The sequence below is a fragment of the Catharus ustulatus genome, chromosome 6 (assembly GCF_009819885.2).
Source record: "Catharus ustulatus isolate bCatUst1 chromosome 6, bCatUst1.pri.v2, whole genome shotgun sequence".
NCBI classification, from domain to species: Eukaryota; Metazoa; Chordata; class Aves; order Passeriformes; family Turdidae; genus Catharus; species Catharus ustulatus.
This window is the reverse complement of record NC_046226.1, coordinates 60,461,702-60,750,059: the sequence shown is the minus strand read 5'-3', so window position 1 is coordinate 60,750,059 and position 288,358 is coordinate 60,461,702. Positions and strand designations below refer to the sequence as shown.

Sequence of the window (288,358 nt, the reverse complement as noted above, 5' to 3'; positions counted from 1 at the left end):
AATCTCTACTCCTGTCCTCGATCATCTTCTTGGCTAAGTGAATATTGATGCCCTGGAGAAGGGTGAAAAAAGGAATTGGGAATGTGCAATTTCACTTTGGACATACTGAATCTTATTTTATACAGGAAAGAGCTGGAAAGGGGATGCAAAAGTAGCAAGGACAAAGTTATTTTAAAATACCAATCTAAAAATATTTATTTCACCTAATAAATATATGGGCAAGAATCTATACCAGAGGATAAACTCACTACTAAAATTTAAGTGACCTGAAGAACCTCAGCTTATTTTTAATCACTTTCAAAAATACAATGAACTTCACATGAACTGCTGTGGGTGAAAGAATGTGGGAAGAATGCATTTGTGATTTACAATTTTGCTTTTAAATGATGGCCAGTGACAGCACCCTGAGAGCACATGAGCAATCTGGATTTGTTGTACAAGGAGTACCAGAGACTGATCTCCGGGCTCAGAGCTCTGCTCTCTCCTCTGTTCCTGAAGTTACTGACAGCTCTTAGAAGGGGTTCTGTGCATCACACTGTGCAACACAGGTGTGTCTTTGTCAGCTGGGACCTGAGATGTGCCAGCACTGGGTGACACCCTCCAGGACTGCACACGTGTGCAGAGGGCTCTGCTGTGCTGCTGAGCAAGAGTAGCAGGGGCTGGGGCAGCCAGGCCCTGGCACAGGGTCCTGGGAAGAACAAAACCTCAAAGAACTGCTCTCAGGCAGGAAAAGCGGCCACCTTTGGCTGATGCCTGTGTCTGGGTGGATTTTGCTGGCAGAAGATGTGCACAGCTTTCAGTCCCAGTCCAAAGAGGCACCTGAGCAGGAAGCAAAGGAAGCTTTGCCTTCACTACAGAAGCAAAGGCACTGTCTGGGATAGCAGACTTGGCCATGTGGCACACCAACCCAGCAATGGCCCAGTTAAACCAGGACCAGGCTGAGGATGCAGCAGGACTCTCTTGGGATGCACTCCCAGCTCAGCAGCCACACAGGTTTGTGAGCTGGATTGTCACTTTGTCCCCGAGACACCTCTCCCTAAGAGCTCTACCACTTTTGACCAGTTAATTGAAGACTGGTGACTGACAGGCTGCTATTGTTACCTGGTGGCTACAGCTGAGCTGAAGGAAAGCTTGAATTACAGCAAATGGCCAATAACTTTCCATACTGAGATCTGCATGAAGTCTCTGTGCTGTTGGCTGCTGACATGGGGAACCACCTCCTCCACCAAGAGCCCTTCTGGGGAGGATTTCCCTGTGCCAGAACACCCATGAGCAGCAGCCTTCCCCTCGAGGTCAGTGTAGAGAACAGCACAGGCAGTTCCCCTTGTCTGAGCTGGCCTTCAGCTTCCAGCAGCTTGGAACAGCCCAAGGGACTGCCTGGACTTCCAGGTGTCAGCCAGAGCTGCCTCAGCTGCAAACTGGACAGGTCTGAGCCATTGCTTTGGCAGCCTCTCCAAATATATATTTATAATGAAAGCAAGAGGAAGCAGCAGTGAAAGCCTTGGCTTGCTGTGGGAGGAGAAGGGGTGGTTTATGGGGAAGTTGTGTTGGGGATTTTCCTGCACTGGAGAAGGTGTGTCCTGGGTATCCTCCCTGGTGACAGCAGGCTACCTGTGGTGTCCCCAAACACCTGTGGGGCAATGAGCTGTCATGGCACATGCTTGTGGCTGGGGATGCCTGGAGTTCTCCCACCCAGAGGTTTTTTTCCCACCCAGAGTTCTCCCACCAGCTAAGCACCATGGCCTTATTAACATGACAGGACACCAAGCTCACAACTTGCATAATTAGCAACAAGGAAAGCAAAATTTGCCCTTCTTTCCTGCCCAGTGACCCACAGTGACCATGGCTGTGCACAGCCAGCAGGACCAGTGCTGTGTGAGCATCCCTGCCTGGCAGTGCTGAGCACCAGGGCATCCACACCAGCTCTGCATTCACACCAGTGCTGACCAGGGCAGGCTGCTCACCAGCTGTGTTTAAAAATACACCCTAAAGGTGCAGCTACAAATTGGCCTGAGAGGGCAGTGAGCTGAGGACAGTGTGGGAGCAGACTCACCTGAAGGGGTGCTGGAATGGCTTCAGGTAAAGGATGGTGAGGAGCATTTTTAAGCACTGAGACCATGTAACTCCATGCTGTGGAGGAAGTCCCAACCACCCCAGCTGAATGCCATTTGACCCTGTTTGACTCTCACAAGCCCTCACTACCAGCTGGGCTGCTCCTGCTCCATCACTGAGGACAGTGATGTCTCACTCACTCACCAGCAATTCCCCTGGGCCAGCTGGGAAATGGGGCAGTCAAATGTATCTCATGGAGAGTCTTTGAAAGAAATTAAAAAATTCCTCAGGTACCTGCAGAGTTTTGCCACAGCAGCTGGTATACACTGCACACAAAAAATGCGTTTATACTACTGGTCATCTCTTCTATACACACTTGTCTAGTGGATACACCTTGGGCACCATATTTGATCACAAGATAATGACTTCTTTCTGAATGGCACAAAGAATCACGTTGTGGTTACCTCTTCGTATTTGTTATAATCTCTCCAGAGCTGCTCTATGTTTATCATGGGGTTCACACAACCACGCTGGTAAACCCTACGGACAGCTGTGATCCTCTGGTTCTCTGCATAGGATCCTACTGCTTCTCTAAACAGTGGGGAGAGAGAGCAATGTCAGCTATGGCAGGTCACAACTGGCAGCAACATCAGCATTGCATTAACTGAGCTTCAAAAAAATTAATTTTGAGGTACTTACACGCCTTTCAAAAAATTGATGTAATCCACCCAGATCTAGGTGAGAAAAAATATTACATATAGTGAAACCAATGGTTAACTGTACTTCTCATAAAGTTAGAAATAAAATGTGCTTTGATTAAGCAAACATACCTGGTATGACATGATTTCCATGCCAATCTTATCCAGAGCAAAATCATATGCCTGAGCCATTTTTTCTCTGAGGAAAAGAACCACAAAGACCATAAAACAAGTGTTTAGTATTTCCAAAATTCTTTATTTAAGAGTCTTCTTTTGTGCAGCAAATTCTAACCAAACATCAAGGAATGAGAAATATCATTATAATAGCTGAGAGCAAAAATTGGTATCTAGATAGTTTTGAATTCTGTATTTAGATTCTGTTTTGCTTGTTTGTTTTATTCAAGAATTATTTAAATCCATTGGTGGCAATCCAGCATTTTAACAGTTCCTGGCCCACCCCAAGTCAGTGGAAACCCATAAATACTACATGAAGTTGAGAAGAAACCAACTGCTCTCCACATCTTCTGAGCTGACAGATGCACCCAAGATTTCTTATTTTTCCCCTCAGAGTTCCCCAAACCTTTTTGTAATTCTCCAGGAACCCCAAAAAGGCTGGGACAATTAGGAGTAGCTCCCTTGTGTGGAAACTGTCCAGAACACTTCACATGATTTCTTATTTCCCCTCAAATTTAAAATGTTTACAGAATTTCCTTGGTTAAGTTTCAGTGAAAGGTGTTTCTCCTCTCCCCAGCTTTTCTCCCAGTTTCCTTTTCTCAAACACACTTCAGTGCCTTATTACCTCCCTGACCACATTAACAGGAGAAACAGAGGAAAAGCAAATGGAATAAACTGACACTGCTAAAATTGTTTCAAAACAGTCTTGTAGGAATAAATTAAAACCCCTTGCTTATTTTCTCTGTTGATGCACTACTTATTTTGCCAATTATAGTGCAAAGAAATTACAGTGGGCTGGGGAAGAAACAGTTTATAGATGCTGGAAGTCACTGGTATTGTTTGAAATTCAACCCATAGGAATATAAATAAGCAAAATGTAATAACTGAAAAGGGATGAAGATTAACATATCCCAAAAATTCTGACACCCTAAATTCTATGACTTTTTTATGCATTCCAAAACTTCCCCCAATTCCTGACTCTTTACTGCTACTGGTCTCAGCTGGAACCAGTGCTACATTTTGTGGAGACTCTAATCAGGACTCTTAGGGCAAGGACAAAAAGGAAGAAATGTGTTTCAGGCTGGCTGAAGCACCAATCCCATCTGCAGGGAATTGGGATTGATACCCCAGCTCCTCCACTGCTCTTACCCCATCCTCTTAGAGGAATTCAGGAACCAATTCTACCCAGCAAGCTCAATTAAAGAGACTTTAATGTGTTCTAAATGCAGATTATATATTAACCCCCAAACACTCTGGCAGAAAATCCCCAGACAGATTTGTCACCCAGGTTGCTCCCCATCCCCTGGTCAAAAACCAAGAAGAGATTCACCATAAAATTAGAATAATTCAGAGCAACTCTGGGAACTTACTTGTAACTAGGTAGCTTCCCCTTGGTTTCTCGTACATAGGAAAGGTAACATTTCCATAAATCAATGTGTAAAACCTTCATAAGGCAGCGCTGAAATAACTGTTTAATACATCAAGAAGATGTGATCAGGATTCCAGATATAGAAATTAGGTTTCCACTTTTAAAGCCATACAAAATGATTTTAAATAACCCTTGTAATTATGATTGAGATTTATAAGAAAGAATAAGTTAAACTAGTCATTCTTTTGTTTAAAGCATCTCCATGCTATGCAAGGGAACTGGAAAGAATTAAGGAGATAAATCCCCCTGCACAGTTCACTGATCAGAGCTTGGTAGCAACAAGAAGTCAACTTTAATGATTTTTTAATCTTTTTCACATTCAATGACAGCTACAGCATTTTTTCAATCTGATTTAGCCCAATCACAAGGTACTTGTTCTTGCTTTAGAGATATATTACATATATTAATATGACTCACCTTTTCCACTTTGTCATAATTTTTTGCTTTAATCTACAGGGAAGCAGAAAAAAAAAACAAATCACTTAAGAAACTATTTTAGAATAGTAGGAATATATTCTTCATACAGTACTATAGCATTCCAGTTTGTACTTTGTCTGCCTAAATTAATTACACTGAAACACCACATAATGTTGCAAAAATATAATTAAATGTACAAAAGTCATGGACTTTGTTGCAAAATTAGCAGGTTTTAAATTTTTATTTTTAATTTTTCAATTCCAAAATGTAGGTACCAGTAGGCAAATTTGCTTTCTGGTTGAACACCCAGACTTAGCCTTTTCTTTCAAGGAACCTGCTGCCTTCAGTGCAGATACAGATTTAGGTACCAGAGCTTCTAGACCAAGATTTAGTGAATTAAGGGTAAAATACTGTATTTACAAAACTACTAGGCTAATAAACGTATTATGCTTGAATATTCATTTCTCCAAGTGCATTTGCTCCAATCTGCAGATGCTGAACAAGGGAATAACAACCATGGAGAACCTGTTTCTCCACAGCTGCCCGGGAGCAAAGCACACTCACACTCAGCAGCATTTCCTTTCATTCACACACACACCACAGGGGCAGGGGGTGAAATTCAGAGCCCAGCCAACAGGCTGCTTGTCAGACAGGACAAAGGAAAGCAGGAGACTGATGAGGAGGGCAGGGTGGCATCCTGCATGTGTTTGTTAACTGTGGTAAGCATGCTAGACACACCCTGATGGCACAAGGAAAATCAACACTCTTAAAAGACATCTTGAAATAAAGCACCTTTAATGAAATCAGGATTTGTTATGCTGTGTTGCAGTTCTGTAAAGCATTCAACTCCCCTTTTAAAGCTCACTGCTCTTTGTTTACTCAGAGGACTCCCAGCCTTGACTGTGGTGTGAAACACAAGCACCTCTCCATTTCCCCAGAGCACCTTTTGCACCAGGGATTCATTATTTCATTTTACATCATTCCCCCTCTGAAGCACAGCAGAATTTTGAATGGATGCATCAGGAGAGGGAGTGCAGCAGATCTAAATTAAGCACACCCCACCTCCTGTTTCCTGAGCCTCTACTGCAACACCCCAGGCCTGAGAGGCTTAGAAGAGCCATCCCCATTTCTCTCCCTTCTGGAAAAGATCAGTTAAAAATGAGAGAACTGAAATACTACTGAAAAAAACCTGTATTGGCACACAAGGCAGACTGGACTCTTTGTGCCTGTACCCTACTTGAACTGGAGCACTATCCCACCCAGGTTGAAAGAATTCCACACAATCCACGATGGCAGGAAGGTAAAATTGATTGTGTCTTGCATAGAATATAATTTTTAAAATTTTTTACTTCCTCCTTTTTTGACAGCAATTTTTCACGTCCCTCAGCACCTCTTACAATATGAAAAGGATTCACTAGAGACAGAGCTCTCCCTGAAATCTCCTGCTATCCTTGACTGAGTGAAAAAGAACAAAAAAATCTTGGTTTCTATGTCTCAACACACAGGACAGCTGTCTGTACCTTCTTTCTCTTATACTTAACTCAAAACCTTCAACAAGATATGCAGGATTAATTTTCTTTTTTAAACAGAGATAGGAAATAGTATGAACTCTTTTGTGAAAAATAATTCACGGCTTTGCTACTGACAAAAGGCATCACCCTCTAGTTATTCAGTAACAAGATGAAAAATAATTTTTAAGAGCTCAGAATGAAAAGCTGTAAGCAGACAGGGCAAAAAATGAGTTTGCCTCGCAGGTGCAGCCAGGTAAACAGTGTCAGCAAGTTTAGTAGCTCCTGGCAGCACTGTCACCAGGCAACATCAAAGGAGGGAGCACAAGGAATATGTATCAATTAGACTGCATGCACTTCCCAGAACCAAAGACTTTGAAAAGAAAACTACTTTGCTAAGAAAAGAAGATACATTCTTTATTTGCATGTGCTATGACTCAAAGCAAAATATTTTCTTTGTATTATCATATATATGAAAAGCTGTTGACCACATCTGGACTTCGAGTCAGTGTTCTGCATTTGTTAAATCCACACAAGTGGTTTGGTATCTAAAAATTCAGAAGTCTTGGTACCAGTGAAGTTAGGAGGTTGGCAAGCAGGATTTATTTAAAGGGAAAAGCAAAGCAGTACTGGCCAACTGGGTCTCTCAATGGAAAAGCACCTCTTCTGCAGGAATCTGTTTGCATTTCTTGGCTCAGCACTGCCAAGCAAACACCCCAGCAGCCCTGGCTCAGGGAAAATCCACCCCCAGTGAGTGCAGGTGCTGCCTCCAGCATCTGCCATCACACATTTCTTGGTTTTCCTATGACACACACTGCCACAGGCAGTGAGGAGATGTGGGAAAGCATTAAAGAACTGACATTAATACTGTAATTTTATCCTTAGAAGACAAACATAAAGTCAACTATAAAGATATTTACAGCAGCTTATCCTCCAGTTTCTAAGGCTGCCATAATTCTATTCTGACTGCTTTAATTCAAGGGGCAGGTTTCACCCTCACAGGCTGACACATAGGAGTGGCTCCACCCCAAATCCACCTCCCACTCAAGGTAAAATCCATGGAATGAGTGTCTCCCCTCCATCACTGAAGACTACAAAAAGACCGCCCAGTCTGAGCAGCTATGCTTGGACATTCCTGCAGCAAAGGCCACCTGAACCTTCCTTCCTGTGCCCGTGACAAGGAGAAATTCCACCTGTTCTGCTAGAAGAGTAACTTTAGATTTGATGCTCCAATCAGAAATTTAAGCCACTACTGTATGATCTTTGTACAAGATGAATTCATAGTATGAGTCAAATTTCTCCCCAGAATACACAATGTAATTCCCTATAACGAGCTTCACAAACATTGAAGGGCAAAACATAATCCATAAATTACACAGCACTTCACCCTTTTAAACAGACTTTTACAAGACATATGAATCATTTATGATTATGCAAGGCAAGTGATTTTACTAATCTGGAGACTTAATACTAGTTCTAGTTGTCTGGCAACATGCAACACAAGCCTAAAAAGCATCCCTGTTTTATTTGAACCTTTTCAGCATTCCATCAAGCTCCTAAGGAAGCACAGTTAGTATGTGATAATTAAGGACTAGCATGGATTGATTTATTTCTATATCTCAATTCCATTTTCTTTCTGTGTCATTTTCCAGCAGAAAATCTGATTTCCCTTATTCACTGCCTCTCCCCTTGGTGAGATAGATCCTCCTGCTGTCTTCACTGCCTGCACTACTCTCCAAGGTTTTTTAGAGCTCTTTTGGACCTGAAGAGAAACACTCTGCACCCCTGAGACTGCAGAAGCTGATGAGGGACAAACTGGGAGGGAAAGAAACACCACAGCTACACAGGTGTTACCTTTTTGAGGATTTTCCTAAAATGTGGTTTTGTTACAAACACTAAAAGGCATGCACCATCCTTAATGTTGGGTGTTTTGGTTTTTTTAAAAACTGATACACATCTGTTTCACAGTACAAAATTACAGCAGAGTCTAAATATATGTATTTGGAAATATTGCTTTGTTTGTTAAGTGAAAGGAACTCATTGTGAAAACATATTAATTGACAGTTACATGACTGGGTATTAGATTAAAAAAATTAACATTTAAAAAATAAAATCAGACTACACAAAATTTATCATCACTGAATGCATTTGCCTTTTTTTTTTTTTTTTTCTTTTTTATATCTTGATTGTCAGGGTGAAATAATCAACTCCCCACTGTCAAGCACAGTGGGGTGCAATTTGGGTCTCTAGAAGTATAGAACAGTGGGTGTAACAAAATACATTCACATTTCTCTGTTGCATGTATTTCACTTGTGCCAGATATTCCAAATCCTTTCTTTAAAAACATTACCATGTGATTGCAGAGGCAATTTCTGTAATATATTGTTTTGCTACAATTTGTACCAGATAAGGCTTGAATTATTAGGTATTTCTGCTGTCTTCATTCAGAGTTTTAATATTCCCTGTGAAAATACAGCTTTTATCTTGCTATTAGTAAAGCCTGCAGGGAAGAGATAGACTACACTGACCATGGGAAAACTCATTTTCTCAAAAGGCAGCAAGATGAGATTTTACATATTTTCACTCAGAACTGTAATTTTTCACATTCACCTGGTTATATGTTTCAATTTAAGTCTGCCATAAATTGGGATTTGAAAAGTTCCTTAAGATTATTCTAAATTAAATGCCTCCAACTCCTATTTACAAGGACCATTTATAGAGCTTCCAGAACCATGGCATCAAAATTTAAAAGTCATGTTGTCTCCACTAGATACATCATGTGAAAAACAGGACAGCTGCCAAAAAACCAGCAAAACCCCTCCACTATTTTGCAGTCTGCTTCTGAGGAAACCTAAGAATAGAGTATTTCAGTTGGAAGGAACCTACCCTGAATCACCCAGTCCCACTTCAGGGCTGACAAAGACTCAAGGATGCTCTTAAGGGCACTGCCCACCTCTCTGGAAAGCCTGTCCCAGCATTCCACCATCATCTCTGAGCAGCCACATACACCATATTTATAGTTAGATACACCTTCAATTTGCTCACAGTATTTAAGAATAAAAAAACTTCACAGTAACTGAGAATATTGGCTGTGCTAATGAAGCAAAGCTGCAGTTCTGTAAATCCAATTACCAGTTAATATCCTGCACTCAAAAATAGCTGAACAGGCACTTACTGAACAGACAGAGAGAAAGCTGACTTTTAATAGCAACATTCTGAGCCACATTACCATTTTCAACAGAAAAGGGTGGTCATGTCTACAGGAAAAATAATAATTAGGAAATGAAGGGCAGCAATTTTCATAAGGAGCTAAGTGGCAGCAGGAATTGGGGACATGGCAGTGGCAGAAAGCCACTGCATAAATGGGCAGTAATATGCAAGATTGCTCCTCACTCTCTTAACTTTTTGAAAATTGTCGTAACAGCCTCATCACCCCAAGCTTTCAATAAAACCTCCAACAGCCTTCAGAAATAATTAACCAAAGCATATCAAGCGAACACACTCTACCAACATCTCTCCTCTTAGAGGCAGCAGCCTGGAGAATCTCTGCCTGAACATCTCCTGCACTAACTGCAAATATTAGACTCAAGGCTTGAAAAGGCTATTTCTGAAACTGCAAACATAAAACTAGATTTGTCTGGAAGTCTGGGTAACAAAGGAACCCAGCTGCACCTGCCTGAGGGTAGTGAGGGAGCAGCTCAAAGCAGCAGGCTTTGGAAAAGGAGGCAGAAGAACTTGTGAAATGTCCCTCTGCAGACAGAGTGACATTCCCCAGTTAAACAGTGTTAAGAGTCATTCTTAATTAGAAAAACTCTGTAACAAGTAAGTACCAATTAAATCTGTAAGTGGAAGATGTCTTTCTGTTTAATCTATTAGACTGAAAGACACAGTACCTTTAATTTTCAGATGCATCAGGAATCAATCCATACAAATACATGAATAAAAAATGCTTAGGTATGAGCAAACTGCATTCCAGAAGTGCAGTAACACAAGGCCTGAGAATATGGACAACCTGTTATTCACAGTAAACACTGATCTAGAAGTGATGAAGGATTCATGCATTGCAGTAAATAAACTTTGCTACTAATAATATAGTTTGGAATAAAAGAACTACCTATCCCATCTAATTCCTAAATACCTACAATAATGTAAAGAACAAATGCTTCACTAACAAGTAAGAGCTCAGAGACAGAGCTACTAAAAGCAGCATTGTGCTTTGGTTTACACCTTAGTGCAATTTGATTAATTTTCACTAATAGACAAATCTGCAGGAGTAGCATCTACCTCTACCCCTTTACAAAAAATGCTGGCCTCCTGGTCCTGCAGGGAGGGCCTTCCTTCATGGTCATATTTTGAAAAGAATGAGTAATTTTCAGGCACCACTCTCAAGAGATTAGACAGAGGATGCACAGAGAAATATTTATTTATAGGCAGCCTTAAAAAAAACCAAAACTTGTGGTGACAAAACTCTTCAGTGATTTTTCTGATTGGAGAATGATTCTGAATTGCAATCACTGATTCACTCCCTACGTCACTTATTTCAGACATCAAATACATCTGTTTTGTTTTTAATCTGATTATAAAAAAGAAGCAATTTCTTTAGTCTTTTCTCTTTCTTCCTGTCTACAGCATCCTACTGTTACCTCTTCTCATTTTGCTTTCTTTCCAGAACACACTTTCATTAAAAAACCCCAAACACCCCCCATGCCAATCTGCAGTTATGTTTAAACACCAAACCCACCTGTTACCACTTGCACTGCTTTTCTTCCTGACTAAAGGAGCCCCTTTACTGCAAACATCTCTCACAGATTAGCAGTGAAGCTGCAAAAACAGCCCCTTGAAGTCATGATGAAAAGCACACTCTATGCTCTTCAAAACAAAAAGGAAGTGTCACTTCTTTGTTACTTTACAACCTTACAGTTCTGACATTTAAAAATTTCCAAGAAACTGGGGGTGAAGAAGAGAGCTGCTCCTTTTCTAAGTTTTCTTTTCCTTTTCAGTTCCTACTGAACTGGCTGTTCTTTGATGAAGCTCCCAGATACACAGCTCACATAAGCACTGCCAGCTTTTTTTCCTTGCTCTGTTTCTACCAGCTCTTTATGATGTTCTCCAACTCAGGAAAACCATTACCTTTTTTATTTAGGCAATTTGCCCATTATGAAATGGAATGTAATATTAGCTGTATGATTTACAAATGCTAAGCACCTAATATATTCTAGGCAGATTCCATTTCATAACCAGATTCTCAATCTCATTTTAATGAAAAGTCAATTTTCAACATGCCCCATGGCTTATAATTTCCTCTTCAATTTCACACTCGCTTTGAGCCACAGCAGAAAACACCACCCCACATTCATACCCCTGAAAACTTGCTTCCTTCCCAACTCAGGCACTTTGGTTTCTCCTATGTGCTTTAGTTCACTTCTGCTTCTCATTCCTTTCTCAATGTCTTTTATACTTTACAGAAGCAGTGGGATGTTCTAGGATTTGTTTTTGGATAGTAACATTCACAGATCTACTGGGATCTTTTGCAGTTTTTAGGAGGTATGCAAAGCAGCAGTGATTCTCCTCCTAGAATTAATTTTTTATCATTTAACTCTCAAATTATAGGACTCAAAAACACAAATAGCACCCATGGATGCAAGATAATCTCTAACATGACAAAATGCAATGAGATAAATCAAAGATCTGCAGTCTTATCTGTTGGCCAGATCATTGAAGTAAAAAAGTCACATTAAGAGGGAAGCCTAAAGCCAAGGTATTTGGCCTATCTCATTGGGCTAGACACCCTTAATTTGTAAAATCAGACAAATTACTCCATTTGTCTACTTCAGCTGCTTTTTAAAAGAGAACAGTCCCTCAGCAGGGCCAATGGAATTGGACACAGGCACTCCTCTAATGCTTTTTTCAGCTGATTTAATAAGATAATAGGCACCAGTGCCTATTATCTGAGGAGCACAGATCCACTGCAGTCTGCCAGTGCTACCAGAAGGGCTCCACCCCATCATCCAAGCTGGAAATTCCTTGCAACAGTCAGACATAAAAAACCAAGGCAGGGATTAGACCTCTGCAACAGATTACATGGAATAAAAGGTACATGAAGCATCACCACCTAGGGGAAAAAAACAACAATTGTTCCACTACACAGATCTCACACCTTACAAGGCTCTGACCTGAGATTTGATTTATTAAGACTCTTAATTTGAAATCATCATGGTTTTTTTATGTCTATCAGAAATCAGTCCCCATTACAGTAATGTATAAGTATTTATAAAAATAATTCCTGCTCTCATTTTGCTACCCTCAATTTTCTTAAGAAAGTGGCAATTTACTATGTATTTTAAGGTTATAGCTGGGGAAAATGGTGTGTTTTAGGGGGCACTGAGTTCCCCATTAGGTTTATAGTTTTATAATTTCTCACTATACTCATCACATGCCTCCAGTTTAGACACATTCCTTTCAGAAGAAAACGGTTTGCATAAAAGGGCAGAAAAGAGTAAGTTTGATAAGCATATTTTTTCCAAACTGCCAATTTCAGGGAATTTGTTTTAGTAAAATATGGCTATCAAGTAATAATTTTTATGGAAGAAATCTCTGCTCATTCACCAAGCATATGTTAATAGCACACCTGAGCAATTTCAAAGAGATCTTACTTCTTAAAGAGATCTGCAAAAATCAAGTTTTTAAAAAGCTACACATTTCTAAGGCAGCCTGCAGAGTGACTTAGCAAAAGGGGCCAAATGAGAACATCTTACTGCTGCCCTTTTGAGTGGTCAAATTCATTCAGTGGCCATGCATTAATGGCTCACATTTTCTAGCATGAAACTGGGCTCTTAAAGGCTCTCCCCAGTAAAGCCAGCTAAACAAGCAATTCTCCTAAGGAACAGGAATACAGGTTAATCAAAGAGTAAAAAATGGTACTAGGAGATGCAATAATATCATACAGCATGATCTTCTTACTGTTGTAATATTAGCAGCAGACCAGCTTGGCCCATTAGCACAGAATAAATTTGTTTTAGTATTTTGCCTCTGTTGTTAGAACATAAAGAACAATTTTCCAATAATTTGTAGCAGAAATGGCAGAGAGAATGGCTCTCAGAACCATTAGACTGATTCTCAGCCTCCAAAAGGGCCTAAGGGCTCTCATGTCTGACCACACAAGCCAGCTGTCTCATCCCAGGAAACCATAAATCAGAAATCTCAAAGTTAATAGTGCAGAATAATGCTCAGGCACAAGTAATTCTCTGCAACTGCATCCCAGCATCGATTTGCAGCTGACAAGATGTGTATTGTACACTGCATTACAAAATAAACCCTGCTCAAGGTAACCCACTAAACCCAAACCAAGCACACTTCAACTGCAGTGCTAAGAAAGAATCTTTAAAGGAAGGGATGTGGTTCCTGGCTTTGCCATGGATTTCCTAGCAAATCATTAAGAAACATGACTATGATTATGTCAATCAGTTACTAAACTAGGATAATAATGTGCCTCAGATGATGACTGCATTTGGTGAAGTATTCCTGCTGAAGTTTCAGGGAAGTTATTTTTCTAATATAAGCCACTGCCCTCCTCAAAAATCTTTCACATGTCTGTCAGAAATCAAGGGAATTCCCCCATGTCTCTTCTGAGAATGCCTATTCTTAATCACAGTTACTGATAAATCCCATCTATAATATTAAATTAATATTAGAAAAGGAAAGACTGCATCTGAAGAGTGAATCACAGAATTAAACACCCAGATTTCTGTCTTTTGGCCATGAGGAGAAAAGAAAATTCACTATAAAATAGCATTCAGTGGTAAATAGTTTCCTTCAAGACAGCAGTTTTACTGCAGGATCTCCTCAATATCTAGTTACCACGTCTGGACTGATCAACAACTTAATACAAAATCACTTGAACAATGCAAATCTTTTTGGTAAAAACTTGATCCAACAACCTTTTCATAGATAGGCTCTGCATAACTACCCTGGATCCTCTTTCCAGAATAGTTGAAATTGAATGTAATTACTGTTCTAGTTCTGAGACTGCTTGTATTACAAAGCCCTCACGTTTCTAGAATGTTTAAATGTTATACTGCTTTTCCTCTTAAACTCTGTACAAGTTGAGTTTTAAAAATGGGTTCCTCTTCTCCTTCCCAAAATTTCAGCTTCATGCCCTCAAAGGTCAAAACTAAGCCTGCTCAACTTCCATCCAGGATCAAGACAAAAATATTTGTATAGCTACTTTTAAATCTATGAGTTGATGTTAGTGCTTACATAATTTAATTAGTGACTTCACACTAGAAAAGTTGGCTATGTGGAGATGCACTTAAGTTGGAAAATAAAACCACAGATCACATTCCCATGCTTTAGAAATGAAATGTAGGGGACACTGCCACTGAAAGGTGAGAGGGGTTAGCTCTACACTGAAATCTTTTAATTTTACAGGTCAACTCAAAATGACTGACACTTCGTGTGAAGTTGGTTCCTGTTTGTGGGCTTTTTTCTGAACACTGTGCTATCAGAACTATTGGATTAAAACCCACTGAAGTCAGCTGCACTTCTAAGACAAAACACTTGTAAAGACAATTCATTATGTTGCTCCTGTTTGAAATTCACTGGTGTTGGGTTAGCACAGAGAAGAGCTGCTCTGATGTCAGATTCCAATACAACAGTCACGTGCTAATGTTCATTTCCCATGCAGCCTAGGCAGGTATATTTGCAGCTTGTTTCTGCTCTCAGGAGGAGGATTAAATGCAGAAGCCCATCATAAAAGCAATACACAAACCCACAGCCCTTGTAGCCTAAACAAGAGAGACATAGAACTCAACTGACCTCCCAGTTTCCTCTCACCTATCCCCCTCTCAGTATATGGAGAAGAAATACCAGGACTTAGGGTCACATATTTAATATAAAGATTCTGATTTTGGAGCAGTGAAAAGAAACTGGCACAGGTAAATCCCTTTAAAGCCTTGCCATTGACCCATATGCTAGAAAGAACACCTGCTTGCTGACCAGAAATGTGCTATTTTTACACACACCTGTACACAACAAATAAATACTGCTGGCAGTTCTGCCCCCTTTACTAGAGAACACTGAACAATTACAGCTTCTCTGCAGTAAAGCCCTGTTTGGTACTAATAATCTCATTTCTTTGTTGCTTTCCACAGGGAAGTGTGTGTTTTCCATTGCACCCCATCACCACCAAGTGCTGGCCATGCAAAATGAGACACGTCATAGGGAACTACTGTTTTGAGAGAGCAAACATTTGTTCAGTTTGATACTTCCCTCCCCTACCCCTCTAACCAAGCATTTTGGGGCTTTTCTGCTATAACTGATCATTCAGAAGCCCATGGTAAAGTGCTCTAAAACAGAAAAGAGCCTCTTCAGTAGATGGACAGCAGGCAATTATTTTATTCAGACCATCAGGACTTGACTATGACTCCTAGGCTAAGTGCATTTTTATGCAAATGCAGAATACATTCAGACACCATTGCATTGGATACTGCAGACAGAACTGCATTACAGAAGGCTGCAAATGTCTAAAGAATAGTGTTAAAAATGGTATGTAGGCTCCCAGCTAATTTAATTTACACAGAAGCACATGAGATCTCAGAAATCCTAAGACAGTTCTTTTTTCTTCTATTTTGCTGCTTTAAGTTAGGATGCCAAGTGCAGGTTTGATATAAAAACACTAAGCACAAAACAATACCAAAGCACTCTGTAAAAGTGACATATAAACACAGCAGCTTAACTGATAACCTCCAGCACCGGCAGAAAAATATTTTGCTAAGTACAAAACAGAGACTTGCTACCAAAACATAATGTAAGCCCTCTAAATTGAGGAGGTGCAGCTCCCAGCAAGGCAGCCAAGGTTCCCAGGAAAAGATGTGGATCTCCCCACGTCCAAACTTTAGCCCAGTTTTGGAAGAGAGAGGTGCTTGGCAATGGTGCTTGGCTCGGTTTGGGCACACGTCGTCGTGGTGACACAGCAGGCTTAAAAAGTCCACTCTGAAGGCTCAGCATCACTTCAAAAACCTCTGTGACTGACTAAGTCAGCACTTTGGAACTGGCTTCCAGTATTGACTGCAGCACAGATCTCTGCTCACAGGTGAAAACCAGCATTTTCTAGACAGCTCTAGCAACTCTGCCAGCCTGGGAGGCAAACACAGGTACTACCACAGGGTTCAAGCAGCTGCAGCAACTCAGCAGTTGCTCAACATTTCTTATGCATTAGAGGCACAAAGGTACACTCCAAGAGCAGTGAAAAATGTTTGAAGCTTGTGCAGAAATGACAGACTGCTAATGACACCTCCTCAGCACAGGGTCCTCATCTGACTCAGACAAAAGAGCAACCAGAATTACCAAACTTAATTATTTACAAACACCAGTACTTTTCTCACTGGCAAATTAAAAAACTCACAGCTGACGTTATTCACAACTTTTCTAGGGGTAAACCCAAATTTTGGGAACATCTGTAAAATGACAAGTAAGTATGTTGTATCTAACTTCATGATTTTTTTCTTTTGTAAATAGCTGATAATACAACAGTGACTTTTTAATAGCTAAGACTACTAGCACAAAACTTACCTCCATTTGCTTAGTGCCAGAAAATATTCCTGAATTCAAGTCTGTCAGCTAAAGTTCCACAGTACTCCCCTTTCAATACCCATCCTGTACACATACAAAAAAGCATGTGCTTTTGTGTATCAATCTGAAATCTAATTCCCCCTAAAAAGAAAGAGGCCTGAATGAAATTTAGTCACATCTTATGTGGGAGAACCTGAAGTTTTATCCTTTAACAATTAATCATACAGTCTTTTTCCTGCTCAGGCTTACAAGCACTGATAGTTTATCAAGAGCAATATTTTGAGGTGCTTGCCCATCCTGCTCAAGTACTTATGTGCAGAATTTCAGTCCAGCTAAATTTATTGATAACATTTCCCTGGGGAATGGTAACTGGTGGACAACAATCATGGGCAAGTAGGTACCAGGGCAGCAATTTCTTTCTTTGGGGGTGGAGCAGGGATGGAGACCTGCTCTGTATTTAGCTTACACCCACTGTGCTTCTTTGGGTGACTTGGACCAACAAGTCATGCACCTGGGACTATCTTAAGATTGCATTTTTACAAAGAAAACCTTAAATAGCTAGTAGGGTTTTCCAGGGCACCTATGTGTGCTTTAAAACATTTCTCTCTGTATCTAGTTGTACCTATTTACAACCACTCCATTTGAACTTTACCTTCTTTACTATAAATGAACTGTACTTTCTCCTAGTCACTTCTTATCCAACTATCGGCCTTCATCACATGGAATAAGAGTATTCTGCAATGAGGCAGAATTTAAAATTCCCAGAACCACAGTCAGTCAGGACCAGAATGACAAAATCCCCCCAGTGAAATGAAACCTGCCAGACTAAGGCTCTCAGTGTAGGGCCTGCTGCTCATATCTGGCATGAAGGAAATTTTTTTCATGTATGAACCTGTCAGCTATGACAGGTTGTGCAGGAACACTTCCAAAGAGACTAACTAAACCGTGTTTCAGGGAAAGTTCAGAAGAAATGAATTCAAACCTGTTTCTACAATATAGTGTCCATCAGAGGCTGTTAAATGTGCTTCCACACTTTACAAATCCAATAACATTACTAACCAGCAGCTATTCAACTTTTGTGCATAAGCACAATTTAGAGAGAGCAAGAGTACCAGATTTCTTCTGCAGTAATTACAACATTTAAAAGGTTGTTATGGGATTGAGATTTATTTTTAGATCAAATCAGCAGTTACCTTTCATTACTAGGGAATCTCCCTCCCAGTCCCCTGGCTGCCCCATCTAAAATGGTCAGTGCAACTATGGGACTGAAAGAACACATTTGAGCTGTGCAGTGACAGCTTCTTGCCAAGGGACCTCCTCGTCATCTGAAAAAACAACTCCAAGCACACATGAAAGATATAGCCCCAGCAATACCTGAGAGTTCACAATTCTTACACTGAATATACTCCTGCATCTGCCCACAAAAACACACAAAACCAGTACTGGGATGGGTAGGTAGGAATGGAGAAAAGGCAGATCAATGCTGGGTTCAAGGTAACAAAAATAAAGGGGAAATCCAGCTCCATCTTCCCACTCCTTTACATACAGCACCAAGTCATGCTTTTGCACTCACACTGAAGCTTCAGATAATAATTTTCACTGAAATTCTAAATATATTCTACATACATTATTTTTCTAAGTGCCTATACACTTTTAGGTAGCCTGAGTAAATTACACTGGTAAGCTCACCCATTCCTATTTCTACCTTAGGATTTAAAAAGAATATTATGCTGTCTGACCTTATTATCTAAATACATATACACACAAATGAACACAGATGCATGTACATAGTCTGAGAGATTCCTGAGGAATCCACAGACATAGAACTTATAGTAAGTCTTCATTTAACCATAAAAATTAATAAAAATTAAGAGAACATTTTAGACAAAGTTTGATGTTTAAATGCAGTTCCACTGAACAAAATGAAGTTAGTTCACATGCTAATTTCATATCTGTTTTATCTGCAGGATAGCACATACACAACTACTCATCTGCCACCCCATTTTTGCAAATCTAAATTTCAAACAGAGTTCACTTTTATTTTGCTTAAACAGTAAGAACAGTGTTTGAAAACCTATACTTTGAGGGTGAACAACAGCTGAAGGAAGTTGACTTTTTCATAGTCTGGATGTAGAAAATACCATAAATTGAACATCTAGGCATTATTTCAGTCCAAATGCAAGACCTGAAATGTATTTTAAGCAATGTATTCATTCTCACAAAAACCAATAGAGGAGTATCAGACTGTTTATAGGAGTGTACAGTCATTTCTGGTTCTAGTTTCACACAGCAGTTATTTCTGACTCTCTATGTCAAGCACTAATGCAAACCATGAAGAACTGGACAAGAGTGTCTTGTCCTCATTAGAATCTCTAAGTTTCATCCAGATATATTACAGGAATCAAAGCAGGTAAGACACTTGATCCTGTATCACAATATTCAACTTTTCAAATTAGCCGATATAAAGGAATAGTTGGAATTAAAGATAAGAACTATGTAATTTAAACATATGTACAAGCTGTTTTGCTGAGACTCAGAGCCACAGTGAAAGCACAAGTAAAATCTCCACACATCCTCAGCACAGTAACTCTTCTCCTTTTGGAGTATGTCAGAGATGTTAAAGCTCTGAAAGCCTGGAGCCCAGCAATCCAAGAGAGCACTGGTTACAGCACCTGCCAACAGCTCAGCAGTGTGTCCTCACTGGCACTGCAGCAAACTAAGATTAATGCACAGCCCCTGTCACAAGGCTTGTCCAACCTGCTTTTAAGGGAACTGTTTACACTTTCAGGCAAACAGTGAGGTCTAGCAAACAGTCTTGTCTTAAGACGCAACAGGACTCCACTCCAGAGAAGTTATTACTGAAAACTGCACAAACTCAATTAGAAAGAACACCTTTCCATTGATCTGCCTATCCCCAAAATATAACATTTACTATGTTCCAGTGAACCCAGGAAATGCTCCCATGCTTTTGTTTTATGAATGTTTGTCATTACCAAAGCAGCTAAACCCCAATACAGATTACATTCAAATTAAGATTTCCTCATGTGTAGTTAACTACGTGTATGTAACATGCACAAAGCAAATGCTACCTGTGCAAATGCTACACAGTTATGGACCACTGCATATTCCTTCTTCTCACTTTTGAACTGTTTTATGTGAGAAATTTTAAAAAAATGTCATAGGGTACTAGGTACACAACATGTCACTGCAGAAGTCCAAAACTGTCACTGGATATGGAGCACCCACCACACTGAAGTCACTGGGGAAAAAAAATCAAGAGAAAAACAAGGGGGAAACCCAATGCACACTTGTAAATGAAGACCACTGGAATAAGAGAACACAGGAATGCAATGGGGAAGGGCTTGTTTCCACAGACCACCCAGCTAAGCAAAGTCACTGGATTTTATTCCAGTCATGACTCAAAGCCTTCCCAGTGTCTGTAAAGGCATTCTGCAGCAAACAGTCACATATTAATTTATGTAGTAGCACTAGCAGATAAGGTTTAATGGAAGGTGTTCTCTCAACCTGAATAAAGAACATCAGGAAACTCTACCAGCTGGCAGCTGGAAGAGATGTAGAAAAGAATCAGAAATTAAAATTTTAGTTGCCTCTCCCAAGCAGATGGAGAACCAATCCATAGCAAATACAGGGTACACAAGAAACCTGTTTTTCCTTCCAACCTTCTTAATTTTACTGAACTTTCAGGTTCAGACATACAAAGCCCAAGTTTGTGCCTGAACTGACACACAGATTCCCCCCTCAAAACATCAACGAAGAATCAACAGATGACTTCAACAAAAGAAAGCACACAATGAGAATAAGTTTTCACTGTCCTTGTTACATTTAAGAGACTTCAGAAGTGTTGTGAACAAGAGTTTGCAGCTAACATGTCTAACAAAGATGTATTTCTGTCACCCCACATGGAAAGAAAACAGCAGAACAGGAAGCAGTTTGTGTTTATTCAAGTGTAAATAGCAACACACTATAGAAGAGGGTTCAGAGTAATCTCTTCGTTAGGCATTGCTTCCACTGCAAAATTTCCTAAAGCTTTCCCATAGTTTCTTTAATACTCAAATATGGAAAACAGAATTATGAGCAAACCCACTAGTGTTGTACTGCATTCATCTTCTCCAACTACAAATGTCAGTATGCGGGCAACTTGCTGACATTACACAGCTTGTAGGACCAGGGGAACTATGCAAGATGCACACACCTGTAGTGACATTTTGAGCAGCAGAGACAGGAAAGAAGGTGCATTCACTTTCTAGTGCAAGTCTACAATAATCACACAGACAGAACAACATTTATTAACAGGAATGGAACAAGTCCACACATGAGTAAGGAAAGATCATAAATAATACAGTTGTAAAAAAAGATTGAAAATCTCAGACTGAGGTAGTCAAGACTGTGCAATATGGGTATTTGTACAGAGCACCTTTACAGTAGTTTCTCAAAGCAGAAGCTTACCATGAGAAATGTGTGGCTGCCTAGTGGGGTGGGCATGGATTATCATGGGGATGCCTTCCATTAAGAAATTCACTAAGATCAGCAGCTGATACACACAATATTTTCAGGTGAAAGTACCACTAAACAGAATCTCAGCCAAGTCTATTCTATTTCGACTTCTGATCACTCCAACTTCATCCTGACAGAAGTCAGCTCCCATTTTTCCCCAAGCAGAGTAATTCTGGTGATATGTACAACATTTGCTTTTCTGAATTCATAACCAGACTAAAGTAAAACAGGGGAAGAAAATGTTTTGAAGGAACACAGACATTTTAAACAAAAACAATCATTTTTCTAAATGGTTTTATTTACATTTTTCATATACAGGTATGTTAAATGATACATTCTGACTAGTATCCACACCAGTGTGAATTACATGGATTAAAGATACTGATGTATTGCATATGATGAAATGCAAAACAATCAACCCTAAGCTGTGGTCCCACCCCCTGAATCCTCATACAGCATCTGGTTTGTTACCAAGACATTTAAAATTCAAAGTGTCTGTATGAAATAAAGTTATCTAAACAAATGTATCTGGTTGCATTTCTTTGGCATAAGCAGTAACACAGGAGTCTTACTTGCAAAATTCGCAAGACAAAAAAAACATTAACAGCCAAACATTTACATGCATGTTTCCAGCTTTGCATTTATTGTTTCTAGACTTGGGCTACTTGTCACAACTGTCTTCTGGATATGACTTTTAGGTCTTTAATTATGGCAACCTTTTAACCCCTAACAGCACAGTTCAAAGTGACAAGGATATAGTGCTGTACACTCAAAAAAGATAAAAGGTGTGGTGTGAACTGGCCTGAAGCATTCAGAACAATTACAGAGGAAAGTTTCCATGCAGAGTAACTGGAACTAAAAATTCCATAGATTAAAAAAAAAATATTGCAAATATGTGAATACAGTTTAATAAATGTGCCTAAGAGGATTTTCAACTTGATGATTTCTCAAAAGAAACTAGCAGAGAAAAAAAAAAAAAAGCAACTTCAAATGCTTGCTTCAGAACTACTGAAGTATTTACGACAGTGGCAAAGTAAATATTCTTCCATGAGCATGAAAAGATTATCAGGTCTTTCTGTATCTAAAAGATGGTTCAAACAGTCAAAGTGACAAAGGAAATAGTAACAGACAGCTGGGCCTATGGGACCATAGGGTATTGGATTTATTTCCACATTTCTGTAGCACCTTTTAGCCAGGTGCCAAAAGCACTTTAATCACTAAAGCAGCCTCACAACAACCCTGTGAGGTAGGTAGGTATCTGTTTCATCATGGCAAACAGGTTAAATAACTTACCCAAGAAGACAGCACATCAGCAGAGCAGGCTAGAGTCCAGATCTTGTGATCTATGAATTTAATATTATGGCATATGTGGGGCTGACACTTAGACACTCCTTTATACAACTGTGAGAGAGGCACTGCCATGTGAATCGAGTCAAGTTTTCTGAGAGGAGGTTTTTACAAGAAAGGTATCAAGAGAAAAATGTACTTTAAGTAACTAGAGAAAACAAGAGTCTGGGAAGAGCAGCACTACTGTTTCATTTCCTAAATTTTAAGAGATGCAGAATAGCAAGTTAACTATTTCACTTGCTTACATAATTATCAAATCCAAAACTCTACTTAGATGTTCAAACAGTATGATCCAAAACCAGCTGTGAACTGGGAGTTGTTTCATCCACTTATTTCTAAGTCCTGCAATTCTTCTTTGAAGGTCAGAAGAAAAAAGAACCAGTGCAAGAATCCAAACTTTTTCATCAATTTCAACTTTAATAGTGCAATTCCCATTAACAAACTGTCAAAGCATGCTTTTCCTAATTAATCTCCATGTTCTACTGATTATCTAACCAGTCACAATGCAGAGAGCAGAGCATATTAATCAGTGCTTGCCACACAAAATGCTAAATGTGAAGTAGCTGGTCACTTCAGCAAGCTCTGTTTATCAGTTGTGGTGAGCTGGATGATACACCAAGTGCTGAGCACTGCTCTCCACTGTATTCCAGCAGGGAACACAGCCACACACAAAAAGCAGAACAGTCAGTGAGCTGAACAAACACAGTCATAAAACCAAGAGATAACCATAGCAGTAAGGCCTGCACTCAGAATTTATACATTACAAAAGGAACTGGCACACGCAGTTTTTGTTCAGATAGTTTATCAATAAGCCCTACTGAAGACTGGAAGTGACTAAAGAGAACACATTTGTTAAGTCAGACAAAGGGAATTTAAAGACTTTTAACAGCTTGGAGAGTACAGATGTTGCAGGGCTAATTTCTTTTTCATAAGGCCATTTTCATAACCCTCACCCTGGCTCATCTTCTAATACACCACAACTAGGTCATGTTATTCAGCTCTGATTTATGTCTTTCAGAGGGCAAAATTCTCTAGGGAAAGACAACCTACCAGAAAAGAAACCCCCATTCCCTCCCCCTTCCTGTCTTTCTGGGATGCAAAGAAGTGTTTCCATGTTAAAGAGTAAAATGCTCATTTTGACATCAGAGGAAATGAAGGTTACAGATGACTGAAGATTTTGCCATTTTCAGATTGCAATAATGAGGCAGCAAAGTAAATTGAAAGCAGTGCTGGAGATCTACCACAGGTTTATTTTACTAAGTTATGGCTAGAAAGTTCTATACTTCTGAACAGCCCAAGAAAAGCCTTCTAGCAGGAGGAAAACTGCCAATGAAAAAAAGCTTTTGGAAAATACTTTCCTTGTACATCTCAAGGTTGCAATAAAAGAAGAATTCCTCTACTCAGATAGCCTTTAAAAATAAACTGAAGTCTTAGTTTAACCACAGTATTAAAAGAACATCTGATAAAGCATTTTGATTTGAATTCATCCAGATGGGCTGTACAAATGATATGCAACTGAAAACAACACTAACAACGGTGCCCAATTCTGTGAGTTTTTTTAGAGAGGAATTTGGAAATAAATTATTTCAACTTATATATGCTCACATATGCTTTAAAAAAAAGAAAACAGAGAAAAGCATATTGCTTTGTTTGTAAATTGGTCACTTTATCAGTTGTAATGTTACTGTAACCAGGAAAGTTGAAAATTAAGTCATAACTGGGATTTTAAAAATTTGGCTGTTAAGATAGAAGCTAAATTTCTGAAAGCTGCCCTCTTCAGGTGTAACCTCTACCAGAAATCTCCAGTTCCTATCTTTCCATTGTTTCAAATAACAGAACTATGCATTCCATTTCTCTAATATTTGAAGTGTATTAATAAGCAGACACACAAGAACTTGTGATGATTATGACAGCTCTTTGTCCCTCAGATTTACCTCGTGTTCCCTGCTAACCATTAACTGCTGAGGTGCTGATCTGCCCTCCTTGAAGGAATAGGTAAAAAAATCCCTACCCTAGGCTGTTACAAGCTTTGCCATAGATTATAAATTAGGGGAGGCAATCCATCTCTGAATGTGGTTTAAGAGTAGAAACTTTACAGTGATCACAGGACTTTCTGTTGAAGGATGTACAGTATAGTACTGGATTTCTAAGATGGCCTTACCCTTTAAACTTGAGGCATGGGAAAGACATAGGCTTTTTAAAAGCACAGAAATCAGGTAATTTAATTATAAAATTAGATTAGATTCTGAAAATTAGAACCTGTAGCAAACATTTCAGGGTACAACAGGTTAATGAATTTGGCTGCAGGGTATAAAAAGGAAAAATATGTATTTGTATGTTAGTCCATCTGCAATCTCCCAAACAGGAATGACCACCAGCATTCTAACTACTGCTACAAACAAGACAGTGAAAACTCTGTATACTTAATCTGGTAGCATTCAATTTAGATGGCACTATTTTGCACTGTAGCATCTTACTATAAACTGCAATATAAAAACTTCTCCTAGATTCCCATGATCCCAATTTTCCTTGTATCCAAAATTTACTGCCTGACATTTCTGGATACGTAATTTAATGTAAATAAGGTATGATAACTATGCAATGAAATTTCACATCAAATGGAAGAAAAAGAGAGCTCATTTCTCATCTACAGAATACAGGCCCCCACCCCAGAAGTTCAGCATATCGAAAAATCTGTCTCAAGGAAAATGTGCAGCTGGAAGATGCCCACAGAAACCATGTGTATTAGTATTAAATAACAGCTACAGAAAGGAATCAAACCAAAATGAACACCACAACCACCCCCCCATGATTATAGAGGGAATTTCATGGCATGTCATTAGAGACAGTTCAACTGATCAATGCACTTAGTGGTAAGTCTTACCCAGTTATGGAAACAATCACAATTTGTTGGGATTTTTAAAAGCTAATGAGTTGGGCTAATGCATTTTCATTCCAGAAATTAGCTTCCATCCCCACACCCTCCCTGCAAACAATGTTCACAGAAACATTCAATTTCCTAAGAAAGCAAAAAAAATGAAAGAACCAAATATTCAGAGAAAAGTCACTCAAATAAGTTTGTATGTGTAAATTAAAAAAAAATCCTCTAAGTAAATGACACAGGAGGCAATAAATTGACACGACAAGCAAATAAAAGGCTAAAGCACTCCAATACCATTGAAACAGTTTTAATGTTGTTGCAATTCCATAATGCAACAATCATCAACTCATAAAAGACCCAATACTTTAGAATTCATTTTAATCATTCCTTTGTACCTATTTTACAAAATAAAGGCAAGGCATATTTAAAAACCCCTTTCCCCTAGATATTATGTGCCTATCTTATTAATGCTTATAAAAAATATAAACTTAAAATCCTATGAAATGTTATATAAGAAAAAAATGTAAAAATATTAACCTCTGCTTCAATGTACAGTTTCCAGAATCTGCCAGAACTGGGGAACTGGGCAACAAGGCGTTCATAGGTCTTCCGTGCTTTGTCTATAGGCTGATTCTAAAAATTGAAAATCAAAACAGCATTTACAATATTATGATTTATGTAAATGAATATGCTGATTTTACTCCAGAACCAAAGAGTGTGAGTGGACCATAGATAAGGAAATGTAATCCTATATCACTAAACCTGTGCCTCTCGAATGAGAATGCTCCAAGCGTCAAGGTCATATGGATTTTCTTCTAGTTTCTTTTCAGCTTTCTTCACTTTTTCTGGGACATATTCAGCAGTCTAGAAAAATTAAAAAGAAGACATAAGAGATCACAAGCAGTGTTTGAAAAGCTCTGTCCCACCTACACAGCCAAACTAAAGATAACTTTCCGACAGTGTAACATTCCACGGCTCAGCTTTTCAGATGCAGTTTCTGAACTGGAATTCAGCAGGAAAACAAATGGTCCCAGGAATATAAAGCACACTTAGCACAAGTTCTACATGTTATGGACATCAACCAAGATGTTGGACTAAACCAATTCAATGTCTCTAAAACATGAAAACAAATTTGAGTTTGCCAGAGGATTTACTGCACCATGAATTTTTAACATATTTACCAACCTGGAACTAACATGCAAAAAGTAAATTCAGTATTTCTATTTCTATTCCAGAGCTCAGGCAAACAAACCCAGGTTAGTGCAGGAGTCACTGTGCACATGAGAACAGCAGGTATTTGGTACCACATGTTTAAGAAGAAAACCAGGAGATGATGGTTTAGCAGAAACACATACACACTATCCAAGCACAATTTCTCTGCTCACTTTCTGATCTCTCAATCCTACAGATGCCTTCCTGTAGTTTTGGCACTGAAATGACCTTTTTCTTAACACTCAGACATTCCTATTGGAGTTTATTTAAAAGCTTTTTTTTGAGGTTAAAAGCTTTATCAAATTAAAACTTGTTAACATAGTTACTAGTATAGGTTTAAGTGTTGTTTCAAACACTTCTGGAAATAACTTGCTTTATGATTTTCAGGTTTTTTTCCCTAGACCTACAAAGCAGAATGGAAAATGACATTGTGAAGGTCACATACAGACACCCTTAAAATACATGCTTGTTACAACCCTAAATGAACCTAAGTTTATTATTAAGCTGTTTGTTATTCTGACCTGTCCTCCAAACCTCTTTGAAAACTCAATTTTTAGACAGGTAACAGCAATATAAAAACCACGCCAATTAAATTCTTGTCTTTGTGAGATGTAACAATAGTAACCCTTAAATTAAACCCCTTGCTGGTGAAATGTTACAATTTCACTACATAACTAGTGCTAGAATATTAATCTCTATATTTACAGTGCAGTGTGACTCATTTACTGTGCAGGAAACTCTAAAAACAAACACCCCAAACCCTGTCATTTGCTAAAAGATTATTTCAAGGAATTGATTTTAATTCTTAATTTTGAGTCTACATCCTAGGATGGGGCAGGCTGGAAGGGTCATCTGGTCCAACCTCCCTGTCTCAGCAGGGCCATCCCAGAGCACACAGCACAGGTCAGCACATCGTTCTAAAGCTGAAAAGGACAAAACAGCACAGAGAGAACCAACACTCCTCTCTCTCAAAGTTGCCATCACTCTTCAGAATGAGAAGCAGAAGGGAACCACACTAATTCTGAATATTTTTCAGCATTACCAGTTTTTGTGTCAGTCCTAGTACCAGGATATAATTCAAAATATATCCCTAAGATTTTTTAACAAAACTACTTATAAAATGGAAAAAGAATCAAAAACGTTGCAGAACTGTTAAATGCACATGGAGTGGCAAATATGCAATAAATGGAGAAGAAAAAAAAAATCAGTAGGCTGGGTTTTATAGGAGTTTAAAGACCATTATTCCTTTTGATTCACCTTTCAAGCAATTCTTAACATTAATTAATGCAAAGCAGTGTAGCTTGGAAGGCAAATATCAAGTCCCACAGTAAACTACTGTAAAATTAATTTTATTAAAAAGTCAAAGTAGCTCAAAGCTGTCAGCTCTAAAATAGTAAATTTATAAACTGCCATAGGACTAGTTTTACCTCCATCACAATTTTGATTCTGTAGTACTAGGCTGTAGTTCAAGTGAAACAGACTTAAGATGTAAAACAGTATAAAATGAATTAGTGCTTTTATTTCATGCATAAACATCATTCAGCTTCCAGAAACAGCACTGAAGCTAAAATTTCTGAAATTTAGAACTATTTCTGTAAGCTACCCCTAGAGGTGACACAAAGTTGAAATGTTCCTCTTTCAATAAAGCACGAACTCAAATACATCAGCCTCAGTGTTTCTCACTATAACCACCCCAGTGAAATCTACTTGTCTCAAATAAATTTTTCTGGATACATTTACAAAGAAATGCCTGGCAGGTGTACCATTCATGTCTGCTACAATAAAAAGGACCCCACCCTACAAAAACACGCGGTCTTGTAGTGTAAAGTACTGACTTTTAAACAAGACAAAGTAGACTGGGTTACTGAAGCACCTTTTAACTACTATAGCAGTAGTTCAGTTGTATTTCCTCAACTCTTTCCACATGACAAAAAACCCCAAAAAACCAACAACAACAAAACCCCCAAAAAACAAACAAAAAAAAAAGGCATTTCACTGCAGTGGCAGTTGAGTTAAGACTTCCAGGAATTTGATTTCACCTATGCAGATACAGGGTCATAAACTCAGAAAGGCAGAAACAGTAGAAAAAAAAATAAAATAGATGGGTATAAGATGCACAACCATTGCAATCCTAAATTAATTTTGTGTGCTTGATACATGAATCAATCTGTGCAAGAAGCACAATTACTGTACTGGAAAATAAAAAGGACTGATTTTTTAAGTTGGCTAACAATTGTTTAGCAGTAGAAGATAAAGTTCTCCATCCAGTTACACAAGAAAAAATACAGAACTGAAAAATGATGATCAGTTTTAAACTGGACTGCCTGGACTTGCTTGTGCCTTAAGGTCACATGGAAGAAAACACTCAACTCCACCTCCAGCACAGATAAAAGCCATGCATATCTCAGGGACACACTGCACTGCAGGCAAATCAGCATCCTGGTTCTACCTCAACAAAAATAAGGCCTCACTGCATCTTCACAAATAACCACTCCTGAAATCCCGGGGGAATCAACGCTTGGGATTGTTTGGACCATTTTGTCAACACTGGGTGTGCAAACAAACACCTGCAAGCACAGGGCAAAATGGAACCAAGAGCCTGACTTTTAACCTAGCTCAACTACAGGCAGGAAGACGTGTGATTTCAGCTTTGAGAACTTTATGTTAACTGCACTTTGTGTTTATAGCTGCTGTTATCACAGTTCAAGGGCATATAGCTTTTGATTATGGATTTCTCACTGTACTGCTTCCACAACAGCCAATATCCAAAACAGTGAATATATAATTCTTTGGTGCTCACTGCCATTATCCTGCACCTAGACAAGCATTTCCAGAAAAGTTCATCCCGTAACAAGCCAGCTCAGGGAGTTAAATCAGCAGAAAAATAATTCTGTTGGAAAAGTGATTAACTTTCTAATGGTTTAGCCCCTCTGGTTTCAGGATCAGATGCAGGAAAAAGGATGCAAAACCATTCAGGACTCTAGCAACAAAAAGATCTTTCTAAAATCGGAAGAGACCTAAACCCAAATTTTCTAGGAAGAAATCTAGGAGCTCCCTCCTGCAAGATATATCAACTGCACAAAATCCAATTCTGAATTCATAAAGAATGTCTGAGAGAACAAAAGCAGAGGGTAAAAAAGTTCACTTTCAGTATTTGCTTATTTATCAATCACCACCAAGGGAATAGTCTTGGTTTATACAATATTCCTAAAATCAACAGTTTCTTCAGGGCTCTTAAATGAATCTTCATGACTCCAAAGTGTCTAAGAAAATGCCTAAACACATTGAAATTATTTGCAAGACTCAATACATCCAATTGTTTAAGGCATCCTCCTGTTTCCACAATAGGATCCTCTGCAGTGAAAAAGAAATGTGTTTAAAACAGGTGTTATATCCATGAAGTGACCAATTCAAGATGCTTTAAAACCTACTACGAATTATGAAATAACTTCTATAAACCACACATGTAGGCTGCTATACACAAAAAGGCAGGACTTTAATGGCTAGTTTAGGCAAATTGCTTCAATGTCCAAAAGGAGGTTTCTGACCATTAAGACAGAAGCCACTGTTTGGTGGTTTTGCCTGGGTGTTGCACACTTCAGCACAGCCTGGCCTGTAGCAGACCCAGTGAATAAAATTTCTAATACATTAACATGCAAGTTCACAAGCATTCTTAGTTGTCCAGTTTGCAAAAATTCACAGGTTGGTTTAGTCTAAGGCTTTTTTCTCCTTAAAGTTAATTTACAGCTGCATGTGCAGAGAACAAGTTTTAAAACCTTTTGCTCAATAACACATCCCTTCACTGGGGGAACTGTAGTTTCAGCTTATCAATCCTTGCAATTTCTTCAATGTTTTTAATGCCTTGACTTCTTCTGTTCTACACTAAACCACTTCAACTGTGAACAGCCTTGAAAAAATCCTTTAAGACTGGATCACTATGAGCAGACACAGCCCAGTATATTCATCTTGAATAAAAAAGGGCACTTTTGTAAATACTGCCCCATCCCATCATAATCTGGGCTCAAAACTCTAAATAAACTAAAAGTTTTAGATTAGCAATGATTACCATTCTTTCCTCATAAGGCTATTTCCCAAATGTTGGACTGACATTTTTCACTGGAATTTCTTACTGGTATACCTGGAACTTACTGACTCTGGAAATACACTTAAATTATAATTTATTTACAACTGTGTAATAATTGTCATTAAACCACTGTATTACAAACTCATAAGCTTTCCTTCACCAACACTTGTACTCATTTTGTCTACTCTTAAAGAAATTTCTCTAAAATGGCTCCTTCTGTGATGTTAAACCCACACAATCCTGCAAGAAAAATCTTTCAGCACTGCATTCAGTGACATCTATTTTTAAAATACTAAACTACAACATTTACTATTGTCTTTAGCATGCAGAAACGTTCACGATGTACCACATCAAACAGACACAAGACAAAGAGAGGAAGGAATCAAAAGGGATCAAAAGTACCATCAAGAAACCAGAACAAACTGTTTTTGAGGTATTTTCTATAGTCACAGAGACAATACAGACATCTTTTTTTCCACAGCTTAGTCTTAGACCAGATCCATATTCATGTAACATAAAAAAAATACATCACAGACTGGGGTATGGATCTTTGAAACACAAACTGCAAGTGTGAAATGCATGTTCTAACCTTAGAAGATTAGATGGCAACTAACGCAGGGGCAAAGCAAATGTTACGTGACCTTCTGATTAAGTTGATGCCTGGCAAGTGGGAGAAAAAAATGTGGGGAATTTAGTTTTTGTTAGCAAGTACATGAAACAACCACCACAACTGAAATGAAATCAGATGTGTACATTAAGGTCCACAAAAATGTCAAGACATCCATAGGTGCAGGCATGGGCTCTCTGTAACCCTGGTTAAGCTGGGAAGAGACTGCCAGGGAATTTTCTGGGAAACAGTGGCAGATGCAGCCTTTCACTGCAAAAGTGCATTTCTATTATACTGACAGGGCTGAGTGTTTGGTAGTCCAGAAACTGGCCCTGGAAATTCTGGTTTGTTAAGCATCGTGCAGGTCCTGTCAGAAGTCTGGCAGGGGCCTGACAGATTTTAAGTCCTCACATGATTGAGCTGGTTCTTCAGGACTAACTTGGGCCCAGCACAGTTAACACAGAGCAAGAATTTGAAATACACTCCAAGTGTTGTGGCTGCATTGTATTTCTTTGTCCTCCTGTCTGTTTCACAACAACATGAGGAGACAATCTACATAAAACACATTAGACTCCTGATCCACACAGTAAAGTAGCCCAAAAATTCCTGAAGCTAAGCTTGGACTAAAGGCAGTAAAGCCATATTTCAACTGCACTGCACCTGGTACAATAAAGCCTCCTAAAGCCCACCTATGCCTTAAACCTTACATTCCCTTTACCCTGTCTCTGCTACAATCAGCATTCCACTCTGCTCTTCCCTTCTACACCACCACAGCTCTCACTTGCTACAGACACTGCAATTTATTATCCACCTAGCTGCTTTTTGGCAGTAACCTGGGATCTGGGAAGCAAGATGCAGAGCCTGGGAGTGGGTCAAAGCTAAGAGCTCTGCCTTGTCAAAGATTCCTCATCTGCATCACACTCACACTTACATCTAATACTGATCCCTGTGACCGCCAATGAAAACAGCACCCCAAACCTCAGAGCTGGGAGTAGCAGATGAAACCTGAAACAGGAAAGGCAGCTGCAATCCCTCCCACCTCTGCCTAGCTTCAGTTTCCTACAGCAAGGCACATTTAGAGCCCTCAGAACACCGTGCATGCTCAGTTCAAGGCCTTTCAGCCAGCACCAGGCTGGTCTGGAGCAGCTGCAGTGTGGGTGCCCCTGTGACCAGGCTCTGCTGCTCCTCCCTCCAGGGACACTGGATTTAGATCCCTCAAGCCGTGCCAGACCACGGCCAGGCTCACTGAAGGGAGGGAGTGGGAGCCTCTGAGCTGAAAACTCCATGGCAGTGCTGTTAAAAACCCTGGGATTTGGATAGAGCCCATGGCAACAGCCAGAGTCAGAAACACAAGTCTGCCAGGTGAGAAAAAAGCTGTTATTGAAAGTGAAGAAAAGTGATGGAAGGGAGTAATTGACCATAACAAAATTAGAGACTTGTAGGAAATCAGAATTCAGAGCCTTCATCAAGAGGATGGAGCAGAATAAATAAAAAAAAAAATTAACCCAACCTGTAAGAGCTGGTTTTTTAATCTGAAGAACATCCAACATGAACACAGCAATAATAAAGGGCAAAAAAAAGAATCTTAGTATGCCCAAAGGCCAAGTCACAGGTTAGACTGTCCTTTACAGAGGCTGCAAATTACAATGTACAGGTTTGGGAATGCTGAACCCCTCTGAGATATGGGATAACAGCATTACACCCGCCACTTTTATGCAGTATGCACACAGTAACTCAACCTTTTGCTTATCAAATTCTCCCTTGCAAATGAAAATAAAGCCTGAAGTCAGCATGGCTGAAGCTAAACAGTAACACTTTACAAGCTGCAGAAACACACATGCCACTTTAACAAACAGTTTAATTAAACTATGAAACATCAATGTACTCTTGAAAACATGTTGGAGTGGGAAGATTAAATATGGAACACGCTACACACCGGCATTAACAAAATTTTGTGGGGCATATTCTTACTTTTTTCCAGCCATCTATGTCATGATGAAGGGAACCATTCTGAAGAGCCTCTTGCTCAAACATAGAGATTCTAAGTACACTCACCAACATGATCAACTTGGAGCACAAGGGGAAGTTTGGGAAATTATCCTAATGAGGCAGAAACTGAGTATTTTACACTCTGAGCATTACATTTCCTATACCCACCCCATCCATCAAAATAGCGATCTTGTAAAATTTACACACCAGGGGGAACAGTCCCAGACATACAGAAATTCACCTGCTTTGTAAGAAACTAACATTCTACAAACAAAAAGCCACTTCAAGAAGCACTGAGGCATCAGCTTGGTTGTAAGTATTTCTTAAGGCCACACGGGCCACTAGGACGCGTGACTTACCAATAACTCTTCCCTCAACCAGGAATTTTCATCCCCACTCCTCCAATTAATACCTGTTTTAAATATAATCCCAAATACTAAAATAAGCCATTTAGTCCAAAATCGTTCACAGTAATATCAAATTTAAAAAGGACATACAACAGCCTGGTGGTCCCTCCTTATAAATTTATATTAGGGTAAATGCATACTCTGTTAAAAAAGAAACAACCTCCAAGCCAAACTCCGCTGAAACTGTAGTTATTTCACAGAATCTCAGAACTATTAGGTTTGGAACGGACCTCTGGAGATCCCCTAGTCCAACACTCCTACCCAGGCAAGGTCAAGTGCTGGAGCAGACTACAAAGGAACACGTCCAGGTGGGTTTTGAATGCGTTCAGAGACGAAAACTCCACGCCCTTCCTGGGCAGCTGTTCCAGTGCTTGCCGCTCTAAACCTAAAGAAGTTCTTCCTCCTGCTGAGGTGGCACTTCCTGGGTTTTAGTTTAGTTCTCTACTAAACGGAATAAACGCTGTACCACAAAGCAGACCCTTCATCAAATAAACGCGTATTTATTGTTCCTAGTTAAAAGATGAAGCGTATTTTAACAATGCTTTATTATGGAGGCAAATGGTGTCGTTAAAGAGGCCTTCTCCATTAAACGTCGAGTTCAGCCAACGCTCGCTTTACATAACATCGCAAACTGCCTCTGTAAACAGCTTGGCCGCCTTGCAATTTTCCTTCCGAGTGCGTTGTGTTCACCGACCACGACCGAGCGAGACCATGGCCGCGGAGCTCGCCGGGGCGTCCATTGTCCACCTCGCCCTGAGCCGGGAAGGCGAGGCCCGAGCGAGCCGGAGCTCCCGGCGCGTCACCACTCGGGCCGGGCCGGCTCCGCTCCCCGCTTGCCGACCGGGCACAGGGAGCTCCTTCCGACGGATGGGAGGGCAGGGGAGCCCCGGCCGGGCTCAGGGCCGCGCTCCCCTCGGCCCGGCCGCACGCCCGCCCCCATCGAGCCCACACCGCACCGCTGCCTCAGGGCGCGGCCTGCGTTCACCCGGCCCCCGCTCACCTGGTCGCCGGCGGTTCCCTCTCCGGACATGGCGCGTTCAGACCGGGCTGGGGCGGGGGAGCCCCGAGCGGGTTAAAGCCCCTTAAAAACGCTCCTCCGGCCGCAGCCTCCGCGCCCGGAGAGCGGCAGCGAGAGAGCAGCAAAATGGCGGCGGCAGCTCCGGCCCGGGGGCGGGGGAGCGGGGCTGGCGGGAGGAAGTGCGTCATCATGGCGCGCGGGGGCGGCCGGAACGGGCGGGGCGGGGCGGTGCTGTGCTGAGGGGGCGCTTCCTCTTCCCGCTCCTCTTCCTCTTCCCGCTCCTCATTCTGTCGTTTTTCCTCCGCTTTCCCGGGCCCTTCCTTCCCTTGCCGCATTGTTGGTGCACAGCTGGCTCCCCAGAGCCGCTCCCACCCCACACGGGCGGGTTGAACCCGCGATGCTCTGCCCTGCTCGGCCCGGCCCGGCCCCGTCCTGAGGGGGCCCCGCAGCCGCTGCAGCCGCGCTCATGGGTACTCCCGTGAGGGCCGGAGAAAAGCGGGGGAGTTCGGTGACTTGGAGCGGCTCCTCGCTCGCTTTGTCTTCGCTGAGGTAGCGCTGGGGTGGCTGCCACCCCTTCCACCTCACAAGAGCTCTTGCTAATGGAGGCAAGTTCAAAACACAGGCTGACGTTGCGGTCACGAAAGGCCTGAAGGGCACAGGAGGCAGCTCCCCCTAAAGCTGCCTAGTTTTGTTTACAAAATACCCACCAGCCTGTTCATGAGAAAAGCACCTTGAACCAGCCATCGCAGGGAAACTGTGCTATATGAAAAACAACAAAAAAAAAATCTGTAGAAGGCTTGGCAGATACCAAGGTGGTTGAGCTGCCTTCACAACAGCAGTGTAAATGTTCTTAAAATTGTATAGTGCAGAAATACATGAAGTAATTCGGTGTTAGTACTGAGGTTTCCTTCTGCCTGGTCTTCCAGAATTCACTATCATAAACCACAAAAGTGTGTGGAAAGAAAACATGAGGAAAACATAGTATGCCACCATCTGAAGCTTCACCTGGGAAAAATAAAGGGAGCAGAGAGGGAAGAGTTACTTGGCTAACTGTGCAGTAACAGTACTCAGAATTTTGATTCTTCAAAAGTGAAATACAAACGTGTCTTGGCAGGTAAGCTGTCCTGTCTTTGGAGAACAGGGACTTTGTGATATGAGCCTAATTTGTTTGAAAACATTTGAAAAATAAATGCAATTTCTTTTCAAAACCCCTGCAATTTTCCAATTCCTTTTTGTAATATTTTTCCATTTCCTATACAGGAACTAATTGCTTCAAAGTAGTTGCTTGAAGCCATGCTGGTGAAACCTCTAATTAGACAATACTTGTGTTATTCCAGGGCTGCAGAGTGTCGGCTGCCTCCCTGGCCTGGCTGCTTTGTTGGTTTTTTTTTTTCTAGTTCTTCAGGTTTACATTTTGTTGTAAATGTCAGGGCTCCCAGCCTGAGGTAACTGGGGCAGCAAGGACATGATTACAGGCCTGGCTGCTTGGAAGGGCTGCACTTTAATTTTCAGATGGTTTGTGATATCAAAGCAAAAGGACATTGCTAATACCTGCTGTGCTGTGGTGATTCGTGCTTAGTTCATTGATGTGGAACTTCATGGCAAGCCATTAATTAACAAGGAAACTCTGTGGATTGTCCTGCTTTGGAAGGGAATTTGTTAGAAATCCAAAATCTGAAGCTGCTCAGGAATTGAAGACTACTGTACCCACAGGTACTTGTAACTGGAAGAAAAGGAGAAATAAATACAGATATTGAACCTTAAAGGCTGCCAGGCCAAGATCTTGGCAAACTGTAAGCAAAGCAAATTTGAAAGGAAGCTGCTTTCACAGAGTCAGGGTGGTAGTTACCAAACAGATCTGACATACCTGTCTCCCAAGACGTTTTAGTAGCTTATTTTTAATGCTAGTTATGGAATCACAGGTTTTGTTCAACTATAACCACCAAAAACATTGTTTGCAACTTTATTTTTCAAAGGATTCAATCACACAAATAATTATGTCTGCTCAGTGCTAGAGAGAAAGTTTAAGCCCCTTAGATTTGAACTGCTCTGTTAATTTCTGTGTCAGTGCTGAATCTCAAGCTCCCAGAGTGCAGAGGAGGCTGAAGATTGTCCTCCCCACTTTGTCACCAGTGTCACCACACTGCTGGAGGCTGTGGGCTGTCACCCCTCCTCTGAGATGGATTTCAAACTCAGGGTAAAGGTAAGGACCTGAAAACTGAGAGACCCCATCTTGATGGTGGGCCCTGGTGTTTCCTCAGCTGAGACTTCTGCAGTGCCTGGGTCCCCTACAGAATTCACATCACCCCTTTTGTGTTTCTAAATTGACAACACCATGGGGATTCTGTGAACTAAAAAAGAGAAGGCAGTCTAAATTTATATTCCCACAGGTCATAATGAAGAATGAAACATCCTTCTGCCAAACTGGTACTGCTCCCCATTTAACATCTAGTGAGCTGTGTCTCACTCATGGAGTGCAGCAATGTCAAACATGAGGAAGCAAAACCCAGACAAGCTTTGCTGAGTTTGTTTTCTTGGGCTCTGCCCTGGCACTGCTGGGGTTTGTAGTCAAGAGGGAAGGAAGCATCTGAGGGTGTTGGGTGATGAGGAGGAGAAGGCAACAGTGGGATTGAAACAAGTTTAGAAATGTAGTGTACAAGCAGAAAACAAAGGTGAATGGACCAGTATAGCAAGGATGATGGGTAGAAAATAATTACAGCAGACTACATAGTGGCAGTAATGTATTTTTTTAATGTAATAAGATGTTAAAATTCAGGAATGAATTCTAGCCTCCTCAACATCAATTCATTTTCTTGGATTGCCTGTCATTTAATGCTATTTATTACAGTATTGCATAATTTATTTTTTGTAAGCAGCTCTTCAGTTTTCTAAGAAAAAACAAGCTTATTCTAAATCTTGTTCTGTTTTCAATGCAGAATTCTTTCCCAGTGCAAGTAGTCTGGTGCCTTTCTATAACACTTCTTGCTGTTGTGGATCATTATTAGTATTCATCCATGTTTATTTATATTGCCTTGTGGATTCTTTGGAAAATTTACCATAATGAAAGGAAATCTGAAGCTGGATCTCTCACTCTCTGGTCAAAGCTGTATTTTGAGGATGAAACACTAAGAAGTGAACACAGTGCAGTAAATTGTTTATGCCAACAACTGGGTATCCTCAGAGGCAGGGTTACATTGTTTTTTTCCTGTGAAATTTGTGGTCAGATATTTATGGATGTGCCATTTATAGTGTACAGAAGTGGGTCTAACATGTCCTGAATGCTTTGGGTGCACAGTCTGTGTGCAGATCAGTCCCCCAGGATGGGCACAGTCAGCTCCACATGTCCAGCAGCCATTCCTCTGGCATTCCCCATTTGCAACTGTGTCCAAAGCTTTGAAAATCACAGAGAGACTGATAGTCACCAGCTCTGCCTGGGCAAAATTTCTGGGCAGAAAAAGAGAAGAAATCTAGAAAACCTCAAATTACACAACGGAGTTTAAATAACACAGCACACAAAAAATCCCGAACCAAAACGAAAAACCACCAAACCAATAACAGCAACAACAACAAAGAAAACCAACTGAAAAATGCTATTCTGGATTTAAGTGGAGTCCAAAGGAAGCCTTGCAGCTGGAAGGAGGAAGATGAGGTAATGTATACAAATAATTGCAGCACAGCTGACTGATTGCAATGCCCTCAAATTTTTGAGTGTTTGTAACCGAACTGTTTTTGAAGTGGTTAAAACCCGCCTAATGACCACCAGCATGTCCTCACGTGTTCTCGTGGCTTGTCGCTGTGTGTGCCCCCTGGGTGTCCCCGGCGCTGTGACTCCCCCGGGAGGTGGCAGACAAACACCGCTGCGGCTCGGCTGGAAGGGAGCGAGGGGACGAGCTGCACGTAGCTGGCAGCCGCCCAGCAGGGAAACTGGCACGGCACCAGCTCATGCTCTGCGTTACGGGACTTTTTCCTGCCACATTGCTGTTGGACATCGCAAGTGTCGTTCTGTGAATCCTGCTGTCGAGTCACATCTTGCAAAGATGAACCGTTTTTAAAGTAGTTTATTTTAGGAAAAAGTCACACACACTCTTTGGGTGTAAGGGTTTTAATAGTTAATAAGAAGGGCAGAAAGTAGGAGCATATGGAAGGAAAATCGAGTCATCAAAGGATGATTGGAAATCAAAGAGGGAACTTGCCAGCAGCGTAGAGATCATCCAACAAATAAAAGGGAGAACAAAATGAGGTGTGGCAGAACATACTTACTTGTAATTGGTTTTATGCTTTTGCATACCAGTATTTAGCCTCAGGTGTTTTCTAGTGTATGCTTGCTTACTCTGGTTACAAATACACAGACAAAGCTGTGTAAAAAACAGTGCTGGTTGCAGTTATTTCTCATTCCAAGCCAGTGACACAAAATTTAGTGTTCATTGTGATTAGTATAAAACAGGATATAATACTGTAGTGCTTCCAAAAAATGCTAGTGATTAACAAGAAATAATTGACTATCTAAGCATAATGTTACTTGCACTCAAATTCTACTTAGCTGAATAATCCAATCATGAGATGACGTGTAAGACTGGGTTTATAAGACATTACATGCTGTTCATTTTCATAATGTACTGGAGAATGTGAACACAGAACACCACAGGTTTCCACCTCAGGGTGTTTTGGGCAGAACTCTTGTTTTCTTAAACACAAGGTGTCCACAGCTAGGAAACTCATCCTGCTGACATAAATCCTACCTATGCAAGCTCTGTGTTTGTGCAGCCTGGAGAAACAGGAAAGGTGGAACTGGCCACCTGGTCCACCTGGATTGGGGGTGGGGAGGTTGCTATGCAACTTTAGTATTTGATGTTTTGCTTGAAAGCTCAGCTCCAGGAAACAAGGGTTTACATAAGAATCAATCAATCTTTCTTTCTTCTAAGTTTGTTTCCTTCTATTATGAAACAAAGCTTGTTTGTGTGATGCAAGATCCCAGAATCCTAGGAGCAATGTGAAAGAAACCAAAGTTTGGGATTGTTTCAATCTCCTTATTTTAGGCAAACTTGATTTACAAATCCTGGAAATGCCGGTATAATGGAATAGTAAGCACCCTCTCCTCCTGCACTCACGGTGTACAGCTTGATCCACAAAATACCCCTTGCTTCAGTTCACCTTCAAAACCCACCGTGACTGTGGTGGTGTCCCACCTTAAGCTACATCTCTGTCTCTAATGAGGCCATTCTTGTTATCAAAGCTAATTTTGAAGAAATGAGTGATGTTCCTGACCTCTGTGTGAATCTCCTGTACTGCTGGTGTCACCTTGTCCAGACCTGCACGTGAAATCCCAGCCCCCTACGCGTTTACCCCTGTGTAAATTTACCTTGACAGATTGCATGCACTTTGAATTAAGGACTGTGTTTTCATATTTATCTCTAAAGCATCTGGGTGCCATGGTGATCATACCAGACAAGCAGACAGATACACTTGTGCTTAATGGTAGCTGCAGTGCTGGGGTCCTTTTCTGTATGAAGCTGGCATTCATGGTAACAGAGCTGTTTTCTGAGTTAAACCAGTGATTCCAAGTTTTCTCGTGTGCCATTTTTTAGTAAATTAATAAGGACACAAAGCTAAGGAGTGGCTTTTATGTTCTCTTTATTAGCTAAGCTTATACTGCATTTGAACCTGGAATGATACCTCAGCCCAGTCACCACATGCTACAGAAGAATTTGCTTTGTTGTTGTATTTCTGAAAGGGTATAACACTGCACTTTGAAATCTCATTTAAGAGAAATGTCTCAGCCTAAATATAAGAAAAAGCACCCTTCAGGTCAACAGTCCGAGAAGTATTGCCTCTTCCAGGCAACTCTAATTATGTATTGATTGTACTTAAATCTTGCATTACAGTTCATTACTTGTTACATTCATTCCTTTGTTGTTTTTTCCCTTGTGTTGTTTTGACAGTTTTTAAATAATAATATATGGGTGAGTGTTTACTGTGGAATGGCCATTTCATTTTATTAGCATACAAAGGGCAATGAGGCAGAAAAGGAAACGTCATGCTTATATATTAGTTGGTACTTGTTCCAAGTAGCATCTTTCCAAAGACTGGGGACAATTCCTGGGGAAATTACTCAAAATGTAATGATCCTGCAGTGATTTAATACGGAAAAAATGAGGTGCCTTGGATTTTTATTGTATCTGTTTGCTCTTTGACCAGAAATGATGTGTCTTTTTTTCTCATCATTCAGGCTTTCTGTTGTCACTCTCATGGCAGTCATTTGTCTTGGTTTTGTTCCTTGGAGCAAAGAACTGGAGCTGCTGTGTATCAGAAGTATGCATCCATTATATGAAAAACAGATTTTCAATGCAAATTTGGTCGAAAATGAACGAATCTCACTATTTTCCCTCTTGTTTCCCCTCCTGTAATTCTTTAGAAATGATGAGCATAGAAGGATGTGTATATCCCAGCACAGTTTGGAAGTGCCCATCCGCTCAGACACGACTGTAGGTTTGGGACCACTGTCAGCACTAATTACCTTGTAAATCCAGGCGCCCTTTGCAAGAACTGCAGCTTTCCCAGTGACAAACATACTGCCAGGAGATTTGGAACAATTAAGCAGTAATTGTTCTCACAGAATGGGAGAAACAAGCCTCTGGGCTGTAGTTTGGATGCTGAAAGGACCGGGGCACTTTCCCACAAAGCCGTATGGAAAGCTCTGGACCCACCGTGGCTCCAGCTCCCAAATGTGCTTTCTGCAGAGTGCACTCGCATTCCTGGGCGACAGACAGCCCGGGGAAAAATCGCTGCTCTGACAGGACAGCTCCATGGGCTGTGTCACTGCACTCTGACAAAGTTGCTGCTGATGCTTTTGTGCAGCTTCTGAAATTCTCGTTGCTGTCTCCTCGCTGCGTGTCTAAAGCGCAACAGGTCTCTAATTGGAGAGAACAGTATCAGTTTCTGTGTGATAACTTTGCTACTATTCGGGACCCTCCTTTATTTCGTGGTGCCCGAGATGAATAAAGAAGTTATTCCTTAATTTCTTGGGGGTGCAGTCAAGAAATATCCGTGTGCTGCGGTCCTGTGTGAGCAGGAATTCTTGGGATACAGAGCCGGGCTGCTGTTCGTGGGTGTACTGGTGAGAGCGGGGTCTTGGTAGCACCGATGGTGAGGCATTACCGAGGGATGGCCGAGTCCTGGGGAAAAGCAAGTGGCGATTTACTTCTTGGTTCAGATAATGAAGACGGTGATAAGTGAACTGATGACTGTGTGTATGTGATAGAGTGAAGGGTGGCACTGCGATAGCGTCTTGGGAGGTATTTGCTCATCAAAGAGTGTAATTGTGTTCAGAAACTGAAAGGCAGCAGGTTTGGCTGGTTGTGTGCGGTACTTGAAGGACGGAGTGCATTGTGTGTTATCTAGCTCGATGTGCTTTTCTCCAGCCCTATCTCTGTCCTCACACCGCCTTTTGTTTCAGCCTTTGCTGTGTGACTCATCTTTATCATACGCATTTGCTACAATTATCTGCTGGGTTTCGTAATGAATCCCACTCCTTCGTTTTGCCGCTCTTTTCAGGCTTGCTTTGAGAATTCATGTTTATAAATTCACGAGGTTGTTTTTTTGGGTTTTTTTTCCGTTTTCCTAACAGAAGGTACCGGTTACCAGCGTTAAAGAACCACGCCTGAACTATGTGCTAAATCATGACATAGCTTTTATTTTCTGAACAAATTAAAGTCCGTGGGGAAAAGCAGTCCTGTAAGCACCAGAAAAGGGAGAACACTGTGAGAAATGTTAATACTAAGCAATAATGAAGAAAAATGCCACTGTTTTAAATGCAGTGGTAAATGACGCTTACAAATATGATAAATTTCAAAACCATATGTGCTTACATTTTCAAAAGTTTCAGAAGAATACTGTGGATTAAAAACTGTTATTGATTGCTTTATACTTCTCTTTTGTACTTAAAAGCTGGAGCAGCTGTCATCAGCACTCACACAGAAACACTGCTATCTAAAAGAATTAACTGCTTAGATTAAATACATTTAAAGTATCTCTACAGCTTTTTAAAGCACCAGTGTCTACATGCATATTTTAAATTGAGTAAACAGTTTCTCTTTCCCAGCTGAATTTCATTTGTTCTGAGTTTTGCCTTTATCTCCTCCTAAAAAGGAGGACACCCAGCACACAATGGTTACAACATAGATAAAGGCATTTATAAACCTCAGGCATAAGGTGTCTGGTTGAAAATGCAATTTCAGTCCTGCATCTGGAAGTTCTGATTTTTTTTCTTCTAAATCAATTAAAAATATTTCCTATTATTAAAATACATAAATTATTAAATTATTAAAATACATTTTACCTAAGACGGGCCTCAGGAGCTTTTTTTTCGGCGCTCTTGCTTCTGTATACTCAGGGCATTGCTTATACATTTTTCTCATATCTTGTGTGCTTGACATAGGGTTCTAGAGCATGAATTGTTACCAAATGTGGGCCAAAAGCTACATTTAGAGTGAAAAATGTAGTGTCTGAGAGCCATCTGACAGAGCTTTCTGGTAGCATTGCCATCTATTTCAGTAAAACATCCCAATGACACAGAACAACAAATGACTAAGAAATTCCAGCAATGTAAGAAAGAGGAATGAAAAACAAGCATCTATCTTAAGAGAAACTATTTTATCTTTGTGAATTCAGAAAAAATAGTATTCCTAATGTTTATCTGAATATATAGGATTCAATTAAATTAATTTGTTTCATATTTTAGAAAGATTTTGTATAAATACAGCTGAGAATAAAAGGGTAAGTGAATACTTTAGGTACTTGTAAAATGACAAAATTCAGAGAAACATTTGTGTTACTGTTTTGTGATCGTGTTTGAAACAATATTTAGAATGCAATGTCAAAATATATAAGAATTAAGCCTGCCATAGACCAAAACAGATACCCAGAGCTTGAGGGGAATAGAGCAAGAGAAGTGCAGTAGCCCTTTGCTTTCTCTTCAGCCAATTTTGTAAATTAAAAAAATGTAAGGTACAAAGCTAAAATCTTCAGTATGCCAAAGCCTGTAAAATTTGTCTCCTTCAAATCCTAGGCACCCTTGAATCAGCACTGAAATTTACTGTCAAGTTCATCTCCAAGAAGTAATGAATGGTTAATATTGGAGTGCATTTTGAAAAATACTATAAAAATAAACAAAAAACAGACCTGCCTTCACCATTACTAAAGCAAGAGTAATTAATTTCACGATTACAAGCTGGACATTTTGACTAAAATTTTGGTCCAAACCCAAAGAGCAGCTTATAATCAGGTGCGGCTTATATATGGACAAAGAACAAAAAGTTGCTGTTTTAGTTTGGAGGACAGGTGTCTGCTGAGAAAGGCAGGAACTTCTCTTTGAAATGGAGAATGTAAACTCCCTCCCTCCAAATTATTATAATTTTGAAATCAAGGGGCTCTCAGGCAAAGATATGGGAATTAGGAATAACAGTTCTTTTCTAGGGAAATTAAAATAGAAATACAGTACTACAAAGAAACAAACTCCAAACCCTGACAAAGTCAGAGTACAACCTGACACCCTGTCAGGCAGGGTGTTGGTAGCAGTCCCATTAAATGGTGGCTGCATCCTCCTGCAGTGACAGATGTGGCTCAGTTGGAGCAGTGCTCCTGTACAAGGTGCAGTTTCCCTCTGGAGGTCCAGTGGTGATGTGGAGAAATCCGGTTTTCCTCTGGAGTGCAGTGGAGAAAGGGGCTCCCTTAGTGTCCCAAAACCTCTGTTTTTATCTTGGTAAGAAATGTTGGGCTCTTCCCCCTGGCTGGAGCAGCTTCCAATGGGATGCAGTAATTTTATCAGTCCCACAGTGGGACTCAATGGCCATGAGCAGAAAATGACTGGCTGGAGGAAGGATGGGTTGTGAAAAGATAAAGAACAATGCCCTGCCTGGTTTCAATGGATGGCCCATTAGCAGAATATCTCCCACAGAGATAAGGATCACTGCCCCCACCCTCAACAGATGGTGATAGAACAGATACCTTTTATCACACTCTGTATTGTAACCCAAGACAGTTGCTTTCACCCGGACATGTGGCTTATAATCGTGAAATTACTGTAAGTCCAAACATGCAATCTGAAGAGTTTACACTTTCCACATGGCTATCTTGGATCTTTATTTCTTCTCTTTAGATTGTCCCTGTCTTTGGATTAAATTCTGATCCTAGAGAAGTTACTTGTAATGCTCACAAAGATCCTACTGTCTTACTCTAAAGAATCATCCCCTGCTGGAATTTGCGAAGCTTCAGCTCAAAATGGGGTTACAGTATATTTGAGGTGGCCATCTCATTTCCAAGTGCAATGCTGTTTTCTGCACATCAGCTATGTCAGATCCTGTAGATTGTTGCATTTGTCTTCTAATAGCAAGAATAATGTCTTGTCCCTAGCAATTACTATAAAAATGTGAAAAGGTGCTATAGTTCCAGAGCAAATAGTTTCCTTGACACCTATTTACCCTTCAAATCCTTTTAGGAACTGGCTATCTTTGAAAAGAAATCACAAAATCCTTATTGAATTTGCTCTCTGGCCTCCATCTTTCCTCTCTGCCTCTTTCCTGACCAGAAAAGCAAAAATGCATTTTTAAAAAAAGGCATTAAAATGAGGGGAGTTCGGTTCAAACTGGTCTGGCAGCTCTAGGCTGTTTGAGCAGGGGAAGAGTAAACAGCTTTTATAAGAATGTTTACAATTGCAAAGAGTAAAAAGGTAAACCCAGAAAAAAACCGACATATTAGCTTGTTTATTTGTTTACCTCTTAAACTTTCCCTACCAGCTTTTGAGAATCCTGTCACATCCAGCTCTGCTATTCATAAAGCATCTGTCCTGCTTTTTTCATTGCTGTTTCTGCTACCATTGGTGTGCTTGCAGCTCATCAGTTCTCCTTTACTGTAGGCTAGCTCCCCTACAAAAGGAAGCATGTAAAATCCAGAACAGGGTTTGGCTACTGTAAAACATCACTAATCTAGTGGGCACTAAGCTGGAATGTTTTCCTCACAGGATCTGGCATTTTCCCTATTCCATTTGAAGGTTAACACTATTTTTTTCTCCTTTCATTTAGTTTTTTGTCTCTTCTTTCTTACAGAATATTTAATAAATTGCATTCGGACAGGGTGAAAAAAAAAATAGAGGTTGAAGACATTTAAGAAAAGACTCCAAACTCAATATTTTGGTCATTTCCCTGGAATAATTTGTGCCAGTAACTGTGTCACATCACTCTGCACAGCCCTGGGGTTTGTACATCTGTCATGGGTGACACGGTCTGCTTCATATTCTCTTTGAAAATGGGAAGGTAGGGAGTAAACAGGCTCCTCCCAGACACTGCTGAAGTAGCTTTAGGACTGCAGAGTACGTGCCATGGTACTCATTAAGTTGTGCCCTGGTTTCCTCAAGTGTCCCAGTGTAGGAGTTGTTACTGAGGCAACACAGGGACTACTGTGCAACTCCCATAAAAACAAGTCACTGGGGCGTGTCAGGCGTCTACATGTACATACACAGGGCTCTGCATTTACATTTGCCTTCTTTGCTTTTGAAGTTAAGCAACTGGGAAAAGCAAATGGGGATGGAAATAGTAATTTAAACAGAATACTTGAAGGATTTTTCAATATCTTGATTTTATGTTACTTTTTTTGAGGTAGGAGAGAACAGAAATGCTGCTTGTTAGCTGACCTCAGTCTTCATGAGACAGATGGGTGGGTGGCTTTACCAAATGGCAGTCATCTTCTCTGTCGACATTGATACTGAAGGTTGAGCAGAGTCATCCCAGATTGGACTGGGAAGGAGAATTTCTTCATTTGATATGGAGAACTTTCTCCATGGAGCCACCAGTGTTCTGTCCATCATAGCTGCAGGAATGTGCGAAGCGACCCAGTGAAGGATACGATCATGTTGTTCTAAACAAGTGGGGTTGTGGTGCTTGGAGTGCTGTGCTGGAGTCACAACTTTTCCCTTTGGCTGGAAATAGAAGGGAAGCAGAAACCTGTCCACTTAGCCCCAAATGGAAGAATAGACCCTGGGGCCAGGCAGCAGACACAGTTCTCTCACATTAAGTCACAAGTTGCATATAGTCATTTGTCTAACCTTTTTGGCCTTTTGTGTCTATAGAGCAGATGCTAATGTACCTGAAAATAGCAAGTCTGAAATTTATTTATTCATCCTTGTTCCGTATTTTAAAGCTTGCGTGTATATTTATATGCATATGCATAAAAATGTCTACAAGTACGTCTGACAGGAGCATTTCCTGGTAATCCCTGACCGCTCATCTGCATCATGCAGAGCTGGCTCCCACGTATCTGCTCTGCTCTCCAGAGCCCATTCTGCACGGTAACACCGTGCTGCTTTTGCTGCTAGGGTGAGCACAGACTGTTACTGGAATTACAAGGCACTGACAGGCTTCCTGCATATGCCATCTCTTGGAATAAAACCCCTATTTATTCCCATCCTCCCCTGAAGCAGAGTAAGTGTAGATACTATTCTATGGCGGCCCTTTGAAAGTCCTCTTGAAAATCTTTGTTAAAGTATAAAAGGCAGGCAAGCCTTGCAAGTTGTTGCCTAATACAGGTGTACCTTCAGATGTGTTTTCTGCTCAAATCCTGCATTCTAGACATCTTTATTTTTAATAGCTAAATGCCCTGATAGGGGGAGTCTCAGACAGGTAATGTGAGATCTTCATGTAGTGGTGCTTGTTGGGTTAGCTAATTTCAAAATTGCTTGTTTTGGCAAGCTGCTCTGTGTTGCCTAACTCCTATTCCAAGATGCCTCAAAATGATCCCAGAAATGAAAGATTCCTTTGAAATGCACCCAGGGTTTGTTAGGAGGATTTAGAGGAGTTTTGAGTAGCTCAGTTTGCCATGGTGATAGAGGCATCTCTGAATTTCAGACTGGCTTGACAGACCTGGGAGGAAGCGTATTCTAGTGAGTGCTTTGACTGGTGTAAATACCTGTTGGGAAAGGTCCATCCCAGTCTGCTTTTCCACCTGCTGCTGGGTTTCCTTGCCAGTTTAGTCAGGCAATTAATTTCAGACTGTAGCCAGATGATGTCATATAGGTGCTGATTGCAAAATCATGATTAAATTTTTTTTAAAAAAGGGAGTGAAGTGCTAGAAAGTGCTAGAAAGTACAAGAAAGAGGAGAAATCACTGTAAAGACTGAACTACTGATGGTCTTAAGACTGATGAGGCTGAAAATTAATTTCATGATCCTAAATGTATGCTTAAAATACTGAGACCAGAAGTGTGTCAGGATACTGACACATGTTGGCAGCATCCAGGTGTTTGAAAAATGTTAGGCAGAAACAAAATGTACTCTCCTCAGGGGCAAAAGAGTACAAATTAGGGCCTTGTCTTAGTGGGGTGTCCAAGACAAGTCTCTGCATCTCCTGAATTTTTCCTGCATGGGTTGCCACATCCATTGATCTCTGTGCACAGGTTTTATTGTACCAGCATGGAGGTACCAGGGAAAGATTAGCTCTGAAAAACAAGTTTTAAAATAATTGCTTTAGAGCAATTTTGAAAGGTGTTTTTTTCTTTTATTCAACCATGAAATGGAAGTGTCCTGCTGATGGCTCCAGCATATTTTTTAATTGAATAATTAGCATGGATAATAGGCATTCAGCAGCGTTTTTGTTGATAATCACTGGATTTACTAATCTCCCAGAAGGTGGGATGATTCAGAATCTTTTAATGCCCCAAAATAGAAGATAATTAAAACCCTACACACACAACTTGAAATAGAAATGAGTACAAATGGTGAAGAGAAATTAGAAAGTGAGCTTGAGGGAAAAGGATAGTGGTGGTGGGGATAAGAGTACTGAGAATAGTCAGGGTACTTATGAATTGACACATTTAGTACTCGGAGTTTTCCTTGCTATGCCACACTTGGTTCTCACCAGTGCTGTGTTCAGTGGGGCTCAGCAGGGATCTGCTCACACGTTCACAGGAGTGGGTGTTGCACGAGTCAGCTGCTGAAAATTGTGTGTGCAGTAATCTCTGGTGAGCTGGCCATGGTGAGAGGAGGCTGCAAGGGTTATGTGGGCAGGATTAGCTCACAGAATCACTGATACATCCTTCCCGAAGAAAGCCCAGCAAAGAAGTGCTGCCCTGGCTGCACTGCATAGTGCCTGTGTGGCTGGGGACAGGAGTCAGAGCCCCAGAGGCACAGGGTGAACATGCAGAGTTGCAGGGTTTGGGTTAAGCTTTGGTGTGACACGTTTCCTTGCACTAACACCACTGTGGGTGTAGCCCACTGCTCCTGTTCCGCCTATCACTTACCCCATATCACTTACAGTCACCTGACAACAGAGGGGCTGCTGCCTGCTCTTGGAATTAATTCTCACAGGAATGAAGAATTGACACAAAGTAGGCTTTTTCTCTTGCATGTGTAAGAGGTATTATCTTGACATTAACTTTTCCTCCTCTGGAAGAAGTGGAAAAAACCCTGCAGTCACAAATCTGCCATTTACTTGACTAGATGGAGACAGTCATGCTGAGGTGACTGGGCATGGGATGGAACCCAAATTGAATAAGGAGTTACTAATCTTACTTCCAGTGTCCATAAAACAAAGCTATTAATTAACCTGTTTAATGAGTACTGTTTTTACAGAGGTCCAGTGGATACTTGAGACTTCACTATTCACTCTAAAGAACGAGTGATCAAGTTTCTATTGGCACAAGCAGGGCAGGGCTGGATTTCTCTCCAGTGTGCTTCTCTGCCAAATTCTGGCTATTAAAATACATGAATGTGTGTTTGAAACATCATTTTCCAGCTTTGAAAACGAAATGCCATTCAAAGGCAAACATTATTTGCTAATTTGGAGACTCCCTTTGGTTTGTGGCAAACATCTGTCATGAACTCAGGAATCTCTAGAGAGACCTGGCCTGCTCCCACAGAATTTTTTTCAGTCCAAACCACTGACACATGGGTGGAAGAGAGAAAGAACAGTGGGCAGGGCATTGCAGTGTAACCTAAAATTGCTCTGACCCTTCCCAGGCTGGGATGCCTTCCTACTGAAGACTCAACACAGACAATTGTTGCTCAAGGAGCAGTGCAGACTGAATTATCCTTCTGCCACTAACCAGCTCCAGATTAGATAAGACAGTGGATTTCATGGAGTACCCCTGATACAATAGAAGGGTATTTACATTATTGTGCCTGCATGGGAGCTGTTTTGGTCATAAACCCACATAAATCCCCGTACCAGGAGAGCTTGGCAGCCTCTCTGTGAGTCAGTAATGCTGTGTATTGGCAGAACTCAGAGGGAAAACTAGGCTGTGTCTCTGGAATCGTGCTTGCCTCTAGCAAGTAGCATTGTTTTCTGTCGTGTACCAGGACTCTGCTGCAGACAAATGAACACCAAAATAAAGCAGATTTGGAGCACTGCTTTCGATGAAAAGGCAGACTCTGCCTGGATTTTGTGCATCAGGTGGTATAAGAGCTACAAAGAGCATCGTGTACCCTTCACACAGCAAGCAAGCAAGAAAAAATGTATTAATTTCTCCAGCTAGGTATGTCCACTTGGGGACAAATGTTACCAGGAAGGGAATGGCCAAGAGGACCAAGATGATTTCATTCCCCATTAAATCTCTACAAGACACAGAAAGGAGGAGCTGCAATGTCTTCTATTCAAGTGGCAGGTCTTAGGAGTCTCTCCTCATTTTGGTGTAGCTGGCTTTGATTTTTCTTTAAAATCCTTCTCTTCTTGAAAAATAAGTTCAGTTCATTAAGATTTTCTTGGGCAACTGTTTTAGAAAAGAAAACAAAGTAGTGAGCTTTAAAAACACAGACTGGAATTTAAACTAACCCAGTATTTATTATTATTTTGAGGTTCTTCAGATGTCTGACTCTAGTTTATAGGTCTATATCATGCTTTCACACACATTGTTGTACCAACTATCTCTGGGATAAAAGCTTGTAAAAGCACTACTTTTGTCCCAAAACTCCATGGAGTAGTACAGTATTTTACCACTGCAATGCCAAGGGGGTTTGTGTTGGGTTTTGTTTGAGCATTATATTAATTAAATACTTAAGAAAGGTCTGATATTGCAAAATTAATCCCAGAAGATTATGTGGGAAATTATTAGGCAGTGATTATTCACATAACTAAAAATTGTTCATGTGAAAACATTTTTACAGTAATAAAATCGTACAGCCTAAATATTGTAAGTTATTTGACATATAGGGAGTTCTGAATTAAAATTGGGCTTTGTTAAGAGAATGCAGTTATTATCACTGCTGAGCCTTCCTACAATGTCTTTTGTAAATTTTCCCCCCTCCTGTCTTTTGCTTCTTTCAAAAGCCATAACCCTGGAATAGATGGTTTTGAAACTGAATTTTAAATTTCAGGCTTGTATTAACTAAGTGGTGGAGCCATTTCAGAAGCTTTGAATCCACTTTGGGTTGTTCTGTGCTCCAAAATTGTATTCATTTAATGCTTTGGAGTACAACTGGGTTCAAAGAACACATTGTCAATGTTAATAAAGTCGTGTTACCTCAACATTTTCCATCCAGATTTGAAATAGAGAAGGGATGGTGCCTGTATTGCTTCACATAATCAAAAGAGCAGTTGTTGATTAGTAATTAAAATTTCCATTCCATATATTCAAGACAGTGGAAACAGTGGAAATCTCAGAGATTTCCAAGATGCTTTTAATATACTTCAGGGTATTGTTTGTCCATGTGCTGGTAGAATTATTGGGAAATCAAATCTGTGCTGGTGTACCAGAGTTCATTTTTTGTTGTAGTCACAAGACATTTTTTATGGATGACAATCTTTGCAATTTTTTTTTAGCTAGGTATTACTATTTTGAGCAGCTTGGGATTTAAGAAAACATTTTGTTTAATGTACACTGAATCTGCTTTCATTTTCAGAAGGCTGCTTGCATGGCTTATTATAGTCTTGATTGATTGAATGACATGAAGCGTCCAGAAATTTTGAGTGAAGGCTGAATTTAAAGGAAATGCTGTCCTCTCATTTGCATATGCCAAACATGCCGCTTAATTGCTTGGGAGACAAAACTCTCTGTGTGCATCCCAAGAGTGAGCATGACCTGATCTGCAGGGAAGGGAAAGGAAGTTGTGCCTTGGATTCTCCTATCTTCAGCTCCACTGGCAAAGTGAAAGAAGTAAGGTGGTGGGAATTCTCCTCTTCTCTTGTCCTGTGATTGGAGAAGAATGGGAAGCAGGATACTAAGCAGCATTCCCCTGTGGTTGGTTACAGAGTCCATGATTTGAAAGAGAAGGAGGATGGTGAAGACCCTCCCTGTTACCACTGCTGGGAACTTTGCAGTGATGCCGCTTTTTTTACTCAGACTTTTTAGGCTTTTCCCCAGTTATTACTTTGGTCAATATGCATTGTTTCGTGGTACTAGCAAATGTTGGTAAAAATAATTAGCATATTAGAATGAGAAATAGCTTATGTCCATGAGGTACAACTTAAATTGCCTGGATTATCCAAAGAAAAGAGCAAGTGGTGATATGGCATCAAAGACTTTGCTTTTGCCAATAACTTCATGTATCTCCTTCCACTTTCAAATATTAAAATTCAGGCTAAGAAAAACGGTACTAAGTGTTTTCTTTTGTTTAGTTGCCCTAGTTCATTTTGTGTTTTTCTGGAAGTTATATATAAAGAAAAATCTATTTTAAAAGCTTTTTGAGAAGTCTTTGTCTTCCATCTGGCATGAAGAGCATTTCTGGAGGGGAGGGGAAAGAAACAGAGTACTGTCTGAGGTAAATTTGATAGTAGAAGATGGGATAAAACAAGAGGCACTTAGACTAATTTAATTAATGCCATGGTGGATTTAAGAATATGCTGTCCTCTACAAGCATAAACATAGATCAGTAGCTGAATTAAGGAAGCAGTATTAGACTGCACCTGTTGGGTTTCAAACTGAATTCAGACCTTGTTTCAGTATTGCAGTTGGGACTGGCAGTTGCTGAAGGGATTAAATTATTTAAAGCCTTCAGCTGGCTAGTGTAGGCTAGCAGTAGCTTATAAAACACTTAATCTATTTTTTTAATCTCTTCATATGTTTGCTTTACTTAGACAGTAAAACTATACATGACACACACCTGCCACATTCTGAAGCGTCTTTGTCAGATATTTTACATTTATCAATTAGAGCAGCCTTTAAACTGTAGCCATTTGGGTTTCACACACAATACACTCCTTGTTAGCCTGCACATTTTCTTCAGTGAACTCAAACCCCAACGTGAAGTATGCAGACATAAAGCCATTTTCCCACAATATATTTTATAAAAGATGTTCCCTTCTAAAGCAAATGCTGCTCTCCAAATAATTAATATTTACTGTTACCTTTTGGATTGTCATTAAAAAAAAAAAAAGAAACAAACAGTTTGGAGCTCTGGAGCTATTTTTGCAGTGCATTAGTTAACTGCTTACAGGATAGTAGAGTGAAGCAGTTCAAAAATAGGTGATACTGTTTAGCTTGTTACGTGTCTCTTGTTTCTAGAAAGCCAAGAGTAAGTAATGAATAGCAACAATATGGATTGGACAGAAAAGCCATTTGGATAGCTGTGCAACACAGGATTAGTTAGGCAAATCCTCTTAGGTTTGATAAGCCATTGCTTAGACCTACAATTTATTTTGTCGTTGGTTGCTCCTATTAATGTCTTCTTTCTGTCAGAGTTTATTACTCTGATTTTGCATCATACCTTTTTGTGTCAAAGTGAAGTGCCACTTCCATCCTTGTAAGTGCAACTTAGAACCTTGCTAATGATAGGCAGAGAAATGCCTGGACTCAATTCAAATCAATGCTGGCATCCTCTTAAGAGTCTTTTAAATAATGAACTTTTTATATGGATAATTTCTGTTCAGCAACTGGTGAATGCCATCTTTTTAATTTGGCCTTCAATGTTAAGTTACAGGACAAGCAGGCATATGTGTCTGCTAATAAGGATGAGCAAATGCTAATTCATGGAGATGAGTTGGTTTCTGCAGTATGCTCTTCATAAAAAGCATATGTTTTTGATATTTCTGGGCAACCTTTAATTTTTTTCCTTCTTTATGACATTGCAAAACCATAGTTTTATTTCTGTGAAAGGGATTTTTCTAGTACCATCAGTACAGAATAACTTTGCTGCTTCATCTCCTCTAGGCTGGGATTTTTTTTGATAATGTGTATAATATGCTTGAAAAATATAAAGTACACACATTGAAGTCGTTTTACTAATTAGTGTTCACACTCTGTCTCAAACTTTTTTTAGACTGGAGAATGTGCCATTTTTCAGGAAAAAGAAAAGGAAAAAAGCAGAGGAGAAATAAAAATCCTTACTGGAAATAAAAAGTCTTATCCTCCTGCCCATGAGACAAGAGACTAACAAGCAGACACCTCAGGACTACAGCAAGATGGGGGGGGCGGAAATAGGCAAAAAGGCATGGGAAGAATTGGGCATTTCAGTGGGTGGTAATCAGAGTTTCATCAGCACTGGGATTTCATTTTGTTAGACAATGCTTTGTACGTGTCAGGGCTTGTGGCTGCTGTGTGCATGGAGCACAAAATGTGGGAGAACACTGTTTCCAGAACTCCTTGTTAGTCAGAATTTATTGCAAGTCTTTGTTCAGCAGTCATCGGAATATTGTTTCTTCTGTCTTACATCTGAAATTCTCTTTCACCTTGAATGACCTGGGAAACTTTTCATGTATGATTCATCTGATGTGATCTATGAATTGGGTTAACCTCTGTCATGTCCCCAGACCAAACCAAAATAAATCTGAATTATAGTAGAAATTTAACTGTGAGAATACAATGCCGTTCAATAGAAAATCAATTGAGTATCAGAGCTGCTTGTAAAACCTGCAGGAAAAGACAAACCAGAACTGTGGCTGAAAGAGGAAAGTGGGGAATGCACAGGACTGAGTGGTACCTTTGGGTTGGTGCCTGTGAAAGATGAGAACTATTCCAGTTTGCTCCTGTCTGACAAGGGCCTGGAGGCCATTCCAGCAGGGAGTGGGATGCAGTGTGTGCCCTGGCACAGCTCTGTGCTGGAGGCTCTGGTGGCACAGGCACAAAACCTCCGTTCCCAGAGTCAGCTGGAATTACGGCACGCAAGGAGAAAGGGAAGGGTCTGAACCCTTGTATGAGCAGGAGGGAGGGCCCTGGAAGTGAAAAATAATCATACAGCCTAGGAGAAGCTTGTTGTTAATATAGGATAAAAAATTATTGAATGCAGTGAAATTTAATAATGTTAAATTTATAGAATGATTATAAAGTTTAATACCATCTCATTCAAAGAAAACTAAAACTTTGCTGATACTGCTGCTGATTTTTTACTTCCTCACAGACCCCTACAGAGCACTACGATTTCCCTTAGCTGGAAAGCGAATTTCCTGGAAAGCTCTGTGATAGCAAGAAGAATAATCTGATTTTACCACCATTTCTCTTTGATTCTTTGGCTGGTTTTCAGTCCTGCCGTGCTGCTGGGACCATCAGGGGCATGAAGTGACACCACAGCTACTCAGGACACGTCCATGGGTGGCTTAGCTCTGCATTGAAACAGCATCAGGGAGAGGAAATTCTGCAGGGATCTCTGGAGACAAACTCATCTCAAGAGCTTTAAAAATGAGGGACTGATGATCAGTGGAAGAGGAAGCAGCTTAGCAACAGTTTTTAAAAATTATTTAGATTTTTTTTTAAACCTAACCACACAATTTGCAATAGTTGCATATTCCCAGTGCCAGGATGGGATTATATTTGTAATGTTTTCTTAAAGAATAAAATATTCAGTGAGTTTTATTTTGATTAACGTCTAGATAAAGTTCAGCAGTTTGGCAGTATTAACCATTCTTTTCTGGAAAATACTGATTAAACTTGGCTCTCTATTAAGAAAGTCTGATTCAACTCAATTGGAAGAATTCATGAAAGTGTAATGATTTTGCAGGAATCTGTAATAAATAATGTCAACATGTTGCAATGTAATCAAACTGTTACCTTTAAATCATTATTTTCTTCCGATGCACTTCAGCTCAATTATTTCTCTGGGCTGTCTTGGTGTGTCTTAGGTAGAAGAACCTTTCTGCACGTGTCAGGGCAAACATTTTAGGGGATGTGTTATCCACCTTATTTTACATACTCATTAGCTCCAATTAAGCAAGAATAGTATACAGAGAGATGAAATTATTTTAATTATTTATTTGGGGAAAAAAACCCCATGGATTTCTCATTCTGATTTGTGGAAATGAATTATTTTTAGGCAGCATTAGTGATATTCCCTGTGAAAGGTTACTTTTAATGGTGTAATATATGCTCTCTGGCTCAGACAGAATAATTTTCTGAGCAAATATTGATTTAGGATTAGAGTGAAAAATAGATCTCACTTTCTCATGTTAAACTAATTCCAAATTAAGATTTAAATTAAAAGGTTAGAAAGAGGTGTCAAAAATAAATCACTTTGGAGGCCTCGCAACTTCATTATTGTTTGTCTAATAAACATCAAGCTTTAAAAATTATACCCTGGATAGAAACTAAACAAAAATTATGATGCAGAAAGGAGCTTTGCCAAAGATGTTTTGATGAGGAAGTTTGATTCCACAGTCAGTGAGCGTAATAAGGTACAAAAGGCAATGTAAAGTTGTTGTAAATAATATAAATGCAAATGATATTAGAAATGACAGAACTGAATGGACCAGGAGGCATTTCTGAGGCTACTATGGAAAATATGATATACAATCACTGAAATGAAAGGGGGAAAGGATAAATGCCCAGCTTGCTGCCATCAAGACACTCCACCACTGACCAGAAATAAAGCCAGGAGATGCACTTTTTTCTTAGGTATAAAGCTTAACTTAAGGGCTATGAGTTAACCAGCTCATTTTTAAGCATGACTTAGTGCAAAAGCTACAGACAGTGATTAAATGAGTTTTAAGTGCCTTACACTAAGAAGTACATTGTTAAAGAACTAGATAACTAGGCAATTTCCTTTTGTGTTTTTAATTAAAGATAATATTTTGTGCTTGGAAATGCAACACAAGGAAGTTAATTATTGAATTAAACTAGAGCTTTTCAGTATCATCTGCTGAGTGGAATGCTATTCTGCCTTAAAAGCCTCATATAAGCAGCTAAAGCAATCTTTCACACATGTAACAGATACAACTATTTAATAAAAAATGAATGAGAAGCTACTCATACCCTGCTGTGAAATAGTTATTAGTTCTTACTATAATACATGAATTTGATTCTCCTGAAGAAATGCATTTAAATGATAAAGAACAGTTGATGTCTGATTGTTACATTTCATGTGTTAAACCAAAAATATTTATACTGCTTTTAAGTTCAGGAGACAAATAGCTGTCATCATGCCAGGCTATAAAAAGCTGATTTCCATGTCTTTATGAAGGTATGTAATGATGAGTGGAACTACACTAACAATCCAGGTTTGTTTGGGATTTTTTTTAATACTTTTTTCATTAATTTGACATCTCCAAGGTCTTGCTTTTGATGGGGGGGGGGATGAATACATTTTTAAACAGTACTTGAAGAAATGGAAAATGAGTAAAATCTTGATCCCACCCATGCTACTGATGTACTTTTTGAAAATTTCAGTGGGACTTGCATTATATTTATTGGGCTTTACATGACACACACACATTTTTGTCTTTCAGGAGAAAAAAAAGTGTTGGCAGTCCTACAATAATGAATAAAACTGGCACTGGCAAAATTTCTTCCTTCAGGAAATAAGGACACCTGAGGCAGGTGGGCAGCTGGTGCCCTGATATGATGCTCCCTGCAGTGCTGGCCAAGGTTGTCTCCTTTTCCCTTGCACACTCCTCTTTTTCTCTCTGCATCCATCTGTTGTCTCTTGTCTGATACTTGGATAGCAAGCTCTGGAAGATTTCATTTGGAAGCCATCTTTGTGGTTTTACATTTATTATATTATTTACATTTATTATATTATGGACTCCTGAGCACGAAATTCTCTCCATAATTTGGGCTACTTTGTTAATATTGCTGTCTCTATATCTATTAAAATTAGTATAAGTATTCTGTTTATTTCCCATAAGTGTTTGTTAGTAGTTTAATGTAAGCATTGTGAGATTTTTGATTGATTTCACATGAAGCATCAGAAGATATTTCAATGAAAATGGAACTTCTACTATTATTATTCATTGATCTTAAGAGCTGTACACATAAGAAAATAAATAACATATTCAGTGTGCAAATTTTCTTCTTGAGTATTTAGTAATTTCTTTTTGAGGTTTTCCAAGTATTGACACCACTTCCACAGTCTGGGACACTGCTTCCCAAAAAGCTGTACACATCCTTTCCCTGTTCTGTAATCTCTGCTTAAGCATAAGTCATAAACAGCTGATTAAAAAGAGATCTAAAACTGGCTACCTGTGTGTACACAAAGTAGTGCTCAAAAATAAACACCTTAAAATACAATCAGTGCTTTAAAATAAATGGTGTAGCTTTTACTCTGCACACGGGCTGCTTGAAAAGCTCATACCTGTTGATTAAGTAATGCTTTTCCCTGCTTTTTTTCATGCCCTCATTTTGAGGTGTTTCAGTCTGTGCCCTAACACTTGCCCTTTTAGTTATTACCTTCAGCTGCTTCTTGGTATTTTTATGAAACATGAGTGACAGGTGATGCATTTCCTCACAGGATGCACTTTTATGACATTTTGGGGAATATCCAGAATAAGAACTATCGCTTACAGTGTCCACATTTCTGTAATTAAATATTAAATAGATTAATAAAGCATATTTTAATGAAAATGTCCACTCTCAGATTTGTATTTTTAATTTTTAAATTATTTTATTACATGCATATAGAAAAATAATGAAGATGCTTTTTGTCACTGAGGTAAAAAAAGGATAAACTAATTTGCACATATTAAATTGCTTTTGTCAGGAATAGCTGTAGATAATTTCCTTTGTAAGGTATGGCACAAGGGGTATGAGTGGAAGTACTTCAGTCCCTGACAAATGTACTATTTATGTAACATGTACCAGTTCATTATCATCTTCTGAGAAATGCGGTTTGTATTTAAAAAAGAAAAACAAGTGATTTGGAGGTTCAGTGCATATATTAGAACTGTGTTTTTTAAATCACAAGTATGGCCTTGACAAAATAACTTATTTATAGAAGGATCTCCAGTTTTCTTGAGACCTTCAGTTGAAGTGGCATCTGAGACTGTGCCTCTTGTGCCTCTGTCCTGATCTTTGAGAAAATCCAGCAAAATCATTGCAGTGCTGTTGCCAAACTCCAAGGATGCCATGAGAATTTTTGCATGTGCACATTGAGTTAAATCTCACCACGATCTCACCAGGCTCAGTCTTGGAAGTGTTTTGTGCTCTGCAGTTTCTGTCCTTTCATTTTCTCACCTGTTTTATCTCACTGCTGGTCATTTTGGTGTTGAGTATGATGTTTCTGACCATGTTTTTATTTACAGATACCTGTTTGCCATTTTCCACTTCTCTCTCGTGCTCTTTTCAGCATCAGATCATAGATGTCTAAGGCTGTACTCCCTGTTTCAGAAGCAGAGAGTGGTAATTCTATCAAAATATGATAAAGCCACAAAACCCAACTGATTTCCTGTCTACCTTCACACAAAATCGAATTAAAATGTCATGTGGGTAGACATGATATTTTTGTGCATTTTACACTAAAACATTTTAAATTTAAATCTGTGTCTGTGTCTCTAAGTCAGAAAACAACGTGAGCTTTACATCTAACTAGCAAAGAGGTGTTAAAAAAAGTAAATAAAAATATTTACAGAGCTCTTGCTATGATCGAAATACTTATAAAATGAAAATGCTACAGACCAAAGCAGCAGCAGCAGCAGCAGCACTAAGTGCACATGCAGTTAGCTCAGCAGAAGTGTTACCTGATCTTCCCCTGCATTGTCTGGGGAGAGATTGCTCCGAGGTGACGGGGCTTTGTGACAGCCTGCTGCCATTGTTCCTGCCATGTGATACTTGCTGCCAAGTGTCTCATTACCAGGAGGGGACACGGTGTATTTCACTGGGTCAAAACAATTCATTAAACTACTGCCGAGCATCACCTTTTCCTTTGGAACGGATTTGGGCTGTTACCGGTTGGGAACAGAAAAATAAAAATAAGCACAAGCTTTGTAAGAATTCTATGAGGACGTTTGCACCTCTGAATAAACACATTTATAGGAAAATATGTTCTTTACTAAGGAAGGGGTTTTTTTCTTTATAATGGTTTTCATAACTCATGTAATTAATGTGCCTTTTCTGTTGCTCATTCTAGGAGGAGAGTCTCTAATATGGTAATTGAAACCCTTAGAATATATTTTTAACTGGTTTTCCATTAAGGATGTCTCATGGGGGAGGGGAGAAAGAAGGATGGCTGCTTTTAAAAGGTAGGGAAACACATGGCTAAGTTGCTGATGTATTAAACTGTTGAGGGAGGGTGTAGGTGGACATTTGCAAGCCACGTGCACATTGACTGGGGTAAAACTGCTGCTCAGGAGGGATTTGTGCCACAGACAGATTAGTGACAGGGCCTTACACCAGAGCAACAAAAGGGGGTTTGTGCATTTGGGTTTCGTTTTTAGCTGCTGATAGCAAAGCCCTGGCTCGGCCCTCAAGTGCTTTCACAGTGAGGTTGGAGAGACCCAGGTAACGAGGTCATCTTCCATTTAATTCTAAAATAGGCTTGGACGTGATTCAGTGCCTGCCTGAGTTAAAGCAGGCTCCACTCCTGTGTGCTGCAGCTCGTGGTGGAGACTGGTACATCCTGAATGAAGATAAAACTTCTCTTTGCCACGGGAAAACATCAGCCTGAAGCAGCAGCCAGTTCATCAGACTATTTACTCTGCAAAGCTTTGGAAAATGCAAAAGCACAGCCCCAGAAACCTTTATTGGTGTCAATAGTTGCCCTGGAGTCAGTAGACCTGCTAATGAGCACCAACTCACTGGAGTGATGCAGGATTATGTTTTCATTCTGTAATTTGACTGCCTGCTTGTGTTTAATGACGTTTATTTGTGGGAATGATGAGTTTTGGAAAGTGAGGTCAGCTGGAACATTTGTTGTGCTTTATGTTTTCCTGCAGCCCTTGATCTTCAAATGTATCGGTCACTAAGGAGAGAAGTCATTACTCACCTGTAAAAATGAACTCATTGTAGTATTAGTGGACTGTACCCTATGGATATTCTTAAATGTAGAGTGCTTATTGATGCTTATTTCAAAACAACAGGCAAAAAAGCCATATAATATTTGCTATTGAAGATTTTTAAAATTAGCACGTTATAAATGGAATTTTAGTTTTAAATATGCTTTTTATTTTAAAAAGTTAATTTTCTCCTCCATAGAAAAAGTGTTTCAACGTTTTTTTAAACTTTTCATGTAAAGTAAATATATTTTCAGTGTTGGGATGTCATTAAACTGGGAGTGGATTATCTTATTTTTGTTGATTGCCTTGAATATTAACATTCTTAGTTTATATCAGATCCTCTCTATTTTATGTTGTAATAGTCAGATATTTTAAGATCTATTTGTCCTTGCCAAACACCTCAAAAATAGAAACACACTGCATTTCTGTACACATTTAACATTTTTTAACCCTAACTTCCAATTCTTTTCCTGCTTGAGAGAGTGAGCATAAAAATGTAATTATTAAGTACACTTATGTGAAAGACACTCAGACACCACAAAGGCTACTGATTACTACATGAAAATAGCCAATTAGAAAGACTCTTGCAAGGAAATTTACAGTGTCAAAGTAGAAATGCACATTACTGTGATGCATTTCTGAAGACAGACTCTTTCCTTGTGGATCTCCTAAGGTACATGAGTGAGGAATGATCCACTTCTATGGCTCTAACAAAGAGCAAAACCAGACTGAAAATGAAAATACACTCTGAAAATACCACCCCATGATACCTTAGCATTTACATGATCAAGTAACGATATTTCAACCACTCCACAGAATATTGCATGTCATTAACTCTTTGTTAAAGAAAATATGTTAATATGAACAAGATCTTAGCATAGTTTAAAACACAGCAATGAAGCACTGTCATATCTTTACCTATTGATGTAGTATGAACACAAGCAGAGAAATAAGTATCTCACAGTCCCTGAGCAAAATCATCTGTGACAATTAGCAGGGTGCCATAGTTTTAAGTTATAGTTGTCCCAGTTAGCTGTTTCAACAACTATGGCACTGAAAAGGACAATAAGGTTGAAAATAAAAACTATAAAAAAAAAAAAGAGAGAGAGATCTGTAAAACCTTAATTGAACTAGTAGGCATTTATGTAATTTCAAGAGAAATTCATTATATTTTTTCTACTTATGCTTTTTTTTTTCCCTTTTGCCTTGTACATAAACATCACTCTTCTATTAAAGGTTGTACTCAAAGATATTGGAGGTCTTTCCAATTTTAATGGAAGTCATTCCATTAAGTGTAGTCATTCTGCCTTTCTGTGATGTTAAAAATTAGGGGATTAATGTTTTAGTTTAGATGAGGAGTGCATTTCATCTCAAGTTGCCCAGCTTTTATCCACATGATAACCAAAAAGATTTTGGACTCCTTCTCACATTTTCTAAGAATTAACATTTTAGTAATTCTGTCATTACCATTACTGCAGACAAGTTTATTTCCTAGGAGTTACCATTTGAAATATTTGAAATAGCAATGTCAGGATGGTGCAGGAGATCTCTTGGAACTGGGTTTTAAAGGCTGAGGAAGGAACAAGTAGAAAGACAGGCAATCTGAAGGATGCTTTAATCTGATTTTCTTCTTTGGAAGAGCCACAGTGGATTGCTCCTCATGCATCCCTTGGGAGATGCACAGGGACCTGTGGTGTCTTTTTTAAAATCTTTCCAGAGGAGCCAGGCTGTTGAATTTGTAAGGTAAACAGCAAACAATAAACAAATACTTTCCCCCACTTCTACTCCACCTTTTTTTTTTTTCAGTCTTGTATTGAATCTGGAAAAAAAAAAAAAGTGGAAATAGAAGGTGAAATTTGTGCTTATTTTTGCAAATGACTCAGGGTAAAATGCATAGAGAAACCTGTGTGTTTTTTAATTGAAGAAACACAGTGCTTCTCAACTAACCATCCAGTTGTTGCAAAAAGCAAAAAGGAGCAAAGTGTATGTTTGCTTTAAATTTGAAAGTAATTTTCCATTTACACCCAGCAACAGAAGGTTGGATTTTGGATATATCTAGCAAATGTATCTCTGGGGAGGGGAGATGGGAAACTTTGAACTATGCTTATCTGAATGGTCATCAGTGGGAAGTGTAGATTTAAATTTTTATCTTTTAAAAGAGTGCTTTTTATCTGTTTAACTCTGATCCCTTTACATGTTTCTACAGGAATTTGGATCTTGAAAAATTTTGATTCAAATGCAGAATACTGAATGCTTGTTTCATATAATACAAGTCATACTTAAGTGACAGTAACATCAGTTTAAAAAATGCTTCAGATAAGGAATTGTGAGGGGAAATAAACCAACTTAATTTTATCCAGTCTTAGGTCTCTTTGGGAAGGATAATTACTGTAATTTTAGCCAATGTGAAAACCAGTAAATACCGTCATTTCAAATCCTATAATTTGAATCTATGAATTAATTCCCTGCTTAACAAATTACTAAATATTGTGGGAATGACTCAAGATTGTGGCCTGCAAGTTTAAAAAAAAAAGAAAAATTTAAGTGGAACCTTTGCTTGTTCCACCTGTGAAGGCCTGGAAACCTGCAGGGGTCAAAACAACACATTGCCAAGCAGCTTCTGGGTTGTTTAATTCCATAATTTCTACCCAAGAAACTCAGCTGAAGCCTGCACAGCTCTCCCATCCAGGTGACAAGGAAAAACTCTGCCTTCCTCTTTGTGTCAGCTCTGACAGTCAGAGTGTTTTCCTGACCCAAGAAAAGCCTTTTCTGCTGGGTGAGTTGAATCTGCTCCATGGGATGTTCAGTGCCAGCAGTGGAGAGCTCTCACTGGGAAAATTTAATTGGTCAGGAAAATTGTTAGAGGCCAGTTCTGGCCCTTTTCACTGGGAATGTGGCTTGCTGTTTCATGCAATTGCACCTCTGTTATTAGGGACTGCTGGATGGAATTACAGCCCTGTGGTCTTGCCTTCTCCTGTCTTATCTTTGTGGCTTTGCTCTAACGGCAGAGCCTCATTCAGGACTCAAGCCTGTTCAAAAATTAAGAGTCTAGCTGATACAAGCACCTCATAAACTGATATGAACAACTCACACTGGGTGTAAAAAGGGTTTTGATGATACAGCTTACAGCAGTTTGATGAGTAAAACAAATTGCTCTAGCCAAAGCATTTTCAGTCTGCATCTACACTTGGGACTTTGATAACAAAAATAGCACAAAATGTCATTGGTAGGTCTTCTGCCAAAAGCTTCTAGCCTGTGTTTGTCCTCAGATCATTTCTTTTTGCTGCATAATAGATTACATCTGTTGGAAGGATCTTCTTCTTCTAACTTCTGGGCTTTTTTTCCACTCAGAGCACTCACACCTAACTCTCTTATCCTCTGCAAAGGCTTAGAGACAGGGAGGAGCAGGAGCCCACGGAGGTGTGTGTTACAGTGCTGAGCTTCATAAATGAATCTAAATGACACAGGGCCTCCTTCCACTGAGTTACTTAAGCACTTTGAAACAAAACACTCCCCTCCAAACGGTATCAGGAGCCCACAGTACTGAGAAGTGTAACAGGAGTTTCCACATTAACCCCTCAGCTGCCTACCAGCACAAATGTACGTGCCATGAGAAAATTAGGACAGGGAAGTGTTTGCTGGTGACAAAAAAAAAAAAGTAATGTGAGGGTTTCTCAGACACAGTCACGTTTAACCTCTGATAGAAATGATCATCAGGGCGTTTAAAGCTCACTGATACATCTAATGTTGTTTTACTGTGCTTTGTGGGCACTTAAAAACGATTTTGTGGCCGAAGTAATCCTTAGGAGTCACTGCCAGAGAAGGTTCATCACCTCAGCTCGCACTGGCTCTGGCCAGCCCTCGGTCCCAACGCTGAGGAAACGTGCAGTGGGTGAGGAAAGCTTTAATTGGAACAGCTCCCGAAGAAGGGAGCTTATTGAGGAAGGAAATAAGGACAAATAATGGATCTGCAGAGGGGTGCTGTGCTCCACCAAGGAACTGAAGGAGTTTCAAAGAGATTTGAGAGTTTGATTACATGCTGGTGATACTCCTGTTGCAAGGTGAGTGGAAGTCTAGCTTGATCTAATTAGCAAAAACTGGAACATGAGGACAAGAACTGACAGGGCTGGGATGTTTCAGGAGGTGCTGCCATTTAGCAAACGTGACCAACTCAAAACTCCAGTGAGACAACAGTCTGATAAGAGAGGTTAATGAGCCCAAAGTCACCTCTTCTTTTCTAAATCTAAAATAAAATCTGTTTCTGAAAGTTGGTTAAAATTGGGCATATGTATCCGTGGAGCACTGGATTCATAATTTTGCCTGTTAGGAGAGGATCGGTTCATTCAAATTTATAACTGTATTTGGATTATTTTGGTTATCAATCTGTAAGAAGGTACATGGTAAAACATGAGAAATATGCTGGAAATAGATAAAAAAAAAACAGCTGGAAAGATTACTCATCAGTGGATCACAATTTGGGGTGATATACACCAATTTTAGTTTGCAGATGAAGTATGGATTGAATCAGCATATATTTAATGTGCTTTTTTTTTGTTGAGCCATTTTAGAGTTTGTATGGTTAAGTAATCACCAAGAATGTTTATCAACATTTACTGTCTATTTATATGTTAATAAAATGTATAGAAATAACTCTGCAGGATGTTATTTTTTAGGAGCTTGATTAATATTTCTAAAATTAGTAAGCAATAGATGTGATGAGCAGCTCTTGAGTGCTGTAATTTGCTACCATTGACACCCACCTATTTCTTCCCAAGCCCTAAATTACATGGCTCATTACTTACAAGACTGAGAATTGGTGGTGTTATGGTAGTAAATCCAATGTTAGGTTTTAGCACTTCTGTACAATAAGTCTAGTTTCTCCAATTAATTAATTAATTCGGATTCTGACTTCACCTCCTAACAATCTTTGTTACAAGGATAAGTCCTAAATAAAGGTTAAAATCAAGCAGACGCGTGTTGAAAATACTGGAACAAGTAGCGAGAAAAAATAGCAGAGTACGTGTAGTTGTGCAAGTAAATAAAGAAATTCTTTGTTATTTTTGGCAAGAGGTGGAGAAGCATGTGATGTCCAGTTGTAGCTGTAGCCAAGGATTTATCTTGGGGCTAAATACTTTATAGGCAAACAGTGTAATTCCTTTTTCGCCCCACATCAGCTGAACACTATTTCGGGTCAAGAATGCTGTTTGCAGAAGTCCAGTCCTACAACCAACCACTAATATTTAAGTGATGTATAATATTGGGACATGTTGTTAGAGGGGGGTGTATCCTGTTATTTCGTGAAGAGTTGAGCAAGGCAAAATGCTGAACTGTGATGCAGGGTGCAGACTGGTCAGTCCATTTGCTCCGTGCTGTGTGTGATGGGCTCGGGCTAGCGTGGCAAGGACTGCTGGCCAGGGAAGGATGTCAGAACAGATCTGCAAGGTTGGTGCCTCACAGTTATTTCCAGGGCTGCCTGGGGAAGTCTCTTCGTCTTACAAGGCCAGAGCACCCCTTTAAATGAATCACACGTTCATTCTCACCTTGTCATCTTTTAAGCTCAAGTGTTGAGTGGTGCCTTTCTCCTGTTTGCTCATCGTTGTGTACCTTAGCGATGTGTGAATGGTGATTGGGACGGCCAGCAAGGAATATTGGGGGGCGCCTCGGAGAGCCCTCCAGAGCACGGGGCTGCCTTCCTCCAGCTAGTGACAGACCGCGGCGGGCAGAGGAGCTGGAGCATCTTAAACTGCCCCCCAAGAACTGCTGGGTGGATCGAGCTGAGGTCGGAGCGGCTGCCAGGGGCGGTGAGGGCCACACGAGCGAGCGCTGCCGGCGGAGCGGGGCCGGGCGGGGAGCGCGCTCCGAGCGAGTGCTGCCGGCGGAGCGGGGCTGCGGCGCGCGGCGGGGCCGGGCGGGGGCGCTGCCGGCGCTGCCGGTGCCGCCGGGCCGGGCGGAGCGGGCGGGCGGGCGGCCGGAGCGCCCCGCAGGCTGCGCCCCGCGGGCCGGGCTGGGCGGGGGCCGGAGCGGGGCTCGGCCGGCGCCCCCTCCGCTGCGCTCGGCGGGGCCGCGGCCCGGCGCTCCGGGGCGATGGGCGGCGGCGGGCGCCGCTAGGCCGCCGCGGGCAGGGCGGAGGCGGGAGGAGGCGGAGGAGGCGGCGGCCGGGGGCGGGTTGGGTCCCTCCCCGGGAAGATGAGGCGGAGGCCCGGTCTGTCGAGCGGGCTGAGCTGGGGCTCTTCCCTCGCAGCCGCCAGGACAAGATGGCAGCGGCCGAGGCGGCGGCGGCGGCAGCAGCAGCAGCGGCGGGGCTGAGCGGCTGAGCCCGGCCGGAGCGGCGCTTCCCGGAGCGCTCCCGGACATGCCCAGGGCGGCGGCGGCAGCTGCAGCGCGGACGCCAGCGCGGCCCGACCCGTGAAGGTGAGCGACGAGCGGGGCCGGCCCCGGCGGGCGCGGAACGGCGCTGCCTCCGCCCGCGGCATTCGCGCTCTGCCCGCGGCAGGCTCCGGGGCAGCGCCGCCGGCCTGGCCGAGCGCGGAGCGGCCGGCGCCGCTTCCCCTCCCGCCGCCCTGCACGGTGCCTGCCCCGCCGCGTCCCCGAAGTTTCCCGTTCCTGGCGCGGCCGCCCCGGGAGCCGGGGCGAGGCCGGCGCCGCCCGGCGGGGGAGGCGTGTCCGCCCCTCGCCCGCTGCCCGCGGCGCTGCCCCGCTCCCCTCCGGGCGCGCCGCCTCCTCCCGCGCCTTGTATGGAGCGGCGGGGCCGCGGGGGGTCCCGGGGTGGCGCCGGGGCGCGGCCGCGGCTCCTCCCGCCCCGGGTGCCGCTCCCGCCCCGGGTGCCGCTCGGCCGCCGCCGCGCTGGCTCCTGGCAGTCCCGGCGGGACGCGACCCTCGCCCGCTGAGCGCCGCGGAGAGACCGCGCTGGGGCGGCAAATGGTGCCCAGGGCCGCTGTCACTAACAGCAACGGGAAGGGAAGTGGACGCGTTAGAATTTGGTCAGTGCCCAAGAACGAGCTGTGTGAGAGCAGGAGGGTTTGTTTGCAGGAGGCTTGTTTTTAATGGTTGCGGCAGGGATTGTGCGGGGTTTGTTCTGGATCCGTCGTGGTGTCGATTGTAAAGCTGGCAGGTGCGTTTGCGTGTGTTTGACGCGGTAGGAAATAGCGATGAGTTTGTAAAAATTATTTTTATTTAAATCAAGCCCTCAGTCGTGAGTGCTCTGTGCTTACACGTATGTAGTGAAGAGCTTTCTTTTGAGGCTACACTTTTGTTACTAACTGTTGCATCTGACTTAAAATGTCAGAAACTGCCATTGTTTCCTTTTTTGTTAACTTAGTTTGTAGGACTCCAGGGCTTGGCTTGCCAGACATTATGTGGCGCTCTGATGGTTTTGCACCTTCCTGCTTGTTTATTGCCTTGTTTAGTTCAGTTATTTTAGTGCCTTTACATTTTGGGGAAATACGGTACTATGAGCCACGATTGCATTAGGTAAAGCTGCAGTTGGTGGTAACAATGCGTGTTTCGGTGATTATTTATTTTCCACCCGGTATTACCTCCCCATGGCATCGCTTGCAAAAAGTTTGGGCTCTGTCTGATGCCACACCAAGTAGGAAAGCTCGGACTTTCTGACATAATAATTCCATAACAGACTTAATTTGCTGGAGCGTTCTATAAACTAAGTTTAAAATACACTCAGCAACTGTCTAACAAGTGTGGCAGCCAGCAGCGAGATTAATTAAGCACCTGGAAAATAGGTCAATACTGTATTACGGAGCGGCGTGGTGAGATGGCAAATAAATAGAGCAAAGTGTTAAGGCGGGCTTAGCGGGGGAAAATGATCCCGCTTTATCTGCGCTGCCGCGGACCTTTTATGGTAGCGCGCACTGAGAGGATGCTCGCAGCCCTGCGAGACGGGCTCGGGCTTTTCCCTCCCTCCACTTGCTCCTGGGGGCTTCTCTTGGAGCTGCTGGCTCAGGGTGTGGCAGCGTTTGTGCTTGGAAATGATTTTTTTTTTTTTTCCCCGTGGATAAATTTGGCTGGGTGTTCTAATTCCCATTGCGGTGTGCGGCCCTCCGGGCTTGGGGATGGTTTGTAATTGGACGGGTTCCATGAGCTGGAATAAAGTTTCATTGAAAAATTGCTCGGGAAGCTGTCCCTGCCCTGGGGTCTCTGCGGTGCTTGTGATTTTTCTTTGTTTCAGGGTTTTTTTTTTTTGTGTGTGTGTTTGCACGTTTCCTCCCTCCTCTCTTTCAAACAACTACCTACAGAAACAGGGAAATGAGACCGGCTCCTGCATAACAAGATAGCCGAGACAAAGGCTGGGTGTGGGGAGGAAGGCTGAGCTCCCAACTCATCCCACAGAACTAACTGATAGAAATACTGGAATTTGCATGAGCTGCTTTTCTCGTTGTGTCCTCCAGTTTGTAGCAGCTGCTTCCAAACAAATGTTGTTTTGGAGGTGATTTTTCCAAAAGCATCTCTCTGTCGGATTGATGCATCTGAGCAGCACTTTCAGAGGCAGAGGGCTGGGTAGCTCACCAGCCCCTGGGGGAAAACAGAATTAACTGTGCTTAATTCTTGTGAAAACCCCAATCCAAAGGTGCAGGAATGTCAGGCTGTGTTTTTCCAAGCTCACGTGTTTAGGTGTATATACCCCTCTTTGTATACTATTTCAAGGGATTGCACACTTCCTGCTTTTAGAATAGTTCTCTTTTTACCTCTATAGGTTCTCTTTCTTGTATTTTCTCTTTTGCCAGTGTGCTAAACAGGGCAACAAAGGCCCTTTTGACAAAGCAGTTTTGAAATGGGAATTTTGTAGTTGGCTTTCTTGTGTGTGAGGGGGGAGAAGAGCAGCGTTGGTAATGGGAACAACACTGTCATTTGAGGCTGAACGTGTGTTTTGGAGGAATGTTAAATACAGATGGAGAAACTGCTTTTAGTGGAGCTAAATTTTGCTGTTGCAGTGTGGGGTGTTGTGGCAGACGAGTGCTGAACAATTCCTGCAGGCAGTGTCGCTTTCTGCACAAAACTTTGGGGGATAAAGCAGAGGACAGAGAGGCCTTCTTATATATTTTTTTTTTATTAGATCAGCCTCGGCTTTTCTGAATATATAAAATTATTTCATCTGATCTGCAGAAGCATTGCGGCTGAATTAAATTGCTCTGACTGGCAGAAGTAGGAGTTGGGCAGAGCAGGCCTGATAATCACCTGGTGGTCCTTGGTCCAGGGAAGAAGAAATGTGGAAGCAGCATGGTGGTGCTACCAACATTCCTGTCACAAGTTTGCTGTTGAATATTGTGAAATAGTATCCACCTTTCAGACTTCAAAAAAGCTTTGTTGGTAGCATTTTGTGTTTTCCCAAAAATACTCGGTTTCTTGAGATCCCTTCAGTGACAGTCGGAGATGGAGTAGAAATTAATGTATTATTTTTAATAACTCTTGAAAGAAAAGCTCATTATTTTGTGTAAGTATAGGATGGGACTTTAGGTATCTGAAGCTGTGTTTCAGAGCCCTGGCTGGGCTAAGCACAACCCCAAACATGGGGAAAGGAGCGAGGATGAGCACTGAGCATGTTTGAGAGCACTGCTGTGTGTGCAGTGCCCCTGAACTGACTGTGGAACTCTATTGAAAGCAACCTAAAATAACTGATGCTCTGATATGGGTTAGTAATGGCTTACCTTTTCTGACTTGCACAGGCAGTGAACAGCCTCTGTTTAACCTGAAATAACCTATAATGAAGGATAAAGCCTGGAAAATCCTGTTACCTGGTCTTGGCTTCCCCCGCCCCCCTTTAGAGACTGTTTTAATTTAGAACCTCTCTCTCTCTTTTACAGAATTTTAGAGAAATTGTCGCTTTGTTTTTCTTCAGAGTCACTGGGCTTTGAGTGACAGGTTAGCAGGGGAACAACATGTAGTTGTGAAAGTGGATTTTAGTTGCTGACTTTATTTGATAAAGTAGTGTTTCCTACAGGCTAAGTTCTTCCCCAAACCCCCCCCCAGTTCTTCAGTTGTTTTATTTCAGTGTAGTGAGTGTTGAAAAAGATGGCAGGAGCTGGTGTGAGTCTTGGTTTTAGGTGCAGTTTGGGGATAATATTTGTAAAGTTTTGCAGTATTTTTTTCATGGTATATCACTTTTTTTTGCCATATAGCATCTTAATGCTCCATTTCACTTTTGAGAGTGGGTAACTTCCTGACAAGAGGGAGTTAATCTCTGGTGTAGCAGTTGGGCTTAGAAAAAGAAGAAGAGCCAAATAACTGAACTGGTTTTTAAGCAAGTCAACTCAAGTAGTTTAGTTTTGTTTTTTTCTTTTTTTCTTATGCTGAGCCTTGGATTCAGTGTAATTTCAAAATACCTCTCTATTTATTTTATCTCGTATTTATTTTATCTACTTTATCTATTTATTAGTTCTAGCATTACGTAAACTTTTTGTACAGTCTTTTTTTTACATATATCTTCAGAAAAATATTGTAAAATTATTCTTTTCTGTGAGTAAGAAACAGAATCCTTTTTTCCACTTTTCTCCTGCTCTCTTATGTTCTGCAGTATAACAGGAAAATGATAAGTTTGAGTTCCAGAGTTCCAAAGCAGCAATAAAATAAGATGCAGTCAAACATCCAAAGACAAAACAGACATAAGAAATATTTTCCTATCTTTTAGGATGATCAAAGCTACAGCAACTCCCAATATTAAAAAAGTAATTGGATTCTGATGTGCAGAGAACTCTTTTTGCATGTTAGGAGGGGCACTCCCATCAAAAAAGCTATCTTTAAAATCAGTAATTTTAAACTTATGCTTTTTATTCTTGCTGAAATAATGTAACAGTTCCAGAAAACTTTTTAGTGCTTTTTATAGCACATTACAAATGAAGTACAAATAACATTTTTAATGTAAAAAGTTGGTTATTGTCAAATGAAAGTCTGCTTTTATTTGTGTGAACATCACTTGCTGGATACATATGGTGCTGTAGTAACCACTTTAGAATAAGTGCTAAGGAAAACTTCTGGTCAGAAAAGCTTAGGTTTTGATACCTGTGCTGAGTCCCATAAAAGAGGAGGTTTTGGAGATGATAGGAGATGCCCATGGCCATTTTTCCAGGCCTGTTGGATTTCATAATCCACTGATCTGAGTGTCTTGTGCTCTCCTCTTCTGGAGGCTGAGCTGCTCTGGGTCACCATGCTCCACTCTGCTGTTCTTTGTGTGACCAGGACACCAAACTTCCAGAGAACTTAAATTGCTGGGTGAGGCAAGATTTTTATCACAAAGCTTGCCTTGGGACAAGCAGCCACCAGTACCTGAGAAAACCTGCTTTGGGTTATTTTTGGAGTTTTGCTCGACTCTAGGTTGTGAACTGAGATCTCCTCGCCTTGTGCTGACCTCATCTTGCAGTGGTGACGTGAGATGGCAAAACTGATCCCTGGGAAGGAAAAAAAATGTCAGGAGAGCAACTTCAGCTGGGATTGCAATAACTGGTGCAGCTGTGCTTTGTGTGGGGCTGGAGTGTCTTCATTGCAAAGATGTTTGCTGCTTTTATTAGCATGTCCAGATCCCTCCAGACCTGCTCCCTGGGGTCTCTGACATCTGCACCTCTCCCTGTTGCTGCTGGAATGGACTGAAACAAGAAGAGCCTGCCTGCAGAGAGCACCTAGTGCAGCCTCAAGGGCTGGATGAGGAAGCTCACCTATAAAGGCAAAAATGCAGAGGGAAAGCTACTCCAATAAAGATAATCACTAGAAAGTTTATAAGAAGTTTTTCTTACTGGTGATCTAAGCTCCCTCTGGAAGACACGAATAACCACTAGTATCAGGTATCCATAAAAATATTTATGGATATTTGCACAATTTTTACACAATTATTTACACAATTACATTTATTTACACAATTGTTTTCTAAAGCTTTATTAATTTACTTTTGCAAAAGTGATTTGCTTTTTCATATGTAGATAGAATAAACGTTTCTTCTCTTGTGTTTCCACGGTCTCAACATGCTTACTGCTTTGTTTTGGTCCTTTGTCAGCATTTAAAAAAAATGCTACATGAACTGTTACCAAATTCCACTAATTTAAGTAAAATATCTTAATTTTTCCCCCTCTTTTCTATGGTGCAGAGTTGTTTTTTGTTAGCAAAGCTTAGACAATTTCCAGGAGGATTTGTAGTTGTTTCTTGTAAGATGCCTTTCTGCCTTTTTGATTGAAGCTGTTGATGTGCATCATTGTCTTGTCAACATCTTCCTTCTTGTGTTTTTCCTAGAAACTTTGGTCATCTGCTACTTCTTACCCATTTCCTGTCAACTCTTCCTTTTTTGTTGTTGTTGGTTTTGTTTTGTTTTTAGCTATTGGACTTGGTTGCTTATCTACAATCTGTGTTGGTTGAGAGGTTTCTTCCCACAGTTTCTTTTTGAAGATTTGTGAATTAGTTGGTATTCAACCTAATAAGAGTGGATTGCTTTCATGAGATACTAAAAAGTAATTTTAATAACTTTTCTTTATGGCTTTTGCAGCGATGCTGTGAGCTGGCTTCTTCCTTTGGGCTGTGTCAGCTCTGAGCCCAGCAAGGGGACATGGTGCAGAGTTGTCCCAAGAAATACTTTGGGAACTGTTTGTGATAAATGCTGTCTGAGGCTAAATGTGTTTTTGAAACTCTGTCTTAGAGGTGTCTAAACATTCTTTTGAAGATTAAAACAAGAGTGGCTGTTAAAAAGTTTATTTATCCTACAAGTGGAAAGATTATTAAACATGAAAGGGAATACAACAGTGAAAAAATGGATGCACATTTATCAGTGTTATTATGGCCCCCAGGTAGTGGGTCATATGCTGCACATAATCTTGCCTTTCTTTTCACATGCTTTCTGGGTAGTTAAATCAATAAGTTCCTTTGTATACGGGAGGGGGAGAAATTTCTTGCCCTGGTGGCTTTGGGAAACATTATAATATGGGTTATTACAGTTATTGATTCATTAGGAGGCAGAAGGCAGATCCTTCTGTGAGAGAGAATGGATTTCTAATGCACTGATATTTACCTGTAGGAAATACTGCTTTCTCCCCATCCTTACAAAGCTGAAAGTGGTAAATGCCTTTTCCCTCTATTTTTTCTTTACCTTTCTGCATATGCCATGTCCAATTTATACAGCTGAAAATTTTTGGTAAACAGCCAATGCTATTTGCATGATGATGTTGCTTACAAGGAAAAAAAAACACCTGTTGTATAAAAGCAGAATATTCTATCTACTTTTATATAACAGATTTTTATTATGGGAAAAATACTGGGACTTCATAGAGGTTTTGGGGTTTTTTCTGTGTATGTATAAAAATACCTTCCAAACATGTGCTTACTCTGTGTGTGTGTGTTTACCTCAGTCTGTATATGCTTGAAAGTTGTTACTGGATGTAGCTGGGGCAACTGATCTGAAAACTGCAGCAGAAGTAATCTATCAAGATAAGTATGTTGGATTAGATGCCTTAATTATTTTACAGTTAAATCAGTTTTAAAAGCAAATAAAGGGTGAAGTTCTTATTTACTCTTGGCATTTTTATTGCAGAGAAAGTTGAATATGCTCTAGGTGTGCTGTCATGACAACCCAGTAACCACTTGATAATGACATTCTTGCTGGTCTTCTTGGAAGAGGGATTGATTTTTCCATGTATTTGGGCAAAGATTTAACTCCAATATTATTTAGTACCAGGTACTTCTCAATGTGTAGGAAACAATTTTATTCACCTCCTTGGTACAGGAGAGCCTGATTTGCAAATTTTTGCATTGCATGTCATGCTCTATGAGCTCAACAGGTTTTTTGTGTGTGCTGCTGCAGGCTTAATGTCCTGTGGGGAGAGCAGGAATTTTGTGGTGGTGTTGTTGGTTTTTTGTTTTGGTTGCTTGTTTGTTTTCGTTTGGGGTTTGTTTGTTTTTTGTCCAGGTGAAAATCTTTTTTAGTGAGAGGAAGAAAGATAATTTTGGATGAATTTCCTCCTCATGGAGTAGTTGAGAGGACTTGATGAACTCTATGTAAGTAGAACCCTCTTCATGTGCATGCAGACATTCTGTGAAGGTGGAGTGGCAACAAACATCTAACTGTATATTCCTACAGGAGCTGTGTTTGATATTATCTAAAGCTATTCTAAAATGAAACTTCTAAATAAATAGCTTAGCTGGGCTGGTCCATTTGTAGTTCTAACAAAAGCCCAGCATTCTAAAAAATGCAAAATTAGACAATTGCATAAAAATAAAATGATTGGAAATAAGAAAGGACTAAGGAGGATTTTTTTTTTTAAAATACACTGGCATTTGAACACATGATATACCAACAGGCAGTTTGAGCTAATCCTGCCTATCACATTTTATTTTTGCTTTAGGGAAGGTGGCAAAATCTTTAGGAAATACTTAGGGCAATGGGAAAAGTGTCCTACCTCTCTGCTTGCCCTGGTCCCTCCTGCTGCACTGGGGAGTGGCAGACAGGAGCAGTAGTTTAGTTCTAGTTTTTAGAGCTAGTTTTGGTTCTTTAGTAGTTTAATAGAATAGACCCTTCAGCACTACTGTCATGCAGAAGGTGTGGGCTCTCCTAAGCCCCACTGCTAGGGACTTTTATTTGAGTGTGCCTGCTGTTTCCAGGTTCAAAAAGAATTAATCTTCTAAAAGAAGAGATTAGGCTGGCTGGTTGAAATGTGCTGTTTGTGTTGATGGTGGCACATTCTGATTTGGAGGGCATGTTCTCACTGGGGGTGATGGCCAATACTGCACTGCTTGTGTGCTTGCTTTCCAGTTGCACAGCAGCAGCTTGCCCAGAAGAAAAAAGAAATGCTTCAAGTATTGTTTCATTTATCTTTTCAGCTATGATTGCAGTCATATTGGTATCACAAGATTTAGCTTTTGATATTTGTGGAAAATATGAATAAAGCAATTGTATTCTGGAGTACTGCTACTGGCAGCGTTGAGTCATAGCAGTTCACTCTGATATTTTATGTAAAGTATGTTTGTGCTCAGTGTATGGCGTCAGTTCTGTTTCCAAGTATCCAGACAATGCTGCAATTGAGGCTGGCTTGTTTCCCACTTAAACCAACTGATATTTTCAATTTCTGCTATCAGTGCAACATTGGTGGGGTCTGATTAAATGTATCTCCACTATTGCACAGACCTAAGCCAGCTCTGTAACATTTTTTTCGGTGGTTAGTAACTAAGTTCTACAAGGACAGAATTGGATCATTGTATCATTTGCTTCCCACTGAAACTCACTAAAGCTTGGAACCAACCTTTGGCCTTTCAGCCTGGACCTGTGCAGGACTGAGGTTTCATGTGGGGCAAAGGCTGCCTGGGCTCATCTGAATGCTCCAAAATCCCTGAGCTCTGAAATGCGTGTTTTGACCAAGAATTGTAATGATTTATTTTGTCATTTTTTAAAAAAACCCTGAGCTCTGAAATGCAAGAATGGTAATGATTTCTTTTGTCATTTAACTGCATTTCTGTTTGCTACCCCAGAACTGGGTGTTGGTCTCTTTGGTGAGGTGTCATCAGCATCACCCAGTTCTCTATGGGGGAGTATGTGTGAATTTTGTGTCCAGAATTGCCTCTATGGTTGTGTGAGGAAACCATTTATACATATATATATGTATATGTGTACACACACATATATATACACATACTTCCTCCTCTGCCCTGCTCTGTCCCTTCTGTGGGTCACAGATGTGCTCACAGAGCTGGTTTGGAGGTGGCCAGAGGCTGGCACTCCCTGGGCTTTTGTTTCTGGACACTTCACGCTCTCTGTGGATATGTTTTCCTTTATAAATTGCATGAAACCTCAATTGCCAGTGCTTTGTTATTAATTGTACAGCTGGAGTGAGGGAATTCCTCAGGGTGAACAGGTCATGGGGTATGCAAGTACTTGCATCAGTACAGCTTGTTCAGCTACGTATCCAAAATAAACAATAGCACAGAGGTGCTGCTACTACTGCTAATAAACTTTCATCTGTGTGGAAAGAGAGGACAACTAAATCAGCTTTGTATTTGCTAAATAACTTGAGAAGTTGGGTGGCACCTAATATAAAGAGAACAATTGTTCTACCTGGAAAAAATGTCAGTTAGTACCCGTACAGTGTTTCCAAAGTGATGCATAATGTAAACAAAACATTTCCTAAGTGCCACTGCTCAAATTGTGCATTTGCTGGGAGTTACTGAGCGTTTAGAAAGCTGCACTGCGAGAAGATGAGAGAGTTTTGGAACTGGTTTTTGCCCACGGAGGCCTGAAAGAAGTTGGAAAGCAGGTTTTCTTGGGTTACACTGTTGTTAGGTGAATTGGGAATTTACTACACCAGGACCAGCATGGTGAGTGCACTGCTCGGGGCAGGTGGAAGGAGCTCTGTATTTTGCAAAGGAATTAAGGGAGCAGTGTGGCAATTTTTCCTGAGCTCCCCTGGCTTATGAACCAGTGGCCTTATTAACCAGTTACTTTGCCACACACCTCCCTCACTCAGTCATGTGGAAATGTCAGTGTACAGTTAATTATTAATGGTGGTCAGGCCTGGAACAGCCTGTGCTGCTTCAGGTTGTCACAGTCTGCCAAATCAGTTGTGTTCCTGAGTTTGCCTAGAACTGCCCCAGAAGGCTGGAGATGTGATTTTGAGAAGTAAAGAGCATTGTTGCACTTAGGTGAACATTAGCAAGATGTTAACTAGAGGTGCCTCATTTTGCTGAGACACATCTGCATGGTTTACTGCTCAGTTTTCATAGAGAGGAGCTTGGCTGGGGGGGACAAACTGAAGTCCCTCCTACTCACTGGCATTACTTTTTGAAAATATATTTGTTAATTTATTTAAAGGAATAAACAATGAATTTACTTAGTTGAAATATGTTTGCTTCATTACTTTGTTCATACTTTTTTCAGAAGCGCAGATTTCAGTCTTAATTCTGGTCAGAAGTGACATGTTTTGTATAGTTTTATGTTTAATAAGCCAAGTTTTCCCAGTTCTCTGCTTCAAAGCAAGAAGGCTCTTTCCTTTGGAGGAAGCCTTTCTAGAGATGGTTACAGATGGTTGGGAGGTGTTTTGGGACAGCCTTTTACACATTCCCTGCAGTATTCACTAGCAGTGAGGTGGGATGCAGCAACCTCCAGCTGCAGAATGCAAACTGGACAACTCCAGAGCCAAATTCAGCCTGTGCGTACAGCCCAGGAGCAGTCACTGTGCTGGAGTGAAGTTGTTGCACTTGGGGAAGGAGAAGAGGGCTTAAAAAATGTGTGGGAGAATGGACAACTTCTCTGAGACTGAAAGTCAAATGGGAAGTTACTCAAGTAGCCAGAGGCTACCTGTGGCACTGTCACCTGGAAATTGCACTTTTCAGTCCTCCTGATGCTTTTATTTACTCTGCTTTGGTTTGTATCCTGGAGGGGTGTTGTAGTGCACACATCTGGTTTTTATTTTAATACAAATTTAACTGGAAGATGTGTACCAGTTGCTTATGTGTGTAACCTCCCTGAAATGAGCACAGAAGATTTTTCTTTCCTTTAGCACATCCCTCTCATTCTGCTGCTGGGCTTGTTAATGTAGATGTAGTCTGACCAGCTTCAGTTTGTATGAGGAAGCAGGAACAGTCTCATTAAGAAGTATGCAGAAAGATGTATGAACTCAGTGAAATGTTTTGTGATGGGGAAAAGAATGATGCACTCTCTCCTAGCGTAAAATGTGCTGTGTATTTTTTTTTTTTTCTGGGAGTCTTGGTTTAAAAAAAAAGGGGCAACAAAAAACCTGCAACACAATAACTCTTTATTCTTTCAGGTGTAGCTATCCATAGGATTGTATCATAATCCAAATACCTAAAAATAGTTTAAAAAAAAAAAGCTTATGAACCCAGTAAGAAAAACAGAAGCAAAAAACCAAACCATCCCCAACCACAAAAAATCCCACAACCCCAAACCAACAAACAACTCCTTACAACACAGCTGTGCTGGTATAGTAGAGGGTGTTGTGGTATTTTCCCTTCCTCTTCAAGGTTTGCTGTGCAGCTCTGTTGTCTGTGGGGATTTATTTTCATCTGGATGGGGGGAAATCACTTCTGTTTATCAACTTAGCTCCTCAAAGTAAAGGTCTCCAGCAGCTGGTCATATTGGATAGTTCCATGCTGTTCTGATGGATTTCATTGCATATATGTTGGGTAGAGTGTGCTTCTGTCTGACATGCCTTCTGAGCCCTGTGAGTGTGTGGCAGAGGTCTTTAAGGTGTAGGATGCTGCAGAGTTTTGTGTTCCTGTTTCACAAGAACACCTTATTCACTGGTTATGTGAAGGTACTGTAGCTTCTCCAAATGATACTGGCATTTAGAAGTGTATGTTTAGAAAAGGATAAGCAAAATGATGGGAGTAATGAAGAAATGTTTAGGAGAAGGTAAGGAATTAGATGATTGTACTATTAGATGAATGTAGTCTAGTTTTGTGTAGAGTAAAATTTTATTTTATTAGTTCGGTCTGTCATGATTGTATCAAAGGTTGTTCTTCCAGGATATGTTATCTCTTCTATTAAGTGCTCAATTTTCTTTTTGTTAGGGTTTTTTTTTGAGTTGCTAAAAATGTTCTTGTAATAACTCAGTAAACATTTCTTATCTGAGAGCTGAGCTGTTACTGTGGTCGGAGTTCAGGGTCATGGAGTTCGGCCTGTGAGAAAAACGCTAACCCCAAAAGATGATAGCCTAGTTTTTCTTATCTAGCTGAAATGAATGCTGAAGAGAAAGCTGGGACTGTGTTCCTCCAGACCTTCTGGACTGGTTTGAACAGCATGAGCTATAGAAAATGTACATGTTTTTAAATGCCAGTGGTACTCACAGGCTCAGGTGAGGATGTCCTGTCTTCTGAAAACATCTTTAATTTCAGTGTAGTTTTTTCAAAGTAGTTGTTATCATCATCATCTAGTGCCCTCCCCTTTGCTGACATGCTTACCCAGGCAAATACCTTCTCCAGTAGCTGAATGGAGCAGGATTTTTGCTGTTAGGTCACAGCAGATCCAGGGCAGATGGAGCTGCTGCAGCTTGGCATTCTCACCTGTGGGCCAGGTGTCCACACTCCCTCCTGCTTGGAAGTGCAGGGGACCTGTTCCTGCCCAGCATTTAGATTTGTATGTGAGTCAGGAAAGTGATTCTGGTCACCTGAACCCCCCTGTCAGCAAACTGGGATAACACACATTTCTTTGAAGTGTTTTTTGTGTTTAAATATTCTACTTATTTCATGTACATGTGTGTCAAAAAGTAGGGGGATTGTGATGAAAAAGCAAGCAGAGTACTATTTAGTGGGAACCTCGAGAAGGTTTTAAGAAGAAAACTCCCAAGTATAATTTTGATATTTTAGTGTCTTTGGCAGGTGTGATATTTGAGTAATCCCAGAACTGGAGGAATGATAAGGTGCTGATAGAAGGTTTGGCTTGGCCTGAACTGGTGCAGGTGCCACTGGAAGCTCCAGAGAGGCTTGGATGTTTGTGTTTTTTGGGACAGGCAGTGAGGGCTGATTTTTGGATATCTAAATTATGTGATCAGTGTAAGTGATTTATTTAGATATAATTATGATAGAAAAGGCAATAGTCAGTGCTCATGCACTTATAATGAGGCACATTATTTAACAGAGAAGTCAAGAGCTTGGGGAATTTTCTCCTGTGTTTTGAAGTTAATAGTTGGTGCTAAATCCTTGGTGTGCAGCAGGAGGCCAGTGGCAGTCCCATCATGTTTGGTGGTGGAAGAGCCCAGCTGCTGCCTGGTTCCTGGCTGTCTCCAGCTCTTTACACGTCTGGCTCTAAGAAAACAGCTTTGGGAAGGAGAGGGCTTTGAAGTTTTCTTCTGCAGCTGGCACAAAACCCATTAGAGGATTCTAAACTGAGGTGTTGGTATGATTATTTTAATTGCTCTTAAGATAGTTAAATGTTCATTTGCATAAATCAAATCACAGCTTCAGAATAATTATGCTGTGCTTTTGGTTAGTTTTCATTTGATCAGAGTCACTGCAATGTCTAGCTCAAGTTTTATGTGAGTCATCTGCAATTTAAATGCCTATTACCAGAATTTTCATGTGCTTGGTATGATTAAGTGATCTAATTAAGGTATTATTGGTACTGAATTTGTCTCTGGGAGCTGATCAGAGTGGTATAAACTATAACTTCCCTGAAACCTTGTGGTTACACTGGGGTCCATCCAGAGCCTTTTTCTTAGTATTTAGCTTAACTACACGACAGACAAGTTTAAGGCTGGTGTTTCACAGGTCTGGAAGGGAACACTGGGTCAGTGCATAGAGGACACCTGGGAGGTCAACTCAGTGCCTTTATTCCCATGATTCTGTCACTGAATTTCTGCAGTGGGGTGGAACAGAGCTCGGGGAGAGCACCTGCCTTTGGTGAATGGATTAGGTTACTGTACATCGTAAGTTACTGGAACCTTGTCGTTGTTTATGTGTACATACCCATGCCCCCTAAGCTATTTTGGGCCCCATCACATGGCTTGCTCACTTTCATTTTCATCCCAGTGAAATTCTTTGATCTGTGGCAGTTGTGACATTTGTCTGTTCTCGGAAGCCTGATGGTGTTTACAAGGAATAGGTTGGATACCTTGTGTAACAGGTAGCACTGGCTCACAAGTAAGAACTTCTGAGTTATGTCATCACTGCTAAACATTTGAATTTGGTTTTTCAGTTGTGTTACTGAACACTGTGCTACTTTTGTGTGTAGAAATGGTGGGAGGTTTTAAATGAAAGTTGAGTTTAACAGCGCAAAGGTAGGACCCCCACTTGAAAAATGCGATGTAGTGCTCTGCTGCAGCCTATCTCAGTCCTGTGCAACTAGCTAAAGCACTTATCTGCAGTAACCTGCTGCTGCGAAAGTCCTTCTGTGGGCACTGGTGAAGCGTGAGGGCCTTGTTCTGGCCACAAGAAACTAAATAGCAAACAACTTTAGACCAGCTCATTTGGAGAGCATAGTTGTGTCCTGATTTTTCTTTTTGAAGTAGCAGCTTCTGGAGAACTTGGGAATGTGCATAATTTTCACTTGTTTTTGTCTTTTTCTCTCCCCCTGTAGGTATGGCCTCACAAGTCTTGGTCTATCCACCGTATGTTTATCAAACCCAGTCAAGTGCCTTTTGTAGTGTGAAGAAACTCAAACTAGAACCAAGCAGTTGTGTGTACCACGAAAGAACCTTCCCGCAAATCTATGTGAACGGTAAAAACTTTGGAATTTCTCCCCACAGGGTTAGTACTTTCTTTCAGACTAAAAACCCATTCGATAGACCTCAAGGACAGAGCTTTTGGTTGCAGTCAAATGCTGTTGCTTTAAAAAATACTGCAGGTGCTACAAAAGCGTTGGCAGCGTGGGCGCAGCAACCTCAGCTGGAGGCGCCCGGGACACAAGGAAGGCGGTCGGATATCCTGGAGGGAGCCCAGCGATGTGGATTGAAGCGTAAGAGCGAGGAGCTGGAGAACCAGAGCAGCACGATGCAGATCGTGGACGAGCTGTCCATCCTGCCTGCCATGCTGCAGACCAGCGTGGGCAACCCGGTGACCGTGGTGGCCTCCAAGCAGAGCGGGGGCAGCGGGGATGGAGATTACCAGCTAGTGCAGCACGAGGTGTTGTGCTCGGTGAAAAACACCTACGAGGTCCTGGACTTCCTGGGACGAGGCACCTTTGGACAAGTAGTGAAGTGCTGGAAAAGGGGGACGAACGAGATCGTGGCCATCAAAATCTTGAAGAACCATCCTTCGTACGTGCGCCAAGGGCAAATAGAAGTGAGCATCTTAGCGAGGCTGAGCACTGAAAATGCTGATGAGTTTAACTTTGTGAGAGCCTATGAATGCTTTCAGCATCGTAACCATACTTGTCTGGTTTTTGAGATGTTGGAACAGAACTTGTACGACTTCCTGAAACAAAACAAGTTCAGCCCTCTGCAGCTGAAAGTAATAAGGCCTATTCTGCAACAGGTGGCCACTGCACTGAAAAAACTAAAAAGTCTGGGTTTAATCCATGCTGACCTCAAACCAGAGAACATTATGTTGGTGGATCCCGTTCGGCAGCCTTACCGGGTCAAAGTCATAGACTTTGGGTCTGCCAGCCATGTATCAAAGACTATTTGTTCAACTTATTTACAATCTCGGTATTACAGGTAGGTGTCTTTTATTTTGGTTTTTTACCTGTTGTGTAACAAGGTTTCAGCATTTCTTTAATGGCTTAAATAATTACTCCTCCAGGTAACTGGTAAGAATAATTTGAAAACCTAAAGCCATCTATGGAATGTGAAAATTATGTAGTTGGTTGCCATTTTGGATGTGAATACTTGCTTTGAATGTTTTTATATGGAAGTATGTTTTGCGTTGCTCTCTGAAGTCATCCCATGCTGTTATTTTGAGACCTCTGCAACTGTTCAAAAGGAAAAGGAAAAAAATTCTTTCACTTGCTTTTTTAGGATGTCTTTCCAGCCTTCCTAGCATGATGGGTTTTTTTCCTGTAAGCAGCTGGACAGTGTACTAGAAGTGCCATGTTTCTACATCCTCTTGCCAAAGATTATGTAAATGCCTCTGTTTTTCTCCAGCACTTGTAAATATTTTCCCTAGTTCTTAGAAACTCCATTCTGACTGAGTGCCTTCAGCAGCTGTGGAGTTCAGTAAACTTCTGGAGTTAGGGAGTGATGGGATGCTTAAATGTTTAGGGTGATACCAGCAGGGCATTTAAAGTGATTTTGGTATATTCTACCAAATATACCAAAGATAGTTTTGTTTAGTTATTTTTTAAAGCTTTCTTTGAATAGTTACCCAATCTGCCTGACATGTAAAAATTATCAATATTTAGTCCTTTTGTTTTTCTTATAAGCTAAACTTGTCTTGATTGAAGATCTTTTTCAGTTTTGCTTTGCATCATGGGCAGTAGTGCTGTGTATTGCCAGTCTGCCAATTCAGTAAGAAGCTGGTAAACTAGGACAATGAGTACTTTGAAGAAAATTTTAAATGTTTTACAGCTTTTCATGCTGGAAATGAAAACTTCTGCAGTGCAATTCTAGGCTTGATGAAATTAGTGATTGGAGTTCATGCCAGAGGAATCTATTTTGTGACTGTAGCTTGTAAACAGGAATGCTTCATGTGCAGTGCTCACATAGAATATTCTAATTCATCACCTGCACTCTCTATTACTTAATTGCAAACTGCAGCAGAGGATTTAAAAACTACACGAAGTTCATCAACAGAAAACTAAATTGGGAAACTTAAATTATGGATTGATGCATGTTCACATTATACAAAAATATATACGAGAGGGAGTGAGAAATGAAGTAAATTGGGAGTTCATTTTGGTGTAAAAGCTGTACAAACACTACTTAAGATACTGTGGTTCAGGACAAATCAGGCCAGGCTGATGGCAGGAATTGTGAGAGGCTCTAGACAAGTGCAAAAGTCTTACCTTCAGGTGGTCTGTACAGAATCATAATCTAGCAGATACTCAAGATGCATGGTCTGAGAATGCTTCCCTACCTATTTTGACTTTTTTATTTATTGAAGCAATTACAGATTATTGTGAGCTATTGCCATTTTCCCCTTCTTTCTCCCCAAGAACCTGGGTGGTCCTATTGTAGTACTTCAGCCTCAACCAACTACTCAGCTTTTTTTTTTTTTTCTCTGTTTCAGATGGCTCAATAGACAAGATATTGTTGTTTTTTAGCTGCCTACATAAAAATGTAGTACTGTAGTTCTGTTTTACTTGGCTTGATGTTGCTTTGCAGCTCTCAGTAGAATTCTGGCATGTTTATGGGGATGGGCATGTCCATTGCTGGCAGGATCAGCCTGCAGCTCCTTGGCATTTTGGATGCTTGTATTGCACTCAAGTGTGAGTAAGTGGGGTTCCCTGTGGATGTTTATTCAACAATATCATCCCCCAAGAATAAGATAAGAATTGTGGGTACATACTTGTTTTGCCTCAATGATATTGAATGATATGGACTCAAATGGCACGTGCACCTGAAATTTCCTGGTTATTGAGTTATGCTTAAGTCCTTTGTAAAGAAATACTCAAACTTCAGTAGATCATATTCTTTGTTCTTTATAGTTTTATAATCCTTCCATAAAGTGGCATCTAAGTCAGTACTGTTTGAAAATCAAGAGGACATAAAGAGGAGAAAAATGGTTAGGGTCCATCTACTTGAATTTTTTTAACATAAATATCGGTTGAGATAATTTTGAAAAAAAACCAAATAATTATACTTCAAAATTATTTCCAACAAAAGTTTTTGCTTCTGAACAAGTTTTCACCATGCTGGATTTCATCGTGAATGCATGGCTCTCTACCAGTTGTGTGATTCAAACTGACTTTGTGTAGCCTGGCAGTTCCTCAAAATTTCTTTTTGTTCCATTGGAACATTTACTAGTGTAAATAATATAAAAATATAGGGATTTGATTAAAAAAGTTTTAAAATAGATGATACTGGGGAAATTTGAAGTGAAAAGTCTTAGAGAAGAACAAGAAGGGCCTTCAGAGAATTTTAAGAATCTTATTTTAAGAGAGATTGTGCTTTTGTCAATCAAGTAAGGAGCACTTATATATAAAATATAACTGTACTTAAATGCTTTTTGTATTAGAAGAACCTGGTAGTGATAGTGTAGGTTTGACTGTTTGACTATGACATGTTGAAACAAGTTTTACAAAACTGAATTGTTGTTGTTTGGTGTTGTTTTTTTTTTTTTTTCCCAGTCTGATCATTGCTTCTGTTTTTTTGTTCCTGTGACCATAGGGAACTAATGATTGTGAGAATGAAGTGTTTAGAATGAAACCCCACAAGTCCAGTGTTAGGGTGTTTATTTTGAATTCTAATGTCACTATTTTGCATTTGTCAGAGGAAGTGAGTAATGAGTTGGAAAAATGAGTAATAAGAGGATTAGGACTTAAGGAGGGAAACATAATGTAGGCAGGTGAATGGATAATGGGCTGAGTTACCTTAGCCTACAGCAGAAGGAGAGGTGAGTTGATGATGATTGTTTGAGTTATTAGGGTACTTTTGTATGAGGAGAGGTCCTAAACAAGTGAGACTGATTGAATTTTAAAAGGGTAGAAGCTAGCAGAAAAATGGAGACTGTATGGAGCCATAATGACTTGTTTCCCTGTTGCTGTTTCAGCTTTGTCAAGCAAAGAGAAAATAAGAAAATGGTTAAAAGAAGTATGAAAAATAGATTTTGACATTTTGTTACCTTTTGGAAGCTCCTTGTTGTACTGCTAGAAATTTTTGAGTATGGGTGTGAATGAATAGCTACAATACACTGTCTGAAGTCACAGATTATTTTATTTGTTTTAAAGATCAGATGTTATTCTCAATGCTCTTTTCCCTGAAAGGCAGTGTCTGTGCTTACGTGCTCTTTTTATGCTGGTCTGGATTTTAATAGCTGTGGACTAGAGAGATCTGGTATTTGAAGCCCTTTTCTGCTTCTGGCCTCACACGTTAAGACTGCTGATCTTTTATGAGTGATCTAAGGAGGTGAATAACTAAGCAGTGTGTACATTTTCAAAAGAAAATACCCTTACATACAGCATAGGTGATCAGGCTTTTGTCATTTATGGAAATGGTGTGAGAAGTGTGTTGCTGTCCTTTGTGCCCCAAACCATGAAAAGGGGAGTGTTGCATCCCAAATGGAAAGCAGGCTGTGGAGGAGGAGAATCAGAACATCTGCTTCTAAGTCTGGTCTCTTGTGCTCATCTGGGGAGGCAGAAAGTTTTCCCAGGGTGTTTCTCTCTGGAAGTCATTTTCCTTTGTTTTGCCTCTTTGCTGAGGTGAGATGCATTTGGGAAAGCACGTGTGAGAAGAGAGGCTTCCAAAAGGCTGTGGGCAATGGGCAGCAGCCTCCAAGAGGAGTAGGCTGAAATGGTCAGGGTGGTGCTGCCCATCTGCTTCAGGGAGCCAGGTCACCTTCCCTTCTGTTGCCATGGGAAGCAGTGGCCTTCTCAGTGTATTGCATTCAGAGCTGACTCTTCAGTGAATTACCACCTAATTTTTTTTTCAAGGGGAATCACCTTCGTATTGATTTAATTTGGGTTGTCTTCCTAAGGGGATTTTGAAAATGACTCTCTAGTAAACCTTACCAAACTCATCATTCATAAAACCCTTTAATATTGTGGATCTGCCAGCAGTCATTGCAGGCGTGGGAGTGAGCATGCTACTTCACTGCAGCACAGCCCCCAAAGGGAGTTGAACACTGGCTCATCATCAGCTCTTGTAGCTGCCTCCACGGTTATTTCACCTCCTGTCTCCAAAGAAAACATCATCATCTTTGTGCAGTGTCAGATTATATTGCTGGTAGAGTGCAGCTGGAAGCTTGACTGAAAATATGGTTTGGTTTCCCGTCCAAAGGATGTTCCTTTGGCATCCAGAGGTCTGCAGAAAAATTGTTGTTTAGCACAGCCAAATTAATTGGGAAAACAAAGTGAGTGGGAAGCAATGTAACTGATCTCCAGATTAAACTGGGCACCAGTAGGCTGGTGGGCAGCTGCAGTGATGTGGCAGGATGGAAGGTGTCTGGTCAGTAAGAGATGCTCGTAGCCCAGAAATGTTTTTCTGTTCCACTGGTGACAGCAGTAAGATATGATCCTGGGTATTCAGCAGTGCACTCATAAGGAAAAGCAAGTGATGTGAGTAGATGCACTCAGTGCAGTCACCCCATTCCAGAACTGGACAGTGATATTCTCCCTCCAGCCTTCCAACTAAGGGTAGTTGCTAATCAACAGGCTCGTTCCAGACAAAATGCCAAATGTCAATAGTGTTGCAACAGAGCTCAGAGAGATGGAAAAATTGCTGTTGGATGTGTTCCTGGTGGATGAGAGCAGGCTTTTCCCCCTCTCCTTCTCTTACTGTCCTCTCCCATGAAGATCAGAGAGGACAGAGGAAAAGTGATAATAATTGTGTTCTGTGGTCATGACACTGTTTTCACTTGCCCAGTCAGTCCTGCTCAAAGAGCAATTTGGCCTGATATGGGCTCTTCTGTTTTAAAGGGTTTTGGAAGAAGAATAAAGTGGTTGAGCTGTGTGGTTTAATTACTACCCATGGGCTGGACTCTGTGCATGCTCTGAGGCTGTTGCAGCAGGACAGCTTTTTATTTATGACTTTTGCAGCTTCATGCTAAGTTTCAGAATAAACCACCATCAGCTTATGCTGGCTTTCCCCCCCTCAAATTTACGCAATTTACTTGAGTTATTGTTCTCCTTTCTTACATGCATTCTTTCATAGCCATAAATTCCCAGAGAGGCTTGTTTTCTCCCTGGCCTTTGTAACTTTGTTAGATGTGGTCCTTGTCACTCCAGGGACTCCTGAGAACATAGGGTGACAGTGACTCTCCCTGGAGTGGGTTTTGGGAATTGAATGTTTTCTCTCTGTAGGTTGGGGTTGTCAGCAGGATGGGTTGTTGTGACTCAGTGACACAACCCTTGCATTTGAGTAACTTGAGGATTACCTTCTCCTAATATCAGATCAGCATACAACTTCTGCATGTTTAAAATAGAATTTAAAAACTTGTATACAAATAAGCATTTCTCTCAATACAGCTTTTCTTTAAAGCAGTGAGCAAGGGGAGAAGTTGTGCAAAACTGACATCTTGGAAAGCAGCTGCCTTTTCAAGTTCACCCATTGCTGTTGCATACTTGAAGCTTCTAAATGAGCTTTATCTAGAGTGGGGTGTCTTGGGGCTTTTTCTCCTTTCACGATGCCTAAAATTCTTGCTCAGTATTTATTAAATTTTGGGGTTGGTATGTTTAAATAAGAAGCAAAGCTCTGTTAACCAATTGATTTTTCTGTCAGTTTGGGAAGCGCGGTGCGAAGAACAAGCTAAAAATGCCTCTGTAAACAACTTACACTTCAACATGCTAGCAGATGTTATTCTATCACTTTGAACTGTGCATCACTGAAGTGTATTGGGATATCTTAAAATAGTCAGGGGTGGTGGCCAGGAACGGTAGACTTCTATAGATGGTGAGGCTGTTTTGCTGCTGCAGTGAAATAAGCCAGAAGTACATGCTGCTGAGGTCGTTGGCTTGCTCAAGGTCAGCTTGTTCAAAGTCAGCTGCTCTGCTGTGAGCATGGTTACTGTCAGTGCTGTATGTAAGAGAGTCCTGATAATGTAAGGAATTGCTGTTACCAGTGAATTGGGACACTTAACAATTTTTTCCCCGCTCTCTTTAAAGTCGCAGAGCTGCGGCTGCTGGTTTATTTCCTTATCTGAGCAAACGGAACTTAATGTCAAGATAAGCTTTTGTGGCTTGTGTCTGTGAACAAATTGTTTTATTGATTTGGCAAGACTTTGTTTGTACTTTTTGCATTCTGTCCATTAATTGTTTTATTGAATTCCCGTTTTAAACTCCTCCTTGATGATTAATAGGACCTAACGAAAACTATTATGGGTACCATCCAGGAGTGGCAATCTTAGCTCATCATAACTTCATGTTTATCTAGCTATTTGATAGCAAATGTATTTTCAATTCTCTCATTATTTTCTACTCAACATAACATAATGTGGTCTCTAATACCTTATTATTCTCTGTTCACAGAAGCAGAAAACAAGAGTAGATTATTTTATAATGGTATGGGGTTTTGGTTTCATGTTTGGGATTTTCTTTCTAAATTCTGTGGAAAAGAATGTTAAGGTTACTGTAATTTTGCAAGGTGTTTTTTAAAATCCCCTCTGAAGATCCAGAGGGGATGGGAGTGGATGAAATGGCATCCAGCCTTCATGTTGGGTTTTTTCCTGAGCTAGGAATTTTTTGAGCAACATAATCTGGGATAACACATGAAGCATTTGAAGGTACCATGTACCTGCTAGAGATTCTAGTAATGTCAGCCCAGATTTCAAGTTAATCATGATGACTGGAGCAACAGTGTAAATCAGAGTTCAGATGAGAGTTCTTCTAGTCTTTAGGTTACTTCAGTTGAACAGAAGGGAAATTCTTTCATGATTTTCAAGGCAAAAGAGCTCTTGGTTCTTGCTATATTTCATTTTTGCTGAGATTGAATGATAGACCTGTTTGTCGCGGCTAAAGTTTTGGGAAGCAGCTTTTATTTTTCACACATTAAAATAGATCTGCTGAAATGTGATGAATGTGATCTTTTTTTTTTTCTTCACTGCACTGATATTTAAGTCCCAAAGATCCGCTCACCGTACGTCTGTGCGTGCGCGAGCGTGGCTGTATCAGATATCTCAGCTGCAGAAAAGATCAGTGCTAGCTGCAGTGCTGTATTTGTAAATATTGTGACAAATTGCTCCCACTGGGCCTTTCTTGCAAATGTGGCTGTGCATTCCTGCTGTAGTACTAGAGCTGAATAAACGTGATGGAAAGGCAAGCCTCTGCACCAGCCCCTGACATCCCTGGCTTCAAGAGAGAGGTGTTTTGTGGGTGAAGGCTCCTTCTGCATCCATGGCATCCACCAGGAGTGAAGAGGATGGAGCAGACATGTGGGAAGGCTGTTGAGTGGAAAATCAAGTGCAGATCGATATGTGAGCATGTTTAGGACACTTAACACTCACGTGGACTCAGACCAAAACCAGCAGTAAAATGCTAGGGAGTTAAAAAGCAAAACACTGGCAAGGGAAGAAGCCTCTTGTGAATTCAGGCACTGATTAGAAAGTGGTATGGTGTCTAGGATAAAAATATCTATTTGGGATGTAATTAGGTAAAATTCAAGTTTGTATGAAAATAAATTGCCTGAAATATGTGGACTGTTAGATTTTATACTGTGTATTTGAAGGTCCTAGGTCCTATAGTGCTGGCTAATGTTTTCAAGGGTTTTTTTGCTTCTCTTTTGTTTGGACTGTTAATAAAACACCTTCTAACTAGTGAAATGGGATTAGAGGGCTGGGAGGAACAAGCCAAAAGCATTTCACAGATAAGATTTTCAAGCAGTTGCATTTTGAGACTATGATGTTACCTTAAGAACTTTCCCCCTTTCTAAATACCAAGGATATTTCAGTTGTCCCAGAACACTGCAGCAGTCTCTCACAAAATATCATCTCTTTATGTGGTTACTTTTTTTCAGAATTGCACTGTTGAATTTTCGTCAGTATTTTGAATGCCTTCTTGCATGTTTTTGAGAATGATAGTCTTACCCTAGTAGTGAATCTTTAAGTATTCAAAATGTTTAAACCACCCAATACTTCATGATGAAATCTTTCACAAGAGTACACTTTATTGTTTCAAGTGTAGTGCACAAAACACTATTTTAATGTTAGAGATTCAAAATTAATTTTAAATATATTTTAATTGCCCAAAATGGATTCTAGGAATTGAATTGAAACAGATTTTACCATTATTGTTGTTACTTTCTTTCAATAAAAGATAATTCCCTGATAACTTTCAAACATGTGCACTTTGTGGCTTCTTTGAAAAACTGCTGGCATCACCTCCCTTATGTACAAGGCTTTTGTATAAATATAACACTATGGAAAGCTTTTGTACTACTTCTTATTATTGTTTTATCAACTGAAAAGCTGTTAGGGTGTGCTGTAGGTCATAGATCAGTAATAGCACTTGAAACTTGCCGAAAAGATATGATGGCAAAAGCTGTGTTCACACTAACAGTATTTGGGTGTTGTTCTTGGTGCCTTTTTTTTTGAACCCCAGTTAATATTTAAATTTTTCTCTCTTTCACAGCTTGCCATCCAGTCAAGATCTAGTTTGTTTGTTTTAATATAAATTATGCTGTATGTCTGTACATATTTTGTTGAGTCTTTTTAATACCTTGAGGTATTCTTCAAGAATACAAAGAATACAATGATGCGGGTTAAACACCCCCACCTCTCTCAGCTGCTCCTTATAGGATTTATGTTCCAGACCCTTCACCAGCTTTGCTGCCTTTGTCTGGACACACTCCTCTGTCATGCTGGCTCAGCACTGTGTGGAGATGCAGCTGGTTTTGGACACTTCACCTCTCTGGAAAAGTAGCTAGAAGTAAGCAGAGGGCCTCAGCATTTTCAGTGACAAGAGCTGGAAAGTAGAACAGGAGGATATAATTTGTAGATTATATGGTATGGCTGCTGACTGCTTTGGTTTTCCTATAGCCTTGAATTATTTCAACAGTTTCCAGTAAGAAAGTAAATTGAAAGCTTTCCTGTGCACACAGAGGAGCTGGGACAGCTCTGTAGTGGTCTGTGACTGTGCTGTCTAACTTCTACAGAGAGGCACTAAAAAAAGTGCAGCGCTTAAACTGATCCTCAGGTTTACTTCTGCTGCTTTTTAACTGGTCTCTTGGCCCTGCCATGAACTGTGAGTCTTTTCTCACTCAATTGCCAGTGATCTGTTTTTTTTTCTGACCAAGACCACTTCTATCCCCAGTGTTGTCTCACTTTATGTAATTTTCCTATTTGCTGTAGTATTTAATATAGGCAGTATTGTTTAGCTGCTAAAAGCCTACCAAAAAAAGACTTAGTAAACTGACTGATATTTAACAAGGGAAAAACCCTGCAACCCTGCAGGGTGTTACATAGCAGGATAATTAGGAATTAGCTTGTGTCATTAGTGCCCCAGTACTCCACCCTGCCTGTGGAATGACTGTCCCACAGGGATGGTTGCTGGTGGAATGGTGCCATGTGCCGTTTGGGATGTTCAATTTGTAGCCATGTCGTTGCCTTCCTTAAAGAACAACCTCAGGATTGCCCAAGACAAATTAGTGCTAATTTTGTTCCATTTAATCTCTCTACACACCACTTCTTCTGAGGTTATGATTATTAAGCATTTACCTATATAAAGCACCTTTTCTTCTTCGTGTGTGTCTGTAGCATCATTATTAGACTGTGTAAAATATCATCCAATGACTCCCCACTGACTCTAACATAGAAATATCTGATATAAAATTAAAAGAGACATCCCCAAACTTAGTCTAATATTTAATTTATTAAATTGGATGGATGCCCATCCATGGTTTCCTGTTCTGCTGGTATTTTGTAACACTTCAGCATTTTCATTCTGTGTATCCAGAGGACTGAGCTTGTGTGAGACCACTGACTCTCTCTTGAAATAATACCCCTTCAACCACTTTGTTAACCACTGTTAATATTCCCCCAAGATACAGAATCTGGATCCATGTAAGCATTTCAAAGAAGGTGGTGTTACCTGAATCTGGAATGCCAAATGCATGACAACAACCTCAGCCCTTCCTTCTTCTTTACTGACACAATGAAAATTCTGATAGAAGTTAATCACTTTGTAATTAGTGCTGTTCTCTCTCCAGACACAGGAGACCTGCAATTTCCTACTTTTAGCATGGTCCTTGGTTTGGGTTTCCATGTATTTCTGATGGTGGGTGCCAGGCTTGATTTTAGTTTTGCTTTTTTAGGTTGAAAAGATATTTTCAGACATTTTTCCCTCTTTTTTTTTCTTGTGGCTGTGCCTTAAAAGACAGCTCTTTACTTTGACATTTTGTCAAGCATGTGATTTACATGCTTTGAGGTAAAATGCAGTACACAGGTTAGTGTGTTTGAGCAAATCATAAAGTACAAGTGGTTTAATGGCAGTCACTGGAGTGGATTCATTCTGCAATTTTTAAGTTGCAGTGATGTAGCTTAATTTTTCTTCTGCACGACGTGGTGTCCATTTAGTTCCTCTTAAAGATAGTTCAAATGTTTTGAGTTTTTTGTGAGAGAATGAAAATACTGAAATGTCTCTGTTGCACCTCTGACTTTCCAGTGGTTGAACTGTGAGGACAAGCAGAAGTACCAGTTTTGGAAATAGATTGTGGTCAACTTCTTGGAGGGGGCGTTTGGCGGCCTGCACTTGCACTTCTGAAATGAGTACTGCAAGAAATTCCTGCAATAAGAAATCTGATGTTTTCTGGATGAGTGTAATCTAGTGGGGATTTTTGGAAAAACTTCAGAGCTGACCTCTGAGCCTTTTTTGTCTGACTGATTAATGTGCATTAAAGTGTGCCGTTGTCCCAGTACCACTGAACCTTCAAGTACTTCAACCCAAATCTGACAGGAGATGAAAATCCCCAAGGTTCCAGTGCCAGAGGTATGAACAGCAGCTGCAGGGTAGAGGGAAGATTCAAACTGGTGACTCCTGAAGGGTGAAAAGGAAGAAGTTGGTAGTTGTCCTTGCTGTTTTGCAGCAGCTATTTGGCAAGCCAGTGTGTGCATAGCTCTGGACTAACTCAATAATATGTGTGCTGCCTTTGTATGCTATAGAAAACAAAACAGAGATTGAGGGTTGTGCACTGTTTGGGAAGAGCAGTAGTGCAAATTTGAAGAAACAGCAAAGTGTAATTAAGTCCAGTGGTTGTTGATAGGTTTGTTTACATTTGTGTGGCATGACAGCAGATTCTCTTCTTCAGCAGAATGTGACACAAGTGCGAGAAGCTTCCTGAGCTCTGAAGTGGAAATAGTTTCCTGATGTTGACTAAGAGCCTGTGTTCTTAGTTCTCTCTCCAGCCCATTGCTCAATGCTTGCTTCTCATGGCACTGCCACTACAAGAGGAACAAAAAGCTCTGCAGACAGGGCAGGGAACTTTATTTAAAACAAAGCAAGACAGAACAGCTGTACCCCCACAAATGCAAACTAAAAGCCCTCCACCCAGCAACCAAACCAACCAACCAAAAAGCCACAAACCCCAAAAAGCAAAAGACATCCCCACCCAAAAAATGTATTGGGGAATGGGAAGGGAGTGCATGCTCAGAGATAGCTGTAGCTGCATACACCTGTACTTAAAGATTGCCTGCTAACAGCAGTGTACTACTGTATTTAATTTTTCTTCTGTTAGGTCCTTTGGTTGGGTTTTTACCATCCCATGAAGAAACAAATATTTGAAACAAATATTTATAATTTCTTGCTTGCTTTAACTAGTATGTAGTATCTTGTGCCAGACTTCTGTAGGTCTGAGCAAACATCTGAAAAATTAAAATTAGCCCAGATTGTTGTAGAATATGTTTTGACGCTTGACATCTGAAATACTGTAATGTGAGGTTCTAAACATATTTCTACTAAGCACTGCCCTTTGACTGCAGTGGCTTGAGCAGGAAGGAAAAGTTCTTTATGCCTGTAAATTAACTTCAGTGGGAGTCATATTTACTTTGTTGCTACAGCATGATTAGTTGTGTGCTTGGGGAATTCTCGCATCACTTGGAAGCGTGTGGGTCTAGCAGGAGTGGAGGTCAGTCCTGTTCTGCCTCCTGGTAAACACCAAGGGTCAGCACCTCCCAGCTCGGCCCTTGGGGCAAAGAAAGCACCTGGAGAGGGGGTGTTGGAACAGCTATCTGCTGCTCTGGATCAGCAGCACTGTGGCTGCAGTAATCTGTGTAATTATTTTGAGTATTTAAGTATCTGCAGTTAAGCAGCCAGGCTTTGCTGCCTTAATAACATCTTATGCAATGGGACCCTTCCCACGCTCCTGGCTGGCTCAAGGCACGCTGGAATTTCAGTGTGCAAAGAGGTGGGAGTGCACAAAGGACTGTGTGCAATTAACAATATTTTGTTTTGCAAGTCAAAATATCTATTTGCTTTTTTTTTTTTTTACATTGAATGAACTGTTACGTGTTACTAGAGAACTGGTAGCTGAAAGGGATTAACAGCCTAGGTGTTAATTTATGATATGGTTTAGCTCAGTCTTTTTTTAAATTTTTTGTCAAACTTTGCTTTTAATTTAAACTGGATTTTAAGGAAAATATTTTAAATTTTGTACTTTTTCATTTATAACCAGAATAAGTTTCCAATCTGTTTTTTCTTTTTCATTAGTTATGGTCTTTTTTGGTTTATTTGGACTCAGGTATGGCTTGTCTAAGAAAAAGGCAAAAAAATTGTCATGGTTTGAAACCTGATTTGTATAATTTGCGTAATTGACAACTGCATGCTTAGAGGTAATGTTTTTGATACATTTTAAAATAATAAAATTAAGTACTCAACACACGTTTCTGTGATCAACAAACATATCTCAAGTAGACCTAGATGTCATCACAATATAATTTCCTCTGTAAAGGGGAATCTTCCTAGGCTCAGTCTCATTATCTTTCCTGCAGCAAACATAACCCATTCAGTAAAAGATGGGATGAGGTAGAGAGCTGTTTCTAATAACTTCATGAAGTATGTAAACTCAAAGATGTAGTGTCTGGTCTCTGTAGCACATTAAAGGCAGTTTTTTGTTGCTTCTTTCCCTTTTTTAAAAAAAAAAATATTAATGATATACTGCACTTCCTGCCTGGTGGAATTGCTCAGTGAAACTCCCCAGTCTAGTTCTGTTTTATGAAATAGATTCTGAATCTGCTGTGTGAAAAGGTCCTGATGAGGAGCTACTGTGTGGTGCAACAGGCAATTTTATTGCATGAGTGACCAGCTCTTTGAAATGTGATCACTGGCTACTGATGTTGCTGAGGCAGACAAGAGCTCGGGCAAATAGGGGAAATTGTTTTGGAAGGATGGGCTGATGAAATTTCCAATCAGCCCTGTGTCAGTACAGTAGGGGAGCACTTTTTGCCAGTACAGAATGAGGAAATTGCAACTTGCCTTCTGAGTCCTTTGTGCAGCCAGCACATTGGCCTGGCCTAATGTCCCTAACAAAAACCAATAATTTCACGATTATAAGCCGCACCATTTTAACTAAAATTTTGGTCCGAACCCAAAGTGAGGCTTATAATCAGGTGTGGCTTATATATGGACAAAGAATGAAAAGTTGCTGTTTTAGTTTGGAGGACAGGTGTCTGCTGAGAAAGGCAGGAACTTCTCTTTGAAATGGAGAATGTAAACCCCCTCCCTCCAAATTATTATAATTTTGAAATCAAGGGGCTCTCAGGCAAAGATCTGGGAATTAGGAATAACAGTTCTTTACTAGGGAAATTAAAATAGAAATACAGTACTACAAAGAAACAAACTCCAAACCCTGACAAAGTCAGGGTACAACCTGACACCCCGTCAGGCAGGGTGTTGGTAGCAGTCCCATTCAATGGTGGCTGCATCCTCCTGCAGTGACAGATGTGATTCAGTTGGAGCAGTGCTCCTGTACAAGGTGCAGTTTCCCTCCGGAGGTCCAGTGGTGATGTGGAGAAATCTGGTTTTCCTCTGGAGTCCAGTGGAGAAAGGGGCTCCCTTAGTGTCCCCAAACCTCTGTTTTTATCTTGGTAAGAAATGTTGGGCTCTTCCCCCTGGCTGGAGCAACTCCCAATGGGATGCAGTAATTTTATCAGTCCCACAGTGGGACTCAATGGCCATGAGCAGAAAATGACTCACTGGAGGAAGGACGGGTTGTGAAAAGATAAAGAACAATGCCCTGCCTGGTTTCAATGGATGGCCCATTAGCAGAATATCTCCCGTGGAGATAAGGATCACTGCCCCCACCCTCAACAGATGGTGATAGAATAGATACCTTTTATCACACTCTGTATTGTAACGTGTGGCTTATAATCAGGTGTGGTTTATAATCGTCAAATTACTTTGGATTGTGGTCCTTGTGTACTTTTAATGTTTTTGGTTATTCCCCTTTGACCCTTCCTAGAGGTGTTTTGGGGCCCTTCATTGGGAAGACCTGGGCTCTGTCTCCCACTCAGGAAACACAGTGCTGTTGGGAGACGAGGAAGGAAGTTAAATTTCAAAATTTCCCAGTTTGGATTAGGTTTTTTTATTGTTTTTGTTCCTGTTACTAAGCCTGACTAAAATAAATTCCCTTTATGTGAAGTACAGTTGTAACAAATGATGATGCCACTTTCAGAGTTGTTTTTTTTCAGTTTCTTTCTGATTTTAGTTAAATGCTGCAAATGGAAATGAGATTTAGAAAAATGAGGGTTCTGCTTGTATTGACATAGTTTTTGATGATTCCATGAAAGCAGGGAAGTCTGAAGTTCCTCTTCCTTGTTTGCCTCTGAAAAGAAAGTTATTTCTGTTCTTTTTCCTGTCTGAAATCTCTGTGTAAAACCTGTATATTGTGTGTGCTAAGAAATGGGTGGAGAATGTGAGTGTACATATCTGAGGGTTGCTTTTGATAAGAAAAATGTAGACATTTTCATGAGAAGTATTTGCTGAGAATACAGAGCTGGATTTGCTTTTCCTAGAAGACATCTGAGAGTTGAGTTCCAGGTGATAGTAAATTTTCACAGCATCAAAATTGAATCGTCTTTAAACGAAAAAAAAAAATCACCAGTGTTGAAAATCAAATGATAGGTTCTTGGTTGGCTGCTAAATGTATTTAGCCTTCCAACCTGTGACTGATGTATGGTCTAATTTCATTAGAACAGGTAATCCTGTGTCATGCATCTCTTGAATGTTCTTTGCAGCAGTTTTTTTTAGAGCACTTTGGGAACAAATTCATGATGAGCTTGGTGTAATAGTTGCACACAGGATAAAGAAAATAGCTTATAGGTTTGTTCTGGAAATGATGACTTGACAGTAGCCTCTGGCAGTGGAATTTAGCTATCAATAGTGTGTTAATCCAGTTAAGTAGAGAGCCTTTCATAGGGAAATAAGAGTCATGTGTTCTAGCTAAATAATTACCTTTAAAGTAATCATGCAACTTGTAAACATTGCCTCGATATTTTTGTGATTTCTTTTTTGGACACAGTTATGACACAGCAATAACTTCTTATTGAAGCAGTGGCACATGCAGTGGCTTTGGATGGTATTTATTTCAGAACATTCTTATCTAAAGCTGTGTTGATACATGTAAGCACTGACTTCATCAGCTGGTTTTTGCCTGTTCCTGTTTACTGTTTAGAAAATACCAAACGTATGACAATTATAATTAAGCTTGTGTTTGTACACCAGTTCTAAAGTGTAGCAGGCTTGCATTGAGACACACTGATGATTTGGAGAAGTTTATGAAGCCAGTCCTCTGTTTTATCTAGTTAGGAGGTGTTCCCAGGGGTCAGTTTTCACCCCAGAGATCCTCTGGACACAGTTCAGCTCCCATCCTGTTCCCCTCCAGAGGCTGGGTGATGAAATCACCTAGAAGGAAGGAGAGCCAGTTAAATGCATGCATGATGACTCCCTTCAGTTCACTCTTGGTGGAACTTTAATCTCTCAAGTAATAGATTTTTAACATATTTTTCTTTTCCATGCTGAATAGTTAAACAAAAACCACTATGATTTCACCTGTCTCTCATTTCAGTGGGTATACTGGCACCAGTGGGGCATAAGAAATACACAACAGTGAGAGGTATGTGCTTATTCTGGAGAATGAAGCCTATTTTTGGTAGTCCTCTTGAATTTGGTAGACTTGTTTTTTTATCTTTTTCTGCTGATGAAACTATAATCACTGGAACTTGAACTCCCTCTCCCCCTGATCTTGGCAGATAAAAGTCTGATGATGCTTGTTGGGTTGGTTGGTTGCTGCTTTCAGGTTGGAAAGGTGACGGAATCTAGTGAGTGGCAACCTGTCCTCTGCCACAGTTCATGTGAACTTAAAATGGAATCAGGGATGTGCATTTGAGTCTGTTGTCATCACATTTAAAGTAATAAAATTGATTTAGAAACAGGTCTGGCATCTTTGAGAAATCTTCACACCTACAGTTTTATAAATCATCAGACCTGTTTACATCAGGTGTAGTTGCTGCAGCTCCATCAATTTGTTGTGTACTTACGGTTTTAAGTTGCCAAAAATGACCATTTCTTATTCTATGGAGCTGTAAGCACCTTGGGGGAAGCACCTAGTGATCATAATGCACTTTATTGCTCCATAGTAGTTAATAAGGCTTAAAGAGAAAGCTGTAATATTACATTGGCCATCCTTAGAGCACCTGAAAAGGTAGCAGAATGTAATGTTCTCTGTTTTGTAACAAGGCCATCTTGCCTTTTATTTCCAGGGACACTTGTTTGAGGTGACTGAGGTAAAGGCCTGTTTCCTTGGTACCTCACCAAAGCAGCTTTCTGTCTTTAGGTACTTACAGTACCCTACAAGGCTTGATAAGTCAGTGACATACTTTTTCTAGACTTTAGTGATTCTCTTCCTCAGATGAAAATTCATTTGAAAAATGCATCTTTGGGGATTTTTTTTTTATGTCTGCTGGATTTTTTGTCTTTTTCTGTTGCTTATTTATGTTTGTAAAAATCTGTAGTCTTAAATCATAGTACAAGCTGATTTGCCCTAAGGCCATTTGCAGCGTCAGAGACAGAAAATAATAATAATAATAAAGAGTTTGTCTAGTTCTGAAATGACTAATGAAAATACCTATATTTATCATTATGCTCTAATGGACTCTTCCTCATAAGGTTATGTTACCAGCCTCTAAATCTCTTCTATTTTGATTTTGATGTAGATCTGATACTGTTCTTTTTTCCAGCTATTTATTCTCAAGAGGCTGTTTCTGTATAAGGCTTCAAATATTCCAGCATCTCAGCAATTGTCTGATAATGGATAATTTTGCTGCTCCTTTGCAAGCATCATCATTAATGTATATGTTGTTTACAGAACCATGACAAGGCTGCTTGACAGCACCTCTTCCTGGGTAATTGTAAACAAATTTGTAAGCCTGTTTTGGCAGTGGGATTAGTGCCAGGGATTCATTTAGAATATTGGCCTGCTTGTGGTGGTTTATGCTGTTACCCTGTTCATGGATAACATAATTTCTTATTCTTGTATCGTCAATACTCTTTGCTGCTGTCAATCTTAAAGTTGCCATTTTGCAAGGGAGACATTCAGGAAAACTGATGATGGGGAAAATCACGTTACACAAAAGTCCCACTGAGCTGATGACAGTGATCCTGTCTGATTTCACCTATAAACTTTGCTCAGTGTCAGGGACCCAAAAGAACTATGGCAACTTGATGAATCTAGAAGAAAAGCACAAATATTTCCCCCACCCATTGAAATGTGTGTAGGGACTGCTCAGACTGCAGGCAGCAAAGTAGGACATTGCTGGAATGGAGCTGGGTGCTTTTTGTTTTCCTTTCAATAAGAATTTCTTTTTTTTCCCCTCCCTATTTTAGCATATGCAGGTTACACTTATTTATGTAGGCTGACTTCTTCCTAAAAGTGAAAAGCTCAATGTAAAACTGCCAGAAAACTTAATGAACTTGACTCAAAAGGAAATATTAACTCTGATAGCAAAGACACAGCAAGGCCAGTGCTGGGAGCCTTACTAAAAAGCAATGACATAATGCAGGACTGGCCTTTGAAAGTTTGTCCTATCAATTTGTGGTGTGACAGCATAACCTAAAAATAGTTCCTGGGACTAAGAAAAAGTAGCCCTTTGATTTGAGGACTTTTGGTTTTTTTTTTTAATTTTCCCATGTAGAATTTGTATATGCTGGAAATAAACCAATGTGGCATTCTATATGTATCCAAGGAAATCACAGGTACGTTTTTAGTAGAGATTTGTCTCCTGGACTTTATTTTTCATCCTTTCAAGGAGCAGGACTTGCTGGTAAATAGTCCCACTGTGCAGACTCTCATAATACCACAGCTTTTAGGGCAGTGTTCAGGATTTAGCCATCACATGCAAAATAGTCCAACTTCACAATGATTTTATGTTTGCAATTTTTATTAGTTATTGATGCTTTGAATAAATTTTTAGTTGGAATTGTCTTGGTTTTGTATTTTGGTACAAGTAATTTCAAAGCTGAACCCAGAATATCTCCCTGGCCTAGTATACTACTTAGATGGATTATGGACTTTATGCAATATATATTTCTATTCTTTGTTCAGGATGTATTTGAGAGTGCTTCATAATCTTTATTGATATTCTATTAATGCATGTTTAACAGTTCAAATGAAGTGACAGTTATGTTCTTGAAATAACTATTGCTGTTATTCTTTAAAGTCCAGGAAATGTTTATTGCCACTCACATTTTCCCTGAAAGAACTTGTGGGGCCTTGTGAAATTCTGTAAAATTCTTTCTCTGCACTCTGAGAAGAGCAGGCAGTGAAGATAACTTCCCTTTCCTTTTCCTCTTGGAGATAGAAGTTCTTCAGCCCCAGCTTAGGGCACTGAGCAGTCCCTGTGCTTCAGCCCAATTTGAGCAGTAGCTCTTCTGCAAATGAGGGGAAAGTTCCCTGTCTATTTGATCCTTGTTGCTTCTGTTATTATTGTCAACAAGTGTGCCTTTTCCTAACATGAGTGTCTGGCTATATTTGGAACAGAATGAAGTTTTTAGCCATAACTAATGAGCTGTTTGCAATTATTAGTGTCCTGGATCACACTCAAAGGGTTCACTCAGATGAAAGGCTCCCATTATTATCCAGTTATTATCTAGATCTCATTTTTATCTTTTCTTTTTTTTTCCCCATTAAACTGCACTACCTGTTTTTAACTACTCTTTGCTCACAGCAACATTTTAGCATTAAAAAGAGTTCCCAGTATAATCTAGTTACCCTGATTTCTTCCTCTAGTGTGGTGGTAGAGGGTCTGGGTTTTAGTATTAAATATCAGGCAAGAACTGCTTAAAAAATATCACCATTTATGTAATGAGAAGAAGAAATGGAAAAAATCCCTACCCAATGCTTTAATGTTTGGGTAGATGCATTTATGAATGTAAATTTACTTCAAGAATCTTTGCAAAGCAGGGCTTGCAGAAATGCTGGGGCTCTTTGCTGTAGCTGCATTCCTGTTGCAGCATGTTGTCAGGGTCTGACGTGACATCAATTCTGAATGTAATAGATACATAGTTAAGCAGTTTATTTTAGGATCCAAAACCCTTCTAAGAATAGACAGGCTCTCCTTTCAACGGGAAAGGACAAATAAACTGAAGTGGAATAATAGGGAAGGAAAAATAGGAAAAAACCAGAGAATAAAGCATCTAAGGAGAACAATAAAAGGAAAAACCAGCAGCCCCTTGCTGGTGGGGTTCAAGGCTGGGGTGGAACATTTGGAGGGACCATTGCATCTGGATTCTTTCAGTAGACTGGTGTAATGGGAAGCAGGTGATGGGATGTGCTGGAAGGCTGAGGTCTTAACTCTAGCCTACCAAAATAGACTTGTGTAGTTTTCCTCAATAGGTTAAATTCATCAGGGAGGGAAAAAAAAAAAAAACCAACCCAACTTTAAATCTTCTAAAGTAATTTCTTAGCTTTGTCAGAGCATTAGCAGGTGGTTTTCCATCGTGCCCCAGAGCTGAGGTGCTGCTGTGTTTCCCCATGGATGTGTTGGTAGGATTGCTAAGCCATGGGTGAGGATGAGACTTGTTCTGGTGGTGTCATATTTACACCACGGGTCTAATCATAGAAATCTCTATGGGAGGAACTCGCCAAGTCAGCCAGTGGGTTCACTTGCCAGAGCAGCATAAATTACTGCAGCAGCATTCAGACGAAAATTAAAGTGAAGTGTTGGTGTTTGCTGTGTGTTGGGTGTGTTTTTCTGCAGGGCTCTGTGGAAGTTACAGATTCCCACAGGACATTGAGCCAGACATGTAACTGTGGGTATGAATCCAACAGAACATTTAGTACCTAGAAACATATAAAAATATTTTTATTCACCAAAAGATCTCTACTAGGGTAACCTTGAGAAAGCAGATTTAATTTCATGTGTGTTAATTCATCTGCTCTAGTTGCTGATCTGTAGGTTTTCTGTCACAACTTCCATGTTACTATTCTTTCTGAGTTTTTGTGTTTAATTTAGCAGCTGGCATAGGTATTAATTCTCTAGATAACACTTTATATAGGTATCCAAAGTGAAATGGATTCTGGTGTTCCATTTGTTTAGTGAACAGGACATGAACCTCCAATGCAAAGCTGTGGCATCAATACATTTTGCAAGACACTGCTGTTCAATATGCTTTGAATATTTGAATTCTAAGTGATCACGTTGCTGTTAATAAATAATTTTTTAAAAATACTAGATTCTCCTTCAAGTCTGTTGCTTGTTTGCCTTTCAAAATTAAACAGCTTTAACAAGCCTACCAGTTCTGTTTATCCTGATGTCATGTTGTCAGTGTTGAATCTTGCTTTGACAATGTTTTTATAATACAGTATCACTACATAAATAATCTGTAATGAAAATACAGATTTTCTCTAAGATTCCAGTTTTTTTAAACTTTTCTTGTCTGTTAATTTTTGATTTCTATAATTTAAACAATGTAATTTGAAGTCAAAATTTGCCAGTCTGAACTGCAATATTTCCCCAGTATCACTCAGATGGGCACGTATCAGCAGTTTCAAAAATCCTTTTCACACTGGACGAGGATGTGAGCAGATTTTCTTTCTCTCTGCAGTATCTGTGGGGTGTGTTCATCTCCAGGGCACTGTGCCTGCCTGGAGAATTGCAGTGCAACAGCTTCATGCTGGAAAATGATTTCAGATAGCTCAGTTGGTTCCGTGGTTTGTTGAACTCTGGGGCTGAGCTGCAGACCTGCAGCAGGCAGGTGTCCTTTTGCCCTGTGTGGGAAGGCAAACTCTGTTACAAGTGATGCCGAATAATGGAAGAAATTTTCCTTTGTGTCTCAGGTTAGACTTTTCTTTGGTATTGGTTTTATTTTTTCTTTTGTGTGTGTGTGTGTGTGCAGCTTTTTTTACTTGGTTTTGTTTTTTTTTTTTTTTTGTTTTGTTTTTCTTAATAGCTGGTTAAAATAAAGTAATATGTTATGATTCACTTGATTCTTGACATAACAGCAACATCCTTGTGTTCTCTGGTTTTTTACCTGGCATTTACATTACTGGCATTTACTATGCCAGGAGACCCTCATGCTAATCTGTCATATTGGAAAATAATTCCTTTTCCACTGCCTTGTGTCTGCTGGATGTGTCTGCTTGCATCTTCAGCACCACCATAACTTTGTACCCCCAGCCCAGTTGTAGAACTGTTGTCACCGAGGGTTAAAACACAAAAAACCTCTGCAGAAAACTTTAGAAGGCCTTGGCATTCTCCACAAGGATGCTACAAGCAAATGCTGGTGTGCTTTTTACTCTTTTTTAGAACTCTCCACTTCTATTCAGTTGATGTGTCAGGGCACTGCAAGTCCACATAGACCCGTACAGAGTTAGAAAATTTAATTCCCACAGAACCAACAATAACAAAATGAAGTGGGGAGGGAATTAAGTTCTGCCACGTCTGAACTGTGAGGCCTTGGAACATCCCACACTGTTCTTTTTCTCCTGTCCTCCTCCAGAGCTGGAAATGTGTGTTTGATCCTCTCCTTGGGTGGAGGTCAGCTTGTGGTTGCCAAGAGCCCCACTGCCTGGCTTTGCACAGCTCCCTGTGCTTGCCTGGGCTGCAGACACTATTCCAAATAAGATCATTTCAAGTCTGGTTTTCTTCAAAAATAAGCTGGGCAATTCAGCAGCTCATCTCAGGGGTTTGTTTTGTACAAAAGCTCTGTACAAGGTTTTGGTTGTTCTCCACAATGTCTGTGTGAACATCTCTTGCAACCTTGGACCAGTGCAAAGATAAAGCACGGCAGGGTGGCCCCAGAGTTAGAAGTAAATCCTACCAAGGGTATTGGCCAAATTCACTTACTGGTAAGTAACCTCATTTGACACTTAAAATATTGACACTTTGCTATGCAGAATGTAAATTTTATTAAATAGCAGGCTTTATTTATCAGTAAAGCATCTGAAGAGTCTATATCTTCACCATTTTGTTTGTTCTGTTGCTACATCAGTATCTACTTTGTTTAATGTTCATGTAATTCAAAAACTGCTTAACATATCAAGTGTATAAATAAATCACTCGGTAAGTCTTTTCAAGGAAAATCAAAATCATGGAAAGGCAGAAGCATAAACATCTGGTTTTAATAAAATCAACTCCTCCTTTCATGAGAGATAGTGGGTAATTGGAAAAGAGTTTGCTGGCATCACTTGTTTCATTATTCTCTTCTGAATAAATCAAACAGGAATAAGTAAATTATTATCTTCAGTATTTTTGGTAAGTGGTTAGAGAAAGTATATTAGCTTAAAATTTGTACTTGCTCTTTCAAAATTGTTTTTCAGTATCAGAAAAAAATTCTAGGATAGATTGTGATTTTTTTATTATTTGAGGAAATGACCTAGGAGTTAATGTTTATCTCATTTAATTTCTTGTTGAATTTTCTTTTCCTCATTCAGTTATGAGCCATAAGTTCTAAAGAATTTTTTTGCAGCAATTGCTTCTTTTTATAAGTAGTCATGTATGTGGGATGCTTTCTATATAAGATTTTTAAATCCTTCTCTAGGGCAGATCAGGGTTCAAAGTTGAACTGGCAGCTGCATGGCAGTCTTGTATGTTATATATATGTGTGTGTATATATATATATAATTCACTGGGAGGCTCTGAGGGGAAGTAGGCATTTTCTAGCTGTTGAGCATGCACAGTCCTATGAAAATGTTTTATGAGACAAAAATGAGGTTTTATAATTTCACAGAAAATCTCACACTGTGGTCCCATATCAGCTTGAACATAATTATTCTCACAGTATTTTAAGGTACATGGTGCCTTTAGTTGCAGGGTATGGTGGGATTGAGTCTTTGCTGCCACCTCAAAGACAAAGATGCCCCTGTCCAGTTTAGCTGACATGTTCTGTGTCTGTGTCTGAGCACTTATTTTTTGATTTCCAAGTCCTCTTACATTCTTAGAGGTTTAAATACCCCCATCAGAGTTTGCTACTTACGTACTTCCTAATGCCTAATCATAAAAGAGTTAAAAGAACCCTAGAAAACTACAAAGGCCAGGAGTGTGAATGCAAATCTAGAATTCAGTTTTTCATTCCTGGTTTGCAGCAGTGTTCCTTCCAGAGAACAGGGGGGAAGGCTCTTTGGTATTGTGTACCATACTTGCATTTCTAAGATCAAATATATGTCAGCACATGACACTGCCAGTCTGCATTCTGACATCTCAGTGGGCTTAAAAGCAGGAGACAATGAAGTCAGCTATAAAAGTGTTCTTAGGAAGTGCAGCTGAGTGATTTTTTAAATGTGTAACACAAAGACACCTATAAATTTTATTGGTATAATTATTGTTTTAACAAAATGATATTACAAGTAGCAACTATTCTGAGCACAAGTAAGATTGTAGAGCCTAGAAGATTGTAGTTTGGGTCTAGGGGCTTGCTTGGGTAACTCATATATTTTTGCAAGAATAGTGGTTTTAATATGTAGAAAACGAGCTGTATGTGTTTTCAGCAGTCTATATATCCTGGTCTTTTGTTGCTGGAGAAAATTTACTGTAGCACAAAGTTGTACTTCAGTGTCCTCTGATACAATTTTCTTACAGCTCTACACAATTGATGGCTATTTTTGTTCTGCATGGATTCAACCCTTATAATCTAGTACCTTTGTGGATATTTTCCTGTCTATCCATTCTTAAATACTTCTAATATTTTTTATCTCAACAGTGACCTGTGATTCCGAGAGTGATTATAATTCTGGCTTTAAAAATCCACTTTTTTATTTACACCAGTCTTTATCTCAAAGTGGGTGGGGGATTCCTTGGTCTTGTAGAGTGAGGCAGGGCATTAGAAACACCTGTCTGCTTCTCTTCCCTTATTTATTATATAATTTGAATAATGTTACTATCACTCATTCTTCCCTGAAGCTTTATAGTTCTAACCAGGGTTTCTTCTTGTACCCAAATCTCTTCAAGTCTTTAATTTATATTGTTCTTTTCTGCGTCTTTTCTATTTGATGTATCCTTTTTCAGATGGGGGTGACCAAAACTGAACACAGAATTCAAAGGTGAACACACACTATTCAAGGTGAGGGAATATCACTAGTTTTATATAAGGCATAATAATTTTATATGTCTTTGTCCTTAAAAATAAATACTGGTGTCTTGATTATTTTTGCTTCCAATTGTAAAATATTTTTCTTGAGTAATCTGTAAAGTTGTCTAGATTTTTCATTGAAAAGTTGGTTAATTTATAAGATAATTTCTTCTGGGTAATTAATTAACAACTATGGTACATTAATTTTCACTATGGTTTACTCTACACCATGTATGCCTCACTTCCTGTTGTTGTGTTGGTTTAACTGCATATTTGAAATTCCTTCTGAAGACCACCACTAATCCACTGCAGAGCCAACTGAACTTGACATCCTTCATCATTTCCAGGTTTTGTCATTACATGGTTCCTTCCCATTTCATCCTTTAGATCACTGAAGTGTACTTGCCTGGGACTTTTTTCTGGGTATTGCCACCTTGATTTTGATCCCTCCAGCCAAGATTGTTCCCTATGTTCTTTCAGATCTTGAAGAAAGGTTTGCATTCCTTCAGGTACATGATAAAGAGAATGAATTGTGCATGAGAAAACTCGTCAGAATGCCCACTGCCATAGCTCATTAATTTATCCACTGCATCTGATCCTTCTCTCAGGCCTCCTTGCTTTAGGAGAAGAATTGTGCATCTCACAAGCCATGTGTGGTTATTCCTTTCAGAAGGGATGTGCTTGCTGTGATGGTAGCACGGGGAAAGAGGTTTTCTCAGGCTGGTAATCTGGTTTGACTTTAACCCTTGCAAATTGGAGTCATTTACGTGAGTTCCCCATACCAGGACTTCCACCAGATCATTAATTAATAAAAAGAAAAAAAATCCTACCCTTTTGATGGCTTCCTTGCATTACTATTTCTTATCATGGTGACATTGTGTTATATCCAGAGTAGGTAATTATTAGGCATGTCAGCACAGACAGTGATAAATAGAGTAGTGAAGTTTGAGGACAGCAGGTGGGCAGTAAATAAACCAGTGCTGTGATCAGCAGTCCATACATTGACCCTACCACACTGCCAGGGAAATAGAAATAAAAAGCACTCAACCTTTAGTCTCATTTCCTTGATCTGATGTGTAGTGTGACTGTGTTATAGGACCTTCAGTGGGAACATATTTGAAATTATTCCTGCATTCAACTGAATTTTTCATGAAAGTACAGTTCTGGGAAGCTGCTGTTCTTACTGTTTTGTGCAGTTCTTCAGTTGTTACTTTGTACAATGACTGTTGGGTTTTAGCTTTTTCATGTAACTTCTGTTGTAAATTGGATTTCTAACCAACCATTTCTAGGTAATGATCATCTGAAATGGTTTGACTTATTTTTGTGGTATGGGTAATTCTTCATTCTTTGTTCCCCCAATGTAAGGGTTGGAAGAAATTTTCAATTTTATGTTACTATGCTGCAGTTTTGACCTTTTATTTTTTTTTCTTTTTTTTTTTTTTTAAATCCTCCATCAAGGAACTATCTCAGTTTTCTTCAAATTTGTTTATTTTGTTGCTTTATTCCAAGCTGGCTAACATGCTGAAGTTAAACTACTTTATGAAATCTTCTGGTCTTTAAACGAGTTAATTTAACAAATTGTGTGATTTCTTTTCTCATAAGATTGCAAAAAGTTATAGGATAGTATATGTATTTATGACCTCTGATGTAATAAATAGAAATGTGACTATCCAAACAAGCAGCTGAAACAAGTATTCATTTGTGACTTTCATCTTTTTAGACCTTTCTAATTGTAAAGTCTAAGCTGTGCCGGTTTACAATGTCTTAAATAAATGTTTAATTAACACTGATAAGAAGGAAATAGGTGGTTTATCTCCAAAATCTTGCTTTTAATTTAAGTAAGATTCTAAACCTGAGTTTAGAAAATTCTGGTGTTCTCCTTGTTGATATCTTGGTATGGGATAACAGGTGGTTTGCTGAGGTGGAGACTGTGGTGTCATCTGCTGCACTGAACATCTTGTGATCTGCAGTAAAAATCAAGCAGGAGCGTGTATGTGTGTGTGTGTGGTGCTGTTTTTAGAGAGAGAAATACTAAGTTTCACTATTTTTTGAGTAACCTGATGTTAGAGTGAGTGTTGGGACATCTGCAGTTCCTGCCACTCTCATGTCTGTGCTTTTGAGGTACATGGTGAAATATTCCTTACAGGAGAAAACAGCTGTGGATCATCCTAAAAATATAAATTGAAGAGTGATTCTATCCACTTTAGCACTTTTCCCTGCAGCTCTCCAGACAGATTTTTAAGGGGAACTTTAAAAGAAGGAGAAACAGAAGCAGGTGTTTTTGAGCATGACGTTAACAAACTTTCATTTAACAAAAATATTTGAGCTGGTTGAGACCGCTCCAAACATAATCAAGCTCAGTTACAGTTCTGCTGCAACTTAATCTGCTGTGAGAAAGTTGCTCCATTTGAAAGACTAACATGAGACATGGGAAGAGACATTGGCCCCAAAAGAGCAGCAGCTCTTCATCTTCCTCTCTTGAGGCTGGCCTGAAAATGTTTTGTGTCCCCTGCAGTGCAGAATGGTGCAGGTAGCTGTGCTCAGAAGCACATTTATTTCTTCTTTTTCTGCATGGTACATCCCAGTGAGGAGCACTGAAATACCTCCCTCTCCCTTAGACTTGTTTATTAGTGCTTTTCTTTGTGAAAAAATAATAGATTACTATATTTTAAAACACAGTTTGATTTTGGTTTTTTTTTTGGGGGGAGGTGTTTTTTGCATTGTGTCTACCCTCATCCTTCTTTTCTTTGCCACACCGTCTCTCCGTAGGGACAGACCGACGGACTGCGGCTATTTTTGTATTAACCACTGAGTAAACCTAAGAGGTTTTACTGAGCTTATTTTAGCAGAAGCATTTGTTAAAGCCCCTGTATCCATAGGCTGTGTGTATATTCATTAACTATTCAGGGCTGTAACATAATACAACAAAAGGAAGTGTATTTTAACAGAGATCTGTAACAACCATAGGCAGACTGGCACCCAGCCAACAGGGAAAGGCAGACGTTTCTCACTGCTATTTCTGTCTTGTGGCATCCAGAGATATTGAATTGATTTCTTGGATAACAGAACTAGCTAAGACTTACTGCAGTGTCACGATCCTGCATTGCAAAAATATGTATGTTTGATCCCCAGAAGTTTTATTGCAGTCAAATCTTTGGAGGCAGTGGAAAACTGAGCCTCTCCAGTTTCACTGTGGCAAGATTTACCCTTCATATAATCACCAAAATGGTTTGTGGCAAGGATGGGGAGAACTGAAGTGCTAGCATGAATGGAAAGTACGTAATTATTTAACAGAATATCCTGTCCTATAGATTTTCTTATGCACATGAAGTGTTGGATTTTCCCTGTGGCAGAAGCCCGAGGGGCTTCCCTGGTCAGAGATGGGGCAGAGCATTGGGAGTCCTTTCCCTTTTCCCTGGTGGTGAATGTGCATCCTTGGAGCTTGAAATCTGTCTGGGTACAGCTTCTACCAAGTACCCCTTGTGAAAAGGGATGGAGATGCTTCAGCTCTTGGTCTGCTCTACAGCTACAAGAGAGCTTCTCTGTCCTGATGTAGCATAAAACCAGGAATTTGTTCCCAATCCAGTACATGTCAGTAATTTAAAAGTAAAGGTAAATGTCCAAAGAGAGTGAGATATGTAGGTATTTACTATGAGCAGAGTCTGTTTTGTGTGTGGAAGGTCAATAGACTATGCCAGGATGTGCTGAAGCATAAGATTTGTGAGCTTTTACCCAGGTGAGAAATCTCATGTTTCCTGATCAGTTGGATGCTCCTGTTCTGCCCAGCTGCAATGGGAATTACCCTCTTGGTTTTAACCATGTTCTGTGACATGCTAAGCAAACAACAGATTGTCTGCTTTAAAAGTAGATCCCTTTATAGTGTGATGCTTTAAATTAGATTTTACATCTCTAGGTGTCTTTCTGCATTAGAATGCAGATATAAATTAATTCTTTTTCCTTTTGTTAATAGCTTGAATGAGCTGGGAGGGAAGGTTTCAAAAGGACAGATACAATGAAAATGGATATTTGTGAAATACTTGAGTTCCATTCCATGTGAACAGAGACGTTAAAAGCCCCTTTAGCAGCTGTGTCAATACCAATTTTTCTGGTTCTTGAGTGCAGACATAAATTCAGATGGTGTTGGTTAAATAATTCACGTTTGTTTTGAGTGAAAAATAACACCTGCTCTGTTTAGCAAGTGCAATGCTTTCATTTAAGTGATTTGAAAATTGATCACATTCAGCTGATTTGGGTACATTAAGGGATTTGCAGTTACGTAATTAAATTGATATTTTAAATACCTTTAACTGTATTGTACAGTTGAGAAGTGTTCAAGTGGATTTTCAGATAACACTTCCAGTTATTTTGGTTTTTTTGAGAAAAAAGATTATTGTGTTTGCAATGCAGTTACAATATGACATTGAGTGGACAACTCATTTGAGGCAAAAATTCTGGATCAAGGACATGCTGTTTTCCAGGCATATCAGTTATTTTCATGTACATAGCAAACTGGTACTTGGAGGGCAAAAAACCATCTTGGAGCTGCAAAACATTACCACAGATTACCTAGATAAATAAAAATGCAACTTTTAATGCTATGGTTTTATTGAAATAATTATCAAGAAACAGATTTTGTTGTATTTTTTTTGTCGTGTTGGATTGTTGAATGGCCTTTCTTCCCCAAGGACAAAACTTGAGTAACCTTGTTTAATTTGCAGAGCACCAGAGATCATACTGGGATTGCCGTTTTGTGAAGCCATAGACATGTGGTCCTTAGGGTGTGTGATTGCAGAGCTGTTTCTTGGATGGCCACTCTACCCAGGAGCATTGGAATATGACCAGGTAGTAGAAGAAATTTCATAAGCATATGCACACTTTCTGCAACTTAACAATTTCAGATCATTAAATCCAGAGTTTAAAATGCTAATAATATTCCCTATTATGTAAGCATTTCTTCAAGCCTGTTCAATGCTTTTAATTTAGCCTTATTGATTGTCCTAGAAACATAAATCCTGATTCTGAACAAGGCTGTAGATTGTGCTGCTTTTTTTGAATTAAATTTCCATTTCTCCTCCTCCCTGCATCTTACAAAATAGTTTTTGGTGTTGAAGCTGTTTTTTCTGATGGAAACCAAAGTTTGCAGCTACCATCACTGCATTACAATCTCTTTCATTTGTCATGAGCAGGGTTGACTCTGGAATGTCTATTCAGATGTCAGGATTAATTGTGTTCTGAGTATTTTCTGATGCTTTCTGGAAACCCAACAAAGCTCAAGGATTTGAGAGGCTGAAATTGAGAATGGACTGTCCCAATCCTACTGTAGATAGGCAGGGGTAAAGCTTGGAGCTCTTAAAGCTCTGCCTTTGCTTTGTTGGAGTTTTCAGCTGCTGACGCCATCAGCATCAGTAAGCAAACTTAATAAAGCTCCACGTTGTTTCTAATGAAAGATGTAGAACATTTTGATTTTGAACACTTAGAAAATAATGTGGAATTTGGGAGGAATGTGATCAGCATCCTGACTATGCCCACCTGGTTTTGAACTGTGCAAGTGAAGCAATCTCTTGAAAACCCCAGAAGGAACAGCTCTGGCTTCTTACTAAATTCTAATCTTTAATTCAGCATTTATTTAGGTTATTCAAGTCCTGCTCATGGAGTGGGATTTAGGCTCTCTGCACTTAAAGATCAGAGCTACTTTTCTGAAAATTTGTTTGTTAGAACCATTTTCAGGGGATATAATAATTTTGTGTCAATGTTGGTCATGTTTCATGTTATAGTTTCATTCATTTACACAAAATACAGCATTTCACATGTGGAAAGTGAGCTAGGAATGGAATGTAGGTTGATTCTTTGATACATTTAGAAGACCTTTTTGCACACTGTTGCTGTTAAAATGGAAAATTAAAGAGGAAATATCTCACAACCCATATAATTCACTGTTCTTTTTAAGGATAAAATGAAGGAATTTGTTTTTTGGAAAGAATCTATAATGCTCACTCAAAAATTTCTGAGAACATGACAAATTTAGTTATCTCTTACATATTATTCAAGTTTGCTGGAAGCCTCAGTTACTGACTCATCCAGCAACTTGTCTGATGCTCATGTTGGGGATGTCATGGTGGAAAGTGGGGCTGCAACCTCCTTCACAGCAGCTGGAATTGCCTTGCTTTAACCAGCCTTGTAGCTGTGCTCCAGCAGGTCTGCAAAACTTGCTTTGGACAAATTGGATTCAGGGTTTTTCCCAGTTTCCATGAGTACAGCAGGAGTAGGAGATGGCTTCCAAGGGAGTTGCTGTCCTCCTGCTACATGGTGTGTGTCACTGAGTAAAACAAACAGGCTCTGTGCTGCATTTCCCCCTGTCCCCCTGGTGTGTGGCAGCCAGCACACTGGCCCTTGAAAAGGAGCTCTTGGTTCTTAAATTAATTTGTGGTTAGAAGCAGTAACAGCTGTATTTCTCAGTGGAAAACAGCCCTGTCTTCTGAGCTTTAATATTTATTAGAAACAGGCACAGGTGCTTAACTGCTGAATTTTTGAATTAATGCTTTTCCCCTCTGCTTTTTAAGACTGTTTTCTGAGGACATTATAAATGATCTAGAAACATTTCTGGTCAGAGTAGGATTCTCCTTACTCCCTGAGGTAGGGAATTATGGAGGATATTAAACACCAGAGGTTGGCAGCATTGTGTTTAATTCCTCCCCACTTGGGTCTGGCACTTACTTCTCACCAGAAGCCTCACATATTCCTTTTACTCTCTACTGCCCAGCAGTTTTTCTCCTCTCAGGTGCTCCCAGCTCTTAAGTGCTCTCTCTTTCATTGACTTTTTTTTCTCATCTCTCAATTTCTGATATGATGTATTTGGCCACTCTCTCTTTTTGATTTTTCCCTTTCTTCTCTCTTATTCCCTGGATGCTTCTCCTTTTCCGGGGGCTGGCTTACCCCAGCACACCCTCTGTGGTGTGGGACCCTGCCCTTCAGAAGTTCAGCCCTGGCTGCTGGAATCTCTACCTTGTCCACCCCAACCTGCAACAAGCTTGGTTTTCAATTATTTCCAATTGTTGTTCTAGTTCCAAGGTGGTTTTCAATTTTGAAAGCAATATTGCCTTGGGATAACTCTCCCCTTGTAGAGTGAGTTAAGATTGCATGCACGGCAGTTAAAACACATCATGTTTCAACAGATTTCTGTTGAAGCCTTGAAACTTAATTTTTCTAGGTAATCCATCGATCACCAACTATGATAGGTAATGCAAAATGCATAGTAAATCATCTTCTAAAATAAATGCACCTTCATCATTTCAGAGCAGAGTTTCTGTCAGGCATAAAGCCAGTCCAATCCCATCACACTCAGTAGCAGATTTTCTTGGACAACAACACTATCTTTTGCTGCCTGGAGCTTGTGCAGGCACTCCCTTTCCCCATGGAATGTTTCCTTGAAATGCAGGTGTGTCAGATGTGTAAAAGACTGATACACTGGAAACAGCAAATGGGAAGGATTTTTATCAAGTTACATAATGAGAACATGCAAAAAAAAAAAATCATTACAGTTCTGTAAGCAAACAAAGCACTCCTACTGATTTTCCTGTTTAGAATTAAAACAATACATTTAGGATTTCAGTGGGTTGAGGAGGTAGTGACAGCCACTCTCCCCAGCTCCTCATTCCTGTGACCCAAGCTAAAAAGCTTGCTTATATAGGTCACTTGAGAGGTTTGTTTATGTGTGCCTTTCTCTAGAGATGGAGAGAGCAGTGCCAAGTGCTCAGGGTTAGGTTTCTCCCCTCTGTAAGATGTAACTGTCGAACTGTGGTGCTCGGAGCATGGTTCATTTTGTCATTTTGTCATTTTTAAAATGGAATTACAAGTCTTTAACTGTTGTCTGTTTTGAAAAAACAAGAGGTCAATTATTTTCCCTGATGTTTTTTCCTCAGATTCGTTACATTTCACAGACTCAAGGTTTGCCAGGAGAGCAGTTGTTAAGTATGGGAACGAAAACTGCAAGATTTTTCTGTAGAGAAACGGATGCACCATATTCTAGTTGGAGATTAAAGGTAAACAGTAGAACATAGCTGGAAAACACAATATTTTGGGAGCAGAGGAAGCAAGAATGCACTGCAAGACCGTTATCTCCCTGGTGCATCTCCTGTGGTTTTCCCCAGCTCCTGCTCTTTATCCCTCCCATTTTTTCTGTTCCCCAAGGTGCAGCTGCCAGGCTGTGCTATGGCCAGTGTGTGGCTGCCAGGTGGGGAATTCAAATTAAGCCTTGTGTCTCCAGAGCTACTAAATGAGTGGGTTTGTTTTGTTTTGCTCTCTTTCTTGCTCAGTTACTGCTTTTCACTTCATGTAAGGAATTTGTCTCTGAGGCCCACACTGCTCTGTCAACATTTGCCCAGAATTGGCTTCAGGATCAGAAGTTCCTAGGAGAAAAAGGAGATTAACAAACAGAATGGCTGTGTACAGCTCATTTCTTTTAGCTCTCCTGCTAAAACAGCCTTTGCTGGCTGAAAGCTGCCATACAGTGAGTGCAGACAAAGTTAAAACAAAATGTAATTTTATGTTCTGCACATCTTGCTTCTCTCTAAGCAACTTCATTGCACTCTGGCCATAAGCAGAGCTTTTGCTTCCTATGCAAATAATTTACTTTTTAAAAAATTTATTGTTTCATGGCCCTACTTCTCTGGGTTTACCAAGGAAGCAGCCAGGACTTGTTGCCCCTGTCAGTCAGCCCCAGTTGTGTAAGTGCCCCCAGCAAGGTGGTAAATTCCATCACACCAGCCTGGCTAATCCCACACAAGCCCTTGGTCTTGAGGTGACACTTCACGTCTGGCTTTTCCATGTCAGAGCCAGTTCTTGGTGCAAACAGCCCTCTCCAGTTCCAGGAGCTCTTTGTTACCTTGGTTCATTAGGAGTTCTGATATGGACCACTGCTCATCACTTGCAGTTTTTGTCAAAGTTCATTTTGGAATTTTTTCTGTAATCTGTATGTTAAAAGCTTTTTCCCTGAAGTCCCACCTTGCCTCTTGCAGCACCAGCCTACTGGTGCTGTCTGTGTTGAAAAAATAAAATTATAACAGAAGGTGCTATACCAACTCATAAACCATTCATTCTCTAGGATGATTTTGTTTTATACTTCAGTATTTAAAATATTTACACCACTTGTTGTGTATGTGGGGGAATAAAAATATAAAAATAAACAAAGAATAAACAAGTTGAACAGAGACAGCCTGTTTTTTTGGTTTATTTCTTTTACACTGATGTGATGCTGCTGGTGGGGTTTAAGGCCTGAGTTTGAGAAAATTGGTAAAATACAATAACAGAAAAGCTGTGATATATAAAAATATAAGAGTTTCATTAAACTGCTCTATGCTAGGCTTTCAGCACTTCCTGTGTGATTCATAAACTGTCTGTTGTAATCCAGTACTGTGGTTTGTCAGATTTAAAATATTGTAGTTATTGTCTTTTGAGTTAGGGAATGAAAGTAGCCAGTAAAGCAGCATACAAATATATAATTAATATACTAATTATTTGAGGGAAAAAACAGTGGTTTTTAGGTCAATAAATACATAAAGTTACTTTGTAGTTATAGATGGCCTTTATTGACAGATACTAAACTCAGCTTTCCTTTTCTTTTTTTTTTGAGACATTGGAAGAACACGAGGCAGAAACAGGTATGAAGTCTAAAGAGGCCAGAAAGTATATTTTCAACAGTTTGGATGATATAGTGCACGTGAGTACTAAAACCTCCTTGCTCTGCAAAGGAATGTGATTTTAAAACTTTTTACTGGTTTTGAAAGAAATGCCTATTAGAATATTATTTATTGTGTCTCCATCACATTCATTCTTCCCTGCTGCTCTGGGGAAAGTGTCTGGCTGTGTCAGCCCTTTGAGCTTTTAGTAAAATTTTCTATTGCGTGTGTTAAACAGTGGAACTTGTCCTTGTGGTGGGAGAACCCTTGAATTTTGTGTAAAATGTATACTTTCTCTTCTGCCTTGTCTGCCACTGTGGCAAAGAATAAACAAAGAATGCCTATGGAACCTGCTCTGTTTATTGTGTGATTTCCAGTATAATTCTGTTATCTTAACAATATGGTTCTAAGTGCAGTTTTTTAAATTTTGTTTTTTAAAAAAAAACTGTTTCCTCTCTTTTCTTTAGCTTTATACCTCCCTAGTCAATAAGGCAATTTTTTGTTGTCTTTCATATCTTGAGAAAAGGATCAGATCTTGTTGCAAGGTTGGCATTAATACATGCTTGAAATTGTTTTTTGAAGATCAACTCTGTAGTCTATGTGTAGTCATATAAAGATCTTTATTACAAATTTTACTTCTTGAATTCCAAGTACCAGACTGGAATAAAGGCCTCAGCAGTTTTTAACTTGGGAGGTTGCAAGGGGGGAAAAGTGTGCATGCCTAGAAAAAGTCACCAATTCCAAGCCAGCTCTTTTGGGATAAGACAAATCTACTATAACCCATGTGATAAAAATGCTGAATATTAGTATTTTATAGCAGAAAACAATACCAGAAATAATTAAACTAATATGAATATCTTCTCTCTGACTGTTTTGTTTGATGCCAGGTGAACATGGTGATGGATTTGGAAGGAAGTGACCTGTTGGCAGAGAAGGCAGATAGGAGGGAATTTGTCAGTCTGTTGAAGAAAATGTTGCTTATCGATGCTGATTTAAGAATCACTCCAGCTGAGACCCTGAACCATTCTTTTGTTACCATGAAGCACCTCCTCGATTTTCCTCATAGCAACCAGTATGTAACATAGAAATCTCTGTTGTTGCAATTCATTAGTCTGAAAGTGTTGTTTCTTCTGCTGTCAGAGAGGAAAAAAAATCTTTCATTGTTTTTGCAGTGTCTTAGAAAATTCTTTCAAGTGCTTTCAGTACTAGATACATCTGCTGGGTCAAGGAAACTGCTTGAATAACTATGTTTTTTTCTGAAAGTAGCAGTTAGAGCAATAGATTCCAAGTTGTTTTTATGCATGATTGTTAAAATTCCAACACTGCAGAAACTTGGGCATGATTTTTGGAAGTATGAGGGGCCTTAGTTCCTGTCAATCATTGAGGGCTAGGCTAGGCATTTCCTCTTGAGGTTAACATCTCAGAAGCTTCCTTTCATGTATTGATTAGTGTGGAATATATTGAAAGTTTTCTTGCAGTTCTGGAGTTGTGTATTTCACTGTGCATTTCTTAAAGTTGCAAGCATTTCACTGAAAGAGCAAGTTTTTCCCATCTTTCCTGTTTGTACCCAGCTGTTAGAATATGGTGTTAGATGAGAGGAGAAGGAGTAGCAGTATTTTTCTTGAATTTAAAATATGCACCACAGAGGCTTGATGTGACCACAGTAGCAGCAGTGTTTCTGTTTTTCATCCTGTGTGGATGATCCCATTCTGTGAAACTGGGAGATGTGGGGTTTGAACTAATTTTTTTCCCCTTATTTTGGGGAATTTTTTTAAACCTTTAACAACATGAAATGGTGATTAAAGCAACTTCTTTTCTGGTTCTGGTAGAGTGAAGTCCTGCTTTCACATCATGGATATTTGCAAATGCCGAACAAACCTGTATGACTTAAGCAATTGCAATAAAACATCACTGATGAGATCAGTTGCCTCAGGCAGTGCAGCCAACCTGACTGCAAGCTTTACCAAAATTGGTCCAGTAAGAAGTCAGGTAAAAACAACTTCCTGTTTTTCTTGGTTTGGTTGTATTTTGTTTTAATTGTAAGTTCCGTTAATGGAGTTTTTCTAATTAATTTAATAATTGAAAAAATTGCATCTGTTAAGTGGCAAAATCTTCTGTCTTTTGTTTTTTCCTAATGTTTTCTTAAACAAATAATTTAGAATATGTTTCAAATGAAGTTACAAGCTGGGATTGTCAGTGCTGTATTCTGGTGCCCTCCAGTGGCCCAACTGATGGCTTCCTGTGAAATGGATTTGAAATGTTCATTTTTATAAGTTATTTTGGTTATTTACTGTATGAAGTGGTGGGACAAGTGTGTGAGAGATGTAGATTCACCCTTGCAATAACTCAGCCTGTGTTGAATCTGTTCCCACAGGCATTAACTGCATCTGCCCACTCAGTTCTGCACCAAGGGATTCCACTGCAGGCAGGAACTGCTCAGTTTGGTTGCAGTGATGTTTTCCAGCAAGCATTGATTATATGTCCTCCAGCTATTCAAGGTATATTCATCAGTAATTGTCACAGTTCCTAAAATATGGGTGTTAGTGCCTGTCTGTTAGCAATATTTGAGTTTTCCATTATATCCACTTAAGGTTCATATTTAAACCAACTTAATTATGTCATTTAAAATCAGCCTGTGAGTCAGATGCACCTACATTGCACCTTTCTGAAAGAAACAGCAAATCAGCACCTACAGAAAATTATTTAAGCAATCCAGAGCCCATCTTCATATATTACACACACATATATAGATTTATGTCTTGGATAAAGTAGGGGAAAAAAGTTTTTGAAAGGACAAGTAATAAAGAGGGTGTTCTGAAATAAAATTTGAGAGGAAACAGGAAAGATGAAGGGAGTATCAGTGTCTTATCCTAGTAACAGTTATTTATGAAAATGGGGAAGGTGGTTTATATTGTTTGCTTATTAACTTAGCTTGCTTATAGTCTTTGTTCCAAAGATGTAATTTGTTTGTCTTGGTGATGTTCAGCTTCATGTTGAGATCAGGTCTTGAAGTTACAAAATTTACGGGGAGTAGTTTTTTTAAGATTGACCTTAGTTTTCCCTGTGCATTTTAAAGTTTCAGAAATCACACTAGATGCACTCTGAAATGAAACAAACCAAACATATTCAACCTAAACTTAAACTCCAGGAAGTCTTAATCTCTATAGATAATGACAGATACAGCAGACTTTATCAGTCATGTTATTTGTGGCAACTGCATCTACCTTGGGTTCCAGAAACTCACGAAAGGTCTGAGTATTTACCAGGCTTGTCTTGTAAAGCTGCTTCACACAGATTTCCTTCTGAGCAGTTAATTATTTAAATTATATATGTTCTTTGCACAATGGCATACTCCATAATAAAAAAAAAACAGCAAACCCTGTTGTTTTCTTATTCCCAGATGAATAAAGTGATTTGTAGAAAAGGGAACAGTGCAGGCAGACACTTTATCTGTGATTTGTAATCTGTATTCTTAGTATGATGATAACTTTCCAAATTTAAATTCTGCTACAGCTGAAGTGAGGGGGATATATTGTTTTCATCACATAGGTGATGAGTTGCTGGCACAGATGAAAAGGGGATATTAATGGTATCTGGCACTGCTTCAAAGTTTCCCAGCTTGGCTGCTCTGTGGAATATCTGAGTGCTAAAACTCTCTACTTGTGTCAGAGCTAAGATGTTGCTCTTCTAGATGGCTGTGGGGAAAGAAATCAGTCAAGTGCGTTTCAAAATGAAAAGCTTTGAAGTGCATGGTTATAACTCGGTATTGTGTTGTGACATGAGAGAATTACATCAGATGAAAACTTTTCTTTCATCCTGTACTGTAAAGATTAAAAAAACCCAACCAAAACACTTACTAACTTTAGAGTAGTAATTCTTCAGTAGTTACCTGTGCACAAGGATTGCTTAACCTTTGAGTGAAGCATGAGGTGTGAAGTGCAGTCAGAAGATGAGATCAGGGATATCTTTTCTGAGCTGGTATTTTCTTCAAGCATGGCTGCTCTGTTGCAATGTCTGTTAAGAAAAATACCTTTCATTACAGTTTGACATTATTATGTAAAAAAATGTTATTGTAGTAAGCATTGCAGCATTGCTAGACATGTGTTGGTTTTCTGTGACAATAATGAAGTTTAGGGCATGAGATGCATCTTTTTTGTATTATGCTCTTGTGAGCAGTGCTATAGTTTGTGCTATTTTGATGAAGAGAGGGACAGGATTATGGATTCTACTGTAAATATTTGATGAGGTACACAGAAGGTTTTACATTGTTTCCCACCAAAGAGATGGCAGAGAAGAGGGACATTAGACATGTGGCACTGCCAGTTATGAAAGCTGAGAGGAATGTGTTTCAGCCTGCTGGAAATACAGAGCATGAGGTGTGCAGGAGTCTATTCTCAGAAGCTTTGAAATTCAGTTCTGCTTACTTCTGTCTGCTTCCTTTCAAATTCTTTTAATGTAGTTTGTGATAAAGAGTAAATGCTTAGCTCTGCAGAACTTTTCTGCCAAAGTCATTCCTCTTTCTAGTAGTCTGTTTCCAAATAGTAGCTATTCTGGAAACTACAGCTGAAGTTTTGTGCAGATAAGTTATGGCACAAAAATGTTCTAGATGTTAATTTGTTTGGCTTGAAAGTCTTAAATTATGGAATTAGGTCATAAGCACATTTTTAAAAATGGTGAAATGTTTTTAAATTGTCCTTTGCGTTTGCTCAGAAAGTATATGCAAGACGGCTGTTTGCCTAGAGCTTGGTTGTGTGTTTTTTTCCCTGACAGGAATTCCTACCAACCACAGCAAACCCACCAGTTTCTCACTGAGGGTGGATAATGCAGTTCCACTGGTGACCCAAGCCCACGCAATTCAGCCACTACAGATTCGAGCAGGAATCCTTTCTCAGGTTGGCCTACTTTAAAGCAAAACTCTTACTTATTCAGTTAGTAAATGTTTTTAGGTGCAGAGTTCTGCTGCAGTCCCTCTCCTGGTCTGTGCTGAGTGTTGTTTCAATGAATTTTCTGTTGTGCTTCCCAGCAGGCGTGGTCGAACCAGACGCAGCAGATCCTGGTTCCTTCCTGGCATCAGGTAGCACCAGTGGCAGCTCCAGCCACATCTCTGTCCTCTGATCCTGTGGCTGGCCCACAGAGGCTTGGAGACTGGGGGTGAGTCCAGCTGCTTTTGTGCCACACCTCAGTGGCTGTGATTTGACAAAGGAATAGGGGTGCAAATGACCTGCAATATCAACCTGCCTCTCCTTTTCCTCAGGAAGATGATTACCCAGGGCACCCACTACAGCTCAATGATACCACAGCCTCTTTTAACACATCAGATAACCTTGTCTGCCCCTCAGCCAATTAGTGTGGGCATTGCACACGTTGTCTGGCCCCAGCCTGCAGCTACCAAGAGGAACAAACTGTGCCAGAACAGGTTGGTAGAGTATTTCTAAGACAGAACATTCAAAGACAGTGTAGCTGTCGTTGCTGTTTTGTGGGCAAGGGAACAACTTGTAAAAGTGACACAGTTCCTCTTAGTCTTTTGGAATAATGTGTGCTTCCTCCTCAGGTTTTCAGTGTTATTTTGGTAGTAGACTAGATGGGACAATACTTGCAATGCTAGTTAGTTTTAATTCTTTTTGATTAGTCTGTGCTTATCCTGGTGGAATGTTGTCTTTACAGGCTTTGGGAAGGTATAAGAACATAATATTCCTAAGTTCACATAAGGGAGGATATATCAGGTTTAGACAAGTGAAAATAAAAGAGAGGCTGTATAACAGGGTTGCTGTATGCCTTGCAGTCATCTTTCACTGATAGCCAAAAATACTTCAGCTGTTTGCTGAGGAAAAGATAAGAAAGTAGTGGCAAAGGTGTGGGGTGCTCCATAAGGGGAACAGTATGGGTTATGTAGGCAGTGTCAGCAGTGCTTTATTAGGCAAGGGGTTCATCTGGAGGTTACCAGCTCTTGTTTTCAAGGAGAATCTTTGCAAGAAATATGGCTGGATTTTGTTTGCTGTTTTTCACCCAAACGGGAGTTTTCATTTGTTTTTACTTTTATAAGAAAGTGGGATTTTCAGTATACTATATTCAGTGTTGATGTCTTTGATATTACATGCTTGTCAATGTGTGAAACCATCCATGCCGAGTATTTTTGCTTGTGTTTGTCTAAACTTGTGGCTTAGCCTACCATTTTAGGCTTAGCCTACATTGCCTGCTTGGGTTTTGTTGAAAACAGCAGAGTTTCCAGGTCTCTAAACACCAAACAATGCATTTCCTTCACAGGAGCAACATGCTACAAAACACCAACATCCAAAACTCAGCCTTCATCTCTCCAAAGATCCTCAACCTGAAGGCTGTCAAGAGGCTGAGTTGTGTGGAAGCACAGGACAATCTGAACTCAGAGGGACAGGAGGGTGGGTGCTGTGGGGCTGGGCTCAGGCTGGCCCCTGACCCCTCTGTGGCCAGTGGCCCACGCCAGGCGCTGTTCCTGGCCAGCTCCCCCAGCCCCGTCAGCGTCATCACCATCAGCAGCGACACCGACGAGGATGACGTGGCACGGACGCACTCGCTGAGGGAGTGAGCACCTGCCTGCCTTCTTGTTAAGCTTGGCTTAAATATACTCTTTGGTGCCTAAAGAGGCTGACTAGAACAGAGCTGAAGTAACAAAGTAGGGATTATAAAAGGCTTTCCAAGGATTCGCCTTGGGCAGTGCAAGAGCCTGGCCGTGGCTCTACCAGAGATGGACCCCAAATCACAAATTTTCACACTTTTATAAGTTTGGGTCCATTTTCATATTGGGGTTCGTTGTTCAATTCCAGCCTCTGGTTCTGCAGTTCCATCCTTCCAGATTCTGTCCTCAATTCTCTGCTGCTTGCACTTCTTGGACCTGTAGTTGCAACAGTGTCTTTGCTTGTGGGACTGGAAAAGGATTGTTTTGTGTGACTGCACTGTGAGGAGAGCTTGCTAACACTTTATATGAAGTTCAGAGTCACACACCAGTGCAGTACAGAATCTAAAAAATATGAAAGCTAAAACTTGAGGCATCATTTTAGCACAGCTAATGAATCTGAGTTAGAAAAGGACAAACAGTGTGCTCCTAATCAAATTTCAGCAGGAAGTTAACTCTGTAGCACCCTGTTATTGAAAGGAAACAACACCACCAAAAATCTGCCTCATTAATTGTGTGTGTTATGCCCTTTCAAACCACCCAGTTTTTAGGTGTTTTTTTCATACTGTCATGCCCCATTTATTTGTTGAAGAACAATATTCTTGCTGTGTATACTCAATGTTACCATTTTAGCAGTAGCATCCAGTAAATATTATTACATTTTTTTACTATTTGCTGTTTTTTCACGATTACATTTTCTACCTATGGGTAGAAAATACTTCTCTAACAGTGTGGAAAGGTGAGCTGGGTGTTGTCCCCCAGTGGAGTTTTCTTTCACAGAGCTATCACAGATGCAGGCAAGGCTTAAAAGTTCAATGCTTGTTTAACTTCATCCTTACTTGTAATAATTCCGAACTGGAAGAACTTGTATTTTAAATCTAAGCTGTGTTAAAGGTTTTAGGGCTCTGAACTGCTGTGGTAAAACATTTTAATCTACTTGGTTTAGTATTGATTCAGTAAAATAATTATCCATTTAGTAGGTTTCAAAAAGTTCTCATCTAGCCTAGAATTTTAGAAGAACACCAGTTTAAAACCTGGTTTGAATGTAAAAGAAGCAAAGAATTGGATGTTAATTTACATTTAAGGAGCATTGTCTAATAATGGACCCTTTTTAATTCCACAGTTGCCCCTGAATGAGTGGTGTGTTTGCTGAGTGTGTTTTTGTGTGCAGGTGTAAAGGGAGCCTGGAGTGTGAAGCCTGCCAGAACACGCTGAACATCGAGCGCGTGTGCTCCCTGAGCAGCCCCGACAGCACGCTCAGCACCAGCTCCTCGGAGCAGTCCAGCCCCTCTCCCTGCAAGAGATCCAACAGGTGACAGCTCAGCCTCCTTTCAGCAAAAAGAAACTTCTTAGTATGCAACAGGCCCAGCTTGCACTAAAAAATGCACAAGTTTTGTTATGTTGGCAGCTGGTGGGGGTAAATGATCTGTTTAAAAATTAATTTACTGGCCTAGAGTTGCACAGCATAGACTGCTCTGTTCTCATTCCTAACAGATCTGTCTTGCTGCATTGGAAGCTTTGAGGATGCTCATTGAATGGTGTTCACACAGAACATATAAACATGCTGCATGCAACTTCCTTTGGAATAAAAGTCTAGATTTGCAAGGTTAAAATAAGCCAAAGTAGTATGCGATAGATTTGGTCACCACATATTTTTAAATTTTTGCAGCCTCTGGTTTTCCCATTGTGTGTCTTGTAGTCTTTAATGACATTGATGCCTTTTCTCTTCTACCAAAAGTGGAAGTAGTTTCTTCTACCAAAGAAGTTTCTTCTACCAAAAGTAAGGCTCACGTAGGTGAACACTGTTCAGATGAACAGCTTTTAAATGTTCTTATCTTCACTGCCTCATGTCTAGCTTGAGCCTTCAGCAATTTCATTGTGCAAAGTGAATTCTATTTAAGGTCCTAATGAAACAAGTTTGTTTAAAAAAATTAAAGATTCTGTCAGAGCATGTATTGACAGAGAGGTGGAATTCCAAGTCTGCATCAGGTAGTCATACTGGCTGGTAGTTAACATTGTCAGTCCTTTGATGTTCTTTAATAACAAAACATTCCAAAATTTGGATGAGTTTTTATAAAGACCTGCTTGATTTTATTGTATTTTCTTTGAATTGTAGGGAACTGACTCTAAATTAATTCCCCTTGGTAATTCTACTTAATGTCAATAGCAGAGGAGTGTGTTGGATTCTGGTTTCAGTAACATTCTACTTATATTAAGTCAAGTAATTAGCAACTCAAAAGTTGTTAATAGAGAAGTGCAATTAATTGCTCAGTAGTTGTCACATTATCGCTATTTGTTACTTGAAAAAACTCCAAATCACCTGATTCTGTTGGTTAAATCTTCAGACTTTTGTGCTGGCCCAGTACCAAAGTGCTTTTCACAAGAAGTTAATTTTCATTACTAGTTTTATTTGTATTGTCCTATTTTAAACAATGTGCAAAAAGGATATGTTATGTGAGCTGTGAATTCACTAAAGGACTTGAACATATGTTTAGGCATTAGTGAATTCACTGCTGTTTCTTGTGTGCTGGAAGTTAATATTGATGTACTCCATCAATTTTTACTATGAAGAAGTTATCTCTTTTGTCTGAGCCTTGCAATTTGTGGGCAGGGTCTAATTACAATGCATCATTTTTATCCACCTTTGAGTAATTTCACTTCTATACATTTAATGTGTTAATTTAAGAAAATGTACCTGCATCATGAAAATCTCTTTGCTTCATTGCAATACTTTTATTTTCTGACAGTATGTCAGATGATGAACAGGAAAGTGGATGTGACACAGTGGATGGTTCCCCAAGCTCAGACTCCTCAGGACATGACAGCCCCTTTGTGGAAAATGGCTTTGTAGACAATAACAATAAAAATAAGGAAGCAAGAGCCTCAGTTAACCCTGAAACCAAATCAACTGTTTGCACAGTAGTGGTACCACCCATGAGACTTGAAAACAGGTTACATCTTGAGGAACAGATGGTGAATACAGGTAAGTTAATTCAGGTGGTTTTCTCTTTCTGTGCCAGTAGATAAGAATAGAAGTTTCAGTATTTATTTTATATATTTATTCTATATATATATATATGAAGATTTTGATCCACTTCTACAACTGCTAATCTGTAGTAACCACTTCTAAACAGTGCTAATGTTTGACTTTAACTGATGTATTATATCATTATTTCTCCCTGCATGCTTAAGCAAATGAAACCTTGTGTGACTTTTGCCAGAAGAGACTAGAGACAGCAAAAGCATAACATTTTTTATTTCTGTCTTGGAAGATGCTACGTGCCAGCCGCTGAGAAAGGGTCGGTCTGTCCTGGGAAGGATAAACCAGTCTTCTGTGGCAGGAAACCGTCAGCAGAAACTGGCATCAGCATTCCATCAGCAGCATGGAAACTTCAGTCAGGTATGGGCACTCACATCTGACAAGCTCCAGACGTGGAGCTGGAGAAGTTGAGTTCCAAACTGAATGCTCACAGTTTCAGTTGCTGTTTGTGGCAGCTGCAGGTTTTCAGTAGCTTGATTAAAGAAGTGTTCAAATCTTGAAAAACACATTTCAACTCACTGGGCAAGTCATAAGTATCTTTCATTTTGGGTAATTTTCTTAAAACAGCTGACTCGATTTTAAAAAATAGCAGAAAAGCCACACTGGGAAAATTGTCTCAATGGCTGGACAATGTCAAAGCACGAGACAAAAAGAAAAATATGTTAGCATTTCTTTTTCCTGCATCCAAATGCTAAAATACTCCTGGGGTGCAATTTAAAATCTGCAGCTGTATCTCAGTGTTGTTCTGTCAGTAGTGTGCATGAAAATCTTTTAGTTTGAGAATCCAGAGGTGAGATAGAGCTCAGCAAACCCAACTCTTTCTTACCTTTGCTGCCAGGTAATGGAGGGGAGATGAGACTGTGATTGTAGTTCCATCCAATGTTAGAAGATACCTAAAGCTAATTTAAAAGTTAGTTTTATCATTGCCCAACAACACAGTAAATGTGTCTGCTGTGGCTGAGAGCTGAAGTTGACAAATGACATGAAGCTTAAGCCCCTTCTAATTAATTATCTTGGACCTGTAGCTGCATTGAGCTTTTGGTTAGATAGCTGGAGGTACATTAATGTGAGAGCAGTACCTGTTTGTGTAAGTCTTGCAGAGAAACTGTGAATATTGTAAGTTAAATGCTAAATGAAAGCATGCCATGTGTAGATAAGAGGATTTAGCAATAATGACTTGAATAGTTTAGATTGAAAGAAACATTTGGGTGGGTGACACAGTCTCCCCTTCTGCACAATTATGCAAGAGGATTGGTTTAATTAATTCTAAGTAAACCTTAATATGATCAGTGTGGTATTAATTTTTAATCTCTTCAATGTCTGCAGCTCCTCAGCCTCTTGGCAGAAAGCATAGAGCGTTATTTTCATTACAAAAATTTATGCTGATCCTTCCTTCTTTGGTAGATGCCCTATGTAGTTTGAAGTCTGCATCATTTAATGGGAGTAATTGATTTTTAGTCTTTTCTCTTTATAATGATTGCCGCATCTTCCTGTGATCATAGACCTAGACTTCTGTTTGCCTAGTTGTCTCAGATATTTTCAATCCGTTTATTATTTTTCCTGCTCTCCTCTAAAATTTCTCTCCTATTTGTCCTCTTTGTGCCTCATTATGGTGCCCAAACTGAATGCAGCACTTCCAATTGATGCCAAGCCAGTGCTGAGTAGAGTGGAATAAGCACCTTGCTCATGTGACACATGGTATTTCTGTTAAAACAGCCCAGCATGGCATTTTATCCTTCTTTTTTTTCCTTTTGCAAGAGCATTAAAATAACTTGTGTTCCGTTTTCCATCTCTTACTGTCTGTGCCGCTACCGCCATAGCTAACGCATCTTTTTTGTTCTGTCGAAGCATTTAACAATCCCTGTCCCTATACTCCTCCCGATTTTAAGTTGACTAGTTTTAGTGCATTTTCCTCCATTTTTCCCCACTCTCTTTGCCCCGGGGATCTCTAAGCCCTGGCCCGTTTTTGTATCGCCAGGTCCAGCACTTCGGCTCGGGGCCGCAGGAGCGGAACGGGAACTTGGTGCCGCGGAGGCAGCAGCAGCCTTTCCTCGCAGCCACGGTGGCCAGCCACGCCTTCTCCTTGCCCCAGGGCAGCCCCAGCCACCTGCCAGGAGGGAGCTCCCACCTGGGCGCCCAGCCCGCCATCCTGCCGTACGCATCGCCCGCGCCCGTGGCGCACCTGCTGGCCTCGCCCTGCGCCTCCAGACCTCTGCTGCAGCACCCTGCCCACTGCTACAGCCTGGCTCACCCCGGCGTGGTGCACCAGGTGCCCGTGGGCATCAACCCCCGCCTGCTGCCTTCCCCCACCGTGCACCAGACTCAGTACAAGCCCCTCTTCCCGCCCCACTCGTACATCGCAGCGTCACCCGCCGCCTTCGCCGGCTTTCCGCTGAGCCCCACCAAACTCAGCCAGTACCCCTTCATGTGAGGACTCGGCTCACACAGGAGTTTGGTTCGAGGAGAAACATGGTGTTTATCACGTATTAGCCATGGCACAACAGGAAAATTATTTTTTTGAATCATGTAGACTTGGGTGCAATTTAAACAACTCTGAGCTTTAAAAAAAAAAAAAAACAAAAAAACAAAACAAACAAACTCACTTTTAATGTGTTTTGCACATTTGGTATAACTTGTCTTTGGTCATGTTATCTTCTTATATAGTAACTTTAGACAGGTGACTTATGGGAGCAGAAATCTGGTTTTGCTCCTGCTATTTTTTATAAAATTGCCTTCTAACTAGTGCAAGACACGTCTACATTTGGGAAGCCATTCAGTGTACAGAACTAGAGCAACAGATGCACATGTGTCAGCAGTACAGTGTAGAAGTAACTTGTTTGTGTTGCGTACCTTGGTGTTTAAATGTTGAGTCACTTATCTAAAAGTTGAGCTGTTGTTCTTCACATTGCATGTGTCTTTTGCATGGGCAAAGAAAAGGCCTAAACATTGCTCTTAAATGTTGTTGTCCTGATAATCTCAGCTGCATTGTAAACTGTTCCCACACATAGTGCCTTAAATATTTGAGGTTGTTAATGTTATTACTTATATATAAATGTTGAGGACTGCAGCACTTAAAAATTCAGATCTGCTGATTTTTTGATAGCGTAATGCTCATTTTGGGTTTTGTGTGGTATTATTTTAGTATTGGGTGTATTTTCCTGATTGAGAAGGCAGCATGTTTTGCTGTAGCTGAATTTTGCTGTCTTTTTTCTTTCCCCCACTCCCCCCAGAATGATCTAGCTTCAAGACAGGACTTTAGTAGTGCTTAAGGAAAGTTGATTCAGTAGCTATTGAGTAGTGACACACAAGACAGTATTTCATACTGGTAAATGGAACTGCAATACGACCTAAGTAGTTTATTTTAAAAGTGTTTGTCTAATTGGGTATCATAAAATGTTTAGAGGTGAGGTAGGCATGACTGACTAGCTAACGAAAGGAGAAGCCAAGTCTCATTGATCTGTGATGTGGTTTCATCTTAGCTTGAGCAAACCATGCAGTATTTAATAACTAGTAGCAGAATATTTACTGTTGAAGCTTGAAAAAGATGTGAGTTCTTTGTGTGCAATCTTTCATTTATGCATGGGAGAGATTTTAGTCTTTTTACATGAATAGTATTTGTTTTAGCCTGTTGTGGGTGTTTGCTTATTTAATACATTCCGTCAGGGACGTAAATTACATGCTTTTTGCATAATTTTTTTTCTTTCTTCTCCTTAGGAAGTGTGTCTTTCTGTTTTTTGTTTTGTTCAAATGAAGTTGCTTTTGCAGCACCAAAGACTTAATCATCCATTTCCTATAAAAGGTAGCTACTTTTTCATAGACCTCAAGTATACTGTAGTGTAGAGATGGGATTTATGGAAGGTATTAAGCTGAGGCTGTGTTTTAGCTTATGGGCAAGTAATAAATTGTATCATTTATCTTGAATGTATCATAGATAAGCTGCTATATAATGATTGCCACTTCAGATAGCTGTGAAATTAGGTGATTAACTAGTTCTTTCTTAGCCTTCTAATTTCTGTACAAGTCTAATTACATGAAATAGAAGCTGGGTTTTGGGTTTGGTTTATTTTATTTTGTTTTTTAATTTCTATTTTGTTTTCATGTTTGAAGTGTTGTAACTACTATACTGTAAATGATGGAAGATGATTGCATATGTTTTTTTGGGGTGTGTTATTTGCATCAGTATTTTATCTCCATTAACTTTGAGCTCATCACTGCATATAAGTGGATGTATTAATGTAACTTAATTTTTTTATGTTTTCATATTGGCATTGTGTAGACACTTAAGAAGCTGCATCTTGCAGGCTTGACTTAACTTTTTTTAAAACAAAATCTGGAATACAATCCTTGCAATGTTGACTGGAATAAGAGTGCAAAGTTGAGTTTAACTCTGTCAATAAGCTAATAACTGGTAATCTTTTTCTTTACTCCACTAACACAAGCAGTGTTTTATTTAATGAATGTCTGAATGAAATAAATGTGCCTACATTTGATTTATTTTTTAAGTAATAACTAAAATACAACAGTATTAGATCATTAAAAAAAGAAAGAAAATACCAGCAGTACATTTTTAATCACACTGAAAATTAAGAAACCTAACTTTTCCCAGAAGTTTCGATGTTTTTAGTAATCAACTCTATGCATTTTGTACAAGTGTGTGTGTGTATAAAGTATACATTAGCAACTAGGAGTATCCTGATGAATTTGAAATCCTACCAACACGCATGTTAAAGCCTAAACATAGGGAGTCAAATTGGATGTCCACCTTTACCACTTCAAGCTCGTGCTGTGTGGTCCAGCAGGCAGTTTTGTGTTCACTCCCTTTTTTTGGTGCTCACTCCATTGCAGGCAATGGACACACCAAGAACCACCAATGCAACCAGAGCACATGGATTTTTGTATTGTGGTAACAACAACAACAACAATACTGTTTTGTTTTGTTTTTCTTTTCCTGGGGCCACGGGGATCATCATGGGTCTGATGTATTTTCTGTACTTTCTTTTTACTGTGCTTGAGGTTTGGAGCTGATGTGCTTGTTAAATTGACACGGTTCTCTGTGTATCACCACAGTATCCTGCCCTCTGCAGGAAAAGGTTGCTGTAAATGCGCCCCAAATTAGATCTGCTGCTCTTTCTATGGATTGTAATCTTAGAAATGTCTGCATTTCAAAGAATTAAATATTTGGGATCCTGCCACTGCTTAAATTGAGCACACCAGGTGACTTTTTCCCCCCTTCCTCCTGCAATATACTCTGAGAGAATGGACTCTTGTCACTGCAAGTGTCTGGGGTCCATCTGCAGAAAAAAAAAGCTTTCAGGGTGAGGGCTTTTTCTGTGAAAAAAGTCATCCTCTGGGAAGCATTTTCACACCATACCGTTTTAATGCCTTTTTTAAATAAAACACTGCATGACTACAGAATTGCATATCTGCATTTTACTTTAATTTGCAAGGTTTTATATGAATTTCTTGTGTTCAGTTTTTAACTTCAGGGTGTTTTATTGTTTTATTGGTCAAATATGCTACTGTATTAACTTTTGTTTTGTTTTGTTTTAATTTTTAAATTTTCTGTTTTTACTGCTAATTAACGTGGTTTGTGTTAAGTAAAAGTTAAATCACACTGCAAGCTGTAGGAAGACTTGTTCTAGAAACACCCAGTGATAGAGACTTGATTAATAAGGTTGAACTGTTACTGTTTAACAATTTGTAGACTTGTGGCTTTTTTTTTCTTTTTTTTTTCTTTCTTTTTTTTTGCTTTGGATTTCTCTGCTACACTAGTTCGCCATGTAGCAATTGCACTGTGCAATATTACAATATGAGGACTGGGAAAATTTTTTATGGATGTAATGTCTCTTACAGTTTGCGATAGTATTTCTTTCTAGTTCTCAGTGATTTAAATGTGACCAAGCCTTCTGTACTTTGTCACAAAAAGCGGGTTTTCCAGGTGACTATTTTGGTGAGTGTCAAAATAAGAATTTATGGTGTATTACTGTCAAGATTCACTTTGAATTAAAATATATATTGCAGCAGATGACTTTTGGTGGGTTTTATTTTTTTGCCGTGTTCCATGAAGGCAAAGATGATGAAAATTCACTGATAGGGCTCTAAAATTCTGAAGTAATCATTCAGCTAAGCTTCTTTCTGAAATTTTAGATTTTATTAGCTTTCAAGGCTTGCTTCAGAGGGTGTTGAGAAGCCATCTTTAGTGCAGCCACACCTTGAAAGCTCTTTGTTCTGGATGTCACACCTTTACAACCTTAGAGGAAAGATGATCTGGCCCAGATACCAAACCTTGCTTAGGTTTGTGGCAACTGCTGCCTGGCCAGCAGGAAGATGCTTGTGCTGCTACAGATGGCCCCAGTGATGGTCAGTGGCTCCAGATGGCCACCTGGTATGGACCAGGCATCCGTGGAAGGCACATTTGGCAGTGCTGTTGTCAGCCAAACGTGCTCGCTCTGCCGTGGGGTTGCCGTGCTTGCTGAACACTGGTGGCTGGGTGCACACGCCTGCTTGTGGGGAGTTTGGTTTCTGTGCCTAGCACTGCATTCGAGGGTCAGGCAGAAGTGAAATGTGAAAGGCTGAAATGACAGTGCAGTGTGGTTTTGACACCAAAATATTTCAGAGTTGTGATTTACTAAAATATGAGTATTGGTCTAATACCCATATTCAACTGTGACGGACAAAAGACTCTCTAACAATTTAAAGTTAGAAAGGGTATGTTTATTCAGCACTGGGCAGCAGCGTGGGGTAGCTCCCTAACACTCACTGCAAAATTACAGGTGATCACAAAGTCTATTTATTGACAAAAGGTTCAAACAAATACATATTCATAATACCAGCCCCTCCCATCCCTGCTTCCTATGGTAATTAGCTTGAATAGCTAATAGCGTGGTTGGCTTCTTGAATTAAGTCTGGGGTCGTTTCTGTGGGGAGGGGTCTTAGAAGGAGGAAGTAAGATGAGTCTTCCTCGCCCTGACCTTTTCTATTAATGACAATACAAATGGCTTTTGGGGCAACTCCAGTTTTGCAAAGAACGAGTTTCTGGCTGCAATAGTTTGTGTTCTTTGGACCTGACTACTAGTTTCATCCTCTCCCATTGCAAGCACAGCTAAGCAAACATAAATTGACAGGCAATCAATTATTTAAGTTTCAGGTAACTATCTCAAGCCCAGTTTCTTCTAACTTTTAACTAAAATCCTAATTTCTTTAAGATTAGTGTTTCAGTTGACAGAAAGCTTTAAATTGCAAAATACAAGGTGCTGCTGATGCAGATCTGGCACAGCTCTCACTCTTCAGTGCAATTGGTCACAGTGTCTGCAAAGCTTTTCCTGCAGCTCTGTGCCTCAGGTGATGTGTAAACATCTCTCTCCAAGTTCTACAGACACCTGTGGCTTTGAAAGCTGTTTCCTTTCCCTTCTTTACACGAGCTAACCTTGTGTATTGTTGACTTTTAAATGCATGTTGGTATCTAGATCCCACTTTTCCCACAGCAAATGGGGCCACTGCCTTGGTCCATTACACACTCTCACTTCTGGCAACATCCAACAAACAAGGAAAGGCAGCCAGAGCCTTTCAAAGTGAATTCTATGCCTGTGAAGTCCTTTCTGTTCTTGCTTTCTATTAGCCATGATGTCCAGCTGTCCCCTGGGTTCTTTCCCGTCCTGTGGAAGGAGTGGACTGGGACAGGCAGTTCTCTGTGTAAGTCATACCGCTGTCTTCAGGGTGACAAACAGTGGTTTAAAAATTGGTGTTTTCCCTGTCACTAAATGCAAAGGACAGGTTTGTACTGCAGCTAAGATGGCAAATTCATTCAAGGAAAAGCTTGCAGAGTCAGTGGGGCTGTCACATGCCACAGATGTGCTGTGACTTCCCTGTAGCTCTGTGATGTTCAGCAGGTGGTGTCTGGAGCGGAGCAGAGCTCTGGGAGCACCAGGGCAAGGCTGCAGCCCCTCCTGCCTCTCCCCACACTGTGGCTGTCCTGCTGTGCAGAAAGGCTTATTAAGGCATGGCTAAGGTTTGACGGTGATTAATGTTAATTATGTCTTCCTGCCTTTCACCTGCAGGAAGGAAGTTGCATTTTCTCTCTCAGGAGGGGTGGGGTTGTGCTCTAAAGGGATTCAGATAATTCTACCTGCCTTTGTCCTGGGGAACAGCGCTGAGTATACTTTGTTAGAACGAAAAGCTGTATGCTGAGAGGCTGAAAAACACATTACAGAATGGATTCTTCTCCTTAGACCCTGAAATGGCAGGTTAGGAGCATCTACCCCCAGTTGGCAGAGATGCCTGGAGGCTGGACTCCATTCTGTGGTTGCATTTGGGGAGTGAGATGTCCCTCAAAATGAAAAACTCCAACTGTTGTTGCAAAGAGATTCCATGGCCTGCCAGCAGCTTACAGAGAAGTCACTGCCTGGCCACTTCTCATCTGTGGATTACATCCTTGCCTTATGGGTTCCCTCACAAAAAGAAACAGGACTCAGAATGCTTGTAGTAGGTCTACTGCAAGCAAGGCAACTTTGGATCTGGACAAAATATAACCCCAACCCAAACAGGATGAGGAAAGTTAAGTTTAGGAAGCAGCTAACTACAGTTGCTTGGTAAATCCCCAGTGATTTTTCACTAGATGTAAAAGATCCATTCCTCATTCTGGAAAATACACATTTTTAAAATCCTTTGAAGTAACAACTCAATCTGCTTCTTGTATTTTATACAGAATACACACACACTGTAAAGGAAGATTAAGAGAAAACCATAATGCTTAAGAGCTAGACTGAAAAACGTGCTGCAAAATCAGGTTATTGATGGCTTTATTACAAAACCTAGGAAAATATGAAAATGATGAAAAGAGGTTTGTGCAGCAGGAGGTGCCAGCAGAGGGCACTAAACGTGCTGGCCCTGGATTAAGCAGAGTGATGAGCAAGCTCCATTTCACTATAATAATCATAAACTGCCATCTTTGCTCTGGATAATCGCTAGCAGTCATCAAGGGGAAGCTAATTTTGCACGGAATGAATTAGTGATTTGGGGGTAAAGTAAAACAGCGGTAATGGGACAGAACAATCGTGTTGGTGGCACTAGGAGTGTGCAGTCAGACAAATATGAAATTAAGGGATGTCAGGGCTCTGCGTGCTGCCAGCCGCTGGGTACCAGGGTGTCAAGCTGTGGCTGGCCCTCAAACCTGACTCCCAAGAATTTCTCAGCATGGCAACTTCCAGCAGAGCCGAATTGCTGGGAAGCTGGGAGAGCTTCCCTGCAGGTAAGCAACGCTGCAGCCTTCCAGGGTCAGTTCTCGGGGTCCTGGAGCGCCAAACCCACCTTTGCACTGCTCCTCCTCTCACCATCACCGCCTGTGCCCCAGGCATGGGCTGGGACTGGAAGAATTCAGGGATGCAGTACGGGAAAGAGGCGATACCAGAATAAAGAATTCCCACTGAACGGGCTGCCCCAGTGCTGGGGGTGACCGGGGCAGCAGTCGGGGCTCACCCCTCCGCTGTCCGTAACACATTTCGTGCGCTCCACGTTGATGTCCCGCTGTGCCTTAGAGCAGAACAGAGAGGAGCTTCTGTCTTGGAGCTGCCCTTTGAGCGTGGATGTCTGAGCCCCATCCCAGGCAGGGAGGGGGTGATGGAGCGAGCACAGGAGAGGGGCGGCCAGAGAACACCTCTGCTGTGGTGGCTGAGGATCCAGCCGCCAGTTTGGTCACCCCCTGCTGTAGCACTCGAGATTCTTTATTCTCAGAGCTCGCAGAAACGCTGCCAGCGCTGGTCGGCTGCTTTGCCAAGAGGAGATGCTGGACGATGCTCGGCATAACCAGGGAGATGTCCCGGCTTGGCGACTCCCAGGCCGGGACATCAGCCGGCAGTGAAGCTTCCCACAGCGAGCAGGCAGGGACTTTTAGCACCGCCGAGGCCAGAAGCCCAGCAGGGCGGTGACAGAGCCGTCGCACCGAGCCGCTCCCCGCTCCTGCCCCATCGCGGGGGTCCCCGGCAGCGCCGCCCCCGCTCCCGCCTCCCCCCGCTCGGAGGGCGGGGAGCGGGGCCGGCTCTGTCGGAGCCTTTGTGGGCGCAGCTCGGCTCCGCGGCGCTCCCCGAGCCTCCCCGCTCGGCGGGCAGCATGCGGGGCCCCCGCTCCGCCTCATCCTTCGCCGCCCGCCCGCGGAGCCGCGGCTGCCGAGCCCGGCCGGCGCCGGGCAGCGCTGCCCGCTGAGCGCGGCCCTGCCGGCGCGGGGATGCGGCGGAGCGGGGCGAGCCCCGCGGGGCTGCGGGCGGCAGCGCCCGGCCCCGCTCCCCCCGCCGGGGCCGTGCTGCTGCTCGCCCTCCTCATCGCCGTGCTGCCGAGCCGTGCCCGCGCCGAGCCGGGTAAGCAGCGGCGGAGCGGGGAGCGGGGCCGTCACCGCCCGGGGCCGGGGGCAGCCGCGCTCCGGGGGATGCAGAGGGATCGCGGAGCCCGCCCGGTGCCCTGCTCTTTGTCTGCCGCATCCCTTCTCGCTGGGATGCTCGCGGGTTGGCGCATTTCCTATGGGACGGGAGAGTTGGGCTAGGTCTTGTTCCTGGCGGAGAAAGGCTTTTTGTTAAAGCGGAGGATGGATTCTAGCGATTCTCTGTGTGTGTGTGGTGGGGAGGAGGGGAGGATGAGGAGGGGTTAGGAGAGGGCAAGCTCTGCTGAGATCTGAACGCTCCATCTCGAATGTAGAGCTCCGGCAATTTCTGGGCTGTATTTTTCCCACCTCCTCGGACTTTCCGAGTCGGGCAGTGTCCTGTGCTCTCCAGACTTCTCACAGCAGTGGATATACCCGGTGACCTCAATGCAGAAATGGTTACTGTTGCTGGCAGTCGTTGTCTGTGCCGGATAGATGCCAAATATAATTCTGAGCTAAAAGAGGCTAAAATTGGTATAGGGCTCGATTATTCCTATGGATTTAAGAAAGGATGAGGGATGTGAGTCCACCTTTGGAAGCTGTTCTGTAATTGTATACAATTGATGCCAGTTTTAGCACAATGAGGTTTGTCATCTGCAGGTTGTAGGTTGGTGGAGCAGTGCCTCTTACTGCATTACTTGTGCTGGGCATGTAAATACCACAGTCTGCTTCACCTCTATAAGACAAATGGCAAATTTTTTACCTTTGCTTGTCAAGCCAGTCTGGATTTCACAGGGACTCCTGCACCACACCTGAGTTATGAGGTGTGTTCCTTCACCTGGAGGTAGCCAGGCTCTCAGAGCTCAGTTGCCAAAGCTGAGGTATTTCTGACAATGCAACAAGAGACCTCTTCACTCTCCAGGATGGGATTAAAGAGTAGGATGAAAAGTGTTAATAGTCTGTTTCTTCCTTTGTGGTCTGCATGTATTTATGGCACAGCCATGATCTCATTTGTAAGGGAAGAAATCCAATAGAGTTAAAAAACATATTTGTAGGTATCTCATAGCCAACAGCTTGGAAAAGAGAAAAGGAGGTGAGAAGCAACAGCAGCACCAAGCCAAAGGACATAATCACAGTGTACACAGCCCACACAGTGGAAAATACTGTCACTGATAGGAATTTTAGATTATTGGGTAGTTACATGGAGATACTAAACATAATTTGTTGTACTCGATAGCTTTGGGCTTTACAGCTGAGATTGCAAATAAAACTTTACTGCTCCTGTGCCGTGTTGATCACTAGAAATGATTGCTGAGGTGCATAAACTGGATGTCAATTAACCTTAAAAGCTCCAGAGGTGTAGAGCACATGCAGTGCTGCCTCCCATTGGAGTCAGCAGCAAAATGTGGTGGAGCCAAATTTTTCAGTCAATAATGTAATTTGTGTCTAAGAATGTTTATAAAGAGCAGTCTAGGCCTGGATTTCTTTTAAGCAAATGTGCTTTTGCTCATTTTGGTGATTACTACAGGAATGTGTGTGATTAATAGAGCTGATCCACTGCCATGGAGTCCAAGTGGTGAAACAGGATGAGTAAACACTGGGAACAGCACTTGCCATGCACCATTTTTACTACAGCTTCCTCCACTGGACAATATTTGCCTCTCTGAGTGAATTATATCTGCCCAGATGCATACACTCACAGATAAATGTTCCAGCTTCCCTTGGGTTTGTGGGCAACATGTGGCATTGCAGTGAGTGAAGACAAAGCAGGGAAGCAGGAGCATGGAGGGAAGAACCTGGTTTACTCTGGTGCTGCTGCTTGCAGAGGACAACTCAAAATTTTCCTGATCCCTGAGATCAACCATATTTCCTTAGACTTCAAAAAAAATTTGACTCAAAGGGTGATAATCTCCTTGAATAGAGCTCCTGGCAGGATGAGCACTGGGCTTCCAGCTCTTGGGGGCAGTGAGATTGGTTCTGTCTGTGTTAGGGGCTCAGAGCTGACCTCAGTGCTAGTCAGTGCTCTGGGACACTCACCATGGACTGCAGAGTGATTAGCTTTCAAACATCAGAGAAGATGTTTTATTTGAAATTTCACAGGTATTTTATGCTCCTTTAGCTGGGTACATGCCATACTGCCCAGTGAGATCCAGAGTTAATAATTAATTTCTAAATTATGCCATCCCCAGGACCACTGCTCAAGCTCAGGTTGAAAACAAAGTTGCATTGCCCACCATAATCAGGATTATAGAATGGTCAGTGCAAATATTAGGTCAAACTGACCAGAAATCAAAGGAGGGAATCCGAGGGTTTGGGTTGTCTCCTACCGAGCTCCAACCAGGTGGAACTTGCTCATGACCCAGAGGTGTGAACTGTGAGCAGCCATTTCCCCTGGGAGGAGAGAGACACAGTTTTGAAAGGCAGCTGCTGAAAGCTGGTCTGGTGTTGGTGGAGCATCTCTCAGCCAGACAATACCTGTGGCACTTTTGTTTGAGTAAAGCAGAGGGGAAAGGCACATTGCTGATGAGATTAATCTGCTAATCAGAGGGACCGCAGTGGGGAGCCTGCGGAAATAAAGTTTTCAGAAACAATAAAATACACCTTTTACAGTTTGAATCATCCTTTGTGCTTGCTTGTGTAGCCTGTTTGAACGATAAACTTGCCAGGGAAAGGTCCATTTCTCCCTGTGTTGGCTGAACACCAGCACAGTGAGATCTCACCTTAATTAACAATGATTTCACAAACAATGAGGACACCTCCAGCGCCGGGGCTGCTTCTCACAGCTGGAGCTTTGATTGAACAACTCAGAGAGTATTCTGTGCCAGCTGCTGAACTGGCAGTGCCACCTCCCACAGACCAGCTACCTGAGCACTGCCTCCGTGCCTCTCAGCTCCTGGAACTCCCCAAAAAGCCCCAGGACTGGTGCATCTGCAGGTGGGCAGGTTGGTGTTCTCACTGCCAAGGAGCTGCTGCAGGGGTGAGGGCTGTGATTATGAGTCCTCCCCTAGACCCAGCTCTGCATTATGGAAGGGATGAGGATGTAGAAAAAGGCACCCTCCATCTCCTGTGGTTGCTCTCCACAATCACCAGCCCAGCATTTTGGAAGATCTGTAGCTTCCGTGTTGCTCTTTCAATGTTCTGATCACCCCAACTGAGCTAAATGAGTGCAGGCATCTCAGGTACCCTGTGCAAGAACAGTGAAAAGTTCCAGTTCTGCCTCATTTTGCTCAAATCAGAGCAGGGATTTGCAGCAAGGCTGGAAGAATGGGATACCAGGAGCACAAAGAAGGTGTTTCTTTGGCAGGATTTGAGGTTCTGATGGATGTGCTTGGCATGGATGCTCCAGCCATGAGTTACCTTCCTCCACTGCATTCCTGGGTCTGAGCTGATAATAAATAATCACTGACAGCCAATAACTTGGTTTTAATATCCATATAGATGGAGAATGCTCTAAATTCATACTGAAACCATTCTGATGAAGCTGTTCTCTGTAGATTAAGACAAGCAAGTAGCTCAGAGTAGGTTGAGGGGTATCCATGTTTTTCCTGTAGGAAATGCTGACTGGCTGTTTAAGGGCTATGGTAAAAGAACTTTTAAATCTTATTTTCTGACATGTTCACTCAGCCAGTAGAGTATTGCATCCTCCTAGTCTTCACTGGTTTTTTATATCTTTCACACTTGCTTGAGGTCAGGCCAATGAACAAGGGGAAGGGGACTGTGAGTAATTTTCTGTTGATGTTGCTTTCTTAGTCATGTGGGGAAAGGTTGTTTCTGGTGCAGTAAATACTGATAATGTTTGCAGATGAATTTGGGCTTCAGTGTCCAAACATGTCAACATTCCATTAAAAAATAAACAAGCATTTTAGTGGATATTTGCTGTTCTCACTCCCTTCTGCTGCATCCAGTGGAGGAACCACTGCACTTCCTGAGCTGACCTGTCTTTTACTGCTAAACCAGCCAGGTGGGATAGCACTGAGGGGCTTTGGGCAGGGCATTTCTTAACTCAAACAGCACCCAGAAAAACTGCCAGTGAGGCTATTTACTTAGAAGTTAATAGATATTAACTAGATATTAATCTAGAATATAGAATTAGACACTATATATTGTTTTATGTAATATTTTATAATGCATAATTATTATTAATAATATATTTAGGTAATGATTACTTTTAAGAGGTATATACATGTATAACAAAATGTAACACACATATTTTTACTTGATCTGGAGGTTAAATCAGAAGATGCACCTTTCTGCATTCTGGGAGCAGGAGGAAAGAAGGAAAAATGAAAGAACATTCTAAGATGGATACAATAAAAACCCAGACTAATAGGACAGTGCCTATTTCCGTGGTTTTATTTTTTTTAATTTTCCACTGTGCATTGCTGCAGATATGAGACTGTCTCCAGCACCTTGTCTGTCATTTTAACACTTGTTAGCAACCTTTTTAGGAAAATGCTCCAGCTGATTCCTACTGACTCTGAATGGGAAGAATACGTGGGAGAAATTAGAGCAAAATGTGTGTAAGAGTGTAAACACAGTGTCAGTCTGGGCCTCCAATTTTCAGGTATTATCATCAGGTTTGGTGCATCAGCAGGGGAGCAGCTGTAGCTCTTCTTCTGAAATTTCTCCTGGATTGCCCTCATGTGTCTGCATTTCCCTCCTGCAGAGATTTTTGGTTGCTCTCTAGGAAAGGCTTTGTGCATGAGGTACCCACTGGGGTGTGCTTTCCTCAGTGCTCCTGCAGATGGGTGGTGATAAAACCTTCCTTGAGGGAGCTGGTGCAAACTGCAATCCATCTGTATCCCAGGTAATAAAAAAGCAGCAGAACTATCCTGCACCACTCTGCTGCTCAGTGATGTGATGAGCTCACTGCAGTGGCTTCAGCTGGAAAGATGGGAGAAGTCTTTAAACAAATTGATGCCCTGCCTTTGAAAGGGATGGGTTTTGTGAATTAAACCTGGTGTAATTCCTAGCTAGGCTAACAAAAGTTTGATCCATAAATACATGTCATTCACAAGGCTAAGGGATTGCTTTTTAAGTGTTACTAAGTCAAGAAAAAGGCTAAGCATTTAGATGCATGAAAATTAAGATGTCAAAAAAGACAGATTCTGAAGGAATGGGAAACAAAGGTGTATTGGTTTTCTGTGGTATTTCTTAAACAGTGCAATAACTGACACCAGCAAAATATTTTGGCAATCAATGTAAAAATGGTAAGAAAAGAGTTAAAATATGGAAATTTATCTGAGGAAGCAGTTTCTTATCGCATAGCTGTTCTTTGTTTTGAAAATAATGAAAATTATTTCGCTTATGTGATGTTCTTTGTCACTCAAGTTCTGAAAAACTGATTTAAAAGAGACCATTACAGACTTGACAAGTTCTTCCTTTGTGTTGTTTTCCTTTAATCTGATGAGTAGCTTTGGCAGATGAATGTGTCACTAGTGAAAAATTGAATTTTTATTGGGGTCATGGCTAATCAGGACAGTTTTCTGTCATTGTCTTCGATGAGAGATCTTGAAGCTGAAATTTTTAGCGTTAGTTTTCAAAAATTCTTAAAATTGATGTTTTTGGTTTTATTTAGCATTTTCTGGTCTGGCCTTCCATGATACTATAACTTTAAAAGTACTTCTGTGACCTTGTGGTCTTGGCTGAATATTTTTGAGGCTTGGCTGTTGTAGCTGTCCAGTATTCTCTGATGGGTTTGTCTGAATTTCCTGCTGCTCACCAGTTCTGAAAGTCTCAAACCCTGATGTGTGGTTTTCTCTGTTTGTTTATTTGGCTGTTTAAAAAAAGTTGTTTGTTTTTTGCTGAGTGTGGCTGCTGAATTAGACACACATAGAAGTAGACTTGGAAAAAAACCAAACCTGTCCACTGTGGGCTGTCAGTCCATAAACACACAAGTGGATACTACAGGGATGTTTTCAATGCTTCAGCCCCCTGAATTTGTCAGTCTATTTCCCTATGCAAGGTCTGGCATCTAAAATGTTTGACTTTATTGGACTATTAGAGCTTGACCTCTAAATTGTCTACAGGTAGTGATCTCTTGCTAAATAAATAAGTGGGAGTGCTGATGAGAGATTTTATGAGGTGTTCTTTGTGGCTCTCCTGCTATTAAAACAAGCATTACGGACTCCTGTCACATAATTAGCATGACGTTATTGAGTTATTTTCAACAGGAATTTCACCAGATTATCACCTACCAAGACCTCTTTGTGTACTGAGTGAAGTTTTATGTTTTACTGAGAGTCCATGCACAAAAATGTTGTTGACCAGCTGGGGTTACTCCTGAGCACATGGAGCTTTTCCTCCAGTAATCCCATATCCAAAAGAACAACAAAGTGCAAGCTGGAGAAGGGTTGGCCATGAGAAGGGGTACAGAACGTGGGAAAACTTTTTCTGCCAAAACATTTCCGGGCATTTAGGTCACAAAGGAGCCACTGGTGTCAAATCTGCCTTCTGAAAAACGTGAGCCGTAAGTTTTCTCTTTGTTTCATGTGGCACAGCTGCTTTTGCTTTGAGTTCTCAGAGGGTTCCATCAAAGGTGCATTTCCCACATTTTTCTTCATCCCTGTGGCTCCTCTTTGAGGTTTATTTCAGGCTGGAGCTGCAGCCTCCAAGCTGCTCTGGTGCTCCTCTTTTGTCAGCCATGGCCATCAGCAGCAGTGCCAGATGTAATACAAGTTTTTGTTGTAGTGCTGGTCTTCCCAAATATAAAAGTTGAATTAAGGTTACTTCTGAAGTGGTGTCCATTGATCTGATTATTCATCTCTGCTTCCAAGACTTTTTTTTTAAGAACAAGTCTACTCTGCAGACTTTGGTGTAATTGAGAGAAGCAAGATTAATGACCCTGCAGCTCAAGTGCTTCTCCTGCTTGTGGGAGCTGCTCAGTAGCCACAATTCACCACAGCTTCCTCCTTGGACACTCTGACCCTGTAAAATTGGTCTCCAGTTCTTATTTCCAGATGTGTGGTCTGGTGCTTGACTGCATCTGCTGAGCTTCATTGTACCTCACCTCCCCACTTATCATCTGAGAACGTTTATCAGATAGTTTTGACTTCCTCCTGACAAAAATGTTGGCTGCAAGGCTGTGAATCAGTCCCCATGTGTGTCTATTAAAAGCACTGCTGCTCAATTTAATCATTTAAAGTCTATTGCATAAGCACCCGATCAATTTTATGTTTTATTAATCAAAATGTGAGATACGAAGTCAAATGCCTCGCTGAAATTTAAGAACACTAGATCAAAAATTTAGTCTGATAGAAATATAAAATGAATTTAAAATGGCTCATTGTCCATAAAAATTCAATCCTGGGCATTAATTATTCCATCCTCTTTTTGTTTCATCATCAATCAAATCCTTTCTCTGCTAATGCAGTCTATCATCATCATCAATATCAAAATCTCTATTTGACAGTTCTCATCTACCCTGTTTAAATGTCACAATACTGCAGAACAAAAGTAAATACTGTTCTTTGTTTGATTTGTCTCCTAGCAATAAGGAGACAATCAACAATTGAGGGAAAAAAAACCCCCAACAAACCCTTATTCCAGACCAGTCAGTGATGCTTCCCTCTGCCTGTAGGATTCTTCCTTTTGTGATAGCTTTGGCTTCCTCTGCTTTGCAGCCTGGGCCTTGGTGCCCAAGGTAGGAATAGGAATGGCATCTTGGTATTAATCTCCTTTTTGTCCTCCAGAAGGCCCCAAGTCAGCCTCTGCAATTAATGAAACATGTCTAATGCTTATCTGAAATTACACTCCAGCCCTCCAACGTGCTGCAGAGCATCATCCCTGCTGGATGGCCTGCCTGGGCACTGTGAGCTCTGCTGAAAAACCAACAGCTTGGCTGACAAAAATCAGTGGTGAATTAAAAATAATAGATAATGGGAGCAGGACTGAGATAATACTGCGTGGAGTATTCAAGGTTTATCAGATATTTCAGTATAGCCAATATTTTCAGTTTAATGCAGATAATTAAAATCAGCCCAAAGAAATAATCTTACAGGAGTGCATTCTCAAAATGTGGTGTGTTTTCAGCAATATTAACTTCAGGCTACAATAATGTAGCATATTGTTCAGGGTCTGTGTAGGACAGATTTCTGCAGCTATTATTACAACTGTCCAATCAAAGAAATCTCTCAGTATAATTTCTGCAATTATTTAACTGCTAATTTGATTCTAAAATTGTCTTTCTGGGCAATTATTGCTGAAATCAATGCCATCTAGTTGTGTATGCAGAGCAAAATTCTTACCATTGTAGCCAGCCTAAATTCACTGAATTGATGTGGCATTGCTTAAAGTACTTGGGTATTTCCATGGATAATTAGGTGCGACCAGGATTATCTTGACTGTGAGGTCTGGGCTGGCCAAGGAAGGGATAGGAGGAATCCTGGGAACATCAGTGGGTGGGGACTGGGGCTGATGTGTGGGCTGGTTCTCCACCAAATTTGTGGGGATCCAGCTGGGAGGGGTTGTCAGAAGGTTCTCAGAGGTTTTCAGGGTTTTGCTTGTTTGTTCTGCAATAACCGCAAAGCAAAAAGGTGAAACCACTACAGAGGGTATCAAGTATAGAAGTTGACACTGATGCTCTCTTGAAGTGCAGGCTTAAACAAACTGAAGTTGCCATTTTAAGGTGCCCAGCAAGTTGTAGTGCTCATCTCTTGTGCCCTTCAGTGGCTGGGACAATGGAAATAAATAAAGATTTATCTGGAAGATAAACAGCTGCAGTGTGGTATTTGAGTTATCTGTGCCTTCTTAAAATTGGTTTTCCCCCTTCATTAAAGAGCAGGTCTTTCCAAGAGATATAATTGTTAGCCAGACAACAAAATGTGAAGTTACCTGCATTAGTTAAACTGCTGTAGTGCTGAGACATCTCTGCCTCTACTCTGTGAGTGTGACATTTCCAGGAGTGCCGTGAACTTTATTCCGGTTCAGAGTGGTGCACAGTTGTTTTGATACTGTTGATTTCTCTTTCCAGAAAGAGGCAATACAGTGATATGTTTATAAGTCTTCTCATTTTTTTTCTTTTGTGTTTTGTTGGGTTTTTTTGTGCCTCTGCAAACAAAGATTTATTAGTCAGAGAGAGCCTTCCTCTTTCAATAGACTTTTAAATGTCAGAATAAGTAATTGTTTCTCTTCAATACTGTTTAAACATGTGAAAAGTTATACAAAAATGATAGCAATTACATAATGAAAAGTTATGTATTTTATTTCTCTATTTCTGTATGAAGTAAGACTTATCCCCATCTGAGTAACACTTAGAATTCTTTTGTTATATCAGTACTTTTCCCAGTGATAATATTGGCATTGTAAATAACTGAGGGATTGCTATTTTAGCTGATGCCACAGTCTCTTTAGGGAAATGACTTTTTGTGACCATTAACATTGCACCTTTGATAATTTTCCTGTCTAAAGGGGGAATATATCTCAATTTGGATCACAGGCTTTCTATTTAATACAAGTGGATTCTTGTGACTGAGGTGGCAATATGATTTGGGAAACTTAGAGTAAATGAAATTTTATGCAAGAATTCATTTTTTTATTCCTAAAATGTCTACTGACAGTGTTGAGAGAGCGGCATTTAGATGAGGTTTCTGCTGTGATTATTTTTAAATACTTGCCAACCTGTGCATATCCCATTGTGTGCTAAAAATTGTTCTTAGGAGTATTTTTAGGCTCACTGGGTAAGCTGCCTTTGCTGGAGCAAACATGTAGTATTCAAGAGGGGAGAGACAGGGAAGTCACTTAAGGAAATGTCTCCTGTGGGTGCCCCAGCAAGGAGTTTGTGCTCCTGTTTTGTGTTCTCTCAGCTGGAAAAGCAGGGAAAATTGAGGAAACAGAGGGTTCACATCCCGTGGTCCACACCAAGCCTGTGCCCACCAGGCAGTGACTGTGGTGCAGGGATCTTTGGTTCATCTGGGGGTTTTTCAGCTCTTTTCTGAGGTTTCCATGTTGGAAATTGTGCCATGCTCTTGGTTTTGTGGGGTTTCTGGCTAGAAGATGCTTCCTGCATTGACTCCAAGCTCGCTGCTCCTCAAGTCCATGTGTCCAACACTTCTGCTCCTCCCTGGGGTGTGCAAGTGTCTGAAAGGCTTTAGGTAAACTCTCTGGGCCTCTGTGCATGGCTCCTGCTGGCAGAGCTGCTCAGAGATGACATTATGTACACTTATTCCTGCCATCAGCTCGGGAGAATTAATGCACTCCAAGGAGCGTCTGTGCTTGCCACACCGACAGCAGTGTTTACATTCCCTGAGCTTAGGCTTCTGCAATCCACACTGTTGCACTTTTTGCTTCCAAAATGTCATGAATTGCAGGAGCATCACCAGTGCAGAGTCAGTGATGCACTCTCAGAGCTTGCTGTATTAAACCCCGTTTCTTTATGTGTTGGAACCCTGAAGCCGGGGAGTTTTGAGCTTTCTGTGCTTTCTGGCACTGATCCCCAAAAGAAGCCTTGGTGAAGCTTCCAAAACTGAGTAATGGTGTTGGTGATGTGTAGTTTGAATAGAAGTGTGTGATATCATATGGTGAAGGGTTTGGAATTTGGGGTTATAGAACAGAGTAATAGGTATGGGATAAGATGGAGGTTTTGGGGTATTGGTTTTTCTTCCTTCTTCCTCTTCTTCTCGGGTTTAGGTAGTAATTTTTAATTAGATAGAGGATGCCACACTGCAGGTCATGAATGTTTGGTCATTGGGTCAAAAGTAAAAATAATGTAGGTGTTAGCTTTTAATTGGACTTTAAAAGACCTTGTAACGAGCAAGATATACTTGCATTTTTTCACTTTTAGCTTGTTAGCTGGAAGTGCTGTAGAATTCACTGTACTATAGATAAGAATTAATAAGCAACCAAGTCCCAACACAAAAATCCATCTCTAGGGCTTTCAATCCTGACTCCGACTGAAGGCAGAGGGAAAGAGAAGATAAAATCTAATATTTGTGTGTTTCTTGGGAAACAGTGGTCATGGGGTAGTTTCTAAATCCAGAGGAGAGAGAGGGCCCCAATCCATTTTACTGTACGTATTTCCTTACCTATGGCTGCCTTTGCTGAGTTAATCTCAGATTAAAGCACCAAATTTTAATCTCCACTTTTTTATGTCCACTTGGGCTGACTCAGATCAGATCACAGCTCTCCATCTTGTCTTTGTGTTTGGTCTTTGGCTCGGTGCATTTCTAAATGGATGTTTTTATCTAATTGTTTTTAATAGTTGTTTCTTTCAGGCCAGCTGATTCATACACTTTGCCGAGCGTTTAATTTGGTTTCTGCATTAATTCCATATCAGAGAGTAATTAGAATAGACAAAGAAAGAATAAGTAGGACTGAAGTTATGAAACAAAACCGCCATGTGAATTTATTGCCTGTGGTTCTTTGGGACCCAGTCATCTGCTACAACTTCTTTTAATAGCTCCTCTGACTTTAATGCGATCAAAACAAATGTAGCGTTTTGTTCTGGAGTTCCGTTTGGATTCTGCTGGCACAGAACCCACGGAAAGGGTGGGAGCACTGACCCTGAAGCTTGGAGTACCCAAAGCATCAGGGATGCAGTGCAGAGCTGCTGGAGCCCTGGGGTACACGTTCTCTTCCCTCAGGCAGCTCCCTGCCTGATGGTGCTGGCAGAAATCTCTTACAAAAACCATTCTGGCTTCTCTGGGATTTTGCAAATGCATTGATTTTTGATGCAGTTTGGTAGTGCGAGAAACACGTGGTAACATTTCAAAATATTTCGGTTGCTTTCCTAGGGAAACAAAGCTAAAGCCATGATTTTACCTTTCTCTTCCCAGTCCATTTGGAAGATTGACAAAGTACAACCTTTCCCAGTAACTTTTTAATCCTTTGGCCAGTTTCCATCCAGTTTGTCAGAGATAGAGCTGTCTGCTGTCTCAGATTCTTCCTGCTTTCATAACATTCCGTGCCTGCAGAGACGGAGGGGAGCTGATAACAAATGCTGGGCTCTTATCTGCCTTCCTGATGCTCCCAACCTGCACAAGTGTGATGGAGAGCTCTCAGGTGTTAGGGAGCCTGGACATGGGGAAGGGCTGGGAGCTCTGGGGGTGCTGCCATGGGCAGACACAGGCAGGAAGAGGGGAAGGGGCTTCTGAAGGGATGGGTGAGCTGGATTCATCTCTTTGGGATGAATTTCCCCATCAATTCCTGGTTTATTGTGGCACAGAGGCACTGGCCCGTGCCCTGACCCTGATAAACAGATTTGGATTTGGCCATGGTGCTGGGTGGGGAGCCTGGAGCCACTTCTGGGTGTAGGGACAGAGAGGGGTGACAAGTCTGTCCCCCCTGTCTCCACTTCCAGCAACCATAGGTGCAGCTGGAAAGACATTACTGGCACAGCTGTTGTTTCATTCCCCCAACACACAGTACCAAGAAATACAAATTGTTTCTTAAAAGGTCTGACCTATTTCTCCAGGCTTTTCTCATTTGAAACAAAACTCCTGTCAGCGCTTGGTCTTGTTTACACAAACACATGTACACATGCAATAAACCCCTCTTTAACTCCATGAGCATTATCCTGCTGAGTGCTCCCTTGCAGCTCTGGGTCCTGCATTTATCCCTGTGGCACTAATTTAAACTTTTCAGCAGTTTTCCACGGTGTGATTGTCAACCCCCTCCCACCAAAACCAAACAACCACCCCAAACTCCCTCAGTGCACATTTAAAAAATACAAAATTAAATTTTGTCTTCCAAGACATCTTGCATTTAAATTATCAAGTGTCAAACACTCAAATTTCTCAAAATAAGCTTTTATTTTTTTTTCCCTCTGAGAGATTATTAAAGAATTGTTAACTGACTGGTATCAAGTTTAGGGGTAATCCCATGAAGAGGTGATGCAAATCACTGGTGCTCAGCCATTTCTTTGGAGAGAGAGAATAAAAAGAGTACATGCTGCAGTGGGGAGCTTTCAGATCAGTGATTGCATTATCACAAAGTGTGATTTAAGCTTTTATGGTAAAACAAGATGGAATTAACATAAACTTTGGTTCAAAAATAGCAATATGTTCCAGTTGGAGCTTTCAGAAAATGCTCAGAAGTAAATAGCAAGTCAGGCTCTTGGAGCTTCTCTCTCCCTGCTCATCCCAGTTGCTGCCTCCTGGAATGAAGCTAAAACCTGCTCATCACTCCTTGGTAGCTGGGTCAGGGCTTGTGAAGGTGCTCCCATGGTTACAGGAGTTAAAAGGGAGGATCCCAGTAGGAAGCCATCCCTATTTTGAGTTTGCTGAACTCTGCCTGTGATTCTCTGGATGTGACAACCTGCTGCAGCAACCTGTGCGTTCCTCCCTGCGTCCTGATATTTGGTGTTTCAGCTACTGCACTGCTACTCCTCATTGGTGGGTGTAATATTACAGCTAAGATTTACATCAAGGTTTTACAGCATGCTATTTCTTGTCATTTCCCCCCTTTTGTCAAAGGAAAAAAAAAAACAAAAACCCTAAGCCATTATAAGTACCCATGGGTTTCTAGAGGCTCCGTTTTAAGCCCACAGGTAGCCCAGGCAGCAGGGCTCAGTGATCTTGCAGATGGGAACCTGCAAGATCACTGGGGGAATTTATGCACTTTTTTTTTTAAATTTTTTTTTTTTTAAATTTCACTGCCTCTCCAAGGGATTGGTGGCTCCTCAATGAGTAGGTGTGAGCTGGCAGCTCCTGCAAGCCTTACCAGGCACTTACATGCCTCATTGGTAAATCTGCCCCTGAGGCACTTGTGATGAATTGTTCCAAGCTCTGTATTAGTTTCGTGTTTGTTTTGTCATCCGTGCAGGCTCTGCTCTGGTTTGTTTGCAAGGTTATGTATTGCAGGTCATTCTTTCAGCAGCTTTCACTCTGCTCAAAGTCTCTTTACTCGCCTTTGGTGTTGAACATAAAGCACCAGCCCTTGGTGTTGCTAGTAGTTAAGGAATTAAAAATAGCTGGCACACACCAGTGTTAATTTTGCAGTGGTTAAGCAGAGCTGCTGCAAAGTGCTTGGGCTATTCAGTGAGAAAAGACTGCTGCTTACTTCTGACTCTGAATTATGGCTCTCAAAATGCCCTTTCAAAGGTGAAAGAATCTTTGCATGTGTCCATACATGTTTGCTGCGCTTTTATATGGCAAGGAATGTTTTGGTAGCCGTGCTAGACTGGAATATTAAGTAAATGTATTTTTATGTGAATGTATGACTTGCATGCAAATGTATGTACGTGTTTCCTGAATTCCTGCTTTCCCCCCATGCTTCTGTAAGGCCAGCATGTGTTTATCTGAAGGTGATATCTTCAGAGTTGCTTGAATAGCTATATGATATCTTTATATATCATGTATTATATCTTTAGAGTTTTCATATTTGATCCAATATAGGGTGCCCAGCTCTGTGATTTATCTTAATGAATTAACAATCGCTGCAATTTCAGAATATATGAAAGAAATGGAAACTAGCTCTCTCCCTATATTTATTTCCTCACATTTGTATTCACTCCTGATTTGCATTTGACTTGAGAGCCACCCACACTGCTCCACACAGGTTGGTGTAGCTGGGGAGGGCTCTGCAGCACAGCAGTGTTCTCCTCACTCTGGGTGTGGGTGCAGCTCTGCCTTCCCCCTGCAGGGATGCCACAAGGGTTACACCTCTGCTGGGATGTTAAATTGAACAGCCTGCAGGATTTCTTCATGTTTTTTTGGGGTATGTAACCTCACACTGCTGCCTTGCCTTTGCAGACTTTGTCTTCCTTCCAAACTCCCCTTCAGCTGCTCCACGCTGCATCAGCACCTGCCCAGTGAGAACCAGGCAGAGTGCTGGAAAAAATCACCCCAGAGAGCCCTTCCACAAAACTGCCATGAAAACTGGGGAGAGCTGAGGAAGCCTTCCAACCTCTGCTCCCTGCAGCACGCACTGCACACCCAGAGCTGGTGGAATAAGCACCAAGGGTGCCCCACACACGCTGTGCGCGGCCACAGAAGGGATGGGCAGGGTTTTGGGGTGGCTCCCTGTGTCCCCGCTCTCCCTGGGGCTCAGCAGTGGGGTTGGTGTGCCAGGAGCATGGGAACTGTGGCATGTTTGTTCCAGGAGATGGATGGACACTCCTGTTCATCCTGTCTGCCCAGCTCCCTGGGCATCTCCATCACTGCCATCCTTGGCCTTTGCTTCAAGAGGAACAAGCGTATTAAAATTCTTTAGCCTGAAAAAGATGAATGGAGTTTTTTGCAGTCATGAATTGCCATTCATGGAAGGAATCAAGGTGGTGAATAGAGACTCACTGCTGGCTCTTTTTCATTTATTTTTATTTATTTGCTCCATATCTCACTAAACCACTAACTGGTGTACAAACACCAGGCTCAACCTTTCCCCAACAGCTCATAATGCTTCTGTTCAGCCTGCTGCTGATGGGCAAAGCCTTCTGTGCTGCTTTGAGATTAATCTGGAGTAGTTTTCCTCTTCCATTCAACTTCCCAAATTATCTAGGGGTGCTTTATCCCATACAAGCAACACAGTTCCTAGATCAGGTGTTCAGGAATGAAACGTGAACATCTGGCACCAAAAAATGAATTTTGCTCCCTCTCCCCAGACATGAATTCTTTGCTGATGAAAGCATTTGCAAGTTACAAAATGTCTGTCTTCTACTTTTCCTAGCTGAAAGTACAGCCAATTTACTCCAGGGAGCTACATGGGGGCATTTTTTAATTAATCCTTTCTATAAATGTTGACACTGCATTACATGATTGGGATAATGGGTACTAAACTCAATGGCTCAGGGTTGTTTTCCAATTATCATTTTGCAAACATAAAGGAGAAGGGACTACAGTGAGGTTCTCCAAAAATGCCTTCTGCTATGCCAAGGTACAGTAATTTCATGATTATAAGCCACACCATTTTGACTAAAATTTTGGTCCGAACCCAAAGTGCGGCTTATAATCAGGTGCGGCTTATATATGGACAAAGAAGGAAAAGTTACTGTTTTAGTTTGGAGGACAGGTGTCTGCTGAGAAAGGCAGGAACCTCTCTTTGAAATGGAGAATGTAAACCCCCTCCCTCCAAATTATTATAATTTGGAAATCAAGGGGCTTTCAGGCAAAACTACGGAAATTAGGAATAACAGTTCTTTACAAGGGAAATCAAAATAGAAATACAGTACTACAAAGAAACAAACCCAAAACCCTGACACAGTCAGAGTACAACCTGACACCCTGTCAGGCAGGGTGTTGGTAGCAGTCCCATTAAATGGTGGCTGCATCCTCCTGCAGTGACAGATGTGATTCAGTTGGAGCAGTGCTCCTGTACAAGGTGCAGTTTCCCTCTGGAGCTCCAGTGGTGATGTGGAGAAATCCGGTTTTCCTCTGGAGTCCGGTGGAGAAAGGGGCTCCCTTAGTGTCCCAAAGCCTCTGTTTTTATCTTGGTAAGAAATGTTGAGCAACTTCCAATGGGATGCAGTAATTTTATCAGTCCCACAGTGGGACTCAATGGCCATTAGCAGAAAATGACTGGCTGGAAGAAGGATGGGTTGTGAAAAGATAAAGAACAATGCCCTGCCTGGTTTCAATGGATGGCCCATTAGCAGAATATCTGCCGTGGAGATAAGGATCACTGCCCCCACCCTGAACAGATGGTGATAGAACAGATACCTTTTATCACACTCTGTATTGTAACGTGCGGCTTATAATCAGGTGTGGCTTATGTATGGACAAAAAACCAAAAAGTTGCTGAAACCCAGAAGTGCGGCTTGTACTCAGTGCGGCTTATAATCGTGAAATTACTGTAATATTTTTCAATCAAACTTCTTTCATAAACCTTCTTCCATTAACTTCATAGTTTTGGCATTTCTAATTCTTGTGGAACTGCTGAATTTTGCATGGTTATTGTAAAACATGAGGTTGTGGCAGACTGCTGCTTATCCTCAAATCTGCTGGATTAGGGCTTGCAGGGTTTTCAAACTGTAGTTTAAATCTTGATAGTGAACAAGGTACACTGAGCAAAATCTGTCAGTCAGCAGTGAAAATGACTCAGCACTTCATTACTTTATTAGAGCACTGAAGGCAATTCAATGAAATTAACAGAAAAAGCCAATTATATCAAATTGCTATGGCAGATATTTGGACTGAAAGTGCAGTGTGATAAACTCATACTCATATCAAAATGGAAAATCATATGGAGTGTAAGGCTAATCATTAATACTGTGCATTTTTAATGAGCTCATTTCTAAATGAACGTAGTGATTTCGTGGCAGTGTTGATTTTCCTCACCTGCAGTGCTCTTACTGTGTCATTAATGTCATTTATGAGCAGTGTTACACTAATGCCTCGAGGTGTGCATTGGCAGTGCTCCTGCTGTTAATGGTTTATTGCATCAGGAAGTCTGGTGTTGATTCACACCTGCTAATTTTTTGTCACAACACAGGATACCTGTTTTTGTACTTTCTTCTTTGAACCTCTCAGCTCATTTCTCCCCTGAAGGGGCTCAGGGAGTGGGGGGAAAATGTGGCACCTGAAGCATCTTCTCTCCAGCTGAAGTGAGCTCATCATGGGGTCGTTTCTGCATTGCAAGCAGAATTAATTTGCTGTTAATTTATTGGAAATGGCTGGATATTGCTGGCCAGGGTGGGAAAAGCCTCCATGTGACTGGTTTTTTTTTGAATTATTGTTGACAGCACTCCAATGCTAGCATTCCAGTGGTGCATCGTGATTTACTAACTCTTACCTTTACATATTTAGCAGAGTTCCCTGTTACAGCAGTTAAGTAAGTGAACTATTATATGTTAACAATTAAGTGATGATGTGGCTGGATTTTAAGTTGCAAGTGTAACCAGTACAATTTACACCTCACACTAAACCTCACTAGTTACAGCCGAGGTAAGGAGTTTTTAGTAGTTGCTTGGATAAATCTTTTTTTTTCTTGCTTGAGCAGTATTACCAGACAGAATTTCAGATTGTGGGGTAAAACCACTTAATGACCTGCCCCTTTATGGTCATATACTTGCAAAGAATTTTACCTTAATGAGCAATTCTCAGAGCTGGGAACCATTTGGTGGGGAGGGGAAGCTGTTGTTGCTGTTTGTTTTTATTAGTGTGTAACCAGAGTAAATGCAAGATGCTGCAAGGAGGGCACAGAAATCTGGAAATAGGGAAACATTGCTTTTGGATACTTACAGAATAGTCTTTAATTTCATTGTGTCTTTTCTTACTTATTTTTAAAGCCCTTGAAAGTTTTTATCTATTTCAGTAAATAATGGATCAAAACCCAGGAATGAACCAGGGCTGTGAAGCAAGGGCTGCTATCAGTGAGAGCTTTGTCTCAGCTGGAGGATTTGGAAGATGATTTTTGCAGTGGAGAACAAATGCAGAAAGGGAAGGGGCTCTTGGGACAAGGCAGCTGCCATGGGCTTGGTGCTTTTGAATGCAAAGAGTGAGCACAAGAGGGTTTGTTCATGATGCTTATGCAAAATGTTTCAAATCAAATCTGAGTTTACCCTTTTCCCTAAGTGTCTAGTTTGAGAAATCTGGGGCCTGATTTAGAATATGTGTTGAGAAGAGGGAGTTTTGACAATGCTGCCAAATTCTAACAGGTCTTTAGAATGAGTGAATTGTCATTTTTCAGAGGCTTGTAATGAGTAGATTTGGCTGGATAATCATAGGGACAGTAAATGACACATTTCTGTATTTCACACTCCTGCTCAGAAGAATCTGTATGCTTGTATTTCTCAAAGAAAGAGCTGCAGGAATTTCTGTGAGGACAGAATAGCAAATTTCATCCTGAATTTTCTTTTCTAAAATAAAAAAGCAAACATTATCTGTTTTATTGAAAACCCACATCCCTTTATCTCTAGGTCTGATTAAAGGATCATCTCTGCATATAACCTCCTCTTGAATACTCTGGTTTAGAAAGCAGAAAGAAGTGAAAATAGGGCATTGTGGAAAGAATTCAGCTGCAGGAGTCCCTACCAGGGATGCCTCTGACACAGCCCCTCCTGTCACATCCAGATTGCCATGATCAAAGCTGCAGATGAGATCTGGGAACTGAACTCACCTGTACCAGTCCAGTACATCAGCACTGGGGGATTTCTTGCCTTCCCTCCTTTTTAACTCCTCAGTGGGTTGTGATTTGTGCTGCTTTATTAAGAGGGTTTCACAGCATTAGCTCTGGTTTCAGAGGGAAATTCTCATTTTCCCCTAAAGGAGCTGCCAAGACAGGTACCTGGCAGGATGCAGCATGGCAAAACTACTTCACTGTTGGAATGGTAATAAATATCTGCAGCTATTTCTCCAGAGCTCCTGAGTATTGATAAAATGAACAAGTCTAATTAAGGAATGTTTGTTGAGGCTGTGGTGACTCAGCCACTGGTGCAATGAACAGAGGAACATTTTCCTTCCCTGCTTGCAAGCTGCTCCTCCTGTGGTTTTGTGGCAGGAGTGACTGGAGCTGGCACCATTTGGGCTGTCCCTCACCTATGGACCTCCTGTTGCATCAAAAGCTTGCACCAGCCCCTTTTTGAACATCCAGTACCTTGCAGCCAGAGCTAAGCAGCAATTGCTGCTATGACATTTTATTTTGATCATGTCTAGCTCATAGCCAACAATTCTCCAGTGGCAGTTTGCTGCGCTCAGATTAGATGATTTTGGTTCATGATTGAAATAAAAATGTGAACATCACCTGGAGCTGATCAAGGCACCTGCCCAGCTGCAGAACTGTGCAGTCCCAGCCCCTGTTAGTCTGAGTTTTGGAGTGAGTGATAGCTCTTGACCTGGATTTCTGGGATAACAAACCCCAGGAGAATAAGCCTGTAGAATTTTAGATGGGTGTAATTGGTGGGTTTTATAGATATGAGACTTCCTTTTAAAATCTCTACAGCTCAGCAGAGAGCACTCTGTGAATTCCTACAGGATCATTCAAGAGTTCCACATAAATTTGTAGAATTTCATAGCATTTCACCATAAAAAACCAGTTTATAACCTCAGCTTACTCATTCTGCCATTCTCATTGGCAGTAAAACTTTTACTGTGAGGGTGGACAAATATATACAATATAAGGAAGATATGAGTCAAATACAAGAAGCAAGGTTTCCACTAAAAAGATACACCTGTGGGAAATAGCCTTTGAAGATGTGAGATTATGCAGAATTTTTTATAAACAGCATTATAAATTACAATTTGAGTTTGGACGTCTCTGTTGTAGCTGTGAGAAATCGGGAGCCTTTGGCACAAAAAAAAAACCCAAACCAAACCTGAAGCACTAAATTGTTTCATTAAAATCTATGGGCATCCTAAATTAAGCAGGTCAGCTCATTTCAGACATAAATTTATAACGCCACACCTGAAAGCCTTTGCAGAATTGGAGGTCACCCACAAAACTAAACGGCACAAGGTGGGGAACTTAAAAATCACAGAATCAGTACAGGAGCTGAGTTTTCAAACCAGGGTACCATGGTGGGTATTTTGAATGTGGAGCAGGTTGGAGGTGTGTTTTTAGAACTGCTAGAGTGAAACAGAGATCTGAAACTAGGCATATCTGATTTTATTACTATGGGCCCAGCTTTTATCTGTGGTTAGACCAAGAGAAAGGTAGAGTTTTATAGTATAGCTCCAAACATATTCAGTGCTTGCATTCAAATTCATTCCTTCAACACTTCCTAATGGTTTAATTCAACTCACCTTGCATGGAGGTAAAATTTGGCCTCGCAGCTTCATTTTCACCATCCATGCACACACAGGAATTATTCCACAGGGTTTCTAATTTACACTGGAAGTACCCCTGTGTGATTTGGCTGAGACCATTAGAAAGAAAGGTAGTGAAAAATTAAGTCTGAAATGAGCTGACCTGCTTAACTCTGGTGCCTTATATTTACAAGCCCTGACAATGGAACAGTTAAATGAGAGAGTTTATTGTATCAATCACTGATGAACTGTTTCCTAATGATTTCAACATGGGTCATTACCTAGAGTGGCACATTAAAAGCCAGCATCAGCAAAACTGAGCAGGGAGGGAAGGAGATGCTGCAGCTGCCTGGCAGCAAATGGGCTCTGCACAGCACAGGCACAAGGAATGCTGCTCACAGGGCTCTGCCCACATCTCCTCCCTGCCTGCTCTGGAAGGATCCTAAGGTCCAGTTTAATGCAGAAATGGGATAGGTTTTATTGGCAGGTCAAGCACCAGTGGCAGCAGTGAGCTCACAGGGTTTGTCAGATTTTGTCACAGATTCTCCTGCTCTGGGTGCTCTCCTCCACACAGCAGTGGTCTGCTTAATCCAAATCTCATCTTTACTGATACAGCACACTTGGCCTGACTGAAGCCCTGCATTTCCCTTTTTTCTTGGTTTCCACATCTCGTTCTGTTCTGCTGTTGTCCTTCGGACGTCAAGTGCTATCAAGGGTTTTGCACCCTGCAGGTCTCCCAGCTCCAGGGGCAGTGAAGGAGCCTCCCTCTGGCATCTTGCTTCTTCCTTTGACTTTCCTCAAGAGGCAAATTCTTTTTGACAAGGTAAAATATGTCAGCTGTAATTCTTAAATCAACTGAAACATCGAATCAGTTGGTATTGAGGAGCAAAATTACACAAATGGGCAGAAGAGCTCCAGCAGCCGACAGAGGAGACAGGAGATCATGCTGACCACCACGTGCAATCCTGCAGCCTAACCAGGATGTCCTTTTCAAGCTGCACCAAGAACTTTTCCAGCCAGACTTATTTTGAAAAGGCCTCATAGTTCTGTGGTGGATAAGGCAACATAATACCTGAGATTCGTCGGAATTTTTTGTTGTGTAAGTCTGAAAGGTTGCAATTTCACTTTAGAAATGAAGCTGAGCTGTTTGCCAGTGAGAGGTGATGGCATTATTGCTGGCCAGGACTGATCATCCTGCAGCCAGGCACAGTGTGCACACCTTGCCACATTCTCTGTCTCTTCCAAACACATCCCTGTGCTGCCACAGCCCCACTGTGAGTCAGAGCTGGCTGGACCAGTCAATCTGCTGACTCTGGAAATGTCCCTTGGACTCCTAAGCTCAGACCATCACCTTAACTCTCCTTTCTCCCATTTTATTCCCCCTCAATCTGTCAATAGCTCCTGTGCTGCTTCAGGTTCAGTCAGAGCCGAGTCACACCTGTCACTTGTTATTTACTTGTTCCAAGCCCCAGTGTTCCCAGATGAGCTGTGAGCAGCAGGGCTATGGGAAAAGCACAGAAACTTTCAGTACACTCAACAAAATGTTCTCTGAAAAGACTGGTCTAGCTTGTTAACTGTTTCATGCAGCCCAAAATGACATTTTCCCCAGGTATTCACATGTTATTTCACAGTATTTGCTGACTTGAGTGTGGGGATGAGGGGCAATCACTTTATAGCTTACATAGAGTTTGAGAAATCCTTGACTGTACTTGTTTGTCTTTGCCTAGTGGTGGAAAAATCTTTTTTTCACCTCAGTTACATTTGGGTTGATATCTTCTGGGAGTAAATCAGTACAGAACCTCAGATCTCCTTCTCCAGGGTATGTAAAAGTGGTGATTATTTCTCACTTTTTGTGAAATGTCCTATAGACACTGTAGTCTGACTCAGTTACTCTGAGAGTTTCTAGAGGATGTTGCAGTTACTCCCTAATGACAAAGGAAATCCTGATTTAATAACTTGATATTACTCATAACATCCCTTCCCATTAGTAGATACATTTATACATTGATGCCAACTGTTTTTAGATTTTATTAAAAGTAAAATAAATAGCGAGGGAATCTCATGCATTTAAATGAGAAATGGAAAAATATGGCACATAAATTATAGGGTGGTTTTGGAACAGCGAGGAGCTCCTAAGAAATTCTGTACTGCAAATGCTTTACATGAAACTGAAAAAATCCAGTGCTGGAAATGGAACAGGAAAAATGGATGAAACTTGGACCTGCAAAATGAACCTGAACTGTGTTTAGTAATCCCACAAAGCCAGACTGTAAGAACAGTGTGTTATAATCTTAGCTTAGGTTGTTGGTTCTATTTAAATACTTGTTGTACCATGGAATAGCTTAGCTGTTAAATTTCCTGGCCTTATTTTGTGTTTTATTTTATATTTGTTCTCAGTGTGGTCCTGCTGAGTGTGTCCCATTTGATGGAAACACTCGGTGCATCCATTCAAAGCACTTTGGAGTCCTAAACTTTGTCTAGGCAGGAAAAAAATATTGCTGTATCTTGTCTGCTGCCTTTTTGGGGGGGGATTAGCTTTGCTAAAACTGCTTTGCCATTGGGAGAACCATCTCCTGCACTTGCTGTTCTCATACATCACGAGCTGACAGGAGCAGTGTGTGAAAAACACGTTTTACTGTTTTGGTAAAATTTAAAAGGTTTAATAAAAAGACAATAGGAGACACACATAAAGCAAAGGGTTAAAATGGGTGGGTGCTTGGCAAGTTGCCAAAAGCACAAGGCTGCTTTGGGAATGCTCTTTTAAATACATTTTACAATACATTAACTTGTTGCATATTTATAGATTTTTATGTATAGTTTAACTTTTTTTGAGAACTATTTAGCATGGCTACTTTTTGAGTTTGCTTTTTTAGAGCATGCGTGTTTTTTGGCTTGTAGTTTAAATTTTTTTATTATTTTTTAATTTGGGTGGTGGTTTTGGCCTTTTGCAGTTGGTGAGTGTTGATAATTTTTGTGTTAACTGTAGGGTTTTTATTACATGTTTACAGTCTGTTATTTCAACTAAGCAGGTAGTTTAAGCATATTAGTTTAAAAAAAGTATGTTTAACTTTTGTTATTAGAAGAAAAGAAAAAAAGCCTATATTTATACAGAAAAGCTATTTTAACATTATACATATAGCATTTATCTCAATATTTGCAAAAAACCAAGTGCATCTCCTGGAGGTGACCTCAGAAGTTATGGGGAAGCAGCATCTGACTGGGACAGGCAGAACCTGTTAAATCAGCCCTGCAGACACTGCACAGCATGAAAAGAAATACAGACAGTGGAGAAAAAAATATAAAATAGATTTGAATGTAGTAGAGAGGGAGCCAACAGAACTGCTGTAAAGAAAAACGTGAAGCTGCAAATACATTTCTGTTTTGGACAGCACGACAAATTCACTGGATTCTCTGATCAAAAACCACAGAGCTTCTCCTGCTGCCAACATATGATGAGAAAGATGCATTATAATAATAATAAGAATAATAATAATGTCTGAGAAGGTATTACTTAATGCTGCTTCTGCACTTGTTGCCCATGTTAGTAATTTTGATAATGTAGAGAGGTCAGAAGAACCAACCAGTGTTCGGTAACAGAACAAGCATTTTACTTATTGCTCCTTTCTCCTGAGCCCTTTCTCAGCTTACTTTCATCTTACAGATGCATTTTCAGTGCTGTGACTAACAGGCTTCTCCATCCCACTGTGGAGATGTGCCAGGGCACCACAGAATGCAGATTTCTGGCTGGGTGATTATGTTCTAGCCTGGGGACAGAAATGGAGCTATAAGTCCTTTGGGGAAGACTGACAAAATGTAACCAATATCTAATCTTTGCATTACACAGCTGCTGATGGAGCTCTAGTGACACATCTACCAACTCACTTGCTGTTGCCTATTAGGATCTTCCCACTCACCAGCCACCCTAGGTGTTAATCTGTGCTCCTGGGAAGCCGTAAAGTCTCTGTTAACACAACTTTTTGCCTTTAATGCCTTCTATTGCTGTAGAATATTTTTTTTCCTTCACAGAATAGATGAATACAGATTTGATCTACCTATTACTGTGGTGTTATTTTGTGATGTACATGCAGCTGGTGATTTTCAGACAATATTTGCCAATAGGGAGGCCTTATGAGTAGAAAGGCAGCCAAAACCAGCTCAGTGGTGTCATGAAACTTCCATCAATCCATGGGCTAGGATTTACTGGCTTTGCTTCCTTCCTTGCCCCTTTGAAATAATGCCTTGCAAGTGTTGTGGCAGAATGGCTGAAATTATGGTTCTTTGTCTGAGCAGGAGAATCCTGCTGCACAACTGATTTTAGGGTTGGTGGGGTCCAGACTCATTTCATTGCCATCTGCAAGGCTGGCTTGTGTTGAAAGGGCTGGAAATTCAAAGCTCTTCCCCTAGAAAAATATAAAAAATATAAAAATATTTCCTAAGCCATGGGAAGAAGACATGAAGATCTGCATCTTCTTGACAGGGATGTTGATTCCATCTCTTGGTAGTAGCAGCTCTCCTTCAGTAAAAATTCCATTACAGCAAGCCCCCCAAAATAGCCATTTCAGAGTTGCTTTGAAAATGAAATATAAAAAGGGTTTTTTTACTTTACTTATTCAATATTTATTTAAGGCCATAAGATAAATAATTGCAATGCTGGTTGGATCTTGCATGCTGCAAAATGAATCCTTTTGTGTCTTCCAATACTAAATTATTACTCTCTTCCATCCAGAGCATGGAATATTGTTGCCTCAGTCACAGTATCAAGGGTTCAACTAAAAACTGATTTTTACAGTTTCAGTGTGTTGTAGTTTCTACACCCTTTGGTTAAAAAGCAGTGAGGTTCATTATAGGAAGACCACTTCAAAGACCAAATTTACATTTTTTGAGGATAGAAACGTTCTGAGCACAGACCTAGGCTGTTAATCCCATCAGGACAGACTTTCTATAACCTCCTGCAAATTTTAGATGCTTTGGGCAGGTTCTTTTTTGGCTGATTTGGGGGCTTTGGTTGTTTGCAGTGGATTTGTAGCAGCAGCTCTAAAGCTGTGTGTGATGAAAGTGAATTTCCCATAAGATGTGTTAGCACTGTGCCCGATTCATTACCATGAGCTGTTTTCCATGGAAGTGTTTGCTATACTAACTGATCATCTGGGTCACTCTGCTAAGCAGAAACCTTCTGCAATAAACAGATCACAATCTGAGTTTTGTGCTGCTGAATTTTTATGCATCAGTGTTTCTACAGTAACTCTGAAAATGAATTATTTTATGGATTTTGAATTTTCTTTCTTTGCCTCTTTCTCATTTGGTGTGTCTCCCTAGCACAGCCCTGTAGGAGAGGTCTCTGATCCACCAGGCACTTAGCCTGGTTGGCAGATCCCTCTCCTAATGAACCCCCGCTCCCCTCAGGTCGGAAATACCTCATTCTTTGTCCTGTTTTGGAGGACAGGTGCCTGCTGAGAAAGGCAGGAGCTTCTCTTTGAAATGGAGAATGTAAACCCCCTCCCTCCAAATTATTATAATTTTGTAATCAAGGGGCTCTCAGGCAAAGATATGGGAATTAGGAATAACAGTTCTTTTCTAGGGAAATTAAAATAGAAATACAGTACTACAAAGAAACAAACTGCAAACCCTGACAAAGTCAGAGTACAACCTGACACCCTGTGAGGCAGGGTGTTGGTAGCAGTCCCATTCCATGGTGGCTGCATCCTCCTGCAGTGACAGATGTGGCTCAGTTGGAGCAGTGCTCCTGTACAAGGTGCAGTTTCCCTCCGGAGCTCCAGTGGTGATGTGGAGAAATCCGGTTTTCCTCTGGAGTCCAGTGGAGAAAGGGGCTCCCTTAGTGTCCCAAACCCTCTGTTTTTACCTTGGTAAGAAATGCTGGGCTCTTCCCCCTGGCTGGAACAACTCCCAGTGGGATGCAGTAATTTTATCAGTCCCACAGTGGGACTCAATGGCCATGAGCAGAAAATGACTGGCTGGAGGAAGGATGGGTTGTGAAAAGATAAAGAACAATGCCCCGCCTGGTTTCAATGGATGGCCCATTAGCAGAATATCTGCCGTGGAGATAAGGATCACTGCCCCCACCCTCAACAGATGGTGATAGAATAGATACCTTTGATCACACTCTGTATTGTAACCCAAGACACTCTTCTACCTCAGGTGCAGCTTTGCCATGAGGATGTCTGGCAACCCCTTTATTCACCCCTGTATTCAAGAATTTCATTGAATTTCTGTAAATATTAAAATAATTCAAATGAGGCCACTGCCTCTCACGTGGTCACTCTTTACACCTCCTGCAAGTGGGGCACCGAAGCATGAAGTGATTAAATACTGTCCAGAGGCTCACAGGAGGAATTATTGTCCAAATCTGAGCCCTGGAGTCCAAAATCCATTTGAGATTTGCAGGAGTCTCTCACACAATTCCCTGAGGTGCTGAGTGTGCAGGATGCACAAAATGAAAATACCTTTGATCTCTTGATTTAACTACTACACGTGCTTAATTAAAGCCTGTTTGTATTTCATAGAAGGCATATCAAAGTTTTGATTTGTGAGTCTCAGATTTGAAGGAGCTGAACAGAGCAAGGTTTTATATTTGCAGAAGCTGTTTATATCGACAGTACTGAAGCCTTCTCTGACTTTGATGCAGGAAAGTGAATTTCTAAGACATTTAAAAAACACCTTTTGAAGTGAATATAATTGCAGCACGTGCACTTTTAGCTGGTAGCATGCAGGTGAATATCTGCTTGCTCTGATTATCAAAATGCAAGCCAAGCTCCTGCCCTGAAAATCTTCATCTCACCTCATTTCCCCTCATCTGAGGGGAAAATCTGAATATTTTCACATTTAGCTTGTATTTCTCTAATGAATATTTTAATAGTTTTATTTTTTTCTGGTATTGTGTCTATGCATTTTGTGACAATGTCTACTTCCCTCTGAGAAAGACTAGGAATTTTTTTTTTTAAGACTTTCTCACGTACTCTGTCACCTGCTTTTTAAAGGTGCATCCAATCCAGTCCTTTCATTTAACAATAAATCTATCATCCAGTGTCAGGGAGCACTCTAGTTATTTTTTTTCTTGCCACTTTAAGCCTAAATCTTTCTTCTTTTTTCCTTGTTGTCCACACAGTGGTTTTGGTTTTAGGACTTTACTGCCACAGTGCATGCAGGAAGTGTTACTTCAGCTTGTGCTGGGAAATGATTTGGGTAAAATGTGTGGATGCATATTTTTTGATCTCACTGCACCAGTTCTTTTCTCACACTTTCCCTGCCTGCACACACCACCCATGTGCTCCCCATCTCCTTCTGGCCAGCCTGTCCCACCTGCTTTCCCTTTTTCTGGGAAATAAAAATGGACCACAACCTCACTGGCCCTGCCATCAGTGCTGCTCAAGTACTACAGCCAGGACTGGCTCCAAAGGAATCCCTCTTGTCTCTTGTCTAAGCATTTAAATAAATTCCAAAGAGAAGTCACAAATTCTTCTCTTAAAATTAACACTTTCCAAGGTGACCACAAGTAGCAGCATCAGTAAAGCACTAAATAATTGCAACAGAACACCATGCCCTTGCTTCCAGGAAGAACATGCACTTCTTTAAGTGATGATGAAACAATATTGAAGTGGACAGGTTTCCTCTTGGCATGCTTTTACACTGGTTTATGACAGATAAAATCTGGCTAGTGTTACCCAGTGGGAGTGAGCAATGCAGCACCTTTGGCCCTGCTTTGATCCCACCTCTCCTGATTTCAGCGTGTGGAGCAGAGGGCTTTACATTTAATTTAACATTTATTTAATAATATGCTGTTGGCTTGCATTATGCTTTACTTCACCAGCACTTTGTGGTGGTACTGAAATGAAAGCATTGCTTGGACATGTGAAAGTCTTTTGAAGAGAGGGAAACCTATCACAGCTCCTGGTTTAAGGCTGAGTGGTACCAAAAATGAAGCACACACCTCAAGTCAGACTCCTCTAGGAAAACACTGATTTCTGTAACTGTGGGCAGGCCAGAAATATTCAGAGGCACATCAAAACCCACTCTGGAAATTAATAGCATTCCCTAAAAATATGCCATTTGTCTCACTTTCTTCTGCAAAGAAATCATCTCTTAACCACGAATCTTTCTGCTAAATGAGATATTTGTTGCATTCAACAGGAACAAAGGAAAACACAAATACTAATGATTTTTTAATTGCTTGACTTAGCTATTTTTAACCCCTTGCAATCAATAGCTGGCTTTTCCCTAATTCAGCAGAAATGTTTGCACTTTCCCATGTAGCACCAACTTCACTGGAAATAACTGTGGGGAATATTGTTCCCCGTATTTACAATTTTAAGGCTTTTTTTTAGTTTTCAAAGGATCATTTTCAGTAAGACTTTGGTGTTTTGTAATTCACAGGCCAAGTGTGAAAATTTTTTTCTTTACTGTCTGTACAGATCTGGGTAAGGGTGAATTTGTACATCCCTTGCCTGTGCCTTTGGCTTATTAGGGGTCAGAGTTTGCGCATATTCTGCTGATACTTTTGTCCATAAAATGTGTGCAAAACCTCTGATGGAGATAAAAGGATGGAGGGAAAAAGAGCATCTCAAAGACTCTTTTTCTGTGTAATGATCTTTGTGCTTTTACACTCCCCTTGGCTGTGGCACTGCTGCAGCTGGGATGGTGCAGGGTTATGAGCAGGACAATATTCCTAGATGAAATATTTTATTGGGAACAACTTGCAGAGCTGACAGAAGTCCTGTTGTAAATCCACAGGCCTTTCTGCATCTTTTAGATCTGAAAGAAGAGCAGCAGCTTGCAAAGCTAAATGCATGAATACAGGTGCTCAGAGTACAGTTAGAGTGATATGAATTAGAGTATCTTTGAGGACCTTAGGAAGGAGAGAAAAAGGTAGATTGCTCTTTAAGGCATGAAAAATGTACAGGGTTTGAGTCCTTTCAGTTTCCTGATACTATGTACTCACAGATATGACAGTTCTATTTCTGTTTACATTTTCCTGTCTTGTTTTTCTTTAAAAGACAGCATAGAAAATGAATATTTAGTATCTGTTTTGGACTCCCCAAGAGCAATAGGCTTGGAAAAATCAGGTTCTTGGGATTCCAACTTCATATCCAAAAGCAGCAAGGAGCAGATGAATTTTAGCGTTAATTTTCCTTATTTTTTTCCCCCCCCATTTTGTTGGGGGCAGCATCCTCAGTGATAAACAGGAAACAGGAACTCATGACTGAAACATGGTGCACGCAGCAAGTGTGGCAAATGTGTGGTGTGAAGGGGATGATAAAAAAAACCCCATGGACTGACATCTTAATTCCTGATTGCTATCCAGTCCCTTTGCTGAATGAGGCAAGGATTTGGAGGAAAGGGTCTGCAATCAAAGGCTGTTGTGAGAGGAACATTTTCTAATTTTGGAACACTCGGCTTTCCAATTTGAGTACCATTTATAACATCAGGTTTCAGTTTTTGATTAAATGGGATATTCAGCAGTGTTGTACAAAATCTTTATGTTGTGTCAGTAGAAAAACCAGAAAGGGGGAAGATGGCATTGAGCTGCTCAGACCCAAGGCTCTGAGTGGAGACTCAGCCTTTGGAGTTGCTGTGACACCCTTGAGAAGTGACCCTGCCAGCTCTGAATGACACAACTTGGTCATGGTACTGGATATTTTGAAATATCACTGTATGGAAGGAGCAGCTTGGTGTTGCAGATAGAGGAATGTGTTACTGGATTAACCTCTGCTTCATTCTGCACACAACATGGTTATTGAATTCACCACTCCATGATTTGCTTTGGGAATTATCATTACAGGATGTGGAAAAAATAAAGGAACATTCACGTATGAATTATGGAACTATTTCCATCAGGATGCTGGAGTTCACTCATTTTTTACATGCCTTAAATGTCACTGGTTTTCTGATTTATGAGGACCACAATATATTTTTGCTGTATTTATCAGTGATTTTTTTTTTTTTTTAATGTTGAAACTAAGCCTGTTGCTGCTGTGGTCTACTGCTGGGATTGCAAATTCAGATTTTGACTGGAGAGGTTGCTTTGCTACCAAGTGCTTTGCTCTCCTTCAGGCTTCCTAATATGTTAAAATAACATCAGATGTATCTTTGTGAGAAGCCATTCAGACTTACTAATACTTTTTATTTCCATCCATTTCATTTCTGTTGGAGTGTGTAAAACAGAAGCCTCTCTGTGTCCCTCAGAGAGAGATCAGAATGCAGGGATTGAATTAAAACCTTTAGGAAAATAAAGTATATAAAGCCACACAGATACGAAGTAGAAGTTTTAAGTTAGTAGAAATATTATTAAGTCACATAGATATGAAAGAGGAGTGTAAGTCTAAGTTTTAAGTAAGAATATGCTTTAAGTGCCTTAAGAGAGTGAAAAAAGAAAGTAGTTTAAAGTTTTGGCCTCGTTAAAAGTTCAGGAATCTAGCCCCAGACATAATCCTGTTTTTATCAGTGAGGGGAAGGCTGTCGTTAGCAATTCATCATGTTTCAGATTCTTGGGTTTTTCACAAAAAAACCTGTCTTTATGTGACCTCTGAGCCTGGCAGGCAATGAAGCAAGTGGTAATTGAAGAAAATCCCTGAAATTCACCTTGTTTTGACCTAATTGGCAGTCCATTTCTAAGGTCATTATCACATCATTCTTCCCCAATTAATTATTCACTTGAGTTGCTCTCTCCCTTCATGCTGCTGTAGGTGAAACACCTACTGGAAAGCTCCCACTTGTTTGGTATTTTCAGGATTTGTGCTGGAAAAAGCACCGAGTGAGCTCAGGCAGAATGTGTTATGGGATGTGGTGTAAAGGATGTCACAGTGAATCTGGAGGAGATGTTTTCGTGGGGCTCTGTCACAGGGAGGGCTGGTGAGAGTGGGCTGAGAGTGGGGGTGGCTGGGGCAGAAGGGGTGGCAGGAAAAAGGTGCCAGGGAGGAGGGATTTACCCAGACTGACACAAAGGACAAGTACCAGTGGTGTTTGCACCACTTAATTAATAAAAACAAACCAGACAGTTTCTTCTGCCTTCACTCAGAGCCAGGACTAAAACCATGAAGGAGATGAATTTCTTGTGATGGGGCTTGGTTGTTTATTAAATCTTATTTAAAGTACAGAGAGTTCTGTAACACTTCTAGCTACCAGCTAAAAGCGAGTGAAATGGAGCTGAATCTTGCTAGTTATAAGGTTTTTTAAAGCTAAACAGTCCAAAAGGGAATTAAGACCTATATTATTTATCCTTTTGACCCAATAACCAAACTCCCGTGACCTGCACTGCGGGATTTTCTATCCAACAAAAAATTGTTTTGCCTGAAATTATGAAGATGAAGAAAGAAGAAGGCAGAAAGAGGCAACTCCCAAGAATGTCCATCTTGTCCCATACCCATTACTATATTCTAACAACCTCAAATTCCAAACCCTTCACCATGTGCAATCACACACTTCTATTTAACTACACACCTGTGACTCAAACTCCATCGCTCAAATTGGGAGCCTTCTCCAAGAGCTCAGGTCAAATGCAGTGTTCTCCTGGGGGTCAGTGCCAGAAAGCACAGAAAGCTCAAAAATCCCAGATTTCTGGGATCCAGCAGGACATGCTGCTGCAGGGAGCCACTGAGCACTTTGGTAGCACCAGCTGTGCCTTTTGCCTTCAGCAGAGCTGTTGTGGAGAGGTCTTGGGAGTGGGACCTATCTGGTCTCTGTGTTTGGGAGAGTAGGACAGTGACCTCAGCCCCAGAGCTCTTCAGTTTCTTTGTCCTACTCAGAAAAACCTTGGAGATCTTTCCCACCTCCCCCCATCCATTAGGTGCAGCTGCTGAGGGACCAAGCTGTGCATCCTCCAGAATTGCTGGAGGAGCAGCTGAAGTGCCTGAAAAGAGCTGCTGTGCTCCAGGTGTGGCTCTTTTGAAGGAAGGAGAATCAGGGCAACCTCCAGGATCACAGAGGTTTTAAGGATTTGCATCCTCTCCAGATGGAAATCTGCTCTGTTGATGTGTAGTCCAGGAACAAAAGGGTAATAATAATAATAATAACAACAATAATAATAACAATAATAATAACAATAATCCAGGGTTATCCTCAAGTCAAATCACCATTCCACCTCACCTTTCTTCTGCAGATTGTATATATTGCTATAACTACAAATTTAAAAAGTAAAGCAATAATATTGAAAGGAATAAGCCATATTTTTGTGCATTTAGCTCAATCAAGCATTAACCAGGGCATTCCTGTTTAATGCCATGACTGAGAGCTTCAGGCTCTGCCTGAAATGTGGGTGATGCTGCCACACTTCAAACTTTCAGTGGCATTTGAGCACTTCTGGGGTCCTTGGTCCAAGCACAGAAAATATTTGAATTTCCCATTTTTGTTTGAATTAGCACAGTGAAAACTCTTCCTGGCATTGTAAAAAGCCACCAGTGCTCTACTCAGATTTGTATAACCCTCTTCACCTCAGGGTTTTTGGGTTAGTTTGGCCTTAAGTTGCTGAGAAAAATGTAAACCATGGCCAAGATGTATTTTTGCTTCAGAGAGGAATGTTCTTAGGCCTTTGTGTGTGCACAGCAGTCACCCACTGTGTCCAAAATGGAATTACTTCTCTCCAGAAAAGCAGTTTCTGAAGGATTTCCTACATTCTTGTGCTTTGCAATACAAGTGGTAAATGATTTTTTAAGTTGCTTTTAATTTGCTAAGGGATCATGAAGATGCATTAATGATGGTGGGAAAACAATCTGACTTCTGCTTAATGACTTGGTGTGCTTTATGCCTGGAAAACTGAAAAGATCAAGTTTTAACTATTTTCTTTTTAAGTTTTCATATGCTTTACTTATTTTCCTGATTTTTTGAGGAATTTGAAGTGTTTTTCTCAGGACATATCAATCTGCAGTTGTCTGTGGATGTGCGGTAATATTTGCAAGAAGTGTGTGAATTACATTGGCTTTTGAATAAGTAACAAAGAATTGTACTGCCATTTAAAGAAAATACAGTTTTGTAATTGGTATGCTTTGCTCTTTGGCTGATACAAGCAACACCCAGCTTTTGTTGAGCAAACAAGGAATGGGAGGTGATAAATATAAATGTACTTTACCTTCTCAGTACCTAGAGGTTTGACCTGTGAATTTTCTTTGTCTTGAATCAGAGCACAATTGGGCTTCTGACTCTTCCAGCTCCCTTTGATGTAATTTTGGTGTTCTTGTTCTGTGGCTCTCTGCCATGGGGTGCTCTGTAGAGGCAGGTGTGTGAGCACAAATGAGTCATTTAATGCAGATTTTTATGATCCTGTGGCTACTTATGTGGTTTGAAAAATAAAATAATGGTTATTAACTAATTGGAAAAGTGTGTTTTCTCTGTGCCCTGGGACTGTGGATTATAAAGAAAATCCCTCACACAGAAAAACCTTTTAAATAATAACCTATTAACTCTATTAGTGAGCTTCATGGAGGCAAGAAGGTGAGGTGCCCCCTGAGGAAGATTCACCTCCAGCTCACCCACTCCCATAATTTGCTGCCTTATTGTGAATGTTTGCCATGGAATTGTTGAGGCTGTAAATCAGGAGAGGCAGGTGACAGCAGCACAGAGCTGCTGGGCTGGGAATGTCTGGGAAGAAACTCCTCCTTGTCCCCCTGAAATAAATGACCTGCTTGTAGTAAAGGCTGACTTTTCTGCTGGATTGAAGACATCAGGTTGTGTGGACCAAGCCTGAAGTAAAGGTGAGCTTTTGTGGGTATAACCTGATTTTCCTCACTTGTTTCACTCTGGTTTTGGGCTGATTTAGTCCTGCTGAGGGAGTGGGACCCATGGGTTCTGGCCAGGAGCAGATGCAGCATTTCAGGCTGGAAAAATGCCTGTCCTGCAGGAGAAATTTGTTTTGCAGCGTGAATGAACAGGGAAAGAATGGTCATTGCAGATGACCAGGGTGAAGCAGATGCTGTGGCCAGGCTGGGCTGCAGAGCTGGGGACAGGGGAAAAGAACTCCAAAATGTTTCTCCCCAGAGCCATGTGAACCATCCAGCTCTGACTTCACAGGATTGGTTTTAATGGCAATCAAAACCTGCACTGGGGAGCAGACAGATGAGAGCACACAGCAAAAAACAAGCATGAACTCTCCCGGAGCTGAATTAACAGAGCTGATTGCTGCAGGGATGCAGAGATGTGTGAAGATTTGTTTGGGCTCCTCTGGGGCTTTCAGGGCAACATTCCAGAGGGCTGGATGTGCATGCAGGGCTCTCTCCTTGTCGTGTAAAGATGACAGTATTTTATTTTCCCCACGTGGTTCTGTGTAAAATAATTATCTTATTAAGTTAGAAAAAATAAAATAGGTGTTTGGATGGGCGGGCAGGGAAATTGTCCCCTTTCCCCTGCTGAATGGTCAGCAAGCTTGGCCATGGCCACTTAAACCAGCTCAGGGCTTGGCTCCAAACTCCAGCTGAGGATCCAGGATGGTGCAAGGTCATATGGGGTCAGCAGAGTGAAAAGAAACCCTCTCCTGTTTGTACCTCCTTTTCTCTTGAGTCAGATGCTCAGAGGCATTTCTTCATCTTGCTGGCATTTGAAGCATTTAGGAAAATGTGTATTTTGTGCCTTCTCTATTGATGCTGTGATATTTTAATGAGCAGCCCCTGGGAATTGGTGACATGAGTTCTGGGTGAATATTTTGTGATATCTTGCCCCTCTTTGTGTGGAAGAGGTTGTTCTTGGTCTCATTGGAAATGCAGCAAATTTGTTACATTATTGACAGAAGAAAATATTTGTTTTCCCTCAGCCTTTTTGAAGAATGATGTGCTTTTATTTCTGGTGTACAAACACATCTGTTCTCATGATTTGTGGGTTTTTAATAAATTGTGTCTGGAATGAGCATCCCAGTCAGAGAGTTCAGATATAGAAGTAAGTGTTTGCCCTTCTGGGAAGGAAGAAGGGAAGGTCTTTTTAAGATTTATTTTACTTCTCATTATCCTGCTCTGCTTTTGCCAGGAATAAATTCAGCTGATACCTCTAATTTGAGCCTGTTTTGCCTATGATGATATTTTGTGAGTGATCTCCCCCAGAACTTATCTCAACCCTTTGATTCAGTTTCTTTCAGCCTGTCCAGCTGTGGAGGGGAGTGGTAGAGAGGCTTTAGCAGGAGGTTTGTTATTTACATTAAGATTACTTATTCTCTAAGCAGGTCTAATAAAAGAATGTTTTATTTGAAAATGAAAATTTTTTATACTCTATTTTCAGGAATATTTCCTTGTAAGGTTTTGGAGGTTTTTTTAATTATTGGTTTTTTTAAAAAATCAAAATGCTTTAATGGCTTAGATAGTTTATCTGCCTTTCAATTAATTTTAAATAGTTCCCTTTAAATTCTTTCCTATTTTCTTCATCTGGATTGGAATAAACCTCAGGGTTTTTTTCTACCCTTATTTTAATTCTAGTACCAGTCAGACCAGCAAGAGTAAATAAAGTGGATTTATTTCCACAAACTGGGACTTGGTTTAAATTTCACCTTTCTTAAAAATACTCACTTATCCACCCAAAGTAACAACATACCCAATACTTTTTTTTTAGGGTAAAAAAACCCCATAAAATCACCTTGAAAAGAAGATCACAATACATAATTTTTATACCTATAATTTATTTTTCATTTACTTTCAGTCTTGGAGAGGGCAAATCACAGAGGGCAGGTGTCCAGACTCTGCATGAAAATGTTGATTGCTGTGTGCCTGGCAGCTTGTAAATGCCAAGTGCTTATTAGATGTTTATGAAATTATTTTCAGGCACTTCAGCTGATGAGCAGCTTGCAAACTGAACCTCTTTATTGGGAAATATGTATACATATGTGTGTGTGTATTTGCATGTATATAAAACCCAAAAAGAACTTCCAAAGCTCCTAGAACTGTGACAAATCTCTGAGGATCCTTCATTTTGGGTTGAAATGTTTATGTGTTTCAGAAGCTGAAGACCAAGCTACCACATAAATCTTTAATGCACAGAATTTTAAATTACTGTTCAGTGAACCCATTGCAGATGGATGGTGAGAAGAAACCCCCCAGGAATGCAATATTGTTAATTCTAGCTTCCCCTCCTTATAGTTTCATTTTCTTAGAAATTAATGTGTCTTTGCTCAGCAACAAATGTACTTTAGTCCAAATAGCTGAAATGCATGTATTTGCGGGTCTTTTTAAATGTCAGATTTAACTATCTTTGCAAATGATCCTTGAAATTTTTGGTCAGTGGGTAACGAGCAGATCCACAGCTCAGGAAAACAGGTTGCTCTGTTTTGGTGGCTGAGTCTGGAATTGAGTCCACCAAGTTTCTCAGTGTTGCTATAAAGAAATAAAACTGCTGAAGGGGAAAGCTTTGGGCAGTTTCCCTCTGACAGGTCACACAACACTGTCACTCTGTTTCTACAGCCTTGGGAATATGGAAGGGAGGAAAGGAGGCTGAAAGAATTCAGTGATGTTTCTGTATAACCTCCTCCTTCCCACGGAGAGAATAAATATCTTCATGGAAAATACTGCACAGACCTACACATCCTCTCTGAGGGAATGTGCTCATGAGTCAGGAGCTGTGGGGGAACATGGATTTGGGATTTGCCCCAGCAGGGAAATGATTTGCAGCAAGAGTGGGTTTGGTAGAAGTGTCCAAACCTGTGGCTTGGGGAGGTTTGTGCTTCAGAGCAGCTTTCCATGGCAAGGCTGGCTCTGAAACCCTTCTAGACAGAGCAGAGAAGGTAAAAAGGGAAAATCAGTGGCCACAGGAAAGGGATATTTGGGTGCTCAGTTGAAGAAGGTACTTGATCTTTCGGATAGAAGCTTTTTGGTGGTGCTTTGGCTCACCTGGATGTTGATGAGGTTGCATTGCAGTTTACCTAAGCAACTCCATCTGTATTATTCACTATATAATAACAAACTCAAAAGAAACATTATTAATTATCTGCCTAACAATAAAATGGCATGGGTATTTTTCCTCTTATCTTTTTTTAAGAAATGGCTTTTCTGCAGAGAAGCCTCCTTGCTAAATGGTGAGGTAGTTTGTAGCCAAGCAGCAGGCATTGATCACTGAACACCTGAACACAGATTCCTCCTGTGCCTGTATTTCTAAGGGAATGGTGTTGTCTTCAGGATACTTGTCTAAATGGTGTGCTTTTTAAAATTTTTTGTTGGGGTTTTTTTGTGGTTTTTTTGTTTTTGGGTTTTTTTGGCATTATGTCTTGCAAGGAGGGAGCAACTTTATTCTCAGCATTGATGCAAACCTTACCTCAAGACTTATTTGTCTCTGGCTAAAAAGACCACATTTTCCTGGAGAAGCAGTGGGCCAGCAAGGACTAATTCTGTATTAAATCACTGGTGGCCCTTCCTCCAAATCCCTCAGCAAACGTGGCTTGGTTCAAGTCAGCTCAGAATCACTGCAGAATGCCTGATCTCTTACAGAAGCCTAAATATCCCAATTTATTTTTAACCTTGGAGCCCTTTGCCACGCTGAGGGGAGCCACTGGAAGGTATTTTTTGCCTCCTAAATGTTGTTTTCACTTAGCTGTGGTTTTTCTTGGATAACTGGAGTGCAATACCTCGAGGCACACTGTGTGGTACCAAGTGCAGTGTGACAGCACTGTGACTAATGTGCATCCACAATTAAATAAAGTTCCTGGAAGATTTATTTTTTCATATGATGGTGCCAAGAGATTTCAAAGACTTTGATGTTGGCTGCTGCAGTAATTGCACTGCTTCCATTCTTGCGCTCCTTGTAAATTGGATTTTCTGAACTTGCTTTAGCAGAGGTGCAGTCTCCTGTTTTGACCTGCTGTCTGTAATCCACTCAGTTTTGATCCACTGAGTATCAGATTTAAGTTGGAGATTGTTTTTTTCTGACTGGATTACTTGCAGATATATAGTACACTTCCTTACTGATGCTTCACATATTTCATATGTACCTGAGAATGAAGGTGATTAACAGAATAGCTTACAAAATGGCTCTCAAAAATGAGGAAAAAAAAGCTACAGACAGGAATTCAAATGAAAATTAATTTATTTCTCTTTGGAATTCAGAAAGTAAAACTTTCCTATAGGATTATCCATTTCCTTTGCTTTTACACCTATTCTGACTGGGTGTGCTGCTGGGTGATTTCCCAGAAATATCTAATTTGTTCTTTCCTTTTCTCAATAGCCTTGAGTCTCTGTGAAACTGGGGACCAAAAATAAAGAGAAAAAAATAAGACAAAAAGAGTAAAAATAATAATAAAATAGAAATAATTGATGATTATGTGGGATTTTAAAAAATGCCCCAAATTTTCCAGATCTCACTGGCTCTGGGTGCTAAAGCAGCAGGTGTGATTCATCCCTGCCCTGCTGCTCCTGCAGCTGTTTGCAGCTGTGAAAAGCAAGATCAAAATGCTGCCAGATCCACAGATGAGCCTTTATTCTTAGAAGGGCTAGGTTTTAAAAACCAAGATATCTTAGCACTTCCAGTCCCTTCCTTCAGATGAGATGAGTATGAAGTGACCTCAGTTAAGATGAGCTTTACTAAAACTCAAGTGGTTCAGCAGGTTCAGGGCAATGGGGAGAAGATTTACCGTTTGTAGTAGCTTGGCATGTATTTCTGTAGAGTAATTTCACGATTATAAGCCGCACTGTTTTGACTAAAATTTTGGCCCAAACCCGAAGTGGGGCTTATAATCAGGTGCGGCTTATATATGGGCAAAGAACAAAAAGTTGCTGTTTTAGTTTGGAGGACAGGTGTCTGCTGAGAAAGGCAGGATCCTCTCTTTGAAATGGAGAATGTAAACCCCCTCCCTCCAAATTATTATAATTTTGAAATCAAGGGGCTTTCAGGCAAAGATATGGGAATTAGGAATAACAGTTCTTTACTAGGGAAATTAAAATAGAAATACAGTACTACAAAGAAACAAACTCCAAACCCTGACAAAGTCAGAGTACAACCTGACACCCCATCAGGCAGGGTGTTGGTAGCAGTCCCATTAAATGGTGGCTGCATCCTCCTGCAGTGACAGATGTGGCTCAGTTGGAGCAGTGCTCCTGTACAAGGTGCAGTTTCCCTCTGGAGGTCCAGTGGTGATGTGGAGAAATCCGGTTTCCCTCTGGAGTTCAGTGGAGAAAGGGGCTCCCTTAGTGTCCCAAAACCTCTGTTTTTATCTTGGTAAGAAATGTTGGGCTCTTCCCCCTGGCTGGAGCAACTTCCAATGGGATGCAGTAATTTTATCAGTCCCACAGTGGGACTCAATGGCCATTAGCAGAAAATGACTGGCTGGAGGAAGGATGGGTTGTGAAAAGATAAAGAACAATGCCCTGCCTGGTTTCAATGGATGGCCCATTAGCAGAATATCTGCCGTGGAGATAAGGATCACTGCCCCCACCCTCAACAGATGGTGAGAGAACAGATACCTTTGATCACACCCTATATTGTAAGGTGCGGCTTATAATCAGGTGTGGCTTATAATCGTGAAATTAAAAAAAAGGAAAAGAAAAAAAAAAAGGTTGACTGAGAAGAAAGCTGGCTGTGTTCCCATTTAAAGAGTTCTCTCCTAAACAAATGGAACCAATATTTGAGAGTTGTGCTTCATGGTAGAAGGGAGACAGAGTTTAATCCCACCCTGACTCACCCTTCTCTCTTTCTAATCCACTGATGTAGAGTTGTTTCTTTCTGATGGGGATAAATGCAGGATATTAATTTTTTAGCTGCTAACTAAATTTTGCACTGCCAATGAACCATCTTATTTCATAACAGCGCAGCCTCCTTGTGATAGCTGCGAACTGAGGTCCTGTGATTGATGCTATTAAGTCATGTAATACACTGCCTTCTGTTGTCAAAATGTATTTTTGTTATTGTCAGCATTTCAACGTTCCTAGGCAGAGTTTTAAATAACTGATGCGGTAAAAGAAGCTTTTGGATGAGAAATATGGTGCCCCATGGTTTACAGGAAGGGGTGTGTGACTGAAACATGTTTATGACTTTGACAATTTCTGAGATGACAAATCCTTGCAGGGAGTTATTTAGTTTTTAAATTGGAATTCTGGGAACATTGCTGGGATTCTTTTGAGCATCACCTGCTAATGAAAAAGCAGTAGCCAGTGAAGAATGAAATTAATTGTTAGTCTTTTCTTAAGATTCAGATCGCTTTTGGTAAAACCATGAAAAAGAAATTAATGGGAAAGCCAACAAGACAAATCTCTAGACTAGGAACAGAATTTATAATCTCATTCCTGCCCTTTCCTGCAAATAAAACATTTGGCTCCAGCTTCAGGTAATCCAGAATGGCTCTTGTCTTTGAGCCCAGATATTGGGGTGGGGGTTTGGTGTGTCCCCCTCCTTACGGGGCCAGAGGGGTCTCCAGCAGGGTGAGGAAGACTGGAACAGTGATGTTACAGAATGCAAAGTAAATGAGTAATAAATGGCTGCATGACCTGAAAGTTTCAGCACCTTCTTCCTTCCTGCCTTTTCTCTTCATGTATCTTTATTTATTTTTAAGAAATATCCCATATTCATTAGTTTCCCCTGGTTATCCCTGTCTCATTTGGGTTCATTTTGGGCTTTCCTTCTGCTGCTCAGCTCTGACGGGGCACTGGCTATAGATAATTGTGAAACCAGAAGCTGTCTTGATTTTTCAGCTTTTTTTTCCCCTGCACCCCTCAGCTGCTTTGCTCTGCTCTTTCAAGGCAGCCCCTTTGGCACTGTGCAAACCAGACTGTTTCTGTGGCTAACTTAGCCCCAAGGAACTCTAATTCTATGTAAACTCATGATCCTGGGAGTCTTGGAGAGTTACAGGAGGACAGGAAAGACAGAGCTGCTGGGGAGCAGGGCAGGTCCCCCAGCTCATGTTCCTTTTGGGGCTTGCAGGGAAAGAGGACAAGGAAAAGGTGGCAAAGAGCAGCCTTCACTGGGAGAATTTTAAAAATCATGAGGCAGATGCACCTGAGGCTAATAAATATTTGAAAAAAAAATAATTTGGGTGAAAAATAATTTAGGTGCTTTTTTTTTTTTCTGCTTGTGAAATTGTCAAGAGCATCTTCTGGTCTGTTCATGTCCTGCATCCACGCTGTGGATACCATACAGAAACTCTTTACTGTACTCCCAGCTTTAGCTCGTGCTCACCCATGAAGTCACCAGCTTTCTGTTCCAGTGTCCTGGCTGATGACAGAAAGGAGCAACCTTTGGGTGCAAATTGCCTCTCATGAGTGTGGTGTGTCACCTCTGGGTTTGCACTCACAGCTCCTGAGACGCTTTCCTGACACCCAGGCCAGTAAATTCCAGCAGTGAGGAAGAGTACCTGAAGTGGCATCAGTCTGACTTGAGATGCTCTGCCCTGGTTTGTGCAATATGCCATATGTCAGGAAGATTGTGGGATCTTCCTGGAGCAAAGCCTTGGATGGTCTGGGCTACTTTTTGTAGCATCAGGTACTTGGATCTTGATGCTGATCCTTTGACACCCGAGAAACTGAACTGAGTAAAATGAGTAATAAATGACTGCATGACCTGAAAGTTTCAGCACCTTCTTCCTTCCTGCCTTTTCTCTTCATGTATCTTTATTTAATTTTTAAGAAATATCCCCTATTCATTAGTTTCCCCTGGTCATCCCTATCTCATTTGAATTAGCTCATTTAAATAACAATACCAGCATAGAGCAGATTAATGCAAAACCTCCTTAAATACGATATAGTGCATGTGTTTGACAGTGTAGCAGCAAAGCTCCTAAAATCCTGGTTAGGCTGAGGGCTTGAAAATCCAGATATTCAGTTATACTGACATGAATGCAAAATGTTTCCACAGTGTGTGTACAAAGGAAAAGCCTGTCTGAGTATGGCATTGCCTTTCTCTTTTTGTTAGAAGTGACTATGCATGTCCCTAAAGATTAACTGAGTGGCTGGAAAGAAATTAGGGTCTGTTTTTGTTTGAGGCTGTTTTTAGAAATAGCTCCCAGAAATTTCTGGAGAACAGAATCTTATGAAACTTTAGCAAAAAGAGCAGCAATCAAGTGACAAGAAATATCATGGCAGTACCCAAAGTGGGTCACAGAGTTGGGCTTTTTGGGGGTTTAGTTCTGAGTTAAACTAGAAGTTAGGAAGATGGGGTTCAGCTGGGGATCCAGGGGGAAAATTTTCAGTTTCTGTCCTAGCAGAGCCATGCTTCCCATTCTGTGAGTTCCATGAGCAAGCACAGCAGAAGGCAGCCAAGAAAATCATGTTACTGTGGATGAACAAATGCATCTTATTTGGCTTTGTTTGGAACTTTGCAGAGGCAATCTTTCCCTCACTATCTGTTCAAGAGCCCCAAATCTTTCTCCTGTACCTTGGATATTTAAATTTGGAGATCCACCAACTTGTGCAGTGCTTTTCACCATCTGAAAATGGTATCACCTTTTCTTTCTGATAATGCCCCTTCTTCCAGGCAGTGTCTTATTTTTGAGAAGCCACTTGGTAATTGTTTAACATTTACAATTAAAAGTGAGTTCAGCTATTAGTGTAGAATATTGTTAGCCCTGTAGCAGTGATCCTGCTTTTAAATGATTTTTTTGGTGCTCCTGTCATTTCACAGGGAAGAGGTTGTCTAATGATTTGACAGAAAATGCTAATGCCTTTATCTTAGGGAGAAGAATCAACTTTTTCACACCACATCTCTGATTAATAGTGACATTTTTTGTGCTTAGGCAGCCAATGCAAGCACAGAGCTGTGGCCTTTGGGTGCATCCACCTGCTTTATCCCTGTGTTTGGGTCTTCCTGAATTTAGGGTTTTCTGCTTAGATATATGGAAATTAAATTCAGACTGACCCATCACTTTTGCAAGAAAATAGGTGAGGAGCAGGTGCAGCACCTTGTCCTGGTTTGAGTGTTCATTGCACCCAGGGGAGCCTGGAGCTGGGCTGGGAGCTAAAGGAATTCTCCAGCATTTTTGGGAGCTCCACAGTTTACCAGTGTTCCTGCTGATTTTTCAGATTTAGAAGCAATTCTCATATATTTGCCATTCTCATATATTTGCATCTCAGTTATGGATTGAAAAGTGTGATTTGACTGGGCAGTTTTTTAACCTTTTTGCCACCAGTGACCAGGCTCCCCCTTGCTGCTTTTAACCTCTGCCCATGAGTGTGGCTGATTTTTTTGTTATGGATAGTACAGATAAATATTTGCATTGCTTTCCAAGAGGTGAGAAAGGAGAATGAGGCAACAAATTGTCACAAACATGAGCTATTGACGCTTTTATGCAGCCAAGAAAAGACCCTGAAAATAAAGACTGTGCACAGTGAAAGCCATAGAAAATGGAAATAACTTTTAAACAGCTTCATGATAAGTTTGTAGCCTGAGTCAAGTCTTCATTTACTGTAGAACAGACAAGGATCTTAAGAATTAATTACCTGGTTGATATGCATAGTTCATTAATATGTAATGGATATTGCACTTGGTGTTGAGTACCCAGAGCAGGTCACAACAAAGTTGCAGGTTGATTTGTTGTTCAGAGGAATGTAATTGCTGCCTGTCATCCTGACGTGACCTCAGGATCTTCTCTGACTGCTTCCTGGAAGTTGAAAGTTTGCTCCACAGGAAAGTGTTTTTCCCTTTTTTGAGACTTTTGTAAAAGGAATCAAAAGGGAATATTGAACTAAAAAAGAAATCAGATTTTTATTTAAAAGGAGTTTCCTTTAAATTGATAATTTCCAAAGAGCCTATATGTAAGGAGGAACAAGGTGGTGTGTGTGAAACTTTTTCCCTAATTTCTGTCCTTTTAAGGGGGAAGAGAGGAAAATCCCAAAGCCTTATAGAGCAGCTTTCTGTGCTGTCCCTTACCTTCAGTGCTGTCAATCCTGCTCCAGAATATAGCTTTTCTAATCTAAGAAAAACCATGCATTTTGTGTCGACTCTTTCCCAACAACATCTGCGTTTGTAGTCCCATTCATGGTCGTAAGGAGGATTCCCCTCCAAAGAAGAATGTCCCAAAATTTCAACTCAATATTTTTTTTACTGGCTCATTGATATATTCAGTATTTTAACCTTTGTGTAAGAGACTGCACTTGTTTGGGTTCAGAAATGACATTGTATACCAGGATGGATAATACTGGTTGTTTGGGGAGAATCTTGAAGAGAGAATAGAATTTGGATTTGATTATTTTACTGCATTTTTTTTAAAATGGTATGTCATTTGCTCCTTTCTTCAGTATGACCTGAAAGCTTTCTAATGTAAAATCAATATATATATATTTTTTTTTTTTTTTGTTTTGTTTTTTTTAAGAGGAGAGATTTTTGTACTTTGAAAGCATTGTCTGTGGGGCTATGTTGAACACTCTGCAGAGAAAGCAGGCTACTTCTGTGTGTGCCCTACATTTCTTTCCTGGTCTTCACCTCTTTATCCTTCATCACAAGCAGTGGAAAGAGCTCGAAAGCAGCAAAAGATTGTGGATTTAAAAAAAAAAAAAAAAAAGGATATCTCAGTGCTTGCATTGATCCTGTGCACTTGGCACCTCTGAGATTGCATCTCTTCTCTGGGAAGATTAACTTCTCTCCTGGTTATCTTGCTGGAACAGACCCCAAGCAGGATCTGCCTCCAGGGCAAGCACAGGGGTGCCCAAGGCATCCTCCCTGTCTGCCCTTTGTGTCTTGGCCTGAAATAGTGGCTGAAAAGCACTCAAAGCTTGTGTGTGCTACCTCCACCAAGTGCAACTCCAGAGCTCTGAAATAAGCTGAAATTAGTAAATATGAAGGTGCAAACACTTGAGCTCAGTGGCTGAGGATGCTGGTGCTGCCAACCTGTTTGTTGCCCTTGTTTTGGTGTCCTGGCTTGGCCTCCTGCTGCAACCCCAGTTTGGGGCTGTGTTGGCTGAGTGGTCCAGAGGGTCTCCTCTGCTCCTGGGCTCTGGCCTCAAATGTTCCCTTGAAGATGTGCTTGGGTGGGTGAGCAGAAAGCTTTTTGGCTCAAGGGAGCATTCACAATTGCTCAACAGGCATGTCAGAATACATTGTATTATGTAATTTGGCCCACAGTTCAACCTTTTGAAAGCACTGTCGTTTCTTTAGGAAAGTTCTGCAAACAATAGTTTTTTTTTTTTTTTTTCCTTTGGAGGATAAATTAAATGGTTTTAGCAGGGGCTCTCTGTGGTTTCCTCTTGTGTTGATTTTGCTGGGGAGTTTAAACTCTGAAAGCTTTATTAGAGGAGTAGCTTCTAGTTAAGAAAATACTTATTTTTGTTGCATATAATAATAAAGCTGTGCTGCTATTACTATTATTGACTGCTCAGTTACTGACAGTAGCAAAACTGCTACATGCTTCCTGTGTTTTGCTGCCTAACTCCAGAAGATCAGAGTTTGCAACCCAAACTCTTCTCACGCTTCTTGAGAATTTGGTGCCACCCTTACAGCCTATCCTAGCTCTGGAAATGTAAAATAATAAATAACCAGTCCTGTAAAAAAGTAATGTGCGTAAAAATCATGTAGTTTAAAAATAATTTAATTTTCTTTTTTTTCCCCACAACCCCAAGAATTCAGAATTTTCATGTAAGGAATGAAAAATCAACTACTAATATAGTGTGTTTTACTTAAGATTTTTTGGGGGGTGTTTCTTTTGTTTGTTCCATAAAAAAGCCTCTCAAATATTGTAAAATTCAGGGTAAAAGCAGAACTGGCAGCTTTGCTGTTGTAAGTTCCCAAATGACCCTGAGTTTTTTTGCTACATTGTTCATTACATCATTTATGCTGATGCTAGCAGTGAGCAGAAACTTTCCTGAATAAACACAATTCCTTTGCAAAGGTTTGTGCAAATGTCTGTTCACAAATAAATAGATGAGTGGCGTGCTAAAGCAGGCTGTCATGCTCACAAAGGTATTGATCCTGAAAGTGCTACTGAAAAAGCACTAAAAATTAATTAAAATAATACCAAACACATCAAATAATAACAAATACATAAATATATACGTCAGTCATTCACTTAAACTCTGTGACAAACCAGCTCAGCTCAGGCAGAAATGGTGATGGGGGCGTTCAGCAGGCTCAAGGGCAGAACCCCTGGGGCAGGTTCTGGTTTCTGAGTGACTGAGTGCAATTATCCCATGGTGAGGAATCCTCCTGTGCCGTGTTCTTCCCCACATTTCCCAGCCAGCATCTGCTCCGAGCATCCCGCATGCAGAGGGTGCAGATGAGGATGCAGATGCTGCAAAGGATGCAGAGGAAGTAGAGTATACAGAGGATGAAGAAGATATAGAGGATGAAAAGGATGCAGATGATGAAGAGGATGCAGAGGATTAAGAGAATGGAGAGGATGCAAATGTTGCAGAGGATGTAGAGGTTGCAGATTATGCAGAGGATGCAGATGCTGCAGATGCTGCAGATGCTGCAGACGTTGCAGACGTTGCAGTTGTTGCGGATGCTGCAGAGGATGCAGATGCTGCAGTTGTTGCAGATGCTGCAGAGGATGCAGGTGCTGCAGATGTTGCAGAGTATGCAGATGTTGCAGAGGATGCAGATACTGCAGTTGTTGCAGATGCTGCAGAGGATGCAGATGCTGCAGATGATCCAGATGCTGCAGATGCTCCAGAGGATGCAGATGCTGCAGAGGTTGCAGATGCTGCAGATGTTGCAGATGCTGCCGTCGGGCCGGCCGCTGGCAGGATTGTCCCCTCGCCACCAGAGCGTGCTTTTCTCGCCCTGGCTGACCCTTTGTCTCTTGCCCTGCTCTTCAGCTCCCTCCCAGCTGCTGGAGCCGATGAAAGGCTCCCAGCAGAGCCGACGCTGGGAGCCCCAGGGCTGCTGACACTCGGGATGTGTCACAGCATCCTGTCGCCTCCCGGAGCAGGGCTGGTGACATTTGGGCTGGGCAAGCCAGAAAGGCAGGCTGTGCCAAAAGCAGGGGAAAAATGCATTTTCACTGCTGTCAGGATTGTTGTGGGTTTAGGTCTTCAAAGAGCAGTTGCTGTAAAGTTGTTTGCTGTAAAAGCACATCATTCTCAAAAGGCAAAGGGTCCCAAGTGTTCAAGTCCTTGTTCAAGCTTTCTGGCATAAAGTCCTGATTAAAGCACAAGCAGCTCTCTGGTACAAGAGGTCAAAGTTGTGGCCTGGCACAGAGTCTCAAGAGGTAGATGTACCCTGCCTTTCTTCTGTTCTTTTCATCTTCTTCCTCTTCTCATTTCATGTGGTGGTAGTGATGATGGTGGTGGTGGTGGAGGAAGAGAGAGCTCTCACAAAAAACACAACCCTGAAGCATTTCTTCTAAACCTATTAGAATTATTCTATAATACAAAAGTTCATGCATAACTTGTGCATTATCTGTTCTATCTGAAGAATGTAAGAAATAGCCTTACTATATTTTTATTATGTCTAGAACTGTATTTTTGAGCTCTCACTACAGCTTGCTTTTGCACCAGATTCTAAGGCTTTTGCTCTTTAAAACATATCCTTACTTACTTAAAACTAAGATTTATGCTTCTACCTCATATCTATGCAACTGAATAATATTCCTACTGACTTAAAACTAAAACTGACACCTCTATTTTATGTCTATGTGGCTTAATAGATTTTAATTTCTCTAAAGGCTTGAATTCAAACCCTCTTTGAATTACTGTTCTCGAATGTTTTTCTATTATTTGTTATAAAGTCCAAACTTCTGTTTATTGAGAAGGAAGCCTTGTGCAATGTGGTGCCTCCTCACAGAGATTTTCCCTTATAGTAAAACTGTTTTATTTCAACAGAATTCTGATGGTGTCAGGACAAAATATTTTTCCTCGTTGTCAAAAATAAATTAATAGTAGTTCTCAGTTGTAATTTTCTAAGATCACTGGGAAAAGGGCTTTTTTTGGGATGTAATGGTATTTTTTATTGTCTGCCTCTTCTAGACATTGATAGATAAATAGAGGCTAGGTTGTAAATCACCTCAGCTGTTGGTAAAATAATCTGAGTTTAAATCCATCAGGACAGAATTTTGGAAGGTCAAGATCTAATCTGGAAAAAGTTGCAGCTAAAACAAATGTGAGAAGGTGTCTGAACCACTTAAATTTTCCTAGAATCTGGCTGAAAAAAATGAGTATTAATGAGACACCTGTGAAGAACAAGATTTAGTTTTCTGGTTTCTTTACCTTTGCTCTTTTGCAGTTTTCTCTGGCTCTCCACCATCCATTCCTGCTGTAGCAGCTGTGTGTTTGGCAACTGCCAAAAACACCAGTGTTCTTCCTTCCAGTATGGTCCTGGTGATCCATCCAGGCAGATTCCTTGCAGGATAAACACAAAACACCAGAGAACCAGAAAAGGGGGCTCAGGACAGGTGTCTGTACATTGGCTTGTTGCCAGGGCTGGAAAAAACACATTAATTGTTTTGCAAAAGTTGTGTAAATTAAGATGCTAATGCCTGTGGAATGATGCCAAAAGTGAGATGTATGGGATCCATAGGCTGGGACGTAATGATCTCATCAATGTATAACTGGGATAACTTGTGATGAGGGCATAGTTTTTGCCGTTCTGCACAGTGAGCAAAATTTTTGATGTGCTACGTAGCTATTTTTACAAATGCTTTGCTGAGCATTTGTATTTTCATTGGTAGTATATTTCACATCCTTTGGCTCGTGAAATCTGTATTTTTGTGCCATTTCTCCAATTGTAAATGCTTAATAAATGATGAAAAAAAAAAAGATAGCATTAGGAAAACTCTGAAGTGGTGTTATCATCATACAGTGTAGGCTTAATGCTCTTCAATGGCAGTAAATTGCAGAACCCTGTGATTAGGGAGTACATTTTTTTTCACTGGTGTAACAGAGATTACTGTTAATTTCTGTTAATTCTGTTAATTTTCTTATTGTGTCCCCTACCAGTCATATCTGACCTTTGGTCACTCAATCTCTTGCGGTAAAACAATAATAAACAGGAAGCACCATATTTTTAAAATAAAATAGTTGCATTTTTTTGATATGTCAGTGGATTTGTTTTAAAGAGGAGATTCAACCCTAAGAGAGCCTGCAGGATGGAGTGGGGAAAAGTGCTAAAAGGTCTCTCAACAGTGCTTGTGAGTGGGTTGTTGTTTGGATTTCTGCTGTGCTTTAAGTGGCTACAATTTGTCATATATGTATTATTGTATTCCTAAAATTTAGCCTTTACAATACTTAATAGCAGGGTTTTTTTTTTTTTTTTGGTATTTTTTTTGTCTCACAAGTGAATAATTAAAGCAACTTGATTGGAAAATTGAAATTCTGTCTCCAGTATGCTAAAGGTTATGAAAAGTTACATATAATGGTGAAGATGTCTTTGCCAGCCATGTGATAAAATTTCTGAACATCCTCTTTATCAACTTCATTTTTCAGTGTTATTAATCTGGATGATCCGAGAGTAATGCAACCAAAGTCAGAACAACAAAAAACTTCTGTTGTTGAAGATGCCTTTGAGTTGATATTTTGATATTTTTTGGCTCAGAAGTGGCAGAAGAATCTTGTTAGAATGTGTCTAGAGTTGGGTGATGGAGGTGATGGGAGACCTTGAGGGCAAGATGTGGAAGTTTGCTTGGTTTGCTCAGTTTGGAGAAGAGAAGGTGAGGGTGCCCTCACTTTATTAAAGGGGAGAGGTGAGGGTCCTTATCACACCTTTAGGTGTGCACAAAAGTGCTCAGAAATGTAAAAAAAAAAGGATTTCTCTAAAGTGAACTGATTTTTAACTTCCTGCTCTGGTATATTGGAAATGTTTCTCATTATTGCTAATGGAAAGGTCCCTCGTCAGTGGTGCCTGCTGTAATGAGGTTACTGCTAGATGGATTTTTGGATGGATGGAGGTGGTGGTTCATCAATAGGCTGAAATATGGAAGGTAATCTAAGGGCAGGAGGAGCAGCTATTGCTGTGTACAAGCAGTGGCTCAGTGCACAATGCACAGTGTGGGGAGTTCTCATTGTGCCTTTCCTGTTGATTTGAATTGGTTTTCTCCTCCTTCATCAAGTGTGTTCAGCTGTTGACAGATGTAGAAGGGAAATATTTTCCTGTCTGCCCTTTTTTCCATTATACAGTCATGATTTGCACAGTTTTTGATAGGGAGCTGTAGTGGTTGATGCCATCCTAACAATTCTCAAGCAAAGATTTTGTCCTTCAGTGTAAACTCCATGTATTGTGTCTGTCTGGTTACTATCAGGATGTTGAATTTGTGGCAGTTTGCAAAAAATACTGACAGTCAGTATCTTTCCATAGGCACAGAATAAAAGAAAATCTGCTGCAGTGAAATGCCAGCATCATAGATAGGTTGCAGAATATTGTATAATTTTCTTAATGCTTCAGTAACTTGGGAGCTTTACTTCATTAAGGGGCATGAACAGAGAAACTGGCAATTTGTAGGGAATGGAAGGAACAAGAACTGAAGGACTGGAATTAAGCAGTGGCTAGAGGATATTTTTATTTGGTGTTTCATCTTCTTTGCACTATTTGAACTCTTCTTCACTTCTTGTCAGCATCACTGCTTTTTCCAGGTTTATGTTGTCTCTGCTCATAATCGTTCTCATTAAACCAACGTGTGAAGAAATGTATGAGGAATGGTGCAATATGTGAGAGGATTGATGTTGACAAGTTTTGCTGTTTTAGGAAAGAAGAAAACATTGACTTGCTTAATTCCCCTTTAGGACTTGTGCTAGACTAGTTCTAGGACTAAGTGCTAGAAGAAATCCCATGTGAAGAACTTTGCAGTCACTTTTCAGTTCTGAGTTGAAACAAGACACTTAGAAGTTGGGTAATGATGACTTTACCCAAAGAGAGATTGAGCTGCAGTTTGCCTAAAGCTTGGCAAAGCACATCAGCTAGTTCTTAATATCAGGCATGTGCTTGAATCCATTCTAGCTGAGCAAAATTAATCTTGTCTTCTTTCCTACCTGTTGTTAAAAATCTGCCAGACTCACAAGGAAGGAAAAGCCACCAAAACACAGTCTAGAACACAATGTGCCTTCCAGCATAGGGTGGAGCATTAGGATGTCAGAAACCAGGCCACACCACTCTCCAGTCCCCTGATGGCACATAGCAGCCATGGCCCAAATACAGGAGAGTCCCTTCTGTGCTGCAAACCTCTCCTGGTGGGTCAAACTCCCTGGGTTCTCACATTGCCATTGGTAGCCCTGTGGCTGCCTCCTTTTGCTTTTCTCCAGATCACTTGTGTGCATCTGTGTCAGGTGAAAGGCCTGGGCACTTCTTTGGTTGCTTGGAGGGCAGAGCTCTGTTCTGTTGCCCATTCTGGAGCTGCTTCCTGAAACCAAATTGCTTCCGGAGATTATATTTATTCTTGCATCACAATGATGGAGATAATAATGGCCCTTTTCCACCATGGCTTAATAAAACTCAAATGCAGGCATAAAATGGAAGATCTCTCATTGGTTTGGGTTTTCCTTTTTGGTTTTCCTGTGGGTTTTTTTTTGTTTTTTTTTTGGTTTGTTTTTGTTTTTGTTTTTTGTGTGTGTGTGTGTAATTTTTTTTTAAGAGAGAGAAAATGCTGAACATAATTCCAGCACATTCCTGTGGGGTGCACACAGGAACCTGAAGGAGCTGGTCTAATAATCTGCTGTGGCCTGTGCATATGGATGATGGGTGGTGTAGGAACTTAGGAGGAAAGAAAACTGTAGAAAGAAAGAAACTTAGCTTTAAATAGGTGTAACATGGCCCATTTTCCTCCCTTGTGCCGTGAGGCCTCCTGCTGCTGGCTCCTGCCCATGTGGGCTGATCCCAGTTGATGCTGCTGGTTCTGCTGTCCCTTGGGGTCATGGGTGGCTGGAGCCAATGTCCAGCCCATTTTATGTGTCTTCCACACCCTTATGCCCTTGTCTGATCCAGATGTGCTGCAGCTGGAGGCCAGGATTTGGGTCTGTGTTTTCCCTCTGCTTGGCTATGCAAGGGGACACAGATTGGCGTGGTACCCAGTGCCAGGACTGAGTTTTGATCTATTGTCTTGATGTGAGGGAAAAGAAAAAAACAAACCCCACCACCTTAAATTTTACTCTTGAGTGAATCCCAATCTTTAAATTAGTACAAATGTGAGCGTTCCCATTCTGTGATTTTAGAATAACTGTAATCATTTCAAGAAAACAAAGCCTGGGGACACTGTGGTGCTGAATGCAGAGTAAACTGGTGTTTGAAATGATGTGTTGTGCATCTGCACATGTCAAAAAGAGAGTTTAATATCCTAATTTGTTTTGGATCTTGCCCCCCTCTCCCCTTGTTCATCCCTGTTTTATTTTCTTCCTTTTGTGCCCGTAATTGCGCACGTTATTGGAGCTGGCAGGATGAGCACCTCCAGATGCATCCTGCAGGAGCACAGCCAGGGCTGACTCTATTCCCATGGCAGACTGCATGCCAGGGCAGTGAAGCTTGCTTCTCAAAACCCATACCCCTTCTGCACTGCTTCCAAACCCAGCTCCTCACACAATATTTTGACACAGGGTGACTCGTGGTAAGCTCAAGAGCTGTCCCAGGGTTAAGAATCTGTCTTTTAGTTTGTTGAGACATCCCTGGCAAAAGTAGGATTTTGGAATAGTATAACCTAGGCAGCTTTCCTTATTCTGTTAGTTGAGGGGTTTTAAATCTGTTGTGTTGAACCTTTTACTGGGTTTCACGTTTGGGATTTTTTTTTTGGGGTAAACTTTCTCCGAATTTTTATGCACTCTGAAAACAACAACAAAAACTTCTGCTTGTTTTACCAAACTTGATGCATTTTGTGTTGGGATTTGTAGCAACAACTCTTCATTTTGGGGAAGAATATGCTCATTTTAGTTATTATTTTGCAGGTATGAGGCAACAGCATATCAGTGATGCTCCTTCTACAGGAAGTTTTCCTAATTGGAGATCTATACTATCACCAACACGGCCTTCCACGGAAACTAAGACTCCCTCAGTAGCTGACATTTCTCTGGGGCAGACTTTGGAGAATGCAGACTTGCTTCAGATGATCAGGACAACGCTGACTGGAGCACGTGCCAGGACTTTGGAGCAGATGCACCTGTCACCCTCCCTCTATCAGGGCAGTGGGAACAGTGCACCCCAGGATGCTGCTGAGGTCTCAGCCGAGTCCCCTCTGAGGCCATCCTCTCCAGATGCAGATGACACAGCTGCTCTAACAGGTTTGCCTCAGCTTGGTATGTTTGCCACACTGCCCACCACACCACCAGGGACACATCTGAGCACAGCTGTGCCATCCCAGCCAGTGCCATTAGAAAACACCCTCCATTTCCAAATAGAGCACATCAGGATCTGGCATGCTTGCTGTTCTTCCATCACCATCATTCTCCTCATTGGTAATTCAGTCACCTCATGCCATTAACTTTTCTAAACCAGCTGTGCTGCCCATCCAAGTGCCTTTGCCTGCAGATCCTGAAGGTTTCTTCAGCACAGATTCAGCTAGCCCACAGGTTAGTGAAAGCAGGAATAGTGCTCTAAGCACGGTGCATTCCAGTGTGGTGAACCACAGAGAGGGTCCCAACTTGTTCATGCTTTTCATTGGATCAACAACAATGCATTTCACAGAGTTAGTGGGAAAAGGGTTTCCTTTGGAATTGACCTCTCTGTCATCTGTATACTCTGATATTCCTGGGTCAAAAATGCATCAGCCTCCCCTGACAGTAACTTCCAAAAGTTTGTCACAATTCCTTAATGAGAGAGTGTATAATATCTCTTCTGCTGGAGCCATTTAGGGCAGCACTGACTGGCAGAATGAGTGGTACCACTCGTCTGTCACCCTCAGTTTTTCAGGATAAAGCAGAGGTTCCTACGTCAGTCTTCCATGCTGCAGGTACTCCACATCTAATGCTGCCAGTGAGTCACCCCCAGTCCTTCACAGCACTGACTAATTGCACTACAGGCTCTAACCCTGCACCTTTCATGTCACCAGCCTCCCAGAGCCTGGCTGAGGTCTCCAGCTCAGCACAGAGCACGTCCTCCCTTTCCCTGCCATTATCACTCATCCCAGATGCAAAGCACACCCGCAGTGCAGCGCTGCCAGCACGAGAATTTAGAAACAAAACAGATTTTCTCTTTAGAAATGCAACACACTCCTCTCCAGCAAGCCCAAGGTCTCCCTTGCTAACTGAGACAAACGAGGTGTTTACTGGGGCAGCACACACAGCCAGTTCCAGTCCCAGAGTGGCAGCAGCCAGCCAGGACAGGCTGCAAATCCCTCCTGCTGCTGCCTCTGAATCAGACTTGTGCACAAGGCCTGGCTGATGGAACTTAGCAGGCAAACAGCATCAGACTCCCAGCTGCTTCTGCCCTGCTCTCCCAAATCCTGGTGGCTTTCCTGTGGCAAGGACAGCTCAACAGCCTTTCACAAGAGCAAAGATGTCCATGAACTTTAACACTAATAATGTTCTGCGTTATGGAACTCAGCTGTCCAAAGTTTCTCCAGATATCCAAGCCTGGACACGCCTCATAGGATCAAGGATACTACACACTCTTTTGGAGATGGCCATGAAGACTCTTGATGTAGCTGCAGTGTCACTAATTACTTCCAGTGTCTTTCAAAACCTGAACCTGCTGCCACAAATACTTCTGCCACTACTGTTTTTGCGACTGCACATTCTGCATCTGGAGGTGCAGGAAGTTCAGATGCAACTGTAAATGAAGACAGAAAGACAAAGTACCCACTCTTGAGACCCCACTTGCAGAATATTCATCTCCAAGAGCTTTAAATCATTCAACCTTTGGTCAGACTTTGCATTCAGTTGATAAAAAACCACTTGCCAATGTCATGCCTCCAGCGTGGGGTACGCTGCCATCACTTGTTTCCCTGACAACAGTGATGGGCAGCCACAGTTCTGGCACGTCAGGATTTTGAATGCAGACTCTGAAAGCAATTTAGATCCTGTCAGCCTTCCTGAAGTGGTAACTTCAGCTTCTACGTGGACCAATAAAGCATTTGCTGTCTGCAGCTGGCATTAGCATTCCTTCGGTAAAACCTCCAGTCCAAATGGAAATAAGGGAACTTGCTCCAAGTACTTTTCCATTAGAAGATGAGTACCATGCACCACACTGGGTTGTGTCAAGTCTGCAAAACAAAATTAGTACAAATCAGCAGCCCCTCTTCTCCACCCCTTCAGCAAGCTATGCATATACATTGTATAGTCAAAACATTTCAAATTTACCCTTTGCTGAAAAGAATAACTTTTCAGAATTTGATGTAGGTGCATTTGCACTGAAAACATCTCCTGTTCAGTATTCATCCATTGCTACTGCATTGACAATGCCTCTGCAAAAAAGCATGGAAACACAGCTAAAAACATTGCTGATTTCCTCAACATTTCCTGTTGGAGATGTTCCTAGCAGCATACATGAGAAAGCCCCTCTCCATTTAAATGTGCTCCTGTTAATGCTGCAGGTGCTTTCCCCAGCTCTCTAGAATCCCAAACAAGTGATGCTGGAAGGATTACTGTCTGAAGCATTAGGCACAGCACTGGTGTTGGCTTTTCAGCTCCCTGACAGCTTGAGTGCTTCAGCCCCAAACAGAAGCAGTGCCACCCTCAGCACACTGCCAGCCCAGTCCCCCTTCCCTGTAGCCAAGCCTTCTGGCTCAGCTCTCTTGAATAGTTTTGTCTGAGAAGACACTGGTTCTGGGAGTTTTCCAGAATTTGCAGACTCCCTGGTTATTTGGTTATGGCTGATGAATATCCAGCCTCTTTCAGTGGGGAGGAGTGGGACACAAGTGCTACAAGTCATAGTCTAGCTCTCAGTAACATATCTAATGAAGCTGCCAAGGGCATCCCATTGCAAACCCCTACCGCCAGTGCTCTGCAGTCAAGTCATCATAACTTCTATCCATGCATCACCAACACAGATAGAGTCTCCTTTTTTGCCAACAACCAACTTTACCCATTCTGTTCTTACAGTGTTATCTGGAGTATCTTCTGGTGCAATACCTACAGTAGAAACTTCAGAAGCAAAACCACTAACAAGAAAATCATCTCCAGCTTCACCAGTGCCAGCTTCTTCCTTCTTTTCTCTAGGCACTGAAAACACACCTTTGCCATCTGTGATGGCTCTAAGCACACCGATACCGACACTAACAAAAAACATCACTGCCACTAGACTGACATCGGATCTGAGCTCGCTAGGAACACAGGCAGATTTTCCTTTTGCAACGAGGAACACGCCTGCCTCACCTCTGGACACGCCAGCTCTGCCCATAACCCCCAAGAGCAGCACGGCCACAGCTTCCACACTCGCACCCACAACCCACGCACCGAGGCAGATAGAGACAGCAGCAGGCACTGACAGCCACGAGTTCCCGAGATCAGACACCACCCAAAGGCCAACCCCATCCCCACTGACAATGACAGCAGCTTTGACATCTATTACAGCGTCAGCGAAAACACCTAGGCTTGTCCCTTCTGCAGTGGAGCCCAGCCCTGCTCCTCCCGGCACCACGGCAGCAGCCGCCTTCGCCAACATGACGGCAGCTCCCTCCCTGGATTGCCGCCTCTCCGCCAACATGATGGTGAAAACAGGTGCGTGCAGCCAGCCCTGCCTCTGCTCAAGGGCTCTCCTGCTCCCTGAGGGGTGTGGGAAACACACCCCGGTGTCAAGGGATGTGGGGCAGCAGGGGTTGATCTGAGCCGCATGGGTGCGAGCGGGGATGTTGGATGGGAACGGCGTTGGCTTTGCTCGTGGCCTGGGTTTTAACGTGAATGTGACAAATGAAGTAGTGAGATCTAGTGGTGTGAAGTTCAGGGGTCACTGCAGGACTACCTGTGTGGAGGGACAGCCCCAGACAGGAATGGTTTGGTGCCCGCACACTTCAAAATGGGAGGATTTTGAGTTTTCTATGTGAACAGTGCTACTTCTGGCTCTGGCTGTGTTCTCCTTAGCTGTAAGAGCTCTAAACCCAAGTGACCTGGAGAAGAACCTTGCCCAGGCTTTTCATGGACTGCTTGTGGCAGCACAGCACCAGAACATGTGTGTGTCTTGGAGATATAAAGAATAGCTAAAGAGAAAAGAGTCTGTGACCTTGCATGATACAGGCTGCAGTGAAATAAGCAGCTTTTGGACCTAATGTGTGTTTGTTAGCTGCTGAATATCCCCATCAGTAGTGTGATGAGTACAACAGCTATTTCTAAAGATAGAAGGAGCATGTGTACAGTTTATGACTGAAAGTACTCAAGCACAGCTATAAAAGTCTTCCTGCAAATTACAAGGGAAAAAGAAGAGGATAGCAATAGGTTTATTAAAGAAAGCATACAGATGCTTCCTAAACAGAAAATAATCGTAACAGTGGAGCAGCAGATTTCTTTTACATAGCTGTGGCCATGAGGATGAGAAACTCTGGCTCAGCCTCCTGGGAATGCTGTGCCAGCCTGTCCTCAGGCAGAGAGTGTCTTTGCCTGGCAAAGACTTGCTGCTGCTGCTAAAGAAATTGCATTTGTTAGACCTTGCTCTGGAAATATGGAAACAATGGGCTATTGCCATGGGATGAATAGGGAATTCAGGAGCTGCTGAGCCCCTCAGTTCTTGTCTTTGGAGCTGCTGCTAATCCAGGCTGCAGCTTTGATAATCCCTGCACAGCCAGCTCGATGTAAAACAATTAAAGAAAGCAAAGAGGAGCATGGTGATGTCTCAAACCACCCCTGTGGCTTTTGTTGCTCCACAGTTCTGTTTCTGAACACCAGGAGGATGATGATCAGCAATGCCTTCAGGGAGAGTGTGAGAAAAGGCCTCAACCAGGTGCTGAGACAAGCTTTCAACCAGAATGTCAGCGCTCAGGTAGGTGTGCTGGGCTTGCCAGGCTTGATTTCACCAAAACAGCTCTCCCACCAAAGAACTGCAGCTGGCTGCAGCTCCAGTGCTGCCTCTGGATGCAGGAAGCCTCTTGGAAAGGAGCACTGAGATTTTCCTATGGAGAGCAGCCAAGGTGGCACCCACTCTGGTCTCTAAAAATATAAGGAATACTCCAAAGCTTTTAGCAGTTAATTTGATGAAGAAGAAGAGAGAGATGCAAGCTTCTTTTTGGTGTGCTCTGGGAAATGTCTAGTGACAGCATTTTCCTCTTCCCCCTGCAGCTCAGGAGTGACTTCTGCTCAGGGGCAGCTGGGTGCTGCTGTGCTCAGCCTGGATCAATGGCCAGAGCAATGGGATGTCACCTCTGCCAGCTCCCTCCCTGCTTGGAAAACCCAGCACCTGACAGGTGCAATTTCACAGGGACAACAATCCCGAGCAGGGAGAGAGCCTGTTTTATTGAAAATAACTGGAGGTGATGTGTTCATCACTTCACAGCTAAATTGCATGAACCTCTGCACTGCTGTGTGTGAGAGCAGGCTCAGGTGGGCTGCCAGGGCCCTTTTCCTTGGAGCACAGCTTCCCTCAGTCTGGGATTTGTGTGGGGTCCATGGCTGTTAGGAGTCTATATATTTATCAGGCACTCACCAAGCCTCTGGGAAACAAAAAAGCATTTTTTCTTGAAACAGAGGTCGTCAAGTTGACTTCGGTGCTGATGCTTTATTGCTGCAAGTGTGGAGGGTGTCAGCTGGTTTGGGAATTGCGTGCTCCTTGGCAGCAGCAATAAAAACTGCCAGGTTTAGTCCCCTGCCTTTTTGCAAACTTGAGGGGAGCTGCCTTCTAACACAGGAAACCAGCTAAAACTTAGTGAGGAGGACCAGTTCCAGGGCTAAAACTTTTTTGGAAAATACAGAATTTGGAGGTAAAACTCAGCTCATGTTTTGACTCACAGTGTGTTCATTCCTGTGGTTTGGCATTTCCACTTGTATAGGTCCATCCATAGATTTAACTATCTTGGACAGCACAGGAGATAAGAGATAGCCCAATCAAATATTGGAAACTTGTCTTTCAAAAATCTGTCTGCAAACCTGCAATGGCAGAAACACGCTGTGAATTTAGGCATGGAGTAGGAGCTGGAAGCTCTCTGTTTTTCCATGCATATGTAAAATGTTCCAGTATCTGTGCATGAATGAAGGTTTGCAGTCCTGCACCCCTTCATACTGCATGAGCTGAGCCTAAAACTCTCTGAGCAGTTCTGCTAATACCATGTCTGGTATGGCACTAGCTGATCCCACAGGGTGTGTAAGGGATTACAGGAAAAAACCCTGCAAGGGGCACACACTCAGGGTGAGAAACCCCACCAAACAGTGGCTGAACTGCAAGCAAAATTATAAAAAACCGTGATTCCCTGTGTGTTTTAGGTTGAAGTGCTGGAGCAGTCGAGCAACCTCACGGTTGGCTACTATGTCAAATGGGGCAGAATGGTTTTCACACCAGCTGCTGTCACAGAAAGGCTGCTGGCCTATGGCATTGGCAATGCCACAGCAGACATGAGGCAGCACGTGCCACACCTGCAGGCACTGGTGGCCCTGGCCCTGCCCTGGCAGCCCCTGCCTGCCTACCACTTCCAGCTGAAGACAGGTGAGTGAGGATTGTCCTGCCTGGGCTGGGATGGACACCCTGTTTGGGCTGGGATACCCTGTTTGGGCTGGGATACCTGCCTGGAATACCCTCTTTGGGCTGGGATACCCTGATTGGGCTGGGATAGGCTGTCTGGGCTGGGATACTCTACCTGAGCTGGGATACCTGCCTGGGATACCCTGCCTGGGCTGGGATATCCTGACTGGGCTGGGATACTCTGACTGGACTGGGATATCCTGTCTGGGCTGGGGTAGGCTGTCTGGGATACCTGCCTAGGCTGGGATACCCTTTTTGGGCTGGGATAGCCTGCCTGAGCTGAGATGCCCTGACTGGGCTGGGATACATGCCTGGGAAACTCTGCTTGGGCTGGCATATCCTGCATGGGCTGGGATACCTGTCTGGGATACCCTGCTTGGACTGGGATACTTGCCTGGGAAAACCTGTCTGGGATATCCTGTCTGGACTGGGATATCTTGCCTGGACTGGGATTCCCTGATTGGGCTGGGATACCTGCCTGGGATCCCTGTCTGATCTGGGTGTGTGGCCATGGATCAGTGCCCAGGGGCTCTCTGGGGCACTGCTGCTTGGGTTCAGGTGCTGCTTTCCTTTGGGAACCCCTGTCCTTCCCAGTGCTCTGCTGCCAGGGCCTGGACACTGCTGTGGCAGTGATGCCTTAGGGTTTCAGCTTCTGTATTTTCCACGTATTTGTAATCCTGCAATTCTTGAGTGCATAACTCTAAACTCCATACAGAGTGTTAGCTGCTGTTCTCCCAGTTTGGTCAGGCACAAAAATTCCTCTCTAGCCTGGGAATCAAGGACACTTCACTGCCTCAGGCCCCAGAAATGTAAACAAAGTGAGTTGGGGGAGAGCAGACTTGGGGTAAATGACTTCATTACCTGAAGATGTAATTGGGAGATTAACCCCCAATATGCAAATGGACCAAACTTATAAAAGTGTGAAAACCCCTGACCTGTTGTCCATTTCTGGCGTGTAGGCCCTGGGGGGCTTTGTCTGCCCCAAATGTACCTGAAGGCTCTCTAATCAATATTAGATAATAAATAAAAAATAAATATTAGACAATAAATAAATAAATATTTGATAATAAATAAATAAATATTAGATATTAAATAAAGAAATGTTAGATAATAAATAAATAAATATTAGGTAATAAATAAATATTAGATAATAAATAAATAAATGAATGAATGAAAACTGCTTTTTAGTCCCTTAATTTGGTCTGGTCTCTTTTTTTAGGTTGTCCCAAAAAGGGAGGTGACAGCAAACATCTGTACAGAGTAGTTGCAGGGCACTGTAAACTAGGAGAGGGCAGAGTGCTCTGAAAAAGATGTGTTAAATAAATATAATAAATAAATAAATATTTCTCATGTGTGCTTACAGTGTTTGTATACACATGGCAGTTGAAGTTAAGTACATTTTTCCTAGAGTGAAAATAAACCAGAATGATATTGAATTATGATTGATTATATTTTGCAGCACCAAATGACCTGCAAGATTTAAGATTGTAACTTGTCTTTTGGAATGACTTTGCTTACTGCCTGGCTCTGAGCAAGTACATGCACAGTGAGCAGGCCCTACCATCTTATATATCATTGCAGAAGCAATCTCCATTTGTTTGTGGAAAGTATCAGCTCTAATAATGCAATTTAATTCCCACATTTTGTCTTAATTAAGGCTAATTTAGTGCAGATCCTGAAGTGGCATTATTTTCACCTGCTTAATGTGTAAATTGATAATTGTGTTCTTGGTGCTGCAATGAAGAATACTTTGTACACATGCTAATGCCTTCGTTTTTCCAGAGCTGCAGTTTGTGGGTCAAACAGACAATATTCAGTCATGCAAATTTGTCCAGACCATGGAACAGCGGCTCCAGAGAGCATTTCAGGATGCTGAAAGGAAGGTCCTAAACACCAGCAACAACTTAACTGTTCAGGTACAGTGCTGAGTGCTTTGCCAGTGCCTGTTGCCAAACCCTCCTGGTTATCCTTTGCCATGGGTATGTTTTTATTCCAACACAGTGCCTTTGCTTGCCACTGTGGAAAGAAGTTTGTGTTTTCATCTGCAAAAAGATTGTTTTATGCATTGCAGGAAAACCTATAAATGCATGATTTATAGAAGGCTGTTGCTCCTCATGAATTGGAGTTTTGCTGTTTGCAGTTCAGTCATATAAATGAAATTCCAAGTATAAAAACACAGTCTGCCAGATTTATGTCTTTAGTGAACATGTTATTCTGACACATTAGTTGCTTTCAGTGAGGCTATTCAGGTATAAAGATGAAATAATGGAATAGATTTCTTTCCCTTGGTATGCATTTCAGTTTCATACTCACAGGCACAAATTCACCACCAAGGGCCTGATTTTTGCACACCTTTTCAATAGCTGGACCTGTGGCACTGAGGGCAACTTCATGGTGGCTAATTTGCTTGTGGTGGAAGTGGAAGATGTCACAAAGCACCTAAGCAATTTTGGAAGGAGCCCTAGAAGAAGGTAGTGGCTATTTTTGTGGGTATTGCCAATTTAAAAAAAAGATAGGATGGAGGTCCTGGAGGCAACATGTAAGCTGGGAAGCAAGAGGCTCAGGGGAGTGATCTTCATGATCAATTTTTCTGAAGTTATACCAGTATCATGCAAAAGACTAAGTCAGTGCAACAAAACACTGTGTGAGGGCTTTAGATGAATTGAAAACTGGGGAACAGTTCTGGAGCATGCAGAGCCAGTTCAGAAAAGGCATTGCTGCCCTAGGAGAGGAGAGGTGAGTAAAAGGCATGAAGCATCTTCCATGCAAGGAGAAATTAAATTTGCCTTGGTTCTCCAGCCATGAGGGCTGTAGTGAGTCAGGAGTGGTCACTTGGAGATTCCCATAACAGAACCACTCAAATTTAAATAAAAGAAGCATCCTTTCAAACACTGTGTGATAAAGATATCCAGATGCAACTAGAGAAAAAAATATGGAAATGACAAAAAACATTTGGCCAAAGATACAGAATAAAAAGTCATCAACCCTTTTTTAAACTCAGGCATGATTTATGGCTCTGACAAAGCTGTAGGCTAATCTTACACTGTTGAAAACCATTTATTCCTCTTGTCCTGTGCTAATTCTCCAACCCTCTGCTCCAGCCATTGGCTAGGTGGATCTTGGTCTGACCTTAGACTCTCCTGATACTTTTTTTAATACCATGATTTTTTCTTTTAACTTGGTGATCCAATCCATAAAAATGGGGTATTTAAATAACATTAATGAATACTGTCAGGCCTACCTATCAGTAGCCAAATAACCCCATTCCCCTTGCCCCTGGGCATAAGTTTTCCAAGAAAATATGTGGGTTTTGTTCCTGATATTTCAGAATCTCATCCAGTACTTGCCAAATGGAATTGGTCCTCAAAATGTAGTATTCAAATTTGGGCTCACGAAGAGATTGGCACTGAGCTAGAGTGGGGAGGAGAGCAAGGATTCTTATAGTGATAGGAACAGAAAGACATTCTATCCCTTAATTTCATATGGAAAATGTGTGGGTCTAGAAACCAACAGTAGGAAGGCAGCAGATACAGCAAGATAAACAGGACAATTTCTCTGCATCAAGCACTGGGTGATTTTTCTGCTAAGAATCCTCTCCCTCATCCCACATTTCCTGTTAAAAACAGGAGAAAACATTTTCAGTCCTGACTGCACCATTTATTTCTGCCTGCTGCTGTCCTCCAGGAGCCCTGTGAGTGCTAAAGCAGGGATTAAAGTATCACACAAGTAGAGTTGAATGAGATGATGAGATGTAGCTAATCCATTCTTCAGGTTAACATTTCCTCAGTTTCTTTGCACTGCCTTGGTGTTTTAAATTTTTTTTTTAATGAGCTGAACCACAGCAACACATTATTTTTTTGCCTCTGTTTCAGATTTTGAACACCTCCAATGTCTCCCAAGCTGTCACTCTGTTTTATGTGGTGAAAAATCAAAGCACAACTCTAAATGGCACCATTTCCAGCAACCTTCTTAATCAGCTGTCAGCTGAGCTGGTGGGTTTCTACCTCACCTACCCACCTCTCACCATTGCTGAATGTAAGTATGTGCTTCCCAGCATCAAGATTAGCCAGCACCAGAATTTGGCTTTGTTGTCAAGCTCAGGGTAGCTTTTCTAGCTACTTTTAAGACTGTATTTTGTTAAAAAAAAAGGGGGGGGAGGGGATTAGATGACTATTTTTAATTATTTATGGGTTCAGTGTTTATTTTGGCTGCTAGCAACACTGGCAAAAAAAACTAAGGAAAACCAGATATAATTAAATAATAAAATAATTAATAAAATTTAAAAAACCCTGTATCCTCAGTTTACATGTGTTCTGAGCACTTTGGCATCAATAGTTTTCTTGCATTCCAGTTGCTATGAGAGCTCTGAGGTACAATTGTGTGGGCAGCCTATGTGGTGCTCTCTGACTCGGCGTGCTAATTTCTTTAAAATTATTAAGGGGACAAGGCACCTGATTATGGGGATTTCTGTTTAATCTGCTTGTTAATGTGATGTGTGAAATTAAGCTCACTACAGACTGGAGTTCTGTGTTTGCTGGGAGTGAGAAGAGACAGGGACATGCTGGGTGCATCAGTGTAGAGGCAGACTCTTGGAAAGCACTGAGGAAAACAAAAATTTTTTTCTTTTTCTTTTTTTTTTTGGTCAGTCCATTTTGGTTGCAAACAGCCCAACAGCAGGGAAATGACATGGTGCAATTCCTCATTTTGCACAGTAAGCTTTCTGAGCTTTTCTTTTCACAGCTAACTTAGGGGACTGTGCAAATCTTTGGGAAAGGAGGTTTATGTGCTGTTCTTGAGGCACTACCTATCAAATTATGATGTTTCAAAACAAATGAGTGACACTGCCCTCTAAGTTCTTGCACTGTGTTGGTGCACTTTGGAATTAGAGTTTCCATCACAGGGTAGGAGACACATCTCAAGGTGGGCTTGTGTTTTCATGGACTTTTTCCACAGGTAAAGGGAGGCAGAGAGAGAGGCTGCGATAAAGGGTGTGGTCATGGACCTGGAAGGGATGTCCCCATTCCTCATCAGCCAGGCTCCTTTCTGATGGCTGCTGGATGCCCTGTGCCCAGGACACGTCTTCATGGGCCATCCAGGAGCACAAGGAGCAAGCAGGAGGAAGTTTTGATGGAGAGGGCTGTGGTGCCTCTCACAAAGGCAGTACAGGATATTCTTGGTAGTCAGGAGCCATTTGTTACACAGCCAGTCCTGTGTGGTACTGCAGCTCTCTGCTGATCCCCACACATGATGAACAGAGCTGATAAAGTCTTTAGCTAGTGTTTCTTTAACAACTAATGGCTTATATTTCATTTTGGAGCTCTTGGTTTTAATCCCAGTGCAGCAGCTGTGCTGCAAACTCATGAATTTAATGCGCGCGCAGTGTTTACGGCTCCAGACTGATAGTGTGTCTGGAAAATGTTTCCTTTGAAGAGTGTTTGATGCTTATTCGTGTGGCAGTGTAGTTGTCTCAGTTTATCAAACAAATATTGAGGTTGTTCTCCAAGCATGTTATTTCCCAGTAGGCTCCTCCAGAGCCGCTGCAGTCTGTGGTGGAAACGCTCAGCTCAGGGCACGCTGTGAAATGCTCCTCAGAAGCAGCTACTGTGCATAATCAAACCCTTTACAATGTTTACTATTCTGAACCACTTTGGGGTTTAAAAATCAAGGTGACTCAGTAGCAGCCTATCAACGAGCAGAGCATGGATGTTTTCTGAATTAAGTTCCTGGCATTAATCTGTTGAGCAAACTCTGAGCTGTGTAGTGAATCAGCAGCATGTTGAGCTTTACAGCCTAGTGCACTTTGGAGATGGAGGAGCTAACAAAAGGCATCACAACAGCAGATATCAGTTTCTCACAGATGCAGACACATATGGGTAGTAATGCCTTAAACTGTGCTCAGTGAGAGGGCACCACACTGCAAGGTGTGCTCACAGTTTTGTTAGTCTCACTTGCAATCCATGTGGAGTCTGATCCTGGTAGATTTTCATATTGTTTTAGGCTAAAACTGTGGTCTGGGCTATACAGGGATTAATCACAGAACCATCATGGAATCTCATCTGGTTTTCTGCAGTGGAGAAAGCAGCAGAGATGAATGCAACACCTATTACTTATTCTTCTTGGTTCTGGGCATTTCTGGGCTTCATCCCAGACTCTGTCCCAGCCAGTGTTTTGGCAACAGGAGATATATGTTCTACTTTGTATGGCAGTGCTGCTTCTGATTACACTTGGTGCTCTTTTTCAGACAGAAGAGAAATTGTAGCCCTGAAAATGGTGCTGTAGATCTCCTCTTGGGCCATAGTTCAATTTTATTTATTGCTGTCCAGGTAGCCAGTTTTGGGATGCATGATGTGTAAGATGTTGGAATGTTATGACATAATTTAATCTTCTATTTTTAAAGCTTTGGAGTATCCAAACCTTGATGTCTCGGAATCAACTAGAGACTACTGGGTGATAACAGGTACTTTCTAATGTCCTTCCCTCCTCCAGGCACTCCAGGTAGTAATGTTTAGTGCTCATTTATATGAGCACAGTAATTTTACACAGAAATAAGTGGCTGCCCACTGAACCTGCCTTCAGCTGGGCAAATGTACTTAGAGTCACTCTGGGGCATAAGTTATTGCTCATCTTGAGCAGTGACATCTCCAGCGACCAACACCCACCTCAGAATTTGTAGCACTTTGGTGGAAACAATTCTGAGAAAATAGACCTTTTTTTTTTTTTTTTGTCTCCTTTATTAAACCCTGGGACATGGATTTAAATCTGAAATCAAAAAAGGCACGTAGACATAACCCAGGAACAAAGGTGAAGCTGTAACACCAAGGAACTTTATGATTTTCTGACTGTCTGCGTGTCTTTTGCATCTTCCACTTGAAGCTCTTAGACTTCAAAATTCTTCTTTTATCAAGTCATTTCACAGGTGCCACATTCTCATGCACAATCATTTTTGACTTCAGAAATTATAACTCGGCAAGAAAGAGACCCTTCCCTCAGACATCTTTGAGTGATACCAAATTCTTTCTAGTTGGTGTGTCTGCACCTGGAATTGTTTAATGCTCAGGAGAGCAAGAGCAAAGGGCTCGGACATGAAATAGACTCGGCACCACTTTCATCTTTTCATAAATTTGGAATAAAACATAATTTTATGCAGAGATTATGATCCTCTGAAGGGAGTGGTGCAGCTCCTCCCAGTATGGACCCTGTGAACCTGATACTCCATTTCTCACCTCTGTGCACTTGCTGGGATGGATTATTACAGATATTACAATGGAAAACCTGTTTTCAAAAAGATCCTGGTGGTCCCAGGAGACTTTTTTGAAATACTACTGAAAAAAACATACATATGTATCAATTGAATCAGCATGTCATATGACTTTTTTGGAACTTTAGAATCCAGTGTCTTTTAAATCTTGCATTCCTTTATACTTCAGATGCCTTCATTTATGCTTCAGAAATGTTTATTCATGTTTCAGTGCTCTCAAACAGCATATTTTGTTTGAGGCTGTACAAAATCCAAACTTCAGAGTTCAAATCCTCAGGATAGAAACTGGTTAAGAGGAGGATATGGCAATAAGCAGCTCTCAAATAGGTTTGAACCTGATTTTTACATTGAAGATCAAAAGAGTAGATGCTCCTCTGAACCACTTTGGTAAACTGAAAGCGTAAAAAGGGTATTTTGAGGTTTTTACTCTGTGAAACATCATTGATATTGTCTGAGATGAAATCAGACGTGTTATATCCCCACAGGGCATTACTGAGAGGGGATAAGTGTCCAGGAATTATTGTTTTAGCCTGCACCTCCCTGTCCCAAACCATTCCACTCTACTTGTCTGTGCATGAAGGGCTGATACGTGTTTCTCCTCCTTTCCCACAGTCATCCAAGGGGTGGACATTGCCCTGCTGGGGCTGAACAACCAGAGCTTTGCCAGGCTGATGGAGCAGCGCCTGGCCCCACTGTTCATGATGTCCCACCAGCAGGGAAGGCGATTCCGCCGCGCCACCACCGTGGGCAGCTACACCGTGCAGGTGCTCCAGGAAACGCTTTGCCCTGCTTCATTTCCTCTGAAAGATGTGTCTAACTCAATGTCTGGGCTGAAATTCCCTGTGTTTCTCATGGGTGTCAAAGCAGGGAGGGCAGAATGGCCGGCGCTGCTGATCGCGCCTTTTTCTGCAGCCTGTCATCCCTGAGAAATCATCATTAGTTAATCAGTGTTCATAAATATTTTCTCTCTGGTTGCCATGAGGATTGGTACAAAGTACATATTTTAGCGTATTCAGCATAATGAAGAGTTCCAAGTTTTTTCCTTCATGATAAAAGTTTCCTAGGTAACTCAAACCTAGCTTCCTTTTTTTTCCTTTTTGTTAAAAAAAAATTAAGAAGCAGCCTTTATTTATATAGGGTTAGTCATCCAATCATGTGGCCCCAGATCATGTTATGAAGTGGAGACTTCAGACCTGAGTAATTTATTAATCATCTTTCTCTTATTTACAGCATTTTACATTCAGTATTTTGAACTGATCATATTTTGTTTTCTCACCAATTAAGCCAACTGATGCTACGATGCTATTAAAAATGTTCTTCTTCAATCTTCAAAAATTAGTTATTTAAAAAAAATTATGTTTTTCAATAATTGTTTGTTGTAAGGTATAAACCCAAGTTATTGCCTTTCCCATTTGCCCACAGTTCTTTGTTTACAATACAGTTCTTTGTATTGAACTATATACAAAACAGTTCTTTGTATTGTTCCTCTGAAAGAATTTAAAAGAAGGAATACATTTTACTTGCCAAAAGTAAATTTTGTTAAAAATTCAGACCATAACGTAATGGAGAAGAATAAAAAAACTCCTTTTTCTCCTCATCATTAGAAATGTTTGACATTTTCTCCACTCTCAGGAAAGATACAGGTACATTGGAAAAATTCTGCCAGTGTTCTGCAGAATGAAATGGAAAAAGCATAATTCCTTTGTTATCAACCTGGGACAAAAAAATAATGAGTATAGAAGTGAAATGTGAGGCTGATTTTCATCTGCAATATGCTAGTAGAGTTTTCAGTATTAGAACAGATTATAAAATTTTCCACTTTGCAGAGGACTGTAATGTCCAGAAATTTGATCCTTTCCTCATTACTGCATGCTTTTAGTGTAGGGTTTTACCTTAGGATTACGTTTAAATTTTTTTTTTAAGGAAAATTTTAGTAAATTCTGTGTCTGACTGGTTTAATAGCCTGGGCTCTGAAGGGCAGAAGCTCTGATCCTATGAAAATATTTGCATGGAGCTTATGCTTGTAGGAGGTCTTGAAGGGGTTCCCTGTGGGAACTGCCTCCAAAATAGTTCTTGGAAAGTTTTGTAGTGGTGTAACATGAACACACTTTATTTATCTTTATTTATCTTTATTTATCTTTATTTATCTTTATTTATCTTTATTTATCTTTATTTATCTTTATTTATTTTATTTTATTTTATTTCCCTTAAAGATGGTAAAAATTCAACGTATTCCAGGACCCAAGGAGCCAGCTGAGCTGACATATTACACTTTATACAACGGGAAGCCTTTGCTGGGCACTGCAGCTGCCAAAATTTTGAGTACAGTTGACTCCCAGAGGATGGCCTTGACACTGGGCTATGTCATCCAAGTCCAAGCTGATCGTAAGAGTCCTTTTGAAAATTCCATGCTTCGTCATTGTTTTATTCCATGAACTCAACACTATGGAAAGTCAGAATTAATTCTGGCACCACAGACTAATGATGACTGGGGGAAAGTTGCTATTCATATAACATGGCCAAAAAACGTAAAATGTCGTGGCTATTAAGATGTCCCTTATTTTTGACTTGATCAAAATTTTGTAGATTCTTTCTATCTCAAAGGGGTTATTAATTTTTTTGATAATTATTTTCACCAAGAAAACTACATGGTAGTTAAAGATATTGTTTTGACACAAATCAGAAAAGTGAAGTTGCAAAGAGCTACTTGTGCATATGGGCAGTTTTCAGATTCAAGATATGATAGTATCATTCAGAATAACATGGCCAAAAATAATCCATTCTTGAAAACTAAAGTGTTTTCAAATTTCATCAGTTACTGAGTGATTGTGGACACAGATTTCCTTCAATTTTTAAATTTAGCTATTCCTATATACTTGGTCCATAGTCATAAACCTGTGGTGAAGCTTGGAGAGTTTTTTCATGCACCTAACTACTCAGTGTACAAATCCATGCCTTTTCCCAACTGGATTTCTCCACTTTGCCAAAGTGTTTCTTTAGGAGGAATCAAAATTATACAGTGGACTTTTACACTGGATCTCCTTACTGGTGAAACAGCACATAAAATGGGTGAACCTGGTGCAGTTATACCTGCCTGGAGGAGCAGTGAAATTACTGAAATAATTATGTGAAACGGTGACAGGAAAAGAAGAGACCACTCTAATAAGTAATTTATATATCATCCATAAACATAGGATTGGCTAAGGAGACTGAAATATGATATAATTTCCAGAGAATGCACCATGTACTGTGCCTGACCCTTGACTTGATCATGGTCTGCTACTGACCTTAACTCAGCTGAACCCAAGGACCTCCATTCCATGAATTCCAGCATTTAAATTCCAAGTAATTTTGTTTTCCATGAGAACATTTCTTTAATGTATTTTTTGCTGAAGAAGATATAGATATAGCAGTTTCCCAGCTCTTTGTGCAGCGATGTGATTTATATTTATGCAGGTTTTTAGGCAATTATGGAATCTGCTGCTCATCATCTAACTTTGTATTTCCATGGTCTGATAAGGCAGCCTTATTCATCTGTAGATTTTCATACCAACCACATATGCATAGAACACTGTAAAATAGAATATAGAGAAATTGAAATTGTGACCTGAGGTACCTGAGATTCTGAAGGTAGAGTATTTGAAAAGTAGGAAGTAATTCCATCTCTATACCTTATTATGGAAAAAAACCAATTTCTTTCCTTTTGGACACGGTTATTTGTAGTCTGTCTTTGTATTGCCACAGAAAATGCTTTGTGTGGATTTCATTTTTTGCTCATTATAATTTCTGTTCTAGAAGAATGAAGAGTTCTGTCCCAAAATACTGTAAGAAAAGACACGTACCCTCGGGAGCTCACGGCTGGGTTAGATGAGACAGACAAATAATAACACAAAAAATGGATGTTCCTGTGTTATGAGCCAGAGACTCAGTTGCAGCAGAAAGAAAGGCTTGTTTCAAATTCCACTGAAGTCTTACTGAGTTGGATGAACCATGGGTTGACTTCAGGTCATACTGGAGACTGGTAACTGAAAGATGTAAACTAGGACTCCTAAATGTCTATCCTATCAGCCTATAAGGTCATAATTTCCTCTGCATCCCTTAGAAGGGATAAATATAATTGTTCAACCATTGTTTGCTGCTTCCACAGCAGCAGTCTATAATTAGTTTCTGTTATTTGTTAAAATTCAGATTCCCTTTCCTTCCCCACAGCTCTTTCGTCCCTGAAGTAAATGTCAAAGTCAATAGTTAAGAATTCTGAGTCTGTTGAAAAGTGAACCCTGGACATCTCCAGCCTGGCCTTTTTGCAACCTTGTGCTCAAGCTCTGACCTTAATGGTGCTGTTCCTACCCCACCCCACAAACTTCACCAGCTTTGCAAGAAGTTGCAAATCTACAGAGAAAACAGGCTCAGGCTCCAGCCAGGCTTTCAGAGGGAGCACAAAAGTTCCTAATGACTGCTGCAGAACAAGCTGGTTTGCATCTGAGGGCTGATCCTGAGAGATGCTGAGTGCCTCTGACAGCTCATAAGCTCAATGACATTTGAAAGCACTGGTCCCCCAGGAAATGGGAACGGCTTCTCTGTGCTGGTGCTCTCACAATTGCCTGCCCACACCAGCAACCAGTGCCACAGCTAAATAAACAGGGATATCATGGGGAACTCCACTAAATATTTCACTACAGCAAAGTTCAGCATTATAAGGAGGTTCTCTGGTTGTTTTTCCAGAAAGGAATGAAATTAAATGAGAGAACTGGGAATGTGCCACAGGAGGGTCTTTTATGTGGGAACAAGTTGAAGGTTCACACTAAGAGAGATTATTCTGAAGAAATGGAATCTCAAATGTTTTTGCATCGCTGCATTTCTGAAATGTACCCTTTTCCTGGTGCCATCATTAATATATCTGCAAGTAGCTCTTTCCAACCTCATTATTTCCACTCCCTTAGAAATGATGAATTCTTTCTGACCTTTAACTATGATAAATTCTTTCTAGAGCACAAGAGAAGCATCTTCTTATTGCCTTATTGATGTTGATAATAATTATTTTAGCTAGTTTCATTGTTTTTTATAAAGCTCTGCCAGTTGGCTCCTGCTAAGCCAGCCAATCTTTGACACCATGTACAGACTCTATGTGTGTCCTTTGAACACACATGCTGTGCTACTTTGCTCTAGGCTGGGTTTGTGTTCGAAAAATAGTTAAGGATGCACTACATGCACCTTTGTTTGTTTGTGGTGTAAATGAGCCATTGGAGTGATAGATGGCATCTATCCTGACTTTGGAGTTGATGTCTGCTTTTGCATATGACATAAAACTAAGAGAAGAGAGCCCAGGGATTTGTGAATTCAACAGTGCTGTTGATTTTTCCCTTTTTTCCCCCTGGTGAAGTGATACAAGAGCTGTTGTTTTTATGTATAGAAAGCTGGATTACTTCCAGTGCTTTTATACTAACTTCTACATGGTGACCACTGCAGGCTGGGAGCAGCAGTGAAGCTTACTAATGCTGGTGTGCTTTTTTCTGCAGCTGTGGTGAAGAACCCCCCAAACAACCTGTGGATCATTGCAGCTGTGCTGGCTCCCATCGCCGTGGTCACCGTCATCATCATCATCATCACGGCGGTGCTGTGCAGGAAGAACAAGAACGACTTCAAACCAGACACCATGATGAACCTGCCCCAGAGAGCCAAGGTCAGTGGCCCAGCTCTTCATCCAAAAGCCTGCTGTGAGTCTTGGATAGATGCAGTTGAAGTTTGAAATTGGAAGGGTTGTTGCCCGCAGTCTGGACCAGCACATCTGCAGGAGCTCAGAATCCTGAGCTGTTCCTGCCTGCTGAAGGTGGGAATGTCTGAAGTTTGGCAGCAATTCAGACCTGGCCCTAACCAAGGCTCTCTCTCCTCTATTCTCCTCCAGAATAGCCAGTCTTTGAATTTTTTTCTCCTACTGCTTTTCTTATTTTAGGTGTTCTAGACTTCCTAATTCATTAATGCGTATTGCTGACTGAGTTTGAACAATTGTGTTTTTCTTAAAGTTACAAATGCACTTCCAGTTGGATCCTCTGACGGAAACCTGTCACAGAATTCTGTTTCATCTCCATAGTGAAAAAATCTGCCCTCTCAATGCTGCTGTTCAATGGCTCTTGATCAGGTCCACCCAAAAATAGGAGTTTTTAGCCTATGGAGCCTGTGTGTAAGTCAGGCTGTTCCTTTGCCCTTTTTAGTTGGCTTTTTTCTCCACTCTTATGAGATTGAGATGATGAATTTTTTCTTTGGTTTCTTAATGCTACAGACAGCAGGATTATTGAGATTTCAGCTCTGTTGCTTCTGCTGAAAAATGTAGCTTGGAAGAAGAGTTGAAGGAAGGCATGATGCATTTGACAGCTCTTTTCTCCTTATCTTAGGTTCGTTGCAGATGGGTGCAGCTGGTGCCAGTTGGAAACCAGACATTTGTATCAAAAATGATGCAGAAAAGACATTTCCATTCTGGTTCCAATGTGCTTGTCTATTTATCCACTATTATCCATCCAGTGTTAAGAATAGACCTGCAAAAGTGAAACACACAATATCACAAACACAGATAAGAATTAATATCACTGCAGTGCTATTAGATGCCCCATTGAAAATGCAAATTGTGCTTTATTTGGGGCTGTTGCAAATGCTATGCACCATTTGATTCTTTTTATGTATAATCTCAGTCCCAGCTAAAGAAAAAAAAAAAAAGACAAAACTTATACATTGTTTTGAACTGCCCATCATTATGGGATGCTTTCCAGCTGAAGAAAGTTGCTATTAAAAAAAGAACAACAAACTAACCTACTGCTGGTTGAGGCTAAAAGAAAAACAGGAAAAAACTTGAGAGTATTTTCGTATTTTAATCCATTGTTTTCCTTCCCAAAAGAAAGACAAAATTGGATTTTTAACCTTCCAGATTTAATCAGGCTGTGAGACACAGACTCAGGTTAAAACCTGTTCAGTCAGGTCCCGTTTGCATCAGATGGGAGCTGGATCTGCAATTGCTGGAGCAAAACAATTGGTGCTGAGCTGCCAGCACCCACACCAGAGTCCTTGGAGGAGCTTTTCCTGCAGGCTGGCTCTCCTTGCAGCTGGAGTGCAGGAGGTACTTTCCAGAGTGCATTTCCCCTTTCTGGTTTATTTTGAGACTCCATAAAATTTAATTGAATTCATTATCTGAAAAGTGACGCATTTCCAAATGACAGCTGAATTGCTTTCCGTTTAGTTTCACAGTGGTGGCTCCATCAGAAAGGTTCTGCCAGGGTGAGTCTGGAGTTTAGGTTGGTGTAGGACTGGAGAAGATAAATCCTGCAGGGTTCTGCCAGGTTGAGTCTGGAGTTTAGGTTGGTGTAGGACTGGGGAAGATAAATCCTGCAGGGGACTGGGATGGACTGGTTTGGTCACTCCTGATTTCAGCAACTTTAATTAAAATAAGGCTAAGAAACATGTTTGCAGAAGATAATGAAAGAAGGTCATTTTGAAAAGAAGAGTTTAATTTTAAATTCCAGCGTTAGGGCCAGTGGCAATTGCTTGAACTGTAATTGCCATATTTCATGCAGTTTGGGAGTACAAACGAGCACATGTCACATTTAAAATGAGTCTGTTGTATCTCATGGCTGGGGAAGGAGCCTGAGACTGCTGATTAATGCTGACTCTGCTGGAGAGGAGTCACACTGGAGTGATTTGTAGTTTAAGCAGCAGTTTTAGCATTTTGCTTCTGTGCATCCGAGATGTGCCGTAGAACCACCGGAGCGAATTTGCGATGCTTTTTGAACATCCAGCGGTAGGGAGGAGAGGAGGATCCGAGGGGATCCCTGCCTGCTGGCATCTCTGGTGTGTTTTTTCCCTTTGTTTGGGCTGCAGAAGCCCTGCTCCAAGGGGGCTGCTGCTGCATTCCTGCGGGAGGGAGCTGCCACATCCCGCATCCTGCATCCTGCGGGCACGGACACAGCGCCGGGGGAATGGCACATCCAGCACCAAATATCCTGGAATATCCGTGTGCAGCAGCAGGAGGTGATGAGGGGATGGAGCAGAGCAGCAGGGCTGCTGCCTGAGCCTGGGAATTAAGGTGTGACTTTTGTGTCGTGGCAGGCTGAAGGGTAAATAAATGGAGTTTGCAGAATGACCTCTCGCACGCAGCGCAGTTTGTAGGATGTCCCTTAGGAATTGTGTTGCTGTTCTGAGTTGCCTCAGCAGTCAGGGACATCTGGATGCAGTTGCAGGGGAAAGGAAAATTGAAAAATACCTTTTTTTTTTTTTTTTTTTCCTCTCTCTAGCTGTAAAATGAAAGAAGTATAAATTCAAATGGGTGAAATTCTGATGGGATTTTACTTTAATGTTATTTTAATGCTGTTTTTATTTTAAGCAACTGTTTTTGCTTTGGTGTTAACTTTTGCCTCCCTTGCTTTCTAATTCACAGCATGCTTTTTAAAAGTCATTTGTCCTCTCAGCTTATTTTTTTTTTTAGACTATGAAAGAATAAGTTTGCAGGTAAAGAGAGTTAAGATCTGTAGTCTAAGACGCACAAGCAGAAGCAAGTGCTGCAGGCCATGGGAAAACAAGCCTTATCAGTTTGATAAAGGGCACAGAGAAAAAGTCAGTGAAAGTGTACCTGGGTGTACAAATACAGGCGAGAAGCTTCTTTGTCTCCTTTCTTTCTTTCTTTCTTTCTTTCTTTCTTTTTCTTTCTTTCTTTCTTTCTTTCTTTCTTTCTTTCCTTTCTTTCTTTCTTTCTTTCTTTCTTTCTTTCTTTCTTTCTTTCTTTCTTTCTTTCTTTCTTTCTTTCTTTCTTTCTTTCTTTCCCTCTTTCTTTCCCTCTTTCTTTCCCTCTTTCTTTCCCTCTTTCTTTCCCTCTTTCTCTCTCTCTTTTCCTTCCTTTATTTATTTTTTTTAACATCTTTAGTGTCTTTTCCATGATCATTACAAGGGAAAAGAGTCCCACAAACAACTGTCTGTACTCAGTCTGCCCTTCACCAGGCAGTGTAATCAGTGTTCTCTCTCTCTCCATGTATTGTTTCCAAAGCAATATTAGAATCTCAGCCCTTCAGTCCCTGTCAGTATTTTGGATCTACTGGGCATTTGCAGTGTTTCAGCAGTGCCTGATCGTGATTTAGCCTTGCCAGTTCCCTCCAGGGGTGGCAGAGCCATCTGCTCCTGTGGGCTTTTACAGAGCAGGGATCCAAGAGCAAATTTTATTTAATGCAATATGTCTGCTGATGAGGATGACTTTCTCAGCTCTCCTTTTATTGCAGTTTGTTGCTGGACATGGTGGTAAGTAGAACTCTGATTAAAATAATCCTTCATTTTCTTCCTGTGGCAGATCTGAGCTGGGACACTGCAGAATTCTTTAGTAATTCTCATGTCCTGCTGTTTCTGGTTTGGTTTGTTTTTTGTTTGGAGAGGGGTTTTTTGTTTGTTGTTTTTTAAATTTAATTTTATTTTCATTTTTTAATAAGATATGAAATCGAAACATATTTTACTCTTTCAAAGGCATGGAGGGAAAAATAACAGATTTAATCACCTCTTCTCCCTTGTTACCTTTTCTCAGAATATCTAGGGGTGTATTAACTGACACTATATATTTATAGTGAAATTGAAAAACATTATTTTAGTTACCAGGATTATTATGTAGGATGTTGTGCAGTATTTGTTCCCATCCTTGTTTGCTGCCTCTGTAGCTCATTTGGTGGCTGTTTTGTGGTACCCTGCTTGCCAGGGAGGGGTGATGGTGAATTGGCATTTCTCTGACATATTGCAAGTTCCATGGGGGTGATTTTGGAGCTGTCTGCTCTCCCTTATCAGCATTAGCCTGCTCCTTAATGCACTGAAGCTTCTTATCAGAGGAAGGCTGAAGTATGGAAACACATTAGGAACCATTAGTCTGAACAGGAGTTTGGGAATGCCATGCAGGTCCACGTAAAGAAAAAGCATTTTTTATGTTTCCAAAGTGAAAAACAGCCCCATTCTCCTCAGACTGAGATCACCTGTGAAATGTATCTGAATTTAGAGCTGCAGCCCAGATTTAGTAAGGGGCACAACAAGAGAAAATGTTTTTCAGAGCTCGTCCTTTTTCTGTGCCAACAGCAATTTTTTTTTCTCCTGCTGATTTTCTTTTAGAACTAAACTATTCAATGATGACATGACAGAAACTTGGAGTGACTAATCAGTCATGAATTAATTCCAAAGTATTTCCCAAAGTATGAGTGAGATTTAAAATCACCACTTTCTCAATTTTGAAGTATTTTGTGTCCTTTCTTAGCATTTTGTCAATAGCCTTTTTACTTCAGGAAGAGCAACCTTCCTGGTTTTGGTAATTTAGTTTTATTTAATGTAACAAGAACACATTTTCCAGAGGTGGTCAGGAATTTCTCCGAGTGATTTATTTTTCATATTTCTTTTTCCAACAGATAATGTGGGTTAGTTTTGTCTTGTGGTTTGGTTTTTTTTTTTCCTCCTCTCTTTTCCTTCCAATTGCAAATGCAGTCTGGAAAGTTAAGTTTTGTTTAAATGTTTAATTTTTCCACTGAGAGAATCCACCTTTCCTTGGCTGCTTTGCCCAGAAGGTGTGTGTTAGTTCTGCTGGGCAAGAACTGCCTTGCTGCAAGGCTCTGGTGAAATGCCACTTCCCAAGAGAAACAAGTGAAGTCAGGAATTTCCTTCCCAGCAGGCAACTGGCAAGCCAGGGGAAATATAATTTCACTGATCTGAAAAAGATTCTTTTCTGGAAAATGTTGCCCATGAAACTTTCTGATGTGTGCCATTTTTACTTTAGCTTGACTGGGAATAAATTACTCCCACCCTCTTTGGAAACACAAATGTTTTGTCAGAGAACGTTTTCTGTGTGGTTTTTTAACTATTTATTTATTTATTTATTTACTCCTAATTTTTTCTTCCACATCCTCATTCTGTCACTGTCTGTCAAAGTAAATTCTGGGGGTGTTACAGCAGGGTAAGAAAGGTTAGCCAAGATCAATTTTATACTAACTAATCATGTGTAAAATGTGTGGAATGGAGGTCTCATCAGAGAATTGGTTTCCTCTTGGGCATTCACACGGTAATCTGTGGATTTTTACCAGTCACTTAAACAATTAAAAAAGTTAAGGAGCAGTGAAAAATTTTACATTGAATTTGAGAATTTAGGTGGAAATGCTGGAAATTTCTGTTCTTTCTCCTGTTTTTTTTTTGCAGCCAGTACAAGGCTTTGACTATGCCAAGCAACACTTGGGTCAGCAGGGAGCAGAGGATGAGGTTTTACCTGTGACTCAGGAGACTGTCATCCTTCCACTTCCAGTCAGGGATGCTCCTGCCTCCCAGGAGAGAGAAACCACCCAGGATGGCAGCACCATCAAAACTGCCAAATCCAATGAAACCAGGAAAAGGTATGGGCTGGATCTGGTGCCTTTCCAGAGGGGTTTCATAGGATATGTGCTGCTGGTTGCTGTGAAGTTTGGCACCTGGGCTCTGTGTGTGGCAGATGGCTCCTCTCCATGATGTATCCCTGGCACAATGCTGGTCTGTGCTGGATTTCTCTCAAAATATGAGAAACAACCGAGTGAAGTCTCACTGAGGGGGTGAAGTGGCTTTTATGTCCATGTTGGTGTTGCACAAGAGATGAGCCCAAATTACATGTGAGACCTGCAGCATGAACACTGGTAATTCCTCAAGGAACCAAATGACAAGTCCTCAGCCACTGTAAATTGCTGTCACTCCAGAACTGGACCCAATGCCTTCACTAGCAGAAGGGGAAACCCTAAACACCCACTAAACTATGGAAGACCTCTAGATCCAAAGCATCTACAGCAGGACAAAACTTTTGAAGTGTGAGAATAGACTAGATAATGTCAGTGTCTAGGGTAAAGTGTCCCAGGTTTGTAGGATCATGGATTCAGGATCCCCAGGAAGCTATATGGCTCCTCTTCTGTGCTGCAGGGTCCAACACCCCCTTAACTCAACTTTATCTACCTTATTTTAAAATCTTCCACTGGTGGGATGATCACAACCTCCTCCAGCAATCTGTTCTCTCCTGCCTTTCGTGTTAGGAAGTTTTACCTCATGTCTGCCTCAACCATCCACAGGATAGCTGAAAATTTCTTGTCTCAGTCCTTGCAGGTGAGGAGAGCAGATTGTCCCTTTATCCCAGCTGTTTTGCATGCTTTGAGGCCAGTTTTTCCTTCACCCGCTCTCCTTGGTTTTAAATGAGGTGGAACTGAGGATGGATACTGAAGGGAAGAGAAGAAAATAAACCTGTTAGGTGAACAGCCTGAATAGAGGTAACTCTATTACTATTGTGCAGCTCCCAGGCATTACACAGGCCTGGCCTCTTGAAGGGATTTGATAACATAGAAATTCCAGAAAAAAAACAAGCTTTCCTAGCTGAGTCACCTCATCTTGTCCAACATTTCCCCCCTTGGAATAAAGGGAAAGCTTGGGATACTCAGCACAGTGTTGCTGCTGAAGGGGAAGGTGTCAGGCAGCACGGTGTGGGGCTGAGGGATTCACACTGCTGCTCTTCTGGGGGTGTGGACATCCCCAGTGGTCATCAGAGGAGGTTTTCCCTGCAGAAAAACAGGCAGAAGGCTCCTGAGCTGGTGCCTGGTTTGCCATACTCCTTTGGCTGGGTAGTAAATCACCTGGAATGTGGACAGAGCTGCCTGCAGGGTGCACCAGCGGAGAGGAGCCAGCTGCAATTGGATGTAAACTGTTCAAATTAAATGGATTCTGCCATTTAATGCCAGGGAGGTGTTGTCCATGCTACAAATCATTGAAATGTGAGGGATAGGTCCTACAGTCCATGTGAACCAAACAGCACCTGTGCCTTTCAAAGTCTTCCATCCTTAGAAGAAATGACAAATGGAAGATGGCTGTGACACCCCAGTGGTTGCTGGTGCTGGGCTGGACAAGTCTTTGCAGGAATTGTTGTTTAAAATGTTTTAAAGCCTCTCCAAAGCCGTGTGTAAATACACATTAAAAATGTAAACCAGCCCTGTTAATTAATCCTCTAACCAAAGTGATTAAGCACTTCACTCAGTCCTTTGAGTGAGTGCAGAAATCCCCCACTTAATCTGCACCATTTTAAACAAATGCTGATAAACAAACTTGATCCAGGAAAATTCTCATTATAAAATGTGCTGAACCTTGGTGGCCTTTTAAGCAAATAACTAAGAGTTAGTTTTCCCTGCTTCAGGGTGATTGCTTGAGTAAGTGAGAACATGTAGAATTTCAGTATTTTTCAATCCCAGGAGCTGTGTCTGGAAATGGAATTCAATGGCTGCTGAAGATGAAGAAATATTTCTTGACCTTTATGTGTTTGCTCTTTCATTCAGGCTACTTTACAGCCTGGAAAGGTCAATTCAAACCAGACAGCCATGAAGTGGCTGGCCACTGATTAGAGTTTCTTCTCTGCCATCACCTCTGAAAGAAATTTCTCAGTTAATAATATGAGGCCCACTTAAAAAGGATGAATATTTGGATTAGTGTCACCACAGAAATAGCTGTGCAAGCTATCCATGCTCACTTCTCTTCTGTGTTCCCAAGTTGAGCAGATTTTCTTCAGGTGTTGGTCTGTCCCTGGATGGATTTTTTTGACTGGGCTGGGATTATTCATTCAGCAGTGACAGACAGGTTTGTAGGGAGGAATCCTGCTTCTCAAAAATTCTTATTTTCAGTAGAATTTCCCAAGGAAATCCACAGGCTGGACTGGGCTGGGTTGCATGCTGAGTTCTCCCAGAGCCCTGTAGCTGGAAAGAGCCTGTCTCAAATTTTACATATTTCCACCTAGGCCATCTTCAAAAGGGAATCCCCAAGAATTGCTTTTCTCATTCTCTCCCTTGCTGTTCTGACCACAGTAAATGCTTTCGACTTGCACCAGGCAGGGTGGCCAGACCTGGAGGCAAATGAATGTTTCAAGCTGATGATACAATATTGGCAATGATTTACAGGATGGTTTTGACAGTTGTTTTTTTTAGTACCATTTTCTGGTTATAGAACCCTTGTGACAGCAGTAGAATTTGATTTGGTTCTTTTTCTCTGTAAATGGAAGTCTCTGTGACTAGGCCCATCTTTTTCCTCTAATGTAACCTCTTACATCACCCTGTCACTGCCCATGACAACTCAGTGGCAGATTGCAGACAGGTTTGTACACTACACAGGTCCTGTGCAGAGTTTTCATTCCCTTTGTGGCAAGTTTCACACATGAAAAAAAAAGTGACTGTGCCTGGATGTGGACTAGCACCAAATGCACTGTTTTCTACTGTGGCCTGCATTAGGATTTGAGAAACATGTCCACCCCAAAAAGCAGAGAAGCTGTGGTGGGAGCTGGCTGCTCATTTCTGTCCCTGCTCTTTGCTGGGAGCGAATTCCCAGTGGTTCTGCCCTCCCTCCTCACCATGGGCAGGGACCAGTTTCAGGACAAGGATATGCAATGGCTGATTAAAACAAGCATTTCCTTAGGGGTGCTGGTTAAACCAAAAGGAGAAAGGAATTCTCTCATCACGTTGTGTGTGCATTTATGCAAAACGAGCCAGTGTATTTTGCACTGTGGCTGACAATAGCTGACTGCAAATGCAGGCTAAATAATAAAGGGATCGGTTTAGCCACACATCCTAAAGCAAAGGGCTGCTTTGTTTTGTCTGGGTTAATGGCACTGACTTGACAATGGGGCTTTTTGTCCTCGGTGGTGGCACTTTTTATCACTGTGGGGCTCGTGCAGGAGGGGCAGCTGCACCCCAAGCCACCTTCAGTTGCTGTGTGCTGCTTTTATCCCATCTCCTGCTGGTGCCCAACCAGGCTTGGAAAACTCAGTGATGCAAACAGTGTGAATGGAATCACCTTGGGAGGAGGTCTGGGAGGAGGTCTGGGAGGGGAATCTCACTCCTGCCTTGTTGCTGTGGTTCCTTGCAGCCGGTCCCCGAGTCGCAGCGGCTCCATCCTCAGCGATGGCTCGGGGAAGCCCAGCTCCAGCAGGAGCTCCCTGCAGAAAGTGATGGCACCGCAGAAGGCGGCGAAAGAAGAGGGGAGGAAAAGGAATGGTGAGGAATGTTCACTGTGGTCACACCCACACAGCCACCAGGGAACTTGGAAACAACTTCTGGTACCCTCAGCAGTCTCTGGGCACACTGTGTGGGGCTCATTCTGTTTCCCCTTTGCTTCTCCAGATCCCATGAAACATCACAGTGTTTGTTCTGGGTGTGGAAGCTTTTTTTTACAAGTTTTCTTGCCTTTTTGTTTTCCCTCTTTTTTTCTTTTTTTCTTGGAATACCAGTAAACTGACAAAGATGTTGGGTTTGCACCTTTTTTTCATTGTGTAGATCCCTAAGATATTAATTTCCTCTTCTGCTGCTGCTAAGCTGGCCCAGGTCTGATGATGATGAATTAATTAGATAAAAATTAATTTGAGAAAGTGTGAAACATTCAGTGCTTTGTCTTTCCTCACATCCATGGCACACCTGTTTGTCATTAACACCTGCTGTCAGCTTTTTCTGATGCACCTGGGATGCCACACTGGATGCTTCCTACAAGACCTTGGTTGATGGTGGTGACCTTGTGACTCGAGATGGATCAGGAACATCTGATGAGAGAAGTCCCCAGACCCCTTTTTCCCCTGCTTTTCTTCTCTCTGCTTATTTTTCCTGATAAAGTCATAGCTTTGTTTCCATAACTATGTTTTCCTTATGAATAGAAAACTGGCTAACAGGTTCTAAGTTTCAAGGGGGTTAATTAATTTTTCACTGTATGAAATGTAGCTCATTTTACAGGACAACAACATTTGTGTTTTCCACAGTTAAAAGCTGTAATTTGTGATGTCTTCCTCCTTACCCACCCAGGAAAGCCAATATTCAAACCAGTGCCAAGTGCTGTTTACATGGGTGGAAAAAATAATTTAGTGAAGGTATTTTTTGTCTTGTTAGGTTTTAGAAAGAAAACCTAACAAAGAAAAAATTTTTTAAGAAAATTGGTAAGAACTCAGTTTTGTTTGTTTTTTTAAAGAATTGACTAGCACCTTTCTTCTGATGGGGGCTATAGTGCATTTCTAGAACATCCATATGCTACCTAAAATATCTCTGAATGTAGTAGAAGGAAATAGTGACCCCTTATTTTAAATCTAAATTTCATTAGCATCTGGGAGGAACCTGTGCATGAGACTACTCCTGGTAGAGACTTCTGCTCCTTCTGGGTGATCTCTCTTCACTCAACTGCCATGACTCTAAAAAGGGTCACCTGGCAGAGACAGGAGAGGGAATAAACACCTTGTTTCCTGGTATAGGGGAAGATTTTAGCTGTAGGCAGATCTTTATTGTATGTTTAGGAGAGTTTCCCCAAACAACCCTTTCAGAACAGCTTCTGAGGAGGAGGACGTGGTCGCGGCAGATGAAATGACCTCCCCTCATCAGAATTAATGGAGCTCAGTTTGGAGTTGTGTGATCCCAAATGCCTGTTGAAGTTGAAATTAAAACCCAAAACCTCAAGGCACCCATTATATCACAGAGCCAGCACTTGGCTCCCCGTGCTGTGTTCACGAACACCGCTGTCACCTCTGGAAATTTGTACTTTCTGCAGGGTTTTACCTTTATCCAGAGTGTTTAGCACCCACAGAAGGTGTTGTTTTTCCTTCCAGTCTCAGCAGGAAGCTGCTTTTCTCCCAGCTGTTTGCCTGAGCCTGCTTCAGCTCCCCAGCCTGGCTGGTGGCTCACACACCTTGGCAAAAGCAGCAGCAGATTTTCTCCTCTGAGAAGCAGCAAACTGGAATGAATCCCTTGATGGTCACATGTTGGATCTGGGGACTCCAAGTCAGAATGGCTCATTAGTTGCCATAGCTACAGACCAATTTTAGATTCTATTTCTTGCTGACATTTAGTTGCAGGGAGGAATGACAGCACTGGATGTTACCTCAGTATGTAAATTCTACATGGCTCGGATCAAAATTGGCTCCACATGGAGTGTGTCAGGGCTGTGAGTGAACAATGTGAAACCAGCACAGACTGACAGGCTTGGCTTCAGGACCTGATGCTTTGGAGGATCAGGAGAACTCTCCAGCTGAGCATTATTTCTACAGAAAACCCAACATATCTGCTTGAATCAAACAGTGATAAGATTTTGTAAGATAACAGCATGTTTTTCCTTGAAAAACACTTATTATTACATTAATAGAAAGTTTTCTTTCTAGAAGTTGATGAGCTCTACATTCATTTACTCTAGGCACTCAAAAAAACCCCAAAACATTTTTTAGAAAGTGCCCAGTTATGTTGTTAGAGGATGTAATATGCCAACAGAGGTACTGGCAGTTTCTGAGATGGGTTTGTAAGAGAATGTGGAAGAGAAGAACAGGAGATTAGCAATTCTGCCCATCATTTATCAGGCCAAACATCATTCAGGGAGAAGCAAATGGCTGAACCCCCTCAGACCTAGAGAACTAAACCAGCCCACAGTGCAACCTTTCCTTTCTCCAGCTCCTCTCTAAATGAAGTCAATGAAATCAAGGCAGGTTGTTCTTCAACCATGAAGTGCTTGATCTTGCAACCTTCCCATGAATATCTTTGGAAGAGTGTGAGTGCTTGTTCCTTTTTTTTTAGAGAAAACCAGAAGTTTTGATTTGCTAACAATTTTTGATGAAGCATATGACTCCCCAACTAAGAACTTGTGTGATTGAGCTCAGGTTTATACTTAAACCTCACCACCACAGGTGGAGGTGTACAAGCAGCATTCCCAAAGAGTCAAACTTTGTGGAAGAAACCTTTCCCACTTGGACCAATTTCTCATTTTCCAATCATTTGGACATTGTCTTTGAAAACAGATGTAGTTTGTCAGAAGACATTCAGTCAAGGACTTCACTCCTTTTTAAAATATCAGTCTCTAAGACTTCATTTCCTTTGTCCAGGCAAGAGCTGTCTACAGGAGCAAAGTGGCAGGGGAAAAAACTTGTCTGTATTATTGGTTTAGCTAAATCAAAGGGATTTTTGGGTGTAAGTCAGCCAAGCTTTGATACATTGCCTCCTTTATTCCACAAAAGCGTGGGCCACTAGTTTTCACTCGGAGCTGTTTTTCTGAATTTCTGAGCAGTTGTCTATGGTGACTCAAAATAAAATGAAATATGGCAAGAGCCCCACTGTGTAGTGGCACTGATGTAGCAACTTGGACACAGAGTTAGCTGGGAGAGCTGGTGGATCCCCAAAAAAAACCCTTTTTCTGCCTTTTTTGTGCAGGGAAGCACAGGTCAGAATGGAAAGGGGCTGCTTCCAGAGGGGCTTGGCCAACTGGGACAGATCTCTGGAGGTAAAATCCAGTCAGAAATGAATCCTGACAAGTGCATTGGAGCACCTGTGTAAATTTGGAGTGAGATGATTCCCCCTCATGATGCCTGTGTCTTTGAAAGGCTAAGAAATCAGAAGAAGGATTAAGGGAAGAATTTATGGTGTAGAGGAGGAAGCCTTCTCTTGTCATCATCCATTTCCTCATCCTGAAGCATTATTTTCATTTGCCCCCTAAAAGGAGTTAATTAGGGATTTTTTCTGACTCTTCACCTCCTCACAGCAAACTCCTACGCTTTTTGCAGTAATTTACTACATTTAACCACAGGGGGGGTAAAAATCCCCAAGAATAAACAAAATCCACCTGTTCAGCTGAAATCCTGTGTGCTGGCACCAATTGCTATTGAACATCCCAGAAATTTTACACGTTGATTTCCTTTTCTCCCAAGATTTCAGCCTGTGTGACACAGACTAATTCTTCCCTTTACTGTTTCCATTTCTTCCATTGCCTTTTTGCTTTTTTTTTGTTATTTATTTGCTTTAAATAGTGAGAGCACTGTCAACCCTGCTAGCATCCTGCTGGTGAATGTGAACCCTTTTTTTCTTCAGACTTAATATAATTTCTTTTTTTTTTGGACCCTTTTTGGTTGCTGTTTTCATGACAAGAAAATACTGCCTGCTGTGTTGCTGTGATGCCTGTTCCAGCAGGTCTCTGAGGGATCTGGGATCTGCAAATGGTCACAAAATGAAATAATTCTTCATCCACATTTGCCTTCCTCTCTGGATGACTTTTGCTCTGCCTCTAATGGAGTCTGACAGGAGTTTTCATGCAAGCAGTAGTGTAAAGAGATGTAGATGTTCATGCCCTCAGACCCAGTGGCAGTCTGGATGGCAGAGATTTTTCACTAATATGTCAGCACTGAAGACAATGTTTTAAAATTTAAAAAAATTTTTTTTTACAGTTTTATTGTGCAAACAGAAAACTATTTCTGCAAAGGTTTTTACAACTCCTGGGGCAACACTTCATTAAAGAAGCTCCCTGTCTATTGTGTGTTCATCATCCTTGTCAGTTTAATAATTTTCTTTTAATTAGTGAACATACCCACTTATTACAGAAGTGTCACCCAACAAAAGGGGCTGGTGGATTCACTGGAAACTTTGTGAAATATGTGATCTCTTTTTGAAAGACTTTAATGTTTAGAAAGATGAGGCAGATGTGGTTGGAGAAGAAGACATAACCATAGAGAGAGATCCTTGCTCCTGCTTATAAGGACAGGAAACCTTCACAGCAAGAGAACAAAACAAGCAGCTAAGGGACAAGTACTGACCCTGTGCACACAGTTCCATTGGAAACCTGCAAATATTGCTTTGGAGAGCTCAAATTACCTGCTCAGGTCCCTGTTTCAGGATACCAGTTTCAGGATCCCAGGAAGTCTGTAAGCTGTCTGCTTCCCAAAATATAATATTTGTGCTGTTTGTGAGAGGTTTAGCACTGTCTCACAGCTGGGGTAATTTCAGAGGGTGTGTGTGCACACAAGTGTGTTTTCTGTTACACTGCAATATCTTACAGAGGTGCTTCTGTCCAGGACAGGTTCAGATAGACACTAATGTTGGGAAACTTATATTTTCACTTATAAACTCTTTCAGAAACAGATTTTATTTTTTTTAATTGCTCAAAGCTCATGTTTGTATCTTTCTGGAGATAATCATCTGACCAAAGCAATGACTTGGATGATATAGAAAAAAGTCTATTTTTTTTCCTTTATATAGAGATTTTCTCAAAAATGAAAATTAGTTCCCTATTATTAAATCATGTTCACGAGTCAGGATTTCTGTTTGAAGTACTGATACCTGGGCTTTTTCCTAAGGAGTTATTTTAGGTAGGTGACATTGCTTTCTCTTTGCCAAACTGCAGGTATATTCTGTAGGTATGGTTAGCATGTTTGCCTTCCCTTCATGTAAAATAAATCTTCAAAAATACTTTATTGAGTGATGTAAGAAAAGGCAGAGCATGTCCACCTGCTTGCAGGCGTTTCCCAAGTTTTGGCTTTATGTGTTTTCTCTGTTGATGTCATTCTTTGTCTGAGGACTTCCAAAATTTTTCAAACCGCTTCTGAGCAGGACAGGACTAATCTTTGTTTCAGGTGTCTGGCTGAAAGCTTAATAGATTCACAGGCAATTTAAATGTCTTTAATTTTATTTTTTTTTTAGTGCAGGTATTTCAGTCCTTTTTTTCTTAATTCCAGCATATTTTGATGAGGAAGAAGGGAGAAAAGACAAGTAGAGAGAAAGAGAGAGGAGACAAAAAATCTTCTGTGGCCCTCATTGAAATCTTTGTCTGACAAAAGTATCACTTTTTGGACTCTAAATCATTAACTAGATAAAAATAGAATAGCTCACGTGTCTAATTGTCTTTTGAGTATTCAGAGCTGCAGTCCCGGAGCCCCTTTTCCTTGGGACCAGCTGGTCATGGGTGGGCAGCACCACCTGCTGGCATTCCTGGCTGGAATGGTGCAGAGCTGCATGGAAAGGGGAGGACAGCATCCCTGGGGCTTCAGGGATGCTCCTGCTCCTCAGGGACCCAGGGCCACGCTGTTCTGTCACTGCACCTGGCAGCCAACACCAATAAATGATTGCTCTGGGGAGATCTTCGTGTGCTGCAGTCACAGAAAGATCAGGAGGGGTAGCTCGATTCAGTGGAACATGGGCCATGAGATAACTTGCATGAGGTATTTCTGAGATGGGAAATTGCTGGTATGTAGTGATTAGGTTGGGTTTTGCCTTTTCTGAGCTTCTGAGTCTCACTCTGTGCTCACACAAAGAATGCAGGAACAGGTAAAACAACTCCACAGTAGTGCTGGAATGCATCGGTTTCAAAACAGAAATTTAAAATATCACTTTTAAACCATGCTGCTAGCTAGAATAAGCAAGAGTGATTATTGTGGGTGACTATAAAGAGTGTGTGGGCAGTTTCCTGAAGTTTCCCAGTTGCTGAGATGCTGTGATGGGTGCACTGGCCCAGGGCAGGGATACACAGCAGAAAAAAACAACTTCAGGACTTCTCCAGCGTTTCTCTGAACTTTCTTTGGTTTGATTTTCAAAGATTGGAGGTTGTTGTAGTTCAGTCATAAAAGCTTGCTGTAAATTCTCTTGGGAGGAGATGGATAGGAGCAAATGATGAAATTCCCAGTGCTTGCTATGGTTGACTGCCAATGCAGATTATAGCATGTGCCAGTGGCTGCAGGTCACAGGCTCTATCACCTACCAGTGATAAAGGGGAAGTGGGAAAACTTTTAGATTATAAATGAACAAATGCTAAAGTAAGGTGGAATAAAATTCCAAATTCTAGTCCCATTTGGCTCTCATTTCCATGCTGGTAGCACTGCAGTGGGTGCAGGAGCTGTGCTCACCTTTGAAGGTGATACTGAGGGTGCTCTGTGGTGTTAGTGCTCCCCATCAGAATTAGCTGTCACCTGTGGTTTCTGATTATTTTCACCTTTTTTTTTTTTTTTTCCCTTCAATGAGTCATTAAGAAAAACCCTTAGTTTCTGCTCCTGAAACAAAGTCTGAGGGGACACTCCATGCATCTGCAGGTAGTTGAGCTCTCTGTGGTTTCAAAATCCCTGCAGGGAAGAGCATCCATGCTTTATTTTTATACTCACTGTAAGGTGAATGCCTGCCTGCTCACATGTGGTCGGTGGCAGGTGAGGATCCCCTCCTTCTCTGGTCCTGCTGTTGTGCTTCTTTCCTGTTTGGACAGTTCTGTGGGGCTGCAGGGACAATATTTAATGGTGACACAGTGATTTGACCCATCTGTTGCTCAGCAGCTCAAGTGGTGCCCACTCCAATCACTGAGCACAGACAGAGATAATGAGCTTACTCAGTGGGTTCATATTTTATGTTACTGCTGTCAAATATTTCCTTACCAAAATCATTGGCTGTCTAAACTGCTGAGTTTATACAAGTCCATTGTAATTTGTGCAGTGATTAAATATTAAACCAGAGTGTATTTTCAGAGGAAATAAATTTAGAGCAGACCACTTTGTTCTTTAGCAGAAGATCTCTGCTCCTGTCAGTTAGGAAATGGAGCAAGCATTCTTCCCTCTAATAGCATAATTATTCAAAACTGTTTGCAAAGATCTCCTTGTAGCATTTGTGCTCGTGCTTTAGTGTCATTCTTTCATTTCAAAATGTGGGTTAGAGTTTTCAGATTCAACAGCTGACAAAGTGATGCAGGTTTGCAAAGAAAATTTGGAGGAGAAAGGGCCCAATTGCATGTGGAAGAGTTATTAATTTTTATAGAAATCTAAAACTAAAGATACTTTGCCATGCCATTTAATTTTAAAGATTTACAGAAGCCTTTTTCTGACTCTTAAGAAATTGTAACAGTTTAACTTCACAGAGACCTGAGGTACTGCTTGCAAAGCAAAAAATTAACATAAGATTAGATACCATCAGTTTCTTAAGAATTTTAACACACAGTAGAAACACACTTTTATTTTAATAAATGGTGCTTTTAGCATTAATAAGTTTTGAAAGAGAAACCTACTTATTTTAGCAGATTTTGACTATGCCCTTGGTTTTGCAGCATAAGACAGGAAAAAAGCTGCACTCTTGGGTTTGATCAGGTGTAGCTACTGGTGCCTTGGCACTTGGGCACCTGTGTCTGCATTTCCATGTGAAACCTAGGAAATCAATCTCAGTCTCATAATTTGAAGGTTGTGAGTTCAATCCTCACATGGGGCACCACTTTATCACTTTTTTATCTTCTTTTTTATCTTCCTGATTGAATTGAATGCACAAGAGATGGTGTTTTGTGTTTGGGCTCAAATGTTTATTAATTCTTACCCATATTACAGTGAGTGCTACAGCACTTGTAGCTAACAAGCTAAAAATGGTGAAATGACAATGTATCTCTCTCTACAAGGTCTTTTAAGGCTTAACTGCCCAATCAAGAACTAAAACCTAAATTATTTTTACTTTTGACCCAGTGACCAAACACCTGACCTGCAGTGTGGCATTTTTTATCCAGTCACAAAAGTACCACAAAGACCCATGAAAGGAAGGAGATGAAGAAAGAAACCTCTGCCCCAAAACCTCCATCTTGCCCTCCATGTATTGCTATATTCTAAAACCCCAAATCCTAAATTTTTCACCCTGTGATATTACACATTTCTACTCAAACTACTCGCCAGTGATTCCAGTTCTGTCATTCAGTTTTTGGAAGCCTTCTCCAAGGACTCAGGTCAGAAGCAGTGTTCTCCAGGGGGTCAGTGCTTGACAGCACAGAAAGTCCAAAACTCCCAATTTCAGGATTCCAACAACATCTACTTAACTTTCATTGTCATTTCCATACAATTTCCTGGGGCATTCTTTTCCTTTTTTCCATCTTATTGGCGCAGATTGGAAATCAACCTTCTCTGGGGAAGCGACAGACAATCCTTTGAGTACATAATGTTTCCTGTGACATAACAGGATGTTTTTCCTGGTGTAAAGTTCTCCCAGCCCTGCACCTCGAGTGCACCATTAACCCAGATTTCCCCCTGAGCATGCAGCAGAGATGTCTGTGTGTGCTGAGTGAGTTTGCTGTGCTCTAGTGGCCGTGAGTGATGAAGAGGAAGGAGGGATTCTCTTTGACAACGTGGCCAAGTCCGCCGTGGACCCCTTTGACACCTCCTCGGGCTCGGTGCAGCTCATTGCCATCAAACCCGTGGCTCTCCCTGCTGTCCATGCTGCTTCAGAGAGGAGCCAGGAGTCTGCCATCATCAATGGGGAGGTAAGGACTGCCTGGGAGTGCCTCCAGCTGTTCCCTTGGCTGCAGCCACAAGTGGGAGGATCTTCAGCCTGTTAGAGTTGAGGGCAGGTAGAAGCTTCTCACCTTTATGGTGTGTAAAGTCCCATTAGCAGTGTGGGCTCAGAGAGCTGAGAATTTCAGATTTGCTCTTTCACAGTGCACCTGTGAATGCCTGCAGCCTTGGAAGAGGTGATTTTCTATATTCCTGCCCTCCCAGTGTCCCTCTCTCCTATTAAAAAAAAAAAAAAAAAAAGCAGAATAAGATAATTTCCTACATGAATTCTGTGGCAGTGTAGGAAAATATGTATAGATCATCTGGGTGCCAAGCTGATCTTTCTACACTGGGCAATATAATCTCAATCAGAGAAAAGGGATGCAGTGGGACATGGCCTTTCTCTGCACTCCAGCCTGTGCACAGAGGAAAAAAGTGGGGTGGCACAAATGCCTGCTCCAGATGCTGGCCAAAAAGCATGCTTTGACTGCAATACTTATGTTTTCATGTAGATTTAATCAAGACCAGTATATTTACAAAGGGCTGAGGCTTTTAGGAAGTTGTTGAACATGATGGGAACAAGCCACTGAGGTGCCTTGTTTACAAACTCAAACTCAAACTGCAGCAGTCATTTAAACAGCTAAAACCAGTTTAAAAGCAGCAGGGAAGGCTGCTGCCAGGGACACGGTAAAAGACTGTCATCAGAGGCCCCATGTGGGATTGGATTATTGCAGCCTGTTGTGCTCCATTTCATACTTGTATTCTAAGTCCTGATGTACCATGTAGCTTCCAAACTTGGGGAAAGGCTTATTTAGCTTTCAGCACCTCTTTTCTGTACGGCAGCAGGATGACACTGCTGATGCTGTGTGCAGCCTTACACACAAAATTCCTGTAGTTTGAGAAGACTGTGGAATTTGACTCTGGAAGCACAAAGCTCAAGGAAATTCCTGATTTCCAAGTAACTTGCAGTTTGAAGCAGGAGGGAAATTTTCTCAGTACTTCGAAGAAACCGCGGGACTAAACCGTACTGGGACAGACCAAAAAATTAGAGATTTGGGAGGAAGCATAGAAACAAAAGAAACATTTGGTGGCATTTCACTGGAGTTCTTCCCCAGCAACCAATGGTGACTTACTGAAGGTTTTGTGCAGCCAGGGAAGATGTCTCTGCACCTCAGCAGAGTTTCCACGAGTGAGCTGTGCCCGTGGGTCACAGCCCTTGGCTGACACCGCCCGTGTTTTTCCTTCGTGGGTGTCTCTGAGTCACTGTTGTAATGGCACACAGCTTTTTTAGGCTAAAATTATTTAACCATCTGCCAAGCCATAAAAATGCAGCGGCTCTGTTCACTTGCAGCTCCTCGCTGCGTGCAGATGGCACGGTGTGGCACACAGGGATGACACGCGCGGCGTGCCGAGCACAAGATCCTCTGGAGGTAGCCAGCCCACCAGCAGCCCTGCAAACATCTTCTTGCCTTTCAGGTGAACAAGGCTTTGAAGCAGAAGTCTGATATAGAGCACTACCGCAACAAGCTGCGCCTGAAAGCCAAGAGGAAAGGGTACTATGATTTCCCACAGGTTGATAATAACAAGGCGCTGACAGACAGAAAGAGGATGTACGAGAAAAACCAGAAAGAGCTTGACCACGTTTTGGATCCAGATGCAGATGTCTCATCTCCTTTTGCTGAGCCTAAGAACAGGTGAGACTTTTTATTTTGTGGTTCTTCATCTGGGAGGTGAGTTGAGTTTGTGGGGCTGTTTGAGGAGCCAGGTGTTTGTTGTGTGGTCACTGGTCCCTTCTGCTTTTTGGAGAAAATTCACACAGCCCATGGAAAGCCTGTCCCCTGGGAAAGGTGCAGTGTGGTTAAAAACAGACAAAGGGAAAGAAAGAAAATTAAGGGAAGGGACTGTTGCAAGTTCTTGTGAGTCATTCTCAAAGGTAAACAGAAAAAGTGGTAGTAATGTTATTGGTGATACTCAGAGGAGACTTTGGGCAGGAAGTTAGCATCTGAATTGGTTCTTTTTCAAAATACAGTGGTGTTGCTATTTTATCATTATTTTAATCTGAGTTAACTATTGCAGTGGGCATGAGCTAGCAGAACCAGTGTGCTGTCCATGTAATTCCTGCAGTGATGTGTGTTGTGTGTGCCTGTTATTGGTGATCTTCCTGTGCCTTTAACAGAGAAATTTATCATTTGCTCATCTGTCACGTGAAGCTGGCACGTTGTGTAACACTGCCAATGTTTGATTAACACTTCCCTGTCTCCTGAGGATGGCATAGGAGCAGCATTCCACACCCCATTTTAGAAATGAGGGGGCAGTGCAGGTTATGCTGTGGGTGGGTGCTCTGTGCTGGTGCTCTCTGAAACACAAACTGGCACCTTGGAAAGAGGAGATCACACCAGTCCTGCCCCAGGAATGACACAGAGTACACATTCCTCTTCCTTGGAAGGTGTGAAGGATGATGAGAGTGTGTTTGCCATTACACCTTGCACAAGAGTGGTTGCTGTAATCAGGGACTAAAATCAGCTGATCCACGAGAGAAAATGGGACACTGAAGCACCTTTCCTTTGGAAATGGCCCTCAGGACTGGAGGTGCAATCTTGCAGCTTATCTCCTGGAAAGCTCAGACCAAAATTTTCCTCTGAGAGTAAATTGTCTGCGATCAAAGCCTCTCTGGTGACACAGGCATTGCACACAGTGCCACTGCAGCAATTACCCTCTGGGCACAGGGAGCAAAGAGACTATAATGGGAACTACAAAGGCACTGTTGGCTGAGCATATGGGCAAAAGCTGAGATCAGATGTGCTTCTGTAGGTCTAGAGCTCAGTGGCTGAGGGATACTGCTCTGGAAGAGTTGTTTGTCAGGGCTGCACTGGTCAGTGAAGAGAAAAGATGCTGACTGAAATGTATGTTATGTTGTTGCTGGATGTCCTGGGCACCATTCCTTGTGCAGTTTTCCAGTTTATTGTGCACTGAGAGGTTCAGAAATGGAGCTTTCCTGCCATGGGAGCCCTGCTCTGCACACAAAGTGTGGTTGTGTTAAAGCTTCAGGTTTTTTGTTTGTTTGTTTGATGTTTATTTGTTCACGTGCCAGTGTGGGGGAAGATCCCACACATTTTTTTCCTACATGTTTTCCAGTGTGTTGTGTAAATCTGTCACAGTCTGTTTGAGACAGTGGTCCTTGGCATGACAGAAAGTGTTGTCAGACGGGTTAAATCCTGTGGAAGAGTGATTCCACAAAAGGCTAGCTGCTGGGCTTGTTAAATATATTATCTGTATCCCTACCTGAGGAGAGAGAACTGCTTCTGATGCACCTTCTGTGAAGACACAGAGCACTTAGTGAACTCCAGAGATGCTGCAGATGTTTACAAACAAACCAGTTTTGAATTCTGTGCTAAAATTTCCATGTTGAGAGCTGGAACTGAATTTGATATGCTGCAACACACATGGGAGTTAATTGTCCTTATTGATTGGTTATTGATAGATGAGTAAATACAATTGCATTTCTGTAATGAAATTGCTTTAAAAGCAATCTGGGTAAGCATACAATTAAAAAATATATTTCTATCTTTTTCTGTTTTGAATCCTTGTTACAGCAATTAAAACTTGAAAAATTGCAATTTTAAAAATGATATCACTAAAAACTAAGTCAAAGATTTCAAAGTTTCTAGGGAAAAGGTCTATTCTACTCTTCTCGTTTTGTATGTATTCCTCTCACTTAAGTCCAATTGTTACAGCACTTCCAAAACATATCAGAAAATAGGGATTGTTGATTACCTTTATATTTTGGAATAATTTTAAATTGTATTTAAAAGTGATTTACAAAAACTTGCTGCTAAATGATTTGATTTTTTTTTCCAGAACAAAGAGCTTTGTGCTTTATCTGCTTTACTGCTTTATCAGTACCATAATCCTCATGTTTTAAACCATTCCAGATGTGTTCCCATAGGGCACTTCCTAACCCATTTGAATGCCAGTTGTTCCTGTTCATACCTCCTTTCTCATTAGTAAAGCTCTCTTAAATGAGGTGATTGGCAATCTCAAGGTAATTTTTAAGAGCCTACTGATGATATGCACTATTCTTGGATTTTCTTTAATAGTTTGTAATCAGGTCAAGAATCTGCATGTTTTACAGAGCTATATTTTTGAATCCCTTAGAAAATATATCACAATTGCCTCAAAAAAGTATTTATGGACATATTGTGAAACATATGAAATTTTAGAGACCTTTGTTGTAAGAGGATGAAGATTGTCAGATCTGATTACCCTGTGTATAACCCTATTTTCTGGTAGTATCAACAGCAGAGTCAGAGAAAGACTACATAGGAAGAAAGAATTTATTTGATATTATTTTTGTAGGGGAACCTTATTCCAAAATCTCCACTTGCCTTCTGTTATTGGCAGTGCATATGGGACTTTCAAATATGAGCAGGTGATTTGTGATCAAAGGTCACACAGAAGTTTTGGAAAGTTGCCTTAAAACTAAGTAAATGCCTGAGTAATTGTTAAAATCAGAAGTGTGAAATTGATTTTTTTTTCCCTACCTTTTATCCTGTCTGATCATGTAAATGTCCTACTTTCTGGATTTCTGCAAATCAGTTTCTGCTACTCTAATCTGTCAAGGCAAAAAGTGCTGTTAACAAGATCTGGAATAACGGAGGAATTATTTATCAGTGAATTAATTTGGACTGTCTTGTCTGTTCTTTCCATTGATGGTTCTTGAGATGTTAAACCAGGAAGTGACTTGAAAGTGTGACTTCAGACATAATAGTGCAACTTGTCTTACTTCACTGTGAGCACTGGCAGGTCCCCTGTGTAAAATAAGCACCACAGGGACTGTGTTAGATGACCTGATCTAATTTTAATATTCTGAATGGAGTAATTGCACAAGGCAGAAACATAGCATGGCTGGGCAAAGATAACTCTGTATGAGGCTCTAGCAGTGTAATTACTGTGTTAATAAATGAAGCTGGCATGCCATTATTTCATCTGTTACTGATCTGCTTCAGAACCAGTGCTTCTCTGGAGTGGGCAACAAAATGAGTAATGTTCAGACACAGTGTGAGAACAACTCATAAACTCTGCTGGTGTGGAAGCTGCCTTCTTAAAAGATGCAGCTTGATGAAGCATAAAGTTCCTGTACCACCATTTGGCAAACCCTCCTGCAGATATTTACAGATATGCCCTGCATTTCACAGAGGGATGCTGCATTTGTTTTTTGTATAGCCAGCAAGAGGGGCAGAAATGGTTTTGCTGGAGAGATTACAGGGTATTTTGGATATTCAGTTTTGTTCTGCCTTCCCCTTGGTTTGGAGCCAAGCAGTGGAAGCCCAGTGCCCAGGGATGAGCAGAACTTTGTCTCAGTGGAGCAGCTGAATTCCAGGAAGCACGGCTCTCTGAGAAAACTGTGACCAGTAACCAATCTGGCTATTTAAAACCAGCATCTTGCAAGCAGTTTCCTCCCACTGCTGTGTTTCTTCCTGTTCCCTTTGCTGGGGGTTTGTTTCAGTGGAGCTTTTTTCTGCTTCTCTCTCATTGCTCAGGATCAGCAACCAAAATCTCCACTCCCCATCTGTGTGTGTGGGAGATCTGTTATTTTTTATGTATATATTTTTTTAAATGGATTTGAATCATATCAGCTGAAATTAAAAGGGTCCTGATATCTTCTTGGGACATAAGCTCCCACATACAATGTCCATGTCTATTATGTAACTTTTTTTTGCCTAAACTGTAAAAAACAATTAATCATCTCTTAATAAGGCTACTGATTTCTAGCACTTCATATATGTAGAAAGAATATCCTGTAACAAAGTGGCATTTTTATGAACATCATAATTTTAGAATAAAGGTGAGTATTGACAGCTACTTCCTGTCATTAGTTTATTTTTATTTTTTTTTTCATTTTGCTGTTTTCTCCTTTCACATTTTCCAGGCAACCACTGAAGAACTCAGTGTACAGGAGCAGGCAGTCCCTGAACAGTCCCAGCCCAGGGGAAACTGAGATGGATCTTCTGGTGACCCGAGAAAGGCCCAGGCGTGGCATCCGGAACAGTGGATATGATGTGAGTTTATTGGGAAAGTCTTAACCTCCTCCTAAACCCAGGGAATTACTGATAAGCGACAGGACAGATTGCCATGAGGTATTTGGTGTTGCAGGAGTTTATGTGCACTCAGCATCCTGAAAAAAGCTCAGCCTCTTTCATGTGCTTTATCACTCTACATCATTTTACAGTCTGCAATGCAGGCAAAACGTTTGCCCAAACCCCATTATTTGCCAAAGTATAAATCTTGAATTTAGATAGTTCTTCTAAGTGTTCTTCTACTTGACAGTGAGCTTTTCTCATTGCAATTAAAATCCTCTGTTTGTTCTGAAGAACAGCCTGGAGCTGCTCTCTTGATGCAGAAGAATGAACAGCCAAACTTCTGGGATTTTCACCTAAGCCCCAATGTTTTTTTGTGGAAATTCCCCTGGGGACAGGTATTGTCCTCTTGCTCCCATCAGAACTGGGAGAGTTTTGTGTAGGTAAATGTCAAACCCAGCCAGAGGAGATGCTGCTTTATGGTCCAAGGAGCTCATGCAGCAGAGGAGCTGTCTTGTGCAGTCTGAACAAACACTGGGTGCAAGCTGGCATTGAGTGAACCCAGAAGGAGGATTAAAAATAGCCCCCACACTGGGGCAACGTTGAGTTTTTCAATCCTTTGTCATGTGTACAAACTACTGTAGCTCAGCCAACCCTGAAGATCAGTCCCTAGAGAGGGTCTAAACCATTCTGGAAAACAAGGAAGTTCACCTATGGTTGCCCATCCTCTAAACATTCAAGGTGAAAAACATTTTTTTTGGGGGGGATGTTTCATTTCAACACTTTCTCTGGCAGGAATGTGTTTTTAGCAAAGTACCAAAGTTGGGGGGATGTGTTCAGGAATGTTTAATCCTTTAACAAAATCCTTCAGGGCATGTTGTAGTTGTCAGATTTCTGAAATGATTCCTTGCATTTGGACACTTCCCATCAGACTGCAGGAGTCATGTGAGGCTGTGTGAGTGGGCTGACTGGTACACTGCTTTCTGGGGAATTAGGAATACTATGCTAATAAAAACTAGTTCTTCACAGGGGATATTTCCCTGGAAATCAATGCTGAAAACATCCTGGGAGCAGCCATGGCAGCAGATTTTAAAAATATATTTCAATATATTGTGTATGCTCTATATGAAACATATTTTAAAGTAAATTTGTTAAAAACAGTAACAGTAGATTAATGAGCTTATGCAGATTCTGAAGTGTCCACAGAGTAATTATAAACTCTGAGATGTGTGCACATCACAGAAAAAAATCCCTTTTGCCTTGCCTTTGGCAGAGTGCTTTACTGATAGGTTACATAAACTCCCTGTGCCCAATGCAGATTCACTGCAGTGCACCTCTCCCAGCTCTGAATGCATTCCCCATCTGAAAGCACAGAAATGCCACCGGGAAAATGGGACAGGATACTGAGACTGTGCTGCCAAGGCTGAGCTGCAGCGTGGGCTGCTCCCCTCTCCTGCTGGAGCTGTGTCTGACAGGCTCCCAGGATAGCCAGGGTGGGCACTGGTGACTGCAGCCTTGGGATTCATGGATCTCACAGAGTAAAACACCTCTGGAAACCTCAGCTCTGGAAATGGGTGAGAAAGGGCTGGTTTGAGTGCTGACCCTGTTTTTGACACCTGATTTGTCATATTGAATGTTCCAACCTTCTCAGACTGCTGCTAACCTCTTCCTCCCAGCATGTTATTTAGCAGCAAGTCCTGCCAAAGAATAGTGGAATTTGCATTTTATGAGCAGTGCCAAATAATTCGGTTTATGAATCAAATAGTTCATACTGCCTCCCTGTTGTGAGACTATTTTACAGCATAAAAAATTGTGGGGGGAATGTGAGGTGTTACCAGCACACCCATGTCATGTGTTGAGGTTTTTCTTCCCAACCATAATAATGCTTTTATTTTTAAAGAAAAGAGATTGAGATTTCCCAGATTCTTTAAGGAAACTCCTTAAGAATTTCTCAGTCATGTGCACAACCACAAGATTTCCTTTCAATAGCAAATTTCTAAATGGTTTTCTAAAATACTTCATTCATACTTTTCTAAAAATACTTAATTCTCTATAATTACTTTTTTGTGATACTTTTCTGAATGATGGTTCTGTTTCTCAGGGCTAAAAACTGGTAAGGATATGAGGATAAAGATATAATATTCTACATTTGTCCATATGGAGTATGTATATATTCTTTTGGAGTGTACATTCTACTGTTTGATGTTCTCAGTGTATTATTTGCCTTTATAGTGTCTTTTATAAATTAATCATTATTGAACAGCACCTAGCTTTCCATTTTAAAGAATCCCAACAGGTTTTGCTATCATCATCTTCAACGAGGAATTAGATTAAGGAGGCTTTATTAACATGTTTATTATTTTTAACAAGTTCATGAACAACTGTGTGTAGAGTAAATGCCATAATGAAAGATTCTAGAACCTCTAGACTCTAATGAAATTTATACTCGAGCAGAAAATATTTAGGCTGTTTTTGGTATAAAAAGAAGAAAATGATCTTATTATACATGTCTAGGAGATCTGTATACAAAAGAATTCACTGGCATAATTTTGTTGATATAGCTAAATTAATGCAATGAATCCCAAAGCTTATAGATTAATGTTCACCTAACTGCTAAAGTTGCAGCAGCAGAATTGTTCAAGAGGTGTATAAAGCCAGTCTCTCACTGCAGGGTTTTTTTGCCCTCCTCATGTACCTCTAGTTCCTTCTATTACACAGCAACTGTGTGTGATTTTATGTAATGGTTGCATTAACGTGTAGTGGCCTCTGTTTATGATAGCTACAAGTTTCAGTTGATAGGATAGCAAATGGCACACCTCAGAAAGTGATAGGATGAATTGAAATAGATTTTAAAATATGAGGAAAAGAAATTATTATTACTCTCCTCCAAAATCTTCATGTCAGCTTTTATACTGATAAATCAAAGCTGCCTTAATGTTGGCTGGGAATATGCATCTTGTATACATGTGATATAATTTAAGTATTCTGTGGGGGTCTAATGGCTTCACCAGTGAGTTGTAGTAGAAAACCTGATTTATTTAAGCGCTGGGTACTAATAGATCTGTGTGGGGTTCCACTCACGTTTTTGCAGGCATGAACAAATAGAAGAACCATGGTTATTAATCATCCAGTCAGGATATTATGATTTCAGAGGCTCTTTGGCTGCACTTACACAAACTACCTTTGCATTTTATAGTCAACCTTCTAAAACGTGTCTGATTTTTATTTATTGTAGCAACACAAACAACAGTGGAATCAAAATGAAGGAATGAAATTAAGGAAGAGCACTTAGTTGAAGATTTCCTACAAAGTTTTTCCATTTAAGATCATATGGTGCAGTTGCAGTCCTCCTCCCCCAGTCAAATATGTGTGCCACTTGGGAAGCCTGAATTTGAGTTTGTGGTTTTATACTCTATAACCATGACTATGTAAATTATGGTTAAATTCTAATGTGCAAATGTTTAATTTTTTAAATTTTTTTTAAACTGCCTTATTTCCATTAAATGCAAAATACTTAAATCAGAGAGGGCAAATTAATATTTTACTTTACTTCACTGATTTATTATCAGTTTTCACTACCAGTGTAACTCTTTTCTGAGTGACTGATAACAGAAGAAGAAAAAAACCAGTTTGCCATTTCCCTCTAAAATGGAATAAATATATTTTATGATTGTCCTATAGCTTGCAAAAGCTTGGGGGCATAGTCACTTATCTATTCAGGTGTAGAAAGGCACTATTACAGGGGAAAAAAAATGCCACACTAGGAGCTGCAGAACACTGAAATGATCAGAATAGTGCTGGAATTTTTAACAAGAACATCCTGTTGTATTCTTTTATTTATGGCTATTTTAAACACTGGCACAGTCTCTAACCACATGCTATGTATAGAAGGAGGCACATATCCTATTGCTCATCCCAGTTTTCCTGGCATAGTCAATGCATTTTACAGAATTTAAAGAATTATTAGGGATCAGTTGCTGGTTTAAAACATATATTTAAAAAAAATCTGGGCTGTAAAACTGATCTAAAAAGTACAGATGACGTGTGGTATTCCACTTTCAACTTCTTGTAGTGTGATGGTTGTTTTCTGTCGTGGAGTTACAGCCAAAAAATATCAGGGAGGTGATTTCTGTTTGTACAGCAGGAATCACCCGAGGAATAATCCTTCAAAGCAAGCTTCCCAAGCACTCTCTGCTCTTTGGAGAATATGCATTATTCTCTGTTCCCAGGTTAACTTTGCATAAGCACCTGCAGCTCCTGTTTGGGGGCTGGGTTAGGGTGTTCTCTGCAAGGGGCAGGACTGGATTTGTGGTGTCATTGTTAGGAAGTTCAGAAAAACTCCTAAAATTTAGTTGTTCAGAAATCTTCATGTGAGAGAATGAACAAAGGAATTTCAGTCTCTCTAGCTGTAATAAGCTGTCCCTTGTAAGGGATCCCTCACAGTGATGGCACTATTTAGGGAACCATACTCTTCCTGGCACGGTTGCACTGCCATTGATACCACAACTAAGACAAGAATTCAAATATTAATTCTAATTGTTTTTAAGTGAGTCATTGACAATTTAATCTGCTCCAGAGCATCCCTGCTACTTTTCCCAGCAAACAATGTAGAATATAAAAGGCTATTATACCCTCCTGTATCATATAATTTCTTTCCAACATTCATCATGTATCCACATTCCGCAGTCACTGATTTGTATGGGTTACACCCTGCATTTGAGAATGTTGAAGCAGCACAAATGCTGTTGATTTACTAAAATATGAGTATTGATCTAATACTGGTTTCCAGCTGTGATGGACAAAAGACTCTCTAGTAATTTAGAGTTAGAAAGTGAATGTTTAATCCGGTGCTGGGCAACTGCGTGGGGTAATCCCCTAAAATGCACTGCAAAGTCATAAGTGATTATAGAGTCTATTTATTTACAAAAGTTTTGAATGATTACATATTCATAACACCAGCACCTCCCATTCCTCACTTCCTTTGGTAATTAGCTTGAATGGCTATTAAGCATGAGTGTTTTGTTTTCTCAGTTGGGTCTGTAGTCTTTCTCATGGGGAGGGGTCGTGAAAAGAGAGGTAAGGTGAGTCTTCCTCACCCTGAACTTTCAACCCCTCCCATAGATGGCAACACAAATGATCTGTGGGAGATCTCCAGTTTATTCCCTTAATGACTTTTGGATTGGTTTCGAGACGTAAAAGATTTACAATTGTTTGTGTTTCTTTAGACCTATTTATCAGTTTCTCATTTTCTCATTGCAAACCCAGCTGAGCAAACATAGAGATGACAAGCAGTTAGTAATTTAAATCCGAGATTACTATCTCAAGTCCAGTTTCTTTTAACCAACTGACTCTTAATTATTTGCAGCAAGGCCTGTCTATATATGATTTAATAAACTCTAGCAAATCTACCTTTTACCTAAAACCCTAATTTTCTCAAAATTAGTGTCTTGCAAACCCTTTGACACGCACTTTCATTCCCCCCCAACCAGACGGAGCCCGAGATTATAGAGGAAACCAACGTCGACCGCGTCAACGAGCCGCGGAATTACGGCCGGGCGCGGCAGGCCAAGGGGCACTCGGAGACGTCGACGCTGAGCTCGCAGCCGTCCATCGACGAGGTGCGGCAGCAGATGCACATGCTGCTGGAGGAGGCCTTCAGCCTGGCCTCTGCTGGCCACGGGGGCCAGCCCCGGCAGGACGCCTACGGCTCGGCGCCGCACCTGCCCTACTCCGAGGTGGTGACCAGCGCGCCGGGCACCATGAGCCGGCCGCGGGCGGGCGTGCAGTGGGTGCCCACCTACAGGCCGGACGTGTACCAGTACAGCCTGCCAAGGCCTGTAAGTGCAGCTACACTCTCATGGCACAAAGTGTTTCTATTCTGAGCCTTGTTTTTTTTTAAACAGTCCCGTTTATGTGCTTAAAACCAGATGCTTACAGAAAATAAGTATGGTGTAGGGTGGTGTGTATGTGTATATATATATGGTGCTATAGGGCTAGGAACGGTGAAAGGATTTAGCAACACTGACCTCCTCTGAAGACAGAAGAAGTGCAGCAATTTCACAATTATAAGCCGCACCATTTTGACTAAAATTTTGGTCCGAACCCAAAGTGCGGCTTATAATCAGGTGCGGCTTATATATGGACAAAGAATGAAAAGTTGCTGTTTTAGTTTGGAGGACAGGTGTCTGCTGAGAAAGGCAGGAGCTTCTCTTTGAAATGGAGAGTGTAAACCCCCTCCCTCCAAATTATTATAATTTTGAAATCAAGGGGCTTTCAGGCAAAGATATGGGAATTAGGAATAACAGTTCTTTTCTAGGGAAATTAAAATAGAAATACAGTACTACAAAGAAACAAACTCCAAGCCCTGACAAAGTCAGAGTACAACCTGACACCCCGTCAGGCAGGGTGTTGGTAGCAGTCCCATTAAATGGTGGCTGCATCCTCCTGCAGTGACAGATGTGGTTCAGTTGGAGCAGTGCTCCTGTACAAGGTGCAGTTTCCCTCCGGAGGTCCAGTGGGGATGTGGAGAACTCCGGTTTTCCTCTGGAGTCCAGTGGAGAAAGGGGCTCCCTTAGTGTCCCAAACCTCTGTTTTTATCTTGGTAAGAAATGTTGGGCTCTTCCCCCTGGCTGGAGCAACTTCCAATGGGATGCAGTAATTTTATCAGTCTCACAGTGGGACTCAATGGCCATTAGCAGAAAATGACTGGCTGGAGGAAGGATGGGTTGTGAAAAGATAAAGAACAATGCCCTGCCTGGTTTCAATGGATGGCCCATTAGCAGAATATCTGCCATGGAGATAAGGATCACTGCCCTCACCCTCAACAGTTGGTGACAGAATAGATACCTTTTATCACACCCTGTATTGTAATGTGTGGCTTATAATCAGGTGTGGCTTATAATTGTGAAATTACTTTAGTTTATTACAAAATTAGACACACTTTTACAGACTGGATTGTAGAACAAGGATAGAAACAAGCTCATTTGTCCAAAGAAGGCAACACCTCTTGAAAACATGCCTTTATCAAACATCACGTTTCTCATGCACTGTTCTGTCATTAACACCAGGTGTTGTTTTAATTCCATTGATTCTGTTTTCCTTTGAGAACCTTGGGAAAATCCAAGCTACATCTTTCCCTGAGTCTTCACCAGTATACACATATACACGTATGTGCTTGCTGTGAAAGATGAGGTTCACTTTCCTGGTAAAATTAAAAAAGTTTAATAAAATGCAATAAGAGACAAACAATAAAGCAAAAGGTTATAATGGCTGGGTGCTTGGTATTCAGCTGAGAGCACCCCTGCTGTTTTGGAGACACTCCTTAAATTCATCAACCCGTTGCACATTCATAGACCTATCATCCATTTTCCAACTTTTCTACAAACTATTTTCTCTATTCTAAGAACCGTTTTACATGGCCACTCTTTGAGTTTGTCTTTTTAGAGCATGCATGTTTCTTGGCTCTGGTTTTAATTTATTTTTCTGATCAGTCTTAATTTGGGTTGCGGTCTTTAATTTTTGGTCAATGCTGGTAGCTGGTGTATCAGTAGCAGGTGTTTTTATTGGGTGTTATTTAACCAAGCAGGTAGTTCACTTACTACAAAGACACTTTATCAGCTTATGTCACTCCTAAAGAAAACTATGTCTTAAAAACCATTTCAACACCTCACATATAGTATCCACCCTAATATTTGTGAAAACCAATACCATAATTTGTATTTATAACATTTTCTAGACACCAACCTAGACTTTGCAGTTGAGAGGATGAGCGAGCCACACACATACACTATGAAAGACTCAGTGTCTCAAATAGCAAGGTTGTCCTTGTCTGAGTTGTACTAAGAATTTAAAGAATAGGCTACAGGCTGTTTAACAGATTGTCCAAACTTGTCTGCACATCTCCTTCTACTCAGTGAACGCATATTAGGAAGTAATGTGGTTTTATGAAATAACTATGGTGGCATCTGGGTAGGGAACACCAACACTTCTGCACCACTGGAGAAGTTCAGAGCAACCTGAAATGTGGGCTGTCACTGGTAGTCTTGCACTTCCAGCTGTTGGCTTGGGTCTCTAAAGAAGAAATCTAGAGAAGGTTTAAGTCCACAGGTCTCTTAGTTGACCTTGCAAGTCCCTGTATTCTTCAGTTTCTAGCCTCAAGCAGGAGCTAAGGCATCCTCACCTCTCAGAAGTAATATGTGAATTAGGAACTTAAACCCAAGGGTGGAAATTGTTGATGGAATTTTGTAGGTGTCTAGACAGCAGTGACACTAGCACTGTGCACACCATCATGTGTGAAACTGCCCCTGAATTCCCACATATGGTATTGTAAAACTCAAGCATATATTTTCATTAATGTCAGATACAAATCTAAACCAGAGGTGATTGCTTTCAGATAAGAAATAGCTCATCTAACAGTGCCAGTGTGATAAATTGCTCATTTTAAGGCCGTTTTTGGTCAGTTTTATTTGTTTTTAAAGAATATATTTCAAATTGAGTCCCTAACTCTGGCTAGAACAAGAGGGATAATGCAGAAAAATGTCCTCAGTTCAAAATAACCATTACCATGACTTCCTTCCATGACAATAAAAAATACATTAAGGGATGCTGCTTCTGAACTATTCTGAACATAGCTGAAAGCCCGTGGCACTGCCTTCCACAGCTCAGGTTGATGCTATTTAAATCATGCTAAAGGTTATTTCTGGCACTTTGAAATTGGTCTGATGGAATTCGTACACCATATAATCATATTTTATGGTTAGAATTCGATTAAAAGCTTAAGAGACAGCTAATGGGAAGTCAAATTACCTCAGCACTTCAAAGAATCTCTCTAAAATGAAATTAAAAATATTATATGGTGAGAGTTTTTTTAAAAAAATAAAATAGCCACTCTTTTTATGGTGAATTATTCACTGTTGTCTTTCTAAGACTTATTACTCTCCTAAATCATCTGTGTGTTTGGGACCTCATGCTTATCTTTCTGGCATTCTGAAGACAGAGTTAAATTCCCTGAAGATAGTTGATTGCCACAGATTATGATAGGCACAGACTACTGGGCTTTGGATACAGGCTGGTAATTCATAGTTTTCTGCATTTCAGTTTCATGAATATGCACTGTGCTTCAACCACCCCATTTTCTGGTTTGTTCTCATGGGGATGGAAGGTTGGAATTGAAAATATCCCCAGCTTTGGGGATGAAAGGTACCTGTGCAGTGGGATGATTGTTACCTCATTTTTGCCCTTTCTTAAAATTCAATTCTTAGTGGCAATTAAAAGTGAACATCAACAATGCTGTTGCAATTCAATACGCTGAGCATTTTGAGAATTTCATCTTTGAAAATTCAAGAGCAAGTCTGCTTAGATGGAACAAGTGCAGAGGGGTCCAGAGCCACTCTTTACTTCTGTGTTTCTTCAGATGTCCTCCAAATTGTGGATCTTTAATTTTTTGTAGTCAGGTTCTTGGCTAGTCCCACCATCAATCATTTGTGTATCTCTCCAGAGAGTGCATGCCTGAGTGACAGCATCCCCATCCTCAGAGCTCCCCTTCATTTAACAGTGGTAAAGTGGGAGTATTTTACCAAAATCCAGCCACTTTCAATAACAGCTGCTTAGTATAAAACAGGACAGCTATAAAGGCAAAGCCAAATCAATAAATTTGCATGATTCCTGGATTCCAATTTAATAATCAAATAAGTCATTCAATGTGTTAACAAGGACACTGGTCTTTTTTTTCCTATGGTGAGATGTAAGGAGATGGAAATTTCTGTAATTAGAAGGCAACACTTTCACCCAAGACCAACCTGTAAGTGGGAGGTAGTAAAAGTATTTAAATATTACAACTAGGGAAATGTAGCCTTAAAACTAACTGCAAAATTTCTTCTTTGGCTTATAGTTATTGTGTGCTGGCCTATGAACACAGGCTGAGAAACTTGGGATTGTTCAGCCTGGAGAAGAGACAGCTCCAGGGAGACCTTAGGGTACCTTCCAGTACCTAAAGGAGCTACAAGAGAGGTGGAAAGGGCTTTTTACAAGGGCATGTGATGATAGGACAGGTGGGAATGACTTTAAACTGACAGAGGGCAGGGTTGGATTAGATATGGGCAGGGAGTTCTGTGCTGTGAGGGTGGTGAGGCACTGGAACAGGCTGCCCAAAAAGTTGTGTATAGCCCATCTGTGGAAGTGTTCAAGACAGGCTGGATGGGGCTGGTCCTGTGGAAGGATCCCTAAGGATCTCTAAGCTCCATTCCAAACCATTCTGTGATTTTTCTTTTCTGGATCCTGGCAGGTCCTTGGGCTGTTGTGAGTTGTAGGACACAAAGGCGCAGGTATCTGCTGGTGGCTGGACTTTATCCTCCAGAGGATTTATTATCCTTGGTCCAATGGCTGCTAAACTGAACTTCCTACTTTTTGAAATAATTTATTGGTTTGCTTTTTAAATTGTCAGTGTTCTAGCTGCAGTGGACTCTTTCATTGGCATTTCTGTCTGAAAGGGGTCTGCCCTCTGCTACGTGTGCAGTCTGTGCTGGATCTCAAGTGTGAAACTTCTGCCAGCCTTTGTATTATACACAGTCTCATTCTTCAAAAAAATAGAGCTTGGAACCCATTCAGAATGTTTTCCTTCTTAAGAAATTTGTCTTTTGCTCTTTTTGGGTTTTTGTTTAATTTGTTTGTTTGTGTGTGGTTGGGTTTGTTTTTGTTTTTTTTTTTTGCTAAAAAACAGGGGATAGCTTTATAAAGATAAATACATTTTGAAGAGTAAAACTAGGCAAATCTGTGAAATCAGCTGGGTAGTGTTTTTTGTTGGTTGTTTTCCTCTCTGACTCGTTTCACAGTGGTGAAGTGACTTAAATTCCACGATCATGCCAGTTGGCCAAGAGCCTAAGGGTTCATAAAAAAATCTTTAACAGACTCTGTGGTAAAACTTGGACTTCACTAAGCTTCTGAACACTTTTTTCCCATTTATATGTTGCCTACAGGAGAACACTAATGCCCCAACCCATTGGAGAGACTCTAGAAATTCCACACCAACCGTGTAGGAGTGTGGCAGCTCAGGGCGGGCTCCTGTCCCCTCTGGACAGACCGCTCCTCAGCCTGGTGTAGCAGATCTTTTTACAGGATTTTTCACTTTAACAGGATTCTCTCTGCCCAGCCATTTAGCAAAATATTGCCACTCACTCCAAATTGTTCATTTCCCATGTAAGCAGCAAAATAAAGGCTTAGATTTTCTATTTTACTTATGTTCCCCAAAATTTCCAGTGCAAGTTGCAGCATATTTGTGAGCTGTGATCCCTAAAAATAACTGATACCTCCTTTGATATCCATATCCAAAGAGAAAACCCAGACCCACCTTGAGTATCTGCGTACCCTGCTGAACAGCATCTGGAGTGGCTTTCCAGTCCAAAACATCATCTCCTGTGCTGTTCCTTTAAAACAGGGGGAATAAAAAGGATTTACTTGCCACAAATGCATGCTGAGAGCAAGATGTGGGATGAAAGGCTTGTGCAGCCAGGAGGGAGTGTTCAGTCAGCCTGTGAGGCACAGCCAGTGTTTCAGATGCAGAAGAGGCATTGCAGCCCATTTCATTTTTTTTTTTCATTTCACTTTCAGCACCATCAGGAGAAATATAATTGGGGTTTTCTTTGATGCATTTCTTCGGCATTTGTTTTTTCCTTACGGTTCTTTCATTAAAAATCAGTATTTCCAACCCCTGGCTAAGAGATGTACCAGTGTCTTTTTAGTTTTTTTTTTTTTCCCCTCCCACTCAAATGTAGAAATTTTCAAATATGATGGTAGCATGGTGAAAGTAAATATTAGGAGACTTTGTAGGTGGCATGAAAGAGAAAATTATTTTCAGAAACATACCTTTGAGGGTTTCTAACCTGCTTTAAAAGGAGTAGCAGTGAGAGGACAGAGAAAGATGCTGGGTCTGTACTGCTTTTCCCTTGGAGACACATCAAAACTCAGCTTCAGAAGTTACCTTTCCTTTTTGTTGACCTAGTTTTGCAGGTATTTGAAAATGAAGGTATTTGGAATATGGACTAAATGTGTAATTTTAAAATATGATCACCAAAAGACAGTGTTTTCTGATATATAGTGTGGGATTTATATTGCCAAATTCCAACTTAAATGTAGGTGGTAAGTCTGAAATAATCATGTAAATCCTGTAGGCTCTTTCTCTGGGCAGGAGATAGAGTGTGACTCATCCCATGTATTTTTATGTGTTTTTAACTTTCACTGCTGTTTTTGGAGGAGCTTCTCTGCTTAAACCAGATGCTTCTTGTTTAGAGGGCCAAAGTCCCACCATTGGACTCAATTTTTTTTGTCAAAATGCCATTGTCTTGATAGTGGTCAGCCTTTCCAAAATTTGTTATTTGTTGTTCCTCTGATTTTATCTTTATTCCTGTGCATTGCTCTGAAGTATCATTGTCCTAGTTTGGAGGACAGGTGTGTGCTGAGAAAGGCAGGAGCTTCCCTTTGAAATGGAGAATGTAAACCCCCTCCCTCCAAATTATTAGAATTTTGAAGTCAAGGGGCTTTCAGGAAAAGATATGGGAACTAGGAATAATAGTTATTTTCTAGGGAAATTAAAATAGAAATACAGCACTGCAAAGAAACAAACTCCAAACCCTGACAAAGTCAGAGTACAACCTGACACCCCATCAGGCAGGGTGTTGGCAGCAGTCCCATTAAATGGTGGCTGCATCCTCCTGCAGTGACAGATGTGGCTCAGTTGGAGCAGTGCTCCTGTAGAAGGTGCAGTTTCCCTCCAGAGGTCCAGTGGTGATGTGGAGAAATCCGGTTTTCCTCTGGAGTCCAGTGGAGAAAGGGGCTCCCTTAGTGTCCCAAAACCTCTGTTTTTATCTTGGTAAGAAATGTTGGGCTCTTCCCCCTGGCTGGAGCAACTTCCAATGGGATGCAGTAATTTTATCAGTCCCACAGTGGGACTCAATGGCCATTAGCAGAAAATGACTGGCTGGAGGAAGGATGGGTTGTGAAAAGATAAAGAACAATGCCCTGCCTGGTTTCAATGGATGGCCCATTAGCAGAATATCTGCCGTTGAGATAAGGATCACTGCCCCCACCCTCAACAGATGGTGACAGAACAGATACCTTTTATCACACTCTGTATTGTAACCCCAGACAATCATCATGCTGGAAAAAAATCACAACCAAACAATAACCCAAAAACCAACAGGAAAACAAAACCCTCACCCATGACGTGTTGAAGAAAATCTTAGTGAAGCATCTAGTGAGATATCATTCTTCTAAGTGTATTTGGAAAAATGATGGCCTATAATTTATAGCAGTGCAAATGATTTAGGAGGATAATTTTGTCCTACATGTCATTTCTTGGGTGCACATAATTACTCCTCCTTCACATGTATTGGTGATGAAATTCAGGATTACTGCAGGCAAATTGCTTAATTTTGTGACTTTGTGGGTTGATCCTAGTGTTCCTCTGGATCCCTCCGCCTTTTCAGAGCTGTTTGAGGCCTTTGTTGCTGTGTTGGAAAGTTACAGAACTTGGGGGTTTTGTGGAAAATTTTCTTTTCATCTCTTGAAGGCTGAAAGGAAGAGGTTGAAACACGGATTGCTGACAGGCGACTTCACCACGGTACACACTGCTCTGAGGATTCTTTCTGAATCTTTGAAATACTTTTTTTTCCTGCAGAAAGTGAAAATACTCAGCTCTTTTTTCCCATGATCCAAAGCAGCTGTTGAGTCTCAGATAATCACAGCAGATCTGCTTTGCCAGCAGGTTACAAACGTCACAGAGACAATGTTTAATACATTTTATTTTAATTAGACTTCATCTTGTCTCTGAGTTAATTTTCATGTTTTCTTCCACATTCAAAAGTCACCAAAGCACTGTAAATTCTCTAATAAATGCAATTATTGTTGATGCCACAAAAAGCTAGCTTCCTGTTGTCTGGCACACAGAGCAGGATTTAATTTCTGATTTTGTTTTGCTTTTCAATTTGACTGAGATCTACTGGTGTTTTAGAAAATATTTATTTTTCTCTGTTACAGGCTTATAGATTTTCTCAGCTTCCTGAGATGGTAATGGGTTCTCCTCCCCCTCCTGTTCCTCCCAGAACAGGTCCTGTGGCTGTTGCCTCTCTCAGGAGGTATTTACCTTTTATTTTATTTTAGGCATGATCTCTAAAACCCACTGTTGTAATAAGAACCGGGGCAAACCCTGAGGGGGCACTTACAAGGCACTTAAAGAGACACATTAATGAAATTAGAAACATGCTGCTTTCATTTCATTTTAACACAAAACAAAATAACAATGAATTTTCTGTTAGCTACCCTGTGCCAATAAAATTAGGAAGTAAAAATAAAATTAGGAAATGCAGGCTCTTGTTTCTTTTAAAGCATTCTTTGCCACAGCTCACATAATGGTGTGCTGGATTGAGGCAGATAATTCACAGCATCATTCTCCTGCTTTCCTGTGTTGTAAGGACTAACAACATTTCCAAAGACATCGGCATTTCCCAAGGGCAGTTAATGTTATTTATTTACCCCAGTCTCCTACTGTGTGATACCATGTCATGTACACAGTCTGTGGACTGTGCTGGTGAATTATGGTAAATCTCTGGTGAATTATGGTAAATCTCTGGGCAATTATGGTAAAGCTCTGTTTTTAGTGCTGTATTTCACAGGCATTTATTTGAAGCAGCAAGTAAAGCCCCTCTATGATGGTGATAACACACTTTGGTACAATAGCAACCAGGATAAAGGGGTTGTTTGCAAACTTCTCCATACTTCTCCTGTTGCCCAGTTGTTCTGCAGACTTTTGTCATGCCAGAGCAAAGTTGGACAGATTGTTCCTCGCTGGCTGATAGCTGAGTATGTGGCTACAAATCTCATCTGCAGGTCAGAATGACAAAAATTTCGATTTTCTTCCTTTCTTAACATGCAGGTCCACATCAGATATTGGCAGCAAAGTGAGAATACCTGAGTCCAGTGGAGCAGATCAGGCCCAGCACCATGACCAGACACCTTTTGCACCGGGTTCCAGAGCTCCCATGTCTGTTGGTCCGCTCGATCAATCGGCTTTTCACTCAGGTGAAGAAATAATGCAGGTTGAACGTGGAGCTTTGGGAGCCTCATTAGTTATTTTGGATAGAAATGGATCTATGGGATGGAGCAAACAAGAATCATTGTAAACAGTTGCACCACTGCATTTGGGGCTTGTCTTTATTTTTGTTTTGGTCTTCACTCAGAGTTAGGATTAAAAGCATGAAGGAGGCAAATTTCTTCTGTTTGGACTTGGTTGTTTATGAAATCTTATTTATAGTACAGAGAGCTCAGCAACACTTCTAGCTACCAGCTAGAAGTGAGCAAAATGGAGCTGAATTTAGCTAACTACAAGGTCTTTTAAAGCTAAACAGTCCAATAGAGAACTAACATCTATATTATTTATACTTTTAACCCAATAACCAAACTCCTGTGACCCACAGTGCAGGACTGACTGTCCAACCAAAAGCCACTGCCTGAAATTACAAAGAAGAAAGAAGAAAACAGAAAGAGACAACACCCAAAAACCTCCATCTCGTCCCATACTTATTAATATATTTTAAAAACCTCAAATTCTAAACCCTTCACCATGTGAAATTACACACTTCTATTCCAACTACACACCTGTGACTCAAACTCCATCACTCAAATTTGGAGCCTTCTCCAAGATCTCAGGTCAAAAGCAGTGTTTTCCGGGGGGTCAGTGCCAGAAAGCACAGAAAGCTGAAAAATTCCAGGTTTCTGGGATCCAACAGGTGATTATTTGGAGAAAAACTGTATTAGGTGGGGTTTTTCCTGGTGCAACTGAAGGAGCCCTCCAGAGGATGGTCTGTGCCTTTGTAAGTGCAGCACCAGCTGCATCCTAAAGATGCTCATCCTGCAGAAGCACCAGGAAATGACCTTTTCTGAAGGAAGGATCCAGCAGCAATGTCCCAGATGTTCTGTGTTCAAGTATGGCATTTTGCTGGCACACCAATCAGGACTCTGAATTGATAAAATCCAGTAAAACCTAGTTCATCAGTACTGCAAAATGCAGAATTTTTAGGGAGGGTATAGATGGGGTTAGTGGCAAAATAAGTTGCAGCATTGGGAGTTGTTTGTGTTGCACTTTGTACCAACCAAGCAAAGCGGAAGAGACAGGTAATTAATGGGGGAGAAATTAGTTGGATCCTGCCAATATTTGAAAATATTTCAAGGCTCCCTATTTCCTCTTGAGAAACTTTACCCCTACTCTTGTCACAACAATGAGCTACTGAGGAGGGCAAATTGAAGGTAAGTGACACCTTCCCTTCAAAACACAAGGCAGTGGTGCACAGTCAATGGTAATCTGTTAACTCCTCACCCCTCCTGTTCTGGAGAATTTAGTTTCTGCCCAGAACTTGTTTTAGGTCTATAAGTCCCAGTTTTAAAGGCCTAGTCAGTTCCTGGTCCTTTTGATATGAGTTGTATTTATAAATTAATTGATTTAATCATGAGATGAAGCTGATGTACTGCTTTCATGGTACATGGATAACATTTAGCTGGAAAAATATTTGAAATGGTTTCTTGTTGACAAAATGTGTTTTCTTGAAGAGTTATGGAGAAGAGCTCACAATATTCAAAAGAATTTTCCATTAGTTCAAGGCTTTGAAATTAGTAGGTTTGTTATGCATTACTCTGTTAATCTACCAGGAAAAAAATTTTTTATCTTCCTCAGAAGTAATAGAAGATTATCTGCATTGTCTTTGACATCATCAACTGTGGCTAAGCAATAGTGTGACTAAGCAAATGTGTTGTCAATTAATTAAATACAGTAGGTTTGAAGGATCCACTCTACTCTGTTCTTGTCATACCTTCTGCAAATGGTGCAGGGAACGAGCAGATGCTCAGCCTCCCATTTCAAGACATTTTCAAGCTATAAAATATGCCACACTATCTAGACCTCTTCTTTATGAGTGCAGTAATGTGATCTGTGGGGTACACTTTTTTATTGGATCCAGTGATGGGGAAATTTTATTGCTGTGTGTTGCTGAAGAGTGGCTGCAGTTCAGAAGAGACAAAATTACCTTCCTGTACATTGCCAGAATAATTCTGGGAGTAGCTGAAGGAAACTTTCATATATAACACGTGCTACAAAAGGCTGTAATACAGACCAGTAAAGACAAGGACAACTGTGAGAAATGTGCAATTGTAATACAAGGTTTCTAACATTCTGATATGAAAATAAGTTTTTATAGCCTCAACATGTGAAGAAACATTGCTGCAGGTGCTGATTTGGAATGTTAATGCCTAACGTCACTGTCATGCAGCCCAGCATCAGCTTTAAGATCAGGATGTTGCAATGATAATTTAGGATAAGGTATTACAGCCAACTGAATATTCACTTTGAGTAGTACCTCCTTTTGCTGTGATTAAATTAAGAGTGTTTTGGTGTAGAAGCCATGTGCCATGCACAGGAGCAGCACTTTCTTCTCTGTACATGTGTGAAGAATGCTCATTTTCAGCCTTGCTAACTCATTTTAAATGGCAACCCTTGTTGGAGGTACCAGGTTGACCACACCTCTTCTCTTAGCCCATCCTCTTCCAAACCATAGAGGAGCTGGGATAGAGGTGGTGTGGTTTTGCTCTGGAGAAAAATGTGCTACAAACCATATTTTACTCCTCATGCCCTGATTGCACCCATAGCAATTCTGGCCTGGGACTGTGTGGGAGGTCACTGAGAAACTATAAATATATGGGTTTATGGAGACTGTTTTGGTGGAGTTTTCTATCTCTGTGCATGTGCCCAGCATCTGTCAGAGTAGGCAGCACAACCCTCTTGGGGATTATTCAGGAGCAAAAAATGTGCCAGGGCTGTAAATGAGATTCTGGGGGCCGGATATTTGAAGCAGCCAGTAATTGATGGTAATTAAATTATACTCTGTATGAATTTCAGGAGAAAGCCCATGTCTTTGTGATTTTGTCAGCATAGCGGTATCATAGTTACTGAGAGCAATTAGTAGCAATATTCAAATGATGTGCAGTTGGAAGGGGAGAAATTTTATTTTCTCTGCATTGATTCTAGTACAGGGAATCTGCCCAGCTGTGTAATGTTACTGTGCTTCCATTCCCCAGTGAAAATGTTGAAGTTGTACTTTGTTGTGTTTTTAAAGACTTTACTGCCCTTCTGCTTTTGTGTGAGTGATATTTTTGCTCTATTCTGTGAACCTGGAAAGTAAAAGACCTGTCCATGTAGTATAACTGAATAAACTAAAACCTAATAACTGATAAAGAAGATATGCAGCTGTCCCATCCAGGATTTAGGGATGAGGATTTCATGCCTTCAGTGTGATGGTGAATCACTGCTGGAGTCTGTCTTTGCATGTAAATAGACACTGAAGGAAGGAAAGACTTAACTGGGCAAGAAAGTTGTTTGTATTCTATTTTTAGCTAGGCAAATACATGGAGTTGTGATAGCAAATCTCAAGGGAAATATGCACATTAGGATGCTGGTCTTCCAGATAGTTCAGTTATAGCCTGTGGATAATCTCTGTACCAAATTGTTCTCTGCATCTCAGTGAGCCAGAAATAAACCTTCCCTGAAAGCAGATGTGACCATATCCAGAGATCTGGCTGAAATTTATGCCACCATGGCTGGCTCCCTCCACAAAAATTGGAGTGTGATAGTGGGATTTTAATCCAGGAGGCTTCCTGGATATTCCTGTGCATGCTTCTTAATCAAGAGGTGATAAACCAGATTAGGAATCAACAAATATTTATTTAAGTTGTAACTAGACAAATACTTAGTTAAGTTGTAATTTATGTAATTTCTTAGGAAAGGAACTGAGCAGGTAGAACCTTGGTATTTTTGGCAGAAGCATTGAAGTTTTATGATGGAGTTGTTGAGAGTACAGCCTGTTAAACATATCAGTCACTCGTTTTTGAAGGTTTTTTTGCCTAGAGATATTAAGAAAGACTGGGTAAATTGTGAAGAGCAAGGTGCATTACACTGAAAACCACGGTAAGCTGAAAATTGAATACAAGGAAGCAAACTTCAGGGGGAAAAAAGCTTTTTGTCTCATGAGTCAAAGTTTTGACAAAGATTGTTTGTTACAAGGATCAAGTCCTATGGATATGAGCTTGTTAATTGAAGACTGTACATGGTTATGAGGACAACTGCAAATCTTGCCTTCTCCAGCATTTCCCAGCATTATGAAGATGCTCTAGTCAGTTGGTGGGACAAAAAGACCCCAAAGCCCCAGACAAGAAACCTCAACAGAGAAACATTAAGTCCATATTTCATAAACACTGTCTTCTGGTTTACAACTGAAAATCTCAGCTATTAATGATGCCTACTCTCTTTGTATTTGGCAGGAAATACAGTCCCAGCAGTGTTTGCCATTCCAGCAAACAGACCTGGCTTCACTGGCTATTTTATCCCAACTCCTCCCACTGCCTACAGGAACCAAGCCTGGATGCCCTATGCTGGAGAGAATGAGTTGCCAGGGCAGTGGGCAGACTCTGTAAGCATCCTTGCTTTTCTGTGTTTCCTGTATTTTCTGTGTTTTGCACAGGAGGGGTTTTCAGCAATTCTTCACTGCTCTACAAAGAAGCTGAAAAGGATAATTTTTAAATTTTTCCTTGAGTGGGAATAATCTCTGGTAGTGAAAAGCCGTAAGAGATGCATAGATAATTCAGCTGTTCATAACATGAACTGAAAGCAATGTTTTGGAGGGTGGAATCATTCACTAGGTTAGGACCTGGCACCTGTTTAAGTTGGTGAGTTAGATGTCATTTTTCTTTCCCAAGAAAGGTTAAATATTTGGCCAGACACATGTCAGGAGAAGGTGATGCTGCCTCTCAAAGTCGGGAAAGCATCTAACCCTCCTGGAGGCTTCTCTCAAGACAGCCTGGCTCCCAAATCTTTCGTCCCAGCACTGCTGTGCAGTGTTTCAAATCCTCCCAAAGGCTGGAGTGACAGATCATAAATGAAATAAGTAATTGCACAGTCCCAGACTGGAACAGATGTAATTTCTAGCCCAAAGTAAACCTACGTTTCAAAGAATTGAAGTTGAAACATCCTAAAATGAATGGCAGTAGTTTATCATGTTTGAAACAATTTCTCAAATGTAGGTTTTTTGGTTTTTTTACACTAGGGAAAAAAAGATCAATTCTTCTGCTTGAGCTCACATCTGGCATTTATGCAGAACCACTCTGGCTAAAAAACCTGGGAGATAAATTCAATTTCCTTGTGCAAATCATCAACAGAACATTTTAATGAATTAGAGTTGAAATCTAAGTTGGCTTTGAGCAGCTAAGCAAGAGACAACACAGTCATATAAATGTTCCTGGGGGCAGCTTTTTGTTGTTCCCTCTTTATTACTGCTCCCAGTGCCTGTGAGGAGAAGAATTCAGTATGACTTTGAGATGCAAGTCTGAATTTGAAGGCTGAACTGTCAGAAAAAAGCTGTTCATGTGTAAACTGAGCACACCTGCTGATGTGCCCCTGACACCTGGAGGCTTGTGATGCTCTGGTATAAATTTTCATCTCAGAACTGCCTTTGAAACCATGAAAAGCTTTATTTTCCCTTTGTTGTTGTTATTTTGGTGTTTGGTTTTTGTTTATTTATTTGTTTTATGTGTGTTTTTAACCCTTCTGACATCTTAAATCCAGGAGGCCCATTTTACCTTAGCAATGATTTAAAATTTTTTTCTTTAAGAAGGAAAAAAGCCACAAAACAAATAAGGAAATTTAATTGTCTTCCATTCATTCTCCCTTTGGGGCCCCTGTTCTTGACTGCAGTCCCATGGAAAAAGGGTCAGGTATCACTTGTCAAAATTGGAGACTGAAATAAATGAGTCAAAGCTGCAAACCAAGTCTCCAGCCCCCAGTTCCTTCTTCTGGAAGGAGAAGAATATAACCCTGTTGTGGGTTTCCTTGTCTTCAGGGAAAGAGGAAGGGAGAGGGATGTAAGAATCTGTCTGAAAAATAACCAATATAGAATTCAAAGGAAATAAATGTCTCTGTTAACTTCACTTACCCATGGCAGAGCTTTAACAACTCCTTGTTACTCAGATTTTCAGCCCTCCAGTGCCTTTGCAGAAGAGGTAAAAATGTTTGCAAATCTGTCAAGAAACTGTCTTTATGTGAAAATCATTGCTAGAGGAGCTAGCAATAGCAGCATAGCACAGTCAAAAATCCTGAATAAAAGTGAATAGCATAAACATCTGAAGTAATTCTCAGGGTTTCTCAGTAATACTCAGGGCTTAAATTTCTGTATGTGTCTTGGTTTCTGAGCCTCTAGATTATAGCTCGATCACACTTCTGAGATTTTCTTACAGTTACTGAGAACAGAGTCTTAATATCTATGAGATTCTTTATTTTTCATGCATTCCTGCTAGCCTAGACTGTAAACAAGGGAGTAGAGGAAACAGGAGATTTGACAACAAGGAATTATTTTGTAAGCTCAATTACTGTAATCTATTATTCCCTGAGACAAATGGTAGGTATTGAAACACTAAGTTTTGTGGGACAAGGCAGCTGTATCCACAAAGCACTTATTTTCCAAGCTGCTGGATGCTGCTTAGTGAAAACAGTAACTTGGTGGCCTCTAGTGGTGTGTTCACATGTTGTTCTAGTAAAATCACCTTTTGAAGAGCCTGTTTAAACTAAACAGAGATGCCTGCATCTAATGATCACTTTCATATCACAGCAGCTTCCTACATTTGTCTCATCACACCATAGTGAACATGTTTGACATTCTCTTCAGCATTTGATAGGTACCCAAGGCTGTGTAGAGGATGTGGAAATCCTGATGGCCAAGCTTCAGGCATAAAGGCTTCTTCAAAATTAAGGCTTGTAGATTCTTGTTTTACAGGCTTTTGGAATCATAAATACTATTTCTTATTTGGTGCAGTAAAATCCTCTGAGTGCCAAAAAAGCTGATATCGTGGTTCATGGATTTGGGAAAGAAATTTAATCTCCCACCATGACTAAAGGGCCTACATTACTCTTTTAGTTTTAGCTGGTGTAACATGGGGCTCAAATCTGTGAAGTTACAAAAAATGATGAATCTCTCATGTAATCCTGTTAAACATGGCCAGAAATCCTGACTCTTCTGAGCAGTCAAGCATCTCTTTGAGTCTCGAGTTTCCAAGCTGATGCACCTGAGTTTATCCCCGTTGTCTGGATCTAGAGAGTTTCTGTCAGGAGCAGTGAGACCAGACACTGACTGGCTTGGATTACAGTGGATGCAAGGCAGAAAACACTGCTTTTCTGTTCTGGGCTATTTGATGTACTAAAATAATCAAAAATGACACTAAAACTCATCTGTTTAAAACTGAAGTGTTTGCTAAGCAAAAAGCACACTTTCAGAAAAACCTTTACCCTTGGTAGTAGGTAGCAGGTAGTTTCAACATGTTTGAAACAATTTCTCAAATATAGGGCTTTTTTCTGTACACTAGGAAAAAAAAGATCAGTTCTTCTGCTTGAGCTCACATCTGACATTTGGAGGTGATGATAAATGAGGACAAGCAGATGTTTTTGCTGCCACAGTTTGGACATTGTCTTGGTTTGAAAGACAGGTGTCTGCTAAGAAAAGCAGGATTTTTTCTTTGAAACAGAGAATGTAAACCCCCTCCCTCCAATTATTATAATTTTGAAATTAAAGGGCTCTCAGGCAAAGATATGGGAATAGGAATTTTAATAGGCAAGTTAAAATAGAAGTACAGCACTACAAAGAACAAACCCAAAACACTGACAGAGTCAGAATCCAACCTGACACCCTGTCAGGCAGGGTGTTGGTAGCAGTCCCATTAAATGGTGGCTGCATCCTCCTGCAGTGACAGATGTGATTCAGTTGCAGCAGTGCTCCTGTAGAAGGTGCAGTTTTTCTCTGAAGGATCAGTGATGATCTGGAAAGGTCTGGTTTTCCTCTGGGATCCAGTGGAAAAAGACTGCTCTGATGTTCCAAATCTCAGATTTTATCTAGGTAGGAAAGGCTTGACTCCTCCCCCTGGCTGTAGCAACTTCCAATGGGATGCAGTAATTTTATCAGTCCCACAGTGGGACTCAATGGCCATTAGCAGAAAATGACTCCCTGGAGGAAGGATGGGGTGTGAAAAGATAAAGAACACTGCCCCACCTGGTTTTAACAGATGTCCCATTAGCAGAATATTTCCCATGGAAATAAGAGTCACTGCCCCACTCGGTTTCAGCAGATGGTGACAGAATAGATACTTTTGGTCATATCCTGTATTGCAACCTAAGACAGGCATTGACATGTGCATTAATGGCACGTGCCAGGATAGGCATTTGTAAACAGAAACTAGGAATTCTGAGGTCTGCATTCCCTTCATTTGTGCCTCTCTGTCACATCTGACAGTGCCCTGGGGAGGTTTGTAGTCCCTGGTGGGTCGATGGTTCCGTGTAATTCTGTGCGGTTCCAATTCCCTGCAGGTGCCGCTTCCCGGCTACATCGAGGCGTACCCGAGGCCCAGGTACCAGCACAGCTCCCCATCCCGCCTGCCCAGGCAGTACAGCCAGCAGGGCAGCCTGCACCCCAGCCTGGAGCAGGCTCCTCTGGCCTCTGCTGCCGCCTCCCAGCAGAGCCTGACCGACCACGACCCCTCCGACGCGCCGCTCACCAACATCTCCACCGCCGCCCTCGTCAAGGCTATCAGAGAAGAAGTGGCCAAACTGGCCAAGAAACAAACAGATATGTTTGAGTTCCAGGTCTAACACAACTTCTGTGCACCATGTTTGTGTCTTGCTGCCTGGGGTAGCCAAGAAAGCAACTCCTTTAATTTTCAGCTACAAACTTCCTGTGAATTGTGCCAAAGTGATGGCGTTTAATCTGTCCGAAAAGTCAACACTATGGAATGACTTCAAGCAGAGCAACGGGACTCTGAAGACATGAAATTCTGCTTTCCAGCTAAGGAAAAGCTGCCAGGAAACTGTTTCATTCTGATGAGATCAACCGTATGCAATTGTTTGTCATTTTGCTCTTGTATTATGACCCATCATCACTAAAGATGCTGCTGGACTTGTCTGTGCCACAAGAAGTTTCATTTGCAGGCCTAGAGGTAGAAAATAACTCCTGCATGCAAAAACTTTGATTCAAGAAGAAAAAAACCTGCAGACCAGGTTTTTCTGAAGGCCAGGGTTGGCATGGCACTGGCCATGTTAATTATTTGCTGCGGGACATTGTGTAAGGGGTGCTGATTTCAGCAATGCAGAGCCATTCCAGCCCTTTCATCCCAGAGACTGTATTCAAACCAAAAGAATTCAAGATGATTAGGTAATACAAATAGAAGTCCTGTAAATAGCTCCGTGTCTCTTCATCTTATTAACAGTTTAAAGAAGTGAAAGAAGAGAGGACTGTGAGGAAGGTGAATGGTGAATTTTGATAATTGGTCGCTTCCTTGTCCCTCAGCGCCACTGATGAGTTATGGAGGAGGTTTTTTTGTTCAGCCTGAGAGAATACAATGCATGAAGAGCCAGCAAAGGATATTGGTGCTAAAAGCTTCCAAGAGAAATGAAAAAAGGTTATTCGTGTTCGCTCTATAATCGGGTATTTCACTCTGAATGCATGTGAAGCTGGTAAACCTGAGACCTTTAAATCCTTCCAACCTGCAAAAATGAATACACCTGCTTGGACAAGGAAACCTCTGTCCAACACAGTGCTTTTTTTCTCTTTCTTTAACAATGCTATCTACTAAAGTGATGCCAGAAAGTGCTACCTGAAGCTGCAGTTGGATTTTGATTACGCTGGCACAGTGAATGCGCACCCAGGAAGTTCTGAATGTAGAGAACCTAATTACAATATTAACATGTAAATAAGTTACACGGATTAACAAACATGCTAATGTTCTGTGAAACAGAGAGCATTGCCAGAAATGATGTTGACTTTGTATTGTGCAAGATAAAGGTCACTGATTGTTACACTGCGTTGTGGTAGGAATCCAACCCAAAAGGAAATCAAACCACTTGGATGTTAATACTTTGCAGTTGTACAAACTAGCTGGAGATCATGAACAATTGTTTTCAGTTCCTTCAGCAATTAGCTTCAGGAACTGAAGTTGTTGCAAAATTTGTTGTGTTGGGCGTGTTTGATGTCAACTGGAGTTCAAGGTAATGTCCTTCATTTCAGTGGGTTATTTAGTTATCCGCAATTACTATTTTGTCTGATCATTTCACTTCCCTGAGTTTCTTTGGTCTTAACTGATGTGGGAAAGGGAACTTGGTTTAGCTTTTTGGCCACCAGTAAATTGAGAGAAGGAGGGAGGAGACTAGAATAGGGGATAGAAGAAGAAATTGATGAAGCACAAACTTTTAAAGCAGAGCTATTTTTCCCCCTAATAATTATATTATAAACCCTGACTGAGACTGTGATGCATAATTATCCTAGAATATACAGACATCTTCTGCTCCAATACCTTGAATAATGCAGAAGCGTTTGGAATGCTAGTTAATCTTTCAATAAATGTGAAATTTCATTTTTATTATTTAAAATCAGATATAAATAAAATGTATTTTTGTAATTTCTATGTATATATGTGCTGTATATTTATATAAGTGACTAGTCTGCTATAGTCAGAAAATTTCCATAAACTAAATGGAAAAAGATAAAAAAAGAAAGAAAAAAAAATCCTGGTAATTTTTCTGATCAATATAAAAGTGCTGTGTCTGGAGTACACAAATATACAATTGGGTGACTTGGATACCAAACAACCAAAGAAACTCAACTCTTCACATAAATACAAATCTAGTAAAGGCTGACTGCTGTCTCAGTTACCTGTCAGCCAGATAAAGCTGATATTATCAATGTAACACAACACAGCCAAATTGGGTGGAATTAATAGCTGGCTAAGCGTGACACTTTAGAATAAAAACTGAAGAATACTGGGCCAAACTCAGTGTGCCACAGAAAGACTGGTTCTGGTTGGCTTCAGTGTGAATTTCACTCACTGAGAGCAGGGCTGAATTTCCCTGTTGGGCTTTGCCTATAAAAGCAAATTTCACTAGACCCCCTTGAACTGAATTCTGTTTATTTTCCAGTAATTTGGATTGTTGGAACATAAGTGCAGACATAATGGAAGAGCAGCTGACTTTTATTTAGCCTAAGCTGGTTCACAGCTGGCTTGACCTGACCTGGAAGTGAAACCTGGATCAGGGCAGGACGGCCTCATTTTGCATCAGCTTTATTATTTCAGGTTTTGAATTATTCTTCTATGTAGTCCAGTGAAATTTTGCAAGTGAATGTGCCCTTCTAAGCAACGAGGGTGAAATGTGCTGTGTAATAAATTTCTCTAGGTTAGACTCCAGTTTTGCAGAGTTATCCTGAGGCTGAAATGATGGAAGCAGCCACGATCCCATGGAGGGGCTCACTGAAGCCATAGAGGTGGGAAGGGTAATGTAAAAATATATTCCCAAAAAAGTCACAGGAAGCAGGGCATTCCAGTTTTAAACTGAATCTTTTGGACGTTTAACTGTTTGTAGGTCTGCTCCCATTCTTAAATTTTAGTAATTTAATAGTTCTATTGAAAAATGTGTGAGGGTAAAGTCTCATATATCTTAACATGATAAATCTTGTATCTTGCCATACTGGAAACTAAATATTTTGGAAAATACAGAGCTGTCCAGGGTTTGGATGTCTGTAGAAAGTGGAAAACCCCCAAACAAAAGCATTTAAATAACCTTCGGGAAAGAAAAAACATTTCAGTAAAGTTAAACAAAGTACTCTTCATACTTCTGAGGAAGACCTGTTTAGAGTTTCAAAATTGATTTTGTTTGGTATTATTATGGATGATGTGCAGTCTATTGAATATTTCCTGAACCATCACTCTGAAATCATTGTGGTGCACTTTATTCAGAAAACCATCTGACATTTTTCATTCATGATGCCTTTTTATCCTGTTTGTAATATGTTTCTGTATTTTTTTTTTAAGTATAAAGTAAGATTATATCAAGACAGTTAGGACATTCCTGGGAAAGAAAAATCATGCTGTAATATTTATACTGTCTGAGCACAAAGCAATGATAAAGTGAAAATATAGTGTACAAATAATTTGTAATATAATAAACATTTTGTATGGCTACAATTACAATATAGTTTTTCGATAGTATTTGTGTTTAAGATCATAACCTCATCCAGATATATCCATGCCATTTTTACTGAGAACAAAGTAGTAATTTAACTTTTTCTACTCAATGCCTCAATTTTCTTTAAAGATATGTTAAATGTGTAGGTGAAAGTACTGTTTACTGTGTACACAAAATGTTGATGTTCTGACCACTGTCTGTTTTCAGATTTGTAAATCATCAGTAGAAAAGTTGCAAATGAAACAACATAAAATTCCTTCTTGGTACATGTGTGCTGACCACCTTCAGCTGGAAAACCATGTGTAATAGCAGAACAGTAACTTTAAAAGGATAAAAGGGAACTTGTTGGCAGTCATTTCTTGACATATTATCTCTGTTGGAGAGAAGCTCTGGTACTCGGTCTAGAAATAGGAGTAATATTTGTATGTTATAATATTATGGGTAGAACTTGATAGAAGTGTATGCAAACCCTATATATAGAAATGAGGATGCTATCTTAAGCAGTGATCATTTCTTTTTCAGACTCTGAAAGATGAGACACATAAGAAGTGTAAGATAAAAATGAGAGGCAGGTAAAAAATACAACATTGGGTTGAGTGGGATAATTATTTTGTTTAAGGGCTCATACATACCAAGCTGATCACAGTTTCCATAACAATTCAAGATGTCTGACTGTTAAAGAATTAATCACATTTAAATCTATGGTGTATTTTTATCCCTGCATTGCCAATATAAGAGCTGAGGGAGCTGGAAAGCAGAAAGTTTTTTGATCTTGCAGAGGTCACTCCATTTTGCTGCCCCTGTTCCTCCTGTGCAGGTCCCAGCATCTCCAAACTCTGTGTCCAACCAATTCTTTTCCTGCTCTTGCATGTCTTACTCATTAACAAATCCCAGTGGCTTCCCAGCACTCACTGGCACGAAATGGCAGAGGGAAAATGCCAGAAAATGCTTGTGTTTGGCAGCTTTCCCTCCATGGGTTAATTTTTAACTCCAGGACTGAGAAACAGATTTGTTTTTATCAAAACAATTCAAAGATTTTGGGGTTTTTTTGTTTTTTTTTTTTTTTTTTTCATTTTAAGGATAAGACTACTCTTGGAGAATGCTTTTTTTTTTTAAACTTTTGCCTTTCTCTTAGAAATAAATAATGCAAAACCCAACTTTTGGAAGTGAGATTTATATGTAGGTCACTAAAGAAATTGCATCCTGGCTTGCTTGCTCGTTAAGAATCTTTCGAGATGGCCAAGTCATAAAGGCAAGGCTCGTCAACACTGCAGAATCTCTCCTAAGAATAACTGCATTGCACAAGGTGGTTTAGGTCCTGATTTTAAACACAGTTGAAATGCCCCCAAATCATACAATATTTCATGCTTTTAAAATCACCTTAAGACCATATTCTTATGAATATTGTATTATATTCATGTATGTATATATATCTGTGTGTGTGTCAAAAAATATTTTTTCAAAACTGGTTCGATTTGTCCCCATTCATTTCAGGTTCCTTAAGGGGTACAGAGGCAATAATGAAGAAATACATCTCAGAGTTGTTCTGCTATAAAGCCCATGAAAGATGACAAATGGGCTTTAAGTAGTTAGGTGGTCAAATGTACATTAGATGTCTTGAAAATAATTACAAGTATAATGAAGAGATTTTTTCAGGAATTTGATGTTTTTTCCTTTTTTTTACATTTGTTAAAAATAATTCTTTTTTTAAGATGTCTGACTTCATGAATTTTCCAGGTACCCAAGGAGTGAGTTGTTACTATATTGAATTCTGTAAATAATTTTGCAACTTTGTAAATGAACGTTTACTGGGCAATAATGGGTGCAAAGGACTGTAAATCACAAAGAAAGGTGATTCCACTGAACAGAATATTTAGAGAGCAGGTAAATTTCTCTTCCAAAGTATTCCCTCTTCACTGGAGCCCAGAGCATTTCTGTGCTGTGTAAACCAGTCTAAACTCCATAAAAAACAGTGACATCAGTTAAGGTTTTGTGTATTTGGCAAGGAGATCTGGATGTAAGTAAACTTGAAGTTTATTCTTTATACCTGTCTTTGTCTAATACTCTCCATGCTGCAATGAGGAGAAAACCCAAACACTTTATCCTACACCAAACAAACTTTAGTATTTCTTTCCATGACAAAGAAACGGGGAAGCCTTTTTCATTTCATCTTGGTGTTGACTTCTGTAAGCTGTATTCAATGTCATACTTGATAGGAAAATAATGAGAGTGAAGCCAAGAATTTTGGAAAATATATTTATGCCCAGGCATAAATTCTAATGCAGGATTTAGCAACCCACCAGAAGCAGCTTGGGCCCAACAAAAGGGGCAGTTCTGGTCAGTTTTTTGGGTCTCATCAGAAAGCATGCTTGTCCAGCACAGATATTCCTATGCTTTTTGACTTTTTATTTTCATTTAATGTCTTTCCTGCCATCACTGTGCATTCTGAATTTTAGTTTTACATTGTGTACACAAAGAAGTGCACTCCTTGCCCAGCTGGTAAGCTGCTGGTGTGACAGGAGCAGTAACCAACAGTGACAGAATTTTTAAATAGCCATGTGTCTTGGTTTGAAGGACAGGTGTTTGCTAAGAAAGGCAGGAAATGGAAAATGTAAATCCCCTCCCTCCAATTTATTATAATTTTGAAATTAAGGGGCTCTCGGGCAAAGATATGGGAGTAGGAATAACAGTTCTTCACTAAGAAAAATTAAAATAGAAATATAGTATTGCAAAAAACCAAACCCAAAACGCTGACAGAGGCAGAGTACAACCTGACACCCCATCAGGCAGGGTGTTGGCAGCAGTCCCATTAAATGGTGGCTGCATCCTCCTGCAGTGACAGATGTGATTCAGTTGGAGCAGTGCTCCTGTAGAAGGTGCAGTTTTCTCTGAAGATCCAGTGATGATGTGAAAAGGTCTGGTTTTCCTCTGGGATCCAGTGGAAAAAGGCTGCCCTGATGTTCCAAATTTCAGTTTTTATCTAGGTAGGAAATGTTTGGCTCCTCCCCCTGGGTGGAGCCTCTCCCAATGGGATGACAGAATTTTATGAGTCATACGCTGGGACTCAATGGCCATTAGCAGATGATATCTCCTGGAGGGAGGATGGGTTGTGAAAAGATAAAGAACACTGCACCACCTGGTTTTAACAGATGGTGATAGAATACATTTGGTCACATCCTTTGCAAGCTAAGACACCATGAAACCATTGCATGGCTTCGGCCCATCTTGTGCTTTGTGTGGTCTCCTATTGGTCTTAAGGCAAAACACGTCTGTAATGAAATTTCCTTTTCCTCTGAAATTACTGGCAAAACACCTGCTGAGGACTGAGCCAGTGCCCACCCAGTAAATCAGCCATCACAAGTGTCTTAAAACTGTGCCAAGAGAGGAAGGATGCTGTTTGGTTGTGTGTGGCTGGAAATTGGGAGATGGAAGGTCAGTTTGCTCTTCTTCAGGATTTTTGCTTGGTCCATAATGTGACTGACTGTGCCTCAGTGTCCCATGCGTAGGGCAGGGTGAAGGGACTGCCTCTCCTCACTGAAACTCCAACCCTGAACTGCCATGGGTTTAGTAACAAGCATTATTTATTACTTCATGGAGCTTTGGGAACTGTTCAGGACTATAAATTACCTGTTCCTATGGTAGCATTTTAATAGATGTGACTTACAAGGGAAAAAAACCACCTCTTGATAATATTTCAGTATGTTCTAGGAAGTCTTTCTAGTAACAGCCTCTACACTTTTTTACAGAGATTTACAGAATTTTATCAGTAAAACCATCTCACTTCCCAGGCAACAGGTCTCACTTCCCAAGGAAATGAACTTTTCTTATGTCTTTGAATTACGGAAAGGACTAGCTCTGCATGATTACAAATATCCACGTTATCTTTGGTGTTCACAGCTTGATTCAACTGAATTGTAAAGGCTGTGTCTGTGAAAATTGCTCAAATTTTATAAGTGTTTCAGCTGAAAGTGGGAAAATTTATTTTCTGAAGCTGCGAAGTTGAGAGCAAATTTAAAGCCGAGTCTAGGGATTAAATAGAGAGAATAAGAAAATAATTAAAATTTTATACTATGCAATCAGAAGGAAAATCTCCAAGACCTGCTATGTAAAACTACATGCTGATGGTAGAATTTTACATATGACTGAAAAGGAGGGATTTAAAATGTTCTGGGTCATTACCAAATTACTATGTTTTTACTCTGAGCCATAAGGTGATTCTAGAAATAAAGCTTACGAGTACATAGGATAGTTCCTTTAATATTAGTGGCTATAGCTTAGCTGAAGTTGTACATGTGTTTTCCTTGGCAATTTTGCACATGAAATAAAATATGTCTTAAAATCTGTGTTGCTACTTATTGGTTGTTCCTGCCGTGCCCTCCTCTTTAGATCCAGTTTTTGTGGTTTTTAATATTGTTTACTCAGGTCTAAGTTTCACCCTGTCAGTTTGAAGTAAAAGGAGGAGGAAAATGCAGCTTTCGACAGGGCTGCTTTTGGATAATTTGTGATGCAAGAAATTTGGAATAAAAAGTTCCTTTACTACTACTTTGTAGTTTCAGAGGAAAGAAGGGACAGGAAATGATCTTCCAAAAATAGAGGATAAATGAACTTCCTAGTGTATTACTACTAAGGGTCTAGACAGATGGCCCAGTTGAGATAAAACTTTTTAAATGCATATATGTATTTATATATTTTATGTACGTGCTGTGACTGTGAGTACTTAAACTGCCTCAAGGGGTTGTTCTGGCTTTCCTCAAGATACACTGAAATCTGAGCCTCTTTCACAAATGTATGTTTTTAAGTGTGTAAAGAACTCAATGCTATTGATAATTTTATGTTTCCTTGGAAAAGACAAATGCAGTGCTTATGGAATGCTTCCTGACTGGCAACTCCTTGATTCAACATCTAAAAAACTCTACCTGCCAAACAAACAAAGGAGGACAGGTTTCCCAGAGTTAAGTGCTGCTCAATTTCCCTATTTCATGTTGAGATATTAGCTCTGAATTTTCAGGGCAGGTGGATCTAAAATGCAGCATATGCTGCTGAAAACAGAAAAATCATTTCATGATGGCTTACTGCTTTTGGATTTCCTTTCTAATCTGTCCCTGAACTAATTAAGGCAGCTTGACTTGAAGATTAATTTAAATTCTAATGATCCATTGTAATAAGGCTGAATATCTATTTGGAGAATTTTAATGTGGCAAACTCAAACACAGCAGTCTGAAATTTAATAGACCCAACTGTTTGGTGTAAAAGAATTTAAAGTTGAAATGCATTCTGGTTTTTGAGTAGCTTTGTATCTCATTTTTCCCATCATAAAGCAGCCAAGGCCATTTGAGGTTTCAGGAGTGGGAGCTGAGGGCTCTCCTTGGGGAGCACCTGCACCTGCAGACTTCTGTGGCTGGCTGTGAGTGTGTGACACTCTGCTCTTTGAGAGGCTCGCTTTGTTTAGGACTGGAAATGGGAGCAACCTACTGGTGCTTTGAGATCTCTGCCTATGAACCAAATTTGTAGCCTAAAATTTCTTTCTTGAATTCAATAGGGATGGATTTGTTGAGTCACAAGGGAGCAACACAAAAGAGATCTGGACTGTCCCAGCATCTAAATGTCAGGTTCAGCCTCCCTTGAGCAATCTAAGAGAACAGAAACAATTAAAAAAATGAATGACACATTCTTTGTTAATAAAAGAAAATGCAGTGAGAATGCTGTTCTATTTTGTCTAATACATGGCTTAATTTTCACAAAAGAAACAATAAACAGATCAGCTTTGAGCTGAAGCCATAAGCCCTCAGATGAGAGCAAATTAGTGTATTTATATTTAACAAGGTTGGGTGGAAACAGAGCAGAAAAGTAAAGGTAAGTTAAAATGTTTAGGGTCAAATGAAAATCAGCATATGTGCCATTATGTATCAATAGTCTGTTTTTTTCCTAGAGGAAGGGTTTTGACCAAAGCATTCTGATGGAGGAATGCTGTGGGTGACACTGGCCAAGAGTAACCATTCTGCTCAATGCCATGATCCAGATGATTTTTCCAGGAGATGTGTGTCCCCAGGCTACTCTAGCTGAGATTACATATTAACTGACATTATTCCTTGCATTATCACCCAGTAATTAAACACCGAGAGCTGTTTCAACCTAAAGGCCATATGAAAAACAGAACAACAGACGGGAAATGTTTAAACTGTGTGCCATGAAAAGCAGCTCTGTTTAAGCCCAGAAAACCTGAGAGAACAATGGCTGATGAGAGCTGGGTGTAAAGTGAAAGACTTGGTAAAAGCTGAGAAGTAATTGTTAGGAAGCAGCAATTCCATGTAATGGAAACCTTTGCAGGCCCTTGCAATAACCTTGGAAAATTTAGGGTGGTTTAGGAACGAAATTAATCTGGAGATGGGAAAGATGAAGATAGTTCCTCTCTCACCTAACTTGATTTTAAAGCTCTCACTTCTCCACAAAGCCTTTGAAGGCCTCTGTGTATTGGCCCTTTTTGTCCAATCCAAATTTCTTTTCCAGTATTTAGTTTGGGCACTAGCACAATTCTCATTTTCAGAGTAACCAACAATTTCACTTCAACTATCCACATGTTCACAACAATTAACCATTTCTGCTTAAGCCTCAAACCCCTTTGAGAGAATTTTTATCCTCTTTCTGCAGAGGGAGCAGTGAAACTCTGCAACCCAGATTTCCAAAGTGTTGTGCTTATTTATGTGCACATGAAAATGTGACTGTTATAGTTTGATGATTGACAAATAGGAGTTATAAACTAGATTTTTAAAAAAAATATAAACTGTGTACAGTAGATCAAAATCTGGCTGGAAAGATTGAGTCAGTATTAGGATGAATGCTGCAAGAAGCAGTAAGAAGAAATAAAATTTTGGTGTTGTATTGCGTTAAAACCTTTCGCAGCTGAGCAATTTGCACACAGTTAAAAAAACCCAGAGATTAAAATATTACTCTCTTTGCCAGAATATTACAGCTTCAGGGTCAGTAACTTTATTATTTCATGCTGCCACCTACTGCTCTGCAAATGGAATAGGAAAAAGTAATCAGAGTTATTTTTTTTTATCAGTCTGATGAGCCTATTTACTACTTGGTGGTGTTATCAATGTGTGGCATTATTTTTGAATGCTAAATGCTGCCCAGGTCTTCAATCTTTCACCCCTGCCTCTTAAAACCCAACTCAAGCCACAGCTTCTGTAATTTTGTGGTACATCAAAGACAACAAAGGAATGTGATTGTAATAAAGATTTTTATGGTAATGTGAAAATAGGTTTTTTAAGCTGGTTTAGAGGTTTAGGACTTTTGGCCATAGCTATTTACTCAAAATTGCACTTAATATACTTAGCATTAAAACAAAACCCAACCATATTTTATATTGACATTTCTGTGTTTTCCAGCTATGGATATGGACTGCTGGGAATCCTGACAAAAACAGTGTTGATTTCTTAGTGTTTACAAAGAAAATATTATATATTTCCTGCATAAAGTAATTGGAGGGGGGGAGAAAAGGTTAAAATACACAGCAACTAGTACCAGACAATACACAAAAGAAGTCAACAATATGTTATATTTTTGATTTGGCAGGAGAACAGCACATAGTGAGTAAATTAAAACACTACACAGTGATAGTGGCAAAACGAGCAGCTGAGATATTCCTCAGTGTGTTGGTGGCCATTACTTCAGGTTCTGCATTGCTTTCATGCTTTGTATCTTCTTTTCTTCCAGTGCCTTCAGAATTTTATCTAAACAGGAATGAAACACAATTTGTCGTTAGTGACGTCATTAACAATTTACAATACTTAAATACTATAAAATACTAGGCAAACTAATAATCCTTACAATGCCTTGGCTAGCAAATATCCAAAAACTAGAGTTTCTCAAAATGGTAGGTATTAAAACTGAAAAGAGGTGTGTATTTCTATAATCAAGGGAAAAATATATGCAAACTTCTAATTTCTTCTAATTTCTTTGAGATCTTCCTTTCTATGCATATATCTGATGGACATTTTTTCCTGTGTTCTTGTAACCTTTGCACTCCTGAAAATTTCCTGTGGCCTTGCAGGAAATGATGAGCACCAAACCCTTACAGCTGTTGGCCTCACCACTGCAACTCTCAGTACCATCATCGTCTGCTCAGCTATTTCATTCCCTGCATTTTCTTCACGGCCAGCAGGTTGTAAGATTAAAAATACCAAGCTCACTTATAATTTAACTGGAGGGTTTTTTGTTTGGTTGGTGATTTATTTTGGTGTGGGTTTTTTGTGGGGGGTGCGGGTGTGTTTTGATAGTGGGATTTTTTTTGTGCCTCTGACTATCTGTGGCTTTTATTTTACATCAAAGCTGATGTACAGAATTCACAGAATGACTGGGTTGGAAGAGACCTTCAAGATCGTCAAGCCCAAGCCATGCCCTAACACCTCAACCAGACCATGGCACCGAGTGCCATATCCAGTCTTTGTTTAAACACATCCAGGGATGGTGACTCCACCATCTGGGCAGACCATTCCAGTACTTTATCACTCTTCCCGTGAAAAACTTTTTACAACCGCAGAGTCTGGGTACATTTTGCATGTACTGCCTCTCGCTTGAGTGATGCCTGCGTCGTTGTTTTGGTTTTTTTTTTTGTTGTCACTGGATGACTTTGGGGGTTTTGCGGCCACACCCGCAGTGTTTGCGACTCCCCTACCCAGCGAGCAGTGCCCGGGCGGGCTGACCGGCAGCAAAGCTTTCTGCCCGCAGCGCTCCCGCACGCACCTGCAGCGGGGCGGAGGAACCCAACCCGCCCCTCGCTCCTCCCGCTCTAGGGCTCAGCGCCGGGGGCGGCTGCGCGGGGCCGGTACCGGGGCTGCTCCCGGGGCTGCTCCGGTACCGCCCCGGCGCGCCCGCGGCACCTCCCGCACTTCACGCACACTGTCTGGCGTCGAAGCCGTCGCCGATGAGCGCCGCCAGCTCCAGCTCCTTGAGGCGAATGCCCAGCTCGCACATCTCCTCCTGCAGCTGCAGCTGGGCCAGCTCCGGGAGCCGCCGCGCCAGCTCCCCGGCCCGCGGCGCTGCGGGCGGGCAGCAGGGGCGCGGCGGCTCCGGCACCACGGCAGCGGGCAGCGCGGCGTAGCGGGGCGGCAGCGGCTGCCACGGCCAGCACAGCGCGGCCAGCGGCGCCCAGGCTCCGCCGGCCGCCCGCGGCACGGGCTCGCTGCCGTGGAAGTGCGGGAAGTAGAGCGGCGGCCAGGACGGGCGTTGCACGGTCATGGCGCAGGGGGAGCGCGGCCGGGCGGGCCGTTGTGCCCCGGTGACACCGGCGGTTGTGCCCGGGCTCACGGTGACACCGGCGGTTGTGCCGGGAGCGTTGCGCCCCGGGGCGCGGTGACACCGGCGGTTGTGCCCGAGCCCGCCGGCTCAGCCCCGAGGTTGTACCCGAGGCTTCCCGCCCGCCTTCCTGCTCCTCTGTTCCCTCTCCTCTGCTGCCCCGTGTTCCCTCTCGTGTGCCTCTGTTCCATCTCCTCTCCTGTCCCTCTGTTCCTTCTCCTGTCCCTCTGTTCCATCTCCTCTCCTGCCCCTCTGTTCCATCTCCTGCCCCTCTGTTCCTTCTCCTGTCCCTCTGTTCCATCTCCTTTCCTGTCCTTCTGTTCCATCTCCTTTCCTGTCCTTCTGTTCCATCTCCTGCCCCTCTGTTCCATCTCCTGCTCCTCTGTTCCATCTCCTGTCCCTCTATTCCTTCTCCTGTCCCTCTGTTCCATCTCCTCTCCTGCCCCTCTGTTCCATTTCCTGTCCCTCTGTTCCTTCTCCTGTCCCTCTGTTCCATCTCCTCTGCTGCCCTTCTGTTCCATCTCCTCTGCTGCCCCTCTGTTCCATCTCTTCTCCTGCCCCATTCCTTCCCCTCTGTTACAAGTACATACTATGCTGTTGGTTTTTCACAATCCATCAAGACGTTTCATCCCGGGTTTTTTTGTTTTTGTTTTTGTTTTTTTCTACAGCTCCATCAATGTGCTGGAGAAATAAGCAAGGAAATCCAGGTGATAAAAGAGTATAAAGCCCATGGTCCTTGGGTTTAGCTGCTGTGGTGTTGAAATGGTTTTTAAGACATAGTTTTCTTTAGGAGTAACATAGACACTGATAAAATATCTCTGTAATAAGTGAACTATCTGCTTAGTTGGATAACACACAATAAAGACACCTGCTACTGATACACCAGTTAGCAACACCAACCAACATCTGCAAAAACTGAATACCACAACCCAAATTAAGACTGATAACAAAAATAAATTAAAACCAGAGCCAAGAAACATGCATGCTCTAAAAAGATGGGCTCAAGGAGTGGCCATGTAAAATAGTTCTTGGAATATGGAAAACAGTTTGCAGAAAAGTTTAAAATGTATGATAAGTCTATGAATATGCAACAGGCTGATGAATTTAAGGGGTGTCTCCAAAACAGCAGGGGTGCTCTTAGCTGAATGCCAAGCACCCAGCCATTATAACCTTTTGCTTTATTGTTTGTCTCTTACTGTCTCTTATTAAACACTTTAAAATCCAGCAGGAAAGCGAACCTTGTTTTTCACACCATCCTTGTTCCAGAGTGCGTCCAGAGGAGGGCAACAAGGCTGGTGAGGGGCTTGGAACACAAGTGAGGGACGACTGAGGGAGCTGGGGATGTTTATTTGGAGAAAAGGAGACTCAGGGGTGACTTTATCACTCTCTACAGCTCCCTGAAAAGTGGCTGTGCTCAGGTGGGGTTGGTCTCTATCTCCAGGCAGCACTGACAGAATGAGAGGACACAGCCTCAAGCTGTGCCAAGAGAAATATGGGTTGGATATTAGGAAAAAGTTTTTCACAGAAAGAATAATAAAGTATTGGAATTGTCTGCCTGAGAGGTGGTGGAAGTGTATTTTTTAAATACATCAAGGGATGGTGTGGCACTCAGTGCCATGGTTTAGTTGAGGTGTTAAGGCATGGGTTGGACTTGATGATCTTGGAGGTCTCTCCCAACCCAGTCATTCTACGATTCCTTCTCTCCCCAGTTTCTCCCCAGTGTCTTCCCAATTTTCCTGTGGAAGGGCAGGGGTTTCACCTGGTGGTTTTATTTCTGGGAAATAAATATTTCTGGGAAATGCTGCAGTGACCTCTGGAAGTAGCATTGGTTCAAAGAAGTGAGGAAGGTGCTGTCCTAAAAATGTTAATGTTTAGCGGTTTGTCTTCAAGGTTGTGTGTGAAATAAGCCAGGTACTGATGATGGTGTGATGAAATGAGGGAAAATTCATCCTCAGGTGGCTGCTGACAGGTAGCTGATGCTCTGCATATCTGGTGTTCAGGATTGTGAGGTTGTGGGGGTTTTGGTGGGTGGGGATAGGTGTTCCCCAACTCCCTAGAATTTTCCATTTGTTTTTATTTGAGGATGAGACCTGTTATTAATACTGGTTGGTGACTATTTCTTTAGCCCATTTAGACTATTTCTTTCTTCTATTTACTTCATTCCATTAAACATGACACCCCTCCTCCCGCCCCAGGCAGAAAGTGAGGGCATTGCTGATTGCTTCTGTGGAGCAGGCTGAAAAGATCCTCTCAGGCCTCCAGCAGGAGGATTTTTGGGATGGATTTAAGCTGATTTGAGGTATTCTGGACAGCCATAGTAAGAGAGGTGCTGTACCAGTACTGTTTGATAAAGTATTGATGACTGCAGGGGCTGTGGAGGTTGGTCAGGATCAGTAAATTCACTTAAAAAAAGCTGAAAATCCCACTGCACTACTAATGCAGCCTTGAGCAGACCTCAACAGTGCACAGCCCCTAAGGGACTGCTGCATACTCTGGAGTAAACTCCATTTTTCAAGCCTTCCCTTGAATAAAACAGAACGATTTTCCAGAAGCAGAACTTCTGTGTACTTTTAAGTGCAGTGCTCTGAGCTGTGAGCCAATGCTGATGTGAATGTTTTGAGACTTGACAGACCTACAGATGCTAACTGTCACCAGAGTACCCTGAGAAGTGGTGGGGACAGAAAAACAGTGGCAGGAGTCACTCAGTATTTTATTTTACTGTGCAGTGTTAAGGGAGTGTGCTCTGAGTTAATGCACGTTGTGTTACAAGCAGTGTGCTTAGCTCATTAAAATTACCAGTGTAATCCCAGCACAGGTTGCATATTCTGTACATGGAGCACAGAGATTTGAAATAAACACTGATCAGATGAGAAGCCTGATAACAAGGTTCTCTCTGGGCAGCCTGGTCCAGTGCTTGGGTCACCTGCACAGTAAATAAGGTTTTTTTTAAGAGCAGAGTTTGGGACAAGAGATGTTTATGTGTGTATTTTTGGTCAGTAGCTACACAGATGTGATCCGGCAGAGGGAGGCAAACACTCACTTGTTGCTGTGTCACACTTTGTCACATTTAGCACATTTAACACAGCTCACCTCTGTGTGCTTAAGTGCTCATATTTGAAATGTTTATGAGAGTGTTTGTCTTGGAGAAGCAAATCTTTTGCTTCTCTAGCCAGCAAAGTCTGTGGTGACAGTATTCCCTCCACTGCTTCACTAAATACAGACATAGCAGCTCTTTGAAAAGCTCTGTAAAGGACAGGGAATTAAAATGATGAAGCCTGAGGGCAGCTAAAATATTCTCATATTATTGGCAGTAGGTGTTAGACTGCAGCGTTAATGACAATCACTAACGGCACTCAGAAATATTGAGTGTGTGTGAATTCATGTGTTCACACAGGTTGTTGCTCCAAGTATCTGAAAAAGTCACAAAAGCTACAGCTCTTCCCCTTTTATAATCAATTCTGATGTCAGTTAAAGACCCCCAGATTTTCACTGCTGATGTATCATGAAAGGTTATAGCAAAAAGTTGGATTTAACATCTAATGCATTGTTTAAAAAGTATATTAATAAATCCTAAATTGTTGTACCCAGTTGAGAATTGTGTTGGTGTTCAAGCATGAATATTCTGCCATCTCTTCTTTTTAGTTTAGCTTTTTTTAAATCTGAGTTGTCTTTTATCCTGCCCTTTACAGTTGATTTCATTGTATTGGAGTTCTGGTTGGTCCTATAATATACTTTATAGCAACTTCCCACTTTCAGCTCCCAAATTCCCAGCCTTTTTTTTTTTTGCCAGTCATTCAGATTGTCCAGCAAAAATTGCTGTATTTTCTACTTTGCAGGGGAAAAGCATTTAAAAATCTCTCCAGGAGCTGTGTAAAAAACCAAAACCTGTGTCTGCAGGCAGTGAGCTGTGACCCTCCTGCTCCCCTTGTTCCTTTCTGCTCCTTGTGCTTCTTGTCTCTCACATTTGTGACTCTTCTGTGATAATTTTATTAATCATTAATTATTAATCACAATCAGAAATTTCATTTGCTGTTAATAGCGTGTAATTGTTTTTCCCGAGTTCACCCTGGTTTCAGTTTATATATAGGGTAAATATACATATAGATGTATAGTTTATATAGCAGGATTTCTCAGTGGAATTGGTTCCAGGAGGATGCCACTCCCTGCCACATGTGTCACATCCCAGTAATGCAAACCAAATATGAAGTGGGTTATTTATAAAGTCTCGGAGCACTTTGCCAGCAAACTTAAAATTAACAGAGAGCAACTAATTAACAATTATACAACTTGAAAGAAGTGCTAATTAAAAAGTTTTTTGAGAGATGACTGTTTCAATTGAAATACAAAATTAACCAGAGACTTGGTGCCTGAAATAGAAATTTGGGCTGATTAACAGAAATGCAAAAAAAAAAAAAGCTAGCTGTGTAAGAAATGAATTTTTATTTTCTCTTCAAGTCAGTGCCACGTTTAGAATCTGAAGAAGATTTGCAGTTTTGGACAGAAGGTAGAAATCAAACTGTTTCTCAGTAGTGTTGTTTTAGTCTCACAGTGTTTGTGGTTGTGTTCAGTCATAAAAATTGTAGATTTTGGCAGAGGAACTGTGACTGCTCCTTTCTGAGGATTTCTGTGCCACTGAGTTCAAAATGCCTGCCTTATTTGAAGAACACAACATGAGGTAAGAAACAAGAAGTTTTCTGGTAGACAGGAGTTGCTTAAAGTCACTCAAGTCTGGTAACTGGGGAACTTTTTTATGTTTTCAAGGTTTTTCTCCTCTTTGCCATTCTCTCCTGTTCTGTGCAGTGTTGGGAATGGGAATCTGGTGGCTTCAGGATTGATTTAAGTGTTACATTTTTATCAGACAAAGTAGAGCAGGGTGCATAAATGGAATAAAAGCAGCATTAAGAACTGATCTACCTGCAGGCTCTCTGAAAATTTCTCTTGAAATTCCTTGGGTTTATGCATTTTATTTTCTGCAGGAATATGTGTAGGGTGATGGAGAAGAAATGAGATTATTTTGAGTAATGTCTGTGTGTTAATTGAGCAGGTAAATACTTTGATTAGCTGTGTTTCCATCTGAGTTAACAATGGGTGCTTTTTCTTTAAACATGAATCTCTGTCAAACCCTGATGACTCTCTCCAAATATATCTCCAGGATGACCTCATTTCTGAAATGTCATTTTTCATAGTCTGTCTCTTTTGGGGAGACTACATTGTTTTAGTTGTGTACTTGGCAATTTAAAGGAAATAATGAGACCTCCTGTGAAATGAGAAAGCTGAATTCCATTGAGCTTTAGACAAGAGATCTGGGCTCAGTGCTACTGAAATGAGTCATCACAGCAGGTGAGGTTGCTCAAAAAAGACACAGCTCACCACATAAAGAATTAAAGAGATCCAATCCACACCAGCTTTGAAATAATAGAACTCATGGATAGCCCTGAAGGCAGACTCACATCTTGCTCCTGGCTGCTGTTATGGCACACTCCCAACACCTGGAATTCCTCTTGTAGAACCATTTAATCTTGGCTCAATAAGCACTACTGGCAATGGCAATAATAAAATTTACTTAGGAGTGTTCAAACGGGTTGCGTATTTTGTTTTCTTCCTGTTTTGAATTGAGAGGTGTTGGGAGAGAACCTGCATGTCAGCCAAATGTTTTTCTTTATGTGTTGGGAATTGACACTGTCATGGACGTGTGCATTTTCAGTTGATAGTATGATTTGTAGGTCTCAAAATTTATTTGGGACTTCATGCATCCAAATTTCATGTGGATTTCACTGTGAATATACACATGCTCACAACCTAATTCAAATAGGCATTAACAAAAAAGCCTTTTCATGGGCCTGTAAGATTTTTTTTTTAATAGCTATACTATAATTAGAGACTAAGCATTGTGCTAAAAGCTTACCACATCTTTAAGGGTCAGCACTGTGTAATGTTTTTTTTAGAACTGTCTCAGTATCACTGGCATGAAAAGTGAGTTTTTTCCCCCACACTTTGCAGTAGTTTCTGTAAAGACAGTTTATCCTGGTTATCCTCAAGATTAGAAGTGCTGCAGTTTGGAGATGTAGATGGTTTCTAATTATAGGATCAGAGGAATGTGAGTGGTCTCTGATTCACTGGTGAGTCTCTCCAGAGCTGCAGCCTGTCCTATCAAGGAATGTGAAATCCTATCAGCAAGTGCAATCTTTGCCACTTACATTAACCAAGAATAATGGAGGCTGCCTCGTGCCAAACATAAAAGCACAGTGATTGCAGTTGAAACTCTATTATAATGGTACAAGGGGTTTCATTAAGAGTCATTTTCATCAGACAGCCTAGCAGATTCAGAGCAGAAATGTCATTCCAGTATTTCAGGGCAATATGCCTGTGCTCACTCTTCCTGGAGCCATGCATTGATGAAGAAGAATTAGGAGGAAAGCAGGATTTTCTTTGGAGCCTATTAAGGCTGCTTTATTAAAGTGTCCAAACAAGATGTGTGGCTCCTAAACAGAAATAGCAACTGGTGTCTGTTGGCTGATTGTTTAGCTTTCCCCTGTTATTAGCATAACTTTGTTTAAAATACATTTTCCCTGAAGCATTAGTAATTTCTAGGGCTTTTTACTGTTTAGCCAGGTGTGTTACTGTAAATTTTCTGCTGCCTCTTCTAAAATTGTTTTCCTATCCCTGCAACTGAATCATTTGGACAACAATTCAATGGCCTGATCCAACAAAAGAGGAGCTTTCAATTAAACCTGAGCCATCTCTGCTGTTTTCCTTACTTTCAGCACTAAATGATAGCAAAAATGTGAGCAGGTCATCTCATTTAGGCACATTTGGGGGTAGAGGGAGGGAAAATACAGTGAATATTGTTACACACTCACAAAAATGTTAAAGGAGGCAGTTGTCTGTGAAAATTACCTAGAGGGAGAAATAAGAGCAGGGAGGACACAAGGAGGACCTTGTGTCCTGAAAGGAGCATAAGGGACCCCTCCAGAGTGCTGCTTTCTGAAAATCAGGTATTATGGGCAATCTGGTACATTCCAAAAGAAAATAGTAAGTCTGGGGACTTGCAGGGGATGGGCTCCTCCCTGAGCAGGGCTGAAAGGCATTGCTTGATGATAGGGAAAAGAAGGCTGGAGAATTTAAAAAGTGGGTAGAATCCAATGTGAGGCAGCTGCCTTGCACTGGCAAAAGGTTATTTTGTGCCTCTCTGCTTGTTTGAAATGTCCTGCTGGACACCTACAGCACATTTTTCTCCTTGGCTCTTGATAAAGTTCAAAACACAAGTATTAAGCCCCAGGCCAAACCAAACCAAGCTAACAAGGCTGTGGCTGTGTCACTTCAAGGCACTGGCTGAGAAGGCTTTTTGCTTTATAGCTCTCATGAAAGTTGGCTAAAAATGATCTTTGTCCTGACTGTAGGGAAATAGCTCCAGTACTGGCTGGGATCTGCCCCCCTCTAGAGCTGTGCCAATGATCACACCTCCTTTGTGCCCCTGCCATTGCTCTGGGAGATGTTAGTTAAGGTATCATCAAAGCTGGATGGTTTACAGCTAATTGCTGTGCACTAATTGGATAATGGATGGCATCCTCTCGTTCATTTGCTAAAATTACAGGACTCATATTTCTCAAATACCTTGCACCCAGAGCACTGAGTGTTCCAGCTTTGAACCACATGTGTGATCCTTTAAGCAAATAAACACCTCTTTATTGAGCTGCAGCCATCCCACTGTCCACATTTGTGAAGTAAAGCAGGAAACCACATCCAACAAAACCAGAGGAAATGCATCCCAAATGGAACAGGATGCACCTGGGAGAAGGTGTCCTGAAAGCACATGTGTGGGTTCAGCAGATTGGGTGTCTCTGATTAGCCCTGAAAGGTTCATTTCCATGGATAGGTGCATATCCACATGGGCAGGTGTGCAGTGCTTTGAGGGTGCTGGCTCTCTGTTGTTATTGCCAGCAGATGTCTCTCTTGATTATTGCACAGCACTGAGTGGAAATCTGATTTACTGCTCGTGGACAGCAGGGAAATGCCCCATTCCTGCCCTCCCCCAAGAACTGCAATCCTGCTCTGTGCAGGAATGGACCCAGGTAAGGCACCCAAGGGGGAATGTGCACAAATGTCACCCACACCTGTGTCAGTGCCACGAAAAATAACAATGGGATGATGCTTGAGAAATACCTCTTTTCATTTTTTCTGCTGAAGATTATCACAGGAAAAAATGAGGGCTCAGAAAAGCTTGAATAATCTAGCTGAAAGAAAAATCTCTTTCCTAAAGCTGTGAAAAAACATCTCTGGTATAATAATGAAATTACTCAAGTGCCATTTTAGATCATTTTCCCCAATTCCTATTCTGGGCTGAAATAATAAAGTAATCTAAGGAGGGGGTGGCAAATGGATATTATAGCCTTTTGTATTTCTGACCTTTGCTCGTACTGAAATAAGTTTTTGAAAGAGAAAGTGAAATTTGAGGAGAAGTTTGAGCAATTTGCTCCATTTGAGGCTGGTGCACAGTACGGGAAAGCCTTTCAGGGGTGGTTGCTGAGGTGCTGAGAAGATGAAGGTGAGGCTAAAGTTGGCTTTTATCAGTGGAGGGACAGGTCAAAGATGTCATGTGTAAATTCCAGCTGCCCTGATGAGTGGCAGAAATTCTGACATGCTGAAAAGGATGTCAGGGAGAAAGGGAGAGAAGTCACAGTGGAGGTTTGCTTGTTACAGAATAGAGGTTGGCAAGTAAATGTGGAAAGTAATTAATTAGTATATGTTGCAGAAGAAGTGGTCTGAAAATAAAGATTAAACCAGACAAGGATTCACTAGGGATTTTCTCCTTGTTAGCAGAGCGTGGTGCTCCAGCCTGCTGCTGAGATAAATGTTCACAGGAAGGAGAAGAAACTTTGGAAATAGGAGGGATTATTGAGTGGGGTAAACAGGGGAAAGGGAAAGTATCCAATTTTACCGTGCCAATTGAAAATGGGGGTGGTGTGTCCAAGCAGGTGTGGGCAGCATTAGCAGGCATCTAAAAATACATCTTGCTGAAATGCAAATGCATTTTACACCCAGCTCCCTCAATAATGGTCGAGGTGGGGTGTGGTGAGGGCAGAGATTTATTTTTCTAGAGCTGGAACAAGGAATTCTCCCCAGTGAGTCCTCTTGAGGTGCAACAGTACTGGAGTGGAGGATCTCATCTGCCACCTGACATCAGTGCTTAGGGTAGCAGAATTTTTTTCTTTTCAGATATGCACTTCAGGAGAATCAGTTAGAAATGAAGCCTGAGAGAATCCCTAAAGAAACCTGCTGTGTGTTTTTAAAGTGTTTTTTTAAATACAAACCCTTTAGGAAACTCTGACACATCTCCAAAAGGACAGGCACTTCAGAAAAGCTCTGCTAGAAATAAATTCTTTTATTGTGTTTTGTATTACTTTTCAAGTTCTTTTGGTTCCCTTTATGAAAAGCTATTTCTCTTTCATTGTGAGAGTGTTTCTGAGGGAAATATGAATCTGATATCAACAGATTCCACGTAGGGTTGTTGCAGGGATATTTGTAGTTTCTGAAGGCACAACTTCCATTATAGGGAAAATGAAAGTTCTCCTTTTTTAATGAACCACACAGTATAAGAACAAAGAGGCCCTTGATCGCTTTGCAACAAAGAAGAGGGAAGAGACTCTTATTTCCAAGCCTGTAAGCAGAGATTTTTTGAGTGCAGAATCCCAGATATGCAAAAGGATGAAGAATCCTGGATTTTCAGGGAAATCACCTCTAGGATGAGGGCAAAATGGGTGTCCATTTTCCTAGCTGGCTTTGAAAATATCAGTTGTGGGGTTTTCCTTGCAAATCTAACCTTTAAGCTGCTGCATCCTGCATAGCACAGGAAATAGTGGAACATCTCTCTCCAAACATAAATGGATTTGTTGGAAGCTGTGTTTCTGCACATCTGCTCAGACCTCGAGTGCACATTGTGTAGGGTGACTACTGCATGAAATGATGGCTGTGGGTTTTGGTGGTAGGAAAGGATAAATAATTGCTGGTAAATGATTGGATTAAATTGCTGATCATGGCATTAACATTGGTTTACTGAATTGCCATGCTTTGCTGGGAAGGGAGAACCTTCTTGCTTTCCCCATGTTCTGTGGAAATCCAGGTAATTTGCTTTAAGTGGCAATCCACCTCTGGAATTAGGACAGGAGAATAAGGACACTGCAGCCCTAACATTGCCTGGATCTCATTTTACTTCACCCTGTGTGAATAGCAGTATATGGATTAGCACATGCCCATTGCTGCTGTGGACTTTGTGACATGGGGAGTGGTGTCTGGGCTTTAAAAAATGGATGGTCAGTTAATTCATGGCTGATAACAGCTCTGCAGTTTGCAGAGATGGGGAAAATATTGCTCAAATAATGCTCAGAATCTCTGCTGATTGCCTCTGGTTGGCAAAATTAGAATTATTTCTGCTTTTCTCTAGTGCTGCACAGCAGGTGCCACACACAAATCTTCTGCTTCATCTTTTGATGCTTTCAGTGCTGAAAGGTTTGAGCTGCACTGGTCAGGCAGGAGGATGAGGTGGCCTCACCCCACCTCAATAGTCCCACTAAAATAGTTCTGTGAGCATTTTCTATGACAAGAAACAACTTTCTGTCCCATTTCTAGTGATGGCCACCATGCAAACGAGTTGTGCAGCATTGGTGGTCCTTTGCTGCTTTGTTTGTTAGTAAATTGAACTTTGAAACCAATTTAGGTAGTCTAAATATTATATTGCATTTGAAGAGAGTGGGAGTGGTTTTTATTGGCAGCAAAAACGTTTAGGTCAGACTTTCTAAACTTATTATAAACATAGTAAAAATCTCTTAATTTTTATGTAATCACACTTTAAGAGACATCCTTTACTCAGATTACCTTTTTCTAGGGGGAAAAAACCCTGCTGGGAAATAGTATATACCCCACATTTCATGCGAAACTTCTAATAAAATCAGCTTTAAAAGCTACTGAGATGGTTTAAGTAATTTATGCTGATTGATATTAGAAATCAGTATGCTTTACACCATCTGAGATTTTGTTTATGTTTGGTATTTCATTTATGGAGTTAAAGGAAATATACATCTGGATATAAACACTTTCATTTATATTATTTTAAGACTCCAACCTATTTTTTTTCAGTGCTGCACAAAAATATCAAGTTAAAATAAGCCTGATTTAGAAAGCCTTGTAGTATTATTTATACCATGTCCTCAGAGAGATAATTTCAGTAATGTTTTGTCAAATCTTTTATGTAGTATCTAAAATTTACTTTTGAAATATTTGGTTACAGTAGTTTCACGAATACAAGCCGCACGGATTATAAGCCGCACTTCCGGTGCCTCGACAATGTTGCTGTCTTTGTCAATAGATAAGCCGCACCCCGAATATTAGCCGCACTTTCGTTCGTCGCGAGAATCCGTGCGCAGCTTTCACAAATTGGCCAATTAGTAACAGGATCGCGGCATAGCGGGCTTTACTGGCTCGGGGCGGGGCCAGGAAGGCTCGGCCCGCTCATGGTTGCTGACGGGGCCGGCCGGGTGGTGCTGCCGCCGCCGCCGGGCTCGCTGGCCCCCCTCTCCCGTCAGCACCGCCCCGCTGCCGCGTTCCCTAGCCCTGCCGGCGGCCTGCCGCCGCCCGGCTCGCTGGCCGCGCCGCGTTCCCTAGCCCTGCCGGCGGCCTGCCGCCGCCCCTGCCAGGCTCGCCGGCCGCCCCCTCCCGTCTGCACCGCCGCCGCGTTTCCTCGCCCTGGCCGGCACTGCAGGCCCCCGCACCGCCGGGCTCCCCCATGCTGCTGGCCCCGATTCTGCTGGGCTTCCCCCGCTGCCAGGCAGCCCCACCCGTCGGCCTTCCTGCTTCTGCCATGCTCCCCTGCACTGCTAGCCCCAGTTCTCCCGGGCTCCCCCGCCCTGCTGGCCCGGGCTCTGCCGCCCCCCCTGCCCCGCCCTGCTGGCTCAGGCTCTGCCGCCCGCCCCCACACTGCTGGCCCCACCTCTGCCAGGCTTTCCCACCTCAGCCGGGGCCGGCCGGGCTCCAGCTTGGCTTGGGGCTGCCGCGGGCTCTCAGTTCCGTGTTGGCAGCTTTTAGAATTTTGTCAATGTATTAGCCGCCCCGGAATATTGGCCGCACTTCCGGGTTTCCACCAAAATTTTGGTCAAATTGGTGCGGCTTGTATTCGTGAAATTACTGTATATAATTCCTAAATGGTACCAGAAGGGTGATACAAAGCAAGACACAAGAAATGCTAAACTAAGGATGCCATTATTCAAGGTTTAATTCACATTAAGATGTATCTAAGTAAATATTATTTCCTTGATCTTGATAATTCTGTGTTCTATGCTCATATTATTTTATATTATTTTAATCAGTGCATATGAACTTCATGTGATACTATATTGCAGTAACTTTTGCCTGAATAGTTCTGCAAAATTTAATAGATGTATGCTGCAGTCCCAGTTTATCCTGATTTGTAATTATTCATGTGAACTTTCTTTGTCATTTTAGGCTAAAGCACCCAAAGCTCCTTGTCGTAGAGCTTTTTGTTAAAAGTGACTATGAAAATTGGTTGGGTAATTGCAAAAAGATTGAAATACACACAATTGCACATGGTGTCTGCCTATACAGTTCATTCAGTATTTAGAATTTACAGCTGTTGTGAAGATCAAAGCAAACAAGCTGGATGGAATGAGACACACTACAGGGAAATGCATTTTGAGCTTGCTGCTCCTCAGAGGAAAGAGCATAGCACTTGCAATGAAGTCTTTGCAGGAAAAAAAAAAAAAAGAAATCTGCATAGTTAATGTGATCATCATCTTCTTCATCTTCTTCTTCATCAACTTCTTCTCCATCATCTCCATCATCTCCTTTCTCCTTTCTCCTTCTTTCTCCTTTCTCCTTCTTTCTCCTTTCTCCTTCTTTCTCCTTTCTCCTTCTTTCTCCTTTCCCTTCCTTTTCCTATTAACTTGTTGGAAATATTAGGGTAGACACTATATATGTATGGTGTTGAAATACTTCTTAAAATATAGTCTTCTTTAGGAGTTACATAAGCTGATAAAGTGTTTTTATAATAAGTTAATTACCTGGTTGGTTGAATAACACCCAATAAAAACAGCTGCTACTGATATACTAGCACCAACCATCTATAAAAATGAAAAACCACATCCCAAATTAGAACTAATAAAAAAAAATAAAGAATAAAACCAGAGACAAAAACCACTCATGCTCTAAAAAGGCAGACTCAAAAAGTAGCCATGTAAAACAGTTCTTAGAATATAGAAAAGTTTATAGAAAAGTTGAAAAATGTATGATGGATCTATGAATATGCAACAGGCTGATAAATTTAAAAAGTGTCTCCAAAACAGCAAGTGTTGTCTTGGCTGAATGCCAAGCACCCAGCCATTATAAATGTTTGCTTTATTATTTGTCTCTTATTGTCTTTTATTCAATCTTTTAAAATCCACCAAAAAAGTAAACCCCATTTTTCACAGGCTGGATGACAAAGACCTGACCAGGATAAGAAAGAATTAATTTTGCTTTTCAGAACAGCACTCTGACAGGAATAGCCTTGGAGTATGGGGATTCTGATCCCGTTTTGGGGCATTTTGCTGAGATTTGTTCTAAGATGCTCCTGAACATCCAGAGGAGTGCAGGGCTCTGTTTTCCCGTTCCTGTGGTTGGGCTGTTTGAGGCTTCTTGGAGCAGTTCTGCTGCAGTTCCCCTTTGTCATGGCAAACTTTTGCTGCTGTGGTACTTGGGAATACAACACTTCGGGATGGCTTTGAACCTGCAGGTGTGAACAATGGGAGTTTCTGTGTTCTTTATTGCTTCATACACACTGCAGCTCCTTTGTAGTGCCTCTCCTGATTCCCAGGTTGTTGCTAGATGACTTTTAAGCAGTTACTTTTTTTTTTTCCTGAGTATTTTTAAAGTGAGAGATCAATTGTCTTTTTTTTTTTTTTTTCCTGCAATTAGGATCAAATGAGGCAACTGAATTCAGCAGCACCACGAATGGAGGAAAGCTAGTGCTGCTCTGTTTTGATGTGACATAGGCATGTTTCATTTGAAAATCAATTGTTAAAATGTGTTAAATTTTCAAGAGCAGAGCCAAGGCACATCCCTCTGACAATGCAGCCACCTTGGCTCCTTGCCTGGCTGGAGCTGGAATCTATAGTCACAGCACTCCAAGTTACTAAATCAGAATTTAACCCTGAAGGAATTTACAGGAATCAAGAGGGTGGGATGGCATCAGCTACCGGTTCCCATCTGAAAAACATGATCTGTAAAACTGCAGGAAAAGATGAGAGATGGGAAGGAGAGAAAATTCCTGCCCTGTGCTGCATCTTTCACTCTGCTGCAGCCTTTGCACACACTGCCCTTGCTGCTGTTCCAGCTGGATGGGAGCAATGTGAAAACAGAGAATACAGCCATTGTCATCCTTCCTTGCTGCCAGCACTGCTCCCTTCTTCCTGAGGAGAACTGAGCTCTGATTGACACCCTGAGGAGCATTTTATCCCCTGCCCTGCTGGCCACAGATGCTGTTTGTGAGCCCTCCTGGGCTGTGACCTCTGGGGGTCACAGGGTCCCTATGTCTGTCTGCAGCACTGGGGGCTGGAATGCTGGGGGTGTGTGACAGGGTGGTGCTTGCACCACTGCATTTGGGGCTTGTCTTCACTTTCTTCTGTCTTCATTCAGGATTAAAAACAGGAAGGAGATTAATTTTCTCATATTCAGGGCTTGGTTGTTAATTAAATGTTATTTAGAGTACAGAGTTCTGCAACACTTCCAGCTACCAGCTAAAAGTGAGCAAAATGGAGCTGAATCCAGCTAAATACAAGCTCTCTTAAAGCTAAGCAGTGCTACAGAGAATTAACACCTATATTATTTACACTTTTGACCCAATAACCAAACTCCTGTGACCCTCAGTGCAGCACTGACTGTCCAACCATAAACTACTGCCTGAAGCCATGAAAAAAGAAGAAAGAGACACCACCCAAAGTCCTCCATCTTGTTCCATACCCATTACTACATTATAAAACTTTCCAATTCCAAACCCTTCACCATGTGCAATCACACACTTGTATTTAACCACACACCCATGATTTTAACTCCATCGCTCAAATTTGGGAGCCTTCTCCAAGGGCTCAGGTCCAAAGCAGTGTTCTCCAGGGGGTCAGTGCCAGAAAGCTCAAAACTCCCAGATTTCTGGGATCCAACAGGGATGAACCACAACCTTCCTTGGTCTGGCTTCCCTCCTTCCCAAGCATGGTTTCTAGAGGCACTGGGACCTGAGGCCACTCTGTGTGAGGATCAGCTTGGATTAAAAGGACACACACCTTTATTTCCAGTTAATTTTCAGGAGAGGGATGCTGGAGTGTCCCTGTGGTGGGAGTTCACTTTCCCATTCCTCTGCAGCTGACTCAGACTCAGTGCAGTGAGGTTTATGAGCAGTGCTGGAGCACATGGAGTTATGCACCTTCCATAATTTCTGTTTCAGTTTTCCGTGCCTGATGTAGGACAGCAGTGCCCTGTGTGTTTTGGAACAAGCAGCCCCATCCTGGTTCCCAACTGGGAGATCCAGTGCCTCCATCAGAGCCCAGTTTTGTGTGTAGATGCACCCTAAGTGGTGCAATTGCTTCTTCTAATGTTTAATTTCTCTCTGGTTTTGAGAAGGTTTTTCTCCCTGGTCTTTAAATTTCTGTTTCCTTGAATTATTTCTAGATTACACTCCTGTGCTGTGAGAGGTTTCCCAAAGTTTGTGTATTAATTTATGAGCTACCTCCCACTGAGAGTGTTTCCTGCAGGGTTAGAACTCTTTTTTTTTCTAGAGAAGAGAGACTAAAAACTTTAAATGAAGCTCTGATAAAAGGAGAGCTATAAAATAAGTTTTATTTTTAAAAAGAAGAATTATTTCCCCTGTCTTCTGCTATCAGAATGCTCAATACCTGATTTCCAAAACACAGGGAGTTTGCAATCTCTAGCACTTCATAACAACTGCATGTCCCAAAAGATCAATAATAAACAAACATTTATAGTCAAATCTGACAGTTTCATTTTTAGAAGGAACTCTTTGTGTGTAGAGAATGAATCTCTGCTGTTTAATTTAATATTTATTGTCTGGCTGCCTGTCTCCCTTTGCTTTATTGATGCCAAGAGCAGCGAGGTTTACTGATATTTGTGTCTTTTCCTCTGCTTCTGATGCTTTAAAAATAACTAAATAGTAAACTAAATATGGAAGGTTACAGGTGTGTTGCTTGTTACTGATTTATTTTCAGAGGCCTAAACACAGATGACATTGTATTCCACCAGACCAAGGAATATGCAGGTAGTAATAATAATAATAATAATAATAATAATAATAATAATAATAATAATAATAATAATAATAATATAGGGGAGAAATCACCTTTCAGATTTCCTTCCCCACATACTAGTTTACCTGTTCACATTGGAAGTCCTTGCAGTCTCTGTGTTTGTGCAGTATCTGGCACAGCTTGACTTTGACATCTCACTATTTGTTATAGGTATAGTACAATACCATGTCCAAGAATGTAGAATATGCAAGAAACAGATCCATTTTTAACTCCTCTTTAAAGATCCTCTTTTGTTTCTGATCTGCAAATGTTTCTAGGCACTTAATATTACGTGTTATTAAAAATTCCAGGGGACAGGTTTATCATCATCATCCACTCTAAATTTATCTAAAAATAATTGAATTCTGGAAAAAAAAGTATATTTGTTGAATCATATACAATTTATGTGGATTCTTTCTGTTCAATGGAGATAATAAATTAATATTTTTTCAACAGGTCTCAGCTGAAATAAAACATGAAACGACAATTTTGTTTGGTGACAGAATTAGTTACTTGCACCAATCCTGAGCATGGTTCCATGACTTTAGCAGCTCCAAGCCATTGCTAGGAAAGTGCTCTTCATGTTAAAGTCCCCAGGGATTACTTGTTTTTCTGGGTGGGTACTGTGCTCATGCATATTAAGAACTACATCTGAATATTTTGCATACTCTAAAGGTCTATGACAAATGCTGCCCTGTGTATAAATGACCCAGGGGAATAATGGATGTCTGAGAAGACTTTCCATTTCAGAATCTAACCTCTTCACCGATATGTTGGTGAATGATGCTCTAGAAATGCTTCAAAATAGAATCAATTATTTTCTTTCTAATTGTCTCTGTGAAATGTGAGTCGCCCTTGCTGTCAGGTGATCACAATCATCAGTAATTACTGCTCCTCTTCTAGCAGGTACCACCCAGAAAACCCAAGGATGATGCGTTTTATTTTATTTTTCATTTATTTATTTTTATTACCTAGATTTTCTGTGCTTATTTCCCATGGAGCTGTACCAAAAAGTGGGATGAAATGCCTTGTTCTGCCATTTGCTTCGCTGGAGGCAGGATTTGCACCTTTAAAGGGAGGTATTATATGTTATTT

The 288,358-nt window shown here is 41.0% G+C and overlaps 5 protein-coding genes across 12 annotated transcripts in view; 2 read left to right on the top strand and 3 right to left on the bottom strand.

Annotated features, from left to right (window-relative positions):
- The window catches only part of CSTF3 (cleavage stimulation factor subunit 3), a 36,894-nt gene extending 10,714 nt beyond the window's left edge, over positions 1-26,180 (bottom strand). The window contains exons 1-7 of the mRNA XM_033063295.2: positions 26,128-26,180; positions 4,771-4,803; positions 4,295-4,392; positions 2,883-2,949; positions 2,752-2,786; positions 2,517-2,643; positions 1-52 (exon numbers count right to left, since the gene is read on the bottom strand). The exon at positions 1-52 is cut by the window's left edge and continues 26 nt beyond it. Coding sequence (XP_032919186.2) covers positions 1-52; positions 2,517-2,643; positions 2,752-2,786; positions 2,883-2,949; positions 4,295-4,374 — 361 coding nt within the window. The 5' untranslated portion in view covers positions 4,375-4,392; positions 4,771-4,803; positions 26,128-26,180. The remainder of the gene's footprint in view (positions 53-2,516; positions 2,644-2,751; positions 2,787-2,882; positions 2,950-4,294; positions 4,393-4,770; positions 4,804-26,127) is intronic.
- On the bottom strand, positions 25,882-35,094 carry LOC122149407 (cleavage stimulation factor subunit 3-like). 2 transcript variants are annotated; one of them, XM_042779412.1, is made up of 3 exons: positions 34,890-35,094; positions 26,353-26,454; positions 25,882-26,223 (listed from the first exon to the last, which is right to left on the bottom strand). In XM_042779412.1, exons 1-3 carry the CDS (start codon positions 34,917-34,919, stop codon positions 26,062-26,064), a joined length of 294 nt encoding a protein of 97 aa, XP_042635346.1. In that variant the 5' UTR covers positions 34,920-35,094; the 3' UTR covers positions 25,882-26,061. The 2 variants fall into 2 exon arrangements, with proteins under 2 accessions (XP_042635346.1, XP_042635347.1); XM_042779413.1 differs by having other exon boundaries at positions 25,882-26,454.
- A 32,077-nt stretch (positions 35,095-67,171) lies between these two features.
- Positions 67,172-132,910, top strand: HIPK3 (homeodomain interacting protein kinase 3). Of its 4 annotated transcripts, XM_033062592.2 has the most exons (17): positions 67,172-67,426; positions 82,020-83,097; positions 112,241-112,364; positions 115,442-115,561; positions 117,151-117,237; positions 118,084-118,268; positions 119,026-119,185; positions 119,571-119,694; positions 121,967-122,088; positions 122,220-122,347; positions 122,451-122,612; positions 123,461-123,754; positions 125,017-125,157; positions 126,593-126,828; positions 127,118-127,245; positions 128,517-128,583; positions 128,864-128,955. In XM_033062592.2, the coding sequence occupies exons 2-16, from the start codon at positions 82,022-82,024 to the stop codon at positions 128,544-128,546; spliced, it is 3,117 nt and encodes a 1,038-aa protein (XP_032918483.1). In that variant the 5' UTR covers positions 67,172-67,426; positions 82,020-82,021; the 3' UTR covers positions 128,547-128,583; positions 128,864-128,955. The 4 variants fall into 4 exon arrangements, with proteins under 4 accessions (XP_032918483.1, XP_032918480.1, XP_032918482.1 ...); XM_033062589.2 differs by lacking the exon at positions 128,517-128,583 and having other exon boundaries at positions 128,864-132,910; XM_033062591.2 differs by lacking the exon at positions 128,517-128,583 and having other exon boundaries at positions 67,173-67,426; positions 122,223-122,347; positions 128,864-132,910.
- Positions 132,911-135,813: 2,903 nt separating this feature from the next.
- On the top strand, positions 135,814-261,879 carry KIAA1549L (KIAA1549 like). 4 transcript variants are annotated; one of them, XM_033061476.2, is made up of 21 exons: positions 135,814-136,132; positions 190,530-190,862; positions 193,620-194,237; positions 195,377-195,489; positions 196,923-197,142; positions 198,961-199,094; positions 201,051-201,213; positions 203,576-203,635; positions 205,049-205,200; positions 206,650-206,821; positions 209,953-210,116; positions 215,624-215,814; positions 219,335-219,462; positions 228,276-228,454; positions 229,941-230,158; positions 234,394-234,523; positions 240,031-240,378; positions 248,570-248,667; positions 249,465-249,610; positions 253,895-254,043; positions 257,979-261,879. In XM_033061476.2, exons 1-21 carry the CDS (start codon positions 135,988-135,990, stop codon positions 258,258-258,260), a joined length of 4,143 nt encoding a protein of 1,380 aa, XP_032917367.1. In that variant the 5' UTR covers positions 135,814-135,987; the 3' UTR covers positions 258,261-261,879. The 4 variants fall into 4 exon arrangements, with proteins under 4 accessions (XP_032917367.1, XP_032917370.1, XP_032917368.1 ...); XM_033061479.2 differs by having other exon boundaries at positions 135,816-136,132; positions 194,091-194,237; XM_033061477.1 differs by lacking the exon at positions 135,814-136,132 and adding an exon at positions 137,151-137,234.
- Positions 261,880-269,206: 7,327 nt separating this feature from the next.
- Positions 269,207-270,866, bottom strand: C6H11orf91 (chromosome 6 C11orf91 homolog). Its single transcript, XM_033061542.1, has 2 exons — positions 270,527-270,866; positions 269,207-269,359 (listed from the first exon to the last, which is right to left on the bottom strand). The coding sequence occupies exons 1-2, from the start codon at positions 270,864-270,866 to the stop codon at positions 269,292-269,294; spliced, it is 408 nt and encodes a 135-aa protein (XP_032917433.1). The 3' UTR covers positions 269,207-269,291.
- Positions 270,867-288,358: the final 17,492 nt, after the last annotated feature.

What these genes read in the sequence shown, in the direction of transcription:
- LOC122149407 (XM_042779412.1), bottom strand. Translation starts at nt 34,919, where the DNA reads ATGTCCGGAGAGGGAACCGCCGGCGACCAG. An exon ending in AGGGAACCGCCGGCGACCAG is followed by an intron (nt 26,455 to 34,889) that starts GTGAGCGGGGGC and finishes TAATTTTTCTAG; the next exon opens with ACTGCTGAATATGTCCCAGA. An exon ending in TTCTCATTCGAGAGGCACAG is followed by an intron (nt 26,224 to 26,352) that starts GTTTAGTGATAT and finishes TTCAATTTTTAG; the next exon opens with AATCAGCCTATAGACAAAGC.
- HIPK3 (XM_033062589.2), top strand. Translation starts at nt 82,022, where the DNA reads ATGGCCTCACAAGTCTTGGTCTATCCACCGTATGTTTATCAAACCCAG. An exon ending in AACAAACTGTGCCAGAACAG is followed by an intron (nt 122,613 to 123,460) that starts GTTGGTAGAGTA and finishes TTTCCTTCACAG; the next exon opens with GAGCAACATGCTACAAAACA. An exon ending in CGGACGCACTCGCTGAGGGA is followed by an intron (nt 123,755 to 125,016) that starts GTGAGCACCTGC and finishes TTTTGTGTGCAG; the next exon opens with GTGTAAAGGGAGCCTGGAGT.
- KIAA1549L (XM_033061476.2), top strand. Translation starts at nt 135,988, where the DNA reads ATGTCAGGGCTCTGCGTGCTGCCAGCCGCTGGGTACCAGGGTGTCAAG. An exon ending in CATCCAAGTCCAAGCTGATC is followed by an intron (nt 206,822 to 209,952) that starts GTAAGAGTCCTT and finishes TTTTTTCTGCAG; the next exon opens with CTGTGGTGAAGAACCCCCCA. An exon ending in ACCTGCCCCAGAGAGCCAAG is followed by an intron (nt 210,117 to 215,623) that starts GTCAGTGGCCCA and finishes TTTTTTTTGCAG; the next exon opens with CCAGTACAAGGCTTTGACTA.
- C6H11orf91 (XM_033061542.1), bottom strand. Translation starts at nt 270,866, where the DNA reads ATGACCGTGCAACGCCCGTCCTGGCCGCCGCTCTACTTCCCGCACTTC. An exon ending in CGGCTTCGACGCCAGACAGT is followed by an intron (nt 269,360 to 270,526) that starts GTGCGTGAAGTG and finishes ATTCCTGTTTAG; the next exon opens with ATAAAATTCTGAAGGCACTG.